Source organism: Nycticebus coucang, chromosome 14 (assembly GCF_027406575.1).
Source record: "Nycticebus coucang isolate mNycCou1 chromosome 14, mNycCou1.pri, whole genome shotgun sequence".
Taxonomy (NCBI): Eukaryota; Metazoa; Chordata; class Mammalia; order Primates; family Lorisidae; genus Nycticebus; species Nycticebus coucang.
The window spans coordinates 93,072,991-93,323,827 of record NC_069793.1 but is presented as its reverse complement, the minus strand read 5'-3'; the positions used below and the strand labels follow the sequence as shown (position 1 = coordinate 93,323,827).

The 250,837-nt window shown below is 41.9% G+C and overlaps 5 protein-coding genes and 1 non-coding gene across 9 annotated transcripts; 3 read left to right on the top strand and 3 right to left on the bottom strand.

The window, feature by feature from the left end:
* Positions 1–37,471: 37,471 nt before the first annotated feature.
* On the top strand, positions 37,472–49,889 carry MMP7 (matrix metallopeptidase 7). Its single transcript, XM_053561587.1, has 6 exons — positions 37,472–37,601; positions 40,080–40,306; positions 40,688–40,836; positions 43,126–43,254; positions 45,381–45,542; positions 49,603–49,889. The coding sequence occupies exons 1-6, from the start codon at positions 37,494–37,496 to the stop codon at positions 49,617–49,619; spliced, it is 792 nt and encodes a 263-aa protein (XP_053417562.1). The 5' UTR covers positions 37,472–37,493; the 3' UTR covers positions 49,620–49,889.
* An 80,885-nt stretch (positions 49,890–130,774) lies between these two features.
* TMEM123 (transmembrane protein 123) lies at positions 130,775–179,019 on the top strand. The gene is made up of 5 exons (XM_053560148.1): positions 130,775–131,119; positions 136,023–136,079; positions 170,984–171,256; positions 171,434–171,587; positions 176,527–179,019. The coding sequence occupies exons 1-5, from the start codon at positions 131,029–131,031 to the stop codon at positions 176,549–176,551; spliced, it is 600 nt and encodes a 199-aa protein (XP_053416123.1). The 5' UTR covers positions 130,775–131,028; the 3' UTR covers positions 176,552–179,019.
* An 8,408-nt stretch (positions 179,020–187,427) lies between these two features.
* Positions 187,428–213,648, bottom strand: BIRC2 (baculoviral IAP repeat containing 2). 2 transcript variants are annotated; one of them, XM_053560147.1, is made up of 10 exons: positions 213,508–213,648; positions 211,906–212,313; positions 210,186–211,142; positions 209,988–210,087; positions 200,672–200,750; positions 200,042–200,090; positions 195,163–195,405; positions 190,721–190,975; positions 190,390–190,431; positions 187,428–190,283 (listed from the first exon to the last, which is right to left on the bottom strand). In XM_053560147.1, the coding sequence occupies exons 3-10, from the start codon at positions 211,078–211,080 to the stop codon at positions 190,090–190,092; spliced, it is 1,857 nt and encodes a 618-aa protein (XP_053416122.1). In that variant the 5' UTR covers positions 211,081–211,142; positions 211,906–212,313; positions 213,508–213,648; the 3' UTR covers positions 187,428–190,089. The 2 variants fall into 2 exon arrangements, with proteins under 2 accessions (XP_053416122.1, XP_053416121.1); XM_053560146.1 differs by having other exon boundaries at positions 210,186–212,313.
* On the bottom strand, positions 197,848–197,956 carry LOC128566134 (U6 spliceosomal RNA). The gene has a single exon (XR_008374430.1). It is a non-coding gene; the product is annotated as a U6 spliceosomal RNA (small nuclear RNA).
* LOC128564549 (translation initiation factor IF-2-like) lies at positions 212,087–215,244 on the top strand. The gene is made up of 3 exons (XM_053559984.1): positions 212,087–212,094; positions 213,372–213,934; positions 214,015–215,244. Exons 1-3 carry the CDS (start codon positions 212,087–212,089, stop codon positions 214,227–214,229), a joined length of 786 nt encoding a protein of 261 aa, XP_053415959.1. The 3' UTR covers positions 214,230–215,244.
* A 10,949-nt stretch (positions 215,245–226,193) lies between these two features.
* BIRC3 (baculoviral IAP repeat containing 3) lies at positions 226,194–244,854 on the bottom strand. 3 transcript variants are annotated; one of them, XM_053560143.1, is made up of 10 exons: positions 244,543–244,853; positions 240,026–241,077; positions 237,627–238,384; positions 237,421–237,520; positions 234,786–234,864; positions 233,677–233,725; positions 231,067–231,309; positions 227,267–227,521; positions 226,978–227,019; positions 226,194–226,868 (listed from the first exon to the last, which is right to left on the bottom strand). In XM_053560143.1, the coding sequence occupies exons 3-10, from the start codon at positions 238,381–238,383 to the stop codon at positions 226,675–226,677; spliced, it is 1,719 nt and encodes a 572-aa protein (XP_053416118.1). In that variant the 5' UTR covers position 238,384; positions 240,026–241,077; positions 244,543–244,853; the 3' UTR covers positions 226,194–226,674. The 3 variants fall into 3 exon arrangements, with proteins under 3 accessions (XP_053416118.1, XP_053416117.1, XP_053416120.1); XM_053560142.1 differs by having other exon boundaries at positions 237,627–241,077; positions 244,543–244,854; XM_053560145.1 differs by lacking the exon at positions 240,026–241,077.
* Between the last annotated feature and the right edge of the window lie 5,983 nt (positions 244,855–250,837).

Here is a 250,837-nt window from a genome sequence, read left to right as displayed (position 1 = left end):
TTCCTGATAATACTCTCAATGAAACTATCTTTGACCCAAATAAGTGAGTCTCTTCTGAATACTTTTAAATGATAATCATTTAGGGAAGTTCGTTTTTCTGTTTTAGCTTTTTTTACTTCAAGCTAAACCTTTTTTTTTTCCTACCTAGTCATCAGTACAGATAAAATATGTCTGTCATTCTTATGACTTTGTTCTAACCTAGAATGTAAGAATTCCAAAATAATGTAGCGCTTCTAAAACTGAATGGTAAAATATATGTAACATACTTCATAGACTGCCTGGAGGTGTATTTTAATAGATGTTAGCTATTATTGTTACTATCATTTATTAAATTTGTTTCATACATTCACTTAAAATACTTAAAATTAAGAAAGGATGGAGCAGTTACTCAAGGTTACTTTAAGCTTTCCATTTAGTTTCTGTTACTGAAAGGGGTTATCTCTAATCAACCAGATTTTGAGTATTTGTTGAAGGCAATGTCTGACATCCTTGCTTTCCAAGATCAAGGTGGAGAAGAAAGGCCACTTTTGCGAAAATAGTCAGATAAGAACTTCTTCCTATTGATAAACAAGGAGGAAAACAGACAATTCCTGTAAAGGTTAAACCTAAACTTACATTATGGTACAGTAATTCCACTCCTAAGTATTTACGTATGAGAAACTAAAACATATCCACACAAACACTAGCACACACAAGTTCATAGGAGCATTACTTATAATAGTCAAAAAGTGGAAACATGTCCACCATCAGTGCACAAATTTAATGCGACAATTTCAGACAATGGAACATTATTTGACAATGGAAAGAAATGAAGGACTAATACATGCCATTACACGGATGAAGCTTAAAAACGTCCTTCTAAGTGAAAGAAGCCAAATGCAAGCCCACATGCTATATGATTCTATTCACATAAGATCTTCGTAATAGGAAGATCCACGGAGAACAAAACCAGACTGGTGGTGCTTGCCAGGAAGTGGGGAAAAAAGGTGATGGGAAGTAACTACTCATGGGTATGGGTCTTCTATTTCGGGGGATGAAAATGTTCTAAAATTGATGATGGTAACGGCCCTGTGAATTTATTAAAAGTCGTGGAACTGTACACTTTAAATGAGCAAATTTCATGTCATGTTAATTAAATCTCAATAAAGCTGTTACATTAAAAAGTAAGCAAGGCGATGATATTGGTGTGATGATTCATGAAGGTCGTGCATCCTCCACACATCCATGAGGGACCACGTGGCAATGAAGCCTCAGCATCTAGTGCTGAACACAGCCAGCAGCGTCCTCAGCATGCCCGTGAAGACACTGAAATGTCGCTGAAAACATCGACACGCGCGCTCTGCAAGCTCACTGATGGATTCAGACCCCAGTTCTTCTGTCGTTAGCTGTGCGACACGGATCTAAATCCATGATCTCTCTCTGTCTCTTTTGTAAAATTGGAATAAGACCAGTTCTTTCCTCCCAGAGACAGTTAGAGGGCTTAAAAGCATGAGTCAAAATGTGCAACACTCTTGGAGCAGTGCATAGTTCTCTCCAAGTAGGCTCCATAAGTATTGTTCTTGCAGCCATTAAAGTTAGCTTTGTTTTCAGATACTTTAGAGAATCTGTATGTATCCCTTGAGATGGCTAAAGACCTGATGAGGTCTTGACAATCAGTGACCCGAAATTTTTCTTTTCAGAATTCTAAATTAAATTAATAATTTAAAAGTATACTGACTGTGGTTAACCTCCATCTCCAAAAAATAATTCTTACAAATTATGATTCCTTTGTTGAGTTAGAGAACTCTTGGCTCCCAGATATAACTAGTATGTATTTTGGAAAGATACAGGGTCTCTCTAAAGCACAAGAAACCATGATTGTTTTTGTGTCATAACACAGAGCACATACTCCCACTTGATAAAGAACTTTGTGCAGAAATAATTTGTAACACACACTACTCACTTGGCTTCAAGGTGAGTGAGTGAGTGCAAAAATGTCTAATTAAATAACAGTTTTAAGCAAAGTGTGGTTTCAATCCTCCTGTGGCGATCGAAAGGAAACAGAACAGAGTTCACTCTCCCGGGGACTCTGCATACTGTCCCAGCCCCTCTGTGATGAGCATTGGTGGGCAGAGTCTTGAAAGCACTAGAAAGACTACTAACGATGAATGGATTTGCTGGAGGGGAACTTCCCTATCAGCGCCACAGTTAAATTGTCTGTGCTTGGAACAAGCTCTCTTCCATTTAGCCTAGTCTGAAATGGAGACCCAACTTGGTTGGGTCTTTTGTTTCTTTTCCAGTGTTTGTTTGGAAACACTTTAGACGTCCATTTCACAAAGCAGATAGGAAACAAACTATGACTTTTTTATTCAGAATTCTGTGTGTGATAGTTTTAAAGAATAACAGGGTCTTCAGGATGCTTTGGTGTATATGTTTTCCAAATGTTTTACCTTTATTCCTGTTTTTAGTTATTTTTTCCTACAGGTTCTATAAAAGGTTCTTGGTGACTATTCACAGCTAAAATTACCCAGTGAAGTTCCCCATCTGAGAGGAAATGCCTGCTGCTGGTCAACGGGTTAGCATTTTAGGCTCCCATGATTGGGCATGGAAGAGTCCAGGCCAAAATAGTTTCTACATTTCTCCACGGGTAAAAGGGAAAAACAGCACCCACTGATCATCTTCCATCTGCCAAGCCTATCTGATCTCACTCCCATCCACAAATGGCTTCTTAAAATCCAGACTAAAAGGCATCTTGTTGCACTCAAATGCCATAATCACAGCTCTTCTCCCAACACCTGGACTCTTGGAATTTAAATCGGAGCAGACCTGGAAAGTCTGATGGTAAACAAATTACAGTGGGAATCTAGTGAATGACTTAAAGGTCCAAAAAAAAAAAAACTCTTCTAACTCTTTCTAAACGCACGTATCCTCATTTTAATCTCTCCCCCATTAATCTTAATCCAACATCCTTTCCTTAATTCTAATACATGATTTCACATTTTGGGACCTGAAAGTAAACTTCTGTTGCACAGTTCAGTATGTTGTTCTGACGAGAGTTGGAGGAGAGATCAGAAAAGAATGAGAGGGAATTAATGTGAAAACAATCGTGAAAGACCAGTCAAAAAATATAACATTTAAACCCATCTCAAATCATCTTCAGTGGGGAAAAAGCATGTCTGTACAAATAGTTAGCGATCTTGTAATGGGAGCTTTTAACTTGGACAGCAAATGTGTTTATAGCCACCTCTATAGGGAACAGATGTCAAAAGTCCTATTACAGCACATTCCACTTAATCACAGACTGCCCAATGACTATAGGGTCACTTTGTTGAATTTTAGACATATTCCCATATATAAATAAGCAATTTCTTTTTTTTTTTTGTTTTTTTTGTAGTTTATGGCCAGGGCTGGGTTTGAACCCACCACCTCTGGTATATGGGTCCGGTGCCCTACTCACTGAGCCACAGGCGCCACCCTAAATAAGCAAGTTCTAAAAGTTAATTTCATCAGTTTCTCTTAAAAGATTTCATCAGTTCTCTAAAATAAGTCCATCTCTACAAATAAATCAATTCAGCCTTGCAGTTTTGGGCTGGGGCTGGGTTTGAACCCGCCACCTCTGGCATCTGGGGCCAGTGCCCTACTCCTTTGAGCCACAGGTGCTGCCCTCAATTTAGCCTTTTTGAAGGATCTAGCCCCCATTGTCTCCACCTTCAGTATCATATTCTTTTTCTTTTTTTTTTTATGAGACAGAGCCTCACGCTGTCACCCTGGGTAGAGTGCTGTGACATCACAGCTCACAGCAACCTCAAACTCCTGGGCTCAAGCGATTCTCCTGCCTCTGCCTCCCAAGTAGGTGGGACCACCAGCACCCACCACAATGCCCGCCATTTTTTGGTTGTAGTTGTCATTGTTGTTTGGCAGGCCCAGGCGGGATTTTGAGTCTGGGGAGACAAGACTCCAGGCATCTCTGGCTGGTGGGATCTGCCCATAAACATCCCTTGCAGGACACAGGGAGTCAGCAAGAGACTTCTGGACCCCAGGAGGAGGACAAAAGCAGTGGAAAACTGGCAAGTGGTCGCATGTGTTCATTTGTCTAATCCCGCCAACAGCTGTAAGTAGCAGCAGTGAGATTGCAAACTGGAAAGGCCTTACCCGTGAGCTGCTTTGGTTTTTGGACTTGGCACTCAGTTGAACTACCTTAGGAGAACTTGGGCAAGAGTGTGGAGGACTTTGAGCATTGTCTAGGGGCCCCAGACTGAGCTGCTGAGGCAGACGGAGCTAATAGTGTTCAGCTGTGGGCCACGCAGAGCCCTTGTGGGAGAAGTACCCCAGCAAGTCCTGCTGAGCAATATTATATCCTATAATACCATAATAACAGGGGACTTTAACACTCCTCTTACAGAGCTGGACAGATCCTCTAAACAGAAATTAAACAAAGATATAAGGGACTTAAATGAGATCCTAGAACAACTGTGCTTGATAGATGCATATCAAACACTCCATCCCAAAGATAAAGAATATACATTCTTCTCATCACCCCATGGAACAGTCTCCAAAACTGATCACATCCTAGGACACAAAACAAACCTCAACAGAATAAAAAGAATTGAAATTTTACCTTGTATCTTCTCAGACCACAAGGTACTAAAGGTGGAACTCAACTCCAACAAAAAAGTTCAACCCCACACAAAGGCATGGAAATTAAACAATCTTCTGTTGAATGACAGTTGGGTGCAGGAAGATTCTAGGTTGTTTCTCACCCAACAAAGAATTAATCTCCATCATCTAGAGAGATCACCAAATGGTTATCCTATAAAACCAAATTCCTAGTCATTATGGCAACTAATTAAGAATAGGTTATTGACCAGGGGCAAATCAGAAACAAAAACTAAACATAAAATTACTAGAGAGAGACAAAAACTAGAGAAACAGAAAGTAAGCAAAGCCAATGTTCTGCTACTGCTTGGATTTACTCAGGGAGCCAAGAAAAGATGTGCCCCGTGTGAACTCCTCCAACAACACAGCACAAGACAAGAACAATATTTTCTTTTTTTTTATATATCTTTAATTTTTTTTTTTTTTGAGACAGAGTCTCACTTTGTTGTTCTCAGTAGAGTGCCATGAGACACAGCTCACAGCAACCTCAGACCCTTGGGTTCAAGCTATTCTCTGGCCTCAGCCTCCCAAGTAGCTGGAACTACAGGTGCCCACCACAATGCCCAGCTATTTTCAGAGACGAGATCTCACTCATGCTCAGACTGGTCTTGAACCTGTGAGCTCAGGCAATGCACCTGCCTCAGCCTCCCAAGTGCTGGGATTACAGGCCTGAGTCACCATGCTGGGCCTAGAATAATATTTTCTTTACCCATCCTAGGTTCATGGCTGAGGCCCAGTAACAAAAGACAGATTAACATGAGAAAAGCTTACAATTTAACACTTGAGAAAGTGATTTCCTTTATAAGGAAATGAAGAGCTGAAGAAATGGTAAAATCTGTGCATTTTTATGCAAGGTTTGATGAAGAGTGGACAGTTGTGGAGAAATACGCCCAAAGACTATGATCTAATGGTAATAAAAAATAATGGTAGTAAATTGGGGGAGACTTAGCAGGTTTTATGGGTTCACATTTTTCTCTGTGCTCCTTGTCTTTATAGATAAGGATGTTCTTTCCTCCGGGTGTGAAGTGTCACCTCTCACGTGAGTCTTAGAACCTGCTTCAGGGAAAGATAAGAAAATCCTTCTTAAATTTCATGGCCTGCTTTAGGGTAGAAGGGCAGGGAGAAGATGCAAGCGACTTTCCTGCTTCTCAAATTCCTTCAGCTTAAAATACTCACTGTGCCACAGCGCTGTTTGGGGGTGCACATTCTGTACCTTGTCAGCAGCAGATCTGATACTTCGCCAGGGGAGCCCACTTGTGCTTCTCAGCGGAACCTCCAAAATTGCTAAACTAACATTTTCTAAAAAGTAAAATCATGACTCTCAAACAAGGATAAAATGGACATGTGTCAAATTAATTAAGGAAGAGACTGGGAAAAGAATTTGGAGAATGTGTATATGACGTGAGGGATGCTGAAATGATTTTGCTAGCGAGCACAAAACTGGTTGACATGCTATGGCTCAATAAAATATAAATTTTATGTTTTATAGTTTTATCTTTATGAGACAACACACCTTTGCCTTTCTACGAACAAGAATTGTTTGCATTACTGAAGGCAGGAAAAACCTGCATTGTTATCCGTAGTTTCTATCTTTACAGAGCAGGAAAATAGCCTAGTCCTTCAGAGGCAGTAAAACCAAAGTCAAAGGCACACCCCACGGAACAAAATATTTGCTGGAAGATCAGCTCAATAACGCTCAGACCCACTTCACTGAAGGAGCACTCAATGCCCTCTGTTTTCTGCCTACTTCCAGGTTTTGGACAATTTGTCTCAACATTTAGAATAAATAGCAAATCTAAAAGGTCCCACATCAATTTATTCACATCTGTATAATTAATTCTTTGTGCAGGTGGATCTTAGTCAGCAGTCTTCTTTCCTATGTCTGTCTGGACTACAAAACTCTAGCCCTGGTACATGAGAAGCACCAAATTAGAGTTGGTTGTTATTTGAAAGTGAGTTCTAATATTAGTTCCCAATATTAGGATGGGACTTTGGGTTTAAATTTGCAAATTTCTTTTTAAAGTAATTTTTACAAATAAAATCAATGTATTTAAAGTTAAACAAAAAAGAGTCCTCTCAGTCAAAACACGGCTTTCTCCTCCTATTTTGCCAAACGCTATTCTTCAGAAAGTTGGTTACTGGGCTGACTTACTAAGAGACGGGACATCTGAGCAAAGGGACATTTCCTAGAGCAGGACGTTTGAGGACAGCTGCTGGGGGCTCGGGAAGCCCCACTGAGCCCCTAAAGGCCGTGTGTGGCAGCCTACAGGTCTGGGAAAGTGCAGGGTAGTCCAGATCTTCCAGGCAAGGACTAGCAGCTATTCTCCTGCCTGTATTTCTTCAGAAAGCTGTCTCCAAATCCACACCCAATAAGTAACTGGCTGTGTCTGTTACTGAGGCCATACGATGCCAAAGTAATTGGCCAAATGAAACAATTTTCATCAAGTACTTTTGGGTATAAGAACTTCTTGCCATTTGATGTTTTGATCATTGAAGTTTCAGCTTTTTGCAAGCACAGAATATCCAAGGACATGCGTTTCCCATTTTGCTAAGGCAAAAATTTGGCACGCTTGCATCACAAGGTGGTTGTGTATGAGGGAAGTGCCTGGACAGTAAACCCTCCTAGCCACTGGGCATCTGCATTATAGTATGGTTACCAGCTTTCCCAGCCAGTGCCCAGCTTCTGCTGTACCCATTACACTCTCAGGAGCAGAAAAGTAAAAATAACATATAGGAAATTCTCCTGGCCATCAAAGAATATTTCTTTTTATTGGGAAGGTAAGATGAGATTAATAAGATGACCAACACCAAATATAACCTAGCCAGGAGCTGAAGTAATTCTATAAGAAATTATTAGAATAGTCAACAGGCCCGTGGGTAATTGTGAAAGACAGAGGTTTTGACTCCAATCCTGGAAGAAGTATTGGATTTAGGCAAATGGAAAAGAAAGGGTGGGTATTCCAGGAAAAGGGGGGAGTTAGAACAGGAAGATAGCCCCAGTATAAGAATTATTATAAATTAGAATGTACAGGATGTAGAACATGGAAAGGATATCTTTTTGGTGTCAGCATGAATAAAGCCGGGCATGGTGGTTCACACCTGTAATCCTAGCACTCTGAAGGGCCGAGGCAAGAGGATCCTTTCACCTCATGAGTTTGAAACCAGCCCAAGCAAGAGTGAGACTACTAAAAATAGAAAAACTAGCCAGGCGTTGTGGCGGGCATCTGTAGTCCCAACTACTCAGGAGGTTAAGGCAAAAGGATTACTCAAGCCCAAGAGTTGCTGTGAGCCATGATACCATGGTCCCAGGGTGACAGAGTGAGACTCTGTCTCAAAGAAAAAGAGAGAGAGAGTGAATAGAAAGTAAAATTTTTCATAGGAGAAAAGAGGAAAATAACACTGAAAAGGTTCTGTTGTGCTGGGCTTTTTCACCTCATTATTTCATATAATCTTTTTCAAAAACCTTTTGTGGAAAATGTCAGTATAATCCCCACTTTACAGATGAATACTCAAATGAAACTCAAGGAGTGAAGCAATTCGACCAGGTGGGGTTTATATCTAAGTCTCTGACTTTCAACTCTTCTGACAACAGTCTGTACTTTTTCTCATTTCTCCTCATGGAGGTGGTAAAACCTAAGCAAGTCCCTGAAGAAGCATTTGAATAAATGCTCAGTAGTAGACTCTGAATGGAAGACCCTCATTGCCCAGAATTTACTAGACGCCAAATAAATATTCATTGTATAGGTGAAAAAACTAACAAACAAATACGCAGAGAGCTCATTCTTAGAAGAGAAATGACTTGCTAGGTAACAAGTAGAAAAAGATCATAACTTTTTCAGGGAATTACGAGGTGCTGGGTCTGTTACATTGGGCCCACCCTGTGAAAGATCCTGAAAATCAAACCGAAGAATTGTAATTTATCCAAGAAAAAAATGCAAGTCACAAAATGGACATTTTTTACAGGAGCTGTAGGATAAAGGTGGTATTTTAAATGATAGTTTAAACCAGTAAATTCCGTCAAGGTACCTGCTTATTACCTCCTGTGCTCTGTGGGCTTTTATTTATTTTATTTTATTTAGTTTTTTTTTTGCAATTTCTGGCCGAGGCTGGGTTTGCACCCACCACCTCTGGCATTATGGGGCCGGCGCCCTACTCCTTTGAGCCACAGGCGCCGCCCTCCACCCCAGCCCACCCCCGTGGGCTTTTATACCCAGAGAAGGAGCAGGACAAGGAAGAGGAAACAGGAGAACAAAAAGGACAAGAAGTCCAGGAGGAAGAACCAGAAGGTCAATGGGAAGGAGAAGGGGAAGTGAAGCCAACACACGAGCAGCAGGAGGGGGAGGCCGGGAAAGGGGCTCAGAAGAGTGAACGGCAGGCGAGGGGAGACCACAGCTGACAACCCACTTCCTTTGCTTAGGGAAGCAGGTTTACAGATGTATCCAACAGACACTGCTTCAAACGTTTAAAATGCATGTTCTCAAGTTGTATGGATAGACCCCCCATCCCAGACCGCAGCCAGCAGCTCACAGGCACGTGGCAGTCTGTAAGCCACAGCCCTGGTCCATAGGCAGAACCATTCAAACTGATGTGCTTTGATTTTCATGTTATCAATGAATGGTTTCATTCAGCAAATTTCCAAACGGAGGATGTTGTAATTAAAAGTTATCTACAAAGTGTGTCTGTATCACGTACATTTTATTTTCATAAATTATTTTTAAACTTTATGGAGGGGGATTCGAGATCTTCTTTTATAGTAAGCAAAAAAGAAAATTAAAAAATAAAAAATAGGCTCGGTGCCCAGAGCTCAGTAGTTAGGGCACCTGCCACATACACTAGGGCTGGCAGGTTTGAAGCCACCCCAGGCCTGCTAAACAACAACAACTGCAACAAAAAAATAGCCGGGCCTTGAGAGTGGGGCACCTGTAGTCCCAGCTACTCAGGAGGCTGAGGCAAGAGAATCACTTGAGCCTAAGAGTCTGAGGTTGCTGTGAGCTGTGACGCTATAGCACTCCACAGAGGGTGACATAGTGAGACTCCGTCTCAAAATAAATAAATAAAGAAAGAAACATAAATATAAATAAATAATTATTATTATGGAGGAGAAAAAAGGAAAAGAAGGAAGGAGGAAGAAGTAGAATTGGCTGTCAATTTCATAATTGCACCAAAAATTATTTAAATAAGGGCTTTTTCATAAAACATCACAACCAAGTATCAAAATTCTACTCAGGAGGGCGGCACCTGTGGCTCAAAGGAGTAGAGTGCCAGCCCCATATGCTGGAGGTGGCGGATTCAAACCCAGCCCTGGCCAAAAACTACAAAAAAAAAAAAAAAAATTCTACTAAGGAGAAAATAAGAAAACATTGATTAAATTTACCAAATGAAAATTTAATGGGGTACAGTAGCCCCCCCTTATTCTCGGGGGATATGCTTCAAGATCCCTCATGGGTGCTTGAAGCCAGAGATGGTATACAACCATGCCTTTACCGTTCTGTTCTAGACATACATACATATACAAGATAAAGTTTAATTTATAAATTAGGCACAGTAAGAGACTAACAATAACTAAAAATAAATTAGACCATTTATAACAATATATTCTAATAAAAGAGAGAGACCACATTCATGTAATCTTTATTTTTGTAAGGTTGGTATATAAACCTTTACCTCTGGCTACTCAGCAAGTTACTCATTCCTGAGTACCTCCTATGCGTACACATACTTTTCTCCTGATAATCTATTCTCAGTTAATTTGAAGGCCTGGATCATTAAATCTAAGTGGATTAGAAAAAAAGTTTCCTTCCCAATAATACAAAACTGGTTAATGTCCTAACTGACAATAAAATGATGACCATTAGGCTATTTTTTCTACTGAAAGAGTTCAGAGTATGCTACTCCAAAATGAGCACTTTGTTCATTCTGGCAGACTGATCATTTTGAGCTAAAGTAAACTGAGAACCAGGCAATGCAGAAAAAGCTCTTTATTTCCCCATTAACTCTCTAATATAAAGTATACATGTCCCCTTTTGTAAAGGAAAATTGCATTTATAAAGGAAATTTTAATAAGTAAAGGTATCTGTACCAGAGAGAGAAGTATTCCAAGACAACTTTTATTGCCCGGGAGACCCTTATGGGCCTGATAGGGCAAGCTTTACTCACCATCCATTTCCTCCCTCTTCTCCCCATAATTTGCTTCCACCCGGCCCCAGAAGCCTCAAACTCTGATTTCTTTCTGCATCCCAGGATGATACATGTCACACTATCCAGCCACTTCCTAGAGTCTCCTCTTTTGTGGAAGTCCTGTGCATATGTACATAATCAAATTTGTTTTTCTCCTGATAATCTGTCCTATGTCAATTTAATTCTTAGACCAGCCACTGAGCCTAGAAGAATAGAAAGAAGTATTTTCCTCTGCTCCACACAGAGAGAAATTGCATCTCTACCAGAAAAAGTTATTTTTAACTCTGCAAATGTTAATTTTAGAGTCTAGTCCTAATCAACAGTAAATAATAATTTGGACAAAAGTAACATTATTCTAAAGCATCGGATGCCCCTTAGGAGAACTTGCTAGACAATGCTGGATTTGAAAAGGCATTCTTGAGTTTTGAATAAATTTTTTCATGTTAAATTTCTAACCAGCAAGATTGATTGAAAAAATTTTTTAATTTATCTTGAATAAGCACTTTAAAAATGTAGAATGAGTTAAGTATGATGATTGGCGCATCATCATTTTTTGTTGTTTTCTTTTTAAGCTGGACTCTTTAAAGTATAATGTACATACGGTTTAATTCACCTTTTTAAGTGTATAGTTACGAGTTTTGGTCATGTAGCCAATACCTATATTTTTTTTTTCCACAAAGTAAGTAGAATCAGTTTGCATGATTCTGGCACTTGAGCTGTAGCTTTGATGAGTCTATTCATCCCATGATCATAAACAATCTCAGAAACACGCATATGGATTTTTCATAGGTAGAAAACCAGCGGTAGCATTTTTAATTAACTACTCAGAATACAAACACAACAGCTCAGTATTGACACTAAATTTTTATTCATAAAACATGAAGAGGATCACCCCTAAGGAAACTAATAGTTGCACAGAACAGGAATTTAAAGGCTTAAAGGCTACCTGCAATGTTAACTAGTAGAGTAAGTCTTACTAGACAGATTCTCCTCTATTCCACGCCATTTGGTCACTACCTCTGTAGACAGTGCCATGGCCACAGACTCTCCTAAAGCTGCCTGCTACTCTTACCATCTAGGCAGCAACCCCAAGGCCTTCAGAAATGAGGCCCAGGAAGAGGCCTGTCCGCACCCAATAGCGCCCCCTGGCTTCACATTGCTGCCACTGAACCAACATGAGATAAGACAAGTTACCCGGAGGCAGGAAGTGCACCAACTCTCATTATGAATTCTATATGCCAAGGCCTGCACTGGTCCTCTGGACAGAGGAATCCACTGTCAGTAAGTCAGCCAAGGGCACGAGCATAATGGCACAGAATCTCTTTTGTGCTTTAAGCCCCAGAGCTGGAGGTTGCTCTGAGCTGTGACGCCACCACCCTCTAAAGAGGGCAACAAAGTGAGACTCTGTCTCTAAAAATAAAAAATTTCTTTTGTGCTGACCTCCTTCCTACAACAGGTGAAATGGTCACCACAAAATGACATCTCCTTCTCAGAGTTGGGATCGTGAAGCTCATTCTACCTTGCAGCAGGGTGGTATATGGGAAGAACATAAAGTTTGAGGTCACACCCAATGCTCAAATCCTGTATGACTTTATAAACTTGCTCAAACTGCTCCTTGAACTTGTTTTCTTCGGTGAAAGACAGGCATGCAAATTAAGGCAAACTGTTTGCAAAAAAATGGCCACAATCATTCTTACCAGCCAGTCTCCATATGCCTACTTGAACGTGACTTTGCCATGCCTTCCATAATGAGGTGGAATTTATTTCTCCAGTCCTTAAATCTAAACGTGAATTTGGGCTTGAATGGTCATTACCAAAAGAGGATTGAGAAGTAGGTGCACGTTGGAGGTTGAGTTCTCTTGCTCTGAGGACCCTGAGACCGGCCTGCTGGGACTACGGGAGACCATGTGGAGAGAAGCCAACCACCCACACCATTTCAGCTACTCAGAAGTCCCAGCCATCCCAAACCTCCCAGCCAACCACAAACATCCAAGAGCTCAACAAAATGACTACTATGAGCCCCTGCAGTTCAGGTAGTTTACTACACAGCAGCTGATACAGTAAATACTGACCACTGATGTGAATCAACCTCTCCTATCAGTGGTCATGCTCTGTAATCAACTGCCTGGAGGAATGAATGAATGTTAAGTAACTGACTCAGTCTGATGTGGGCTCCTCGTAGAACATGAACAATTATCCTCACCACTGACAATATTTTTTTGTCACATAATAAACTCTTAATAGCCGTTCTTGTGAATGAGCTGACAGAGACTAATTGCCGTGCTTCCCACAGGACAGAACTGCTTCTTCAAAGCACTCAGGTTTTATTGAGGTTTTCTGTACTTGAAAGGGGCCCTGTGGTGTAGCTCAGTGTGGGCTGCTAACTCCATATTGTGGGTAATATATAGTATTTTGTTAGAAGATAGAAAAAAATCATAAAGCATGGCCCCAGTCCCCGGGAGGAAGCCTGACTAGAAAGGGCTCCTTCCTTTCCTGTTCTATGCGGAGAGATGCAAATTTTGAAGTGTTCCCCTCTCTGTCTTAGAAATAAGATCTAAAGGGACAAGCAACGTCCAACAGTTTCCAGGACAGTGGAGTCACAGACACAAAATGAAGGGAGTCAGTAAGTTAGATAAGGAAACTGCCTCTTAAGGCCTCACCTGGTCAGACTGGGAACACTTGCCGTTTCCCCAGGCTATCACTAAGCGTTGCCTGCATTATCCTTATTTCTGAATATGGAGTAAATACAGCTCTTGAAATGAAGAGAGCATGTATAGGGTGGTGGCTGTGGCTCAAAGAAGTAGGGCGCTGGCCCCATATGCTGGAGGTGGGGGGTTCAAACCCAGCCCCGACCAAAAACTGGAAAAAAAAAAGAAAAGAGCATGTCCAGTCCATGCACATTCTGTTTGACTCCTTTTGCTCAACATTATGCTGCAGGTTGGTATCATTTATTTGTTCTCACTATTGTTGGGGATTTAACTGGATGAACGTATTGCAGTTGATTTGCCCATTCTATTCCTTGTGTGGTTCCTGGTTGTGACTGTTACAAAGCACCAGTGTGAACACTGTTGTGTGTATCTGTTGGTGAAACGCCCTGTGGTAACTTCAGAAACAGAGCTCAGTGTCCCCTGCCTTCTGCTGTTCGTACCCTGTGTAATCCCCTCCTCCATGAGTAAAGTAGGCCCAGCGACTCACTTCTAACAGATACGGCGAACACAGTGGGGTCAGAAAAGCGTGTGGCCTTCGTCTTGCTGGGGCGTCTCTCCCTCTCACTCACAGAAGCCGGCTGCCAGGTGTTGTGTTGGAAGCTGCCCTGTGGAGAGGCCCGGTGATGAGGAGCTCAAGAAAGACTTCTTTGAACGACTGAGGTCCTTCCTCCACCAGCCTATGAAAAACTGAATACTGCCCACAACTACTATGGGAGCTTGGAAGACAATCCAAGCAAACCGTGAGGTGACCACAGCCCTGGCTGCTGCCTGGAGTGCAGCCTTGTGAAATTCCCCGAGCTGGAGGACCCAGCTCAGCCACACCTGAATGCCGGACCCACAGAAACCGACGTCCTGAATGTTGTTTTTAGCCACAGAGTTTTGGGGTGATCTGCTACCAGACAACTACTATGTATGCATGTGGTAGAGCATAGAGCTGGGAACACGTGAGACTAGAATTGTTGGACCATAATCCACACGTGTGTTCATCTTTAAAACATACCACCAAACCGCTTTCAAAAGCAAATTCTCACCCACCAGAAATGGGTGAGAGTTTTTACTGAGTCTTATGGAAAGATCGTTTTTCTTGAGCATTTACGATGTGAGAGGAACCTCCTTAAGTACTTTACAAGTGTTGTTTCATTTCATCTTCACAACAGTCCAGGGAGGTAAATATTATCATTTCCTCCATTTTCAGATTAAATGAACTGGTCCCCCAGTCTTATACCCTAAAAGGAGGCAGGGCCAGGATTTGAGCCCATGTTCATCACTTTCAAGCATTAAGCCTTCCCTGAGAAAGACTTCGATGTAATCATAGCCACAGAGAAAACACACAGAAAAATGCCCCTCAGAATACATTCAAGGAAGGGCAGCACTTTGCCTTGTGTGTGTACCAGCTGTCAGTCTGCACCGGGACAGAGGCCTCCAGATGGAGTCAGCCTGGAAAGAATGGTCTGGGATCTGGGGAGAGGGAAAGGACGGCTTAGCCGGGCTGGGAGCTGGGAGACGGGGAGGTCAGGAGCTCTGCACACCTGACCCCCTGGCCCTCTGGGTTGTCCTCAGCCGTGAGCTGTCTGATCTGAGCTCTCCCCAGAGTAATAAAGAGTACTGAGAGAGGGGTGATGTCCCCGCACAGTTCACCCTTCCCCAGGGCCAGCATGACTGGGTTATCTGTTCCTGGCCCCCTCCCTGTGTTCCACTCTGTTTGTTGTTTCTGAGCCGGGCCCTCTCCTCTTCCTCATTCCCCGGGTGTCTGTCTGCACAGTCACCCTCTGATGGGAATGCCTCTGGGCAGGGCTGCGGTCTCTTTGAGGTGAATTTCTGGAAGGATGTCTGAACCACCTTCCCGCAACCCCCAATCTGTGTGCAGCGTTTCTGTACACAGATTGTCCACCTTCCCCTCTTAAAACCCTGGGAGAATCAATCGGCCTCTTTGAAATCCAAAACGGGGCCTTGCCTTACTCTTTGGGTGGACACTTCCCAAGCCAGTGTCGAGGGTTACCCTTAGCTCAGTATCTCCAAAGTTCCACCTATGAAGCCACACTTTCCTCCAGTATCCACATACAATAATAAAGTGGACTGCTAGGTGGGTAGGGGTGGCAGTGACACGCAAACATATCAATACTGGGCTGTGGGGTCTATAATCAGGCCAGTAAGAGCTGTGTGATTTAGGGCAAATTACTAACTTCTTTGAGCCTCACTTTTCTCATCTATAAAATGGGAGCAATCTTTACAGAATTATTGATATAAGAATTGAGATAATCTAAGTGAAAAATTTAGCACAATGCCTAGCTCATAATAAGCAACCAATTAATAATTGTTATAATATTAAACAATAGCTTTAGAAGGGAAATAGAAATAATATATAATAATTTCTATTATATATTCTAAATATCTTCTAAAGCCCTGAGGACACGTCCCATGTGGTGGTGTGACCCATCTTTTTTTACCCAGTGCCAGGTAACAAGAAATCTGGGTTTTAATCCAGATCTCCTCATAAGCTCTGTGTTCTTCAACACCTTTCTCCATCTTCTCAGACTGCCTAAAACACACTGTGCTTTTCTTTAGTATCATGTGCCAGCGATTCTAAATATCACTGACAGGCTGGGCACAGTGGCTCACGCCTGTAATAGTAGCACTCTGGGAGCCCGAGGCAGGTGGATCATGTGAGCTCAAGAGTTCGAGACCAGACTGAACAAGAGTGAGACTCCACCGCTACTAAAAATAGAAAAAAACTATCCAGGCTTTGTGGTGGGCACCTGTAATCCCAGCTACGAGAGAAGCTGAGACTCAAACCTAAGAGTCTGAAGCTGCTATGAGCTATGAGGCCACAGCACTCTACGCAGGGAAACAGAATGAGACTCTGTCTCCAAAAATAAATAAATAAATAACATTGACAAAAATCTCCCTGCCCCCAAATCATATGTGGGTCTATGTTTTAAACAAATGCTAAAGTTACTGTTGTATTTTAATTATATATGTATATCTCAAACTAGCACATTTTTATTATTTGTCTTTAATAGATAATGTATCCCACACGTAAGTTAATTTGGAGAACTTCTGGCTATACAGTTAGCCTTGGACAAATGAGGACTCAGTGACACGCATCTCTTTGAAAGTAACATCATAATGGCTCCTGCTAACTCGGCACAATTTGTTCCTCCAATCCCAGTGACAGTGCTACACACTCTTGTGTTTAAACAGTGGATTCAAGGGCAGAAGTTGTCTGAGCGCGTTGGTTGGAGGTCGTGGGCCCAGCTCCCGGACTCTGCGACTTTACAGAGTTGAGAGATGAATTTAAAGCGTTGCTTAAAATGGTACGACCAAGAATTCTCAACATCAGCCCAAAAGAATATCCTTGCAATTCAACTTTCAAGCGCTGGGTGATCAGACTAAACTTTCACTCACTGAGAGTTTCTTGAAGCTGAAAATTAAGGAAACACCAGAATCAGTCATTCGCTGAAGATCAAAAGATCTACTTAAATGTTTGTTGTTAACAGGAAGATTGTAGTGAATTATATTCAAGAGCAATTACTTCTGGGCAGCGCCTGTGGCTCAGTGAGTAGGGCGCCAGCCCCATATGCCGAGGGTGGCGGGTTCAAACCCAGCCCCGGCCAAACTGCAAACTAAAAAAAAAAAAAAGAACAGGAAAGTGAGCAAGAAAGAAGGTAATTTTGAATTTTAGAAAAACAGAAGTATATGTCTTTTCAACATTAGAGAATTTGTTTCCTTGGTTTAATTTGTTCTTTGAACTCTAGAACCTACATTTAAGTCCTAAGAAAGCTCCTTTTCATCAGTATAGCAAAACAAATTAAGTGCCTTTTATGACTAAATATTCTGTGCCTCAAAGTTCGGTTAGTAAAAATGAATTATAGTACTTGATTATTAAAATGCTAAATTTGTATCCTACCTTTTACAGTGTTTCTAGGAATTTATAACAGTTTTAAATTCTTCTGTCAGTTTTTATGAACCTGCGGTGCATCTTACAAGGGTATATGTGAATCCTAGTAAATGTGGAATGTAAAGGTCTTAGCAAAATAACTAAGAAAATGCTACAAAAGCTATGTTAACTAGTGTGATGAAAATGTGTCAAACGATCTATGAACCAAGTGTATGGTGCCCCACGATCATACTAATGTACACAGCTATGGTTTAATAAAAATAAATAAATAAATAAATAAAATGTAAACGTGAAAAAAAAAAAAAAGCAGTGGATTCAAAATAAACAATAGGACCCAGCGTGGCGGCTCAGCCTATAATCCTAGCACTCTGGGAGGACCTGGAGGCCAGGAGTTCAAACCTGCCTGAGCAAGAGAAGAACCCCCAGACCTTTCTCTACAAAAAATAGAAAAATTAGCTGGCGAGGTGGTCTGAGCCTGTAGTCTCAGCTGAGGCTGAGGTAGGAGGATCTCTGGAGCCCAGGGGTTTGAGAATTGCTGTGAGCTGTGACCATCCCACTTCACGCCTTCTCCTCTGCAGGAGACAGAGTGAGACCTGTCTGAAGAAATAAATAAATAATAAACAAACAATAGGAACATGGGATTAGAATGGTGAGAAAACAGAACTCGAATGCCATCAATTCTGTCATTGCCTGTGACACGTCAAGATCTTAGTTGTATTTTAGATATTTCAACTGTGGAGACACAAAAATTGTTAAAATCTATCCCAACAAAACATTGTGATTTCTGGAATTGATGTGCAAGGGTATTCTTTATGACTTTGACAAGCTTGTCCTTAGGTGTTTAAGACTTTTCCCAACTATTTGTATATTGGTTACTCCCTGTGAAAGAAACTTTTCAAAATTAAAATTAACAAAAGTACGGGGTAGCCATAAAATTCGTGTGCAATTTGCACATTGTTTTTTGTTATTTATTTATCTATTTTGAGTCAGAGTCTCACTATGTCACCCTCAGGAGAGTGCTGTAACATCACAGCTCACAGCAACCTCCGACTCTTGGGCTTAAGCGATTCTCTTGCCTCAGCCTCCCAAGTAGCTGGGACTACAGGTGCCCGCCACAATGCCCGGCTATTTTTTGGGGTAGTTATCACTGTTGTTTAAGAGACCAGGGCCAGGTTCGAACCCGCCAGCTCCAGTTATGTGCCTGGCGCCATAACCGCTGCACTACGGACGCCAAGCCTGCACAATGTTTTAAATTTCACACAAACTTTATTGCCACCCGGCATTCTTCAGTTAGCTATGAATACAGATAGACAAATGTTTTAACATAAATATGCAAAGGTCAACAATGATGACATCCAGGCTCATGAACCAAAAACTGTAATGTTGTTTTTTACTACGATGGATTTTTAGAGGGCATAATTTTTTTTCTTTTTTCAACATTAAATAATTTTCCATTTTATTTGCCATTTGTTTCCCTGGCATGATTACCTATAAAATGTCCAATAACTAAAAATTTCACTTTCTTCATTTATGTGCCAGTCAATAGTCTTACTTATTTTATGATTATTATTGAAAATAATTTTGTTATGTAGGAAAAAAGACTGTTAAAGTATGATTTAATCTAGGGGCTACCTATGCTAAGCTCCTGTCTGCCTCTGCCAGTCAGGTGTAAAGCTGTTGGACGGTTTCCAGGTTGTAAAGGAGCAGCCCATGGCACAAGCTCACCCAAAGGTTCTGCTTGACCTGCAGTAGTGTTCTTTTTAAAATTCATTTACTTTGATTCGTTGATACTTACAAATCAGGATCCTCGTGTGGTATTAAACATTTCTGACAGCTCGTAAGCAATACAAAGAAAACTCTAGTACCAATCAGCTAGAGCTGAGTGCCAATCACTTAGCCTGGATGTGGCTCTCCAGTTGACTGAGGTCACATCACCCCTATTACCACCCTGACCTGAGGACAGCTTTGGTTACCATTATTAGCTCTTGATCAGCGATGAACTACTATACAAGCCGAAAGTGGCCTCAACTTGCAGCGTCTTCACTTGAGGCTCAGCGAGGTAACATGGTCTCTCTCAACAGCAAAACTGAAACCAACTCCCCAGATGTTCTGAGCAGAATTCCTGGGTTCTTGCCCAATGCACTACCTTGAGAGAGAGAGTATGAGAAACAGTACCAGGTAGCAGGTGTCGTGTGGGGCCAAGAGGTCTCCAGAGAATATTAGTCTCAGCATATTGAGAAGGTTTCATCTTTGAGAGGAGTAATTACTGGATCAAGCTGTGGGCCATATTCTTCTGAGCCCTCCATCCCTCCTGCCCTCCAACTTCTTTCCCTCCCTTTCTCCTTCCTTGGACAAGCATGGATCCTCACCGCAGTCCTTGAACACCTTGGCTGTGTCAGGCACTAATAAACCAGCTAGCAGAGAAAAATAAAGGATAGATTAGAAAGTAAGAGGAATACATTCTGGCACATAATTGCCCCTTTGAAGAGAAAACTCACAGCACAACTGCCCTTTTGTTTTGTTTGATTAAACCCCTGGGGCTCAACTCCCGGTCTCTAAACTTAACTCTCAACCTGGAAGAGCTTGTTTCCGCCTTGAAGAGCCCTGGGTGAGCGGCAGGGTGCAGACTGTTCCCTCCAGCTCTTGCCCAACCACATTCCAAGGACTCTGAAAAGCTGGCCTCCCAGAGAAAAGAAAAATAAACATAAAAAGCAGTTAGAGCAACTTCACCGTGGTTTTTACTATCAATTGGCAACAATCACTTTTTTTCTATCTCTTTTCTGTCCTAATAGAAGCCCTGAATCCCCTACCCTCGCTGCCAACACGTCTCTTTTCTTCCCTTCATGGCCTTCCCACTTCTGGGAAATAAAAGAAACTTTCTCTCTTTTCTTTGTGTTGAGAATGCTTTCTCTAGCCGGAGCACAAATCCCCACCCTAACAGGCACTGCCCAGTCACGCTAACATTTACCCTGCCGGCAGCCCTGTGCCCAGATTCTCTCAGCTCTGGGCTTCTCAACCTGCAGGCTGAGCCAACCCCAGCTGCAAAACCAAACGCACAGAATAGTTTTAAGTTTTCAAGGGAAATACAGTGACGCTCAACGTTTGCTGGACACTGTGCAAACTGCTGCGGTCCAGTCACAATTTCAATGCTACATCAGGCTATGTTCCTTTAAATACTGTTCAACTGAGCGAGCTGGGTTTTCTACAGTTGCTTTGATAAAAAGCAACCACTATGTCAAAATCAAAGTGCATTGATCGTATACAAAACGTCAAGAAATGGTTCGGGATACAAAAGGTACATCTAGTGCACCAGTAAAGAATCATAGTCATTTAAGAATAAAATTAAAAGATTGTTTTTACTTAATTTATAGGTATTCTTTTTTAAATAGCTGCCACGTTGGGGCATGAATAAGGCATGAATAAGTTGATTTAGACCTAAGTACTTAATAAATAGGACTGTTGGGTACTTCTTTTGGCCTGGGAAGGGCATTGTGAAAAAAATCACTTAAGACTCAGTTGATAAGGAGGCTGAGGCAAGAGAATAGCTTGAGCCCAGGCGTTTGAGGTTGCTGTGAGCTATGACACCACAGCACTCTAACAAGGGTAACAAAGTGAGACTCTGTCTCAATAAAAAAAGAGAAGGACACTTTTTTGACCAGCAACAAGAAAGTTTTAAAACGTCTATATTAACCCATTTTTAAGATAAGAAATTAGGCTAAAGGAAATAAATAATTTGTCCAAGTGATAATTTTGAGATCTAAACCCAGCCGTAACTGATCCCAAAATACTGGCCTATATTGCCTCCTGCACGTAGGAGGCATCAGTACCATGCACACAAAGCAGGGTCAGACTTGGTCACTGCTAAATGTGGCCTGTGTGCTGTGGGTGCCACACCAACACGCCCAGCGCATGCCACCCACCACATCGTTTATAACCTGCCAGGAACTTCAGTTATTTTCCCAATTCTCTATCTGGCTCATAAGCATACACCAAACTCAGTTCCTTAAGAAAAAAGACTCTCCCCTCCACAAAATAACTGGGCTGGAGAGGTGTGATGACATGACATCGTTAGGGCAGACTGAGGAGGGCTAGACAAGGAGGTGGGGAAGTTCCACCGGTGAAACTGGCCCTGGGAAAAGAGAAGTATCGGAGTTTCATATTTGCCATAGGGAACCTTCTGGCAGGGCAAGCACCTAGGAAATTCTCAGACTAGAGGGCCGCTGCAAAGACATGATGTTAGAATTACTCCCAAGGAATAGACCAAACATTAGAGAATTCTTTCCTTCACTACAAATGAATGCAATTTCTTCAAAACAAGGAAGTAGGCCAAAGAAAATCCTGATAGCAGAAGTATGGAATTTATTATTAAATGTCACCTCTCCTCTCGCAGAAAAAAAAAATGGAGTGGCATGCTATCTAATTGAATCATGATTTACATCAAAAGAAGAAAGACCAAAAATAATCAAATGCAAATTATCAAAAAAATCACCAGCTACTGTAGGGACTTTTCACAGGCAGAGCTATCTCCCCCAAGGCCTTGATTAATAATTATGACTGAGTAGGATTGACTCTTATCTAAATAACAGGGTAAATTTGGAAATTCTGCCGTGAGCTACAGACAAACTCTGAGCTTTTTTTCTTCTTTTAAAGACCAAACATCATTAATGGCTGTATAAACTACATCTCAATAAAACCATTCTGAAACAACAATATCCACACGGCTCTCTTGAAACCTGCAAAGGTTATAATGAGACGTTCTCTATCTTTGAAAGGTGTAAACGATGGAACCCAGAGACGTAGCCACAGAGAAGATGATCAGGCCAGGTTTATTGAAAAGGGAGGGTGACCAGCCTGGGCAGTGCAAAGATGGCATCGGCCCCTGGGGGCAGTTGGAGACCACTTTTGTGTGGGACCGGAGGTGGGGGCACAGCCCACAGCTCGCCTGTAGCCTTAGGGTCTTTTGGCAGGAATTTCTGGGGGGTGGGCCAGCCAGATCCTTTGTGTCTTTGTCTTAGGAGGAGAGGAGAAGAAAGGAGAAAGGGTTTGTGTGCGGCTGTGTTAAGTCCCCAACGCTCTTGTTTTTCTTTCACCTTTCTTAGTCACATTTCTAAATTTCAGTGAAGTGCGTAAGTGACAACATGTTTGTAGAGGAGAAAAAAATAACGTTCTCGCTACTCTTCATAGTTCTTAGCTGGGATGGACTCCTGTCACAAAGAACAGATTAACAAGAGGAGAACAAACACGCAGAATAATACGTGTACCCACAGGAGACAGGGAAATTCCTTATTTGTACACATACCTCTTGTATACTCAGGAAATAAGGAAAATGGGTAGATTTCAAAGAGGTACCATCTTCCACAGAAAGAAAAAAGAGAGGAAAGAAGGGAGGGAAGGAGGGAAGGCGGGCACACAGGGCTGCACTGGGAAGATGCCCAGGAAAGCAACGTATCCAGGGGAAGTTCTGTTTTGCAGATTTAAGTCAGTGCCTCTCCGTTGACAAAAGTTTCTAGTGATTCAAAGTCATCACTCTCTTCATGGTAAAACTCTTACAAGTAAGATTTCTTTTTATAGATATAAATTTCTTTTACAAAAGGGTCACTTAAATTTCTTCATCTTCTGTTTCCCAAAATATTCACCTCGAAATAATCCTTATACTACAGAGGCCCATTTGTGGCAGCACACTGGGCTGGGACAGTCATATTTTGAGGTGGCATGTTCTGAAGCCCATCCTATTTATATGCATGCTAACTGAAACATTTAGTAAGGTAGAAGAATTAAGAAAGCAATTTCACTGAATAATTAAGAGCATAGTTTTAGCGTCAGACTGGGAGTAAAACTTTGCTACACCACTTTTTAACAAGTTACTCAAAACGTTTGTGACTCACTTTCCTCGTCTGTGAAATGGAGGTGACAATGATGATGACAGTGATAGCTATTTCACAGGTTTCTATTTGTCCAGTACTGTTCTAAACCCATGTATAAATCAATTAATGCTCATCATTACTTAGGTAGCAGAGAAAATCTCCTTGTATCTGTATTCCAATATCATCTCTGTCCCAAAATAAATCACTATCTTACATAGCACATTAGAAATACATACTTAAATGTCATTTAGTTTAGGACAAAGTTAAGGCTTTAATTCAGTGGAGAAGATGGATTCATGGTCTGCACTACTGGGTTATATTTTCTTCCACACAATTCTGTTCATGAGCATTGGGTCTAGAGGTCTGGAACATACAAAGTATCTCCCTCCCCCAGGTAGAGACCAAGCTACTGCACCTCCTACCCCTGGGAAATAAGCAAAGCAGTCTTTAGGTTTTAGAAACAGCAGGTCCCATTCTGACCTATTTATTGGGTGAACTAGAAGGCTGGCAAATTCAAATAGGGCCCAGATCCAGAAAAATAACTTTATCACAGGTTCAAACCATAAGATTTGGCAGGTCCCAATAAGACAGTCACAGTTACAGACTCCCAGGATTCTGGAGCAGGAATGTGCTCTTTGTAGCAGAGATCTACTCACTATTTGAAAGATAAATGTGATGGAAATGGTACTTTCAGGACCAGATCCAAACTGGTGAAGAGTCAAGTCAGTCACTTGAGTAGGCAGCCAAAACTCCCCTGGGTCTGACAGGTTTTGCACCAGTGCCTCGCCCCCAGCTGGTACGTATAGCCCTATGGGAATTCTCTATGCCTATGGGGGGGGGGAGGTATTTTTCCCTCTACCCTCCTAGATTCACTGGCCATGACCCTATAAATTAGACTGACAAAAGACATGTTATCAATTAAAAAGACAAAACACTTTTGTCTTTTATCTTTGTTGTTCTCTTCTAACAAAAGAAAAACAAACAAAATCTTATTAATGCGTGCAATCTTCCAAGTGCTGCACTCAGTGACGCTCAGTGCCCAGTAACTCAAAGATGTGGGTAGAACTTAAGTAAGCTCAAGTGCTAACCATCTCTTTAAGAAAATGCCACGAAGGCTATGTTAACCAGTGTGATGAAAATACGTCAAATGGTCTATAAAACCAGCATATGGTGCCCCATGATTGCATTAATGTACACAGCTATGATTTAATTTAAATAAAAAAAAAGAACTTGGGATTAGATCTCATCTTAAAAGAAGGATAATAAGTCACAAGTTCATTCTTTTGTCTTTTGTCTTTGTTGTTCTCTTTTAACAAGAGAAAAACAAACAGAAGTTTATTAATGCATGTAGTCTTCCATGTGGGAGCAGCGCTCAGTGAGGAGTAACCAAAGGGGTGATTAGAATTTGGGCTTTGATAGCATCTTAAAAGAAGGATAATAAGTCACAAGTTCATTCTTTTGTCTTTTGTCTTTGTTGTTCTCTTTTAACAAGAGAAAAACAAACAGAAGTTTATTAATGCATGTAGTCTTCCATGTGGGAGCAGCGCTCAGTGAGGAGTAACTCAAATGGGGTGATTAGAACTTGGGCTTTGATAGCATCTTAAAAGAAGGATAATAAATTTTTAGAAAAGTGACAAAACAAAGAAAAAGGACTTGGAGTTTCTAGACTCAATTGTGTGAAGGTAAATAGAGGAACCAAGGGAAGGAAGACAGCGGCTGGCGGGTCAAGTTTGTCAGGTAGATGTCAATCACACTGTCTCCAGGCTGAGACAGGAATAGGGCTGTCTCCAGTGGTTAGAAGAAACTGCCATCCTTCCTGCTAGCAAAGGGAGGGGAGATATCATGTTTTGGGGGCAAAGAGGGAAAGAACAGAGAGCTTTTCTTGTCAGCTGACTCTTAATTGCCTTCAGCTCAAAATAAGCCTTATGCTAAAGCAGTGTGTTTTGAGGTGGTCTATTCTGCCACCTATTATTGACTATTCCACTAAGTAGAAAGAAGAATTTATCCCTGGCTGACTGTCATACACTGCCGTGCGTTAGCCTCACCCAGGGGTGGCTGAAAGACAGAGGGGAGGCGGCGTGATGCTTCCAGAGCATTGGGTTACGTCGGGGTTGATGGTGATGATGGTGGACAGTCTGGAGAGGGCAGGGAAGCGGTCAGGGTAACAAGGCACGTAGACTACTGGCTGACCACAAGTTGCCGGGCTGGTTTGTCACATTCTGAAAGAAGCAAGATAACAAAATTATGAGATCAGAGACAAAGATGTTTGGGAAAGTAGCACCTGAATGAACTTGAGGAATGAAGCCCAAAATGTGTGGATCTTTGTGTGTCATACCAATGCCTGGAAAAGAACTTCTATGAAGGGGAAGCACGGAGCACCTGTGTGACCAGGAGGTGGCCGTCAGCCAGCTCTGTCCTCTATCGGCTGAACACAAGGGGCCCACTGGCACCATGGCCTTGGGAAGAGGCACAGAAGCTGTTTGACCTCTGACCTCTGCCACTGCGGCTGCTGCTGCCAAAGATCTGCCGTGTCAGCATGAAGAACTGAACCTAAGCCCTCAATATGGTGCCCTCCTTCAAGGGAACCCCCAGTCACTTTGTCACAAGTTCATTAAATCAGATCCCTCCCACCCTGTAGGGAACAGCAATTCATACTTTTCAGGTCTGATGTGTATCACAGGCATGGGTCTGCCTTCATCAACTTCACGCATCAGCCACTAAGACTGAGCTAAATGTTTGAATTTTTCCTTTGTTCTTCACCTCAGCAAATGCCTTTACCCCTGAACAGACCACACTGTATTCTAGTAAAGATTAAATACATACGAAATATTAGAATAGTGCCTCAAACAATGTCAGTTATCATAATTCCTGTAATAATGATATTATTATTATTTATTCCTCAAATGAAGTATCAATTTGTTAATTCTTTTATGGTCTATTTGTTTAAATATGAAAACCACCAAGAAGATAATGGGGGGGCTAAATATTTGGCTTTTTGTTGTGTGCAACTAGATTAAGTTTGTCATAAATGACTCTCACAGGGCTGCGGTGTGTTCACTTAGAAAGTTATGGTTTTGAAAATAATAAAAATGCCTTTTAAACAACAACAAAAATTGAATAAAGAAAGCGTTTCTACCATGGTGCTCTACCAAGGGTGACAAAGTGAGACTCTGTCTCAAAAAAAAAAAAAAAAAGAAAAGAAAAGAAAGCGTTTCTATTAAATAAAAACATATTACCAGTTACAAATGCAAAATTTGTGTGAATCATTACGAAAGAAACGACCTTTCCCCACCTCTGGGGACTTTAAACCCAACCCTTAGAATATCCCAGGGCACCTGAGTAGAAAGGTTTGAGAAGCACATTTATAGGCGTTAAGAAACTAGTGACAAGACTCTCTTCAGGTGATGAAGGCCCAGAGGCAGACTGACCCTGTCCCCGGGCATTGATAAAGTAGGGAGTATATAAGGTAGGGACTGGCAGGAAAGGCTCCCCCCTCCCAGAATGGATCTTGCTTATTCACTGAGAAGCTGAAAAGGAGATGACCATCCTCAGTTACAGACGTAAGATTCTAATAATGTGCCCTTGAGAGTGTTAACGGAGGCTAAAGATCCCGGGGAAGAGTAAATGACCTGTGTGGACCTGTGTGGACCTCAAGAGTTGATAAAGAAACAGGAGCATTGGGGAGCTTGGAAGTTGAATAGGGTAGGGGTGATGAAAACAAACCACAGAGAAAAATCCAGAAGCAGGAACCTTTTGGTTGATCCTAGAATTTGGCTCCTATCTAAACCCAATCTTAAACTGGCAAATTCTCTCAGCCATAACCCCATGAGAGAACTGAGTGAAGACACCACCCTTGGTGAGCCACAAATCTGGCTTCAAAAGAACCCGAGGGGTGGCCCACCCAGGACCCAGGGGCTGCCATACACATGCACAGAGCAGTCAGAAGCACCAAAGCAGAGTGTCTCCACCCTCCTCCCAGGCCAGCCCAAACCCTGGGTGCTCGGCCTTCTTCAAAAATTATTAGCTTTGCAAACTGCTTAAAGCTATGGCTATTAACAACCAAATAAAAAGTCCCAATAACCATTCTGGCTCTAAGCTTCAGTCTAATTAATTTTCAATATCAGTCTCAACATGGCAGAAGAAAGCCCAGGGCAACTCCAATATTCTACGAGTAATTGACTAACAGCCAAAAATCTGAGTCAGTAATTTTTGTCATCACAGTTTTAGGCACAACCTGAAGTCAACTACTAAAATATGTTCATAGCCATGACGTCCTTGTACACCGACTGTCAGCGGAGTTTGTGTTATCTGCCTCAGCTAAGGGGCTAAGTTCCTGTTTCACCTAGGTATAAAGTTTCTCTAGAGAAATAATCGTCTCTGCTTAGAAAAATATCTTAATAAATGACTTGGCAATGGAAAAGGAGGCCCTGAGAGGTTGGATGTGGATTGTAAGGAGACAACCTAGAGATTACTTAAGGGTCCCTAATTTTACAAAATACTTAATAATGAGCAAAAGTTCATGGAAGGGACTGGAGGCAAATAAAATAATAAAAGGCAAACAGCAGTATAGGAGGGAGAAGATCTGGTTGATGAAAGACTTTTAAGAATGGGAAAGAGTCTCAGCCCCTGTGGCTCAAGCAGCTAAGGTGCCAGCCACATACACCTGAGTGAGCGGGTTCGAATCCAGCCCAGGCCCGCCAAACAACAATGTCGGCTGCAACCAAAAAAATAGCTGAGCGTTGTGGCGGGCGCCTGTAGTCCCAGCTACTTGGGAGGCAGAGGCAGTAAAATCGCTTGAGCCCAGGAGTTTGAGGTTGCTGTGAGCTATGATGCCACAGCACTCTACCCAGGGCAACAGCTTGAGGCTCTGTCTCAAAAAAAAAAAATAATGGGGAAGATAGCGTTCATTTTTTAATTATCTACATTCTAGGCCACGTGGGGTGGCTCACTCCTGTAATCTCAGCACTCTGGGAGGCCAAATCGGGTGGCTCACTTGAGCTCAGGAGTTTAGGACCAGCTTGAGCAAGAGCAAGATCCTCTCTCTACAAATAGGCTGGCGTTGTGGCAGGTGCCTATAGTCCTAGCTACTCGGGAGGCTGAGGCAAGAGGATCACTTGTGCACAAGAGTTTGAGGTTGCTGTGAGCTGTGACAGCAAGGCACTCTACCAAGGGCAATAGAGTGAGACTATCTCAAACAAAAAAAAAAAAAAAAAAAATTGTCTACAGTCTGACTCCAGGCTGAAACAAGCCTTCCATTACCTCCTGCTCTCCAGTAAGGTCTATTCTATAAAGATACTTCTGGGGAGTCCATCAAGCCTGCAATTCTATATTCCACTTCAGGGTTTGGGCTCAGACAGAAGTAATTACTTCCCCTTCTTTCTAAAGTATAACTTGTAAAAATTGGCACCAGGGAAGAAATGTCCAGCTCCATTGTAATGTTTGCCGCCCTTCCTCTTGCAGGCAGGGAAGATGCACTGGTTAAGTGAGTCCCAAACCCTTCACAGGTTTGGGTCTGGGCGAGAGAGATGGGTAGAGAGGAAGAGGAAAAGGGTTTGGTTCTGCCTTCTCCCTTTGCTGGTGGAGGAAGATTGGAGTCTGAATCACTCAGACCATCCTATCCCTCACTTTCTTCTCACTTCCCTTTTCTCTTTATACTCCTTCCTCCTCCAGATTCCCAGTTCTAGAACATTCCACCAGCTCATGCAGGAGCCTCAGGGTAGTGGCAGCTTCACTGAGAGCCAATGTCGCTGCGGTAGTTCTCACTTTCCTTGCAGAAACTTAGATGTCACCAAATATAGCAGGAGGGCTACTCATACCGTCAGCTGCATCCAATAAAGCATCCCACTGCCTTCCTTTTGTCTGTATAAGTCCTTCTTCTCTTATAAAAATTACAATTGTGTCATTTGTCCTAACAGCTGACTTCTGGTAACCTATTTCATTTTTGTGACTTTTTCTTCCTTAAATGCATTCTGTCATTTATGAATGACAAAGACTTTATTATACATGTAAAGATTTTATGGATAAAGGTCTTGTGCTTTCTTATTTAAAAAGTTAATAGTTTCTCGGATGAGGAAATGCCTTTGGTTGATTATTAAAACACATCACCTTGTAATATTTAAGGTAGTTACTTCCTTGTGTCTCAGAAAATACTGGCGTTAACAGTACCCATAAAATTATTGGAACAGAACCATGTAAACCTTCTATTTTTCTTTTATTCTTATCTGATCTCCATGCTAGGTTCATAAATGGGGGAAAGGATATTATACTACATGAAAACTCTCAGTGTAATGCCAACAGTGACATCAATCAAAAGCTAGCATTTACTGAGCTCTTCCCCAGCTCCAGAAACACTGCCTTTCACACATTAATTCTTCCATTTAGTCCTTACCAGAACGCTATGAAAAAGTCAGTGGCCTCACTTTTCAGACATGGAAGCTAAATTTCAGAGAAGTTAAATATTTTGTCACTGTGACGCGGAAGGAATCTAACCAAGCCCAATCAGCTTACTGACGAAGGGATCAAGAAATACAGTAACATCTCGGGATATGACACCAATTTCCACAAATCAGTGACCTCATATATGCCGACAACAATCAAGCTGAGATTCAAATCAAAGACACAATTCCCTTCCCAGTAGCTTCAAAGAAAATGAAATACCTTAGAATATGCCTAACAAAGGAGGTGAAGGATCTCTACAGAGAGCACTATGAAACCCTGAGAAAAGAAATAGCTGAAGACATTAACAAATAAACCCAGGAAGATACCAGGCTCATGGCTGGGAGAATCGATGTTGTTAAAATGTCCATACTACCCAAGCGATCTACAGATTTAATGCAATCCCCATCAAAGCACCAGCATCATACTTTGAAGAGTTTATAGCAGTTCAATTCACAATCCCAAAGATGCGGAAATGGCCCAAGTGCCCATCAACTCATGGATGGACGAATAAACTGTGGTATATATATGTCGTGGAAGACTACTCAGCCATAAAAAAGATGGAGACTTATATCTTTTGTATTAACCTGGATAGAATTGAAGAACATTCTCCTTAGTAAAGTATCTCAAGAATGGAAAAACAAGCTCAGCACCTGTGGCTCAAGCGGCTAAGGCGCCAGCCACATACACCTGAGCTGGCGGGTTCGAATCCAGCTTGGGCCCGCCAAACAACAATGATAGCTACAACCAAAAAGTAGCCAGGCATTATGGTGGGCACCTGTGGTCCCAGCTACTTGGGAGACGGAGGCAGGAGAATCACTTGAGCCCAGGTTGGAGGTTGCTGTGAGCTGTGATGCCACGGCACTCTACCCAGGGTGACAGCTTGAGGCTCTGTCTCAAAAAAAAAAAAAAAAGAATGGAAAAACAAGCATCCCTGTACTCAATACCAATTTGAAACCAGTAGATGAACAACCACAGGCTCACACGAGAAGAAAAAAACAATTAAATTCAAAAAGGAGGGAGGGGGAGAGGGTAAGGATCTCAGTAAGCTCCCACCTAATGGGTAAAACATAGGGGTATGTAGCACACCTCCTGGGTAATGGATTCAAATTCAACTCTAACTTTTCCTAACAAACATAAACAGAAAGTAGAAAAGAGATGTACCAGGGGACTGAGGGGAGGGGACGAAGACAGCTATTGTTTAATGGGTACAGAGTTTTTGTCTAGGAAAAAAAAAGCTCTAGAAACGGATACTAATGATGGTTAGACAACATTGTGTGCATGCTCAATGACACTAAATTGTACACTTAAAAATGGTTAAAATGATAAATTTTACATGATATATATTTTACCGCAGATGAACAAAAATATGGTTTCCTTCTCTGTAAGGTAGACATATAGGTGGGCACAGTGGTTTACACCTGTAATCCCAGAAATTTTGGAGACTGAAGCCAGGTTATCCCTTGAGCAGAGGGGTTCAAGACCAGCCTGGGCAACACAGCAAGAACTCGTCTCAATAAAATAAATAAATAAATAAGTCACTCATGACCTATTTCTACAGACTTCTATTGATTTCCAGCTGAAATCTTGAGCCCAATGTCCAAACTTACTGTCTTTACTTTACCACAACCGAGTCTGTGAGCCATGTCTCCAGAATAACAACAGCACTACCGTCTGCCCATCTGTTACACCCAGATCTCCCTCAGTCCTCCCTTCCACCATCCCGCAGTCAATCACTCCCAAGGGCTAGGGTAGTTCTGTTTTTATCAATCCTATCTTCTGAATATGTCTTGACTTTTCTTCCTCTTTCCCATCCCTCAGGGCATAGACAGGTCCCATCCCACCATTCTCACCTGGATTATTGTGATAACTTTTGCTTGGTCTGTCTGCCTCACTAATGTCCTTCCCAGGGGTGCCCAACCTTTATTTCCTTTTCCTGCCACACATTGGAAGAATAAGAGTTGTCTTGAGCCACCCAGTAAATACACAAACACTAATGAAAAATGGTCAGCAAAAAAAAGTCCATGCATACTTTTCATGAGATCCCACACCACAGTTAACAAAAAGAGTCCTCACAAAATCAGCACGCAGCCCACTGGACAGGACGGACATCCCTGGGGGAGTCATCTCTCCTGCAATTTGTCTTCAGAATGTCCCTGAAGTCAGAATGTCTCCCTCAGTCCCTGAGTTGCAAACATTTGACTGACATAGAGGTAAATGTACCTATTCCAACTTATGTACAAATTCAACTTAAGAACAAAACTATAGACGGCTTCTTGTTCATAACTCAGGGACTGCCTACAGCCAGTAACATTTTCTTTTCTTTTCCTTTCTTTCTTTTTTTTTTTTTTTGTTGTTGTTGTTGTTGTAGTTGTCGTTGTTGTTGTAGTTGTCATTGTTTGGCAAGCCCAGGCCGGATTCGAACCTGCCGGCTGTGATGTTTGTGGCTGGTGCCTTAGCCTTTTGAGCTACAGGCACCAAGCCAGATATTTTCTTACGTTACAAACCTGATCGTGCTGCTTTATTCCTATAAGACATCCCTTGATGCCTTTGGGGATAAAGTCCAAACTCACAGACATCGAAGGCTGGTTCTCAACCACTTGCCGCCACCTGCTCTCCAGACCATCCCTGCCCAGCCTCACTAACCATATAAGCTGCTCATCCAATCTACCCACCATCTTGTCTTCCCACATCCTCTTCCCAGAATGCCCTTTCCCAAGGGAACTCCTAGATATCCTGCAAAATCCAGCCAAAATGCTATCTCCTGTGTGGTTCATTCCTCCATGCCCACAGGAAGGATTAGCTGCCCCCTCACTTGGGTAGTGTGGCATATTATCAGCATGCATCACGTTGTCTTAAGAGTATTTACCTCCCTGCATTGCCACACCAGAGAGCATAAGCTTGTAAAGGTAGGAACTGGGACTTGACCCTAGTTGGTTTTTCACTAATTACAATTTAGATGAACAAGAAATTTCTTTCTTCCCATCCAAAAGTGAATATTCAAGGGAGTTAATAAAATTTAAAGTGTTTGTGATTTCTATTGCACGTTCAGTTACTAAAAATAAACAGAAATATAAACTAGAAAATATCTTTTTAAAGACTTCTGCTAGAGAACTTTTAAGTTCGCAATAAAATTGAGAGGAAATGATGGAGATTTCCCATCTATCTCTTGCCCTCACACACGCATTGCCTCTGCCTTTATCAACAACCCCCTTCAGAGTGGTGCACCTGCTACAGCCGGTAAACCCACATTGACATAGCATCATCACCACCCAAGTTCCACAGTTTGCATTAGGGTTTACTCTGGTGTTGTATATTCTAGAGGTTTGGACAAAAGCAAAATGACATGTACCCACCGTGATAGTATCCTACAGAGTACATTCACTGAAATCCTCTGTTTCTGTTTATTCACTCCCCACCCCTCCTCATCACCCCCACACACAATTACTGATCTTTTCAGCGTCTCCATAAATTTGCCTTTTCCAAACTGTCGTATCACTGGAATCGGACACAAAGGAGACTTACAGATCAGCTTCTTTCACTCAGTAACATGCATTTAAGAATCCTCCATGTTATTCACGATTTCATAGCTCATTTCTTTCTACCACTGAATAATATTCCAACGTCTGGATATACTGCCGTTCATTTATTCATTCACCTACTGCAGGACATCTTGGAAGCTTCCACGTTTTAGCAATTATAAAGAAAGCTGCTATAAACATCCATATGTAGATTTTTGTGCATACATGACAAATTTTCATCTCCTGGCTGGGCTCTTTGGCTCACACCTGTAATCCTAGCACTCTGGGAGGCTGATGTGGGTGGATCACTTGAGCCTGAGCAAGAGAAGACCTAGACAGACATACTGGCAGTGCCTATAGTCCCAGTCCCTTGAGAGGCTGAGGATCGCATTAGCCCAAGAGTTTAAGGTTGCTGTGAGCGATGATGACGCCAGAGCACTCTATCCTGAGGCAACAGAGGAGACCCTCTCTCTCAAAAATATAAAAATAAAAAATAAATAAATAAATTTTCATCTCCTTTGGGTAGCTACCACGTTGGGAGTCAGACGATCAGAGTGTGCTCTGTTTTGCATTTCCACTAGCACATTCTGCTTTGGTATCGTCAATGCTCTAAACTTTGGCCATTCTACTCGGTCGGTATTGCTGTCTCAATGTCATTTTGATTTGCATTTCCCTGATGACATATGATGTGGAGCATCTTTTCATAGACTTATTCACCGTCTGTATATCTTCTTCAGTGAGGTTTCTGTTAAGGTATGTGGCCCATTTTTGAATGAGGTTATTGGTGTTCTAGTCTGGAGTCTTTTTCTCTTCAGGTTAATTTGAGGATACAAAAAATTAGGTTACAACATTTGCATTGGTTAGGTAGAGTCCCTGTCACAGTTGTGTCCCGCCCCCAGGAAGTGTACCATATACCCCGACATGGTACCTGTTAAGTGGGACACCAGTCCCCCTCCCTCCTCTCCACTTCCTCTTCCCTCTCCCCCCGCAGCTTGGATTGAATTGAGTTTTTCTGTTATGTGGGCGTGTATTAGATCATCTACTGGCTTCATATTATTATTAAGTGGATGCTTGTTTTTCCATTCTTGTGATACTTTATTAAGAAGAATGTGTTTCAGCTCCATCCAGATTAATACAAAAGATGTATGGTCTCCATCGTTTTTGTGGCTGAATGATATTCCATGGTGTACATACACCACAGGTTAGGAATCCATTGCTGGGCTAATGGGTTTTCAGGTTGTTTCCACATCTTCACAATTGTAAATTGTAAACTAGTGCAAATGTTGTAATTTTTTTTTTCTTCTGGGTAGATGCCCAGTAATGTGACTGCAGGATCAAATTTGAGTGCTTTGAGGATTCTCCATATTTCTTTCCATAGGAAAGCGTAAGAGTGTATAAGTTTGCAGTTCCATCAACAGTGTAAAAGTGTTCCCCTCTCTCCACATCCATGCTAGCACCTGTAGCGTTGGGATTTTGTGATGTGGGTTATTCTCACTGGGCTAGGTGATATCTCAGAGTGGTTTTGATTTGCATTTCTCTGATGATCAGGGATAATGAGCATATTTTCATGTTCGTTAGCCGTTCATCTGTCTTTTTCAGAGAAGATTCTGTTTATGTCTCTTGCCCAGTGATAGATGAGGTAATTTGCTCTTTTTTTGTTGTTAATTTGAGTTCTCTGTAGATTCTAGTTATCAACCCTTTGGCTGATTCATAACATACAAAGATCTTTTCCCATTCTTAAGGTTGATTGTTTGCTTTGATTGTTGTGTCTTTAGCTGTGCAGAAGCTTTTCGGCTTAATTAAATCCCATTTGTTTATTTTTGTTGCTGTTGCAGTTGCCCCCAAAGCCTTCTTTATAAAATCCTTCCCCAGGCCAACATCTAAAAGAATTTTTCCCACATTTTCTTCTAGGATTTTTATGACTTCATGTCTTAGATTTAAATCTTTTTTCCATCTTGAGTAAATTTTTTTTTTGAGACAGAGTCTCAAGCTGCCACCCTCGGTAGAGTGCCATGGCGTCACAGCTCACAGCAACCTCAAACTCTTGGGCTTAAGTGATTCTCTTACCTCAGCCTCCCAGTAGCTGGAACTACAGGCACCCGCCACAATTCCCGGCTATTTGTTGGTTGTAGTTCTCATTGTTGTTTGGCAGGCCTGGTCTGGATTCAAACCGGCCATCTCTGGTGTATGCGGCTGGCCCCCTTGCCGCTGAGCTACAAGTGCTGAGCCTTGAGTCCATTTTTCTAAGTGGTGAGAGGTGCAGGTCCTGTGTCAGTCTTTTACATGTGGTTATCCAGTTCTCCCAGCATAATTTGTTGAATAAGGATTATTTTCCCCAGTGTATGCTTTTGTTTGGTTTATCAAAGATCAGATGATTATAAGAGACTGATTTCATCTCTTGGTTTTTTATTGTTGAGTCTTAAGAGTACTTTGTATATTTTAGATCACAGTCCTTCATCAGACGTGTCTTTGCAGATATTTTCACCTAATTTGTAGTTTGTCTTCTCATTCACTTGAGGGAATGCCTTTTGATTTTAACTCAGTACGAATATTACTAAAAACCTCATATATAATTTCAGTTTTAGCTGATCCAAGTAAATCCATAAATATTCATTTATTCTACAAACATTTATTGTGTACCTGTCATATGCCATAGACTAATAATACCAAGCCGGGTGCAGTGGCTCACGCCTATAATCTTAGCACCCTGGGAGGCCAAGGTGGGTGGTTCACTTATGCTCTGGAGTTTAAGACCACCCTGAGCAAGAGTGGGACCCCATTTCTAACAATAGCTGGGTGTTGTGATAAGTGTCTGTAGTCCCAGCTACTCAGGAGGCTGAGTCAAGAGAATCTCTTGAGCCCAAGAGTTTGAGGTGGCTGTGAGCTATGACGCCATGGCATTCTTCTGAGGATAACAAAGAGAGACTGTCTCAAAAAAAACAATAGCAAGTACTCAAGTATAGTTGAATTGTGACCAAGCAGAATCAAAGTATTTCTGTACGGAGAGCAAGTTTAGTTAATTGATCTGGAAATGTGACCTTTGGTGACATACAGGGCACCAGAGAATTTAAGAGATATCTGAATAATTAAATTTTTCAGCCACATGTTTTTGGGGTGTTTCCTGTGATGTATTAGGATCAAAAGCCATGTCGTGCTGCTTTCCCAAGAAATGTATGATACAATGAAGGACACAGACCTATTACAAAATAAATAGCTGGTGTGAAAAAGCACATTTATGATAGAAAAAGCACTGCCCAGAAGCCCTGACTACCATTCACTAGCTATGTGACATCAGGGAAGTGAATTAATCTCTAATCTGTGGCCTCAGTTTCACCTTTGGTAAAAATAAAGAAGTTGGACTAGAATCTACAGATCGTGGGTCCTTATTTCTATGTACAGAATAAGCATTACCTGTGTTGAGGACAACCACAGTGTTCACCAGCTGCAGGTGGGTCATGGTCAGGGTCAGAGTTATGGCAGAAAAAGGTCAGAGCCAAGGAGTTCAGAGCTTTGGAGAAATGCATTACTATAGAGTTTGGCATTTTTTTCACATAAATCAAGAGGAATTAGGAGCACTGTTGATCATTAAGGAAAGAAATAAACTAATGAAAAGAAGACCCAAAGAAAGGAATTCCCACTGCTTCACGAAGGGGCCTGGAAGGCAAAGAGGTGGCACACAGCTCCACTGCAGCTGCTCACCAAATCACAGCCTGGTGTTTTCACCCTCCTCCCGCCATCTTTCCCTCTATAAAGAAGAGTGGGACTTTGGTGACGTCCTATTTTTTGACTTTGGTGACTGGTGCAGTATTTACTGAATTAGTATTTGATTCTTTGTATGTTTTGTGCACTTTTCCATACCTTTAATTTTAAATCCTTTTAAGATACATGGTACAAAAATGCTCTGAGTAATGCTCTCCCGAAGAGAAGATCTACGTGAGTAATAATCTGATTCCACCCAAAAAAAAAAGGTTTCCCATAGATTCCGTTTATACAGCAGACAGGAAAAAAAATCCTTTGAAAGACAAATACATTGTGTGCTCTGCCAAGGCAAGGAGGGCATAAGACTTCCTCGTTTTCATTAATAAAAAATAACACCCACTTTCAAAGCTCTGTAGACACTAAAAAGAAAGAAAACACTCAATGAGTCACTTATTTCCACAGTCAAGGCTGAGAAGCTGTATAAATTTCTCCAGACTCTATCAGAAAAAACCAAACCAGTCGCAGGTCTGGAAACAATCACCTCTGGCTGGCAGCTATGCACCTCGCCCTGCTGTGTGCCCTGTGTCTCCTGCCCAGCAGCCTGGCCCTGCCGCTGCCCCGGGAGGCGGGAGGCATGAATGAGCAGCAGTGGAAACAGGCTCAGGTAGGTCGCAGCCCACCTGCCCAGGGCCCCGCCATCCCACTTCAGCATTAGGAAATGTGTTTTTCAACTATTTCTCCTTCTATGTTAGTATTGCAATGCATGGGGACATGATTTTATTTTTCTAATTATAAAAGCAATATATGCTTTCATCAAGTAGCATATTTTAGAGCCTGCTCAAGCTGCGTTTGAGTTTCAATTGCTCCATTCATCATGGAGGTGAACAAGAATATCATTAAACTCTGAGTTTCAGGTTTCTATTTTGAAAGGTGGAGATAGCGATGGTACCAACCAAACGGAGGTGCTGTAAAGCATTTAACACAGTACCTGAAACTTTGTTTATACTTGATAAATTGAAGTTATTATTATTTGTTGTCTCCTGAGATGCTTTCATGAAGTGCACAGAACATTGCCTCTTAATACTACTTATGATGGAGAAGTTGGAAGTCGGAGAACATGGGTAGAAGTTAACAACAATCCCAGAAGCCAACCACTTTGCTTTCTCGTGTGTCTAGTGGAAATCATGATACTGTATGTTTTATACCTCAGGGTAATCTGACAAATAAACGAGGTGATCACAATACCAACTGACAAATACAGTAATAATTAGCGATTGCAAAATACTTCCATATACATGGTCATTTAATCCTTAGGTCTACCCTGGGAAAAAGAAAAAGTGAAATCAAGTTGATTCACATTCTTTTTAATGGGAGAGTTAAGCATCAAAGACAAATGTTTATGGCTGAAAAAATCAAGTTCTTTCCAATATACTACTTAATAAGCAGTCTATTAGGTATAAAGAATTATTATTTGCAAAATAATGAGATGATTATTATACATAATACTCATAAGTATTATTTACAAATTAAATCTTTAAGCCTAAGAAAAGCCAAGTTTTATTTCACTTTAACTGGAACCTTTAAAAAGGTGCAGTAATATGTTAGATTGAACTATAGGAAATGATTAAGCTTGAACTGTTTTTTACCTCTACAACAGTAATTTTATATGGTTCCACTGAACGCTTTATCCAGAAGGAGAACTTTCCATGTATATTTAGTTCTTTCACTTAGGAAATTAGATAGGTTTTAAAAAGGGCGGAATGTTCAATGAATCCCCAACAATAAAAAAAATAAAAATAAAAAGGGCAGAATGCAGCATCTCTTCCAGAAGGCGTCTTGGTAAAGTCTGTAGCTCTGGGAAACATAAAATGAGTCATTTGTTTTTAAATAAGGGATGTCTTCCTAATTGTCATGGGTGAACAGTAAGTATTTGCTGTATTTAATGAAAAACCATCATTGGTAACAAGAGAGGGTTCAATATCAATAAGATTACTTACAAAAAATTGCATACTCCTGAAAGGTTCTGAAACAAGAACTTGTTGTCATGTACTCAAAAAAAGACTGCAAATTAGTGAGCTAATCTTTAAATCATTTCAACTTCAGTACTATGATGTGCTATAGACCCCTGTATGCTGTTATCGTATGAAGTCAGAACACTTGAATTCCAACACTGGCTCCTTCAGCCACTCACTGGTGACCTCGTGCAACTCATTTCACTTTTCCGAGCTGTGTTTTGTGACATATAAAGTAGGAATAACAATGCCATCCCTACTTCACAGGATGGTTATAAAGTTTAAATGAGCTAAGTATGTAAGTACCTCGCACCAGGAAGGGCTTAAAACACGTTCTTGCAAGGTTGCTACCGGTGCTAATTTATTCACTTTTTATTGTTTAGACTACTGAATGTCCATCCTCATAGCCAGACACTGGGAATGTTTAAGAAATTCCTAGGGACCCAATTATGCATGGAAGAGATCAGGGAGACCTATTTTATCCTGCAACTTCCCAGAGTGGGTTTTACTAGGGACTTAACAGCGGGAAGAGGGCCTGCAAGCCGGCAAATTCAGAGCTCATTCTGGCAACTCATCTAATGTGTGAACCAGGGAAATCGTTCAGTTGCTGTGAGCTTGGATGTCTCCACATGAACAATAAGATTAAAATAATTAAGCTACTAATCTCCTAATGTTTTTTCCCAGAACTAAAATATCAAGATCCTTTCTTCTTTCGGTGGAACCACATCTCAGCCAGACCTCAGATGGGCCTCGCCGGCTTCAGATCTCACCTGGAGGCCCAGCTGAGGGACGGTTTCAGTTGTACCCTGAGGAAACACTGGGACACACTTCCTGATTGCTCTGACAAAGAAGTTGAGGCTTTACAAAGTGTGCAGTGTACTTCTCCTCAAAACGCTCAATGGGATAAAAGAGAAACTGAGAGAGTCTTCTCTTTCGCCGATGAAATGGCATGCTGGTGTTTCATTATTGATGTTAAATGTTCTTATTTTATGCGGTGACTATGAAATTATTCTGTCTTCAAATCACTATTTGAATCCACAGGAACCAAAGGCAAAAGATGTGTAGATTTCTAAGATAAAAGAAGATAATAAACAACAAGCCCCACAGATTCATCACTCTTTCTTTAATAGGACTATCTCAAGAGATTTTATTCCTATGACTCACAAACCAAAAGTGCCGGCGATTTAGAAGCCAAGCTGAAGGAGATGCAGAAATTCTTCGGCCTGCCGATGACTGGAGTGCTGAGCCCCCGCGTGGTGGAGATAATGCAGAAACCCAGATGTGGAGTGCCAGATGTCGCAGAATACTCACTATTCCCCAAAAATCCAAAATGGACTTCTGAAATAGTCACGTACAGGTTAGTTTGGGGTTTTTTGGTTTGTTTTGAGACAGAGTCTCACTATGTCACCCTCAGTAGAGTGCCGTGGAGTCACAGCTCACAGCAACCTCCAACTCTTGGGCTTAAGCGATTCTCTTGCCTCAGCCTCCAAGTAGCTGGGACTACAGGCACCTGCCACAATGCCCGGCTATTTTTTTGGTTGCAGTTGTCATTGTTGTTTAGCTGGCCCAGGCTGGGTTCGAACCCACCAGCCTTGGTGTATGTGGCCAGCACCCTACTCACTGAGCTACGGGAGCTGAGCCAGTCACCTACAGGCTAGTTTTACTTTGGTTCATTTTGGCAAAAACACTAAAGCCTTTTCCTTGAAAGGTTAAATGTTGTTTTCTTGTTTGCTACTAGGGTTGTATCATACACTCGAGATTTACCATCTCTCATGGTGGATCGATTCGTGGAAAAGGCCTTAATGATGTGGGGCAGGCAGATTCCACTGCGTTTCAAGAAAATGAGGTGGGGAACTGCTGACATCATGATTGGCTTTGCAAGAGGAGGTGAGAAAGTTTTCTGTAGGCTCATCCTGTATGCTGCTTTATTTTTTATATCAGGGCTCTCTTTTCAAAAAGGCCTAAAACTTCAGGAGAGATAAATAGATATTTAGCAACATTATTACAACTTTTATGATCTATTTATTTAGGACCACTTTTATAGAAGGAGTTGGCCTGAATCAAATCCAGCCCACCAATTGTTTTTATAAATAAAATTTTCCTAGAATACAGCCGTGCTTCCTCCTCTCTCAGAAGCTGTCAAGTTTACAATCCTTAAATACTTGTTATCTGACCCTTTACAGAAAACGTTGGCTGATGCCTGTTTCGTAGCATGAACCATTATTTAGGTATTACATATACCATGAACCATTATAGGTATTACATCTACCTATGTATGCAGCCATGCATCACTTCATAGTGGAGACACATTCCGAGAAATGCATCTTTAGGCAATTTTCTCACTGTAGGAACCACATAGTGTGTATGTAAACAAACCTGGATCATAGGATAGCCTGATACACACCCAGCCTGCATGATCTAGCATATTGCTCCTGGGCTACAAACCTGAACAGCAGGTTACTATACTGAATATTTAGGCAGTTCTGACACAATGGTGTTTGTGTATCTAAATATATTTAACGATTGAAAAGGTAATGCACTGTGGACAGGCACTGTGACTCATGCCTGGAATTCTAGCACTCTGGGAGGCTGAGACTGGTGGATTGCTTGAGCTCAGGAGTTCGAGACCAGCCTGAGCAAGAGCCAGATCCCCTCTCTAAAAATAGCCGAGTGTTGTGGCAGGTGCCTGTCTATAGTCCTAGCAACTCAGGAGGCTGTAGCAAGAGGATCCTTTAAGCCCAAGAGTTTGAGGTTGCTGTGAGCTATGATGCCCTGGCACTCTACGCAGGGTGACAGAATGACAATCTGTCTCAAAAAAAGAAAAAGAAAGGAAAAAAAAAAAAGAAAAGAAAAGGTAATGCATTGTGCCATGATATTACCACAACTACAGCATCACTATGCAATAGGGATTTTTCTGCTCCATTATAATCTGATGGGACCACCATTGTATATGTGGTCTGCTGTGGACAGAAAGGTCATTATCACTGTAATTGGGTAAATGAGGTGAAGGCTACGTTAATTAGTAGGATATAAGCACTCCAATTTGTATAAATAATCAATACATTCAATCCCATAGTGGCATAAAGGTATTCATGCTCTATGTATAAATGACTTAAAAAAAAAAAAAAAAAAGAAAGGTCATCATGCGGCACGTGACCATAGATAGATAAATAGGTAGGTAGATAGAGATATATGTGTATATATATATATATGTAATGTATGTTTAAAATGTGTCTAACATCAATATTAAACCAACAGAAGGGCTTATAGCTTCCAAAGACCCCCCAAGAAGTGGGATAATGCCAATACCTGTAGCAAACGCCCTTCATACAGCAAGAAAGTAGAAAATGGAGATTCTTGTATCAAAGGACGTAAAGAGATATAACTCATAAACATAAACTACTCTGAGGTGTGGTGTCTCATGGGGCAAATTTAGAGAAAAATATTGCCCATTTTGGTCTGTTCTGATGTTGAACTGCCCAGGGACTGTGCCTTCCATGCACAATGTTGACAGCCCTTGAAGAAAATGTTATGGAAAGCACTAATCATTTCACAAACTACAAGTTTCTTAAGGATTAGAATAAACTTGACCTGATAGCAACTTGAAGATAAATAGCTCTGCCTCACAAATTAAAACTGTCAGAAGCCGTCTTAAGAGACCCTGAGTGTGGCTCTCTGAGAGACTATCTACTATGCCCACAAAGAGTAAGCTAGACTTTTAAGGGGGAAAAAAATGCATGAAATGATGCACAAACTACCTGCAGTACACACATTCATTCTCCCTCCCACCAACATTTGGCCAAGCAAAGTGGTCAAAGTTAACAAGAGCTTTAATGCGGTGGCGGGTTCAAACCCAGCCCCAGTCAAAAACTACAAAAAAAAAAAAAAAAAAAGAGCTTCAGTGCAACCTGAAGTTAGATATAAATGGATTCAAAGTCTCTTATCCAGTAAGCCTTCACTATATGGTTGTTATCAGTGACCAGCAGTGAAAGAAAAAGCGCCTGTAGCAAGTAAGCCCCCAAACCACCCTGTGCACGCAGCTGCCCCCTGGCACTGCCCATGCCAGCCACGTGGACGAGGCTGCTCCTTCCAGGTCAGTAGTCACATAAATGGAAAAGATAAAATGACTGGAGAAAAGAATGAGCCACTAAGGACAATCACCCCATTTTCTTTTAGCTCATGGGGACTACTATCCATTTGATGGACCAGGAAACACACTGGCTCATGCCTTTGAACCTGGACCAGGCCTCGGAGGAGACGCTCACTTTGATGACGACGAAACCTGGACGGATGGCAGCAGTATAGGTATGACACCCCATCTCTCCTGCTCCACATCCTTTGTACCATCCGAACTTCAATTTAATCTTTATTTTAAATTATAATGAGTATCGAGCTCTTGCTTTCAATGCATTCATAATGCTACCTGTACAAAAGACGGACGCCCAGGCTGCAGAGTCAAGCAGCACTGGGTTCCAGTTGCTCTCCCTCTACCAATTACTGTATGTTCTTGGGCAAGTTATTTGACTTCCCTGACCCTCAGTTTTCTTATCTGTAAAATGGGAATATAAATAGTTTCCATCTCAGAGCTTTGTTTAAATTAGAGAATGCTTACACAGTGCTTGGAATGTATCAGTAATTCAATAAATTATCAATGTTTCTTCGTATTTCCCCAAAATACTGTCTCAAATGGAGGAGAAAGAGGAACAGAGACTATGATACTTAAGGATGACATACAGGCAGGGTGCAGAGGCTCACGCCTGTAATCCTAGCACTCTGGGAGGCCAAGGCGGGTGGATTGCTTCAGCTCAGGAGTTTGGGACCAGCCTGAGCAAGAGCGAGACTCCTATCTCTACTAAAAATAGAAAAATTAGCCAGGCATTGTGGTGGGCACCTGTAGTCCCAGTTACTTGGGAGACTGAGGTAAGAGAATTGCTTGAGCCTAAGACTTTGAAGTTGCTGTGAACTGCCATGACACGGCACTCCACCCAGGGCAAAAAAAGTGAGACTCTGTCTCAAAAAAAAAGAATTATATACAAGGCTGGGATTATTCATTATTTCTCAAAAAGAACTAACTCCATGACCCAGCCCATCACATTCATCATATTACAAAGTAGGAGATTATAGAGACATCAGAGTTTCTGGCATAAATAATCCTCATTGGAGACAATTTAAAAAAAAAAAAAAAAAAGGCCTTGAAAGAGAAACTGGTACTTAGGTTTGGTAAAGAGAATTCACTGCAATTCAAATTATCACTGCCTTGCTGTGAAAATCTAACCTATGTACAGTTCAGATGCCACCTCCCTTTCACACCTTGCAGATCTGTTTCCTTCTCCTTTTTTCCCACTCAGGGTGGATTAAAGGCTGCTTCTGTCCATCTAGCACAACACAGCCGGAGCTCTGGCCACTTCTCAAACTCACCTTCCCCCTGCTTGGAAAGCCTTTCTACAGAGCCTGAGGGAGACAAAAGGCTATACTCAATACACCCTCATGACTCACTATCAAAAGCAAAGCCTAGCACTGCCTGGCGACCCTGCCTTTCAGTCTCAGCTTTCTCCCAGTAGTCAAAGTCACTGTCATATATTGAATCACCGTGACTTTCCAGATAGCAGGGAACTAATAACAGATGTACAGGGTAGGAATGATTATCTCCATTTAACAGACCAGCAACTGAGACTCAGCAACATCAATTAATTTATCCAGAGCGGACCAGCCAGTAAGTAGGAGAGCTCCATGTCCAACGTAGATCCCACTGCTTTTAAAACCTTTGCTTTCTACTATAGAATATTATTGCTGGAGCTAAAGAAGCAAAGATGGGGGAAAACGTTGTATTTTTTTAAGAAGCATAAATGGCAATGGGATTAAAGCACTGCTTCTTTTTTTTTTTTTTTGCAGTTTTTTGGCCAGGGCTGGGTTTGAACCCACCACCCTCGGCATATGGGACTGGTGCCCTACTCCTTGAGCCACAGGCGCCACCCTAAAGCACTGCTATTTTGATATTCTTCTAATCCCTCCCCAAAGCACTGCTATTTTGATATTCTTCTAATCCCTCCCCATTTTTTTTTTAATTTCAAAGTATTAAGGTACAAAAGCTTTTGTCACCTGGATCACTTTTGTAAGTGTCACAACTCTAAGTGTCCCCAACACCCAAATCACGTTCATTGTACCTTTTAGGCAGCTTTCTGCCCCCTCCTCTCCCTCTCCCTGCTTAATTTCCACCAAGTTTTGCGACCCTCTGTGCATGTGTGCACCGGTTAGGACTCAGATAGAAAACCCCTTCCCGTTTTTGAAAGCCTAGAAACAAAGAAATGAACTACAGAGTACTGAGAGTTGGGTAGTTTTGTACTTCATTTTTCATTATGATATTATATGTAATATTATATAACGTATACAGTTATTTTCACGGTCACCGTACGTCACCTATTTGATCGTAGGTATAAACTTCCTGGTTGCTGCAACCCATGAATTTGGCCATTCTTTGGGTCTGGGCCATTCCTCTGACCCGAAAGCCGTGATGTATCCAACCTACGGAAGCAGAGATGTCAACAATTTCAAACTTTCACAAGATGATATTGAAGGCATTCAGAAAATATATGGTAATGTTTACGATTTTAAATTAAGGGGATTTCCCATTTTCTTTTGGGAGCAGGCTTGGATGATAAAAGCTGGGAACGGGTACTTACCTGGAAAACCACACGGGAACTTATATCAAAAAATCTATTGAGGAGAGAAATTTGAGACATTAAATATTCAAAATGCAGCCACACTATTGTATACTATGAAGATGTTGATCTGAAGTTTCAGTAATGCATTATCATATGGTGAAATTATGAAAATAGAGCTATTTAGGCTGTAAGCCACAACCCACTGCTCTTCCTCAATTCAAGTACTTCACGTTAGTCTCCCCCAGAGGAACGGACTGAAGGAACATACCTGCCCAGTCCCAAGGATTCAGGCCTAGATAATTGAGAGAGACTCAAGTTTTCCTGTTTTACGGGTAGGGAAAATGGTCAACTATGAACAGCAACCGCTTATAGTCGCTGGTCATGAAGATTAGGCATAACCCATGCCCCAGTCTACACAATTCTGTGGTCTAACCAAGTTCCAAATTCACTTTTAAAAAACACACTGATTTAGGCCAGGCCAGGTGTCATTGCTCACACCTAGAATCCTAGCACTCTGGGAGGCCAAAGCTGGAGGATTGCATGAGGTTAAGAGTTCGATACCAACCTGAGCAAGACCAAGACATTGTTTAAAAGAAAAGAGAAAAAGAAAAATACACTAATTTGTATTTGCTTGATCGAGTCAGTCAAAATAGTATTTGGGAAAGAAATCAAAGGACAAGGATAAAAATCTGTGTCTCTGGATAAAGATGAGAAACGTAAGGTTCGGGGAGGCTAAATGAGCTTTCCAAGTCATGTAGCTGTCCAGTGCTTGAGCGACGATTCCAAGTCAGGACTGTGTGATTTCATTCTCTTTCTCCCACACATCTCTGCCTCCCCATAGCTAACAACCTTTTAAGAGCATTTGGGATAAGAGAATATAGAATGATACCTTTAACTCTGCAGATATAATTAAGCCTATCTGGCACAATATCGGGGTGATGAAAATGCACTGCAAGCAGATTACAGAAGAGTCTTGGAACAGATGAGAAGTAAAAGTGCTTCTGGCTGGACGGTGCCTGTGGCTCAGTCGGTAGGGCGCCGGCCCCATATACCGAGGGTGGCGGGTTCAAACCCGGCCCCGGCCAAACTGCAACCAAAAAATAGCCGGGCGTTGTGGCGGGTGCCTGTAGTCCCAGCTACTCGGGAGGCTGAGGCAAGAGAATCGCTTAAGCCCAGGAGTGGAGGTTGCTGTGAGCTGGGTGAGGCCACGGCACTCTACCGAGGGCCATAAAGTGAGACTCTGTCTCTACAAAAAAAAAGAAAAAAAAAAAAAGTGCTTCTGGCATAACAGAGTACTATCCTTAGAGGAAAATTATTCCTGTAGGATAATGGATTTAAGATATCAGTTTAGAGTGGCACCCATAGTTCAGTGGATGGGGTGCTGGCCACATACACCAAGGCTGGCAGGTTCCAATCCAGACCAGGGCAGCTAAAAAAACAATGACAACTGTAACAACAACAAAAAAATAGCCGGGCGTCCTGGTGGGCGCCTGTAGTCCCAGCTACTTGGGAGGCTGAGGCAAGAGAATCACTTAAGCCCAAAAGTTTGAGGTTGCTGTGAGCTGGGATGCCACGGCACTCTACCCAGGGCGACAGCTTGAGACTCTGGCTCAAAAAAAAATCAGTTTAACCTAGGACTTACTATAAATCAGCATTTCCCAAACTGTTCTCAGAACTCTAGTCTTCTAAGATAATTTCCAGGGTGGCGCCTGTGGCTCAAGGAATAGGGCGCCGGTCCCATATGCCAGAGGTGGTGGGTTCAAACCCAGCCCCGGCCAAAAAAAAAAAAAACACACACACACACACACAAAGATAATTTCCAAAAAAGAATACTATGGAAAAATAAGTTGAAGAAGCACTAATACTGTATGTCAGGTCCACAGGATATTGAAGATTACTAACCAAGCATTGTTTAATCCAGTGTTCCCCAAATTATAATCCTTTTTATGAAACACCCCTTGAGACCCATGAGATATGACTTCAGAGAACACACTTCAGAAAGTACTGTGTAACTGTACCCTGAAGATCCAACTGAAAAAACTGCCGTCCAAAAGACCCACAAAGTACTACTGTTGGTAAAGTTATCCCCAACAAAACAGAAAATACTACCCTTCCCTGATAAAAAGCTGTCCAGGGACTGAACAAGACCTGAGGCAGACTGGTCACATTTAACAGGAAGAAAATAGACTGGTACATTCATTCAATCTTTAAGAATCAGGCAAAAGGCCGGGTTTGAGGTTGCTGTGAGCTAAGATGCCACAGCACTCTACTGAGGGTGACAAAGTGAGACTCTGTCTCAAAACAACAACAAAAAAAAATCAGGCAAAAAAGTTTTTATAAAAAGAAAAGAAAAAGGAAGTCAAGACATCTCTAGTCAAAGTTACAAAGTTGGAAAGAAGAAATTTCTGTAAAACTGAAAATAGGACTTAATTATATAGATTATAAATATAGGGAGTACATTAATCAAAAAGTAACATGAGAAAAAATGTAGACTCAAAAGAATGTGATTAATAGATCCCATTACTGGGCATCTAGCCAGGAAAAAAAAAAAAACTTTTATTATAAAGACACTTGTACTAGACTGTTTATCACAGCCCAATTTACAATTGCTAAAATGTGTAAACAACCTAAATGTCCTTCAACCCAGCAATGGATTGGTAAGCTGTGGTATATGTATACCATGGAATATTATTCAGCCATAAAAAATGGAGATTTTGCAGCATTTGTACTAACCTGGGTGGAGATGGAGCACATTATCCTTAGTGAAGCATCACAGGAATGGAGAAGTATGAATCCTATGTACTCAATTTTGGTATGAGGACAACTAATGACAACTAATGACATGGTGGGGCATGGGGGGAGGGGAGACCAGACAGAGAAGGAGGGAGGGGGTAAAGGAAAGGAAAAGAAGGGGAAAAAAAGAAAAGAAAAGAAAATAGTGACTAATTCTCACATAAATTGGATTTAATTTTGATCAAAAGTACATTACTTAAACATTAATTTTTAATTCAACTTGTTAATATGTTGTTTAGAATATTGCATCCTCATTTATAAGTGAAATACATTTGTAATTTCCGCTTTATAATAATATATTCTCTCCAATTTTAGTATCGGGTGTACCCAGATCAAGTAGAATGATTTTGAAGTATTTCTTCTTTTTTCTATTGTCTATAAGATTTGGCATGATCTGTTTTTCAAAATTATCTTTTACTTTTATTTATAAATATTAGTTGTCTATTTTTTGAGACTTAAAAAAATAAGAAGTTAACTGATGACTCCATACTGAACCTCAGAGGCAAAGCATTCTATGATAGACATACTCTAATTTGACAATGTGAATATTATTTTCTTTGCATTATTATTATTATTGCTTAATATTTCGATGCAGCAATTCTCTGATTTCTTTTCTGAATGTCTTTATGTCCGTTCATTCTTTAAGAGGTTTTTGTTTCTAGTCCTTATCTTAAACGTTGTTATTGTTATTAAACTTTAAGCCTCTTTAATTTTGTGAAGGAAAAAAATGGAAACCTAAGAAACACATGTAAAAAAAAGAGTGTAATTAAATTCATACATGCAAGTTCATAACGCTCTTTTCAGAATAATAAAATAATAGCCAAAATACATTGAGTACTTGCCATGTACCAAGCACTTCACATAAATTACTTCATTTAAGCCAACGATACAATGAGACGTTATTATCCACATTTTACAGATTGACAAACGAATACTAAGAGAGGTTAAGTAGCAACTTACCACACAGCTAGAAAACTGATAAAGTCAAGTTGCAAAGGAATCCGACCCTCTGGGGCCACACTTGGTACAATGCTGCCCTCTCAGCCCTTGGGAGGTTGCTCTTCAGAATCTTTATCCAAGACTTGGAACTGGGCTGAGTGCTAGATTGTACATACCATCGCGTTTCCTTTGTATAATCTTAAGATTTTTTTAAGCATTTTATACTACATCAGAATGTTCTTATTTTCCTTCTTAACAGGAAAGAGAAATAATTGAACACACGACTGGAAACTTCAGGGAGAACATCCACTCTCCGCTGAAGTCGGTATCATTGTTCCCACTCGGCGTCCATGAACACAGCCCTGCACTCCACCCAGCACCCCCTCCGCCCTCCCCGGCTGCACTGGTTTTTGCACGGCTCTCCCTCTTTCTGAGGATAAACTCCTTGTAGTCTGACGGTACCTTACTCATCTATGACTCTCCTTACCCAACTTTCAGTTCCTAGATGTCAACGCAGGTTATATATACAAATAAATAAAATTACTATTCCACAGTGAAATTGTTTATATTTGACAGTGCTGTTTCTGTGGCAAGAGAAGACATGCTGTTACCAGACGAGGAGGGTCTGGCCGTCTGTTGCCATCAGCCAATATGCAGAGATGGGGATAGATCCTCCAAACTTTGTCAGAAGCCCTCGATTCTGGAAAACAGAGTAGCCTCTTCAAGGCTGTTCTGTTCTTCCATTTTCAACATTACAGTTTTATACATTTAAGTTCAAAGTGAAGACCATGTCAATCCTTATCTTAAACAATAATCGGCCGAACCCATAACCCATAGAAAATGATAATCAGTAAAACTCATGACCCAAAACAACATTTCATTTCAAAAGTTAATCTCCTTGGCTAAGGCACCAGCCACACACACTGAGCCGGAGGGTTCGAATCCAGCCCGGGCCCGCCAAACAACAATGACGGCTACAACCAAAAAATAGCCAGGCATTGTGGCAGGTGCCTGTAGTCCCAGCTACTTGAGAGGCAGAGGCAGGAGACTCACTTGAGCCCGAGTTGGAGGTTGCTGTGAGCTGTGATGCCATAGCACTCTACCCAGGGCTACAGCTTAAGGCTCTATCTCAAAAAAAAAAAGTTTATCTCCTAAATCAATCCCACCTAAATTACTCAAGAAAGGCATCTTCAGGGTGAAAGCTAAATTTGCAAAACAGTAAGAATAGAAGACAGTGGGTGAAAGTCAGGCAGGCCCTAGACCCATCAGACCAGCTGTGTCGTCTGCCCCAGGTTAACAGACTCCATCTCATTCTCACTATCCGCACTTTCAGTACTATACAATGAAATCAAAGAGTGAAAGCAAAAAAGAAAAACCTCCCAGCATATTATCTAGTGGGCTTCAGGAGGGCTTCAGCCTATCATCAAAAGAGGAAGACTGCTTCAGCTCTACACTGTAGCTAGAAGTTACACTCAATCCCTTTAAGCTTTTGGCCCAGGCTCTCTGAGTCTTCTGGGAAGTCCATTATTCCCATAAAATGTTCATGAATTCCTAAGGACTTACCGTCTCATAAGTTACCTTCTGCTACCCGCCCCCTCTTGTTTCTACCCTGCCAAACACACCTCCCAATTTCCCTACATCTCTCCCACCACAGCTGGAGTTTAGATATTTGTCTCATCCGTTTCACTTGAACTTTCTTTCTCCAAAGCAATCCTACAAAGCTTGTCTGAGTGTGTAGATGCTGCTGAAGATTTACATCAACAGTGAGATTTTGAGCTGGGTGCCTGTGGCTCACACCTGTAATCCTAACACTCTGGAAGGTTGAGGTGGAAGGATTGCTTGAGGTCAGAAATTCAGTACCAGCCTAAACAAAGCAAGACCTCATATCTACTAAAATAAATAAATATATATATATATATATGTATATATATATATATATATATATGCCAGGAGTGGTGGCACACATGTGACACCTGTGGTTCCAGCTACTCGGGAAACTGAAGCAGGAGCATCCCTTGAGCCCAGGAGTTTGATGTTGCTATGAACTAAGCTGAGGAAACCTCATTCCAGCCCAAGTGACAGAGTGAGAATTTGTCTCAAAGAAAAACAAATAAAAAACAAGTGAGATTTTACATTGCACAGAGGCAATGAAATGGCAAAACCTACATTTGGGTAGTATCCCCATCCTTCAGATCCTTTCCCCATTCCAGATCAGGTATTTCTCACCAGCGGCCCACTTTCACAGGCTGCAACCTCCCACCATATTTCTCCCCTCTCCTCCAGTCCTGAGAGCCTGCTCATTGTGACATCCCCAGAAAGTCATTTTCCCGATGTCCTGCGACGGGAGCCCTCCTTTTCCACACAGAGGCTCCCCAGTGTTTCTCTGGGTGAAGCGCTCTCCACATGGGACTTAACACTTCCGAGGGACCTGGGGCCGCCATGCCAGACTTTCCTTTCCTCCTCCTCCACACCCCCACACGTTTGGTCTTCTCTATGAATTAGAGGGATGAACAATTGAAATTCATTTCTTACTGATGTAAGTTATGACCCCCACACACGTTCTATTAAAAAGACGCTTTTTAAAAATTTCATACAGAGATCATTTCCACTCGAGACACATCAATATCCAAAAATGCAGAACTACCACCAGACCCATTAGGAAGCTATTCCAAGGGCAGACCAAATGAGAGAAGAATCCACAATCCAGGCAAAATACAAATTCTATGTCAACAGGAGTTCAGATGCCCTTTTAAAAATAAGGAGATATGGCCAGGCACGGTGGCTTGCACCTGTAATCCTAGCACTCCGGGAGGCCGAGGCAGGCCTATCACCTGAGCTCAGGAGTTCAACACCAGCCTGAGTAAGAGTGAGGCTCCGTCTCTAAAACAAGCCAGGCATTGTGGCAGGCGCCTGTAGCCACAGCTACTTGGGAGGCTGAGGCAACAGGATCACTTGAACCCAGGACTTTGAGGTTGCTGTGAGCTGTGACGATGCCATGGCACTCTAGCCTGGGGCACGGAAGTGAGACTCTGCCTCAAAAAAAAAAAAAATGAAGGGTTATGTCTATAATGTTAGAAGAAAAAGGAAGTTTGAAGTCTTTAAATTCAAGTTTCTCATTTTACAGATGACAAAACAGACCAAGAGAGCTTACATGACTCCCATAAGGTTCACAGTGAGCCAGTGCGGCTGTGACTTCGGCATGTATTTATTTGCTTGCTTGCTGTCCTGTGTATATTTTGATTTGGGCAGCAGGAGGCAGGATCTATCTTGCACCAGAAGATAGATTTTTTTCTATCTTTGTTCTGGATTTCACCCCAGAAGTAGACACCTGCTGTTCTTCCCTGCCCAGCATCCCTTCACCCCACTTTTGGGCACAGGGAACTGCCTCTCCCTTTTGTGTACTATCTTCGTGAGGTGTCACTTGGGATGCCACACACTGCCCGTGCTGACAAGGGAGCACAGGACCCAGGCTTGACCCACCAGATGCTCTCCCAAGAAAACACTGAGGGTGGATTCGTCCCAGCTATGGGGCTTGGGAGACATGGCCTATTCAGTCCTGCGCCCACATAGATTCCCTGAAGCTTCCTTGGGCCCTGACCATCTCATAGCATAGGAGTAAAACTTCTCTTCCAGATTTTGCAACTGACAGCTTTGAGTTCTAATAAATTTTGCCTGTTGCTTAAATTAGCAGAGTCCGTTTAGGTCTGTGATCTGCAGATCCCTGTACAGCGCTCGGCTAGCTCTCCTCTGGGCATACAGGCTTTGTTCTGGATTTTACTCCATGTCTCGATGTTAACGATGAAAATAAGACCTAACGGAGCACAAAAGTAGAATTTTCTTAGTTTAATCAAAATAGCATAAAGCTCTGGGAGGCTGAGGTGGGTGGATTGCTTGAGCTCAGGAGTTTTTTTTGTTTGTTTGTTTTTTGAGACAGAGACTCAAGCTGTCACCCTGGGTAGAGTGCCATAGGATCACAGCTCACAGCAACCTCCAACTCCTGGGCTCAAGCGATTCTCCTGCCTCTGCCTCCCAAGTAGCTGGGTCTACAGGCGCTGCCACAATGCCCTGCTATTTTTCGGTTGCAGCTGTCGGGCCCAGGTTTGGCGGGCCCAGGCTGGATTCGAACCCGCCAGTTCAGGTGTATGTGGCTGGCGCCTTAGCCGCTTGAGCCACAGGCGCTGAGCCTGAGCTCAGGAGTTTAAGATCAACTTGAACAAGAAGATGACCCTGTCTCCAAAAAAAAAAAAAGCATAAAGCTGATTAGTAAATATAAATTTTTCCTAGCAAATGAGGACCTATGTTCTTTTTTAAAAATTACGGTAAAATATACATTAACATAAGTTTAGCATTTAACCCTTTTTAAGTGTACAGTTGGATATTGTTAAGTGTATGTACATTGTTGTGCAAGAGAAAGAGGTCTTAACCTCAGCACTGCTGGCATTTTTGACTAGACAGTTACTTATGGTGGGAGGTGTCACAGAATGCTTGGAACTTATTCCTGGCCTCTACCACTAGATCCCAGGGCAACATCCTCAATTGTAGTAACCAAAAATGTCTTCAGGGGAGACTTCTGAGTTTTATCTTCCCCTTTGCCAGAAGCTCTGGTATATTTTACCCCTTCTGTATTCCTTTCTAATAAAATCCTACCTTACCACTGATCTGTGGTCTGTGGGTTCACTCTTCAAATCCTCCAAACCAATGACCTACTGAAGAAGAAATTCCAGTAACATATTTTGGGGGCATCATCTGGGATTGAAGATTGGTGGTAAACAAGGGGACCACTTAACTCTATCCTGTTTTTCTCTATAATCATGATAGTGGAGACTAATAATTCAGATGCCCATCAGCCCCTAAAAGCACATAGTGCAGCAGCCGACCTCCAGGTCTTGGGTGAGAGGCTGCTGGGGAATAAACTTTCTAATTCCCCTTGGCTCCAAAAGAAAGGAGCAGAAGGGAATGTTAGAGGGCTTCTGAACCCCTTCTGTATCCATTCCTTTTCTCTGGTTGAGAGCGGAGCAAACAGAAGTAGCACCCTGAGGTCCCGGGGTCCCCAGCAATGGTTCTGACCCCAGGGCACGGCAGGGCCTCCTGAGAAACGTGCTCTCCCAGCCCTTTTACTATCTCCACTTGTGTCTTCAGTGGTCCCAAATTTCTATTTATCCCTACAGACCCCTGCCATGTTCTCTCTCTCTCTCCTTGTAGTTTGCGTGCTTTGTTTGAATGCTGGTAAAGGATTTTTATCTATTAAGTTTGTATGGAAAAATCCTGGCCAAAATATAATACATACTCCTGGACAAAAGACCCATGGGGGAGACTTCAGAGCTGGGTTTACCCTTTGCCAGAAGCTCTGGTGCCTTTTTACTTCTTCTGTATTCCTTTCTGACTAATAAAATCCTATCTTACCACTGGGGGGGATGTCTTCAGGCATTACCAAATGTTCCCTCAGGGAAAAATAGCCCCTATTTGAGAACCAAGTTAAATAAAATAAACTCTTATTTTCATTGCATTGTAGGTAAATATCCCTTCCACCTTTTTTTTTTTCACTCAGAACCCTGTCATCCTCTAAAGAGAAAAAAAACCTTAATATTAATTAATGTTTATGTCATTTAATTAATATGACATTGCTGTTTTTGACACTTATTTGAGGAAAATAATATTATATTTTAAGGAACAAAACCACCTATATGTCAAAGCCAAAATACTACATATATGTGGAAGTTCACAAAATGTATTTCTACTTCGTAAATTCCTGTTACTGTTACTTTTTATAATTTTAAAGTCAATAAACTTCAGTTTAAGAAAGCGGTATGGGCACATAAATTTGTCTTCCCTCCCTTCAAAGATTCTATTTAAGTGGTGATGAGGGAATAAAACAGAATAGGAGGAGTTGGCAACGCACAAGGGATTTCAACAAATTTCTGGAAGACTTCATGCAGCCAGTAGATGAAACATGTCAGCCTCAGCCTAGGACATGCAAAAAGGCCAAAAACGAAAATGGGGTTAAATTGCAAAACTCCAAAGAGGCTTTGAAATCCCACTTAGAAGTTGTAACAACGTCAAGATAAAAAAAATGAAATCAGGAGATTAGCGCCAGCACTCTGGGAGGCCAAGGCAGGAGGATCACCTGAGCGCAGGAGTTCGAGACCAGCCTGAGCTAGAGCAAGACTCCATCTCTAAAAATAGCCAGACATTGTGGTGGGAGCCTGTAGTCCTAGTTATAGTTGCTGTGAGCAGTGACGTCATAGCACTCTACCAGGGAGTGACAAAGTGAGACCCTGCCTCAAAAAAAAAAAAAGTAAGTCAGGAGATTAATTGTCTATGTGTATAATGTAATTGACTTCATCATATTCCTCCAAGAAAAATGGCAGAGCGCCAGGCATTCTTTTCCAGGCAAAATACCAAAGAGTTCTTTGTTAAATAAATTTTAAAGTATTTCGGGAGAGAACAAGACATTTAAAGTGGGTTCTGTGCCTCTGAGCAAACATCCACACTTAGCTTTGAGGTTGGGAATAGAGAAGACATCACCCGTCTGCTCATCCCACATTACATGTACAAGTGAACAAATCCACCCACATACACCAAACCTCTAGGAAGTTTTCTTATCGCCCCACTAGTAGAATTAAATGGGGAGCCAAAAATCAGATAACTGAGGGAATTGGGGTGTAGCAAATAAATTTACCCTAGATGAAATGGAGAACAGAAAAGATTTAAGAAATAGGACATTCTCGGGGAAATTTGAGAAGATAGTACATGCATAAACAGAAACAACAAGATGTTCTAAAAATGAACAGAAAATAAGCAAAAGCTCTTGAAAATAGAAATGTTATTGCCAAAATAGAAACATGATAAAAAAAAAAAATGGCTTTTACCTGTAATCCCAGCGCTTTGGGAGGCTAAGGCAGGAGGATCATTTGAGGCCAGGAGTTTGAGACTAGCCTGGGCAATTTAGCAAGATCTTGTCTCTACAAAAAATACAAGAATTAGCCAGACATAGTGCAGCACACCTGTAGTCTCAGCTACTCAAGAGGCTGAGGCAGGAAAACTCACTGGAACCCAGGAGTTCAAGATTGTAGTGAGCTGTGTGAGCCACTGCACCCCAGTCTGGGCAACAGAGCAAGACCCCATCTTAAAAATAAAAAAAAGACTTGAAAGATAGTAAAGAAATCCACTCTGAATGAAGAGCTGAAAGAAAACAAAATTAGGAAATAAATATAAAAGAAAAATATGAAGAAAAGATCAATTTGTAAGGTCCAACACCCACCTGTGGTGGCTTTTGAAATATGTCAACTTGACTAAGCTAAACTTTATTGCTCAGAATTTTTTCCCCTTTATGTGTCTAGTTACGGCTGGTCACAAGAGAAATCTAGAAGGTAAAAGTAAAGCACCAGGTAAGCTTATTCTACCAAAGTCGATAGAGGTCTGGTGTTGTTGCAACTCGTGCACATTTTCACAGATCTGCCAATTCACATTTGTAAACACAAAGTCAACAGGGGCCAAGACTCCAGCTCTCAATGATCTCTTCGTTCACCTTCTCCAAATCCTGGACCAGAAGTGAGTGTGACTCCACAGCAAGAATGCCAGTATCTTGGCGGGTTGCAGTGGCTCATGCCTGTAATCCTAGCACTCTGGGAGGCTGAGACAGGTGAATTGCCTGAGCTCAGGAGTTAGAAACCAGATGGGTGTTGTGGTGGGCGCCTGTAGTCCCAGCTACTCGGGAGGCTGAGACAAGAGAATCACTTGAGCCCGAGAGTTTGAGGTTGCTGTGAACTAGGATGATGCCACAGCACTCTACCCAGAGGGACAGAGTGAGACTCTGTCTCTAAATAAATAAATATATAAATAAACAAACTACATAAGATCTAGTTATCCATAATATGTAATCGAATTGATGCCTAAGAAATTAAGAAAAAAATAGAACTTTTAAAAGAGCTACAGGTGAGGATTCTGGGAAGAAGGTAGAGTAGGAACCACCAGAAATCTATCTCCTTGCCTAGATAAAAATTGCACTGGCAGAATCCCTCTGATGTAACTATGTTGGAACCCTGGCATCTAGGAAAGTCTACAGTCTTTCAGGGCAAGGCTGAGATGGTAAATTGTGGTTGATTTCAGTCGATGTCAGCCCTTATTACAGTAGCACCTACCCATTCCCCACCACTCAGCACAGAAGCAAACAGCTGTGCTCCTATTCCTAAGAAAGCTTTACACAGCTTACACACAACTTTTAGGAGCCAATGTGGACAAATAGACTTTGTCCTTTACATATTGGGGATCACAGAGGTGCAGACAAAGAAGTAATGGCAGCTGTTGTTGCACTTCCCCCACATTGCAAGCCCTTTCTCCTCTGGCTGAAGTGACTTCCAGGAATTTAAAGGGTCAGTACTTTTTCTCTCATTATTATTCTCATTTTCCCCACTGGGGACAAGACATTGAAGCATAGAACACTCACAAGCAACTGCACATACAATGAAAATTAGAAAGTGAAGCAGGGAAGGTTCAGGCTCAGAAAAGACTGAGAAAACCTTAAGTTTGCACTTCAAGCTGACTCTGAACACAGAAACACTCTCCAAAAACTAAAAAATTAAAACAGCAAACCCTATGGATGGAGAATCTGTTTGCATTGTTACCATATTATTAGATTCAAATGTTGACTTTTTAACAAAAGACCTAAGACACACAAAGAAACAGCAAAGTATGGCCCATTTAAAGAAGACCAAGAATGAGCCAACAGAAACTATCTATGAAAAAGACATAATGGTAGATGTACTACACAAAAACTTTAAAACAACTATCTTAAAGTTGCTCAAACAACTAATGCAAGACATAGAAAATGTTGAAAAAACAATATATGAACAAAATGGAAACATCAAAAAAGATACAGAAACTCTTAAAAAAAATCCACCACCCCGCAAAAAAAATACAAAAAAAAGAATACTGGACCTGAAAAAATAAATAAATACTTCACAAGAGATATCCAAAAATAGATTCAACAGGCAAAAAGAAAGAATCAGAGAACTTGAAGATAGTGGAAATTATTGAGTCTTCAGGAAAGAAAGAATAAATAGTGAAGTAAAGTAAACAGAGCCTAAGAGGTCTATGAGACACCATCAATAAGACCAATGTGTACAGTGGGAATTCCAAAAGGAGAAGAGAAAGAAAAAGGAGAAAAGAGAACATTGGAGAAAAAATGGCTAAAACTTCCCAAATTTGATGAAAGACATGAACATAAATGTCCAAGAAGCTCAATGAACTCTAAGTAAGATAAATTCAAACAATACACAAAGAGACACATTACAATCAAACTGTGCAAAGACAAAGAGAATTTTGAAAGCGGCAAGAGAGAAATGACTCATCAATTCTATAGATCCTCAATAAGATCATCAGCAGATTTTTCATTAGAAACTTTGGAGGCCAGAAGGCAGTGCTAAAAGAGAAAAAAAAAAATGTCAATCAAGAATTCTATATCCAGGCCAGAGGCAGTGGCCGACACCTATAATCCTAGCACTCGGGGAGGCCAAGGCAGATAGATTGTTTGAGCTCAGGAGTTTGAGACCAGCCTCAGCAAGAACAAGACCCACCTCTACTAAAAATAGAAAAAAGTTAGCAAGGTGTGGTGGCTGGTACCTGTAGACTCAGCTACTCAGGAGACTGAGGCAGGAGGATCACTTGAACCCAGGAGTTTGAGTATGCCGTGAGCAGGGCTGAGGCCAGGGGCCATGGCACTCTAGCCTTGGGAATAGAGTGAGAATCTGTCTCAAATTAAAAAAAAAAAAAATAGCTGGGCATTGTGGCTCTCGCCTATAATCCTAGCACTCTGGGAGGCCAAGATGGATGGATTACTTGAGCTCTGGAGTTCAAGACCAGCCTGAGCAAGATAGAGAAACCATCTATAAAAACAAGAAGAAAAAGGCCGAGTTGGGTGGCTCACACCTATAATCCTAGCACTCTGGGAGGCTGAAACAGGTGGATTGCTTGAGTTCCAGACATGCCTGAGCAAGAGCAAGACCCCATGCCTTAAAAAAAAAAAAAAAAAAAATGGCAGGCACTGTGGAGATGCCTGTAGTCCCAGCTACTCAGAAGGCTGAGGCAAGAGGATGGGGCTTGAGTCAACAGTTTGAAGTTACTGTGAGCTATGTCGCTACAGCATTCTACTAGGGTGACAAAGTAAGACTCTGTCTCAAAAAAAAAATAAAAATAAAAATAAAAATAAATTAGTATTAGTGGTCATATTCAGGTTTTTTTTCTTATATGTTTTTTTTATAATGGGCATGAATTTATTTTGTAATATAATAATAACAAAATACAATGTTTTTTAAAACACACAAGAAAAGAATCACAAAGTTTCTTCAGGCAAAAGTCTCCTATAATACAGAAAAGGAAAATAGAAGTAGGATAATTCATATGAAAAATAGAGGGCAGCGCCTGTGGCTCAGTGAGTAGGGTGCCGGCCCCATATGCCGAGGGTGGCGGGTTCAAACCCAGCCCCGGCCAAACTGCAACAAAAAAATAGCCGGGTGCTGTGGCAGGCGCCTGTAGTCCCAGCTGCTTGGGAGGCTCAGGCAAGAGAATCGCTTAAGCCCAGGAGCTGGAGGTTGCTGTGAGCTGTATGAGGCCACAGCACTGTACCAAGGGCCATAAAGACGCTGTCTCTACAAAAAAAATAAATAAATAAAAAATAAAAAAAAAGAAAAACAGAGTGTGACTCTTAGGAAAAAAATGATAACACAAGTCACCATGGGATAAAAGAGTCTTTTAAAAAAATGTTTTTTGTTTTTTTTTTTTATCAGAAAGGAACCAGATCTTGTTTCAGAGCTAATAATTTAGTAACGATAAACAGACACAACAGCTCAGGCCTATAATCCTAGCACTCTGGGAGGTCAAGGCGGGAAGATCACTTGAGCTCAGGAGTTTGAGAGCAGCCTGACCATGAGCAGGAACCTGTCTCTACTAAAAGCAGAAAAAATCAGCAGGTGTGGGGGGAGCACCTGTAGTCCCAGCTACTAGGGAGGCCAGGAATTTAAGGTCACTGTGAGGTAGGCTGAGACCAAGACACTCTAACCTGGTAAACAGAATAAGACTGTCTCAAAAAAAAAAAAAAGAAAAGAAAAGAAAAATAGTGAAAATATTATAGCTAGTTTTAGTTATATTAGGCTGAAAGAGATCATTTCTAGTAATATGTCACTATTGTTGAGCTTCTTTTCTCCAACTCCATGTTTTTCTAAAATGTTCTTGACAACACCTCAATTACACTTAAAAATACATAGCCACCTACTTTATGTGAGTATGGATTAAAAAACTAAGCCACTTCAATGGTTTCTACCCTCCTGAACTCTCATTGAGATGTAATTGTCGGGCAGCGCCTGTGGCTCAGTGAGTAGGGCGCTGGCCCCATATGCCGATGGTGGCGGGTTCAAACCCAGCTCCGGCCAAACTGCAACAAAAAAATAGCCGGGCGTTGTGGCGGGAGCCTGTAGTCCCAGCTGCTCGGGAGGCTGAGGCAAGAGAATCGCGGAAGCCCAAGAGTTAGAGGTTGCTGTGAGCCGTGTGCCCTACCCGAGGGCGGTACAGTGAGACTCTGTCTCTACAAAAAAAAAAAAAAGAGAGAGATGTAATTGTCATTTTAACAGTATTAAGACAAGGTGGCTCATGCCTGTAATCCTAGCTCTCTGGGAGGCCCAGGCGGGCAGATCGTCTAAGCTCATGAGTTCGAGACTGACCTGAGCTAGAGGGAGACCCCGTCTCTAAAAATAGACAGTCATGGGCGGTGCCTGTGGCTCAGTGAGTAGGGCACCGGCCCCATATGCCGAGAGTGGCGGGTTCAAGCCCAGCCCTGGCCAAACTGCAACAAAAAAATAGCCGGGCGTTGTGGCGGGCTCCTGTAGTCCCAGCTACTCGGGAGGCTGAGGCAAGAGAATCGCATAAGCCCAAGAGTTAGAGGTTGTTGTGAGCCGTGTGACGTCATGGCACTCTTCCTGAGGGTGGTACAGTGAGACTCTGTCTCTACAAAAAAAAAAATAGACAGTCATTGTGATGGGTGCCTGTAGTCCCAGCTACTTGGGAGGCTGAGGCAAGGGAGTCACTTTAGCCCAAGAGTCTGAGATTGCTGTGAGCTATGACACCATAGCACTCTACTGGGGTGACAAAATGAGACTCTGACTCAAAAAAAAAACAGCATTGGAACTTAAACGTGGAACCTTTAAGAAGTGATTAAGCCATGAGGATTCTGCCCTCATGAGTGGATTAATGCTGTTTTCACAGGATTTGCTTTTGTTTTTTGTTTTTTGAGGAAGAGTCTCATTTTGTCACCTTCGATAGAGTGCCATGGAGTCATAGCTCACAGCGACCTCAAACTCCTGGGGCAATCATCTTACCTCACCTCCTGACTAGCTGGGACTACAGGCCCCCACAGCAACGCTAGGCTAATTTTTTCTACTTTTCGTAGAGATGGGGGTCTCCACCTTGCACAAGCTGATCTCAAACTCCTGATCCCAAGCAATCCACCCGCCTCAGTCTCCCAGAGTGTTAGGATTATAGGCGTGAGCCCCTGGGCTTGGCCTAGGAGTGGCTTTTTTATCTTGGGAATGAGCTCCTATAGAAGGGTGAGTTTGGCCCCCATTTTCTCTCTCTCATGCTACTCACTTTCAACTCTGGGGTAATGTGACAAGAAGGCCCTCACTAGATGTTGGCCCCTTGCCTTGGATTTCCCAGACTCCAGAACTGGGAGGAAATAAATTTCTGGTTTTTAAAACTTACCCAGTCTATGATATTTTGTTATAGCAGCACAAAACATATTGAGACAGCCACTAAAAGGGCCAGCTAGTCTTCTCATGTTTAGATAGGTTGGCATTAGACTGCTAGATGCCTACTCTGCTCTGGCCCGATGGGAGGGCATTGGAAGGAGGGCTGGCTGTGGGCTGTGTTCTTGGGGACAGGTCAGGGGCTGTATGGGGAAGGCCCTGAAGAATGAGCAGGACCTTGATGCTTGAAGGAAAGTCCTTCCCCTCCAGTGGTCAGCTGACCACTCCTCATTGAAGCCAGCCCTGATTCACATTGAAAACCGGAGGAGGAGCCTACAGTAACAGCAGGCCTGTGGAGTTTACTCTTGAAAATACGGAATGCTGACACTGGAGGACATGTCAAAGCTGACTTCATTGCCTCATTTTACAGAAGAGAGGCCAGTGACTTTCTTCGGGCCATGAATTTCGTCATTGGCCAAGCCAAGAAGCACATCTGTGTTCAGATCGGCCATAATGGAAGTGCTAATGGCTACTGCACTGGATGTCAAGTGCATTGCGCTGAGGTTTGTAGGCTCCTGAGGGAAATTTTCACCAATCTGCACTAAGGCTCCCTGACCTTCTAGTTCCACCTCCTAAAGAACTTGGCCCTCAGATATCCAGCCCTCAGAGTCAGGTCCTCTACTGGTTCCATGTCCTTGGGAGTAACCAAGTTCCCACCCTCAGAGGCCTATAGCGCACGGTTCTGGAACTGACCTGTGGAATCAGATTGCCTGGATTTGAATCCCGCCTCTACTAGCCATGAGTCCTTGGCAAGTCACATGGTCTTGTGGTGTCTCATCGGTTTCCTCATGTAAGATCTGTGCCTCACACCTGTGAGCAAGCAGGGTGTACGGTGGCATTCCTCCCCGGCACTCTGTGTTCTTGCCTCATTTTGAGTCTACGTGCTTGAGCCCAAGGATTTTCCCTTGACCCCACTCTAACACTCTGGGCACTCAAATTTTGCTCTTGACCTCAATTTCCCTGGCTGAGTTCCCTGTCTCAGAAAGGCTATATAAAGTCTTTTTTTGTTTGCTTGCTTGCTTTAAAAAAAAAAAAAAAAAGTAGATGCCTACTTCTCCTACTTCTCCATTCTTTTTTTCTTTTGAGAACTCCAGTTTTTAGCTGAGAACATTGCCATCCTGAATCAAAGACATCCTTTCTCCGCTTCCCTTGTAATCAAGGGGTAAGCAAAGGCTAATGGCAGACATACAGAAAGTTTTGTGGGATTTGGAGGAATGCTTAAAGGGATCTTGCAGCCTGAAAAGCTGGCTGGAGAGGAGTTTGAGATCAAGGTAATTTTTTTTTTTTTTTTTGTGGTTTTTGGCCGAGGCTGGGTTTGAACCCACCACCTCCAGCATATGGGACTGGCGCCCTATCCCTTTGAGCCACAGGCGCCGCCTGAGATCAAGGTAATATTTTATTTCCCTTTCACGTAACAGTCCAACATGAGTAGCCCTGGGCAGGTCGGGCAGCCCTGCTCACCACTAAGCTCCCTTGCTCTGTTTGTCTCCGTTTTCCAGACAACAGTCAGGAATATAAAAGACAAATGAAGTTCTATTTCAGCCACTCCATTTTTATATGCCATTTTTATCAGCCACTCCATTCTTATACTAAGTTAAAGAAACTTAGAAAATAGACCTCAAAGGCCTGCGTGGAGCTAGGCCACTGCTGATTTAGAACCACAGCTAAGGGCTTTTCTCTAAGGAAGAAATGAACTACCATTTCTTTACACCAGCGATCCCCAACCATTTTGGCACCAGGTACTGGTTTCATGAAAGACAACTTTTCTTTTTTTTTTTTTTTTGAGACAGAGCCTCAAGCTGTAACCCTGGGTAGAGTGCGGTGGCATTACAGCTCACAGCAACCTCCAACTCCTGGGCTTAAGTGATTCTCTTGCCTCAGCCTCCCAAGTAGCTGGGACTATAGGCACTCCCCCACCCCCCCACAATGCCTGGCTATTTTTTGGTTGTAGTTGTCATTATTGTTTGGCAGGCCCGGGCTGAATTCGAACCCACCAGCTCTGGTGTATGTGACTGGCACCTTAGCCCCTTGAACTACAGGCACCAAGCCGAAAGACAACTTTTCCACAGACGAGGTGGAGGTAAGGTTTTGGGCTGATACATTTCCACCTCAGATCATCAGGCATTAGATTCTCATAAGGAATACAAAACCTGGATGCCTCACAGGCACAGTTTTCAGTGGGGTTCCAGCTCCTATGAGAATCTGATATAATAGCTGATGTGACAGGAAGTGGGCTCAGGTGGTGATGTGAACAATGAGGAGTGGCTGTAAATACAGTGGGCTCACCCGCCCACTCGCCTCCTGCTGTGCAGCCCAGTTCCTCACAGGCCACAGACCAGAACCAGTCCATGGCCTGGGGGGGGGGGGGGCCAAGCTTTAAGCCTTTATATTTTGGAATCTCCCCATGCTAACTAGTACATGTAGCAACTAGACCAGGTGTACCTATCTTGCACCAGCAGGAAGAAGGCTGTGAAATCTGAACAGCATGTTAAGATAGAGAATAATGGTTACAGAGCAATAGACAAAGAGTGCCTAAGTCACTGGGAGCCAGGCACTCCCAGAACCATGCACACCACCACCCGCCATGTTACTGGATCTGTGTGTGTCACACTCCGGAGCTGCTTCCACAACCAGAACTGCCTGGCTGGGGCAGCCCCAGAGGAACTACACATGGTCACTCCCTACAAAGATCCAGCAACAATAGCGTGATACCACTGGGGTCTAATCTTGGAGAGACACCTCCTCAACTCTGAGGACAGCCAGAGGCAACAGTGAAAAACAATCATGAAGCGAAATCAACAGAAAAACTCTGGCAATATGAATAATCAGAGTAGATCAACTGCCCCAAGGATCAATGGGGCAGACACAGCACAAGATCCGATACACAAACAAATAGCTGAGATGTCAGAAATCAAATTCAGAATCTGGATAGCAAATAAGATCGAATTAGAATTCCAAGCAGTAACCCAAAAGATATCTCAAGAATTCAACAAATTCAAAGATCAAATGACCAAAGATTATGACACATTAAGACAAGAAGTTGCAGCCCTCAAACATCTGAGAAACACAGTAGAATCCCTCAGTAACAGAATGGAGCAAGCAGAAGAAAGGATTTCTGACATTGAAGACAAAGCTTTCGAATGCTCCCAAACTCTCAAAGAGGAAGAGAAATGGAGGGAAAAAAACAGATCACTCTCTCAGAGAGTTCTGGGATAATTAGAAGAAAACCAATATTCATCTTATAGGGATCCCCAAAAGAGACAAAGTGGCCTCACAATGCACAGAGTCTCTTCTCCATGAGATTATGAAGGAGAACATTCCAGACATGCCAAGAGATCCTGAAATTCAGATAGCAGACAGTTTCAGAACTCCAGCATGACTCAACCCAAATAAGACATCCCCCAGACACATCATAATCAATTTCACTAAAGTTAATATGAAGGAGAAAATTCTGAAAGCAGCCAGATGAAAGAAAACCATCACCTACAAGGGGAAGAATATTAGAATAACTGCAGATCTCTCTGCTGAAACCTTTCAAGCTAGAAGAGGATGGTCATCGACTTCTAATCTCCTAAAATAAAATAACTTTCAACCCAGGATCCTGTACCCAGCTAAACTGAGTTTCATTTATGATGGAGAAATTAAATACTTCAATGACATTCACATGTTGAAGAAATTTGCCACACCTAAACCAGCTCTCCAGGACATTCTTAGACCTATCCTCCATAAAGACCAGTGTAATCCTCCACCACAAAAGTAAACCGACCCAGAAAATTTTGATCAAATTCCAATTTCCACAGTCGCAAAAGGATTAAAAATGTCCACCGGACTCTCGAAAGGCTTATCAATATTCTCAATTAATGTGAATGGTTTAAACTGTCCTCTAAAGAGGCACAGGTTGGCTGACTGGATACAAAAACTCAAGCCAGATATGCTGCATACAAGAATCACATCTTATGCTGGCATGGATGTGGAGAGAATGAAACACTTTTACACTGCTGGTGGGACTGCAAACTAGTACAACCTTTCTGGAAGGAAGTATGGAGAAACCTCAAAGCACTCAAGCTAGACCTCCCATTTGATCCTGCAATCCCATTACTGGGCATCTACCCAGAAGGAAAAAAATCCTTTTATCATAAGAACACTTGTACTAGACTGTTTATTGCAGCTCAATTTAAAAATCGCCAAAATGTGGAAACAGCCTAAATGCCCACCAACCCAGGAATGGATTAACAAGCTGTGGTATATGTACACCATGGAATACTATTCAGCCATTAAAAAAAATGGAGACTCTACATCCTTCGTATTAACCTGGATGGAAGTGGAAGACATTATTCTTAGTAAAGCATCACAAGAATGGGGAAGCATGAATCCTATGTACTCAATTTTGATATGAGGACAATTAATGACAATTATGGTTATGGGGGGGAAGCAGAAAGAGGGACGGAGGGAGGGGGGTGGGCCCTTGGTGTGTGTCACACTTTATGGGGGCAAGACATGATTGCAAGAGGGACTTTACCTAACAATTGCAATCAGTGTAACCTGGCTTATTGTACCCTCAATGAATCCCCAACAATAAAAAAAAAAAAAGAAACTTAGTAAATGTAGAATATAATTGTCTTAACACAATAACTAAGAAAATGCCAGGAAGGCTATATTAACCAGCGTGATGAAAATGTGTTAAACTGTTTATAAAACCAATGTATGGTGCCCCATGATCGCATTAATGTACACAGCTATGTTTTAATATTAATTAAAAAAAAGAATTTACTATAAAAAAAAAGAAACTTAGAGCCTTGGGACATTGATTTCCCTTTTATTTCCTATGTAGGTTTGGGCTGCTTATCTGTCACTGTACTATCTACAGAGGAGTCAATTTTTTAAATTGAGAAAAATAAAATATGAATCATATAAGGGAACCTTAGACCCAGTCCTCTGCAGAGATTGACTATTGATTTTCTTTTCTGTTCCCACGTATTTTAATTTTAATTTAAATTAAAAACTGATACTTGAGGGTGGCGCCTGTGGCTCAAGGAGTAGGGCACCAGTCCCAAATGCCTGAGGTGGCAGGTTCAAACCCAGCCCTGGCCAAAAAAAATAATAATAATAATAAAATAAAATAAATAAAAATAAAAAAAAAAAACGAAAAAAAAAACTGATACTTGATTCAGTTATTAAAAACTTTTAAGTATATTTGTAACAACTCGGGTATATGAATCTACTTTCTCAACTGTAAATTTTATAAAGTCTAAATATAGACCAATTATTTCCAATGAAAATTTAGTATCCAAATTAAGATGTTCTGTGAGTATAAATATATAACAGATTTCAAAGACCAAAAAGAATGTAAAATATCTAATTAATACTTTAAAAATATGATTACATGTTGAAATGGCAATATGTTGAATACATTGAGTTAAATGAAATATTTTATTAAAATTAAAAAAAAAAAAAGAATCACATCTTACATTAAAAGACAAACATAGACTCAAGGTGAAGGGATGATCATCTTTACTCCAGGCAAATAGAAAGCAGAAAAGAGCAGGCATTGCAATCCTATTCACTGAAGCAATAGGCTTTAAACCAATGGAAATAAGGAAGGAGAAGGATGGACACTTCATATTTGTTAAAGGTAATACTCAATATGATGATATTTCAATTATTAATATTTATGTACCCAACCAGAACGCACCTCAATTTATAAGAGAAACTCTAACAGACATGAGCAACTTGATTTCCTCCAGTTCCATAGTAGTTGGAGATTTTAATACCCCTTTAGCAGTGCTGGATAGATCCTCCAAAAAGAAGCTAAGAAAAGAAATTTTAGATTTAAACTTAATCATTCAACATCTGGACTTAACAGACATCTACAGAACATTTCATCCCAACAAAACTGAATACACATTCTTCTCATCAGCCCACGGAACATACTCCAAAATCGACCATATCCTAGGCCACAAATCTAACCTCAGCAAATTTTAAAAAATAGAAATTATTCCTTGCATCTTCTCAGACAATCATGGAATAAAAGTTGAACTCAATAACAACAGGAACCTGCATACCCATACAAAACCATGGAAGCTAAACAACCTTATGCTGAAGGATAGATGGGTTATAGACGAGATTAAAAAGGAAATCACCAAATTTGTGGAACAAAACAACAATGAACACATGAATTATCAGAACCTCTGGGATACTGCAAAGGCAGTCCTAAGAGGGAAATTTATAGCACTGCAAGCCTTCCTCAAGAAAATGGAAAGAGAGGAAGTTAATAGGACATCTCAAGCAACTGGAGAAGGAAGAACATTCCAACCCCAACCCCAGCAGAAGAAAAGAAATAACCAAAATCACAGCAGAATTAAATGAAATTGAAAACAGAAGTATTATACAACAGATGAATAAATCCAAAAGTTGGTTTTTTGAAAAGATCAATAAAATAGATAAACCTTTGGCCAACCTAACCAGGAAAAAACTATACAAAATCTCCCTAAAAAGAAAAGCCCAGGACCAGATGGCTTTACATCAGAATTCTACCAAACCTTTAAAGAAGAACTAGTACCTATAGTACTAAACCTCTTCCAAAATATAGAAAAAGAAGAAATATTACCCAACACATTGTACAAAGCAAACATCACCTTGATCCCCAAACCAGGGAAAGACCCAACAAGAAAAGAAAATTATAGGGCGGCGCCTGTGGCTCAGTGAGTAGGGCGCCAGCCCCATATGCCAAGGGTGGCGGGTTCAAACCCAGTCCCGGCCAAACTGCAACCAAAAAATAGCCGGGCGTTGTGGCGGGCGCCTGTAGTCCCAGCTGCTCGGGAGGCTGAGGCAAGAGAATCACGTAAGCCCAAGGGTTAAGAGGTTGCTGTGAGCCGTGTGACGCCACGGCACTCTACCCGAGGGTGGTACAGTGAGACTCTGTCTCTACAAAAAAAAAAAAAAAAAGAAAAAGAAAAGAAAATTATAGACCAATATCACTAATGAATATTGATGCTAAAATACTCAATAAGATCCTAACAAACAGAATCCAACAACACATCAAAAAAATTATACAGGGCGGCGCCTGTGGCTCAACGAGTAAGGCGCTGGTCCCATATGCCAGAGGTGATGGGTTCAAACCTAGCCCTGGCCAAAAACCAAAAAAAAAAAAAAAAAAATTATACACCATGACCAAGTGGGATTTATCCCAGGCTCTCAAGGCTGGTTCGATGTACGTAAATCTATAAATGTAATTCAACACATAAACAAACTAAAAAATAAGGACCATATGATTCTTTCAATTGATGCAGAAAAAGCTTTTGATAATATCCGGCATCCCTTCATGATCAGAACACTTAAGAAAATTGGTATAGGGTGGCGCCTGTGGCTCAGTGAGTAGGGCGCCGACCCCATATGCCGAGGGTGGCGGGTTCAAACCCAGTCCCGGCCAAACTGCAACAAAAAAATAGCCGGGCGTTGTGGCGGGCGCCTGTAGTCCCAGCTACTCGGGAGGCTGAAGCAGGAGAATCGCCTAAGCCCAGGAGTTGGAGGTTACTGTGAGCCGTGTGACGTCACGGCACTCTACCCAAGGGCAGTACAGTGAGACTCTGTCTCTACAAAAAAAAAAAAAAAAAAGAAAGAAAATTGATATAGATGGGACATTTCTTAAACTGATAGAGGCCATCTACAGCAAACCCACAGCCAATGTTGTATTGAATGGAGTTAAATTGAAATCATTTCCACTTAGATCAGGAACCAGGCAAGGTTGCCCATTGTCTCCATTGCTCTTTAACATTGTAATGGAAGTTTTAGCCATTGCAATTAGGGAAGAAAAAGCGATCAAGGGTATCCACATAGGGTCAGAAGAGATCAAACTTTCACTCTTCACAGATGATATGATTATATATCTGGAAAACATGAGGGATTCTACTACAAAACTTTTATTTGTTTTGGTTTTTTTTGTGTGTGTGTTTTTTTTTTTTTTTTTTTTTGGCCAGGGCTGGGTTTGAACCCGCCACCTCTGGCATACGGGACTGGTGCCCTACTCCTTGAGCCACAGGCACCGCCTGTACTACAAAACTTTTAGAAGTGATCAAGGAATACAGCAATGTCCCAGGCTACAAAATCAACACCCATAAATCTGTAGCCTTTATATATACCAACAATAACCAAGCCGAAAAAACAGTCAAGGACTCTATTCCTTTCACAGTAGTGCCAAAGAGGATGAAATATTTGGGAGTATACCTAATAAAGGACGTCAAAGATCTCTACAAAGAGAACTATGAAACTTTAAGAAAAGAAATAGCTGAATATGTTAACAAATGGAAAAACATACCATGCTCATGGCTGGGAAGAATCAACATTGTTAAAATGTCTAGACTACCCAAAGCAATATATAATTTTAATGCAATTCCTATTAAAGCTCCATTGTCATGTTTTAAAGATCTTGAAAAAATAATACTTCATCTTATATGGAATCAGAAAAAAACTCAAATAGCCCAAACATTACTCAGCAATAAAAACAAAGCAGGAGGAATCACGCTACCAGACCTGAGACTGTACTATAAATTGATAGTGATCAAAACAGCATGATACTGGCACAAAAGCAGAGAAGTAGATGTCTGGAACAGAATAGAGAATCAAGAGATGAATCCAGCTACTTACCATTATTTGATCTTTGACAAGCCAATTAAAAACATTCAGTGGGGAAAAAGATTCCCTATTTAACAAATGGTGCTGGGTAAACTGGCTGGCAATCTGTAAAAGACTGAAACTGGACTCACACCTTTCACCATTAACTAAGACAGACTCTCACTGGATAAAAGATTTAAACTTAAGACATGAAACTATAAAAATACTTGAAGAAAGTGCAGGGAAAACTCTTGAAGGAATCAGCCTGGGTGAATATTTTATGAGGACTCCCCAGGCAATTGAAGCAGTATCAAAAATACACTACTGGGACCTGATCAAACTAAAAAGCTTCTGCACAGCCAAGAACACAGTAAGTAAAGCAAGCAAACAGCCCTCAGAATGGGAGAAAATATTTGCAGGTTATACCTCTGATAAAGGTTTAATAACCAGAATCCACAGAGAACTCAAACGTATTGGCAAGAAAAGTACAAAATGATCCCATCTCAGGGTGGGCAAGGGACTTGAAGAGAAACTTCTCTAAAGAAGACAGATGCACGATCTACAAACACATGAAAAAAAGCTCATCATCCTTAATCATCAGAGAAATGCAAATCAAAACTACTTTGAGATTTCACCTAACCCCAGTAAGAGTAGTCCCCATAACAAAATCCCAAAACCAGAGATGTTGGCGTGGATGTGGAGAAAAGGGCACACTTCTACACTGCTGGTGGGAATGCACACTAATACGTTCCTTCTGGAAGGATGTTTGGAGAATACTTAGAGACCTAAAAATAGACCTGCCATTCAATCCTATAATTCCTTTACTAGGTTTATACCCAGAAGACCAAAAATCACAACATAACAAAGACATCTGTACCAGAATGTTTATTGCAGCCCAATTCATAATTGCTAAGTCATGGAAGAAGCCCAAGTGCCCATCGACCCACGAATGGACTAGCAAATTGTGGTACATGTATACCATGGAATACTATGCAGCCTTAAAGAAAGATGGAGACTTTAACCTCTTTCATGTTTACATGGATGGAGCTGGAATATATTCTTCTTAGCAAAGTATCTCAGGAATAGAAGAAAAAGTATCCAATGTACTCAGCCCTACTATGAAGCTAAATTATAGCTTTCACATGAAGGCTATAACCCAACTATAGCACAAGACTGTGAGGAAAGGGCCAAGGGAGAAGAAGGGAGGGGGGGAGGTTAGGCTGGAGGGAGGGTAATGGGTGGGGTCACACCTACGATGCATCTTAGAATGGGTACAGGCGAAACTTACTAAAGGCAGAATACAAATGTCTACATACAGTAACTAAGAAAATGCCATGAAGGCTACGTTGAACAGTTTGATGAGACTATTTCAGATTGTATATGAAACCAGCACATTGTACCCCTTAATTGCACTAATGTACACAGCTATGATTTAACAATAAAAAAAAAAAAGACTCACAAGATCAGATTTGTTCTCTAGGAAGTCAACTAAAATGTCAGGCTTGTGAATTATGAACTCTCCTATCCATACTCCTGTCAGAAGAGGGTAGGGTATCAGTGCTAGTGGACAAGACTATGAAAAAAAAAAATGTTAGGGTGGCTCCTTTGGCTCAGTGAGTAGGGTGCCATCCCCATATACTGAGGGTGGCGGGTTCGAACCCAGCCCAGTCAGCTAAAACAGCAGTGGCAACTGCAACAAAAATAGCCAGGCATTGTGGCAGGTGCTTGTAGTCCCAGCTACTGGAGAGGCTGAGGCAAGGGAATTGTTTAAGCCCAAGAGTTGAAGGTTGCTGTGAGCTGTGACGCTGCAGCACTCTACCGAGTGCGACAGAGTAAGACTCTGTCTCAAAAAAAAAAAAGTTTGCTAAGATAAGAATAATAAAGTACCGGGCGGCGCCTGTGGCTCAGTCGGTAAGGCGCCGGCCCCATATATCAAGGGTGGCGGGTTCAAACCCGGTCCCGGCCAAACTGCAACCAAAAAAATAGCCGGGCGTTGTGGCGGGCGCCTGTGGTCCCAGCTACTCGGGAGGCTGAGGCAAGAGAATCGCTTAAGCCCAGGAGTTGGAGGTTGCCGTGAGCTGTGTGAGGCCACGGCACTCTACCGAGGGCCATAAAGTGAGACTCTTGTCTCTACAAAAAAAAAAAAAAAAAAGAATAATAAAGTACCATTAAAGAAAAATTCCTAGCTCTTATGACTTTTTTTTGCCATTATTTATAAGTCTATTTACATTACTTTTTAGAAGATGTAATTATATTCAGATATTTTATCAACAATGAATTCCTCATAAATAAATACAGAGAATTATAATAAAATTTGTTATGAGAACTGTACAGGAAGCATGATTCAACCATTATTCTCAGTCAGTCGATCCACAAACATTCATAGAGCCAGGGACTTGAGGAGGGAAGAAGGATGCCTGGCTGAAAAATATGCCTTTCGAGGCTGGACGCAGGCTAGGCTCACACCTGTAATCCTAGCACTCAAGGAGGCCGAGGCAGGTGGATCACTTGAGCTCAGGAGTTCAAGACCGGCCTGAGCAACAGCGAGACTCCCATCTCTTCTAAAAATAGGAAAAACTAGCCAGGTAGTGCGCACCTGTAATCTCAGCTACTCAGGATGCTAAGGCAGGGGGATCACTTGAGCCCAAGAGTTTGAGGTTGCTGTGAACTATAACAACACCATGACACTCTAACCAGAGTGACAGAGTAAGAATCCGTATCAAAAATAAATAAAAATAAAAATGAAAAACATGCCTTTCTCTTGATGTCTTTGGTTAAAAAAATAACAATAATAATAATAAAGTAAAATTTTTTTTTTTTTTTTTAGAGACAGAGTCTCTCACCCTGTTGCCCTTGGTAGAGTGCTGTGGTATCACAGCTCACAGCAACCTCCAGCTTTTGGGCTTAGGCAATTCTCTTGCCTCAGCCTCCCGAGTAGCTGGGACTACAGGTGAAAGTAACATATTTTTTAAAGCTAAAAAATACATAAGCCCTACCTTCAAGAATCTTAAAGTCTGGTGAATAAAGCAGCTGTAGTAAAAAATTATAAGAGTTATAAAAAAGAATTCTACAATGTGAACGATGTTAGTGGGAAAAAGTCAAAAATTCTGATTCTATAAGTATTTTAATGAGTTTCTGAGCTACGACAGTCTACAATTCTAGCATGCCATTCACACAGGTCCAAAACTCCAGGTTGATCATAAAAAATTTTGGATCCATGGACTTTTTCTAACAAGCTTGGGAACTCTGCACTGGGCTAGCCAACACTTTCCACGAACTGGGATGTCGTCTAAGCCTCTTCCTTCCAGACGCGCATGGTCTGAATCCTCTCCCTACTTATCCCACTCCTTCCCCCTGTAGCCTTCATACATGTTTCGCTAAAAATCTCTTGCATGTCTAATCCCATCTTGGGATCTTCTTTTGGAGGACTTGAACTAGCACAAGGAGTGTCTAGTTATTTATCATTGCCTGAGAACACTAAATAGCGGCTCAAAGTAACAATCATTTTATTATATCGTATGATTTCGGGGTTCCGGAATTCAGGCCCTGGGAGAGTCTTTTTTTCCAGATGGGTTGGTTTGGAGGGTGTCAGGTGGCTTCGCTCACATACCTGCTATGTTACTGTAGGTGGCTGAAAATCTGGGCTCAGCTGGGACTGTTAATCATACCGCCTACACACAGTTATCTCCGCATGGAGTGCTTATTTTCAGTTGCGTGGCTTTTCAGACCTAGCTTTACAAGTCATATAGCCTCACTTCTCCCATACTTTACTGGTAAAAGTAACCATAAACACCCCCAGAGTTAAGATGAGGCAATACGCACCCCGCCAACCTTGAAGTCAGGGATTCCAAAGAATTTACAGTTATGCTTCCAAACTGCCACATGGGGTCACCCTTCCTCTTATGAAGCCATAAGCCCCTGGCATGAATCCCTTAAGTTTCACAAATCTCTTAATGAAACAGTCATTTAAACCAGAAGAGATTTATTAATTCTAACCAACAGTATCTTGATATAACAAAAAATTCCAGGTGGATCAGCAAATTTAAGTTCTAGTTTATACCCTCTTTTTTTCTTTTTTATTTATTTATTTTTTTACAGCTCACAGATTAAGACAGAACGCACCTTTGTTACCACAGCCCAACTGTCAATGCACCAACCAACAAAAATAGAATTTAGAGCTGATGCTTTATTGTCAAGATGACAAGAATCTGTAGACCATGACCCTGATGATCACAACTGGTGGTAAATCTTGGTGGTAAATCTTGTATTTTCTTTTTTTTATTGTTGGGGATTCATTGAGGGTACAATAAGCCAGGTTACACTGATTGCAATTGTTAGGTAAAGTCCCTCTTGCAATCATGTCTTGCCCCCATAAAGTGTGACACACACCAAGGCCCCACCCCCCTCCCTCCGTCCCTCTTTCTGCTTCCCCCCCATAACCTTAATTGTCATTAATTGTCCTCATATCAAAATTGAGTACACAGGATTCATGCTTCTCCATTCTTGTGATGCTTTACTAAGGATAATGTCTTCCACTTCCATCCAGGTTAATACGAAGGATATAAAGTCTCCATTTTTTTTTTTAATGGCTGAATAGTATGCCATGGTGTACATATACCACAGCTTGTTAATCCATTCCTGGGTTGGTGGGCATTGTATTTTCTACAAGTATAGAAGGCTATCATATAATATAAGCCCTGGCCACCAACTCACTGATAACTCCAGGTGTGTGAAACAGTTACTCCTTTGATTACTAGCCAGCATAAAGAAGACAGTAAATTATGCTTATTGTGCTTTGGCCTGACCTCTAGCTAAGGGACAACTGTGACCTCTGTTGCCTTTTGGAACTTAAATTGGGGAGGAAGAAACACGGAGTTATGATTACAAAAGGGTAGTGAGTTAAACTTTAAAGGAACAACATAGTTTTTTAGCCTTGTCATCTTTTGCTAAGGTATCTTCATTAGGATTAAGCACTAAGGATTAAGGGCTAAGAATCAGTGACTGTCCTTGATTACAAAGTAAAGGTGGTGGCTTGGCGCCTGTGGCTCAAGTGGCTAAGGCGCCAGCCATATATACACCTGAGCTGGTGGGTTCGAATCCAACCCGGGCCCACCAAACAACAATGACGGCTGCAACCAAAAAAAAAAAAAAAAATAGCCGGGCACTGTGGCAGGTACCTGTCGTCCCAGCTACTTGGGAGGCAGAGGCAGGAGAATAGCTTGAGCCCAGGAGTTAGAGGTTGCTGTGAGCTGTGATGCCACAGCCCTCTACCCAAGGTGACAGCTTGAGGCTCTGTCTCAGAAAAAAAAAACAAAGTAAAGGTGGATTTGCCCTCCTAGGCCTGGATAATGATGAAAGTCAAGTTTGCTTCATGTGCATGAGTATGTGCTATAAACATTACATGAAAGGCCGGGCTTGGTGGCCCCTGCCTGTAATCCTAGCATTCTGGGAGGCTGAGACCAGTGGATTGGTTGAGTTCATGAGTTCAAGACCAGCCTGAGCAAAAGTGAGACCCCTGTCTCTAATAAAAATAGAAAAACTAGCCAGGAGTGGTGTTGCACTCTGCAGTCCCAGCTATGTGGGAGGCTGAGATAAGAAGATCGTTCAAGCTGAAGAGTTTGAGGTTCCTGTGAGCTATGATGTCACAGCACTCTAGCCAGGGTGAACCTGAGAACTACCTTCCATCACAGAGTGATGTGACAGATTTCTTTGTCTGCCTTGTCAAATAAGCATATTTATCTAGCCTTGAGTAAAATTAAGCAGTTATCTAAATAAGTTTATTCAAACTTAATATCTACTTGTAATTCTTTAGTTATCAGTAACTAGATCATGTCATCCAGGGAAGAATCTACCTCAAAGTAAATAGATTACGATCTCTTAACCTAAGAAATCTTCTGTTAAGAAAATATGAACAGGGCGGCGCCTGTGGCTCAAAGGGATAGGGCGCCAGTCCCATATGCTGGAGGTGGTGGGTTCAAACCCAGCCTCTGCCAAAAACCACAAAAAAATAAAAAATTTCTTTTAGACGGGCGCTGCGGCAGGCGCCTGTAGTCCCAGCTGCTCGGGAGGCTGAGGCAGGAGAATCACATAAGCCCAAGAGCTGGAGGTTGCTGTGAGCCATGTGACACCACGGCACTCTACCCGAGGGCGGTACAGTGAGACTCTGTCTCTACAAAAAGAAAAAAGAAAATATGAACAGGGCGGTGCCTGTGGCTCAGTGAGTAGGGTGCTGGCCCCATATACCAAGGGTGGCGGGTTCAAACCCAGCCCCAGCTGAACTGCAACCAAAAAATAGCCGGGCATTGTGGTGGGTGCCTGTAGTCCCAGCTGCTTGAGAGGCTGAGGCAAGAGAATCACGGAAGCCCAAGAGATTGCTGTGAGCTGTGTGACATCACGGCACTCTACCGAGGTTGGTAAAGTGAGACTCTATCTCTACAAAAAAAAGAAAAAGAAAATATGAATAATTCAATGCATTTTTCATATTATCTTCTTCTCCTAAATATCAATAGGAAAAGTAGAGTTGTTGGCAGAAAAGGCAGAATCTACACTTGAATTGCTAAGAGTTAGAAATTTAATGCTTACCAGAGCCACTAGCACATAAAAGTTGTCCAACATATATTTGTTGAATGATTGGTTGAATGGGTGAATGGGGGTGGCACCTGTGGCACCCGGAGGTGGTGGGTTCAAACCTGGCCCTGGCCAAAAAAAAAGAAGAATGGGTGAATGAATGACTATGTATTTGTGTTAACGTATTGAATTAAACATTTTATTCTACACATCTTCCAGAAAGTGATGGTATAAATAAAAAGTGACAGGTAAGATAGAGGCTAATTTAAATTTGAAATAGCTACATGGTTTCTATTCATCTTATTAAGGTTTAACATATAGAAAGATGTTAATTATAACTTACTTAGGGTAGATTTCCTTTGAACTTCATTTCTTACATGTTCATATCAGACAACTAGGCCTGATTATGCCTGATACGCTAGACCCTAATATTCTGGTTATCTCAATAACAGTTACATCACCAACAATGATTAAAAGGTAACAACGTAATTACTTCCAGCAAGGAGTTTATCTGCTGTGTTCGGCACTAAGAAGAGCTGGTGACACAGAGCAGGCATCCATCCAGTACATGCTAAAGGAAGCGATAAATTAATTAAAATAAACTCCATCTCTCAATAGGAACCCATGACAAAGAACGTGCAGCCATCCTCAATCCACCCTGCATACTTTCTGATGATGATAGCAACCCCGAAAGGTAAGTATTATTTTTTTTATTCATTTCATCAATGAGGAAATTCACATCTAATATGTGACGGTGCCTGGATTTGAAGACATGCTTGTATGTTCCTAAAGTCTTTTTCTACTGTCCCTCTAATAAGATGAGATTAAGGATATACATAAAACAAAAGCAAACAAAAATTACTGGATATATCTTTTTTCATTTTTTTTTTTTTTTTTTTTTTTTTGCAGTTTTGGCCGGAGCTGGGTTTGAACCCGCCACCTCCGGCATATGGGGCCTGCACCCTACTCCTTTGAGCCACAGGCGCTGCCCAAATTACTGGATATCTAACTTTGTGTCTGGACTTCATCATTTGCCATATGTTTGTCCCTTAAAGCCGTTATTATTTATAGAATCATCAATCAGAACCTCTCGCTGCTTTTTAGCTCCAAATTCTGCCCCTTTAGATTTTCCCATAATCTGTTGTCAACACAAAAACTACCCATTCCCTATTCAACCCGAGTTTGCCTTCTTTTCACAAATCAGACGACTGTTCAACCACTAATGAACAGCCTGTCTGCGGTACATTGAATGAAGACTATGCCCACCCAAATTAACCACACAGATTTCAACCGTAGGCTAATTTGCCCTTATAACCAAATTACTTCCTCTGATGTGTCGTCAGACAATGCAAAATAGTTTATTACTGGCCTAATGATCAGAATTCTTCTCCACCCAAGATCCTAAAGATATTCCTTATTTTCTTCTGGCAGTTTTAATGTTTCATATGAAGTCTTTATACTTTTGCCTAAGGTAGTAGTCTAATTCATACTTTTCCATATAGTAAATTAATTTTTTTCTATGAAATATTTACATGACTCAGTTTCTCAAGTGCCTGTTTCCGGGTGCTATTCTATTCCACGGTCTATTTGTTATATTCCTGTAGCAGAGCCACCCTATAACCTACCGTGGCTGGGTGGTACATTTGAATATGTAATGGAGTAAGCTTTTATCTCCTTTCTTTTCTGTCTTAGTTAGGGGTCAGGGAACTACATATAGTCAAATGTATATATATAGTCAACCATAGACTAGTGGTCAAAACCCTAGTCACTGACTAATCTTGTAAGTAAAGTTTTATTGAGACATCACCTCTCTCTTTTGCTTCTTTTGAGCACAATGGCAGAGTTGGGTAGTAACATCCAGCTGCCAAAATCTAAAATGTTTAGTATCTGGCCTTTTAGACAAAAAGTTTACAAACCCCTGATCTTAATTATTCATGGATGTGCGTTCTTTTACATTCGTTTCAGAATCATTGTATAAATAGTCCCAGTTTGAGATTCTTTTTCATTTTGGAGACAGTCTCACGCTGTTACACACTAGAGTGCCCAGGCCTCAGCCTGGCCGACAGCAACCTCAAATTCCTGGGCTCAAATGATTTTCAGCCTCCCAAGTAGTTGGGACTACAGGCACTCACCACAATGCCCAGATAATTTTGTCTATTTTTAATAGAGATGGGGTCTAACTCTTGCTCGGGCTGCTCTCAAACTCCTGAGCTCAAGAGATGCTCTGGCCTCAACTTCCCAGAGTGCTAGGATTGCAGGCATGAGCCACCACTCCTGGCCCAGTTCCAAATTCTTGTTTGCAAGGAAGAGAAACAGATTCTAACTTAATACACAAGTAGAATTTATCAGAAAAGATACCAAAGAGCTCACCTAATCAGAAAGAAGCCTAGAGCAACAGGCTCAGAAAGTGGGCAGGGGCCGAGGAAGCTGGACAACAGACACGGCTATCCTGTAGGGAGAGCCTGCCTAGGCTGCCACTGGGATGCTGCCACAGACGAGGCTTCTCTGATCGCCCCTGCAGTGCTGCGCCGCTCCCTGGAGATTCAGTCCTGGGAGTCAGGATCACGTACTCACACCCTAGCTTCCAGAGAGCAAGGAGTGGCTGCTGGTTCCACTTCCACCAGGAGAGGCAGGGCCCAGCCGTCTATCAGGACTCACTCGTTTGTTTCAGCTTCCCTGATGAAAAAAATAAAAATTAGGGCGGTGCCTGTGGCTCAAAGGGGTAGGGCGCCAGCCCCATATGCCAAAGGTGGTGGGTTCAAACTCAGCCCCGGCCAAAAACTGCAAAAATAAAAATTAGAAAAAAAAAGAGTTGTTCACTGCAGGGTTCAATTTAAAATATAAGGGGGAGCAGAATCCCCCCCAAAAGCAGCTGTAACTTTGCTTGGAATTGCTTTAAATTGGGGGGAAAATTTTATCTTTAAATACTGCTTTCTCATTCCTGAAGATGATTTGCCTCATCATTAATTCAGCTCTTACTTTATGTCCATTGTTAGAGTTTCAAATGTTCTTCTTTAACCATCTCTTGAGTTTTTGTCTATTACATCATTAATATTTTACAGTTGTTTGGATGATATTTTCTACTATGTTCTTGATTTTATTACTACTAGTATTGAAAAAAATCTAGTGATTTTTGTATATTGATTGTATATTGCAATCAGCAAGCTCCTCATTACTTCCAAGAGTTTGTTGATTTTCTTTAGTTTTGTACGCAAGTGATTGTAACACTTGCGAATGACAATTTTATTTATCTCTTCCCATCCAACCTTCATATTTTTGAGTTATTTTCTATGTTGCTACATTGACCTGAGACTCCAGTTTGAGGCAGAACATTGTGATTACAGATATTCTTATATTATCCCTAATCTTAAAGCAAACGCTTTTAAAGTTTTTCCAGGTAAAAAGTAAAATGCCTTTTTAACACATTGAGGAAATTCCTTTATGTTTTCAGTTTTCTTCTCACTTAAATTGTAAATAAATACAGAAGAACCTTATTAAATGCTTTTTCTGTATCTATTGAAATGCTCATAAGTATTTACTTCAGTAGTTTCAAGTAAATTAATAGATTTTTCTAATGTACAATTATCTCCTCACAGTCCTGAAACTTAACTATTGTCAGTCATTATATATTTTTAAATCACAATATATCATTTTATTATTAACGAATTCAGTTAGCTAATGTACATTAGGATTCCTTCATCTATGTTCATAAATGAGACTATTTACTTTTATTTCTCTATTCTTATCAAATTTTGATATTAGGGTTATATTGGCTTCATAAAAGGAGTTGAAATCTTTCTTATCTTTTTGAAAGGAAAGAAATAATAAGACTATGGCCATAAATCAGTAAAACAGAGAATTTTTTTATTTTTATTTTTTTTTTTTTTTTTTTTTTTTTTGCAGTTTTTGGCCATGGCAGGGTTTGAACCTGCCACCTCCGGTATATGAGGCCAGGGCCCTACTCCTTGAGCCAAAGGGACCACCCCAAAACAGAGAATTTTTTAAAGTAGAAATGATTACAAAAACTAGTTAATAGAATAGAGAAATAACTAGTTGACCACTTAGGAGAATTCCAGTTTATACTTATAGTCTTGGCACAGCTATTAATAGCAGCCCTTTTCTTTTTTCTTTTTTTTTTTGTGGTTTTTGGCCAAGGCTGGGTTTGAACCCACCACCTCTGGCATATGGGACCAGCACCCTATCCCCTTGAGCCACAGGCACTGCCCAATAGCAGCCCTTTTCAATCTCAGAATGTCACTACTGGGCAACTAAGTTACCCATCCACTAGGGTGAACTCTCAGTAAGAAGCATAGATTTGCTGCTACATATTAGCTGTATAACTGTGATAAATTCACCAGCCTCTCTGAACTTCAGCAGGATGGGAAGTGTAACATGTAGCTCTCTGGGTAGTCTGAAGAACAATAAAGCAAGTGAACTGTTAAATTAAAAAAAAGGGGGGGGCAGCACCTGTGGCTCAAAAGGGTAGGGCACCAGCCCCATATGCCGGAGGTAGCAAGTTCAAAGCCAGCCCGGGCCAAAAACTGCAAAAAAAAATTTAAAAATAAAAAAGTTAGTTAATTTCAGCACCTCCGAGTATTAGAGAAAGGATCTAGCACTCAGATTCAACCCCAATAGAATTCCAAAGCCAACTGGAGAAGAGGCCTAGAGGAGGCTACCCCCCCAATGCCAGACTCCACCCCCACTACCTGCAGCCCTATCTCCCAGATAACTGGAAATATGTGGCTTTGATCTATGGACCCTGAGTGCAGGCTCCTTGCAATGCTCCACTTCGAAACTCAGGGAAGCCCAAGTCCAGAGATGTCAGCCACTTCTCTGAGCCACCGCCTGCCCCACCGACTGTTTCACTCATCCAACCCTTCCCAGGCCTAGGTTCTCCCTGGGCTTGCTGGCCTCCTTCCCACTAACTGGCAGGGGGTAGATGCTCGTTATTTCAGTACATAATCTTAACTGGTTTCATTTTTCTTCCCTTTCTTGGATGCTCTAGGAAGTGAACTGCAACGATTTTTTTTCTCATCTTTAAGGAATAATCCCTCCCTTCCCTGGCGCGAGAAGGAACAGGTTTATCAAGTTATGGATTTGATGAACTGTGAAAGTGGAAAGGAATTTCCACCCAGATGAGAGAGTACTTTGGAGGTGGTGGAGAAAAGAGATCTGTAGGTCTAGAACTGGAAAGAACCCAGGCTGTGCCTGAAAGCAGCATGACTCCAGGCAGGCGGTACTTGGTTCATCTGGGGAAACAAAGCCGGAGGCATGGGGTTGCAGAGCTTTGCCAAATATTGCAACGTCCTAACTGTGTCAGGGAAACTGCCAGAAGCTGCCAGACCTGCCGGTATTGTGCAGGGTACATCACCAGTAACTGGGGTGGGGAGATGACTAATGACCAGGAGGCAGAGCCTTGGCACAGGGAGGTCTGTGACTGACCTGGGGGTGCAAACCTGCTGGACTGATGTGGGCTCACCTCCCTGTCAGCCCAAGGGCATGGACTCAGAATCTAATTCCAGTAGGTGAAAGGTTATCCCCAGGGGAAAGGTCTACCTGAGTGATGCCATTCCCTGGTCACTCTTTCAGGCTTCTTATTGCCAACTCCAACCATGCCTCAGTCTCCCCCACTACTACACTGCTCACCAAGCCTTAAGTTCCATCGTCAGCCCCCGAGTCTGGGCCAGGTTTTCTGGCCTGGGCGTCTCTGTCTTCTTTCCTGCTGTGAAAGGGATTAATCTCCTGTAGGATGCAAGGAGTTCCTCCTCTTTGATTTCACTTTCCAAATATTCTAGGTGGTCATCTGTCCACTTAAGACTTTTCAATCTGTATCTCCAACCCTGTCCTCCCTACAGAACTTGTATGTGTGGCAGCCTGCGGGACATCTCCTGGAGTGTCCTGCACATACCTCAAGTTCCAGATACTAAAAACAGAACTATGGTCATGCTCCCCTGCCCTTCAACATCCCTATCTCAGCCATACTGAACTCTTGTTTCAGTACTGTGGAAATATTTAGAACTTTTCCAACTCATAAGTTCCAAAGCCTAGGAAAAGAGATAGCAATATGGGAGGGGACTTAGAATTATAGAGCTAAAAGACTTGGGACAAGACCCCCACTCTGTCCTGGGCTACTGTGACCCCCAATCAACCGCAAGAGGCGACACTTGATGCAATCAGCACGAGGTGTTTTTTTTTTTTTATTCCAGCATGCTGGGGCCTAACCCATGACTCTCTCAGGAGCAGAGGAGTTAAGCCCCGAACAGCAGATTTTACAAGCTTATAAAGGCAAAAACCACAAAGTAGGCGGGAGTAGCAGACATAGCAGGGGCTTTAACCATGAAGTAGGGAGGGGGAGCAGACATAGCAGGGGCTTTCCAGATAAGAAGAACTCTGGTTCATTACTCAACTGTCTTAAGACAAGATTAACAGTTAAACATTTGCTTAGTCCTTTTATCTGCTTCAGCTCGGGGCTATCTCCTGGAACAGTTATAAAAGGTCACATTCTCATGGTAGGGGGTGAGAGGTGGTCACATTCTCATGGTAATATTTTCTTTCAGAGCCAGGCAGGGTGGCTCACACTATTGCAGGAAGATGAGGCCCAACGGAGAGAAAGAGTACCCAAACACCATGTTTATAAGAGAAGGGGCTTTATTCACCAGCCAGGAGCTTACGGCATAGAAGAATTCCAAATGGCCACTCTCCCCGACTGCCTTGGTCTTTCCCTTTTTATCTATAGTCAAAATGTTCCACCCCACAGGTCCCCTTCTCATTGGCCAGTTTGAATCAAGTGGGAGATGTTATTCTAGCCCCCACAGAACTACAGGATGTCACAGAAGTGGAAATTTCCAAGTTCCAGGAAGCTAAGTTTACAAATTCCCAAGAGCTAAGTCACCATGCAGAGGACCCTGCAAGTGTATCCTTGTGAAGACCTGTTCTCCAAGACCTTCTCCCTTCTCAGATATCCTCTCTCACCACCTGTAATCCCAGCACTCTGGGAGGCCGAGACCAGTGGATCACTTGAGCTCAGGAGTTCAAGACTAGCCTGAGCAAGAGCAAGACCCTGTCTCTTAAAAAGAAAATAGCCAGGCGCTGTAGTAGCCGCCTGTAGTCTTGGCTACTTGTGAGGCTGAGGCAAGAGGATAGCTTGAGCCCAAAGTTTGAAGTTGCTGTGAGCTATGGTGCCACTGCACTCTCCCCAGGGTGACAGAGTGAGACTCTCATCTTAAAAAAAAATTGGGTGGCACCTGTGGCTCAAAGGAGTAGGGTGCCAGACCCTTATACCAGAGGTGGTGGGTTCAAACCCAGCCCCGGCCAAACTGCAACAAAAAAATAGCCGGGCATTGTGGCAGGTGCCTGTAGTCACAGCTGCTTGGGAGATTGAGGCAAGAGAATCGTGTAAGCCCAAGAGTTAGAGGTTTCTGTGAGCCGTGTGATGTCATGGCACTTTACCCAAGGGTGGTACAGTGAGACTCTGTCTCTACAAAAAAAAATATTGGGTGGCACCTGTGGCTCAAAGGAGTAGGGTGCCAGACCCATATACCGGAGGTGGCAGGTTCAAACCCAGCCCTGGCCAAAAGCTGCAAAAAAAAAAATAGTAATACACAAGTGAGTTTTCCATAATGTCACTTCCAGTTCATTTGCATGGCACTAATTTACCAACAAAGTATCCCACACTTGTAATTTGGTTGGCATTTAAAGTGGAGTACCTGGTAACAGGAGGCATTAGGTACCCAAATCTGCATCATCCTGACCTTCTGGGTGGAAACACTTTATATGCCTCACTGCCACATAAGATTAAAAAAACTACTGTTGTTCATGGATTAGGTCATAGTGGAACTTGTGACACACCAGACTGGGGTCTTGTCACCTGTCACATTGCCATCTGCACATCGCTATCTTCCATATATTCCTTTTTTTTTTTTTTTTTTTTTTTGCAGTTTTTGGCCAGGGCTGGGATTGAACCCGCCACCTCCAGCATATGGGGCCAGTGCCCTACCCCTTGGAGACACAGATGCCACCCTCTTCCATGTGTCCTTGTCAGCCTGCTGTGGAGAGTGGGCCATGAAGCAGCAGGGCCCCCACAGCCTGGGGAACATTCAGGGAATGAACCCCCAACAGCTTCTCCTCCGTTCCCAAAACAACCATATTCCTTTCTTCATGCTCCCTCTGCCAGAAGTCACGTAGCTCTTTCTTTGTCTGTTAATTTTTAAGAACTATGTGGAAATCCTTGTAATCTTTCCCTTCTTACTTGTAAACATATGTTAATGAGTGAAGTAAAAACCATTAACAGAATGACTTGTCTTTGTTACAGCTACCATACTGTAAGGCCAAAAGTATGTCTTTTGTCTATGCTACTTCCCCGTGTTGTCTACACCACTTCCCCGTAGATAAGCCTGTCAGATACTACAAAATGAAGCTGATTTTGTGCTTTGGTGCTGGCTGTAGCCATCAGCTCAGTCAGATCTCCCAATCCCATCTTTTGGGTCTGTGTCTTCTCTTGTGTTCCATTTTCCTCCATCCCTGCCACTTCCACTCTGGTTCCTTCCCCTTCCCTGTGCTGGTTCACGATAGCCTGTAGGAGCAGAACCATTGCAGAGCATCTGACACAGGAGTCCTGCAGTTTGCTCTGCCTGTGTGGTTGGTTATGTCATCCAACCAAGCTAGTCTAAACTTTCTCTATAATCTTTGGTGTTTGGAAGTTCAATTAAGGGAGCAGTTGAGCTGCTCCAGGTTGTACATTGCTGGTTTGTAAACCAGTTAGAGTATCTGGTGATCTAGCAAGCGTCTCTATCATAATAGTTCCAGGTCTATCTTAGACCTTCATGGAAGGCTTGAGGATGCCACCTATGGAATCAGGCCAAAAGGTTTGACTGCAGTGTTACCTAGGCATGTCACCTAGAAAGGAGGTGGCACCATGCTTATTTTTCAATACAAAGGGAAAATTCTCTTCTAATGGTTTTGCCTGAGCAAAGGACAGCCCTTGAGCTTTCATGGAAGTTTGCCTATGTCCAACTAACTCACTAAATGGAGAAGTAGGCGATGTTGCTTTCCTGGTCATGGATCCATACCCTGTCCTGATCTATTTTGCAGAGTCAGTCCTGAAAATTCATTTACATTCTGTTGCATAATCTAGATGTTGAGATAGCCAGCAATCAGAGTAGTTAATATGGCATAAGGTGTCTGGTCTGCATTTCACCTGTTGAGAAAACAGAAAGGGTTGATAAGAGGGAGACACAGTTTGAAAGGAAACTCATGGTGGAGAATTAGAGGGAAATGGACAGATTGAGACAAGAATCTCCACAGTTAGCCCAACAAAGGAGGGAGAGGTTATTAAAAACTAGAGAGTTTGTTTTGTTTTTTGATATTTTGTTGTTTTCGTTTATTTATTTATATAAAGGGGAGGGAAATAGGTAGATGAAAAGTTTCTTGATCCATGATCTTGAGACACTGTGTACTTCGTGATATTACTTACTTCCAGGACCCGGAAATTGGCCCTAGGACTCCTTACTTAAGGTCGTGTAGGGATGAATGGTCTTCCCGTGGTCCTGGGAATGGTGATCTGGGCCTAGTTTGGCAGGGCTTGAGTGAATACAGGAGGATTTCTTTTTTATTTGATGGCAGTGTGGGTGGTTAGCAGTGCACTGTAAGGTCCTTCCCAGACAGGTGACAGTGTATGTTTTCAGGTCATTTTCAAGTGGAAAGGGATTGTAAGGCTTGACAGTCAGCAGAGGCCACGCCCCTTCTACTTGTTGATAATATGCTAGTTAGTTCCCATGCATAGCTCGTCATAACATGAGATTATTCCCTTAAGCCCCCATAATGTTCATGAGAACTAGAAATGAAATGTGTAGAGGTGCCAGTAGGCATAGTGTAACCAAACACTATTTCAAAAGGCATTAATCCATGTCTTCTATTTGGAGTATTCCAGATTTTTATAAGGACCAGGGGTAACACTTTGGGCCATTTCATTCCAGTTCCTTGACAGACTTTTCCTAAAGTCACTTTTATATTTCAATTTTGATGTTCTATTTGCCCTAAGGATTAGGGATGGTACAGAGTATTAAATTTAAACGAGAACCTCAGAGTTTTTGTAAGCCTTTGATTTCTTCTGTAAAATGAGTTCCTCGGTCTGATTCAATCCACTGAAGGAATGTCAAAATGATGCCAGTTAATAATTTCTTTATGACTGTTACGGTGTCACACACCTCGTCAGAGGACATTCAGTTCGTCCACTGAACACATGGACAACAACCAACCAGTGAGAAAAGCCGGAAGCCTGGTGCCTTGGATGACTTTCTAAGGCATCCTGGCCTCCCCCAGAAATGTGGTGAGATTTATAAGTAGTAGCCGGGGAAGTAATTTAGTCAGAAATTTTACGGATACCAAGTCAGAACCAATTATCTTCTAGTTCCTTCTTTTTTTTTTTTTGAGATGGAGTCTCACTATGTTGCCCTCAATAGAGTGCTATGGCATCACAGCTCACAGCAACCTCAAACTCTTGGGCTTAAGTGATTCTCTTACCTCAGCTCCCCAAGTAGCTGGGCACCTGCCATAATGCCCGGCTATTTTTTGTTGTTGTTGTAGTTGTCATTGTTGTTTGGCAGACCCTGGGGTGGGTTCAAACCCGCTAGCCCCGGTGTACGTGGCTGGCGCCCTAACCACTGAGATACGGCCCCCAAGCCTATCTTCTAGTTCCTTAACTATCCCCCATTCGCACGTATAACCTATGTGATAAGAGGTAAGTACAAGCCACAAGGTCAAAGATAAGGGCCACAGGAAGTTCGTGTGGTCCAATGTGTGATCCATCTGATAATTATCTGGCACCCTTTTGTATCCATTTGTCTTTTTCATGTTGTGGGTACTTGCCTGATAATTATTAATACCAATAAGCAATAGAGGCAGGTTAATAAATTGGGTGGACAAAGGACAAGGGAGGGGGTCCCTTTGGGGCAGCTTCTTAGCAGCCTTGTCTGGCCTTTGACTTCTAAGAGATACGTTATTGGGCGGCACCTATGGCTCAGTCGGTAAGGCGCCGGCCCCATATACTGAGGGTGGCGGGTTCAAACCCAGCCCAGCTGAACTGCAACCAAAAAATAGCCGGGCGCTGTGGCGGGCGCCTGTAGTCCCAGCTACTCAGGAGGCTGAGGCAGGAGAATTGCTTAAGCCCAGGAGTTGGAGGTTGCTGTGAGCTGTGTGATGCCATGGCACTCTACCGAGGGCCATAAAGTGAGACTCTGTCTCTACAAAAAAAAAAAAAAAGAGAGAAAGATACGTTATCAGTCTCCTTAGTAAGAGCTGCATAAGGCATAGTAGTTTTAGTAAGAAAGGTGAGTAGCCTGCAATGCCAGTGAGTAGACGCCCATTGGCGATAGGAGGGCCAGCAGAGGTTAATAATCCCCCAGAACTCCAGATTGTGTCAACAGCAAGGCAGACTCCGAGTGTATCTGGAATCAGGTAAATAGTGGCAGGCTTTCCTTTTGTCAATGTGCAAGCTCTCGTAAGAGCTGTAGGTCTGGCAGCTTGGACTGACTTTACAAGGGGCAAGGAAGACGCCTTTAGTGTTCCATGTGGCAAAACTACGGCATAGCCTGCGGTTTCCTGGGAATTGCATTTACAGAAGCCATTAGAAACTAGAAGTAAGTCTGTTGTGGAAACCTCAAGGTTTCAGCCTGGGTTCTGTCACTTGTGGCACAGAGATTGCCAAAGAAAGGAATTGTTACTCTGACAGATGTCTTGCTGGACAATCTGAGAAGCTGTCTCAAATTTATCTCCCTCAAGGACAAGTGCGCTGTCAAAGGAGGGCCACACACGTGGAGGAAGGTGTGACTAACAAGGGGCTACAAGCATGGGGGGGCAGGTGTGTCCGGGATGGTGAATCTTGGCATCAGAAAGTCTGCCCATGGGCCTTTAGAATCTCATCTCCATTGTCTTCCAGAAAATCCTCCATTTCTGGGAAACAGCTCAAAAGTTCAAGTAGTTAGCTAAGGGAGAGGATGATGTCAAAATCAGTGACATTTGTTCAATGGTTACCAGTCTGTATTGTGTAAAGGAGTATCAATGAAGTCTTCTTTGGGTCTTGAGACCATGTCTACATCTGCAAGGCAATCGCATGAGATGGAATGAGGCCCTCCACCATCAGGAAAGGGAGAAGAGCAGCCAGAGTTCAAGTGTGGCAACAACGCAGGAGAAGGGAAGGGCTGATGACCTAGGTCCCTTTGTGGGTGATCTGCCACCATGGAGAGGCCCTGGGTCTTACAGACTTGTAAGATAACAAGTTCATAGCATGGAGAGCACAGAGGTGAATGGAGGGGCCTAATAAAAGAGCACTGGCTCTGTCAAATAGGGTATGAAGGGAATTAGAAATATTTTCACCCCGACACAGATGTGGACTCACACAGCAGAGGGAAGCAGCAGACCTTGCATCTAGCGCCAGGTGACCTGGGGAGTCTCCCCTTTGCCAAGCTGTATAGAAGCGGAGACTCGAGCAGAAGGAATCTCGGCTCTTCAGAGATTTGGGGTTTTTCCACCATCTGAAACCCTACAGGTGGCCCGAATTGCACAGGTGTGGGCCCAGAGAACTTCCCCAGGAGACCCAAGGAGCCGAAGGTCCTGCGCCCCTTAAACTTGTTCCACAGGAACGAGAACTTAAAGAGCAAGAGGAAGTGAAAGGAAAATTTAGGGCAAGGAAACAGATAAAAGAAATCACCCATGAGGAAGAATCAGCAGAAAACTCCAGGCAACATGAAGAACCAGTCCAGAACAACCCCGCCAAGGGACCATGAGGTAGCTACTACAAAAGATTCCACCTATACAGAAATGTTAAGAATGACAGAAAGGGAATTTAGAATACACATGTTGAAAACAATGAAAGAAATCATGGAAACAATGAAGGAAACTGCTAATAAAGTGGAAAATAACCAAAAGGAAATCCAAAAACAGAATCAAATCAGAGATGAACGATATGAAGAATATAAAAAGGATATAGCAGAGCTGAAGGAAATGAAACAGTCAATCAGGGAACTTAAAGATGCAATGGAAAGTATCAGCAACAGGTTAGACCATGCATAAGGAAGAATTTCAGAGGTAGAAGACAAAGTTTTTGAGATAACTCAGATAGTAAAAGAGGCAGAAAAGAAGAGAGAGAAAGCAGAACGTTCACTGTCAGAATTATGGGACTTTATGAAGCGTTACAACATACAAGTTATAGGAATTCCAGAAGAGGAAGAAGAATGCCCCAGAGGAATGGAAGCCATACTAGAGAATATTATAAAAGAAAATTTCCCAAATATCACCAAAGATTCTGACACACTGCTTTCAGAGGGCTATCGGACCCCAGGTCGCCTCAACTCTAACCGAGCTTCTCCAAGACACATTGTGATGAACCTGTCCAAAGTCAAGACAAAAGAAAAGATTCTGCAAGCTGCCAGGAGTAAGCGCCAGTTGACCTACAGGGGCAAATCCATCAGAGTGACCGCAGACTTCTCTAATGAAACTTTCCAAGCAAGAAGACAATGGTCATCTACCTTTAATCTACTTAAACAGAACAATTTCCAGCCAGAAATTCTGTACCCTGCTAAGCTAAGCTTCAAAATTGACGGAGAAATCAAATCATTTACGGATATACAAACATTGAGGAAATTCGCCACAAGAAGACCAGCTCTACAGGAAATACTTCAACTGTTCTGCACACTGACCACCACAATGGATCAGCAGCAAAGTAAGAACTCAGAAATCAAAGGACAGAACCTAACCTCCACACTGATGCAAAAGATAAAATTAAGCAATGGACTCTCACAAAATAAGACGAATAGAATACTACCACACTTATCAATTATCTCAATAAATGTTAATGGCTTGAATTCCCCACTGAAGAGACATAGATTGGTTGACTGGATTAAAAAACACAAGAAATCCATTTGCTGTCTGCAAGAAACACACCTGGCTTCAAAAGACAAATTCAAGCTCCGAGTCAAGGGTTGGAAGACAATTTTTCAGGCAAATGGAATTCAGAAGAAAAGAGGAGTTGCAATCTTATTTTCAGATACATGTGGATTTAAAGCAACTAAAGTCAAAAAAGACAAAGATGGTCACTTTATATTGGTCAAGGGAAAAATACAACAAGAAGACATTTCAATTCTCAATATCTATGCACCCAATTTAAATGCTCCCAGATTCTTGAAACAGACCTTACTCAGTCTGAGCAATATGATATCTGATAATACCATAAGAACAGGGGACTTTAACACTCCTCTTACAGAGCTGGACAGATCCTCTAAACAGAAATTAAACAAGGATATAAGAGATTTAAATGAGACCCTAGAACAACTGTGCTTGATAGACACATATAGAACACTCCATCCCAAAGATAAAGAATATACATTCTTCTCATCACCCCATGGAACATTCTCCAAAATTGATCATATCCTGGGACACAAAACAAATATCAACAGAATCAAAAGAATTGAAATTTTACCTTGTATCTTCTCAAACCATAAGGCACTAAAGGTGGAATTCAACTCTAACAAAAATGCTCGACCCCACCCAAAGGCATGGAAATTAAACAATCTTCTGTTGAATAACAGATGGGTGCAGGAAGAAATAAAACAGGAAATCATTAACTTCCTTGAGCATAACAACAATGAAGACACAAGCTACCAAAACCTGTGGGATACTGCAAAAGCAGTTTTGAGAGGAAAATTCATCGCTTTAGATGCCTACATTCGAAAAACAGACCACCTAATCTTTGATAAACCAAACAAGAACATACCTTGGGGGAAAGACTCCCTATTCAATAAATGGTGTTGGGAGAACTGGATGTCTACATGTAAAAGACTGAAACTGGACCCACACCTTTCCCCACTCACAAAAATTGATTCAAGATGGATAAAGGACTTAAACTTAAGGCATGAAGCAATAAAAATCCTCCAAGAAAGCATAGGAAAAACACTGGAAGATATTGGCCTGGGGAAAGACTTCATGAAGAAGACTGCCATGGCAATTGCAACAACAACAAAAATAAACAAATGGGACTTCATTAAACTGAAAAGCTTCTGTACAGCTAAGGAGACAATAACCAAAGCAAAGAGACAACCTACACAATGGGAAAGGATATTTGCATATTTTCAATCAGACAAAAGCTTGATAACTAGGATCTATAGAGAACTCAAATTAATGCACATGAAAAAAGCCAACAATCCCTTATATCAATGGGCAAGAGACATGAATAGAACTTTCTCTAAAGACGACAGACGAATGGCTAACAAACACATGAAAAAATGTTCATCGTCTCTATATATTAGAGAAATGCAAATCAAAACAACCCTGAGATATCATCTAACCCCAGTGAGAATGGCCCACATCACAAAATCTCAAAACTGCAGATGCTGGCGTGGATGTGGAGAGAAGGGAACACTTTTACACTGCTGGTGGGACTGCAAACTAGTACAACCTTTCTGGAAGGAAGTATGGAGAAACCTCAAAGCACTCAAGCTAGACCTCCCATTTGATCCTGCAATCCCATTACTGGGCATCTACCCAGAAGGAAAAAAATCCTTTTATCATAAGGACACTTGTACTAGACTGTTTATTGCAGCTCAATTTACAATCGCCAAAACATGGAAACAGCCTAAATGCCCACCAACCCAGGAATGGATTAACAAGCTGTGGTATATGTATACCATGGAATACTATTCAGCCATTAAAAAAAATGGAGACTTTACATCCTTCGTATTAACCTGGATGGACGTGGAAGACATTATTCTTAGTAAAGCATCACAAGAATGGAGAAGCATGAATCCTATGTACTCAATTTTGATATGAGGACAATTAATGACAATTATGGTTATGGGGGGGAAACAGAAAGAGGGAAGGAGGGAGGTGGGTGGGGCCTTGGTGTGTGTCACACTTTATGGGGGCAAGACATGATTGCAAGAGGGACTTTACCTAACAATTGCAATCAGTGTAACCTGGCTTATTGTACCCTCAATGAATCCCCAACAATAAAAAAAAAAAGTGAAAGAAATATTTTCACCCCAAAATTTGGCATTTTGACATACTGGATTTACTGAGAAAGCCTCAAGGTCTTTCTAACTCTAATGCTCACCTCAACATTAGCCCTCTCCAAATCTTTGAATTTCTTTATCTGCCTGAGATCCATACCCACCTAGGAAACAATTATCTTTCCTTCCCCTCCCTGTTACCTCAATATCTATTGCAAGAAGGAAGATCAAGAGTGCAACCAGACCTGGCCTAATCCATTTGTAAAATAACACTGTCTCTCAGGTTAATTTAATTTCCAAAGAAGTCTGAACACGTGGCTCACCCTGTAATCTTAGCACTCTGGGAGGCCGAGGCAGGTGGATTGTTTCACCTCAGTTGTTCAAGACCAGCCTGAGCAAGAGCAAGACCCCGTCTCTATTAAAAATAGAAAGAAAATTAACCAGGCTTTGTGGAGGACGCCTGTAGTCCCAGCTACTTGGGAGGCTAAGGCAAGAGGATCACTTGAGGCCATGAGTTTGAGGTTGCTGTGAGCTGTGTCTCCACAGCCCTCTACCAAGGGTGACAAAGTGAGACTCTGTCATAAATAAATAAAGGAAAGAAAGCAAGATCAGCTTTTGTCCAGGGGCCATTAATTCTCTGTAGAGGGGATTCAGGATACATTGGCAGGGGGCACTGAATAGGAAGGTCTGGATCTGACTGAATTTGATTACAGAACCCCAGGAAGTGGGAGGAGTTGTGAGCTGTGCTCCTGGGGCCTGTGTCAGGTTGTTTTTCTGCTTGTCAACATTGACACAAGTGACCTGTATACTCTGGGCCTACAGATCAGGTTGTAGTTCTCTCTATACGTTTTGCAGGGAAAGAAAAGGTAAAGCAGGCAATTATTGTTTGAAGGATTTTTCTAGAGAAGTTGGAGAAGTTTTAGGAGTTAAAGAAATGTGTTTAGTGGCTCAGTGAGTAGAGCGCCGGCCCCATATACTGAGGGTGGCAGGTTCAAACCTGGCCCCGGCCAAACTGCAATAAAAAATAGCCAGATGTTGTGGCGGGCGCCTGTAGTCCCAGCTACTCAGGAAGCTGAGGCAAGAGAATCACCTAAGCCCAAGAGCTGGAGGTTGCTGTGAGCTGTGATGCCACAGCACTCTACTAAAGGGTGACAAAGTGAGACTCTATCTCTAAAAAAAAAAAGAAAGAAAAGAAAAAGAAATGTGTTGAGGTCTTCTAGAAGGTCAGAGACAGGGAGTTGGGGGGTTAGAAGGGGATTTAAAAACCAAAATGTGTCTCCGTATAATTTCAACCAGTGGTCTTGCGATATGTTTGGCTTCTTCTTCTTCTTTTTTTTTAATTAAATCATAACTATGGGGCAGCGCCTGTGGCTCAAAGGAGTAGGGCGTCAGCCCCATATGCCGGAAGTGGTGGGTTCAAACCCAGCCCTGGCCAAAAAAAAATCATAACTGTGTACATTAATGCATTTATGGGGTACAATGTGCTGATATTATATACAATTTGGAATGCTTACATCAAACTGGTTAACATAGCCTTCACCTCACTTACTTAATTATTGTGTTAAGACATTTATACTCTACTCTTAATAGATTTGACATGTACCCTTGCAATATGCACCATAGGTGAGGTCCCACCAGTTACCCTCCCTCAATCCAACCTTCCCCTTCCCCCCTCACCCCCGCCCTCTTCCCTCCTTCATCCTGGGTTATAATTGTGTTTTATCTTTCATATGAAAGTGTGTGAGTGGTTGTATATTGATTCCATAATACTACAGAGTACATTGGATACTTTTTCTTCCATTCTTGAGATACTTTACTAAGAAGAATATTTTCCAGCTCCATCCATGTAAACATAAAAGAGGTAAAGTCTCCATCTTTTTATAAGGCTGCATAATATTCCATGGTATACATATACTGCAATTTGTTAATCCATTCATGGGTCGATGGGTACTTGGGCTTCTTCCATGACTTAGCAATTACGAATTGGGTGGCAATAAACATTATGGTGCAAATATCTTTGTTATAAAGTGATTTTTGGTCTTCTGGATATATACCTAGTAGAGGAATTTCTGGATCGAATGGCAGGTCTACTTTTAGGATCCTTAAGTGTTCTGCAAACTTCTTTCCAAAAGGAACATATCAGGTTGCACTCCCACCAGTAGTGCAGAAGTGTTCCCTTCTCTCCACATCCATGCCAACATCTGTAGTTGGGGATTTTTTTATGTGGGCTACTCATACTGGAGTTAGATGATATCTCAAAGTGGTTTTATTTACATTTCTCTGATGATGAAAGATGATGAGCATTTTTTCATGTGTCTGTAGGCCGTGCACCTGTCTTCTTCAGAGAAGCTTCTGTTCAAGTCTCTTGCCCACAATAAAATGGGATCACTTGTTCTTTTCTTATTAATAAGTTTGAGTTCTCTGTGGATTCTGGTTATCAAACCTTTGTCAGAAACATAACCTGCAAATATCCTCTCCCATTCTGAGGGCTGTCTGCTGTTTTACTTACTATGTTCTTGGCAGTGCAGCAGCTTTTTAGTTTGATCAGATCCCAGTAATGTATTTTTGGTGTTGCTTCAATTGCCTGGGGGGTATCCTCCTCATAAAGTATTCTCCCAAGCCAATTTCTTCAAGTGTTCCCCCTGCACTGTCTCCAGGTATCTTTATAGTTTCATGTCTTAAATTTAAATCTTTTATCCAGTGAGAGTCAATTTTTATTACTGGTGAAAGGTGTGGGTCCAGTTTCAGTCTTCTACAAGTCACCAGCCAATTCACCCAGCACCATTTGTTAAGTAGGGAATCTTTCCCCCAATTTATGTTTTTTATAGGCTTAACAAAGATGCTCACATAAGAGTTTCTGTTAGCCTCAGAGTAGAGGACTTTTCGAGTTCTTAGTGATCATCAGGAAAGGAATTTCAGGACATCTAAGCCAAGGGAGCCACAACTTTTTGCAGAAAGTGAAAGTACATTTTCAGGGGAGAGAGTAGGCAGGCTTGAAAGAGAGCAGCTGCCCTGGGAGGAAGTCATTTTAGAGCTTTTGTAGTTTTACTAATTGAGGGGAGAAATATCCAAGACCAGGATGTTGGCTTTTATTAAGAATTTGGATGGGGGCGGCACCTATGGCTCGGTGAGTAGGGCGCCAGCCCCATATACCTAGGGTGGTGGGTTCAAACCTGGCCCCAGCCAAACTGCAACAAAAAAATAACCAGGCGTTGTGGTGGGTGTCTGTAATCCCAGCTACTCGGGAGGCTGAGGCAGGAGAATAGCCTAAGCCCAAGAGCTGGAGGTTGCTGTCGCTGTGAGCTGTGACACCCTGGCACTCTACCAATGGTGACAAACTAAGACTCTGTCTCTAAAAAAAAAAAAAAAAAAAATTTATTTGGGGTGGCACCTGTGGCTCAAGGAGTAGGGTGCCAGCCCCATATACCAGGGGTGGCAGGTCCAAGCTCGGCCCCAAACAAAACTGCAAAAAACATAAAATAAAACAAAATGTTAAAAAAACAAAAAGGAGGAAGAATTTGGATGGAATTAGGTTCCCTCCCATTTTTATACTTTATATGGGTGTCTCAGAACTGTCATGGTGATCTCAAGGGTGGAGAAATTTTAAAACCACATTGTAAATAATATTATAATTAGCCAAAGTTCGGGGAAGGTGATGGAGATAGCTGACCAGCCAGTCAAAACCAGTTGCTGCTCTTACCAGCCCTTCTAGTTAATTTAACCCCTGCGCTTAATCTGCAAACCCCTGCCTCCCATCTCAGCCCCATCTCCTGGTCTCTGCTCTAATAGTTCCACATATTCTTGAGAACAGTCTCTTACCTCTCCCACCCTTAACCTCTTTTCCAAGTTCAACATTCTCAATTCCTTCTATTCGTCCTAATAAGTTCTATAGGTACCAAGCCTCGAGCCCTACCAAGGTCTGCTGAATAATCACTGACATGAGGTAGATTGATTAATTAGAGAAAAAAGACATGCAAATGTAATTTCAAATGTACGCGTACACGTAGGAGGTTATGTAAAAGGACAGCTTCTCTTTCTTTCTTTTTTTTTTTTTTTTTTTTTGTCACCCTCAGTACAGTGCTGTGGCGTCACAGCTCACAGAAACCTCCAGCTCTTGGGCTTAGGTGATTCTCTTCCCTCAGCCTCCTGAGTAGCTGGGACTGCAGGTGCCCACCGCAACGCCCCACTAAAATAACAACTTCTCAATGAGATACAAAGGTTTTGAAGGAAGGAGGGCTTGGACTGTAGACAAAAAAACGGGTCTTTGGTGGCAAGACAGGTGATGGGAGCAGAAAGGAAAACTGTGACAAAGACAGTCTTGTTAGGAAGATAAAGTCTCCCAGGCAGCAACTCTCAGAGAGATTAGATGGTAAATATTTCTTTTCAGACCTTTAAAGATGTCAGATTTTCCTGAGGCAAGAGAATCGCGTAAGCCCAAGAGTTAGAGGTTGCTGTGAGCCCTGTGACGCCACGGAACTCTACCCGAGGGAGGTACAGTGAGACTCTGTCTCTACAAAAAAAAAAAAAAAAAGAAAGAAAAATTATTTAGGGCGGCCCCTGTGGCTCAAGGAATAGGGTGCTGGTCCCATATGCTGGAGGTGGCGGGTTCAAACCCAGCCCCAGCCAAAAACCACAAAAAAAAAAAAAAAAAGATGTCAGATTTTCGGTTATTCTTCCCTAGATTGGGTAACAACAATATCTAGCTCATGAATGGAGATTCTCTACAGATGCAAACTTACCCCCAAAATGAGATGGCTTTGCGGCCTTACTTCTGTCTGTGAGACCCATGGCAGCCACCTCAAAATACATCAAAGAAATATATTGTGGGGTAAAATATTTCTAATTTCTTTCAGTTCTCAGACTTTTTACCATCTTCATGTGTGCCCTTATGGTCAACATCCTTCTGATATTGAAAAAAAATGTATTTTTTTTTTTTGTGGTTTTTGGCCAGGGCTAGGTTTGAACCCACCACCTCCGGCATATGGGACCGGCGCCCTACTCCTTGAGCCACAGGTGCCGCCCTGAAAAAATATTTTAAGAAGAGCTGTGAAGCAAATGAGTACAATCTAAATGAAACAGATTACCCCAGGCCTCGTATGTCAGCTTTAACATCTAAGAGCTCAGGAAATCCCTAAAATGATCTCGTCTAAGCCCCCTTCTTCACAAATGAAGCAGCCGTAGGAACTCAGAACGATGAGGTCCTCCTTCTGTAGCTAACTGGTCGTGGACTCAAGCCTAGAAGCCCAAGTTAATTATCTTATTTTTATGCTAATGTAAAACTGAAAACCCGCATTAGATCATCAAGATCTAGCTCCTTGCCAGACTATTCTCTCTAGAGAGATGATGAAATTATTTTAGAAAGAGGGCCAAGTGTCCTATGTCTATAGGAATAATTTATAGTCATTTCATAATATTTATAGTCATTTATAAAAATTTATAGTCTTTTATCTGTTTTTCATGAATTACCAGATTCTTGATAGCCTTTCCAAAAGAGGTTAATAAAACAGTTCATTACTTATTAAAAGAGCTATAGAAAACCATATATAGAGAAAGAGAGATTTGGTATGATTCTTAAATTTTTTTAGGTCAAGAATAAACTGAATCTCAGTATAAATTATGAGACAGAGGCAATCCAGCTGAACCACAAAAAATCCATGTGACACTTTTCTTTTATCTCATACACAAACAAATGCAGAGGGAAATACAATTAAAACTAATTTTTCAGGATAAGCAATTTTTCATCCATTCCCATCCTTATCTATCACTTCTTTTCATCAAATAAACAAAATCAAATTGAAAATGTCAAATGCTGGGCCGCGCCTGTGGCTCAGTGAGTAGGGCGCCGGCCCCATATGCCGAGGGTCGCAGGTTCAAACCCAGCCCCAGCCAAACTGCAACAAAAAAATAGCCAGGCGTTGTGGTGGGTGCCTGTAGTCCCAGCTGATTGGGAGGCCGAGGCAAGAGAATCGCGTGAGCCCAAGAGTTAGAGGTTGCTGTGAGCTGTGTGACGTCATGGCACTCTACCCAAGGGCGGTACAGTGAGACTCTGTCTCTACAAAAAAAAAAAAAAAAGAAAGAAAGAAAATGTCAAATGCTCAGTGAAGACATGTAAACATTTCATAAGAAGGAGTACTTACATTCCTTTTTGTTGCATGACCAGAGACACCAACGAACAGCAGCTTTGCCGTGGGTGTAAACTCGCTCCTGTAATTATTAAGTCAAGAAACAGACTACACGGGATGGGATGGCATGTAGCAAAATTCTTTATTCAGGGTTTTGATTTTATACCTTTCTAGTCACATACACACTTAATCTATTATCTGTTAGTTTCACCATTACCTCATTTTACCTATCTGAAATTAACTTGAAATATCCTGTTACCACATCAACACGATCACTTCTGCAGTAAACATCCTCTTCTAGACACTGACTAATCTCTGGGCAGGTATCTAAATAGAGATCAAAGAAGAAAGTAGCCTCAGGGGAACAGAGTTAATGGAAGAGTACCTTCAAGTGTTCACTCAGTTTACTCACTATGAAGTAACGACTGTGTCTTCTCCTCAGGGCAGAACACCTATAGACCTCTGACAATATGTTGTTAACATACGTCAACCCTCTGGCCCGTATCTCTGAGGAAGGGCCACATGCCCTTTGATCTCAGGCTTCACGAGTGCACAGCTTCAGAGAATGGGCTTGTGGAATTTTTAACTCCAGGCAAGCCAACTCTGCGTGTGTCCCAGGGGGGGCCAGGTCCCTTAAGCCTCTGGAAGAAAAGTAAGCCATTTTAAACTCACACTGAGTTCACTTTGTGTGCTTGATGTAGGATATATTTCTAAATATTATCCTACACTTTGAATTCTGTCATAATATCGACAGAATAGTTAAGAAAGGGACTATACAGGTTACTTTGTATTGAATACATATAATGTTTATTTGCAAATAAGCCTTTTTGTAAATAATCTAGTGGAAGAACTGGTTTTCTAATCTATTTTTCTAAAATGGATCTGCTGGCTCGGCACCCATACAGTGGTTGGGCACCAGCCACATACACCGAAGCTGGCAGCTTCAAACCTGGTCTGGGGCTGCAAAACAACAATGAAAACTGCAACCAAAAAAATAGCCAGGCATTGTGGTGGACACCTGCAGTCCTAGCTACTCGGGAGGCAGAGGCAAGAGCATTGCTTAATTGAATCAATTTTTGTGAGTGGGGAAAGGCGTGGGTCCAGTTTCAGTCTTTTACATGTAGACATCCAGTTCTCCCAACACCATTTATTGAATAGGGAGTCTTTCCCCCAAGGTATGTTCTTGTTTGGTTTATCGAAGATTAGGTGGTTGTAAAATGTTAGTTTCATTTCTTGGTTTTCAATTCGATTCCAAGTGTCTATGTCTCTGTTTTTGTGCCAGTACCATGCTGTCTTGAGCACTATGGCTTTGTAGTACAGACTAAAATCTGGTATGCTGATGCCCCCAGCTTTATTTTTGTTACAGAGAACTGCCTTAGCTATACGGGTTTTTTTCTGGTTCCATACAAAACGCAGAATCATTTTTTCCAAATCTTGAAAGTACGATATTGGTATTTTGATAGGAATGGCATTGAATAGGTAGATTGCTTTGGGAAGTATAGACATTTTAACAATGTTGATTCTTCCCATCCATGAGCATGGTATGTTCTTCCATTTGTTAATATCCTCTGCTATTTCCTTTCTGAGGAGTTCATAGTTTTCTTTATAGAGGTCCTTCACCTCCTTCGTTAGGTATATTCCTAGCTATTTCATTTTCTTTGAGACTATGGTGAAGGGAGTTGTGTCCTTAATTAGCTTCTCATCTTGACTGTTATTGGTGTACACAAAGGCTACTGACTTGTGGACATTGATTTTATATCCTGAAACACTACTGTATTTTTTGATGACTTCTAGGAGTCTTGTGGTTGAGTCTTTGGGGTTCTCTAAGTATAAGATCATGTCGTCAGCAAAGAGGGAGAGTTTGACCTCCTCTGCTCCCATTTGGATTCCCTTTATTTCCTTGTCTTGCCTAATTGTATTGGCTAGAACTTCCAGCACTACGTTGAACAGTAAAGGTGACAGAGGACAACCTTGTCTGGTTCCAGTTCTAAGAGGAAAAGCTTTGAGTTTTACTCCATTCAGTAAAATATTGGCTGTGGGTTTGTCATAGATAGCTTCAATCAGTTTTAGAAATGTGCCACCTATGCCTATACTCTTCAGTGTTCTAATTAGAAAAGGATGCTGGATTTTATCAAAAGCTTTTTCTGCATCTATTGAGAGGATCATGTGATCTTTATTTTTGCCTCTGTTAATATGGTGGATAACATTAATGGACTTGCCTATGTTAAACCAGCCTTGCATCCCTGGGATGAAGCCTACTTGATCATGATGAATGACTTTTTTGATGATAAGCTGTAATCTATTGGCTAGGATTTTGTTGAGAATTTTTGCGTCTATGTTCATGAGTGAGATTGGTCTGAAATTCTCCTTTTTGTTTGGGTCTTTTCCTGGTTTTGGTATCAGGGTGATGTTTGCTTCATAGAATGTGTTGGGGAAGGTTCCTTCTTCCTCAATTTTTTGGAATAATTTCTGCAGTACAGGAATAAGCTCTTCCTTGAAGGTTTGATAGAATTCTGGAGTGAAGCCATCTGGACCAGGGCATTTTTTGGTTGGAAGCTTTTTTATTGTTTCTTTGATCTCAGTGCTTGAAATTGGTCTGTTCAGGAGCTCTATTTCTTCCTGGCTGAGTCTAGGGAGAGGGTGTGATTCCAAATATTGATCCATTTCTTTCACATTGTCAAATTTCTGGGCATAGAGTTTCTGGTAGTATTCAGAGATGATCTCTTGTATCTCTGTGGAATCAGTTGTTATTTCCCCTTTATCATTTCTGATTGAGGTTACTAGAGATTTTACTTTTCTATTCCTCGTTAGTCTGGCCAATGGTTTATCTATTGTATTTATTTTTTCAAAAAACCAACTCCTTGTTTCATTAATTTTCTGAATGATTCTTTTGTTTTCAATTTCATTGATCTCTGATTTGATTTTGGATATTTCTTTTCTTCTACTAAGTTTAGGCTTAGATTGTTCTTCTTTTTCCAATTCCATAAGATCTCTTGTGAGATTGTTGATGTGCTCTCTTTCTGTTTTTCGAATGTAGGCATCTAAAGCGATGAATTTTCCTCTCAAAACTGCTTTTGCAGTATCCCACAGGTTTTGGTAGCTTGTGTCTTCATTGTTGTTATGCTCAAGGAAGTTAATGATTTCCTGTTTTATTTCTTCCTGCACCCATCTGTTATTCAACAGAAGATTGTTTAATTTCCATGCCTTTGGGTGGGGTCGAGCATTTTTGTTAGAGTTGAGTTCCACCTTTAGTGCCTTATGGTCTGAGAAGATACAAGGTAAAATTTCAATTCTTTTGATTCTATTGATATTTGTTTTGTGTCCCAGGATATGATCAATTTTGGAGAATGTTCCATGGGGTGATGAGAAGAATGTATATTCTTTATCTTTGGGATGGAGTGTTCTATATGCGTCTATCAAGCACAGTTGTTCTAGGGTCTCATTTAAGTCTCTTATATCCTTGTTTAATTTCTGTTTAGAGGATCTGTCCAGCTCTGTAAGAGGAGTGTTAAGGTCCCCTGTTATTATGCTATTATCAGATATCATATTGCTCAGACTGAGTAAGGTCTGTTTCAAGAATCTGGGAGCATTTAAATTGGGTGCATAGATATTTAGGATTGAAATGTCTTCTTGTTGTATTTTTCCCTTGACCAATATAAAGTGACCATCTTTGTCTTTTTTGACTTTAGTTGCTTTAAATCCACATGTATCTGAAAATAAGATTGCAACTCCTCTTTTCTTCTGAATTCCATTTGCCTGAAAAATTGTCTTCCAACCCTTGACTCGGAGCTTTAATTTGTCTTTTGAAGCCAGGTGTGTTTCTTGCAGACAGCACATGGATGGCTTGTGTTTTTTAATCCAGTCAACCAATCTATGTCTCTTCAGTGGGGAATTCAAGCCATTAACATTTATTGAGATAATTGATAAGTGTGGTAGTATTCTATTCGTCTTATTTGGTGTGAGTCCATTGCTTAGTTTTATCTTTTGCATCAGTGTGGAGGTTAGGTTCTGTCCTTTAATCTCTGAGTTCTTACTTTACTGCTGATCCATTGTGGTGGTCAGTGTGCAGAACAGGTTGAAGTATTTCCTGTAGAGCTGGTCTTGTTGTGGCGAATTTCCTCAATGTTTGTATATCCTTAAATGATTTGATTTCTCCGTCAATTTTGAAGCTTAGCTTAGCAGGGTACAGAATTCTGGGCTGGAAATTGTTCTGTTTAAGTAGATTAAAGGTAGATGACCATTGTCTTCTTACTTGGAAATTTTCATTAGAGAAGTCTGCGTTCACTCTGATGGATTTGCCCCTGTAGGTCAACTGGCGCTTACTCCTGGCAGCTTGCAGAATCTTTTCTTTTGTCTTGACTTTGGACAGGTTCATCACAATGTGTCTTGGAGAAGCTCGGTTAGAGTTGAGGCGACCTGGGGTCCGATAGCCCTCTGAAAGCAGTGTGTCAGAATCTTTGGTGATGTTTGGGAAATTTTCTTTTATAATATTCTCTAGTATGGCTTCCATTTCTGGGGTATTCTTCTTCCCCTTCTGGAATTCCTATAACTCGTATGTTGGAACGCTTCATAAAGTTCCATAATTCTGACAGTGAACGTTCTGCTTTCTCTCTCTTCTTTTCTGCCTCTTTTACTATCTGAGTTATCTCAAAAACTTTGTCTTCTACCTCTGAAATTCTTTCTTCTGCATGGTCTATCCTGTTGCTGATACTTTCCATTGCATCTTTAAGTTCTCTGATTGACTGTTTCATTTCCTTCAGCTCTGCTATATCCTTTTTATATTCTTCATATCGTTCATCTCTGATTTGATTCTGTTTTTGGATTTCCTTTTGGTTATTTTCCACTTTATTAGCAGTTTCCTTCATTGTTTCCATGATTTCTTTCATTGTTTTCAACATGTGTATTCTAAATTCCCTTTCTGTCATTCCTAACATTTCTGTATAGGTGGAATCCTCTGCAGTAGCTACCTCATGGTCCCTTGGCGGGTTTGTTCTGGACTGGTTCTTCATGTTGCCTGGAGTTTTCTGCTGATTCTTCCTCATGGGTGATTTCTTTTATCTGTTTCCTTGCCCTAAATTTTCCTTTCACTTCCTCTTGCTCTTTAAGTTCTCGTGCCTGTGGAAGTTGCAGGCGGGTTTAGACGGATTGAACACACACGACCACTTGCCGGTTTTCCACTGTTTTAGTCCTCCTCTTGGGGTCCAGAAGTCTCTCGCTAACTCCCTGTCTCGTCTCAGGGGTGATGATAGGCAGATCCCACCAGCCAGACATGCCTGGAGTCCTATATCCCCAGACTCACGGTGCCCAGATGCAAGGAAGCTGTTACTCGGCTGCCATCTTGCTCCGCCTCTCAACGCTCACAACACAAAAGTGATTTGATTGTGCCGCAAGTTAAGTTCAGTTAGTGAATCCAGCCCATTGAGATTATCCACATGACTTAAAATGTTTCTGGCAAGATTTAAAACTCTCAAATCACTCAAATGATTGACATTTTCAATTTTGGTAATCTGCCAAATAAAAATGTACTGTTGAGTCCAAGGCATACACTCAAAATGTTTTGACAAAGCAAGTCTACCCTCTGGGGAAAAAGGCAAGGGAAAGCAATAATACCAAGTTCCCCCTTTAAATTTTATTTATACTGCAGGATCCTGAGAGTGGCCAAGAATCCGAATGGGAAGATTCAAGGACCTAGGATCCCCAGTAGAAAGTGAGGATATTCTTCTATTAGTCAGAAATGCTTGAGAGGAGAAAGATAATGTTTAGTCAAGGTACAATATGTAGCTACTAACTGTTTAAAACAAGAGGATTTGAATTTCATGATCTTTTTTAAGGTCTTGCAGAGTTTTTTTTTTTTTTTTGTAGAGACAGAGTCTCACTTTATGGCCCTCGGTAGAGTGCCGTGGCCTCACACAGCTCACAGCAACTTCCAACTCCTGGGCTTAAGCAATTCTCTTGCCTCAGCCTCCCGAGTAGCTGGGACTACAGGTGCCCGCCACAACACCCGGCTATTTTTTTGTTGCAGTTTGGCCGGGGCTGGGTTTGAACCCACCACCCTCGGCATATGGGGCCGGCACCCTACTCACTGAGCCACAGGCGCCGCCCCTGCAGAGTTCTTAAAATGTTAAAATCTTTGGTTAAAATAATAAGTACTCGGGTGGTGCCTGTGGCTCAGTGAGTAGGGTGCCGGCCCCATATACCGAGGGTGGCGGGTTCAAACCCAGCCCCGGCTGAACTGCAACCAAAAAATAGCTGGGGGTTGTGGCAGGCGCCTGTAGTCCCAGCTGCTCGGGAGGCTGAGGCAGGAGAATCGTGGAAGCCCAAGAGCTAGAGGTTGCTGTGAGTCCTGTGACATGATGGCACTCTACTGAAAGCAGTAAAGTGAGACTCTGTCTCTACAAAAAATAATAATAATAATAATAAGTACTCAGGAGTATATGTAATTCTTAAAATTAATCGGTAGGGCAAAGTTGCTATGAGCATGAATTTTGGGCCCTACCTGCTTGAGTTTAAGGAATGATGGCCATTTTTTTTTTTCTTAGAGACAGAGTCCTACTCTGTCACCCTGGGTAGAGTGCCATGGCATCAGAGTTCACAGCAACCTCAAATCCCTGGGATCAAGCGATTCTCTTGTCTCAGCTCCTAAGTAGGTGGGACTACAGGAGTGCACCACCACACCTGGCCACAAAGTGAGATTCAGTCTCAAAAAAAAAAGAGGGTGGCGCCTGTGGCTCAAGGAGTAGGGCCCCAGTCCCATATGCCAGAGGTGGTGGGTTCAAACCCAGCCCTGGCCAAGAACCAAAAAGAAAGAAAGAAAGAAAACCATGCCTATACAAACCTTAGGGCAGCTAGGCTTAAGTATTTCATTTAAAGAAAGAATAACATTTACTGAATACTTACTATGCCAGACACACAGGAAAGGTTTTCTTTTAATTATCTCATTTTGAGTGGCGTCCGTAGCTCAATGGGTAGGGCACCAGCCACGTACACTGAGGCTGGCGGGTTCGAACCTGGCCTGGACCAGCTAAAACAGCAATGACAACTACAACAAAAAAGTAGCCATGGGTGGCGCCTATGGCTCAAAGGAGTAGGGCGCCGGCCCCATATGCTGAGGATGGTGGGTTAAACCCAGCCCTGGCCAAAAACTGCAAAAAAAAAAAAAAAAGGATGATAAAAAATTTTTTTTTAAATTTTGAAAAAAGTAGCCAGGCATTGTGGCAGGTGCCTATAGTCCCAGCTACTTGGAAGGCTGCGGCAAGAGAATCGCTCATGCCCAAAGAGTTTGAGGTTGCTGTGAGCTGTGACACCACAGCACTCTACCCAGGGCAACAGCTTGAGAATTTGTCTCAAAAATAAAAATAAAAATTATTGGGCGATGCCTGTGGCTCAAAGGAGTAGGGCACTGGCCCCACATGCTGGAGGTGGCGGGTTCAAGCCCAGCCCCAGCCAAAAACTGCAAAAAAAAAAAAAAAAAAAATCTCATTTCCTCTTTCTCATATCACTAGAACACAGGTAATATTATCCTCATATTACAGTTGAAAAAAAAAATGGAAGTTCCAAGAAGGCTAAGAGATGTACATGGCTTATGGATAGTGGGAGGGATAGATTCATGGTCAGGCTGTCAGGAGGCACGAGAGTATGTTTCACTAGGAGGAAGTGCAGCCACAAATCCCCAGAGTCAACACATACTGTGTCCCTCGAATTCACAGTTCTGGCATAGCTGTTGTTCTTTTGGCAACTGGATGGGCCGTTAAAGACTCCTTGCCAAGGGAAGCCTCCCCATGTTACCTAATAGGAAATTGAAGCTCATAAATTTGTGGTTTGTGCTAAAAGCGGCAGAAAGGAGGCCAGAAGCCTTACTTACCATCTAAGGCTAGTGTTCACCACTGTCTCATAAAACTTCCTTAATCCTAAAGTCAAACATTTTTATTGTTATTTTATAGATAACCTGAGTTCATTGATATGGGGGAAATACAAGTTATTTTATTTATGTAGAAATCCATAAAGTTAAAAATTGTTCTCACTTAGCTCAGTTTACTACTGTTGTATTTACAATTTGCACAGCTAATAAAGCAAGATAATACAGAACACTGCCATGAATAATATGAACCTTCAGAGATATAACAGGTGCCTAACTAGATTTGAGTATAAGGTCACCTCATTAGAGCCAGCCCACCTTTCTAATAAGCCACAGGGTCAAAAATGTTTTTAGGCTCAGTAAAACTCCCTACTTCAGATGAAGCATACTCATTTTCTATGAACAGGTATAATACAATATAATATTCATATAAATTTTTAAAAATTCCATCTCAGATGAAAATGTGAATTACCACTTCCCCATACTCAGCGTATCTCACAAATTCCTGGGACCTCGGGCACCAGCAGGCCACCTGGAGGTCACTCTTAGCAAAGCTATGAAGGTTCTCCATATATCTTTCCAAAAGGAATGTAAATGTCTTGACAAAGTAACTAGGATGATGCCAGGAGGGCTATGTCAACTAATGAGATGAAAATGTGTCAAATATTCTATGAAACAAGTGTATGATGCCCCATGATCATATTGATGTACACAGCTATGATTTAATAAAAAAAAAAAAAAAAGCTATGAAGGAGGACAGGTACCCACATCACCCTGGTATTCCAGCTCTTTTACGGAATCCAATGAAAATGCAACATTCTGAGATAAGTAGGAAGGGTCTGGAACAACTGGACTATCTCCTCCTCCTCCTAGAACAGGATGTTCTACAAAGCTTGAGCTCAGCAAACCCAGTGGCATCCAGGGTATATGAGGGCTGTCTGGAAAGAATCCAGTCATGTAATATGAAAATAGAGACATACAGGACGGCGCCTGTGGCTCAGTGAGTAGGGCGCCAGCCCCATATGCCGAGGGTTGCGGGTTCAAACCCAGCCCCGGCCAAACTGCAACAAAAAATTAGCCGGGCGGGCGTTGTGGCAGGCGCCTGTAGTCCCAGCTGCTCGGGAGGCTGAGGCAAGAGAATCGCGTAAGCCCGGGAGTTAGAGGTTGCTGTGAGCCGTGTGACGCAACGGCACTCTACCTGAGGGCGGTACAATGAGACTGTGTCTCTACAAAAAAAAAAAAAAAAAAAAGAAAATAGAGACATACATGGCTGGATATTTTCTGGACAGCCCACATATAAACCCAGAATGGAATGCTGTCAGGGTCCCTTAGCTTCAGCATGACTTGGAGTACGCACAGATGAGACTCCGCCACCCTGGGCAGCTTTCAGCTAGACTTTTGTTTATCCTTGCTGCTTTTCCGTGAGTAATAAATCTGTTCAATTTACTTGGTACCTATGAGTGTTCTGGCTCAGTGGACTAATGCAATGGGTAGAGAACTTCTGCAGGCTAACCCTTATTGACAGGTGAAAATCAGGAAGCCTCAGGGCCGGGTGTCATGGCTCACGCCTGTGATCCTAGCACTCTGGGAGGCCCAGGCAGGTGGATTGCCTAAGCTCACAGGTTCAAGACCAGCCTAAGTCAGAGTGAGACTTCGTCTCTAAAACTAGCCGGGCATTGTGGTGGGTGCCTGTAGTCCCAGCTATTTGGAAGGCTTAAGGCAAGGGAACCGCTTTGTAATGGGGCAAGATAAGGACTACTGACTCAAATTAGAAGTTCAAAAAGGAGTCTTTTATTAACCGTGGGATGCAGACTGAGAGAGCATTGAGGGGTCCGAAGTTGGGGTTTTTCTAGTCTGCAAGTTGGCAAAGGAACAAACAGGTGGGCTGAAAATTGGCAAAAGAAGCAAAAAGCAAGTGCGGGGTCACCCCTTTTACAGAAGCGAAACTTGCAATTTAGCGGATTAGCAGATAGGTCACACAAAGGTCACATAAAGCAGATCTGGCAATTAGCGAATAAGTGAAACAATTTGTCACAGCACTTAGCTTGTTAACTCTCATGACAGCACGGAGCTTGTTAGCGCTCATCTTGTTTTGCCCCGGCCCGATCTAAGACCGATCATCATTTGATTTACCTCTTTTCCCCTTCCTCCTACCCAGCCCCCTGGTCTTATGGGGAGGGGGGCGATGAGGCGGTCACGAGGCCGCCAGCATCCATCTCAGCTTCAGCCCAAGAATTTGAGGTTGCTCTGAGCTGTGATACCGTGACAAAGTAAGACTCTTATCTCCAAAAAAAAAAAAAGAAAGAAAAACAGGAAGCCATGAAACAGATTCAAATCCAAACATATTGCCTCTGAGATTCATGATTCTAGGTAAGAATCTAAGTACTTCACTTATCCCATCCTGGGATAAACTTTAAGTTCCACAAGGAAGAAAATTTGCCATGTCCAACTTCGTCTCCCCCTCACCTAGCACAGCCATAATGCAGAGTGGGTGGAGAATACCTGTCCTTACACCATAACGGGTAGATTATAAAGAAATCAGTGCGTTAACAGATGTCACTGTGACTGAAAATCAGGGACAGAATGGCTCAAATGGAGCATGTTCCTTCTGTGGTCACAGACAAAGTCTATGTGGATATACCAGAAAATTGAAGTTCATTGAAAACTCAAGATATGGCTGAAAAAAAAATGATAATATAACCTTAAGATTGACTTAATCGGAGTATAATACACAGAAGAAAGAAGCTTAACAGGGCATTCTGCACTCCTGTGGTCCCTTCCCAAGAATCTTAAATTCTGTGCCTGATCTAATGGGAGCTGGTCCTTCTTTCCAGAAAGACTCCTCCTATTTTGCCCTGTCTCCTCACATCATTTTCTTCCACCCATGAAAAACCTTTCCATCCTATCCTTCATGGCTTCGTTATCCTTCGTAGACTTCTCTCCAGTTCCACAATACGAGTCCCAACACTCTCAACTTATTTCTCTCTCTCCCTGGATACCCATTACAATTTTATGGCACTTACCTTTAATATTTATTATTTTAATTATTTATGCACACATTTTCTTTTCTCAAAAGAAGTTAGGTGAAATTAAAATTTTGTTTAATTTGCATACAACCAGCCAGCCCTGGTATACGTAGCCAGTGCCCTACCCACTGAGCTACAGGTGCTGCGGAAAAGGTAAAATTTAAAAGGTACTTGCTTTATTTTTTTATAGAGACAGCATCTCACTTTGTCTCCCTCGGTAGAGTGCCATAGCATCACTTAAAGGCAAGTGTTTTTCATTATATTTTTTGTTATATTTGCTCCAATGCAAGCTTCATGTCTATTACTCTTCTCCAGTCTAAACAGCGATTAAGTGACCTCTGCATTTCTTTTTAAACTATACACTGCACTTCGCTCCTTGTTCTGGGCAAAGAACAAATATTGCTGGTCTGACAGTTGACTCCCATATCTACAAGACACAAGGAGAGGAAGCTGACACACCAGGAAGACACAAGAGCATACACACCGAGCCAGGAGAGAGGTTTCGAAACACCTCTTAGTATATAAAAACACAGCTACAACTTCTGATTACATATTTTCATCTCCACAGCTCAATATGAGTTAAGCAACCAAGGATATGAACAGATAATTCCCAGAAGTGGAAATACAAATAGATAATAAGCATAAGCAAAGACGTGCCATCTCAGTATTAGGAAGAGAAATGCAAATTAAACAAAAGGAGACACTGTCATTTGCCCACCACACTGACAAAAACTAAAGAGTAAGATAATGTCCTGTGTCAGCAGGAATGGAAAGGTAAAAACAATTTATTTTTTATTTTATTTTATTTTATTTTTTGCAGTTTTTGGCCAGGCCTGGGCTTGAACCCACCACCTCCAGCATATGGGGCCGGCACCCTACTCCTTTGAGCCACAGGTGCCGCACAATTTTTTTTTTTTTGAGACAGAGTTTTACTTTGTTACCCTCAGTAGAGTGCTATGGCGTCACAGCTCACAGCAACCTCAAACTCTTGGGCTTAAGAGATTCTCTTGTCTCAGCCTCCCAAGTAGCTGGAACTACAGGTACCTGCCACAACACCCAGCTATTTTTTTGTTGCAGTTTTCATTGTTGTTTAGCTGACCCAGGCTTGGTTCAAACCCACCAGCCCCCGTGTATGTGGCCAGTGCCCTACCCACTGAGCTATAGGTGCTGCAGAAAAGGTAAAATTTTAAAGGCACTTTATTATTATTATTTTTTTTAAAGGCATTTTGTCGCCCTCAGTAGAGTGCCGTAGCATCACAGCTCACATCAACCTCCAGCTCTTGGGCTTAGGCGATTCTCTTGCCTCAGCCTCCTGAGTAGCTGAGACTATAGGCGCCTGCCACAACGCCTGGCTATTTTTCTTGTTGCAGTTTGGCCCAGGACAGGTTTGAACCGCCACCCTCAGTATATGGGGCCGGCGCCCTGCTTACCGAGCCACAGGCCTCACCCTAAAAGGCACTTTCTAATACTGATCAAATTTTTAAAGCACATTTAAGTAAATAATCCCATTTCTAAGAATCTACTCCTTAGAACTGCTTTTTCTACAATGCCAAGATACGCTTAAAGATTCCACAATGCTACTAAATTTATGTTAGAAATCAGAGATAACTAAAATATTTGTCAAAAATGGAATTATCATTATTATTATTATTTTGAGACAGAGTCTCACTTTGTCACAGCTCATAGCAACTTCAAACTCGTGGGCTCAAGTGATTCTCTTGCCTCAGCCTCCCCAATAGCTGGGACAGGCGCCCACCACAACACCTGGCTATTTTTAGAGATAGGTCTTGCTCTTGCTCAGGCTGGTCTCCAACTCCTGTGCTCAATCAGTCTACCCACCTCAGCCTCCCAGAGAAAAATGGGGTATTTAACAAATTACCCCACTCTCTGAACGCTACATAACCAACATAATGAGGTGTATTTCTTTGTATACATATAGAAAAATGATTTGTGTATATTATCAAATTTAAAAAGGCAACTTGCAAAGTAGTAGGTTAAAAGTCCTTTATTATGGAGAAAAAGAAAAGCATGTTATCTGTATTTCTGTGTTCATATAAATACTTAATAAACTTCTATACACCTGTGTGTGTGAAAACTAAAATAACACATGAGCAAAAACAAAGGTCTGGATAGAAAAAAACCCAAGTGCTAACTGTGGTTACCCCTGGGGAGATAAAACAGGATGTTTTCTTTTTACTTTGTGTATTTCTGCATCTTGTTTAAATTGTTTTCAACAGTAATATAATACTTTTGACTTTTTTGCAATGAAAAATAAGACCAATAAAATTAAAGGTCTTAAAAGTAGTTATAAAATGTTTAATTAAATAGTCCAGGAAATAGCAATCCAACTTCAGGGAGTGCACACACGAATAATCTCTAAGCATTCTTTAGGACTCCAGGCTCACAAAATTATTCACAAATATCTGAGTCAGTCTCAGAAATCTGAAGCCTTACATGATAGCATAGAACAGCTGTTTCCATACAGTGAGTGAAGTAAGAAAGGAAAGAAAAAGAAATTTAACACATTAACAAAATTGATAGCTCTCAGAAAAAATCGACTTGGTCAACGAAATTGATTTAGGCTCTCAGAAAAAAATCTGCCTGATCATTGGTTTATACTAGAGGCCACAAATTCAAGGGCAAGTGCCAGAAATTAATGAGCCCAGCTGGGAATAGACAGTGAGGGCCAGAGGGATAGTACCAGAGTTCACAGACTACCTAAAGGGCGCAGCTCTGTTACAACTCTAGTTGACTGGATGGACCTGGTATTATTAGGTCTTTAGGGAATCTAGAAATCAGAATTTTTCCATCAGTATTTCCAGGCTTTAAATTTTAGCACTTTTTAAAAATCCCAAATGTTGTGTTGATAAATACCACAAAAACCAAAGAAAATTCATCTACCACCTGAATTTGGCTGCCTGCCTCCTATTTGTCCCCTCTGGGTCTGGTTCTTGCTCAAGCTGGTCTCAAACTCAAGCAATCCTCCTGCCTTGGCCTCCCAGAGTACCTAGGATTGTAGCCACCACGCTGGCCACAAGGGATCTCTTTTACAAAATGAGGGGGCTTGTACGATGACTAAACAAGGTTGTTTTATTTTGTTTTGTTCTTAGGTGAACAGGGTATGGGACAGGAGAAGGAAGGTAGTCTTGTTATACAGATAAGCTTCAGGATAATATTCCTCAGGGAAATGGAAATATCTTTGAATCCTTTAAGGGTGTCAGACAATCAGCAAACCTGTCCCAGATAAATAGTCAGGGTCTGGCTGCATTTAACACATTCTCTGTGGATGCCAATTTCTCCCCCAGCCTCCCCACCTAGACAGTCCAGCAACAGTATTCCTGTTTGCCCATAACCATCTCAAAGGAAGTCAAGGAAATGTACTTTAGGGTAAAACATTTATTTCCTTCAGCCCTAAAAAAAAAGGAAAAAAAAAAACAACCTTTAAGATATACAGCCCCGGGGTGGCGCCTGTTGGCTCAGTCAGTAAGGCGCCAGCCCCATATACCGAGGGTGGCGGGTTCAAACCCAGCCCCGGCCAAACCGCAACCAAAAAAATAGCCGGGCATTGTGGCGGGCGCCTGTAGTCCCAGCTACTCAGGAGGCTGAGGCAAGAGAATCGCTTAAGCCCAGGAGTTGGAGGTTGCTGTGAGCTGTGTGAGGCCACAGCACTCTACGGAGGGCCATAAAGTTAGACTCTGTCTCTACAAAAAAAAAAACCAGAAAGATATACAGCCCCTATAAAATGAATGCAAGCTTAGCACTGTAGTCTAAATAAACACTTAAATGTCAATTACAAGCTTATGGCTACAGAGCCAAATCAATGAAGAGAAATATGATTCCTCTTCTACCCACACTAAGATCATGACATGGATACTACCCCCCTTTTTGAATGTTCACTGAGCACACAACAGAACTTCACAAGAACACCACCAATTGCCTCACTGCTCTTCTCCTTCACCCCTCTCCTTTTCCATATGCTCCCCTTTTCCCCCTTTAAATGTGAAGATCTCAACCCCTTCTATGGAGAGCCCAATCCCCAGCAGATAATTTGTGAGCTGGGCTTTTCCAGGGCACATCCTTAAAATCTTGGCACAATAAACCTAAACTGAGTGTGCCTCTTGTTTTCTGTCACTTACAATTTGAGTTAACAGACACTTAGGTTGTTTCTACTTTTGGGGATAGTGTGGATAATGTTAAAGGCATTTGTCATACAAGTATCTGTTTGAATCCCTGTTTGTGATTCTTTCACATTTATAGCTAAGAGGAAAATTACTGAGTGATATGGTAATTTCATATTTAACATTTTAGGAACAACTAAACTGTATCCACAGTGGCTGCACCAGGAATGCAACTAAACCCTTCATTTTTAAGATGAAGAATCCCAGGGGAAAACTGGCTAGACAGCTTGACCATACACAGAGGAAGTCAGGTGCACAGCTGACATCAGGAACCAGGTAGCCCTCTTTCCAAGTTTAACTTCACAAAGACTTAAATCAGAATACTGGGTAAATGTCAAGAATGTCTACACATTAAGAAGCTATTGTACTTTTGTGATTTAATAAAATAATTCTAAAAGAAAAAAAAAAGTCTGCACAAAAACTGGGTCGTTGTAATACAGGACAGGTGGCCCCCAGCCAGCTCTGTGGAGGGGGGTGGGGAGCAGACCTGCTGCCTCCACCCTGGCGGTGTTGGTGTGGTGGCAGCGGGCAGAGGAATCAGCGGGCTGGAGGGTAGACAGAGTCCCCCCACCCCCACCCACCAAGAGGCTCCAGTAGGGGAAGGGCCAGACAACCGCTGGGGAGACACCAGCACCTTAGTTTTCCCTCCCCTCTCACTTTCAGCTGAACAGGGAATCTCCCTCCACCCCACCCCCCACTTTCCTAGGCCTGGTCAATTTCATGTAAGTTTCAGAGGCCTGGTCAATTTCACACACATTTCCCTTGCCTGGGAATGAAAGGGATTGTAGCCATCATTTGCTACCCAGCCCAGCTAAATGTAACTACAGAGAGCACCTGCAAGTTAAAAGTAACTACCCAGCCCCGCTAAACGTAACTACAGAGGGCCGGACAAGCTGAATGTAACTACCCAGCCCGGCTGAACGTAACCACAGAGGGCCGGGCACGCTGAATGTAATTACCCAGCCCCACTGAATGTAACTACAGAGGGCCGGGCACGCTGAATGTAACTACCCAGCCCCAATGAACGTAACCACAGAGGGCCTGGCACGCTGAATGTAACTACCCAGCCCAGCTGAATGTAACTACAGAGGGCCGGGCACGCTGAATGTAACTACCCAGCCCAGCTGAATGTAACTACAGAGGGCCGGGCAAGCTGAATGGAACTACAGAGGGGCTGGCACGCTGAATGTAACTACCCAGCCCCGCTGAATGTAACTACAGAGGGCCGGGCACGCTGAATGTAACTACCCAGCCCAGCTGAATGTAACCACAGAGGGCCTGGCACCCTGAATGTAACTATGGAGTCCTCGCTAAATGTAACTATAGAGGATCCCTTGCCACTGTATATACCCCTGGACAAAGAGCCCGGCCAGGGAGAGAGCGAGCTTTTCTCTCTGGAATGGGTTTTCTCTCTGCCAGGAACTTTGATGTTTTTGTATTCTTTTCTGTAAATAAATCCTGTCCTACCACTGACCTGTGGTCCGTGGATTCATTCTTCAAATCACTGAGACAAAGAACCTACTGAAGATGAAATTTTGATATCAATTAGAAATAGATCACTTGTGTTACCTTTCAAACAGGGGTTCATTTGCTTGGCTGGTGTCAAGTCAATAGACACAGCTAAATTGGTTGTAGCAAGGGGGGTTTATTACTTGGCACAAATTAGGAGTATTCTAAGGATAGTTCCCAAAGCAGGGCATCCCTCACCGGGGGTTGGGCCGGTTATATAGTTAGAGGATAATGAGACAGGATTTGATAGGATGTCATGATGGGGTGATGCTAGGAAATGTACTCTGACTGGATCTTGCCAATGGGGTGATGCCAGGGTTCAATCTGACTGTATCCGGGCCCCTGCCATGTGGTGTCTGCATCTTAATTCAGTCCCTGCTCCTTGGTCCAAGCACTTTGGTTCCAGCCATGGTTGCACACTCAGTTCATCTGGGCATGCTCAGGTTTAACCTGGGTGATGGGGTGGAGGAAGGAGAATGGAAACTGAAAAACAACTCACAACTTTGTTAAAAGTTAACCCACATCAGTCTAGTGTTATTACACGTGATATGATGGCTACAGATCCAAACCAAGGAAGAGATTCGATTCCTCCTCTACCCACACTAAGAAGAGCACAACATGGACACTACCCTTTTTTTGTGGGTAGAACTACCCTTATTTGAGGGAAAGAACTTGAGTAATTCCTAGATTTTGCTCTGCATCATGGAGAGAAGTTTGTTTTATTTTATTTTATTTTTTCCCTTAGGACCAGGCTGTAAGAGAAAATATTAAGTCACAGTTGCCTTTAGCCTAGTACCTAATTATAGAATAGTCATAGAGACATTTTTTATCATTATTAGACCTACAATTCTAAAATAATGATTTGTTTAAAAATCCCGGGTGGCGCCTGTGGCTCAGTGAGTAGGGTGCCGGCCCCATATACCGAGGGTGACGGGTTCAAACCCAGCTCCAGCTGAACTGCAACCAAAAAATAGCTGGGCCTTGTGGCGGGCGCCTGTAGTCCCAGCTGCTTGGGAGGCTAAGGCAGGAGAATCGCAGAAGCCCAAGAGCTAGAGGTTGCTGTGAGTCCTGTGACATCATGGCACTCTACCAAAGGCAGTAAAGTGAGACTCTGTCTCTACAAAAAAAAAAAAAAAAAAATTTAAAAATCCCCTGAAATGCAATACATACTTATTTTAGAAAAAACTAGAAAACTTAGAAAAGTGGAAAGGAGGCTCGACGCCTATAACTCAGCAGCTAGGGCGCCAGCCACATACACCAGAGCTGGTGGGTTCGAACTCAGCCCGGGCCTGCCAAACAACAATGACAACTACAACCAAAAAATAGCCGGGTGTTGTGCAGGTGCCTGTAGTCTCACCTATGTGGGAGGCTGAGGCAAGAGAATCGTTTAAGCTCAAGAGTTTGAGCTTGCTGTGAGCTGTAACGCCACAGCACTCTACTGAGGGTGACATAAGGAGATTCTGTCTCAAAAAAAGAAAAAAGAAAAGTGGAAAGGAAAAATAAATAAATAAAATCACCCCCAAAACAGTTAACCCTCCCCCAAAACTACTACTCTTTAGATGCCTTTTTTTTTTTTTCCTAAGGATGGTGTTTTGTTTGGTATATGTGGTTAGAATCATAGAATCTTAAACCTTAAGAAAACTATGACAATCTGCGGGTAAGTTTAAAAACAGAATAAGGAAATATGTATTATTGAGTACTAGCAAAGGATTCAACATACACGTAGGGCTTCAAACTTAAGAGCCCTCGTGGTCTTGATATTCCTTTTGGTGGTATGTAATTACTTACCTGTCCCTGGGGAAATGTATTACTTATCTAAATATAAAAGTTTTAGGGGCCAAGGCAATACATTATATTATTCTGTTTCTTCTTTCAGGCCTCATACAATGATGAAAATACAGAAGGTGCTCAGTAAAGACCTTTGGATGCTTTTTACAGATTTCATGTCATCTTCAAGGTTAACACCCTTTACATTCTTCATAAGAGGTAACCTAACCCAGGCTCTGCAAGGGCCTAGCCTGGGCCGAGCTTCACATGCCTGGAAACTTGGTTCAGTAATCAAAGGCAATTTCAAAGTGCTTCCATGGGTTGAAGAACATTAAAGAGAATTCAACCTGTAACCCGTAAGAGTCTTCTTAAAATCTCGTTGATGTTTTCCTCTTTTCTTTTTCTTTCTTTCATTCCTCTTGCACAGCTGACTGAAAGCTCCAGCCTCAAAATCTTCCCCCTAAAATTCACTCTAAACTTGATCGCTTGTGATTCTTGGTTTTGCTTTTCTTCACCTCTCCTTCAAAGTCGATTCCTTCTTCCTTCCTGCCAGTAAAACACAAAGCTTTGCAGCATGTGTTCTTGTTTCTTCAGCTCAGCCCTTCTGACCCCAAGCTTGACTCTGTCGGCAGAACACTCAGAAATGGAGTTGGCACACTCAGTCCCCCTCTGGGAGGGAGACTTGGGAGTTTAGGATGGAGGGAAAGGGAATGGAGAGGATGGGAGATCACGAATGCTTATGACGTACTGCTCTTTCTTTTATTCTCATTACGTGATGAAATTCTAATGTATCATTTCCTTGGGGTGGGCTATATGAAGCAACTTCAGAAAAAATATGTGGCAATCATAAGGGTAAAATGATGAGATTTACTTTGTGGAGGGAGACTGCCCACCTTCCCCTCTTTAGGGTTTCGCTTTGAAAACATGATAGTCCTGATGAAATTGGTCAGACCTTTTGATTTTACAAGGCAAAGGCCTTCTGGCCATTGAACCTGTAAGCACCTCTGGAATTTGCTCAGCAATCTCTCATAGACATGAGGAGACATCACAAGGTACATACTTTTGTCTCTCATAAAGATAAAGAAATTTTAATTGTTCTCTCTTACTTTTCTGTATAAACTACAGAAATCTGACTCTGTAGTCACTTTTTTTTTTTTTTTATAGAGACAGAGTCTCACTTTACTGCCCTCGGTAGAGTGCCGTGGCGTCACACGGCTCACAGCAACCTCCAGTTCTTGGGCTTATGTGATTCTCTTGCCTCAGCCTCCCGAGCAGCTGGGACTACAGGCGCCCGCCACAACACCCAGCTATTTTTTTGTTGCAGTTCGGCCGGGGCTGGGTTTGAACCCACCACCCTTGGTATATGGGGCTGGTGCCCTACTCACTGAGCCACAGGTGCCGCCCTCTGTAGTCACTTTTGTGTTATCTGACATGCCTGCTATTTCTGATAATGCTTACCAAATATTAAAATTATGTTCTCTCTTCTGTATTGATACACAGGGGACTTTTTGTTGGAAAGACTGTTTTATTTCTCTAACATTATGATGAACTTCCCCAAATCGGTTTTGTCTACTTCGCTATATTTCTTATTTCTTCTCTTCTCTCAGTCCAAGTAATACCCGAAGTGCTTACTTATAGCTGAGAGTAAACTTAGGAAACACCCAACACCACTTAGTTCCTCTTGCCTATGTAGACACCAATAGATGACCACTATAGGGCGGCACCTGTGGCTCAAAGGAGTAGAGCGCCAGCCCATATACTGGAGGTGGTGGGTTCAAATCTGACCCTGGCCAAAAACTGCAAAAAAGATAAAAAGAAATAGATGACCACTGAAACTTTTTATTTGACCTTGGCTATCTCTGTGTGCATTCTTTTTTCTTTTTTTTTTTTTAAGACAGAATCTCATTTTTTGCCCCAGACTAAACTGCTAAACCAGTTAGACTGGTCTAGCTCACAGTCTAACTCACAGCAGCCTCAAACTCCTGGGTTGAAGTGATCCTCCTGCCTCAGCCTCCTGAGAGAAGGAAAGACTGGCACCCACTACAATGCCTGGCTCATTTTTTCTATTTTTAGTAGAGATGGGGTCTCACTCTTGCTCAGGCCAGTCTTGAATCCTGAGCTCAAAGTGATCCTCCCACCTCAGCCTCCCAGAGTGCTGGTGGTACTGGAATTTCTTCCTCAGTAGGTCCTTGGTCTTGGGGATTTGAGGAATGAACCCACAGACCACAGATCAGCAGCAAGACAGGATTTTATTAGAAGTTAGAAAGGAATACAGAAGAAGTAAAAGGTACCAGAGCTTCTGGCGGGGGGAAAGAACAGACTGGGGAGTCTCTACATGGGCTCTTTTTCTAGGGGTGTTAGGTCTTGAGAATTATACTTGGCCAGGACTTGGCAAATAGAAACACATTTTCTTGGTTAATGAGTGTTTATGACAAAGGAATGAATGCAGTCCCTCCAGCTCAGGGCTGGGTGTTCCCTTCATGAACTTGCCCAAGCCTAGGAAAACTGGTGTCTCCTGTCCAGCCTTGAACAGGGGCAGGGGAATCCTGTATCACTGGGATTACGGGTATGAACCACTGTGCCGGGCCTCTGTGTGTGTTCTTGGTGGAGGCAGCTATGAGGGAGTCAGAGTAGGACAGGAGCCAGCGAGTGTGTGTGAGGATCTTGGGGCACGGGGTGTGAAGCTGCCACTCAATTGCTTCAACCACAAACCCAGGTGTCAGCCCTGATTTCTCTTTCCATCAACCACCATGTCCAATTGACATGGACACATTCTAAATCCATTCGCTTTTTCTGTTTTCAGCCCTTCTACCCTGTTTGAAGCCGTCAAGCAAAAGCTTCTTAACTCCTGGGTGTAAGTGATTCTCCTGCCTCAGCCCCCTTCTCTTGTTCCTCTCCACAGCAGCTGTGTGATCTTTTTTTTTTTTTTGTAGAGACAGAGTCTCACTGTACCACCCTCGGGTAGAGTGCCATGACGTCGCAGCTGTGTGATCTTTAAAAATATAAATCATAGCATCAGCTGGCAATTCTCAAATGGCTCTCCACCATATTTAAAACAAAATTTAAACGCCTCACCTAACCTCAGCCATCACCTAGCACAGCTCCGCCTCAGTTCACTGACTTTTATACACACTGGCTTTCTTTCACTTCCCCCCACACCAAACCAGTTGAAATGTACTTCCCCGCGTTTCACGTGCCTCCTTCCAAGGCACTCAGTCGCACCATTCTTGCTTGAGAGGACTTTGCTACTTATTCTAAGTCAGCCACCTATTTGCTCTCTGTCATATCACTGTGTTTTTTCTTAGTACAACGCTTATAATTGTTTCTTCTGTGTGTGTATGGATGTATATGTTTTCAGCTGCTCAAACGTTTGTTGAATGAATGGAATAGTAAACTACTCTTTCATTTCACAATGAAAGACAGGAAATACTGATCAGAGACTAAATTTTTTTTTTTTTTTGAGACATAGTCTCACTCTGTTGCCCAGAGTAGAGGGCTGTGGCATCAACCTAGCTCACAGCCACCTCAAACTCGTGGGCTCCAGTGATCTTCCTCCCTCGGCCTTCCGCATGGCTGGCACTTGTTCGTTCTCTGGAGGAAGAAGCAAGAAGGTAGAGGTGCCTGCCACAACACCCAGCTAATTTTTCTATCTTTTTGGTAGAAATGGGGTCTCTCTCTTGCTCTGGCTGGTCAAGCCTTCCCACTTCAGCCTCCCAGAGTGCTAGGATTATAGGTGTGAGCCACTGCACCTGACCAGGGATTAAGATCCTTACAACTTTATTTCAACAAGTTTTTTAACTTCTCCACAATAGTTATTTTATTTATTTATTTATTTTTTGTAGAGACAGAGTCTCACTTTACCGCCCTCGTTAGAGTGCCATGATGTCACAGGACTCACAGCAACCTCCAACTCTTGGGCTTCCGCAATTCTCCCGCCTCAGCCTCCCGAGCAACTGGGACTACAGGCACCCGCCACAACGCCCAGCTATTTTTTGGTTGCAGTTCAGCCAGGGCTGGGTTTGAACCCACTACCCTCGGTATATGGGGCCTGCGCCCTACTCAGTGAGCCACAATAGTTATTATTATTATTATTATTATTTTTGTAGAGACAAGAGTCTCACTTTATGGCCCTCGGTAGAGTGCCGTGGCCTCACACAGCTCACAGCAACCTCCAACTCCTGGGCTTAAGCGATTCTCTTGCCTCAGCCTCCTGAGTAGCTGGGACTACAGACACTGCCACAATGCCAGGCTCACAATAGTTATTTTTAACTTTTGTCAATTTCTCTGTCATGATTGGCAAGGAAGCCCTTGCTATGGAAAGTGCTTACGTTCAGAGGAAGCAAAACAATAAACAAATAAATAACAGCCTGGGGACTTGCAACTAACTCCATCCTCAGGCATGAGGAAATAAAAACACCAAAGACAGGGAGGTAGCAGTTAACTTTAAACAGGAAAGAAGTAGGCTGAATTCCTGTAGTCTCCTACAGAGAAGAAACAAAGAGCCTAAGTAAGAGCTGGGTAAACAATTTGGGACTTAACAATAAAAAGGCCTATGGGGCTTCCCTCTGCCCACAACATAAAACTCTGAAAGCTCTCGCCTCTCCCCACAACTTAATCCTGCCTGGAACTGGCAATGAAAACTCACATCACCACTTCTTACCCAGCCAAATCCTTTCGATTTGGACACAGCTCTCCAATCCCTTCTTGGGAAGTCATCCTTAAAAACTTCAGTCCACCCAGAGTTCTTTTTTTTTTTTTTAATTAACCTCCTTGTTTCAAGAGGAAAATCCAACTGTGTTCTCTGCTTATTTTTTCTGTTTTATCTTGAATTTTGCTTGTTTTGTTTTTATGTTTGCTTTTGCCTGAATCTGAGAATTCTATACAGTTTTGAACACAAAGTAGATACCCAATAAATTCTTTTTGATTAATGAAATGGATTTGGAGAGTGGCAGCAGTTTGTTCTCTGGAGGAAGCAGCAAGAAGGAAAAACTAAGAGGAAACGAAGAAAATTGGGCTCTAGCATACAGAGATAGGAAAGGAAGCAGAGGGTTAGGAATGGGGTAGAAGCCCATCATTGTGGGCTTTCATTGTGAAGACTTAATCACAGTTTAGAACACGCTGTCAATCTGCTAAAATAGGAGTTGACGGGAAATTGGCAGAAACAGGGAAATGGACACAGGCCAATTTAGACTCTTTTGTTAAATCTTTCCACTGCCTTGTCTTATTTGCAGCTACTTCAGTCTCAAAGCCAGGCAGATTTGGATTCTTTCCTCATGCAAATATTGATTTATTAACAGACTGATTTAGACATAGCTAGAAGGCAGTTATCTGGGGGCATCAAACCAGATGAGCCTTCGCCTGCCACCTGTTTCTTTTGTGAGTTTTTTTTTTTTTTTTTTGTAGAGACAGAGTCTCACTGTACCGCCCTCGGGTAGAGTGCCGGGGTAGAGTGCCGTGGCGTCACACGGCTCACAGCAACCTCTAACTCTTGGGCTTACGCGATTCTCTTGCCTCAGCCTCCCGAGCAGCTGGGACTACAGGCACCCACCACAACGACCGGCTATTTTTTTATTGCAGTTTGGCCGGGGCTGGGTTTGAACCCGCCACCCTTGGCATATGGGGCCAGTGCCCTACTCACTGAGCCACAGGCGCCGCCCGCCACCTGTTTCTTTTCTTTACTTTTTTTTTTTTTTGAGACAGAGTCTCACTTTCTTGCCCCCATAGAGAGCTATGATGTCCTAGCTCACAGCAACCTCAAACTCTTGGGCTCAAGCGATTCTTTCACCTCAGCCTCTCTAGTAGCTGGGACCATAGGCACCTGCCACAACACCTGGCTATTTTTGAAACAAAGTCTCGCCCAGGCTGGTCTTGAACTCCTGAGCTCAGGCAATCCACCCATCTCGGCCTCTTAGAGTGCTAGGATTACAGGTGTGAGCCACCATGCCCAGCCACATCTATTTCTTTATAAACAAATAAAAATTTACTGTGGAATACAAATAGGTTCACTTGGGAAACACAAAATCTCTATGTCCTTTGTACAATCGTAGCAGAAGCAGAGTGAGACTCACTTTTTTCCTTATCAATTTTTAAAAATTCGTTATTCATGTGTTGTTCTTCTGAAGGGATATAATTTTTTACATCATTTATTTAAAGTTCTAGACCAAAACAAAACAAATCTACAGTGAAGAAATATTAAGACAGTGCCTGACTTACAGTGATGAAGAATTTATCAAAGTGACATTTGGGAACTTTCTGGTATAATAAAAATGCTCTTTTTTTTTTTTTCCAAATGTGAGGGTACAAACAAATAGGTTACAATGCTTGCATAATCTTCACCATCAGGGATCTTCATAACTCTTTTCATCTTGCAAAATTAAAACTCTGTACCAGGGCGGCGCCTGTGGCTCAGTCGGTAGGGCGCCGGCCCCATATACTGAGGGTGACGGGTTCAAACCCGGCCCCGGCCAAACTGCAACCAAAAAATAGCCGGGCGTTGTGGCGGGCGCCTGTAGTCCCAGCTGCTCGGGAGGCTGAGGCAAGAGAATCGCTTAAGCCCAGGCGTTGGAGGTTGCTGTGAGCTGTGTGAGGCCACAGCACTCTACCAAGGGCCATAAAGTGAGACTCTGTCTCTACAAAAAAAAAAAAAACCAAAAAAACTCTGTACCAATTACATAAAATTCTCCTTTCCCCTCCTGCTCCCCAACCCTTGGCAACCACTATTCTACTTTCTATCTCTGTGAATAGAAACCATAGAAACCAACTCAGTTTAAACTGCTCACTGGGGTCTATCTTTTTGTAAGGTAGGTAATATGGTTTCTTGTTGTTTCTAGCACCTACCATACTGTCGGGCACCGGTCATGTGTTCAATAAATGAATATCAACTGAATGGGTAAATGAATGATGGTTCCAACTTCTGGTCCACCCTGAAGTGACCCTAAGTAAGACTCAGACATCCAGGAACCACAGGATGAATATGAAGAGAACATCGGCTCAGCCCCTGTAGCTCAGCGCTAAGGGCGACAGCCATATACACCGGGACTGGCGGGTTTGAACCCAACCAACCCAGGCCTGCTAAACAACAATAACTATAACAGAAAAATAGCCGGGTGTTGTGGTGGGCACCTATAGTCCCAGCTACTTGGGAGGCGGAGCAAGAGAATCGCTTAAGCCCAAGAGTTGGAAGTTGCTGTGAGCTGTGATGCCACGGTACTCTACCAAGGGTGACATACTGAGACTCTGTCTCAAAAAAGAAAAAAAAAAGAGAACATTGTTGAGAGAGAAGAATACCATGGGTTTTTTTGTTTGTTTGTTTGTTTGTTTTTGCAGTTTGGGCCGGGGCTGGGTTTGAACCCACCACCTCCGGCATATGGGGCCGGTGCCCTACTCCTTTGAGCCACAGGTGCCGCCCAGTACCATGTTTTTTTGGTTTGGGGTTTGTTTTTTGACTTTTTTTTTTTTTTGCAGTTTTTGGCCAGGGCTTGGTTTGAACCCACAACCTCCACCATATGGGGCTGGCGCCCTACCCCTTTGAGCCACAGGTGCCACCCAGGGTTTGTTTTTGTTTGTTTTGTTGTAATTATGCCACCTGGAAGAAAGACTCGGACCTCACTTGAGGTATAAATCAATTATTATTATAATCGATATAATTTATATAATTATAAATTATTACACCTGTGCAGGTGGGCCACCACCCAAAGGCGAACGGCCCTGAAGAAAAAAGCAGGTTGCCTTTTATACCTTTTTTGTGCTACGTGGCAAGCCAAGCAAAAACAGAAGCAGAACATGGCAGTTGGTTAGCCCAGGGGAGGGGTTACAGAATTGACTCGGGGGGCTTGGCTCCAGTTGCAGCGAGTCAGGGGGTCCTATTGTGGCAGCCGCGTGGTGCACTACGTGGTGGTTGGCATGGATAGTTGGCATGGGGGCAAGAAGGCGGATGCAGTACCTTGAGAACTTTGCGTAGGTAATTTTTCCATTATTGTTTACCTATTGCTAGGGGGTTGGGGTTGGGGCAAGTTCACCATTGTTTAGCAATTGCTAGGGAGTTGGGGGAACTCGCAGAACTTTCCTGTCCTATTCTGAAACCTTGCCTTTGAAATTAACCAGGGGGTAGCCGGGCGTTGTGGCGGGCGCCTGTAGTCCCAGCTACTCGGGAGGCTGAGGCAAGAGAATCGCTTAAGCCCAGGAGTTGGAGGTTGCTGTGAGCTGTGTGAGGCCACAGCACTCTACCGAGGTCCATAAAGTGAGACTCTGTCTCTACAAAAAAAAAAAGAAAGAAAGAAAGAAATTAACCAGGGGGGAACATGCCAGGGACTAAGGCTGAAACAGGCTGAGACAAACCTGGGTCTTTTAGGGGGCTGCTCTTTATCACAGTTTGTTTGTTGAGACAGAATCTCATTCTTTGTCTGTGTAAAGTGCTGTGCCATCATAGCTCACAGCAACCTCAAACTCCTGGGCTTAAGCAATCCACTTGCCTCAGTCTCCTGAGTAGCTGGGAGTACAGGTGCTACTCTACCCAGCTAGTTTTTATATTTTTAGTACAGACAGGGTCTGGCTCTTCCTCAGTCTGGTCTTGAACTCCTGAGCTCAGGGGATCCACCCACCTTGACCTCCCAGAGTATTAGGATTACAGGTGTTTTGCTGCTCTGTTTATCTCCACTCAAAACCCATTCTTTTTTTTTTTTTTGTAGAGGCAGAGTCTCACTTTACCGCCCTCAGTAGAGTGCCATGACGTCACATAGCTCACAGCAACCTCCAGCTTTTTGGGCTTACCCGATTCTCTTGCCTCAGCCTCCCAAGCAGCTGGGACTACAGGCACCCGCCACAACACCCGGCTATTTTTTGGTTGCAGTTTGGCTGAGGCCGGGTCCGAACCCGCTACCCTCGGTATACGGGGCCGGCGCCCTACTCACTGAGCCACAGGCGCCACCCCAAAACCCATTCTATAAATATAAATTAAATGCCTCCTATATGATGAGAAATGCTTAGAATCTCAAGTACAAAGATGAAGACATGGAAAATGCCTCCACTGTGTGCTTTCCCATTATCACATCATTATCACCATTCACCACCCTCTAGTGTAACTGCCACTAGACTATAAACTTGGTGAGGACATTGTCTATCACATATCAAGGACTCAATAAATGGCTGGTAAATCATATAATAGAGATTGTAGCCCACAGGGGTAAAAAGATAATCATATAGAGACAGGATCCTTAGTTGTGAAAAACAAAAACTACCAACTCTTGCTGAGGTATCTTGCTTAATAATCTAGCCAAGACAGGCAGATTCCATGAGCTCAGGAGTTCGAGACCAGCCTGAGCAAGAATGAGACCCCCATCTCTACTAAAAATAGAAAAAACTAGCTGGGTATAGTAGTGGGCACCTGTAGTCCCAGCTACTCAGGAGGCTGAGGCAAGAGGATTGCTCAAGCCTAAAAGTTTGAGGTTGCTGTGAGGTGTGAGGCCACAGCACTCTACCCAGGGAGACAGAGTGAGACTCTCTCTCTTTCAAAAAAAAAAAAAAAAAAAAAAAAAGCAGTATATTGAAGATATTGACTAGTTCTCAGGATTGTTGGAAGGTGTAGAGATTCAAACCTCCAGGAATGATGGAAAAAACCACTGCAGAACCAGGCCCACGAAGGAACACCTCCACTGCAGCTCTCCACCCACGCCACTTCTGCAGCAGAAACTCAGTCTGTAAACACTGAGAAACTAGTGCTTCTCACTAGTTGCTGGTAGCACTGCCGACACAGCAAGCCGCCCCTCCTGCTGTTCATGCCAGAAAGACTGGAAGCTCCACACATAGCCTGTGTCCCTGGGTTGCTTCTACCTGAATTTTTTTTTTGCAGTTTTTGGCCTGGGCTGGGTTTGAACCTGCCACCTCTGGCATATGGGGCCGGCGCCCTACTCCTTTGAGCCACAGGCGCCACCCTACCTGAATTTAAGTTTCACAAAAATAATCCTCATCAGTAGAGCCTAGATTACATTTTTGAGCAAGGGAGGCTGCAAATTTGATTTCTAAATAAAGCAAAGTGATTCACACAAATGTCCAGTGAACTGTAGCAATACGTGATAGGAGCTAGACCAGAAATATACATGCACGTAGTCTTTTGTTTTCACGGAACTTATATCCTTATAGGAGAGATAAACAACAGATATACAAATGAGCATAATAATGGACAGTGCTAGGTGCCACAAAGACTGTAAATGAGGAATTTCAAGAAAGGCTTTCCTGAGATGAGCAGGGGGGATTTGAGGGAGCAGCGAGTGTGCAGGCTGGAGGAGAGCACTGACAGGGCGTCTCCAAGGCACTAGATGTTGGAGCTAAGTGAAGAGGGTGTGAGGGTAGAAAATAAGGGAGGAAGGGCAGTCAAGGACATGCCCCGTAGGCCTTATATAGGTCATGGTTTGGACTCTGGAAGTTGGCAGGGAATGGCATTGTCTGACTGATATTAACTTATTTAGAGACAGAGTCTCACTTTGCCACCCTTGGTACAGTGCCATGGCATCATAGCTCAACCCCAAACACCTGGGCTCAAGTGATTCTCTTGCCTCCCAATATGCTGGGTTTACAGGTGCCCACCATAACGCCCGGCTATTTTTAGAGATGAGGTCTCGATCTTGTTCAGGCTGGTCTGGAACTCGTGAGCTCAGACTATCCACCCGCATCAGCCTCCCAGAGTGCTAGGATTATAGGTGTCAGCCGCCATGCCTGACTTATATTTGAAATGGATCACACTGGCTGCTTTCAGAAAAACAGCACAGAGATGATGGTAGAAGTGAGGAGTATGAGGAGAGTGATGAGAGTCCTACAGTCTGCCTAGATGGTTAGGGAGAAGATGAGATATGAAAGGAATCTTGAGAGGCAAGTGAAAACTGCCTAGGAGAAAAGATCAGAAAGCATCTTGATCAAAGGACCTTCCAAAGCAAGAACAGGGGTGTGAAAGGCCGGGCATGTTTGGAGAACTTTTGAGTGGTCTGGTGAGGTTACAGAAAGGGATTCAGACACAGTGCTGGAGATAGGGAACCTCCAAAGGCCAAACCTCCCATTAGACTTTCTAGGAGGGCAGAAAGAACAGTTCCTTGCCCTTCCTATCTCCTCAGACTAGAGAAAACATGTCTAGCCCATTGTACTGAACTGTTACTACCAAAGAAATGCTGGGGGCCCTCCTGTTATAACAGGGGCCTGGTTTGCTGTTGGTGATAAATACATCTTACTTTGCTCAATAAGCTTTGTGCTTGCCTTAAGAAAAAAAAAGAAAGAAAGAAAGCAATGCTGGGCCAACCCAATCACACTGTGGTGTGGAAATCAGACAGCAGAGAAGATCTGAGGTTTTCTCTTTCAAGTGGTTATCATGTCTTCCATACTATCATCTGTTCACGCTGCTGTAACAAAATACCTTTATGGATGAACAACAGAAATTTGTCAGTTTTGAATCCTGGGAAGTCCAAGATCAAGGTACCAATATATTGGTGTCTGGTGCAGGCTCTCTGCTGTACAGAAGGCACCTTGTGGTGTTATCACATGGCAAAAGGGGCAAGCAAGGTCACTTTTATAAGGACAGGAACCCATTCACTGGGACCTGCTCACCCCCCAAAGTCCCCATCATGTAATACCATCACCTTGGGGATTAGGTTTTGACATGTGAATATGGGGGCGACAGGAACTTTCAGACCTCTTTTTCTACCCCAGATTCTCAGGTTACACGTACACTAAGCCTTAAAGGACGCGTTAGCTGAGAGTTGGTGAAGAGAATGGAGGGCATTTCAGAAGAATGCAAGCAGAGGCTAGGCTCCAAAAAGCACCCTGTCCCCAGGGCAGCCAGAGCCAAGGCTGGAAAGACAGGTTGAGCCTGGATGGTGAAATACTTGGATAATGGAGTTAATGGGGTAGGTAGTTACCAGAATAGTTTATTATTAAACCAGACCTCCGCCCCGAGAATAACCAAAAACTTAACTGTGTAGGGCTGGGCTTTTTGCTCATGGTAGATGCTGGCAAGTATTTGTAGATGGGCTGATTAAATCCACAGACGGGAGTCTGTAAATTCAAGCTCAGATTTCTCAAGTTAATCTCTATGTTTAGTCACAGATTTGCCCGAGATTATATTCATTCCTTCTCAAAACGCACTCTTGGGAATGTAAATGCAACGTAGCCTTTGTATTATCAAATCTGGGTCAAGGACCAACGGTCTCCAACATCAGCAACTTTGCAGGTGGAGATTCACAGTGATTTGGCTCTGCATTCTGCAGGCCATGGTCCAGCTCAGCTGAGGGTTCCCGCACAACGCAGGACTCAATCTCTATGGTCCTCCTGCCTCAGCCTGAAGCAGATACCTGTCCCTTCAGAGTTCTGAGCAAAATCAAAATACAGACTTTACAAGCACTGCAAGTCAAGACGAGTAAGCATTGGCTCCAAGGGTTTAAGACAGACTTAGCCAAAAGCTGTTTAAAACAAGATACTCCATCCGGACGGGTCCAGGAGACCCCAAGCGGAGAAGGGGATGAGTTAGATTGACGCGTGCCAGGCCCCGGGGCTCCAGTTCTTCGGGGTGATCAGCTACCAACTCCTGTGCGCGCCCACCCGCCGACTCCACTCAATCTCCTTGCAAGGGCCCGGGTTGTGTCTTTAACAGAGGTGCAGGGAACCCGCGGAGAAGATGAGGTTCACTGGGGTATGGGGATCACGGATGTTTTGCATTTGAACAAATCTCGCTTTCTCCCTTAGACTGGGCCACCCGAGGAGAGAGGTCCCATCACCCAGGACTCCTCACAGGGAATCCCATCCGTTCCTTTCTCCTCTAGACGCCCCTCTTCTCCCGGCCCCGCCTGCAGCTCCTCCCCCCACACTCCTTCCGGGCCCTGCGGGGCCCGCAGGCTCAGTATTCAGAGAGGCCTCAGCGCTCAGTCTCACGCCAGACGACTAAACCGCCGTTCCGGAAAAGAAAGGCCACACCTCGCGGGATCTGGGGTCCCTAAGCGCGCGCCGGCGTGGGGGCGGGGTCGGGAGCAGAGGCGCCACGCCCGGAACGGCAAGCCCCGCCCCTGTCCCCGCCCCTCCCCGCCCCGCCGCCAAGGCTTGGCGCGCGACGCCCACTCCAGGCGCAGCTCCTGCGCCCTATTTGGTCATTGGGGGGCAGGCAGCGGTGGGGTGGGACGTGCGCAGCGGAAGGGGACGCTGAGCGGGCTCCAAGTGCGCATCTGGGCCGCTATCGCCACCTCAGTTGGGGACGTACGAGGCCGCCGCTTCCTGCCCTCGGAACAATGGGACGGGGCGCGCGAGGTGTTTGGGCCGCGCTGCTCCTGGGGACGCTGCAGGTGCTGGCGCTGCTGGGGGCCGCCTTGGACCCCGTGGGTAAGTGGCTGTGGGGGTCTCCTGCCCGGTCCTGGGAGAGCGCGCGCTGCCGAGGCGTGGGTTTCCAAGTTGCGATCTTGTACGGAAAGTTCTGCCTGTCTCTGAACTGCACGTACGGGGCGGACTCGAGGTGACCGGATGGGGTGGAGGAAGCTGAGGCGGGGACGGGTCTCCCACTCGCCTTGGGGGCGCCAGCTGACCAAGTTGCCTTTTTGTCTGGACGCGGCGGCGGGCGCGGGCCGGCCGGGGTGCGGGTGACCTGTTGAGTTACCCGAGGGGCGGGCCTTCGGCAGGGGGCTCCAGTTGGTTTTTTGTAGCCTTTCCCTTAGGCTAGTTAATGTTTCTTGTGTTCGAGTTTATCTAAGGCTTCCGTTTGTAAATAAAGTTAGGCGATTTGAAAAATATGTCTACCGATTCCTGCGGAAACATGTCTCCCAGTTAGTTGGGAACTGTTGGGGCGTCTCCCAGGCATTTCATTTGTGTGATACTAACCAAATGACTTAAAGAGTCGTTGGGTCCCCCAGAAGCGTAAAGTTCGTCGTAGGGGCTAATGTAGCTGGTTGGGAACGTTTCGGAAGCGCGCCCTGCTCTCGTGGCGCAGGTGAGGCTTGGGCCCGGGTGGGGCTCCCTCCGCCCCCGGTGCGCCCCGGGCCCCGGCCTGGCGCGGCTAGGCTGCGCACCCTTGAGATCGCACCAGTCCCGGGAACCTCACGACGTGGTCAGTAAGGTCCACAACAAAATAATGTGGACACTTCTGGGTAGGGGTAGATTTGTTTCCCTTTATACCTTTGGCTATTTGAAGACTATCTTTTTATTTTTAAAAGTCTCTTTTGAATGAGGCCAGGAAACTGGGATTTGCTGGGCAAAGACTTGTTTTCTGGACTGTTATGAAATCCGGGTCACGGGTGTTATATTACTTGTATCTAGCAAATGAAAAGGCAATTTGCAAGTCTAGGCAATTGAGGGCCAGCACCTGATTTTGCTAGAATAATCTCGGTGAATTAAATGAGAATTTTTGTTTTGGTGAATTTTTTTTTGTTTGTTTACTTGTGACAGCCTGGCTTTGAAGATCAGGTTTATGGATCATTTAAGAAAGAAATGGTCGCAGTGGCTTACATCTGTAACCCTAGCACACTGGGAGGCCAGGCGAGTGGACTGTTTGAGCGCAGAAGTTTGAGACTAGACTTTCAAGGAGTGAAGCTCGTCTCTGCTAAAAATAGAGAAATTAGCCGGGCGTGGTTTCCACGCTTGTAGTTCCAGCTTTGTGGGAGACTGAGGAGGGAGGATCACTTGAGCCCAGGAGTTTGAGGTTGCTGTGAGCTATGACGCCAACGCACTCTAGCCCAAGCAACAGAAATGAGACACTGTCTTAAAGAAAAAAGAGAAAGGAGTTGGTAAAAATTATGTTTTAGTGCTAATTTCAAACTGAGTGCCCTTATTTTTCTTTCTTTTGCTCTCATAACACAGGTTTTTGTTTGGCTTATTTTCGATACTCAATGTTCTGTTTATTACTTGATGTCTCACCAGAAGTTAGTGCTATTTGGAAAACTTGAAATGCTCTACTAAAGATGAGCCCTGAGTTAATGAACTGGTATAACCAACACAGGTGGAATCCACTTCTATAGACTGTGATGTTACCTTGAAACTAGACTAAAAGAAGGTTCAGTAGAAGATCTTAAAGAGCAAGTACCTGTTACCCTTGTCTTCATTCACACACACACAGCGTAATCTGTAAAGTATCATTACAAAGTGTATGATCGAATACAGTCATTTTTCTGTACTGATTAACGATCATACTAAAACTCACATAGCTAATTATTCCCGTTGCATTTCCTGTGTACCCAACACTCTACTTACTAATTGAGGTTCATAAATCATCCATTGGATTCTCACAGTGTTATCCTGGTTTTATAGATGAGTAAGCTGAGGCTTAGAAGTAAGCTAACTTCTTCAAAGTAAGACCACTGATAGATATTTGATTTCAGATCAGAATCCCAATCCTCCACCATTTCACCACTAAGCCATGTAAGATGATGTTGGCTCTTACAGTAGATAATGCTTTTATTCCACAATGCTGCCATTGTCTAGAATATTATGGGAGAAGGGAAAACATTGAAATTCTGCTTTTAAAATATTCATGGTCTGCTGCAGAGTATTATAAACATCAGTTTGAGGAGGGGAGAGACTATGACTAAGCTAGCAAAATCAGCAGACAGATTTTATGGTAGTCTAATGAGAGACTCGGAGTAAGATGGGAGGGGAGGCTCTGGTCCTTACTCTTGGTGGCAGGTGACAGAAACCCACCTCGAACAACCTAGGGGAAAGAAGGGACTTCATGGACCCTTGTAACAGAAAAATCCAAGGATCGAGGTAGCTTGGAAATGACTGTATTCAAGGGTTCAAATAGATTGCCTAGAAATTGAGGAATCATTGCACTAGAGTGACAATAGAAGGCAGACAACAACAGGCTTTTGCAGCAGTCCAGGTAAAAGATGATGGTGAGTGTTAATGGAGATTGTATGGGGGGGGGGGGATTCTAGATCTGTGTGGAGGGTGGAGCGAGGAAGAGCATGGAATCAAAGCGTTACCTCTTAGTGTGAGTGTTGAGCAACTGGTAATGCAACAGGTGGGAAGATTTGGGGAGGAGCAGGTTTAAAGAAAGTCAACAGTTCCATCTTGGCACTCACATCTATAGCCTTTGGAAGAAAACGGCGTGGTCCAAATCCAGACTTCGCCTTTATTGGTTGGGTGGTCTTCACTAGGCCTCAGTACCTGTGGATATAAAATGGTACTCCTGTCTCAGAATTGTTAGGAGGGTCAGATGATTTAATGCAGATGAACGTGCTCCCCACAGGCCTGGCAGGTGGTAAGCACTTCATGACTATGGCTAAATAGTGCGGCTAAATATATCTGTGTAGGCTGTTGATTTCTTTCCTTTCCTTTCCTTTTTCCTTGTTTTGTCCTATCCTGTCACTCTATGGCCTGGGCTACAGTGCGGTGGCATTATCTTAGCTCACTGCAATGTCAAACTCCTGCCTCAGCCTCCTAAGTAGCTGGGACTATGGGTGTGCACCACCACTCCCAGATAATTTTGCTATTTTATGTAAAGATGAAGTCTCCCTCTTGGCTTAGGCTGGGACTCTGTTCTTTTTCAAGTTTAATCTTATGCTATATCCTTTTGTGATAAATGTATCTAGTCCCATCAAGAGGAAGAAATTTGCACAAGCAGGAAAGTGCTCTTTCAAAGTTTTTATTGCTTTTCTTTATACCTTGAGGGGTCATTTTCAAAATTTTCTTTTTTAAGTAGGAGAGGGTTTTTCTTTGCAAAAAGTAAATAGTACACAGAGTACACTCTGGGAGGTCAAGGCAGGTAAATTGCCTGAGCTCAGGAGTTGAAGATCAGCCTGAGTAAGAATGAGACCTTTCCTCTACTAAAAATAGAAAAACTAGCCAGGCATTCTGATGCACCCCTGTAGTCCCAGCTACTCAGGAGACTGAGGCAAGAGGATCACTTGAGCCCTCGAGTTTGAGGTTGCTGTGAGCTCTGATGCTGCAGCACTCAACTCCAGGGTGACAAACTCTGTCTCAATAAACAAAAAAAAGAACAGTAAATAGTAATACACTTGCTCCCTTCTCATGTGGTGCATGTATTTAATCTCCATTGTTCAAAAGACTCAAGGCGAATGAACCCCTCCAGAAAATTGCTTAAGTGGGGCATGAAATATTCTTAATTTTTTTTCTAAATCTTAAAATGTTAGTTAAAAAGTTAAAAGAATCATACTGAGAAGGCTTGGAATTAAATATGAAAATCCATGGCTCGGCGCCTGTGGCTCAAGCGGCTAAGGCACCAGCCCCACATACACCAGAGCTGTTGGATTCGAATCCAGCCCAGTCCTGCCAAACAACAATGACGGCTACAACCAAAAATGGCTGGGTGTTGTGGCAGGCGCCTGTAGTCCCAGCGACTTGGGGGGCTGAGGCAAGAGAATCGCTTGAGCCCAGGAGTTGGAGGTTGCTGTAAGCTGTGATGCCACAGCACTCTACCCAGGGTGACAGCTTGAGGCTCTGTCTCAAAAAAAAAAAAAAAAAAAAGAAAAGAAAATCCTATCCACTTCATCCCTCCTTTGTATGAAGTTAGAGACCTCCATGGAGAGGGGCCCTCCAGAAATGGTCTACTCCACTCAGAAGAGCAGAAATTGGGTCATCCATCACCAGTTGCTGAACTTTGGCAGAGCTGTTAGACTCGGTGATGGCCTGTAGTAATACTGTGTGTGTGTTACATAAAGTAGAGGTTTTTTTTTTTGTGATTTTTGGCCCGGGCTGGGTTTGAACCCGCCACCTCTGGCATATGGGACCAGCGCCCTACTCCTTGAGCCACATGCGCCGCCCAAAGTAGAGGTTTTCTGTCTTAAAAACTGAATAGTACACTTCCATATGACTGACAGCTTCAAGGTACCTTTTTGTTTCTTTGTTTGTTTGTTTGTTTTTGTGATAGTCTCTGCTGCGTCCGACCTCACAGCCACTTCACATGCCTGGGCTCGAGCCATCTTCCTGCCTCACCTCCCAAGTAGCTGGGCCTATGGGACTATAGCCCCCTGCCCCCAGGCACTCGGCTGATTTTTTTTTTTTGTTTTTTTTTTAGTGGAGACAGGCTTTCACTCTTGTTCAAGGCTAGTCTTGAGCTGCTGAGCTCAAATGAGCCTCCCGCCTCAGCCTTATAGGCTTGAGCCACTGCACACGGCCTCGAGGTACTTTTCCCAGCAGCATCGGCAAAAGTACAACTTCTCCGGAATAACTACCCTCCCATAGCACCCCTTCCAAGGGCAGAAAGGAACGTATTGCCACTGTTTTTAGTTAAATACTAAATGTTCTTTCATAACTGGGTATTTCTTTATTTTTATAGCATCTAGAAATGAAGAGGCTCCCAGGTCTCTGCAGAACTCCAGTGCTAACTCGACAGGTGAGTTTAAAAAGGTTCAAAAAACAAGATTTTCATCTGCTTAGTGCGCCTAGAGTAATAACCAGGAAAGCACCCGTGAGCTGGTAGCCTGACCTGTCTTAACCATCTGTGAACTCAGCCCTGCAGACCACCCCGAGGACTGCTCATGATAGGCAAGTATTAAGGACAGTTCACTGGATTGGTTGTCTTTCTCAGGCTAGCAAAGATGTGAATAAATCCTAAAACCGTGAGCATGTTGGTATTTCGTATCATGAATTTGTGAAGCACAGCTTTAGATGTTCTGGGTCTGACTGTAGCTATGAAATATGAATACAGAAGTCTGCAGGCCTTGCTGAGGAAACAAGTCCTAATCTGGTGGGTCACAGCAACCTTAATATGCCTGGGCCAACTCTAAGAAGACCCTCCTTCATCTCAACTGTCAGTCAGATGTCAGCCTGCCTTGTTGCTCCTCTGTAGAAACAGGCTGATGTCATCCTGTAGCAAACATCAAGGCATGTTTCTGGTGAGCAATACTTAATTTCTTACTACTATTTTTTTTTTTTTGTAGAGACAGAGTCTCACTTTATGGCCCTCGGTAGAGTGCCGTGGCCTCACACAGCTCACAGCAACCTCCAATGCCTGGGCTTAAGCGATTCTCTTGCCTCAGCCTCCCGAGTAGCTGGGACTACAGGCGCCCACCGCAACGCCCGGCTATTTTTTGGTTGCAGTTTGGCCGGGGCCGGGTTTGAACCCGCCACCCTCGGTATATGGGGCCGGCGCCTTATTGACTGAGCCACAGGCGCCGCCCAATTTCTTACTACTCTTACTCATCAGAGTTGATTGAGGTGGAAAGTAGAGGAAGGTATGCCGATCCTATCACTCATTTTCTTTTATTTAGTGGATACCGTTTAGTGGATACCGATTAAGTCTAAGGTGTTGACACATTCTAGGTTCTAAGGATGCAAAATGGACCAGGCCCTGACTTCTTGGATTTTTCTTTGGCTCTTTCTTTTGTATTATTGTAGTAAAATGTACATCACATAAAATGTATAATTTCAACCATTTTTAAATGCACAGTTGAGTGGCGTTAAGTACACGCACATCTGTGTGCAGCTCTGCGGAGCTCGTGTGGCCGTGGACGTCTGAACACTCCACGTTGACTGCTGTGCTTTCAGGTCTCTCCCTGTCCCACTGTGGAGCTCGTGTGGCCGTGGACGTCTGAGCATCCACGCTGACTGCTGTGCTTTCAGGTCTCTCCCTGTCCCACTGGTGTCTGGTGGTACGATAGGAGGATATAGTTTTATTCCAGTTTCAGTAATTCTACAGAAAAATTTCTAACTGGGGAAAAACTACATGGACTATCCCAAAATGTAATAGTGGTGGTTATCATTGGGGGTAGTTGTGGGAGGGTTTTATTTTTAAAATATTTTATTAGGCTAATTGGTGTTTTTTACTGTTGGCCTTTATTGAATCTAATTCTGTACAGTAGTGCATGAACTTTTAACTTGGGATGTACCAAGTGGGTAGAAGAAAGGTAAAGGTAACCATAGCATTCACCCCAGCCCCCGTTGATGGAATGCCAGCGACTGTTAAGACATCTTCACAGTGCTGAGGGGGAGGCATTGTTTCTGTTTTATACACAGGGAAAGTGAAACTCAGAGTGGTTATGAAATGCCCAGGATCACATGGCAGTAAGTGCCATGTTCCGGATTTGAACCCAATTGCATTTTAAATTCCTTTAGCACACACCTGAAATTGTGGTGTGCTTTTCACTGAAGAAATACCAGCCCTGACATCCACCAGTGATTATAAAGTCAAGCCAGTGTCTCCAGGGCAGCGTCAGAGCTGACGAGCTGCAGATGCTCCTGCTGGCACAGGAAAATGTATTGAGAAAGAAAAGAAAGCATTGCCTTAAATTTTCCAAAGACAGGAGAACATACAACTATTTAGGATGTTTTTTGGTGAATGTGTAACACGTCTCATAACTGTTACAGTCTTTGAATCTTGAAAACCCTCATGAAATATGTTGAACTTATATATATATATATATATATTTATCTTTAATTTTCTATTTTCTTTAAATTTCAGATTAAGGGACAAACGATTAGGTTACAATGTTTGCATTTGTTAGGTGAGGTCCCTGTTGTCGTTGTCGCCCTCAGTAGAGTGCTGTGGCGTCGCCCTCACCCAGACTGTGCCATTTACCCTTACGTTGTGCACCTTAGGTGAGAGTGCACCAGTCCCCCTCCCTCCCCCTCCCAACATGAAGTAAATTGAGTTTTCGTCTTGTGTGGATGTGTGTTAGTTTGTCTGCTGGTTTCATAGAATTTGTGTGTGTGTGTATATATTTTTGGAGACAGAGTCTCACTATGTTGCCCTGGGTAGAGTGCTGTGGCGTCACAGCTCACAGCAACCTCAAACTCTTGGGCTTAAGTGATTCTCTTGCCTCCGCCTCTTGAGTAGCCCGGCTATTTTTGGTTGCAGTTGTCATTGTTGTTTGGCAGGCCTGGGCTGGGTTCAAACCCACCAGCTCCAGTGTATGTGCTGGTGCCCTAGCTGCTGAGCTACAGGCACTGAGCATATATATATTTTTTTTTTTTTTTTTTTTTTTTTTGAGACCGAGTCTCACTATGTCGCCCTCAGTAGAGTAGTGTGGTGTCACAGCTCACAGCAACCTCAAACTCTTGCACTTAAGTGATTCTCTTGCCTCAGCTTCCTGAGTACAGGTGTCCACCACAACGCCCGGCTATTTTTTTGTTGTAGTTGTTATCATTGTTTGGCAGGCCTGGGTGGATTCGAACCCACAAACTCTGATGTGTGTGGCTGGCACCCTAACCACTGAGCTATACGCGCCAAGCCAGAATTTGTATATTTTTATAGGACATGATGTTTAACTTTTTGTTTGTGAGACATGGTCCTCTCTGCTGCCCAGGCTAAGTGCAGCAGCAGCATCACAGCTCACGCAGCCTCAAACTCCTGGGCTTGAGACATTCTTCTGTCTCTGTCTCCTGGGCAGCTGGCATTACAGCTGTGTGCTACCATGTCTGGATAATTTGTCTATTATAGAGTTGGGGTCTTGATTGTGCTCAGGCTGGTCTCAAACTCCTGGCCCCAAGTTATCTTCCCACCTTGGCCTCCCAAAGTGCTAAAATTACAGGTGTGAGCCTCCGTGCCCAGCTCAACTTTGTCTTTTATAGTAATGTAGATAGACCCTACCAGTTATTGAAACTTTTTTGAACATATTTTTTGCCAATTTATTTGGTATTATCTAGCACAGTGTATCTGGTGCCAATCCTAATAGGAAAATAGCATCTTTCTTTGGCACCCCCCCATTATAATATGTATTCCAGGAATGTACTTTAGAAAAAGGGGGGGTCCTGCCTGTAATACCACATAGGACATGGGCACTTGTCACTTTTATGGGACTTGCTGCATTGGATTCAGCAAATCTTTTTTCTCTTGTTTGTTTTAGTCTCTAAGTTTTATTGAGAGTGGGATCTAGAATTTATTCATCCTAATTCTGTGCCAAATACATAATTTTCTATGCAAAATTATGTATGTTTTGGTTGGTTGAACTGAATTGTGGAACCACATGCATATTTTGTAATTGGTGACTTGCCTAGTCAAAGCACTGCTATATAGTTGGGTGTTTTTTTTGTTTGTTTTCAATTTTAAGATTCTGTATCTAAATCCACGAGATATTGGTCTCTAACTTTACTTTCTTATAATGGCTTTTTTGGGTATCAAGGTTGTGCTGGCCTCAGAATATGAATTAGAAAAATCCCACATTTCTTTCTCTAGGAAAGTATATAAAAGCTTGCTTTTCTTTGTTTCTTAAAAATTTAGAATAACTGCAGTGAAGCCATCTGTTTCTAGGATTTCTTTATAGGTAGGTTTTCTTTTTTTTTTTTTTTTTCTTGTAGAGATAGAGTCTCACTGTACCGCCCTCCGGTAGAGTGCCGTGGTGTCACACGGCTCACAGCAATCTCTAACTCCTGGGCTTACGCGATTCTCTTGCCTCAGCCTCCCGAGCAGCTGGGACTACAGGCGCCCCCCACAACGCCCGGCTATTTTTTTGTTGCAGTTCGGCCGGGGCTGGGTTTGAACCCGCCACCCTTGGCATATGGGGCCGGCGCCCTACTCACTGAGCCACAGGCGCCGCCCCCTTTTTTTTTTTTTTTTTTTTTGTGGTTTTTGGCCGGGGCTGGGTTTGAACCTGCCACCTCCGACATATGGGACTGGCGCTCTACTCCTTTGAGCCACAGGCACCGCCAAAGGTTTAATTTTATCTGCAGACATGGCAGGGATCACCACAGTTTTGAGCACATGGACCCGGTTTGGGCTGAGATTTCTGCAAAAGAGGGCAGTAGAAATTTGGGAACAGTTTATTCAGATAATTCTATATTCCAATTCAGATAATTCTGTATTCCAGTTTTGTCCCCAATTACAATGCAGTTAACATATTCCATTACCACCTTCTGTTTATATTGGACGAAATGTTTTATGTATGAAAGGAATCTTAGATGAAGACTGCCTACGAGGTATCTTTAAGATAGGAGCCAGTTGGCAAATGGTATTAGATACAGATAAAAATACTGATTTTTTTTTTTTTTTTTTACTGGAGATTTAATGTAATAAAGATTTCCTTAACTATTATGAACTTAACTTGTTTATACTTGAAATGCTTCAACTCCTCAGAGACTGTTAATTGTATTCAACTCATGTTTTTGAGATTGCATCTGAAAATTGCTGGTAATTTTTAACATCTGATTTTGCTTCAGGGAATGTAGCGTGGGAAAATCATGCAATATTGTGTTTTTTTTACTCAGCGAACAGATACTTGTTTGAACTGCCCTCTGTTAGTCGTTGTTTTGGGCACAAAGCATGAAGTAGTAAATAAAACAAAGGCAACCCTGCTGTCAGGAAGTTTACATCAGCTGGGTGGTGGCTCCTGCCTGTGATCCCAACACTCTGGGAGGCTGAAAAGGGTGGGATGCCTGAGCTCAGGAGTTCAAGACCGGCTCAGCACCTGTGGCTTAAGCGGCTAAGGCACCAGCCACATACACCAGAGCTGGCGGATTTGAATCCAGCCTGGGCCCCCCAAACAACAATGATGGCTGCAACTAAAAAATAGCTGGGCGTTGTGGCAGGCACCTGTAGTCCCAGCTACTTGGGAGGTGGAGGCAACAGAATCGCTTGAGCCCGGAGTTGGAGGTTGCTGTGAGCTGTGATGCCATGGCTTGAGGCTCTGTCCCAAAAAAAAAAAAAGGAGTTCAAGACCAACCTGAGCAAGAACGAGACCCCGTCTCTAAAATTAGCTGGGCATTATGGGAGCCTGTAGTCCTAGCTAAGAGAATCATGTGAGCCCAAGAGTTGGAGGTTGCTGTGAGCTATGGTGCGATGGAACTTTACCTAGGGTGAGAGTCTATCTCAAAAATAAAGAAAAAGAGAAAGAGGGAAGGAGAAAGAGAAAAGTTTATATCCAGGTGGAGAGATACAGACTGTGAGGAGGTAAGCAACTAAAGATGACTTTGGATTGTGATTAAAAAATAAACAGGGTAGGGCAGCGCCTGTGGCTCAGTGAGCAGGGCGCCGGCCCCATATACTGAGGGTGGCGGGTTCAAACCCAGTCCCGGCCAAACCGCAACAAAAAATAAATAAATAAAAAAATAAACAGGGTGGGTGGCGCCTATGGCTCAGTGAGTAGGGCACTGGCCCCGAATACCGAGGGTGGCGGGTTCAAACCCAGCCCTGGCTGAACTGGAACCAAAAAATAGCCGGGCATTGTGGCGGGCGCCTGTAGTCCCAGCTGCTCGGGAGGCTGAGGCAGGAGAATCACAGAAGCCCAAGAGCTGGAGGTTGCTCTGAGTCCTGTGACATCATGGCACTCTACCGAGGACGGTAAAGTGAGACTCTGTCTCTACAAAAATAAAAGAAAATAAAATAAACAGGGTAAAATACCTATTGTCTACCTGCTCAGATAAACAGGGTTAGTAGAGAATGCCTAGAGAAGGGCTGCTTGAGATTGGCTGATCAAGGAAGACCAGACCTCTGAGCTGGGATCATCTGAGCTGAGGCCTGCATGACAGGAGGAGGCCGCCTGCAGATGCTGGGGAGGTGCTTTCCAAGCAGAAGTCCAGAGCAGGAGTGAGCCTTTTGTGTCCAAGGGACGTAGGTCACTGCGGCCAACACGGCAGTGAGTGGTGTCTGTACTGCAGCTACTTCATTACATACAGAAAATTAGGAGAGAAATAGGATGTTTAAAGTCTAAGAATTGACTTTTCGAGACACCAAAAAAAAAAAAAACCAACCAGAGCAGGTTCTGGAAGAAGAGGCCAGAGCTGTGGATGATGGCAAGTTAGTTAACTTCCTAGGGCTTTCATTTTCCTTCCTGTGGGGATTAGCTCTTCAAGCATTAAAGTTCTAGAATGATCCTAAGCCACTTGTACTTTGCTACTCTACCCTCCCAAGACAGCAGCTGCAGACGGGAATGTCCGCTGCCTGGCATCTCCATCCTCAGTGTAGTGAGACCCTCGGGGGAATGCTTCCAGTTCAGATCAAGAGCTAGCTGCTGCTGGAACATTCAACATCCTAAAGTTTTCATCGTTTTCAGGGTTAGAGATGGGGCCTGTTGTGTGAATCCTGGGAAATTGCGAGTGGAATGGTGGGAGCAAGAAGGGAAGGTCTTGATGAATGGGGATTAGAAGAGAGAAATAGTGGGGGAGTCTGCAAACAACGCATGCAAGAATCCCAGGAACCCTGTGCCAAACAGCAACAGAAGTAAGAAAAAACAAGGTTTGGGGCTTTTGTTGACGCTTGTTTTTCCTGCTTTTGAAAAGAACCCCCCACCCCCCAAAAGTAGACTTCTCTTTTCTTCAGGCAGAAAAATCAACTGCCACACTCCTGATTCCTGCTGTCTTTTGCTAATGCTTGTAGAGGGTCTGGCACACAGTGGGTTGACTTTTGAATTCTAGTTTGAATAGGTGAGTAGACTCAGTGGGGCTTAAATATTTGGCACTTCTGTCTTACTATTTCCTTTTAATTAACTACTCCGTTTTCACAGCTGGCAGGCTTGCTCTGGACTCTTCATTGATGATTTACCCATCATGTTGAAAACAAAGGGTTCTCAAGAGTAATTTTTCCCAGATGGGTAAAGCTCTTAGGAAGAGACTTTGTCGGACATTAATGGCTGGAGTTAAGCAGTAATAGGGACCGGACTTTAACAACTTGACTCTTAATCTTTTTGCTTGTCTGTGTCTTTTTCCCCCCTTAATAATGTAAGTTTTCTTTAAAAGTTATTAAATGTAGAATGTAAATGTCTTAACACAATAACTAAGAAAATGCCAGGAAGGTTATGTTAACCAGTGTGATGAAAATGTGTCAAACGGTCTACAAAACCAGTATATGGTGCCCCATGATCGTATTAATGTACACAGCTATGATTTAATAATAAAAAAATTATTATAGGCACTCGTAGCTCAGTGGTTATGGTGCTGGCCACATGCACTGAGGCTGGTGGGTTTGAACCCGGCCCAGGCCAGCTAAACAGCAAAGACAACTGCAACAAAAAATAGCCGAGCGCCTGTAGTCCCAGCTACTCAGGAGGCTGTGATGGGCGCTTGTAGTCCCAGCTACTCAGGAGGCTGAGGCAAGAGAATCGTTTAAGCCCAAGAATTGGAGCTTGCCGTGAGCTGTGACTTCATCGCTCTCTACAGAGGGCGACATAGTGAGACTTTGTCTCAAAAATAATAATAAAATAAAACAATAAAAATTATTATAAAATTAATGCATACATATAAATTCAAATGGTAACATGAAAACATAAAATGCAAAATACCAGTTTTCCTCGAGTTACATTTCTTTATAGAGAGTTGAGACTATTTTCCTATTGGCTTTCAGGGTCTTTATTTTTTATTTTATAAACTACTTCATTGAGGCGTAATTCATGTACCCATATAATTTAATTTATACAAATTGAAACTCATATCAAGTGTACAATCCAGTGGTTTTAGTATTTTCCCAGATGTGTGCAGCCATCACCGTAGTTCATTTTAGAACATTGTCATCACCTCTAAAAACAACCCTGGGCTGGGCGGCGCCTGTGGCTCAAAGGAGTAGGGCGCTGTCCCCCATATGCTGCAGGTGGCGGATTCAAACCCAGCCCCAGCCAAAAACTGCAAAAAACAACAAAAAACAAAAACAAACCCCAAAACCCACTGTGCTTTCTAGTTACCACCCTCTTCCTTACTCCAAGCTTTAAGCAACCACTCACCTGCTTTTTTTTTTTTTTTTTTGGTAGAGACAGAGTCTCACTTTATGGCCCTCGGTAGAGTGCCATGGCCTCACACAGCTCACAGCAACCTCCAAATCCTTGGGCTTAGGCGATTCTCTTGACTCAGCCTCCCGAGTAGCTGGGACTACAGGCGCCTGCCACAACGCCCGGCTATTTTTTGGTTGCAGTTTGGCCGGGGCCGGGTTCGAACCCATCACCCTTGGCATATTGGGCCGGCGCCCTACCGACTGAGCCACAGGCGCCACCCCATCACCTGCTTTTTGTTTCCATAAAGTCCTGGACTTTCAGATGAGTGGAATCATGAGTATGTGGTCGTTTGTTTCACTTAATGTTCATCCAAGTTGTAGATGTATCAGAATTTTATTCTTGTTATGTCCAAACATATCATTTTATGGATATATCATGTCTGTTTATCCATTGATAGACATTTGAGATATTTCTCAAAAGAAACCATGAATGGCCAACAGATAGTGGGAAATGCTCAACCCCATCAGTAGTCAGGGAAATGCAGATTAAAACCATAATGTGGGGTGGTGCCTGTGTGGCTCAGTCAGTAAGGCGCCGGCCCCATATACCAAGGGTGGCGGGTTCAAATCTGGCCCTGACTGAACCGCAACCAAAAAATAGCCGGGCGTTGTGGCAGGCGCCTGTAGTCCCAGCTACTCGGGAGGCTGAGGCAAGAGAATCGCCTAAGCCCAGGAGTTGGAGGTTGCTGTGAGCTGTGTGATGCCATGGCACTCTACCTGAGGGCCATAAAGTGAAACTCTGTCTTTACCAAAAAAAAAAAAAAAAAAAAAAGAAAAACCATAATGTGATGTCATCTCACACGTGTCAAAACCACTGGCATCAAAAGGACATGAGTGAGCAGGACCTGTGGCTCAGTGGGTAGGGCACTGGCCCCATATACCAAGGGTGGCGGGTTCGAACCCGGCCCCAGCCAAATGCAACAAAAAATAGCCGGGAATTGTGATGGGTACCATGTAGTCCCAGCCACTCGGGAGGCTGAGGCAAGAGAATCACCTAAGCCCAGGAGTTGAAGGTTGCTGTGAGTTGTGACGCCACAGCACTCTACCGAGGGCAGTAAAGTGAGACTCTGTCTCTAGAAAAAAGACAAGCGTTGGTGAGGAGATGGGGTCGGGGGAACCCTTGTGCACTTTGAACACTGTTGGTGGAAATGTAAATTAGTACAGCCATCATGGAAAACTGCATAGGGGTTCCTCAAAAATATAAAAATAGAACTACTATATGACCCAGCAATCCTACTGCTGGGTGCTTAACGCAAAAGACTTGAAATCAGTCTGTCAAAGAGGCATCTACACTCCCGTGTTCATTGCCGCCCGAGTCATATTAGCCAAGTTATAGAATTGATCAGAGTGTGGCCAGCAGATGAATAGATACAGGAAACAGCTTATGTACACAGTGGGATAACTATTCAGCCTTATAAGAAAGTTATGCCATTTGTGACAACACGGATGGAATTAGACAATATTATGTTCAGTGAAATAAGCCAGACATGGAAGGACCTGTAGTGCGTGCTGTCACGACGAGCGATCTTGAACACTCGAACTCCAGCTGAGAGTAGAAAGGTGGTTACCAGAGGTGGGGGTGGAGAGACGGTAGGAAAACCTCAGGAATTTCTTTCCTTTTTTTATTTTTTTTTTTGTAGTTCTTTTCAGCATAGTGAATATAGTTAATAGTATTATTATACATTTCAAAATGTATGCTCTTAAGTTTGCATAGCGACTTTTGGGAAAAAAATAAAAATAAAAATTGCTGCCTGGGTGTGGTGATTCTTGCTTGTAATCCCAGCACTCTGGGAGGCCAAAACTGGAGGATTGCTTGAGTTCAGGAGTTTAAAACCAGCCTGAGCAAAGGGAGCCCCCGTCTTTACTAAAAAATAGAGAGAAATTAGTCAGGAGTCATGGCAGGTGCCTGTATCCCAGCTACTCAGGAGGCTGGGGCAGGAGGATCGCTTGAGCCCAGGGTTCTGAGGTTGCTGTGAACTAGGCTGAGTCCCTGGCACTCTAGCCTGGGCAACAGTGAGCTTGCAAAAAAAAAAAAAAAAAAAGTGCTGTGAATAAATTTTAAAAGTTGTTAGAAAAAAAGTTTTTTTTTTTTTTTTTTTTTGTAGAGACAGAGTCTCACTGCACCGCCCTCGGGTAGAGTGCCGCGGCGTCACACGGTTCACAGCAACCTCCAACTCCTGGGCTTAGGCGATTCTCTTGCCTCAGCCTCCCGAGTATCTGGGACCACAGGTGCCCGCCACAACGCCTGGCTATTCTTTTGCTGCAGTTCGGCCGGGGCTGGGTTTGAACCCGCCACCCTCGGCACGTGGGGCTGGTGCCCCGCTCACTGAGCCACAGGCGCTACCCAGAAAAAAAATTTTTTAAGTAATGGATATGTTAATTATCATGATTTAATTATTTCATGTGTATTTATAAATCATAACATCATTTTATACCCCATAAGCATATACAGTTGTAATGCGTTCATTATAACTTGAAAAACAAAATTCCCACCACAGAAAGATGTATAAGGTCATGCATGTTACTTAGCTTGAGTTAAGCCGGTCCACAGCATGTGCATATATGGAAACATCATGATGTATGCTATAAATTTATAAGTATAATTTTTTAAAAAACCAATGTATTCCATCAACTATTGTACGTTAGTTTTTTTATTTTTTAAACTGAGACTTAACCATGGGAACTAACTCTTCTACAAAACATGTCATTTTGGTCATGTCTTTATGGCATGCAAACAGCTGGTTGAAAAGTGATGATTTCAGTCTGTTACCTGACTGTTCAGGGAGAACTGGTTTGACTACTTTTTTTCACTCCGTGGTGAATCTGATTGACTAGGTTTAGTGGCTCCACCCCCATACACGTTCAGTATGCGTATTATGTCCTATTGGGGCTAATACACATACAAAGAAAAAAATAAATGCTTTGCTATTAAGTGAACGTGGGCAAGTAACTTAATCTCTCTGCCTCAACCTCTGTAAAGTAGAGCTGATAGTAGTAAAATAGCTCTGTCTTGGGGCCAGTGATGTAACATGTAAAGCATGTGCCTTTAATGGCAACTGGCACAAACTGAGATGCGTTAAAAGTGTGTTCCTCCTTGCCCTCTATCTACAGCTGTCTGTGTTGGTCCTTCCTGTGTCTGCCCTCTCTGCCACAGGGCCTTTACACATACTGGTCTTGCTGCATGAGGAGAGAGCTCTTACAGCCCATCTCTGCCTTTGCCTGGCTAACACATATTTAGCCTTCAGACTGCTGCTCAAGCTTCTCTTCCTTGGGAAACAGCCCTGGACTTCCAGGCCTCTGACTGGGGGCAACGGCCTTCAGAGGACTTTGTGGTTTACATTTGTTTGTATAATGCTTTATCTAAGTCTGCCTCCCCAGCTGCTGATTTCGCTCACCACCACACCCCAGTGCCCAGCACAGCACTTCTGTTGAAACAGTAAATGGTAACTGAATGCTAAGGGGAGAGTGAACCAACTTGTGCTCTTGCTGCCCCAGTCTTTGTTGTGAGATTAATCTGGAACCCTTCACTCAGAATAAAAAATCACCTATGGTAAGAGAGAATAGGGCTTAAAAGTTAGTGGGAGAGCGGCTGTAGTTTTATTCTGTGTCATCATAACTCTGTTTTCATTGTCTTTTTGTTTCCATAAAGATAAAGCCCCTGAGACCAGAAAAGGCCTTGATGCAGGCAGGGGTGTGGGGAAGGAGTCCGGCTGGGCGATTCAGAAGGTCGGGGAGGACTCTGCCTCCACCCCTGCGGGTGGGTCTTCCTGCTGAATAGGCTGTTGCAAATCCTAAAGTGATTTGGGCCTGAGCCTTTTTGGCAAGTTGGGATCAGGTGACACAGGGAAGAGGTGTTGGGAGGCGGGGAGTGCTGCATTCCCTCAGGGAGTTTGGATTTGATTGTAATGTAGCAGGAAGCCATTGGAGCATTTGAGGGGGTAAGCACATGACTGGGTATTTCAAAGAGCAAGCATAGTAACCTGTTACAGGGGTCCAGCGGGCCAGGTGGCAGTGGTGGAGATGAGAGATTTTGCTCATGGATTGAGTGTGACAGGTGAGGGGAGGGAATGGCTGGTGGGGTATTTTGAGTTTGAGCTCAGATTGTCCAAGTTAAAGTCAGACACCTGACCACACCATATCTGGGGAATTATTGGAGAAAAGTTGAAAAAGAGAACAGCTGTGCAATCACAGTAGCCTGGGGGTGGGGAGAGCCGCAAAGCCTAAGAAGACAAAGGGTTCGCAGTAGAGTGAATAGATGTTGGGGGTGTGACAACATTCTTTTTTTTTTTTTTTGAAGTTTTTTTGGCTGGAGCTGGGTTTGAACCCACCACCTCCTGCATATGGGGCCGGCGCCCTACTTATTTGAGCCACAGGCGTCGCCCAACACCATTCTTAAGCTAGTTTCAACTTCTTTGCATGACCCGTTTATTAAAGAGATTTCTTATAGGCTACATAGTTTCTTGAATCGTAGACATTTTCATTTAATCCACAGCTTCACAAGCATGTGTGCCTTTCTCTAAGTAAACTGGGTTAAAACTTCATCCTAAGGGCACTTCTGTCTTTCTTGTCCAAATGGTGTCTGTGTTTTTTGAGGACTTTAAAAAAATACTCTTGCGATGACAAAAAAGTGAACAATCTTTTTTTTTTTAAACAATTTCAGATTACTGTGAGGGCACACAAGATTAGGTTACGTTGTTTGCATTTGTAGGTGAAGTCCCAGTTGTAGGTGTGCCCCTCACCCAGGAAGTGTGCCACACGCCCCACCTTTGGGTGGAAACTTGCCAAACCCTCTCTCTTCCTCCTCCTTGCATTTAATTTTTTTCTTTCAAAGAGGGGGTGGTTGAAGGAAAGTATCACAGGAATGCAAAAACAACTTGCTTCAACTCAGTATTGAGCACATGAAATGCTCCATCAAGGTTGTTACATAAGATACAAAATCTCCATCTTTCTATGGCTGAATAGTATTCCATGGAACACCCACGCCACAGTTTATGAATCCATTCTTGTGTTGAAGGGTGTTTGGGTTGTTTCCAATCTTTGCAATTATAAATTCAGCTGCTGCTATAAACATTCAAGGGCAAATGTCCTTATGTTAAATTGACTTTTTTCTTTTGGGTAGATACCTAGTAATGGGATTGCAGGATCAAATAGAAAGTCTGTTCTTTGGGGACTCCCCATACTTCTGTTCACAAAGGCTGTACTAGTTTGCAGTCCCATCAGCAGTGTACAAGTGTTCCCTTCTCTCTGCACCTTCAACAGCATCTGTTGCTTTGAGACCAAACAGTCCTTTCTTAATATAAGCAGATATCCAGTCACTGCCAGAATTTCTGTCAGAGGGAAAAACCCCTGTGGGGAGTCTCTACCTGGGCTTTTTATCTAGGGGTATTAGGTTTTGAGAATTACACTTGGCTAGGACTTGGCAGATGGAAGAGAGTTTTTTGTTTTTTTTTTTTTATTTTAAGTCAGAGTTTCAAGCTGTCACCCTGGGTAGAGAGCCCTGGTGTCATAGCTCACAGCAACCTCCAACTCTTGGGCTCAAGTGATCCTCTTGCCTCTGTTTTTCTATTTTAAGTAGAGACATGGTCTTGCTTTTGCTCAAGCTGGTCTCGAACTCGTGAGCTCAGGCAATCCACCTGCCTCAGCCTCCCAAAGTGCTAGGATTACAGGCATGAACCACTGCGCTGGGCTGGAAACTAGTTTTCAACGTTCATGAATGTTATCGAAAAGTGAACAAATGCGGTTCCTCCAGCTCAGGGCAAAAGGTCAGGGCGTTCCCTTCATGAAATTGCCCAGGCCTAGAAAAACTGGGGACCCCTGTCCAGCTTTGAATGGGGGAACCATACTGGCCCACTTCCTTTATAAATGAAAGGCTGGGATTTTATTTTATTTTTTACATGTAGTAATCAAGGTATGGCTTCTAAGTCTCAGGAACAGCGCAGAACATGAAATCTCTGCCCTTTGTAGTCGTAAGAAAGAGAAACGAGAGGCCACTACTATGTGATGTTTTCCCAAAACCCAGTGAAAAAAAGAACAAGTCAGTAACTTTGTCAGACCGGTAGGGTTTACAGGAACAGAACCTCCAAATAGCGGAAACACAAGGTAACCAGGGCAGAGCTACAAAGGAAAAGCATTGTGGGGTTCTTGGCCTCACCCCCACCTGCAAGCCGGCTATGCTACCCCTGCTATCTCTAGATGCCTTGTGTACTCTTAGACGAGAGAGTTTATGATCCCAAATATCACTAAGTGGCAATTGTGACTCAGTTTTATTATGGAGGGACTGTAGGATTTAGAAACATGTCATTAGGTAACCTCACTCATCTTTCTCCTTGTATGAATTTTTTTTCATATTTCACCAATTCGAGCTTTCTTCTCCGAAATGCAGATTATAATGCTTAACTATGTGAAAATTACTTGTAAACTCAAAAGGAGTACTCAACAGTTCTTTGGTGAACCATCAAATTCATCAGACGAGGAAGTGTTCAGTTCCTAATTTTTTTGCAGTTGACTTTTTTTTAGGTGGTAGATTTTCTTGCGAGAGCTGTAATTTTAATCCAGTGTTGCCACACCATCATCCTTTTTATTCACAGAACTTCCATTGCAGGAAATAGCCTTGAGCTTTAGCAATCTGTGGTAACTTTGATACACCAAGGATAATAATGTGCTTGCTACAGCATAATTTTGTAGCTTGTGTTATTGCTACTTCTGAAAAGAAGTTCATCTTCCTCCATGCTAGGTTTGACAGAGAATGATTCTGCTTATCTTTCTAGGCTCCAGACGACTCTGACCCAAAATAACCTTTTTAGGTGAACTGCTTTTAGATGCTAAGTCCCTGTGAATTCAGTGAGCCTCGCTGCAGCTGGAACTTTTTCCAGGAAAAGGTGCTGTGTGTAAGGTGTGGACCATTTGCTTGGTAGGGTGCTCTGACTGCGGTAGTTTGCTTTTGAACAGAAAAGAGTCTGGTTGGCTCACCACAGTATAGTGACATGGCAGCACACAGGCCTTTGCGTTTCGTGTTTGTTAATTGTAAGGAACAAACATTTTCAAGGCAAGAGAAAAGAGTTTATAGAGAAGTAAGAAAAGTGCTGAGGATCCTAAGACCTTCTCACAGAGGAAACTCTTGATTTAATTTAATTATTATTATTATTTATGTATTTTTTTAGAGACAGTCTCACACTCTGTTGCCCTCGACAGAGTGCCGTGGCGTCACAGCTCACAGCAACCTCAAACTCTTGGGCTTAAGCAATTGCCTCAGCCTCCCCAGTAGCTGGGACTACAGGCACCTGCCACAAAGCCCGGCTGTTTTTTTGTGGTGGTTGTGGCAGTTGTTGTTGTTTTAACAGGCTCTGGCCAGGTTGGAACCCACCAGCCCCCGTCTATGTGGCCAGTGCCCTAACCACTGAGCTACGGGCGCCGAGCCGAAACTCTTAATTTTACAAGCTTCCAGGTTGTACAGCAAAACTTGCTTTTCATCAGTACATAGTTTTATGTAGTGTTCCTGCTGACACAGTTGAGAAGTGCCTTCTGTTGGAAAGAAAAAAAAACTGAAGAGAAACCCTAAGCGTGATTATGAAGAAGAGACAAGAACAGGATGAGAGCAGCCACCAGCCTGGGTTTAAATTTCACGTTGTTAGACTTAATCTGGTTGCAAGCAGTGGGAACCAACTCTGGCCGACTGAGGTAAACAAGGAATTGGTGGACGTGGACCGGGTCAGTCACAGAATCTAAGGAAGAAAGCTGAGCAGCCTGCCTGGGTGCAGCCTGGGACTTCAGGAGCAGAAATGGACAGATGTCCATGAGGAGGTTCCGGTCAGAGTGACGGCTCTCTCCTCACCACTGCGCGGGTGTACCCTGCTCCCGTCAGATCCCTGGGGCAGTCTGGCCTGATGACCCACTGGCAGTCCTTCCCGACCTCCGGGGATGAGGAAAGGGTGGTTCCTGAAGTGGGTGTTCCTGAAGGGGGGTAGGAGCTGTTACAAAAAGTGAAGAACCAGGCTGGACAGGGAAAAACACAGCAGGTGTTCCTTCCACCAGCGCTAGAGCCAGATTAGTGGTAGTGATGTTGCCTGGCCCAGAGTAAGTGGCCAGTTGTTATTATTCTCTTTTTCTTTCCAGAAACATTTGCTCTTGTCAGCCTTGTGTCTTATTCATGTATAAGCTGTGGCAAAAATGCTGTGCCACTATTGAATTGGAGATGGATCATTTCCTGGGACTCTCAGGTTAGCTTTCTCAGTTGGCTTTGTAAAGTAATTATCCACATGGCCCATTTAGCTTCTGATAGGGGATTAATCTGGGGGTGAATAAACACTTCTTTTGTTGTTGTTTTTGAGACAAGAGTCTCATTGTGTCACCCTGGGTAGAGTGTTGTGGTGTCATAGCTCACAGCAACCTCAAACTCTTGGGCTTATGCGATTCTCTTGCCTCAACCTCCCAAGTAGCTGGGACTACAGGTACCCACCACAACACCCGGCTATTTTTTTTTGGTTGTAGTTATTATTGTTTGGCAGGCCTGCACTGGGTTTAAACCCACCAGCTCCAGTGTATGTGGCTGGCGCCCTAGCCGCTGAGCCAAATAAAGACTTCTTAAAAATGACTTTTTTTTTTTTTTGAGACAGAGCCTCAAGCTGTCGCCCTGGATAGGGAGCTGTGGCATCACAGCTCACAGCAGCCTCAAACTCCTGGGTTCAAGCGATTCTCCTGCCTCAGCTTCCCAAGCAGCTGGGACTACAGGCGCCTGCCACAATCCCCGGCTATTTTTTGGTTGCAGCCGTCATTGTTGTTTGGCGGGCCTGGGCTGGATTTGAACCCACCAGCTCAGGTGTATGTGGCTGGCGCCTTAGCCGCTTGAGCCACAGGCGCCGAGCCTAAATTCTTTTTTTTATTAAGTCATTTATACATAGATCCCATTTCCTTGTGGGAGACATGAACAGAAGCTTCTCTGAAGAAGACAGGCGCACAGTCTACAGGCACATGAAAAAATGCTCATCATCTTTAATTATCAGAGAAATGCAAACCAAATCCAAAAATGGGTTTTTTGTTGTGAGGAAGAGTATATGTTAAGATTATATTGTACAATAGTGTATTCAAGATAAAAATAAGGTGTGTTAGGTATGAAATATCTCAGAACATCCTGAACTAAGGAAAGCCTTTAAAATTCAGCCTCCTTTTCTTTTTTTTCTTAGTTAATAATAGTAGAATCACAGTTCAGGGTTCTCTGGACTTCATACCTGGTTGAATTGCTTTTCTTAAGCATCGCACACACACACACAACATCAAGTTCTTGTCCTAGAAGTGTGCCTTGCTGGAAAATTATTAATGATAATTTTTATAAGGAGTATGTGTACTTTCTGCATTTCAACATAGAGAAAATATTCTGTCTTCCTAAATAAACTGGCAGAGTGTTTGCATCTGAGTTCTCTTTTTCTTTAGACTTTATACTCTGTCTTTTACCCCCTTATTCTTCATAGTCCTTGGGCATGTTCTACTTCAGCAGGGACTTGGGTCCTCTTTTGTGAAACTGCATCATTAACAGAAAGCTCAAGGATCGAGGCAAGACGGCAGACAGTGATTGAGTTCATAGAAATGTGATAGGATGGCATTTGATATTAAAAGGCATATACTGAAGAAATGAAAAGTCAGCTGGACAATAGTGCCTGTCGGTGAGCTAGCTAGAGATGATGGATAAAGATGCAGAGAGAATGTTCCAGCCACAGAGTAGGTTGTGACAAAAAGAACCAGCACAAGGAAAAAAATCCGAAAAACAGAAAGACCTCAAAACAAACTACCCTGTAACTTAGTTTCACAGCTTGATTTTGTAGTAGACAATTATTCATTCATATAACTTCAGTTTGGTTTAGCAACATCGCGACTGCATTAGGAGATCAAATAACTGGTGGATATGCCTAGGCACAAGACTTTATGTCAACTATATGGCTAGTTGGGGATTTTGATCAGTAAATGGGGGGGCAAGTCTTTAAAACATAAGCCACATGCTGGTTGGGTCCAGAGTCTTTGTAAATTTGCTTTCGCTGTTAATAGCAACAACAAAGGCACAACAGAATCCTCGCCTACCTTATTTGATTGCAGCATTATGGGTTTTTCCACTGTTACGAAGTCACAGGCAATTTTTGTAACTTTCTTGAGACAGCTAAAACTTACACAGCAAACTCTTTAAGTAGGGATAAGTCATTGTAAAGAAACAGATCCTAGACTATTTTCCGCTCCACGGGTTTTAAACTTTTCACTTGTTTTGTTTTGTTTGGAAAACCTCCCCCTTGTTGTGCTTTCTTTGTAAATCTAGTTAGCTATAAACAGTTGGCCCCGGCGAGTAAGTTTCTGTGGAAGTCCAGTGCCTGTAGATAGATTTTTCATGACTTTTACACTAGAGTAGACCAGCCTGAATTGGTTGTAGATAATAGCCAGTAGAAACGTATTTTATCTGGGAGCACTAAACTTTATCCATTAAATTATGAGTAGGGAGAGAATGGGAAATAAACAGACAACTAATTCCAGCACACATGGGCTTTGTGAAGATCTTTGAGGCGGTATATCTGAATATGCTTTGGGAATTATAAAGAGCTTTGCAACAGTTAATAAAGTCTCTTTGGCCATTGTAGCTTTTAAAGTTGTCTCCCATTTTGACTGACTTGACTTGGGTTTTCATTAGCTTTTCTTTTTCTTTCCTTTTTTTTTTTTTTTTTGCAGTTTTTGGCTGGGGCTGGGTTTGAACCCACTACCTCCGGCATATGGGGCCAGCGCCTTATTCCTTTGAGCCACAGGCGCCACCTTCACTGGGTTTATATTAACTGTTAAGAATGACCCAAACATGGCGGTGCCTGTGGCTCAGTCGGTAAGGCGCTGGCCCCATGTACCGAGGGTGGCGGGTTCAAACCCAGCCCCGGCTGAACTGCAACCAAAAATGGCTGGGCGTTGTGGCAGGCACCTGCGGTCCCAGCTGCTCGGGAGGCTAAGGCAAGAGAATCGCTTAAGCCCAGGAGTTGGAGGTTGCTGTGAGCTGTGTGATGCCATGGCACTCTACCGAGGGCCATAAAGTGAGACTCTGTCTCTAAAAAAAAATAAAAATAAAAAGAATGACCGAAACACAGTCATGAGGAGTGGAGAAGTCAAGAGGTCTGGCAGGATACTAGAATTACTTAGACTGGAAAGCAAAGCTACGAAAATCCAACTGACCTTCCTATTGATACTTAATGATAGTTCTGCTACCTAAGCCTCTGATGTTCTTTTGTTATAGCTACTCAGCAAATGCTTATCTTTTACCTTCTATGTGTTGGGCTTTGCACCAGGTACTGTGGGAGCTCCAGAGACTTACTAGACATAGGTACTATCCTCGGTGCTTGCAATTTAATTGGGAAGGTAATAAGAACAAAAATAGCTGTAATAAAAGAAGTAATGCGAAGTAGACTAATCAGAGTGCAGAAAACCTAAGTGAGCACTTGGAGAGATTTTTTGCAGTTGGTAAAACCTTAGCAGAAATAGCACTTGAACTAAGTCTCGGTGGACAGGACTTGCAGTGATGGAGTGAGGAAAGTCAGGAAAGTCATCGGAGGACACAACATGAACCAAGGTGATGGGGAAGTATTTTCACTAATGTAGAGATGGAAGAAAAAGTTACACAGAAAACGACTGTACCACAGTTTAAGCACAGGACTGGTTGGGGCAAAAGCTTTGTGCTTCTGACGTGCCTGGGTCCCTCTTGAGAATCTCAAGCCATTGGACGGGTCATTAGACATACAGTATATCCTACCACCTTGAGAGTAGAAATTGATGTAAATTATGGTGGTCTTCACTTTTACTGGAACATTCTCCCTAAACAGATTATCTGTCTCTTCTGTTGCTTTCCAGAAACCCCTGATAAAATTTTATTTTTATCTTTCACTAAGACTTGTGGTATAGGTATACTATGGAATACTATTCAGCCATAAAAAAGATGGAGACTTTACATCTTTTATGTTTACCTGGATGGAGCTGGAACATACTCTTCTTAGTAAAGTATCTTAAGAATGGAAAAGGGGGGGGGGTACGGTGGCTCATGCTGTAATCCCAGCACTCTGGGAGGCTGAGGTAGGTGGATTGCTTGAGCTCATAGGTTCGAGAACACCCTGAGCCAGAGTGAGACCTCCTAAAAATAGCCGGGTGTTGTGGCAGGCATCTGTAGTTCCAGCTATGGGGGAGGCTGAGGCAAGAGAATTGCTTAAGCCCAGGAGTTTGAGGTTGCTGTGAGCTATGACACCATGGCACTCTTCCAAGGGTGACAAAGTGAGACTCTGTCTCAAAAAAAAAAAAAAAAAAAGAATAGGAGAAAAGGTATCCAAATGTACTCAATACTATTATGAAACCAATATATAATCACTCACACATTCATACGAATGATAAGACACAAATATAGTCCAGAAAGAAGCTGGGGGAGGGTATTTGGCAGGATCTCACCTGATGTGGACAATGCAAGGGTGTGTTTCAAAACAGCTAAGAGTATGTCATAAATGTCTTACCACAAACAATGAGTGAGGTGATGGTTATGTTTGATTTAGTGTTCCATGTTGTATGTCAATTCATCACATTGTACCCCATGAATGTATACAGTTATGATTTAATAAAAGTTAGTTTTTACAAAAAGACTGTTAATGCTCGGTGCCTGTAGCTCAAGCAGGAGACAAGCGCTGGCCACATACACCAGACCTAGTGGGTTTGAATCCAACCCGGGCCTGCCAAACAGCAATAACAACACAACCCAAAAATAGCCGGGTGTTGTGGCGGGCGCCTGTAGTCCCAGCTACTTGGGAGGCTGAGGCAGGAGAATCGCTTGAGCCCAGGAGTTGGAGGTTGCTGTGAGCTGTGATGTTACGGCACTCTACCCAGGGCAACAGCTTGAGGCTCTGTCTCAGAAAAAAAAAAAAAAGGCTGTTTCTGACAGGGTTATTGGTGAGTAGGGGATGGGTGCAGAGTGGGAAGGTCTGCAGGGAATGCTCACTCAGCTTGTAGTGGCTTGAGGACTCGCATCCACAAGCACTGAGCCTCCGTTTTCAGTGCCAGATAAAACGGTATTATCTGCACGCCAAGTTTGAATACTTAGAATGGAATTCAGAGTCTTTTGTGCTGTGACTCTACTTACTTCCTGAGTTTATTTTCAAAACTGTAAAACAGCAAAAAAATACTCTTAATATACCTCAAGGTTTATTATAGTTGAAATAAAATATAAAGTGTGTGGAATGCTTTGTACATGGTTGCAAGCTGGATGCTGTCTAGTAGTGGCAGCCTGGTGAGACGGTGGCGTCCTAACAGGCTGCTTTCTAGACACGCAGGCGTCTTTGTGCCCACATTCGAGTGGTTCCAGATAGCTCCTGCTAGCAGTTGTCTCCTTTTTTCTGACAGACTCAACCGTCAGGTCTCTGTGTTGGCATCATGCCTCCTCTAATAGCCCACTCCTCCCGCAAGTTGCTGCTTTGAATCAGCTGTCAACTAGGAGGCTGCATAATAGAACTTGTTAGCAGTGTGTCCAGAATTAAAGTCATTGCGTGTTTTTCTTTTGTAGGGGGTAAGAGATTTTTATTCCATCTCAATTTTTTTTATAGATTTTTTTAAATAGGCTTTTAAAAAATTATAGAAGTTACTGCATGCACTTAATCTTTCAAGTGATGCAAAAACAGGCAAAACCAAGTATCCTGTTCCTCCTTCTCTTTCCTTAGAATGGAATTCGGAGTCTTGCACTAGAAGATTAAGCTTCCCTAAAAGCTTAATTACTGTTCACTGGTGTGAATATACAAAACAGGCTATGCAGAATGTTGTCCGACTTGCTTTTTTGACTGAACTGTGAATTCTTGAATTGTGTGTGTTAGTACATTATTAGTTATGTATTGCTACAGAGCAGAACCCTAGAGCCTGGTGCTTTAAAAGTAATCACCTCATGGTTCCTGTTGGTCAGGAGTTGGGTAGTGGCTTAGCTGGGTCAGATTTGAGTCATGGCATGAGGCTTAACTAGAACTCAGGGATTCAGTTCCACGGAGACTCATTCACAGGTCTGGCTGTTAGTGAGGGGCCCCAGTTCCACACAGGGGGCTCCCCAGGCTGCTGGGTGTCTCACTGTGGTGGCAGGCTTCCCCAAGGAGCCCTGGGGAGAGCAGGTGGAAGCTGACCTTGCCATGACCTCGCCCAGAAGTCACAGAGCACTGATTGCTTCTACCATGTTCTCTGTAAGAAGAGTCTCGAAGTCAGGACCACCTGCCAGGGAAACAGAAGGAGGCTTCACCTTCTGAAGGGAGGCACATCAAAGAATTTGTGGACATACTTTACACCGCCCACAGTAGGTATTGCTGTGTCCCATCCATTTTAGTGTTTGTGTTATGTTCCATAGTATGGGTAGACCATAGTTGGCTCAACTGTTCCCTCAATAGTGGGTATTTTTACTCTTTTGAAGAGTGCTATAGTGAACATACACATACACCTTTAGCGGTTTGATGTAGGATTTAGCTAGATTCCTGCAAGTGGGATTGTTGAGTCAGGAGCTGTGGGTTCTGAGGGGCGAAGGGAATAGAGCCTCTCTTATAACCAAGCATGTTTTGCCTTTCAGCTGTGTTCTGAGTAGATTGTTCAGAAAGGTATTGGAATTAATGATTGCATGTAGTCAGACTCACAGGAGCATAAAACATCTTAAGGTGTAACTCTTTGAATAAAAAGTTTAAGTACTGTGAGAAAATGCAATGGAGCCATAGAAGTCAGCAAGAATGAAATCCTTAGATGTAACGCTGAGTCCAAAAAGCAAATAACACATGGGGCGGCGCCTGTGGCTCAAGGAGTAGGGCGCCGGTCCCATATGCCGGAGGTGGCAGGTTCAAACCCAGCCCTGGCCAAAAACCAAAAAAAAAAAAAAAGCAAATAACACGATATGTTTTTGCATGATGTTACATACAATTTAAACATACAAAAACAGCATTAACATTGCTTAGAAATAGTGTGAAGTAAAAATAAATACATGAAGGGCAGTGCCTGTGGCTCAAGGAGTAGGGCGCCGGTTCCATATGCTGGAGGTGGCGGGTTCAAACTTAGCCCCCGCCAAAAACCACAAAAAAAAAAAACACATGAGAATGATAGACTCTCGGTTCACATCCTGGTTGTTCTGAGAGGAATGCAGTTGAGGAGGGACACAGCAGCAGGCGTCTGTAGTCCCAGCTACTCGGGAGGCGAGGCAAGAGGATTGCTCAAACCCCAGAGTTTGAGGTCAGTGTGAGCTGTGACGCCACAGCACTGTCCCCGGGGTGACACGGTGAGACTCTGTCCACTCCTCCCCCACCCCCCAAAAAAAATCTGAGAAGCTATTACTTTGTCATCAACATTTGTGATAAAATGTGTACATTTAATTAATTAATTTTTTTGGTTGCAGTTTTGGCCAGGGTCGGGTTCGAACCTGCCACCCTTGGTATGTGGGACTGGTGCCCTACTCCCTGAGCCACAGGTACCACCCTGTACATTTATTTACTGGTGGAGATTGTAGTGCAGTGAAGATGGTCAGTGGTAAAATTAATGTCATCAGGACCTACCATTAACACTAAATGTGGCAGACTCTAGAAATTTAAGTGTATTTTCATCAGGAAAGAGTAAAATAGTGAAAGGAGCACCCGTCTTAGAGGAATCCAAAAAGCTATGTAAAGGTGTCTTCACTGCCACCTCCAACCACAGTTTGGTGCATTTATTTAACCTTCTAAGTCCGTTTTCTCTGTAACTTGGGGGAACAAACCCACCTCTCAAGTGTTACCATAGAACTCATGTGAAATTTCTCAAAAATTAAAAATAGGAAAAGCCACCTGCGTGGTGACTGCATGCAGCAAATGTATTGTCTTCCCGCTTTCCCAGGTGACTTGTCTTCCATCTGGTGCCATTTCTAACATGAAACAAGGGTGTATTTTTAGTAATTGCAGAGTTTGAGTTTTTCCTTTGTTTTGCGAGAAAAGAAAAATGTTTGGTATTAAATATTACCGATAGGTTTCCTAGTGCCTTTCTACAAGGAATTGAAATTATTTATTGCTGGATACTAAGCTGTCCAGTTGTCATCTCTGGGGATTTCTTTTGTGCTGACATCTGAGCAGACGGTTTTTTTGCTGACTGAATTTCTCTTTGTTGTGGCGTGTTGAGCTTGTTAATGACCAAATTCTTGTGTGGCAGCTGCGCATTACACACGCATATTCTCCATGTTGAGACTATAAATCTTCTGTGACTGACAGCTGCAGCTGCACTGCCTTTCAAGGTTGCAAATACAGCTCTAAGAATGTTATTTCAGAATATTTCAGACATGTTTTCGCACACATTTTAGCCCTGCTGTGACAGTGACATGGTATTTAAGAGTATGAGACACTGTCCTTGTCACTGTTTTGTGTGGATTTTACAATGAGAAAGGTTGGCAGTATTTCTTACATGCTAGTTTGGAACATCTGTTGTATTTGGGACATACCCAGCTGAGGTTTGTAAAATAATTGGAGTAATTCTGAGCTGGTTTATGCTGTCACTTTGTCACCTAAAATGTATTTTATGCACTAATTTTCTCATTCTTAGCCAGCAACATGTTAAAGGTTAGTATTGGAGCCATGACATGTTTCTCCCGCCGTCCCAACCAAAGGTTTGGGGCACCGCTCTTTGTGACTGGCAGCCTACTAGTGACAAAGTGCAGGGCTCTTTGTCCAAACTGCCTGAATTCAATCATGGTTTCTCCTCTTACTATAATAGTTTGCAGCCCTGGGCAGGTTACTCACCCTCTCTATGCCTTACTTTCATATGCAAAATGGGGATGCCAGGAACGTCAGCCACCTCGGGTTACCAGGAAAATGGCCAATGTTTATAGAATACGCATTTAGAACAGTGTTGGTGTAGAATGAGCACTGTACCTATTCATTAAATAAGTACTGATGGGACAGGTATACCTGTGGAGCACACAGGACTCAGCTTGGTGGTCCTATTCCAAGGCAGATCTGTCCTTTGAGTCTAGTTAACAATAGAAGCCAGTAAGCATCGTGAGGAACATAAAACATTAATACTGTTGTTTTCTCTTCGGTCAAACCCAACCAGAAGCCTGGGAGGCAAGGGTTGTGTAGCTTCCAAGTGTCATCTCTCAGGGCAGAGAGCAGGCTGGGCCAGGTGGTGGGGCTGAGGGACCTGGAGGGGCAAACAGTTGTTAAGACAGTGTCCTAATGCGTGTCATGTGTATTTGTGAATCTTTCTACGTAGAAATTATTATCTCCTACTTCAGTATGGAAGCGGAATGGAAAATAAGAATTGTCAGAGTTGCTTAAAATGTATTTCCGGCATTAATATTTCAAGGCTTAAAGCGAGGGCAAAACAGTTCATTTTCTGCCCAGCCCAGAAAAGCGCCCTCTAAGTCTAGCAGAAATACTGAGTAGCTGAGGGACAGAATTGATAATCTGCCTTCCGGGGAGAGGTGCCGGGGAACCACCTTGCAGACGTCACACTGGGCACTTCCGTTGCACACGCTGACTGTTTCTGTTCATAGACAGACACTGGATTCTCCTCTTAGATTAATAGATCTGTTCTTCATTCAGCCATCTAACTGCTCAGTAGACACTGGCTGTGATATTCATACCTTCAAGGGTAGTTAATGCTGGTTTGGAATATATTGAAAGGAAAGCTGAAGAGGAGCCACAGTTCAGCCACAGGCTGGACGCACACAGTTGCCCTGGGGAATTTAAGAAGCTAAGCTGATGGAGGCAGAGACTTTCTAACTGTTGGTGATTTGTTGCCAGAGGATCATTTAAGACTCTGTTAAGGGGTGGCGCCTGTGGCTCAAAGGGGTAGGGCGCTGGCCCCTTATGACGGAGGTGGTGGGTTCAAACCTAGCCCCGGCCAAAAACTGCAAAAATAAATAAATAAAATTCCTCCCTCCTTGAGAGGGAGGCTCTCTTGCCTCACACTGTTGGATTACTCTGTGTACAGGTACACAAGGTGCGTGACTTGAGTTTGAAACATGACCCTTATTAAATTGAAAGCATATTGAAAATTTTTGTAGCCTCCAAAAAATACCAGACATACTCAGTAAATTCATAAAAGAGAGCTTCAGCTTGCTTATGGTTGGGGGTAATTCTGTTTCCCTTTTGAACTTGTGAATTTAGTTGAGAGTCTGGTGATATTTCCCCGTTTGACAGCTAGCAAGTTTACTTCTCCCACATTTACAAAGCAAGTTCAGCTTTACCCAAAACTCTGGGGTAGGCAGAATCTTAAAAAGACCTCCAGTGACCCTCAACTTGATGTAATTCCCTCCCCTGTGAACTGAGGCGACACCATTCTTAAATGTTTACCTCACCTGGCAAAAGAGATTTTGCAAATGTAATTAAGGCCACTAATGTGTTGGCCTTAAATTGAAGAGATTGGCTGGATGGGCCGAACGTAAACACATAAGCCCTTTGAAAGCAAAGAGTTGTCTCTGGTGACAGAAGTCAGGTTTGAAGCTCAGGAAGGACTGAACAGACCTGCTGGCTCTGGAGAGGGATGGGGCTGTGTGGACACAGGTATCCTTTAGGGGTGCAGTGGAGCGCCAGCTGAGTGTCAGCAGGAAAATGTGGACCCCAGACCTACAGATGCGGGGACCTGGACACTGCCAGCAACCTGGAAGAGCTTAAAAGCAGATTTTTCTCCAGGCCTCCAGATATGAGCCCAGGTAGCCCTTGATTCCAGACCCTAAGCAAAGACCCAGTTGAGCCTACCTGTACTTCTCACCTACACTGTGAGCTTACCAGTGGTGTTTTATGACACTATAGGTTGTGCTAATTCCAGGTTGTTCTTAGACAAAGCCTTGGCTCTTTAAAAAATTCTGCATTGTAGCTGGGCATGGTGGCTCACGCCTGTAATCCTAACACTCTGGGAGGCTCAGAGTGTTGCTTGAGCTCAGGAGTTCAAGACTAGCCTGAGCAAGAGTAAGACCCTGTCTCTAAAAATAGCCGGGCATTGTGCCAGGTGCCTCTAGTCCCAGCTACACTGAGGCTGAGGCAAGAGAATCACTTGAACCCAAGCGTTTGAGGTCGCTGTGAGCAGTGACGCTACAGCACTCTACCAAAGGTGACAAAGTGAAATTGTCTCCAAAAAAAGAAAAGAAAAATGTTTAGGTGAAAGGAAAAAAATGACACTTAAAATATTTTTGGGCTCAAGGTCATAGAAATTAAGGAAAGTTATTTCAACACAACTAAGTTTTACAAAGATGGAGTAAATCTAGACTTTGAGGAGTACTTCTATTTGTGTCAGAAAATAGACGGCTTCACAGTAGCCTTGCCTTGGCACAGTGAAGTGACTGGCTGGGGTTGCTAGAGAAAGCCCAGGAATCACTTCTTAATTTCTGGCTATTTGCATCAGTGAACTGCAAGTAACTCCCAACAGCATCCTCTTCAGTAGGCTGTGAGTCAGATGGTAGTGGTGATCACCACGGGAACGGGGAGATGTGACTGCCTACTCCCCGGCGTCCAGTACGGCTGGGAACATTACAGTACAGTGCTGAAGGGGAGGAACATTTGTTGAAATCAATGATTAAAAAAGGAAAATTCGACATGGTGCCTGTAGCTCAGCGGCTAGGGCGCCAGCCACATACACTACATTCGAATCCAGCCTCGGCCTGCCAAACAACAATGACAACTACAACCAAAAAATAGCCGGGCGTTGTGGCGGGCGCCTGTAGTCCCAGCTACTTGGGAGGCTGAGGCAAGAGAGTCGCTTAAGCCCAAGAGTTGGAGGTTGCTGTGAGCTGTGAGGCCATAGCACTCTGCCAAGGGCGACATAGTGAGACTCTGCCTCAAAAAAAAAAAAAAAAGGAGAAAGAAAATTCATTGAGTGCGTCTGCCATATCCACTGTGCTCCACCTCCGCACATACTATCTCAGTTAATTCTGCGATGAGTGATATCACTCATCTATAGATGAAGGATAGTGATTCTCAGGGATTAACCTACTTTCTAAGGTACTCCAGCAAGTAAATGGCGGTGCTGATCAAGGACTTGAGCTGTTGTCCCCATGGTGCTTGGAGAATATCACCAGGCGAGGTAGAGAGCAGAGCTTAGTAAATAGAAGCTCTAATTCCATCATAGAAAGATTAGGCTTTAGGAACAGTTTTACCACAAAACAGGAACTGATCAGACTGCACGAGTATTTTTCTGAGGCAGTGCCAGACACCACCCGTCCGTGTGCACATTCTCTGTCAGACACCACCCGTCCTTGTGCACATTCTCAGTCAGACACCACCCGTCCTTGTGCACATTCTCTGTCTGCCAGACACCACCCGTCCGTGTGCACATTCTCTGTCTGTCAGACACCACCCGTCCGTGTGCACATTCTCTGTCAGACACCACCCGTCCGTGTGCACATTCTCTGTCAGACACCACCCGTCCGTGTGCACATTGTCTGTCAGACACCACCCGTCCTTGTGCACATTCTCTGTCTGCCAGACACCACCCGTCCTTGTGCACATTCTCTGTCTGTCAGACACCACCCGTCCGTGTGCACATTGTCTGTCAGACACCACCCGTCCATGTGCACATTCTCTGTGGTGTCAGACACCGCCCGTCCATGTGCACATTGTCTGTCAGACACCACCCATCCGTGTGCACATTCTCTGTAGTGTCAGACACCACCCGTCCATGTGCATTCTGTTGTGCCAGACACCACCCGTCCATGTGCACATTCTCTGTCAGACACCACCCGTCCGTGTGCACATTATAGTGTCAGACACCACCCGTCCATGTGCATTCTGTTGTGCCAGACACCACCCGTCCATGTGCACATTCTCCGTCTGTCAGACACCAGCCGTCCGTGTGCATTCTCTGTAGTGTCAGACACCACCCGTCCGTGTGCACATTCTCTGTCAGTCAGACACCACCCTTCCGTGTGCACATTCTCTGTCTGCCAGGCACCACCCGTCTGTGTGCACATTCTCTGTCTGCCAGACACCACCCGTCCGTGTGCACATTCTCTGTCTGCCAGGCACCACCCATCCGTGTGCACATTCTCTGTCTGTCAGACACCACCCGTCCGTGTGCACATTCTCTTGTCTGTCAGACACCACCCGTCCGTGTGCACATTCTCTGTCAGACACCACCCGTCCTTGTGCACATTCTCTGTCTGTCAGACACCACCCGTCCGTGTGCACATTCTCTGTCAGACACCACCCATCCATGTGCACATTTTGTCTGTCAGACACCACCCGTCTATGTGCACATTCTCTGTAGTGTCAGACACCGCCCGTCCATGTGCACATTGTCTGTCAGACACCACCTGTCCGTGTGCACATTCTCTGTAGTGTCAGACACCACCCGTCCGTGTGCACATTCTCTGTTGTGCCAGACACCACCCGTCCATGTGCACATTCTCCGTCTGTCAGACACCAGCCGTCCGTGTGCATTCTCTGTAGTGTCAGACACCACCCGTCCGTGTGCACATTCTCTGTAGTGTCAGACACCACCCGTCCGTGTGCACATTCTCTGTAGTGTCAGACACCACCCGTCCGTGTGCACATTCTCTGTAGTGTCAGACACCACCCGTCCGTGTGCACATTCTCTGTAGTGTCAGACACCACCCGTCCGTGTGCACATTCTCTGTCTGTCAGACACCACCCGTCCATGTGCACATTCTCTGTCTGTCAGACACCACCCGTCCATGTGCACATTCTCCGTCTGTCAGACACCACCCGTCCGTGTGCACATTCTCTGTTGTGCCAGACACCACCTGTCCGTGTGCACATTCTCTGTCTGTCAGACACCACCCGTCCATGTGCACATTCTCTGTCTGTCAGACACCACCCGTCCATGTGCACATTCTCCGTCTGTCAGACACCACCCGTCCATGTGCACATTCTCTGTCTGCCAGACACCACCCGTCCATGTGCACATTCTCTGTAGTGTCGGACACCACCCGTCCATGTGCACATTCTCTGTCTGTCAGACACCACCCGTCCATGTGCACATTCTCTGTTGTGCCAGACACCACCCGTCCATGTGCACATTCTCTGGTGGGCTGGACGCTGCGGCTGCTGGGTAGGAAGGTGCATGGAGGTCTTGGCACAGACCCTCCCTTCATTTATCCTGTAAATATGTCCATTGAAACCAGGAATAAAGACTGAGATGTTACAACTCTTGATTGAAAACTATTGACGAGCTCAGGTTTCATTTAAGTTTTGGGAGTGTTTTGACAAAGTATTTACTGACTTAATTTATACATAGTGGTTAGTTTCAAAGATCTGAAAAGAAGTCAACTCAGCAGAACGACTAATTCCTGTTATACAATTGTGCAGATGTATTTTATAAATGAAAGGAAAAAGAATACTTTTTTTTTTTTTTTTTTTTGCGGTTTTTGGCCAGGTCTGGGTTACGCCACCTCTGGCATATGGGCCCGGCGCCCTACTCCTTTGAGCCACAGGCACCGCCTAGAAAAAGAATACTTTTTCAGTAGAATACTTTTTCAGTGTAACCGTTCGCTAGGGCTGCTGTAACAAAGGACCAAAAACTAGGTAGCTTATGCAGCAGAAATGTATCTTCTCACAGTTGTGGAGGTTAGAGTTGGAGGTGAAGGCGAGAGCCAGCTTTCTGAAAGCTGAGAGAGAGGGGTCTGTTCCCGACCTCCCTGGTGGTTTGCTGCAGTCCTTGCGTGGCTTGTGCAAGCTTCCCCGGGAGCTCTGCCTGCGTCCTTGCAGGGGGTTTTCTGTGTGTGTCTGCAGGTTTTCCATTTCCGGTGAGGATACCGGCTGTAATGGATTAGGGCCTACCCTAACGCCTTATTTTAACTTGATATGACCTCTGTATAGACTATTTCCAAGCAAGGTCATGTTATGAGGGACTAGTTAGGACTTCAGTGTAGGAATTTGAGGGCGCAGTTCAACCCTTACCCCTGAGCACGGACAACTATGCCTCCCACACCCTCCGCCTGCCGGCTCTACCCTCCCACTGCACCGACGGGTGTGGTAGAAGAACGTCCAGTTGAGTTGATGGAAATCCCTCCTGTTAGGATATTGTCAAAGCAATGAAACTAACATGTGATTTGAAATTGGGATTTCCCCGTCTGCGAGCCCACATGCGCCTCCGGCTGCCCCTTCCTTCTGCCATTGTGACCCTCACAGAATCAGGCCTGGAGGCTTAAGGGACAAAAGCCATTTGGCTGAGGGCTGTGATGCTTTCACTCAGGTGACACTGGATGGCAGCTGTGGGGCTCTCATTGGTGGGTGGGGGGTGTCCTCCACCAACCTACCCTCAGCTCTTGGATCAGCCGCCTCTTCTCCGCCTGGCCCTTAAATGGTTATGCCCCACCACAGACCGCACTGTCTTGGGAAGCTGTCTTTTTAGGCAGTCCCGTGCCAGCTGTGTTCGTGAGGTCTGATTTGGTTCATGGGAAATGAGCATGGCTTTCAGAGGGGGTCGAGTCTGCTCCCAGTGCGGCCTTCTGAACTCCACCATGGACAGAGTCTCCGCCTGGGGTGCTTTTCAGGCCTGGGTCAAATCCGAGTGTCTGTGTCTCAGCCCAGGGGGCCCTTATCTGGCTTTTCAGGTTGTTCTCTGAATCCTTGCCAGGTTGGTGTGAGGCAAGGAAGCGTTCTCCTCTTTCCTCCCCTAGACAGAGGTGGGCGGGGACACCCAGCGCAATGACAACACCCGGGCAGCAACATCAGCCTCAGCTCAGCAAAGGCTGAAGGAGACTGAGGGGCTGAGGCAGGCACTGTTGAGCGGGCTCCATCCTCTGCAAGTCCTGCCTGGCTGGTCTCTGGAGGCTCACTGGCCAGTCCACAGTTAGGGGAGAAGGATAGACGACCTGATTGGGGCTGCTATCATTGCAGAGGAAAACAAACGACTGTTTACTTAGATTAAAGAACAGGGAGGCTTGGTGCCTGTGGCTTGGCGCCTGTTGCTCAGCAGCTAGGGCCCCAGCCACATGCGCTGGGGCTGGCGGGTTCGAGCCCGGCCTGGGCCTGCCGTACAACAATGACAACTACAGTCAAAACATAGCTGGGCATTCTGGTGGGCACCTGGAGTCCCAGGTAGTTGGGAAGCTGAGGCAAGACAATCACTTAAGCCCCATGAGGGTGACATGGGGAGACTCTTGTCTCAAAAAAAAAAAAAACCAACAGTGGACTTGGTCTTTGGGTCTGAGTTCTGACCCGGAAGACGGCACCCTTGCTTACACTGCACATTTAAAACCAGGAGGTGCCGTTCAAAGCTGCTTTTGCCTGTTTCATCAATTCGTGGACATTTTCAGCTTCTTAGTTGTTCCTTTAGTGTATGTGGATTGGCCTAGTGGAGAGCTCACTTGTCACAGCTCCCCGTTTTTGTCCGCATGTGTGACTTTGTGCAGTATCTCTGAAGCCCGTCTCAGTCACAGCGCAGGGCGGGCTGCATGTGGCCTGTGCGTGTGGGGCCGAGTCCAGCAGCAGCCCTGTGCTGATTGTTCCCCTCCGCAACAATCATTCTGTTGTAAAGATGTGATATAGTCTTTGCTTTCTGTGTTTTCTTTATTTAATTTCATTACAATAGAAGCCATTCAGTAGTTTAAAAGGTGATGGTTTTAATGCTGAAGTGTATTGTCTCTCTTCATGGAGTATTCAGAATTGAATAAGCAAAGATTAGTTTACTTTCATAGCATTTGTATCATCTACTTGGATAAATTACAATTTGTCTTTGTAGCACAAAAGTATTCCTTGGTCTTTTTAAAAAATAGATAATACTTAGTGGAGGAGACCATGGAGAGGAGACTCAGAGTTGAGAGAAACATTGTAGGAATTTGAGTGGTAAAGCTGACATATGGCTAAACTCCACTATTGAAACTAACCTGTTTTGACAGTTAAGTCAAAAATAAATACTGGAATCCTTCAAGAATAAGTCCAAAATAGCGGAAGACGGGACAGTCATATATGAAGTGATCACTTCCTGGTGCCGGGTGGCCGTGTCACGGAGGCAACCGTGAGGGCAGGGGGCTGGTGTCGTTGCAGGAAGGATAGAAGGCAGAGGTGGTCAATTCTTTCTCCCTTTAGAATTTGGCTGCTATAAAACAGGACTAGATAGGTGTCGTAGTTTGTTTTGTGTTACCATAAAAGAATAACTGAAACTGGATAATTTATAAAGAAAAGAGGTTAGCTCAGGGTCCTGCAGGCTGGGAGTTCAAGGACAAGCCTCCGGCTTCAGGCGAGGACATCCTTGCTGTGTCACAACAGGGAGGAGAAGGTCAAAGGGGACGTGGATCTGTGGAGGGAAAACCCGAGGGGGCTCCTGGCTTTATAGCAAACCACTTGTGGGAAATAATCCGTTCTACAGGACGTCCTCCACTCCGGCCACTCATGAGGGATCTGCCCCGTGATTGGACACCTCCCAGGAGGCCCTTTCTCCACAGACCACCTCACTGGGGATGGGATTTCAATCATGACCTTTGAGGGGGACAAACCACATGCAAACCACAGCGATAGGCAACACGGGAAACCAATAAACTCGAAAATAAGCTTTGAGAGGAAATGAATACAGAAATAAATTGAATCATGTTAAAGCGGCAAAGATACATCCAAAGTTTTGATTCCTAGATATCACATACGTACCACAGTCGTAAATGTTAAATGGTGGAATTACAAAGACGATACAGTATAAAATAGCATTATTCAGAAAAGTTGGCTTTTGGTTATGTGGCATACTTTATACAAGAGAAGAAAACCAACTCAACCTTTAGGAAATGAAAAAAAAATTAAAAGTTTGTACCTAACAAATGCAATCAGTGTAACCTGGCTTATTGTACCCTCAATGCATCCCCAACAATAAAGGAAAAAAAAATTAAAAGTTTGTTTGAAGGAGTAGTGACATAATCAATACTTATTCCTTTTGGTGTATATAATATTATTTCATACCAAAAAAGAAAAACTCCGATTTTCAGGTATGAGTGAAGGTGTTGAGTCCTTTATTTTAAATCATCAGTAATGATTTTTCCATATAAAATTGTATTTTAGATTTTTTTAAAGCTTTCAGAAATAGTTTCAGAAATACCCTCCCAACTGTAGGAAATTATCAGCGGTATGAAATTTCTAGCTAGCCACATTTTGTGGTGGTATTTCCATTCATAGTGCATTGGTTTCACCCTTACAAGGAGTAACTCACCTATTCTCACGGCCTTGGGGGGTGGGGAGGGGGGTTAGGAATGTGCAGCTACTGATTGATTGCCCTCAAAGTTCCTTAGAAGGATGTAGCAGAGAACTTGAACTTTAAAAGCCTTTTCAGGAGTTCACTAGTTTATTCATCCATTCAGCAACTGCTTGTTGCAAGCCTGGTGTGTGATATGAAGCATGATTAGGTGCTCAGACAGAGGTGACGAGAACACCGGCCCTGTACTGAAGGAGCTCAGTCTTCTGGGGTTTGTCTTTTTTATATCTCCACAAAAATTCCTAAATTTCTGTAAATCTAGAAATTTGGTTGGTTTCTGTTGCATATTTTATTAGTTTGAGATACTCTATTGCAGTATGGTGCAAAGTATTAATGGGCTCGGTATCTTAAATGCTGCACTACTGGTTGATGTGTGACTGCGGAAGTCCCAGGGAAGCAGACTCTTACTCCTTAAGTGGAAACTCAGTTTCAGCGTTCCTTGACATTTATTGCAGATGATATCCAACATATGCATCTCAACAGCACGAGTGAAACTTCCAACAGCACCGTGAACCTGACAAGCCCACCGTCCTCAGTTGTGAGCACCGGGAAACCCACAGTACCATCTAAAACGGCGACATCACCGGTGGTCTCAACAAACAGGACTTTGACCACTTTAATGTCTACAACCAAGACAAGTGTTTCACAAAACACATCTCAGCCGTTAAGATCGACGGTGACCACAGCCCACAATGGTTCAGTGGTGTCTGTTTCTTCATCAATAACAGGTATGTATTAAAATTGACCAATTTTTCCTATGTTGCAAGCCGTTGTTAAATATAGAAAATTTCTATGCCTAGATTTCCCTTAATTCTAGTTCAATATCCTTATTTAGAAATTCAGAAAGCTTTAGTTTATTACAGCATCTTTCAAAGAGCACTAAAGCTTTTCTTTTTTTCTCCTAGTCACATCAACTATTCATTTTAACGAAAATAAAGGATCAAAATTTGATACTGGAAGCTTTGTTGGTGGTATTGTATTAACACTGGGAGTTTTATCCATTCTTTACATTGGATGCAAAATGTATTACTCCAGAAGAGGCATTCGATATAGAACCATGTAAGTTTTGATTGGCTTATACTTTTAAAAATATTATTTCTGAATATCTTTAATTGTCTTAACAAAAGTATCAGGCCATTGTTCATCTCAGGGATGAATAATTTATAGATTTATGAGTTATATCATTATTATTCCTCTCTGCCCAGAGTAAACGGTTTACGTAACAGCTTGTGATTATAATTTATTTGCAAATGGAAATGGATGTACGTACTTACAAAAATGTTTGTAATTTTACTAGTGTCACACATTTTATCAGAGTTTAGCCAACCCTTTTCACTTGTTTATACCGTGAATCATAAGAAATACCAGAAATGCCATAGCAATCAGGTTGTTGATCTCGTCTGTCTGTGTCTTTGATGGGACTAAGCAGCTTTGGTCTTTGACAAAGACAAGCTGGAGAAATTCCTTTGACCGCCTCATTGTCCTTGATAATTTAAGCTGTTAGTATAAATAAGATACTTTATCATTATATCTGTGGTAAACTGTGTTTTTACATGAGCTTTAGTTACAAGAACCAAACAGCGAACCTTGTTTTCCTCGCACATAGCTCTCTAGGTCTTATGGTTTGGGGACACATCACCCGGCTTTGCTTTCCCTGTAGTCCTTTGGAGTTTTGTCTTTGAAGTCTTACAGGTTGTTTTAGTTGTGGGTGGTATAACACATTACCATAGAGCTGGGTGTCTTAAACAACAAATATTTATCTTTTGCCAGCATGGTTGAGGTCTGAAAGGGCTTTCTTCCAGGTTGCAGGCTGTCAACTTGTCGGTTAGTGCGGGCAACACAAACAATTCAGTTTGTTACATGTGTACAAGAGCCAGTTCATTCTTTTGATTGTTACTGTATATAAAAGCAGAGAATGGATGACCATTTCCCCAAACCTTGTGGGTTAACAGTTGTCACAAAGATATGTTTTCTGCACAAATTTCCTTTAGCCAAAATTACTAAATTGGGAAATACTAGATTGAATAAAGTAAACTAAAAATTAGTTTACTGTAAGACTTCTCTACGCCTTTGATATGCTGATGTGCTTTACGAATTTCCAGGAGGGAATATACTATGAAATATTTCTCAGATTTTTCACTGAAATATTTGTTAAATGAATAAATTACCCTCCCTCCCTTTTTAAGAAGAGCTAGCATTATGTCTCTCAGAACTGGTGTGGAATATATTTTGGGAAATACTGGAATAGGCCGTTCAAGGGAATCTTCCAATTTTGAAAGCAGGTATGAGTCAACATATATAAAAGCAAATCAAGCAAATCCAACTTCTTGGCACATTCAGTTTGATGACATGAGCTTCTAAATAAACGTTGCATCATAAATGAAAACAGGATCCAGCAAAGTTACATTACTAACACTTAAAAACGATACTTTATTTTTATAAACTATATTTAATTAAAGTTATGTATAGTTGTTATATCAAATTCAGTTAATTTTATTTGAGACAAGTCTTAGTTTGTCACCCTTGGTAGAGTTCTGTAGCATCACAGCTCACAGCAACCTCAAACTCTTGGGCTCAAGTGATTCTCTTGCCTCAGCCTTCGGAGTAGCTGGGACTACAGGCGCCTGCCACAACGCCCGGCTATTTTTTTTTTTTTTGTAGAGACAGAGTCTCACTTTATGGTCCTCGGTAGAGTGCGGTGGCCTCACCCAGCTCACAGCAACCTCCAACTCCTGGGCCCAAGGGATTCTCTTGCCTCAGCCTCCCGAGTAGCTGGGACTACAGGCGCCCGCCACAACGCCTGGCTATTTTTTGGTTGCAGTTTGGCCGGGGCTGGGTTTGAACCCGCCACCCTCGGTATATGGGGCCGACGCCCTACCGACTGAGCTACAGGTGCCGCCCACGCCCGGCTATTTTTAAAGACAGATCTTGCTCTTGCTCAGGCTGGTCTGGAACTCCTGAGCTCAAGCAGTCCACCTGCCTTGGCCTCCCAGAGTGCTAGGATTACAGGCGTGAGCCACTGCACCCAGCCCCAAATTCAGTTATATTTAAACAAGCACCTCACATATATTCATCATATTAAACTCCCTTTAAAAGAATATCAAAATGTCTGGGTGCAGTGGTGGCTCACGCCTGTAATCCCAGCACTTGGGAGGCTGAGGCAGGTGGATTGCCTGAGCTCATAGGTTCGAGACCAGTCTGAGCAAAAGCAAGACCCCATCTCTAAAAATACCCTGGCGCCTGTAGTCCCAGTTACTTGGGAGGCCGAGGCAAGAGAATCGCTTAAGCCCAGGAGTTTGAGGTTGCTGTGAGCTATAACAGCACAGCACTCTACAAGAGTGACAAGTGAGACACTGTCCAAGAAAAGAAAAAGTGGTGGTTTGTGAGATTAAAGGCATATTCAGAAGCATTAATTCTTTTTTAAGGTTAACATATAGAGGACACTCATTAATAGATTTAAAAATCTTTTAAAATTTGAAATACGTTTTATTTTTTATAGTTTTTTGGAGACAAGGTCTCACTTTGTTGCCTAGGCATGAGGCCATTTACTGCAACCTTAAACGCCTAGACCCAAGGGCTCCTCCTTCCTCGGCCTCTGGAGTAGCCGAGACTATAGGCATGTGCCCTGACACACAGCTAATTTTTTCTGTTTTTAATAGAGACAGGGTATTACTGTGTTGCTTAGGCTGGTCTTGACTTCAAGTGATCCTCCTGACTTGGTCTCCCAGAGGGCTAAGGTTGCATACAGACATGAACCACTGTGCTGGGCTATTTTTTTGTTTGTTTTTTGAGGCAGAGTCTCACTCTGTTTCCCTGAGTACAGTACAGTGACATCATCATAACTCACTGAAATCTCAAACTCCTAGACTCCAGTGATCCTCCTGCTTTAGCTTCCCAAGTAGCTGGGACTAGGTATGCCCTGCTATGCCTGGCTAATTTTTCTGTTTTTAGTAGAGATAGGTCTCACTCTTGCTCAGGCTGGTCTCCAGCTCCTGGGCTTCCTGAGCTCAAGTAATCCTCCTGTCTTGGCCTACCAGAGTGCTAGGGTTATAGGTGTCAGCCACCACGCCCGGGCTCCAGCCTGAGGTATTTTTTAAAACCATTACATGTTTCTAGAAGTATTTAATCATTTGTTTTCTTGGTTAATTTCACACACACAAAAAAACACCTGGTAGGCAGATTTTTATTATAATAAATTAAGGCCCTGTGTAGTGGCTCATGCCTGTAATCCTAGCACTCTGGGAAGCCAAGGTGGGTAGATTGCTTGAGCTCAGGAGTTCGAGACCAGCCTGAGCAAGCAAGACCCCATCTCTACTAAAAATAGAAAAACTGAGGCAAGAAGATCACTTGAGCCCGAGTTGGAGGTTGTAGGTTGTTATGAGCTATGATGCCATGGCTCTCTACCCAGGGTGACAGCTTAAGAATCTGTCTCAAAAAATAAATAAATAAAAATAAATTAAAATGCCATTCATCTTTTATTAACATTTGTTGTTTCGGTTGGGGCTATTAAATAGAGATGCAATTAAACTAAAGTGTGCTGTTTTTTTCATTTTAAATTGCTATAGCTGTAAGTGTGTAATTTTAGCTTTATGAGCCAATTTTTTTCTCACATGTACATGACCCAGTAATGGCATATGCCCTATGGAAGAAGTCCAAGTCCAGACTCCCCAGACTGTGGGAACTGTGTTGGCAGAAGCACGGCCTGGAAGTTTCACTCTGATGGAGGTCTTATTTTCATACAGGAGTTAGTATAGATGGTGATGAAATGTGATATTTAGTCAAGTCTAAGTTCACCCTTTCTGGTTTTTTTCCATATTTTAACCTCTTTGCAATTAGGATGCATCTTACAGTCCGTGGGATGAGAAAGTCCAGTGTCGGTTTTTAATTGGCTGTGTTTTCCTTAGTGCTACATTTAAAAAGTCCATTTTAAAGCCAATAATTCTTTCAAACTATAAAAAATTGCACTGCCTTGTAAGGACTTAATATTTGTCCCATTAAAGAAACTGAGATCTTCTACATCTTACATTGGTGAGCATTTCTCATTTTCACTTATTGTTGATGAAAATTTTAGTTGCTTGTTTCATGTAGTGGCCACATGCATGAAATGTCACTGGAGTGAAACACTTACAAGACCAGGCTTGGGACAGATTTAGTTGCCTTTTTTGAAATTACAGTCAGAACATTTAATATGAGAGCTACTCAATAAATTTTAAGTGTACAATAGAGTGTCATTAATTATAGGCACAGTGTACAGCAGATCTCTAGAACTTATTTATCTTGCTTAATTGAAATATGATGCCAGATGACTATGGCAACTCCTCATTTTCCCCTTCTCTTAGTTTTGAGACTGGCTCTGCTGTTGATTAGCAGGGTACCTTTCCATCTTACATGCATGAGGCAGTGTAGTATGCATCCTCAAAAGTTCAGATTCACCTCTTGGAGGTGGGACACAATTATAAGAGGGACTTTACCTAACAAATGCCATCAGTATAACCTGGTTCTCTATAGCCTCAATGAATCCCCCAATAATAATAATAATAAATATATTATATATATATATATATAAACTCAGACTTTGAAAAGAGATCACATGTATGCTTAGCTCCCGAGTCTCTGAAAAATGGGATAATGAAAAAAAATGCCTTCTGAATGTCACTTTAATGATTAAATGAACTACAGATATAAAGTCTATAACCTGCCACTTGACACATAGTAAATGCTCACGAAATGATATATGATGTTTGTGGGTTTTTTTTGTTAGTTGTTAAAGAGGGTTATAATAGCTAACTGATGAAGCAGAGAGTTGAGTGCAGGCCTGTATTTTAACCACTGTTGGAATCCTTAACCACTACAGTATACTAGATACTTCTACTTGGAAACTTTACATAGAGCATTGACGATTCTGACTGTGAAGCTTGAAATTGTTCTCATATTACTTCACTTAGAAGTATGAACATAGAAACACTAAATAACGTAATTGTAACTCTTGATATTACAGAGATGAACACGATGCCATCATTTAAGGAAATCCAAGGACCAAGGAAAGAAGACAAACTGATTTAGTCCTATCGGTTAATTTTGGTTTATTAATAAGTTTAAAACCATATTCTCTTCTTGAAAATAGTATCAACTGGCCACATTTAAAATGTACAATGTATCACATAAATATGTAAGGATTCCTCAGGACTACTGGAGGTAAAAGGGGTTGGTTTGGGTTTTTTACTAAATAGCTGGAGCTCACACAGACAATGTAGTGGCCACATGCGCTTTTAGCAAATTCATAATAAAACAAGGACTATCCCATTTTTTAGTCACAAAGGACCAGTAGTTGAAAGACATCATCACTAAAGGGTTAAGACGCATCTGCGTATATAAATGAGAAGCCTGTTAGAGCAGTCAGAATTTTGAATGTCTTTGTTGCTCACACAAAGAACTTCAGTGCTTTTCAGAGCTGGATATACCCTAATTACTGATGCCACACAACAGAAATTGTACAATCAAGTAAACCACGTCTGAAGCATAACTGAAAGCATCAACATTTTCCTTGTTTTAGAGTGTAGTATTTGGTCTAGAAACAACACACATCAGTAATGATTTGTTTTAATGCTTCAAAGAAAACCAGCTAGAGAACCCAGTAGGAGCATTGGAGAGCATGTGTTTTTATTAGTAATTTCTTTTAAGCTTTTGGTGTTGATACATTTTTTTCTCTGTAATTTAGGCAAACTGCAATGTTTAGCATCATAATGTTTTAAAGACAAGTTGTTAGTATTAAATAATTCTGGCATTATAGGGAAAAACTAGAAGTTAGGTAATTTGCTACTGTGAGAATATTTTCACCACTGGAAATTGCCTTAGTTCGTATTCATTTGTTAATTTTAATTTTATATTAATTGAATATTTTAAAGAAATGTATAGCTGCTTTTAATATTTGGAAAATTTTAATAGAGCGTAAACACACCTAACTTAATAAAAGCCCTATACATGATTCCCAGAACAACATGTATAATTCTGTGGAGTCGTAACTATAAATTAATGCTGTGTTTATTAAGCAGAGGGTTACGGGCCCCCCAGGCTACGGACCCTGCAGGATGCAGGTGCTGCCTTTTCATGCCTGTCAATTTTACTCAATATTTTGGGAAAACTTTTATAGTAAAACCCCAACATATTTTGGAATAAATTCTTAGGAAGTTTTAAGAAAAGAGTTTTTAGACAGGAAAGTTCCTGTTTCCTCGTTTGGATGTCCCCCAGACCCCGCCTTTTACTGCGCATTGTTAGTAGGGAGAAGCAGCACCATCCGTTGCAGAAGCCGGCAGATTAGCCAGTGCGTTTTGGGAGTGTTTTCAGTTTTACAGTTTATATACCAGCACTCAAAACTCAGGGTCAAGTTTTAACAAAAGAAGTATCTAGTCATACTAAGAACTAAGATACTGTTTCCATCTTAGAGGGCCAAAGTAAAGCACACCCATTTTTGAAAGCCAGAAAGTGAACTAAGCTGTCCTACTGGACGTGCGCCTACATATAAAAGGAGTAAAACAGAACTTCTGTCAGTTTTTCATTAGCTGCAGAGTATGGCAGAGAGAAAAATTTTGAAATGGATTGTTTGCTATGCATCATAACCAACTGATCTGATGAATGTAGATGTTAAAAATTGTCCAAAAAGGTGTGACACACACAGCATGGAGGACACTTCATGAAACGTGTTTAGTTTCCAAAAGAGATGTGGGCTTTTGGGTGAGTTTATAATGAACTTGGCCCTAACTGTTTGTGCCACCACTACTTTCATTTCTTTGCAAAATACGTGTATAGTTTAAATACACTTCATAGTAATGACAGCCTTTAAATTTAACGTTGGTTCCCCTGCATTCTCGGTATTTCAGTACTTCAAGTTGGAACTTTATGGACCAGCCTGAAGTTTTTTTCTTGAATACTTGTTTCTTTAGCACTTTGAAGATAGAAAACCACTTTTAAGTACTAAATGTCATATATCTTGAAAATTTCCTCTACTTAGGTTTAAAATGATTTAGTTACGTCTTTTCTCTGTATGTAAATACCAGTACTTTCGGTGCATTTTTTTATTTGCAAAAATTGAGGGAAATGGTGATCTAAAATATTTTATTTTTTTCTTTTGATCTAAAATATTTTACAAAGTAAAATAAGCATAAATTTATCTTCCTATTGTTTATCTTAAGCAAATGCTCAATTTTGTTTGCATTCCATGAGAATGTATTTACTTGAAGATTAAAAACAATCCACATATGTGTCTAAATATTAGGCAGAAGCCAATCTACGACTTTAAAATTTCCTTGGATAATCCATAAAAAGAGTAATTCAGATACAGATAAATGAAAACTAGCAGTATATTATAGTGATAATTTTGTATTTTCAGGAAAATCCTGTTACCTTTTTTCCTTTTTATTACAATGACCAGCTTTGGTATTTCATTGTTACCAAGATCTATTTTTAGAATAAAATTTGTTCTAAGACTTTGAAATGTGTGGTTTTGCTTCATTTCATTAAGCTCAAGAGAAATACAAAAAAACCAAAATAAAAAGACGTGGGTAGGCACCGTGAAGCTGCGGTGTTCCAGCTCCGGCTGTCTGGACAAGCAGCAGCAGCACTGCCTGCGAACTGTTAGAAATACAAATTATTAGGCCCCAAACCCAGACCTGCTGAGTCGAGTCTGGGGTAGAGCCTGTCAGTCTATGTAGCTTTAATTTTTTTGTTTCGCTTGGTTTTTTGAGACACATTCTCTGTGTTCTGGTTAGAGGACAGTGGTAGCAACGTAGACGACTGCAACCTCAAAATCCTGGGATCAAGCAATCCTCATGCCTTGGCCTCCCAAGTAGCTGGAACTATGGTGTGTACCACCTCCAGCTGAACTTTCTATTTGTAGAGATGGGGTCTCACTTGCTGGTCTTGAACTCTTGACCTCAAGGGATCCTCCCACCTCCTCTCCTGAAGTGCTAGATTACAGGTGTTAAGCCACCTCACCCAGCTGCAATCTTCTGCTTTAACAAGCCTAGGTATACACCAAAATTTAAGAACCACAACTAGTGTTAGCATTGAGTATAACCTACATAGCGGTTAATGTCGTAAATCAGAGGTATACAGAAATGTTGGAAAGTGATGTAATAGGTGATAATGATAGCAGCCTTTGTCCACAATCCCTCCACACACGAATACAGACAGCTATCCACAAACCAAAATAGCCCTATCCACAGAGGGCTCAAAGGCCCATTTAAGAATCTCAACACGGTAGAGCAAAGAAAAAAGAATTGCTTGTGAAATGTGAATTCCTGAAACAACCAGAAATAGCTAAGGAAAAAAGGAAGTCAGAGGCCGTTAGCCACGTGCCTTCACCACAGAGGACACCAGCATCTTCTGCCACCAAGGGAACCAACACCTATTGCCACAGCGAGCTAGTTTGCACCCCCAAGCCAAGGTCGGTCTGTGTCTGCACTGTGAACACAAGCTCAGCTGCTCCGAGAACCCATGCTCCAGACCCCGCCTCCTAAGACTGGACTGTGCACACCCAGACCACAGACAAAAACAGTGAAGGAGCTAGAAGCCTGGGCCCGCACGCCAAGGTCTATGGTCAGACGTCAGCGCAGCCCGAGGCCACTGCAGCTGTGCATGTGCTCATGCTGTCCTCCTTGGCTCCCTGGCTGCTTTACAAGACTCACATCTCACACATACCAACCTGTCAGCAGGGAGTCTGGTGCCATCACCGCCCCCAAACCATAATCCTTCCCCACATGGGCTGCTCAGACACCAATGAGGTGTCACTCGAGACACCAGTTACGCTGCAAGTTTAAATGGGCCACAAGCCAGACCCAGTGCCGAGAAGGATCTCCTTAGCCACAACTGCCCCAGTGGGAGACCAAGGTCAAGACCCTGTAGTGACAGCCACGCCAGTGTCCACTGACAGGTGAACCCGCTGAGGATCCCTGCAGTCTTCCACTGTGACCTGAGCTAACAGCTACAACCTCACTGGTATACGTGGGTTTTGCAGGTCATGCATCTTGTATTGTCAGTTGGGAGCAGATCAGAAATTCACTAATACGAAGGGTCTGCTGTATTTACTGGAAAAAAAAAAAAAAAACATGTATATATAGACCTACACATTTCAAACCCATGTTCAAGGGTCAACTGTATAAAGAAACAGGGTTCTTTTCCATAGACAGAAAGAAAACTAAAGGGGACTTTGTGTGGGTGTATTCATTTATACCCTACACTTAGTAGATTTAACATGTACCCTTGTAAGATGCACCATAGGTGTGGTCCCACCAATCACCCTCCCTCCACCCAGCCTCCCCCCTCACCTCACCTCCCTCTCCTCTTTCCCCTTCTTCTTGGGCTATAGTTTGGTTATAGCTTTCATATGAAAGCTATAAATTGGTTTCATAGTAGGGATGAGTACATTGGATACTTTTTCTTCTATTCTTGAGATACTTTGCTAAGAAGAATATGTTCCAGTGCCATCCATGTAAATATGAAAGAGGTAAAGTCTCCATCCTTTCTTAAGCCTGCATAATATTCCATAGTGTACATATACCACAATTCATTAATCCATTCATGGGTCAGTGGGCACTTGGGCTTCTTCCATGACTTAGCAATTATGAATTGGGCTGCAATAAACATTCTGGTGCAAATATCTATGATTTTTGGTCTTCCGGATATAGACCTAGTAGAGGAATTGAATGATCGAATAGCAGGTCTGTTTTAGATCCCTAAGTGATCTCCAAACATCTTTCCAAGAGGAAGGTATTACCCTATTTCCCCGAAAATAAGACATCCTCCAAAAATAAGACCTACTTACAGGAAAGATAAGACATCCCCTGCAAATAAGACCTAGCGCATCTTTGGGAGCACACCTTAAAATAAGACACTGTCTTATTTTTGGGGAAACAGGGTAGTTGGCATTCCCACCAGCAGTGTAGAAGAGTTCCCTTTTCTCCACATCCATGCCAGAATCTCTGGTTTTGGGATTTTGTGATATGGGCTAATCTTACTGGGCTTAGATGATATCTCAAAGTAGTTTTGATTTGCATTTCTCTAATGATTAAGGATGATGAGCATTTTTTCATGTATCTGTATGCCTGCGCCTGTCTTCTTCAGAGAAGTTTCTCTTCAAGTTCCTTGCCCAGCCTGCGATGGGATCACTTGTTCTTTGCTTGCTTATACGTTTGAATTCTCTGTGGATTCTGGTTATCAAACCTTTGTCAGAGACATTATCTGCAAATATCTTCTCCCATTCTGAGGGCTGTCTGCTTGCTTTACATACTGTGTTCTTGGCCGTGCTGAAGCTTTTTAGTTTGATCAGGTCCCAGTAATGTATTTTTTGGTGTTGCTTCAATTGCCCTGGGGGTCTTCCTCATAAAATATTCACCCAGGCCAATTTCTTCAAAGTGTTTTCCCTGCACTTTCTTCTAGTATTTTTATAGTTTCATGTCTTAAGTTTAAATCTTTAATCCAGTGAGAGTGTATCTTAGTTAATGGTACCAGCCAGTTCACTCAGCACCATTTGTTAAATAGGGAATCTTTTCCCCACTGAATGTTTTTAATTGGCTTATCGAAGATCAAATAACGGTAAGTAGCTGGGTTCATCTCTTGGTTCTCTATCCTGTTCCATATATCTACCTGTTTTTGTGCCAGTACCATGCAGTTTTGATCACTATCGATTTATAATATAGTATGAGGTCTGGTAGCGTGATTCCTCCTGCTTTGTTTTTATTTCTGAGTAATGTCTTGGCTATGTGAGGTTTTTTCTGATTCCATATAAAATGAAGTATTATTTTTTCGAGGTCTTTGAAGTGTAACAGTGGAGCTTTAATAAGGATTGCATTAAAATTGTATATTGCTTTGGGTAATAATGGACATTTTAACAATGTTAATTCTTCCCAGCCATGAGCGTGGTATGTTTTTCCATTTGTTAACATCTTCAGCTATTTCTTTTCTCAGAGTTTCATAGTTCTCCTCATAGAGATCTTTCACGTTCTGTTAGGTAAACTCCCAAATATTTCATCTTCTTTGGCACTACTGTGAAAGGAATAGAGTCCTTGACTGTTTCTTTCAGCTTGACTATTGTTGGTATATATAAAGGCTACCAACTTATGAGTGTTAATTTTGTAACCTGAGACACTGCTATATTCCTTGATCACTTGTAAGAGTCTTGCAGTAGAATCCCTTGTGTTTTCCAGATATACAATCATATCATCTGTGAAGAGTGGAAGTTTGATCTCCTCTATGGATACCCTTGATTGCCTTTTCTTGCCTAATTGCGATGGCTAAGACTTCCATTACAATGTTGAAAAGCAGTGGAGACAATGGGTAGCCTTGTCTGGTTCCTGATCTGAATGGAAATGATTTCAATTTAACTCCATTCAAGACGATATTGGCTGTGGGTTTACTGTAGATGGCTTCTATCGGTTTAAGAAATGTTCCTTCTATACCAATTTTCTTAAGTGTTCTGATCATGAAAGAATGCTGGATATTATAAAAAGCTATTTCTGCATCGATTGAGAGAATCATATGGTCTTTGTTTTTTAATTTGTTTACGTGATGAATTATATTTATAGATTTACATATGTTGAACCAGCCTTGAGACCCTGGAATAAAACCCACCTGGTCATTGGTGTATAATTTGTTTGATATATTGCTGGATTCTGTTTGTTAGGACCTTGTTGAATATTTTTGCATCAATATTCATTGGTGATATTGGTCTATAATCTTTTCTTGTTGGCTCTTTTCCTGGTTTGGGGATCAAGGTGATGTTTGCTTCATAGAATGTGTTGGGTAGTATTCCTTCTTTTTCTATATTTTGGAAAAGTTTAAGTAGTATAGGTACTAGTTCCTCTTTAAAGGTTTGGTAGAATTCTGATGTGAAGCCATCTGGTCTCGGCCTTTTCTCTGTAGGGAGATTTTGTATAGTTCATGCTGTTTCAGAACTTGATATAAGCCTGTTCAACATTTCCACTTGATTCTGGCTAAGTCTAGAAGGTGGCGTGCTTCCAAGTATTGGTCAGTTTCCTTCAGATTTTCATATTTCTGAGAATAAAGTTTCTTGTAATATTCATTAAGGATTTTTTGAATTTCTGAGGAGTCTGTTATTTTGTCTTTACTATTTCTGATTGATGAAATTACAGATTTTACTTTTTTTTTCCCCCTGGTTAGGTTAGCCAAAGATTTATCTATTTTACTGACCTTTTCAAAAAATCAACTTTTAGATTTATAGATCTGTTGTATAATCCTTTTGTTTTCAATTTTATTTAATTCTGCTCTAATTTTGGTTATTTCTTTTCCTCTGCTGGGTTTGGGGTTGGAATGTTCTTCCTTTTCCAGTTGTTTGAGATGTCCCATTAAGTTGTTAACTTCCACTCTTTCCGTTCTCTTGAGGAAGGCTTGCAGTGCTATAAATTTCCCTCTTTGGACTGCCTTTGCAGTATCCCAGAGGTTCTGGTAATTCGTGTCTTCATTATCATTTTGTTCCAAAAATTTGGTAATTCCTTCTTAATCTCATCTATGACCCAGCTATTGTTCAGCATAAGGTTATTTAGTTTCCATGTTTTTGAATGAGTATGCAGATTCTTGTTGTTACTGAGTTCAACTTTTATTCCATGATGGTCTGAGAAGATGCAAGAAATAATTTCTATTCTTTTAAATTTGCTGAGGTTAGACTTGTGACCTAAGATGTGATCAATTTTGGTGAATGTTCCATGGGCTGATGAGAAGAATGGGTATTCAATTTCATTAGGATGAAATATTCTGTAGATGTCTGTTAAATCCAATTGTTGAATGGTTAAGTTTAAATCTAAAATTTCTTTGCTTAGTTTCTTATTAGAGGATCTGTCCAACACTGCCACAGGAGTATTAAAATCTCCGACTATTATGGTGCTGGGGGAAATCATAAAGGGGACTTTAATACCACACTTTCAATAATAGACAGACCATCTAGGCAGAAAATCAGTATGAAAAGTTTGACTTGAACCACATGTTAGGCCAATGCACCTAACATTCAGAACATACAAAGAGCATCAGCAGAGTACACGTTCTTCTCAAGCAGACTCAGAACACACTACAAGGCAGATCATATATTAGGCCACAAAGTAAGTCTTTTTTTTTCGTTTTTGGCTGGGGCTGGGCCTGAACCCACCACCTCCAGCATATGGGGCCTGTGCCCTACTCCTTTGAGCCACAGGCGCCACCCCACAAAGTAAGTCTTTACAAATTTAATTAGAGATTGAAATCATATCAAGTACCTTTCAGACCCCAGTGTTTTTAAAACTAGAAATCAGTAATAGAAGGGAATTTTGGAAAATTCACAAATACATGGAAGTTCAACAACACACATATGAATGACCAATAGGCAGAGAAGAAATTAAAATGGAAATTTAGAAATATCACCGGGCATTGTGGCTCATGCCTGTAATTCTAGCTCTCTGAGAGGCCAAGACAGGTGGATCCCTTGAGCTCAGGGATTTTGAGACCAGCCTGAACATGAATGAAACCCCATCTCTAAAAAATGGCTGGGCATTGTGGCAGGCAGACTTCTGTAGTCCCAGCTACTCTGGAGGCTGAGACAGAAGGATTACCTGAGCCCTAGAGTCTGAGGTAGCTGGGAGCTATGACACCAGGGCAATCTACCACGGGGCAACAAAGTAAGACTCTTCTCTCAAAAAAAAAAAAAAAAGAAAGAAAGAAAGAAAAGAAATTTAGAGATATCTTGAGACAAACACATCATACCAAAACTTAAAGGATGCAGCAAAAGCTGCACAAGAAGAACGTTTACAGCAAGAGTATCCAACCTGCGGCCTCTGGGCTGCATGATTTTGTGAGGATGTTTCTTGCTTATCTGGTGTCAGATATCATAAACAGTATACACAGACTTTTTTTTTTCTGCCAATCAGCTTTCATTAGTGTTTGTGTATTTAATCTGTGGCCCAAGACAACACTTACTTTTCTAATATGTGGCAGAACAGAAAAAAAAGGTTGGACACCCCTGGTTTATAGCAATAAATGCCTATGTCAAAAAAAGAAAAAAGAGTTCACATAAACAACCTATTATCTCAAGAGTAAACAGACAACCTATGGAATGGGGAGAAATATTTGCAAACCAGACATGCACAACTGATAAGGGGTTAATAGCCAAAAATATATATGGAACTGATATAATAGTTTAAAAATAACCCTTTTAACAAATAGGAAAATGTCTGAATAGACATTTTTCAAAAGAAAACATACAAATGGCCAAGAAGTACATGAAAAAAATAAGCTTAACATGATTAATCATCAGGGAAAGACAAAACCACAACAAAGTATCACCTCACACCTGTTAGAGCGGCTATCAAAAAACAGATGAAAGACACCAAGTGTCGGTGAGGGTGTAGGGAAAAGGGAATCCTTGTACACCATTGGTGGGAATGTAAATTAGTATAGCCATTATGGAAAACAGTATGGAGTTTACTAAAATTTAAAACAGAAATACCACATTACCCAGCAATCCCACTTCTGGGTATTTACACAGAACTGAAATCAGTGTGTTGAAGAAAGATGTCTATTCCCATGTTCGCTGTTGCATTATTCACAATAGCCAAAATATGGAATCAACCTAAGCATCCATCATCAGATGAATGGATATAGAAAATGTGGTAGGCCGGGCACAGTGGCTCACATCTGTAGTTCTAACACTGACAGGCTGAGGTGGATGGATTGCTTGAGCTCAGGAGTTCGAGAGCCTGAGCAAGAGTGAGACCCTGTCTACACTAAAAACAGAAAAACTATCCAGGTGTTGTGGCAGGCGCCTGTAGTCTCAGCTACTTGAAAGGCTGAAGCTAGAGGATCACTTGAGTGCAGAAGTTTGAAGTTGCTGTGAGCTATGACACCACAGCTCTAGGCTGAAAAAGAACACTAGAAGACTCACATGTCCCAATTTAAAAACTTACTATCCAAAAGTGTGGTAATTGCATAGGATAGGAATATAGCCCAATGGAATTGAACTGAGCACACAGAAGTAAACTGCGACAACTAGGTATCCACATGCAAAAGACCGGTACCTAATACCATATACGATCTCTGAAGTCAACATCTAAATATAAAAGCAAACTATAAAACTCTTAAAAAGAATGTATAGGGATAAATCATCATGGCTTTTAACTTAGTAATGGATACTTAGATATGGCACTGAAAGCATGAGCAAACAGAAAAAACCTAGATAAACCAGAGTTCATCAAAATTAAAAACCAAATTTTTACATCAAAGGACACTATCAAAAAGTACAGAGAGAACCTAAAGAATGCAAGAAAATATCTGCAAATTATACATCTGATAAGGGTCCAGCATACAAAATATGTGAAGAACATTACAACTAAACAACAAAAAGACAACCCAATTTCAAAATGGACAAAAGACTGAACAGACGTTTCTCCAAAGAAGGCATATGAACACCAAGAAGCACAGGAAAGATGTTTAACATCATTGGCTATTAAGGAAATGCAAGTCAAAGCCACAGTGAGATATCACTTCATATCCACTAGGTTGTTTTTTTTTTTTTTTTTCCAAAAAGCAAAGTGTTGGCCGGATGTGGAGAAATGAAAACCCTTGTACACTGCTGGTGGCAGTGAAATGAATCAGGTGTATGGAAAACAATGTGGCAGTTCCTCTCAATGAGTTACACAGAATTACTGTATGACCCAGCAAGGCCACACCTAGATATCTATGTGTATCTCTAAAGGAATTTAAAACAGTGCTCAAATATTTGTACGTGAAAATTCATGGAAGCTTTGTTCACAACATATTCAAATTTTACTTTGCAAAACTGGTGACAGGATCAGAGATAATGTGGTTTAGAGTCTCTAGAAACTTGTATTATTTTGCTATATAACAAAAGTACCAAAGACTGGGTAGCATAAACAACAGAAATTTATTTTCTCACAGTTCTGGGGAGAAGTACAACATCAAGGTATTGGCAAGTTTGGTTTCTTAAATCCTCTGTCTTCACATGGTTGTCCTTCTGTTGTCTCTGTATCCTAATCTCTTCTTAGAAGGATAGCGGTCATATTTCATTAGGGGTCACCCACATGATCTCATTTACCTTAATTACCTCTTCAAAAGCCCTATTCTTAAATCTGTGCACGTCTCTAAGGTTCTGGGGATTAGTACTTCAACACACAAATTTGGGGACCACAGCTATAGCACATCTCAGTTATTTAAAGAATCTAACACTGTGCCTGGCATACAGTGGATCTTCAATACAGTAGCTATCATTAAGAAAAAAAGAGGCTTGGGACGGTGACTCATGCCTGTAACTCCAGCACTTTGAGAAGCCAAGGCAGGAGGATCACTTGCAGTCAAGAGTTTCAGAGTAGCCTGGGCAACATCACAAGACACTATCTCTGTAAAAAAAATTTTTTTTAATTAGCCAGGTGTGGTGTACACCTATAGTCCTAGCTACTTGAGAGGCTGAGGTGGGAGAATTGCTTGAGCCCAGTTCAAGGTTGCAGTGAGCTGTGATGGCACCACTTCACTTCAGCCTGGGTGAGAGAGAAAGACAGACAAGAAAGACATGGAAGACGGAAAGGAGGGGAGGGGAGGGAGAAAGATAGGAAAGAAAGACAGACAGGAAGGAAGGAAAGAAAGGAAGAGGGAGAGAAAGAAAGGGAGAAAAGGGGTGGCGCCTGTGGCTCAGTCGGTAAAGCGCCGGCCCCATATACCGAGGGTGGTGGGTTCAAACCTGGCCCCGGCCAAACTGCAACAAAAAAATAGCCGGGCGTTGTGGCGGGCGCCTGTAGTCCCAGCTGCTCGGGAGGCTGAGGCAAGAGAATCGCCTAAGCCCAGGAGTTGGAGGTTGCTATTAGCTGTGTGACGCCACGGCACTCTACCGAGGGCCATAAAGTGAAACTCTGTCTCTACAAAAAAAAAAAAAAAAGAGAAAAAGATAATTTCTAAAAAGATTAGCATCCCATTATAACAAAGGAGATTAGTGCGTGATGTAGACATACTGAACTATTTTGACTAAAGACTTCTAATTTGACTCCTTAAGGGAAGAATCAATAAAAGGACCAGAATGGAAGATTAAAAAAAAGTGAGAAATGTTTTCATTTTTCTCATTTTTCTAAGCCTATTAAATTTGGGCAAAAAAATTTCTTTTACATTCCCTCTGTAACGGCAGGGAGAGAGATTTTCTCGAGTCTTGAAACCGTATTCGGACTTGCACACATGGATCATGCGTCAGCACATTAGGGTGTATCCTGCCTCAAATAGAAGAGAACAGACTGGAGAATGGAGAAATTCTCAGCTGCCCTTCCCAGTGTGTTCAGTATTTAAAGGGTTATCAAGTAAAAAGAAAAATGCACACTTTTTTCTATTAGACGTTCTAGTCCACCTGGCCTGAGAATTCTGCCACAGATGCAGATCTGGGAAAAGGTCAAGTATGACTGGGTCCCGAAGAAGGCACTTACCACTGCCTGTACCTCACACCTCCTCAGCACCCACACAACAAGGCCATTACGCCATTTTCTGAAAATCCTAATACCAATTTATCCAAATTTATTAAAAGTTTTTTGAAACTCATCCATTTTTCATCAAATACTATTATATCTATAAAATACAAAGCAACGAGACTATCACCTAAAGGAATTTTCATAAATCACATTAAAAATATGTATTTTTTTTTGAGACAGAGTCTTAAATCTGTTGCCCTGGGTAGAGTGCTGTGGCGTCATCCTGGCTCACAGCAATCTTAGGCTCTTGGGCTCAAGTGATCCTCATGCCTCAGCCTCCCAAGTAGCTGGGACTTAGAGATGTGCACTGCCATGCCTGGCTGATTTTTCTGTTTTTAGTAGAGACCAGCTCTTGCTCTTACTCGGGCTGGTCTGAACTCCTGAGGTCAAGCAATACACCCACGTCAGTCTCCCAGACTGCTACAATTACAGGTGTGAGCCACTGCGCCCAGTCCAAAAATATTTCTTAGTAATTTGTTTCATGAATTCAGCTCTTAATAGCTAGCATTTGAGTAAAGTACAATGAAGACACAAGAAAATTACTTTTTAAATCAGGACAGAAAAAACATTTTGATAGAAAAACCTTTTTAAAGTACTTTATTAAGATGTTTTTCACAAACTAAGGGAGAATAGGGGAACTTATCTACTAGGAAGAGAAAAATCCTTATTTTATAACACATGTGAAAAGCACCAAAAAGAATTTGGTATAGTAACTCTGAACTCCCCAGAGTTTCTTGTTTCCAGTTCTTTTAATCTATACTACCTTGTGGCAGTGGTAGTTAAAGCTTTCAGAAAGAATACCAAATTCAGTAAAACCTAAAGTGATAGATAACAATATATACTTGTAAAGCTCATCAAACATAAATCCTCCCTTGTAAATACATAGGTTAAGATTAAATGTGAAATAAACTACCTTTTTGGAAATAAGATTATTAGTACCAAAGCAGATTACAACACAAATGTTACTAATTGAAGAACCAATGATTCATTCAAATAGCATTACATGTTCAACAATATTTTAAAGAGTTTTCTATATAAGTTAAGATACAGCCTATTTTTTTCTTTTATGAGAGAAATGTGCGAACAGTGCCCTTGATTATCCCCCTGCAGATGGGGCATTTCCTTAGAGAAGGGGCACATTCCTGGCACACTACCAGATGACCACAAGGAATAAATACAATGGAAACCTCTTTGTCCATACACACTTTACAAGTTCTTTCTTCTTGTAACCTCCTCAATTGTTCTTCCAGTGACAGACCTAATAACAAAAATAACTTCAGTGAAATTCAGTCTCCATTTTATATCCCATTAAAAAAAATAAGGGTAATATTTCATGCTGGGTTTAAGTCCTAATTTTGTCTTACCTGAAACATCTTCTGTTGGAATATACTTCATATTCTTATCCACTGAGGAAAGAAAACAAATACCCAAGAAGCATGACTTTACCAAATACAAAACTGCTTCACTGGCTGTCTTTTTTTTCTACCCACTACCTATTAAATGATACAGATTCTAGCTATAAAATTATTAGATTGTTACATTTAGGCACACTACTTGGGCAATGAAAGACTTCACTCTTTCGGAACAGGTAAAATATATAGATTATAGTTTGCTAATTAGATTTATTTTGCTTGTCAAACAGAGAGACAGACATAATCCTAAGGATTTCTAAAATAATTTTCCCAAGAAACTCACCAAATAAGTCCTTATATAACGTAGAGTCGATTTCCTTTAGACAGTTTTTGAAGATACTGGCTGCATCATTTCCTTTCACTAAAACGGTATCAATCAGTTCTCTTGCTTGTAAAGGTATCTGTGTTTTTTGTTTAATAATATCATGTTCTTGTTTATTAATTACATTGGCCTTTAAAAGATTATCCAGGATAGGAAGCACACACGTCAACCGCTGAAAGAGAGCCATTCTGTTCTTCCGAATTAATGACAAGTCATCTTCATTAAAAAAAAAGGGGGGGGGGCAATCCATTAGATTTTAAACTCCTTCAACTACACTCATAAAGACACCTACGACCAGCCCTACAATCAATTTAGGCACTAAGTACAGCTCAAAGAACAACAAAAGAACTTGTCTGCATTTTAATGTCTGTCATTTAGAAAACTTGTAGAAGGTTTAGCTAAGGTTTATCACATAGTAGTTACAGGATCTCCATTTCTGTAATTTTTAAGTTTATTTATTCACATATCCTATAATCCTGTTTTTCCTTTATCCTGTTGAAAGTAAGCAGAGAATTTTAGAAGACAGTAAATATTTCCCAACTCTCCCCATTCACTGCCACCCCATGGAATTAATAATATTTACTTCACTTTACTTTTCTAAGTACTTTCATATGAATTGTCTCATTTGACACAAAGATCTAGTCAATTAAACAAGGTGACCATCTCTCATTTTCAGATAGGGAGAAAAAGCATGAGTGACCTGTCCAAAGTCACAGAAAGAAAAAGAAAAAAAAAAAATCTCTTCCCATCTAGAACACATAAGAAAGAACTTAAGCGGGCAGCGCCTGTGGCTCAGTGAGTAGGACGCCGGCCCCATATGCCGAGGGTGGCGGGTTCAGGCCCAGCCCCGGCCAAACTGCAACAAAAAAATAGCCGGGCATTGTGGCGGGTGCCTGTAGTCCCAGCTGCTCGGGAGGCTGAGGCAAGAGAATCGCGTAAGCCCAAGAGTTAGAGGTTGCTGTGAGCTGTGTGACGCCAGGGCACTCTACCCGAGGGCGGTACAGTGAGACTCTGTCTCTACAAAAAAAAAAAAGAAAGAAAGAACAATTTAAAAAAAAAAAAAAAGAAAGAAAGAACTTAAGCCTTTATAATAAATATTTAATCTACATATTAAAAGCAGTACTTTCATTCAGGCTACATGGCAGGTACCTGGGGCCTCTTGAGGGGGGCTATCTGTCCTTGCTTCAAGGACAGACAAATCCGTGGTGCTATTTATGACCCAGAGTCCCCTGTGGAACATATCAAGCTTAAACTTTACGTTGCTTTGTTCCTTCCCTTGACCTATCCTGATTAGCTTTCTTCTTTATGATTATGGGAAATGTAGAAAACAGGTGGAAGTTAGGTGTCTCTTAATAAATGTTAGTTCACGTCTTGCCCCCAGAAGGTGTGGCATGTAGGCCCCACCCCCTCCTTCCTTCCTTCTAAGGGACTTTACTTAACAAATGCAATCAGTGCAATCTGGCTTATTGTACCCTCAATGAATCCCAACGACCCCCCCCCCCAAAAAAAAAATAAATGTTAGTCCAATCTAGAAAGTTCTTGTCCAGGATTGCACATGCAGTTCTTTTTTATTTTTTTTTTATTTTGACAAATAAAATTCTATAAATGTAAGATGAACAACGTGATGATTTGATTACATGTATACTGTGAAATGATTTGTGTAATAAAGTTAGTTAACATCCAACGCCTCAAAAAAAAAAAAAAAAGAAAAAAAAACAAAGTCACAGAAAGAGTAAGTTGCAAAACAGGTCACCTACAGTAGCGATCTAACAAACTCTACACTTAAGAAGCAGTAGTGCATGTAATGTAGTGTTGCAGAGCGTGGAAAGTCAAGACAGACCAAGGTTTCCATGCTGGCCTCGCTAGTGTGCCCTAAGAGCCATGTGCCTAACCTCCCTCATACTACTCAGTTTCATCTGCAAAACATATATAGTACCTTCCTCAGTGCTGTGAAAATTAAATAACACACATAAAGTATTTAGCATACTATGTGTCACACAGTTAACTGTAATTATTTTATAAATGTCTAAGCTTCTAACAATTTTTAAAAATTCATACGAAACAAGCCTGATCATTTTTAAAAGCAAATGTTTGTCCTTCAATCTCACATCACTCAAAGTTACGTTTATGGAATACGGCTGTTCTTTCTTTGGGTGCTTCAATCACTATAAAATTTAATTGCCTGTTTTCAAAATAAACTTTCCAAAAAATTTTTGAAAGTACATTTCTATGAAGTACAAGTTTAATGAGAAATAAATTATAGAAAGAGAAGTCGATTTGCCTTCCCCTTTTACATCTTTCCAAATGTGAATTAATCTTAAAACTATAAAATTCTATTCTCTGACCACAACTTACCCTTCTACCTTAATAATTCTCCTCACTGCTAACACATCTGTTCTTCACCTTTTCAAGATGTCCGTATTATTCCCAGTTCAACTAGCATAAGAGCTGTCTCCTGGACCTGCTTCTAATCGAGGTATCAGTCATGTGTTTCAATGATGATCCCTCACCCTTAACTCTCTCTCCCTATTTCTTATTTGGTCTTTTCTCTATTAACCTTGCTAAATCCATAATTAAAGACTATTCTCTGACTCCCACAAAGTCACATAGGAGAAAGTCAGAAAACTAAGGTGACTAGATTTATTACAGTGATTTCACATAACCATAGCTGGATTTCATTACTGCTTACCAACCCTCAAATCTTTTCATTTTTCTGAGGCCCTTATTTTCACCAAGTCTCTCCCACTTCCCAAATCAATCTACTTAGTAAAGTTTGTTGATGTGGTAAGCACTGTGCTATAAAGTATTTTACTTGCAACATTTCACTTAATTCCTCCAGCAACCCTATGGGACTAATGCTATCATTCCCATTTACAGATAAGAAAGCTGAGGTCTGGTTGAATAATTTGCCAACCTAGTGAGTGAGGGAACCAGAATTTAAACAGATTGAAATCTGCTTCAATTTAGAAGTCCCGATTTTAAACATTTGCTGCAAGGCCATGCAATACAGTTCTCTACTCCTATTTTTACTTGTAAGCTTAAAAAGAAAAATCTTCCAACTTGATACTCTGACTTATACTACATATGCGATCTCTACCTGTCTGCCAGCTCTTTAACCCTGTCTTTTGCATACTGACCTCCCAAGCTAATCTACATGCTCGAGAACAATCGCAATGATTAATACAATATTTAGCACTGGTGTTCATGCTCAATAAATACCTGTTGAAGAAAAAAAACGACTACTCAAAATACTTGTTTTGGGTGGCAAAGACTTAATATAATCTTCACGAATACCAAAATCAGTTTCCCCTTGGGTTGGGCAGGAAATTCTTACCAAGCCCTAGGATTTCATCATAAATTCTATTTTTTATATAAGGATCACCTAGCAAGGATTAGAGAGCAAAAATAAATCAAGAATATGATTTGAACTTTAAAAAAGATCTGCATACAACTTTAAAATTTACCTTTTTTAAAACAGTTTAAATTTATTGGGCTAGGCGCGGTGGCTCACACCTGTAATCTTAGCACTCTGGAAGGCTGAGACAGGTAAATTGCTTGAGCTCAGGAGTTCCAGATCTGCCTAAGCAAGAACAAGACCCCATCTCTACTAAAAATAGAATTAGCCAGGCATTGTGTCAGTGGCCTGTAATCCCAGCCACTTGAAAAGCTGAGGCATGAGGATTAGTTGAGCCCAAGAGTTTGAAGTTCCCGTGAGCTATAATGATACCACGGCACTCAACCCCAGGGCAATAGAGTGAGACTCTGTCTCAAAAAAAAAAAGAAAAAAAAGTTTACATTTGTTATACATGAGAAAGAAATGCAGTATAGCTCAAGAAAAGAGCTTGTTCTGCTCAAATTGTTTGGCTTGCCTAAATTAGGGAATCTTATCAGAAAATAAACATACAGAAAAAAGCAGTAGTCAATGGTTCTCAGCTAGGAATAGTTGAGAGGGGCAGAAAAGAAGGTTGGCTCGGTGATTGTATATGCTGGTATTTTTCAATCTTGTTTATCTCATGGCACACTTGAACCTATAGGTGAACTTTTGCAGCACACTGAAATTATGTTGATCAAAAAAAAGTAAAAGAAACGATATACTTACTGTGCTTTGAACAGCTTTCCAAAATAATTTAATTATTATGATCTTCAAACATTTTCACAGCACACCTAAGATCCTCTCATGGCACACCAGTTGAAAAATCACTGGTATATACCCTTACATTAATCCAAAATTAAAAATCAATCAAATAATCAATTAATTAATTGAAACTGAAAGAAACAAAAGAAGGACCTTGGAATGACTGGGGGGCTAACAGCAGTTAGTGGCTGTGAGACAAGGGTGCTGTCCTGTAACATGTGAGACCGTCCTCAGAGCTCCACTAAGAAGCAATAACGTTCGCAAATACCTGATGCCATTTCTTCAGCTTGTCTTTCCTTTTCCTCTTCTCTTTTTTCATCTTCAGCATTAAGAAGTGCTGATACAATATCATTTACTGTTTTGTAGTTTTCCCCAGTAGTTAGGATTTTGCTCTGAACTGTCTGTTTTACCAGGCTTCTACTAAAGCCCATCTCCAAGGCAGATTTAACCACAGGTGTATTCATCATGACTGCGTCTTCTGAAGAACTTTCTCCAGATCCAAAATGAACAACTATTTGAAAAGACATGTGCCAATCAATGTTAAATTCTGCAAATATAAAACTATGGGAAAAAATAATGACTGTGGCACAACTTTTATTCTCAAAGTTGAGAATGTGTGAGCTGTATGTATCAATTACCAATGACACCAGTAAAAGTTTGAACTCTTGATAATGATCAAAGGAGAGTGTATTAATATGTCATACTTTAAAAAATATCATTGCCCTTGCTACAATTTAGCCCTACTTAATGAAAGACTCTCTAGGATCCGTATCTTAAAATTTCCCCTAATTGATTCTGATTTCTGGAAATCAGTAGATCACATAAACTGAGAAGCAGAACTCATCTTCTCCAGTCAGGAAAGTGAGACAAATCACAAAGACTTCATGCAACAGTGGCATTAGAATCTGGACGTGAAGAATGGATAGAGACTAGGGCGGTGCCTGTGGCTCCGTGAGTAGGGCGCGAGCCCCATATACCCAGGGTGGCGGGTTCGATCCCGGCCCTAGCCAAACTGCATAAAGAAAAAATAGCTGGGCATTGTGGTGGACACCTGTAGTCCCAGCTACTGGGAGGCTGAGGCAAGAGAATCACCTAAGCCCAAGAGCTGGAGGTTGCAGTGAGCTGTGATGCCACAGCACTTTACCAAGGTGAGACTCTGTCTCTAAAAAAAAAAAAAAGAATGGATAGAGACTAGACAGGTGGATGGCTGAGGTGGACAAAGTGACAAAGATGAGAATAGTAAAGTAGAAGACTAGTTCACCCAAAGGATAGAGGGAAAAAATATAGTCAAAGTAATGTGATTTTAGATAGTGACAGATGATCTGAAAAAAAAGTAGTGTCAGGTACTTAAAAGAAACCAGGAGGCAGGCAGACATCTCAGAGTTAGGGTAGTCAGGGATGCTTTTTCTGCAGACAGTCAAGGCTAGTTCGTTTGGTACTTCTGTAAAAATACATTATACTGCCATCTGCTGGAAGATTTTTATAAAAAACACATAAATACAGGGAGTCATCAATGTGTACTGCACTCCCTTACTCAAACTCATGTGGAATCCCTGTCTGAAAAGATAACTCCAGAAGAAAGATCTGAATGAGAAGGAATGAGCTCTAGGAATATCTGAAAGAAGTCTTCCAGGCAAAAAGAATAGCAAATGTTAAAACCTTACATCAGTGGAACAATTTGACATGATCAATAAACAAAAAGGTGGTAGAATGCAGGCAAGGGTACAATACCCAGATGATGTAGAACCTCAAAGGAGTTTACTCTAAGTTCAGGGGACTGATAAAACTTGTGTTTTCAGAAGATGACTCTGGTGATTTTGTGGAAATAAACTTTAAAGGGAGGGTTGTTAGGCTATCATCACAGAAAATGATGGTAGTTTGGTTAATAGTGCTGGAGATGGTGAGATGCAGTCAGATTTGGGATAAAGGGTGAAACAGAAGAACTTCTAATAGATGAAAGATACAAAAAAAAAAAAAAGAGAGAAATAGGGGAATGTATTAATCAGCCAACTTTTTACCCACAGCAAATGACTACTGTTGACTGAGATGGGGAAGAACACTGAAGGACCAGATGTGGGGATAAAGAACGGGAAGAAAAGTTTTGGTTTGGTCCTATTAACTCAGACACTTACAACCCCCAACAGAGATTTAAATAGGTAGTTGGACATAGAGCCTGGTGCTCAGAAAATGGGAGAAATTAATTTGTACTGAGCTTTGAGATGTACCATCATAGCAAAGTCTAAAAGAAAACTGCCAGCAAAGGAGCTGTAAGACCAGAGAAACAGGAGAAAACCAAGAGTGTGGTGTCCAGTAAACTCAGCAAAAAGTACGTCCTAACAAGGAGGAAGCACTCAACTAGTACCAAATGGTGATTCACAGTCAAGTAATATATCTGCTAACATGGTGGCACTTGATAACCATGATAAGAACAAGTTAAAGAAAGAATGAAAGGTAAGGGACATAAAAAGGGTAAGCACAGATAAATCCTTCTGGGAATTCTGTTCCTAAGAGCAGAAGAATAAAACAACAGCTGGATGAGGTTCAAGGAAAAGTTCTCTTAGGACTGGCAATAGTACATTATCTCTGTATGCTATAATGTGAATGATTCATGAAAAATGGAAAAACTGATGACTCAAGGGATAAATGGTTGTGCTGGGTGCAGTAGCTTATGCCTATAATTCCAGTGACTTGGGAGGTGGAGGATCACTTGAGGCCAGGAGTTCAAGGTCAGACTCGACAACATAGCAAGACTTTGTCTCTAAAAAAAAAAAAAATTCGCCAGGTATAGTGGCAAGGCCTGTACTCTCAGCTATTCAGCAGACTGAGGAGGAGGATTACTTGAGCCCACTTCAAGGATACAGTGACTTATAATTGTGCCACTGCATTCCAGCCTGAAGGTACAGATGATTAGGTCACACTGTTTGCATTTGCTAGGTTGAATCCAAGCTATAAAAAAAATATGGAATGCTTCATGAATTTGTGTGTCACCTTTGCACAGGGGTCATGCTAATCTTCTCTGTATTGTTCCAGTTTTAGTATACTTGCTGCTGAAGCTTGCACAAGACCGCATCACTTAAAAGAAAATACAGAGGGGGAGAGAGAGAGGGAGAAAAGGTAGTTCACCGCCAAAGCAATGCTCTTAAGTTGGCAGTGGGGAATGGAACCAGAAGACAAGTGGAAGGCTGGCCTGAGATTAAGAGCAAGAACAATTTATCTTTTATAAAAGAACAGAGAATACATGGATACATGATGTAGCCTGGTGATTCTGCTGGTAAGATGATGAAGTAGTTCTCTCTTTTTTTTTTTTTGTAGAGACAGAGTCTCACGGTACCGCCCTCGCGTAGAGTGCCCTGGCATCACACGGCTCACAGCAACCTCTAACTCTTGGGCTTACGCGATTCTCCTGCCTCAGCCTCCCGAGCAGCTGGGACTACAGGTGCCCGCCACAACACCCGGCTATTTTTCTGTTGCAGTTTGGCCAGGGCTAGGGTTTGAACCCACCACCCTCGGCATATGGGGCCGGCGCCCTACTCACTGAGCCACAGGCGCCGCCCGAAGTAGTTCTCTTGATAGTTTTGTTTTTCCCGTGAAACAAGGTTATGAACTCAGAGTAGGGTGGGAAACAGAATGTGAGAAAGTTATGAAGAAAGAAAACATGGAACAGTGATTTTGAACACTGGCAAAGTGATTTTCATTAAGGGACTGCAGTAGGATTGCAGGGCAGCCAATTTGACAGCTGTGGCTATGAATATTAATAACAGAGCACACTGCAATCTACCTTTTCCAGCTCCATTAACAACAGATAGTTATCATGTACAGCGGTATTCCCTTTCCTTTTCCAGGTCAAATATTATCAAATCCTTTATCTAATCCTCCTAAGCCCTCATTTCTAGGACTCTTACATACCTTGGTCTTACGCATTTTTCTCTGGTCCAAAAGCAAATCTACCAGTATCTCTCTTGAAATGATGTGCCATGAACAGAACACTCCTTTCTAGATGTGATTAGTACATAAAACAGTAGACTATTATCTATCAGGGGTGTCCACATTAGAAGAGTTGTCTTGGGCCATACATTAAATACACAAAAACTAACCAAAGCTGATGAGTAAAAAAGTCTGTGTTATGTTGGTGACATCTGCCACCACAGATAAAAAAGTTTTCACATAATCCACATGTAGCCCACTGACTATGGGTTGGACACCCCTGAACCATTTCTGACACTATTTAACATACGTACATTACTTATATTAACTGACAGATGTGGCTAAAGTTAAGTTCTAATCAAAAGAGATATACTATCTCTTCCTATCCTTGTACTGAAATACAATATACCTAACATCTAGCCCAATTCTTAAATCATAAGGAAACTTATTTTTCCAAATTCTGCTAGCTCACTGCACTCTTCTCCTTTTTATTTTTTTATTTTTTAATAAGAGGAAGGGCTTTATTTACCAGCCAGGAGCTTACGGCTTAGAAGAATTCCAAATGGCCGTGCTCCCCAACTGGCTTGGTCTTTCCCTTTTTATGGACAGTCAAAAAGTTCCAACCCATAGGTCCCCTTCTCATTGGCCAATTTGAATCAAGAGAGAGATGCTATGCCCCTACAGAACTACAGGATTTCCAAGTTCCAGGAAGTAAAGTTTACAAATTCCCAAGAGCTGAGTCACCATGGAGAGGACCCTGCAGGTGTATCCTTGTGGTCTCCTTGAGAAGACCTGTTCTTCTAGACTTCACTCTTCTCGGCTATCCTCTCTCATTCCCCCCTTTGAGACTCCAATATATTTTAATTTGGAGTCTCAATATCAGCTTGCTTCTGTAGGTGCCAATATTAATTACTTTTCAATCTTTTCCTTTATAGATGGCTTATTACTTGCAACTCTTAATGCACGGCTTTGAGCTGTTTGCTGTTTTTTATTTTGCATGTATCTTGTCTCCCCGGCTAGAATGTCAACATTTTAAGAACAGAGACTAGAATACTTCCTAGAATTCTCTAAAATGTCATTAACCTTACTAGATACATAGTATCTATTAATTAACTTTCTAGTAGTTTTCCACTTTGGCTTTGAATCTCCTCCCCTCCACCATGGTAATACGTATTTTTATTCCCCAAATTCCCATTTGAATCTTGAAATTTTTTCATACATACTTGGTGGATCAGCATTTTCATCTCCAGGAGTATCTGAAGTTGACAATAGCTATAAAACAAAAGAAAAGTTAATAGGTAAAATCAGTAATCTCAATATGAACAGGGCAATACTAAGTTTACCTTAAATAAATGTATATTCTTTTTTGAGGTAATTTATATACTTCACTTTACTCTGTTTTACCCTAATTATCACATAGATTTCCTTAAACTTCACATATTCCAAATTAGAGTTCAAGGATTTCTCCAGTTTAGGAAAGTAGAAAAATGTATTAATGGTTTCTCATTCCATTTTAGAAAGCAAGATTTCAACTGGGTTACTTTCAAAGGGTCTCAACTCCCAATAAGTTATTTTTTGTTTTTCTGGAAAAGAATGAAGAGACACTAAAGATCCTTTTCCACCACCACAAATTTGCATAGTGGCACAATGAATGATTTTTCAAAAACTAAAATGAAAAAACAATCTTTAAAGTCCCAAACAAGTTGGTTATAAAAGTAAAAGAGATGTCATTAATATGGATAGAAAATGTGTAACTATAGTTAACAAGAAAACAAATACAAATATTACTTCTAATATTTTTGCAATTACAGTAAAGCAGAACTCAATGTTGTTAATTTTAAAAATGTATTTACCTGTTCAAGAAGATGAGGATATCGACCTTGAATCTCATCAACAAACCCTTGCCCTTTCATGCGTATCAAGAACTCACACCTAAAATATAAGAGGATAATTATTTTTAAAGTGTTTCATACCAAAAATGTAAGATGATCATTCTAGAAAAGTGGCTTTCAATATTTTGTACCCCATAGTAAAAACATTTTATACACAACCCAATATATGTATGTTTAATAGGAACAAAATTATCATAAAACAATATACTCTTTATATGTGCTGATGCCTTATTTTTTTAACCTGCCCTTTTAAATTTTTTTAATTATTATTTTTATTAAATCATAACTTTGTACATTAATGCATTTATGGGGTTCAGTGTACTGCTTTGATATACAATGTGAAATGCTTACATTGAACTAAGTAACACCTCCATCACAATTATACTTGTTTCTTAATAGTTTTGAACTGTACCATTGCATCATGCACATTAGATGGAGGTCCCTGAGTACCCTCCCTTCTCCCATATCCCCCTTCCCCTCCCCTCTCTCTCCTCTTCCCTTCTATCTTCTGGACTATTGTTATGTTTTGCCATTCATATGACTGTGTAGGTGATTACATATTGATTTCATAGTAGTATTGAGTACATTGGATACTTTTTTTTCCATTCTTGAGATAATTTACTAAGAAGAATGAATATGTTCCAGAGATGCCTTCTTATTTAACACAACAACAACAAAAACAAAGAGTCTGGAGGAAAGGGGCACAAACTAAAGAATGAAAAATTCTTTTAAACACAATTTATCTGATTGGCTTAACATAATTTCAGAAATTATAACTCAGTATTCCTAAAATGTAATCTTTCACAATATAATAACTGCTAACTTTTCTCCAAAGTTCACTCTTCCATTATATTTGAAGAACAAACCACTATCCTTCCTCTCAAAAACAGAGAATCAAATATTCTCCTCTATACCTGCTATACGTAATGTAACAGTTTTTAAACTACCAGGGCTTCTTAAAGATGTTACAGGAAATTCATACACCATCTGTTTCCCTTGTATTCCTTTGGTTTTATCAAGAAATGATACTAAACAACTGGATATCCATATGCAAAAAAGAAAGATACTTGACCTATGCCTACACTATATGCAAAAATAAACTAAAAATGAATCATATACTTAAATGTAAAACCTAAAACAATAGAACTAGAAGAACACAGGAGAAAAATCCTTTTATACCCATGTTAGGCAAAGAATTCTTAGACAGGAAACTAAAACATAATCCACAAAAGATAAAACTGATAAAATGGCATCATCAAAATTAAAAACATCTGTTGTTCAAAACACAATGCTGAAGAAACGAAAAGACAAACCACAGACTGAAACAGAGTTTGCAAAGGTGACATCAGCAAGAGGGCAGAGTAGAAGACACCAGACTTCTTCTAGACACACAAAAAAGGAGACAGCTATCCACAAATAAAAAAAGCCCTGGGAGAATTCAGCAAATCCAATTAACCTACAGCAATACAGTGAAGCACAAAAAGACTAACAACACAGAAAAGATCACTGGGGAGATATGCTTAGCAAAGATGTACGGAGGTGCCTAAGAATGAAGGGCAGGGTTTGAACCTGCCACCTTCAGCATATCGGCTGGCAACCTACCCAGTGAGCTCCAGCCAAACTACAACCAAAAAAAAAAAAAAAAAAATAGCCAGGTGTTGTGGCGGGTGCCTGTAGTACCAGCTACTTGGGAGTAGCTGGAGACTCACTTGAGCCCAGGAGTTGAACGTTGCTGTGAGCCGTGATGCCACAGCACTCTACCCAGGGCGACAGCTTGAGGCTCTGTCTCAAAAAAAAAAAAAAAAAAAATAATAAATAAATAAATAAAATAAACTTGAGATAAACAATGAATACACTTTTAGTATTAGAATGTGTTATGCAATACTTGGCACATATCTATGCTAATAAGTTATTCAATAGTGGGAGGTGCCTGTGGCTCAGTGAGTGGGGCACCGGCCCCATATACCAAGGGTGGCGGGTTCGAACCCAGCCCTAGCCAAACTGCAACAAAAAAAATAGCTGGGCGTTGTGGCGGGCACCTGAAGGCCCAGCTACTTGGGAGGCTGAGGCAAGAAAATCGCCTAAGCCTAAGAGCTGGAGGTTGCTGTGAGCTGTGATGCCATAGCACTCTGCCGAGGGGTGACAAAATGAAACTCTGTCTCTAAAAAAAAAAAGAAAAAGAGAAAGAAAATGGTCTCAGCAATGATTTTTTTTAGATAGCATAGGCATAGGCAACAAAAGCAAAAATAAACAAGTGGGACTCTGTCAAACTAAAAGGCTTCTGCTCAGGAAGATTTGGCACAGCAGAAAATATCTGCAAAGAATAATGTATATCCGATAAACAGTTAATATCTAAAATATGTAAGGAACTCACATAACTGAATAGCAAAACTCAGCAGCAAAAGACCAAATAATCAGTTTTTTTAAATGTGCAAAGGATTTGAATAGACATTTTTCCAAAGAAGATATACAAATGGCCAACAGACATGTGAAAAGGAACTCAACACTGCTACCATCAGGGAAATGCAAATTAAAACCACAATGATACATCATGTCACAACTGTTAGGATGCCTAATACCAAAGAGAAAAGAAGAGATAACAAACACTGGTGAACATGTAAAGAAAAGGGAACCCTCACACAGTGTTGGGACTGTAACTTAGTACAGCCATTATGAAAAACAATAAAGAAGTACCTCAAAAATTAATAGTGGGCTGGGCACTTGTAGCATAATGGCTAGAGCGTCGGCCCCATGTGTCAGGGATGGTGGGTTTAGGTGGCCAGGGCCTTCTAAACAAACAAACAAACAAACAAAATTAAAAGTGGAACCAGCATATGATCCAGCAATCTCACTTCTGTGTAGATATCTGAAGAAAATGAAATCAAAAGAGCTATCTATCTCTAACTCCCATATTCAAGCAGCTTTATTCACAATAGCCACAGATAGAAACAACCTAATTGTCCACTAACGGACAAATGGATAACAAAAATGTGGTATAAACACACCATGGACCATTTTAGCCATAACAAAGAAAATCTTGCCATTTGCAACCTGAAACAAATGGAGGATATTACACTAAGTGAAATAATCCAAAGAGACAAATATAGCTGACCCTTGAAAAACACAGGCCTCAACTGTGTGGATTTTTTTCAACCAAATGCAGATTAAAAATGCACCTAACTCCAGAAAGATTAGCCCACATCACAAAGTTCCAAAACACCAGATGCTGGCATGGATGTGAAGAGAAGGGATCACTTCTACACTGCTGGTGGGACTGCAAACTAATACAGCCCGTTTGGAGAGAAGTATGGAGAATCCTCAAAGATCTAAATGTAGACCTTCCATTCGACCCGCAGTCCCATTACTAGGTGTCTACCCAGAAGAATAAAAATCATTTTACCACAAAGACATGTGCACTAGAATGTTTATTGCAGTTCAATTCGTAATTGCCAAGTTGTGAAAGCAACCTAAGTGCCCATAAACCCATGAAGGGATCAACAAACTGGGATATATGTATACTATGGAATATTATGCAGTCATTAAAAAAGATGGAGACTTTACATCTTTTACATTTACCTGGTTGGAGTTGAAATACATCCTTCTTAGTAAAGTATCACAAGAATGGAAAAATAAATATCCAATGTACTCCATACTAATATGAAATCAATATATAAACAATTATATATTCCTAAGAACAATAAAACATTATTGCAGTCCAGCTTGGGGGCAGAGGATGGGGGCGGATATGGCAGGAGGAGGAAGGGCATGAGGGGAGATCTCACCTAATGTGCACATTGTAAGGGTGTCTAACACCCTCCCTGGGTGAGGGGCTCTTCTACAAATAAAGCTTTACCCAGGAAGTGAGAGCAACCTAAATATTGTGCCCTCATATTAATTTGAATAAAGTTAAAAAATAAATAAAAATGCAGTATTTGTGGGATGCAAAACTCATGTATATGCAGAACTTTTTTTTTTTTTTTTGAGACAGAGTCTCAAACTGCTACCCTGGCAACAGTGGCATCACAACTCACAGCAACCTTCAACTTTGGCTTTAAGCAGTTCTCTTGCCTCAGCCTCCCAAGTAGCTGGGACCACAGGTGCCCACCACAACGCGTCCAGCCATTTTTTGTTGTGGTTGTCACTGTTGTTTTAGCTGGCCCAGGCCAGGTTCAAACATGCCAGCTTCGGTGTATGTGGCCAGCGCCCTACCCACTGAGCTACAGGTGCCACCCGGGACCAACTTTTTTTGATACACAAGTTCTTCAGGGCCACCTGTGGGACTTCACTATGCACAATTTTTGGTATACATGGGAGTCCTGGGACCAATCCCTCAAATATATGAAAGTACGACTGTACTGCAGGATATTACTTATAGATAGAATCTAAAACACAAACAAAGAAGAAGTCATACTTGTAGAAACTGAAAACGGTGTGTTCCAGAGGCCAGGGGGGTAGGTAAAGTGGGGAGATGTTAGTCAATGGGCATAAACTTTCAGTTACAAGATGAATAAATTATGAGCATCCAATGTACAACATGGTGACTGTAGTTAATAATACTGTCTTGGATACGTGAAATTTGCTAATCCAGTATCTCTTAAGTATTCTCCTCCCCCCAAAAGGTTACTATATAAGGTGATGGATGTGTTAATTAATCCAATTGTCATAAATTATTTCGCAGTGTATACATGTAGCAAATCACATGCACACTTTAAACACATTTAATTGTATTTGTCAATTATACCTCAATATACCTGAAAAAATAAAGTTTGTAAAACACATCTGATAAAGGAGCTGCTATCAGAATATTTTAACTCTCAAAACTTAAACAAAAAATTTCAATGGGCAAAAGATTTGAACACTTTATCAAAAACATACAGATGGCAAATAAGCACATAAATTGCTCAGTATCATTAGACATTATGAAATGATAATTAAAACCACAAGACACTAACACTCCACACCTATCAGAATGGCTAAAGGCTGGGTGCAGTGGCTCACACCTGTGATCCTGGAGGCCAAGACAGGAGGACTGTTTTAAGCCAGGAGTTCAAGACCAGCCTAGGTAACAGTGAGACCCCCATCTCTACACAAAAATAGAAAACTTAGCCAGGCATGGTGGGACACACCAGTAGTCCCAGCTACTTGGGAGGCTACGCAGGAGGACTGCTTAAATCTAGGAGTTTGAGGCTTCAGTGAGCCATGATGAGGTCACTGCACTCTAACCCAGGCAAGGAAAAAAAAAAAAAAAGACTGACCTGACTTAACAATACCAAGTGTTGTTAAGGATGCAGACCACCTGGAAGTCACATACATTGCCAGTGGAAATTCAAAATGTCATAGACACTTCTGAAAACAATGTGGTAGTCTTTGTAAAGTTAAAACCAACGCTGGCCATACAACCCACCCACTCCTAAGTATTTACCCAAGAGAACTGAAAACGTATGTTCACGCAATGTTCACAAATATTTGGAATGGCTTTATTACTGCTCCAAACTGGAAGCAACCCAAGTGTTCTTAAACTGGTGAATGGGCAAACAAACTGTAGTATGAATACTAATACCTAAGGAATATTACTCAGCAATAGAAAAAGATCAAACTACCGATATCTGATAAACACTGCAATGTGGATGAATCTCAAATGTACTACACCAAGTGAAAGAAGTCAGACGCAGGCTTTATATGGTATGATTAATCTCATTATGTGACATTTTGAAAAAGGCAAAACTAAAGGAACAAAGAACAGATTAGTGGTTGCTATGACCTGGGGTGAGAGGAGAGAGTGGCTATGGAGGGGCATGAGAACTTTCTGAGGTGACGGAAATGTTCTGTATCTTCATTGTGGTAGTGGTCATACGAGTATGTGTGTCAAACTCACAGAAGAGAACACTATGTAAATTGTAACTCGATAAGCCTAACTTTAAAATTGTTCTTTCCCTTTTAAAACAGAATACTCTGAGAGGCTCAAATATAATCATCATGGCTTGGCGCCTGTAGCTCAAGCGGCTAAGGCGCCAGCCACATACAACAGAGCTGGCAGGTTCAAATCCAGCCCGGGCCTGCCAAAACAACAATGACAACTACAACAAAAAAATAGTCGGGTGTTGTGGCAGGAGCCTGTAGTCCCAGCTACTTGGGAGGCTGAGGCAAGAGAATCGCTTAAGCTCAGGAGCTGGAGGTTGCTGTGAGCTCTGATGCCATAGCACTCTACCCAGGGAGATAGCTTGAGACTCTGTCTCAAAAATAAATAAATAAATAAATGCGCGCATGCGCGCGCACACACACACATAGACATTAGTAGAGACCACGGAAGCATGTTCAAGACTCAGGTTTATAAACTAGTTGACACACACCCAGTTGTCACTATGTGCTTGATCTTGGTATAATTTTAAGTTATTTTTATTCTTTATAACTTACATTCACAATGGTTAAAGACAAGAAGTACAAGGGCCCCCTTTATCTGTGGGCTCCACACAATGTAGATTCAACCAATCTCAAATAAAAATAACATACCAATAGGGCGGCGCCTGTAGCTCAGTCGGTAGGGCGCCGGCCCCATATACCGAGGGTGGTGGGTTCAAACCCGGCCCCAGCTTAACTGCAACCAAAAAACAGCCGGGCGTTGTGGTGGGCGCCTGTAGTCCCAGCTACTCAGGAGGCTGAGGCAAGAGAATTGCTTAAGCCCAGGAGTTGGAGGTTGCAGTGAGCTGTGTGATGCCATGGCACTCTACCGAGGGCCATAAAGTGAGACTCTGTCTCTACAAAAAAAAAAAAATAATAATAACATACCAATAAAAAAAATTAATTTACATTGTATTAGGTATTATAAGTAATCTAGAGATAATTTAAAGTATATGGAAGGATGTGTGGGGTTTACATGCAAATACCATGCTATTTTACACATAATTTTTTTATTTTTAAATTTGTTTCAGAGACAGGGTCTTTATTCTATTGTCCAGGCTGAACTCTCAGACTTAAGCAATTCTCTGACCTCAGCCTCCCAAGTAACTAAGACTACAGGCATATGTCACACCAGGCTAATTTTTTTTTTTTTTTTTTTTTTAGAGACAGGGTCTTACTATGTTGCCCAGGCTGGTCTTGAACTCCTGGATGCAAGTGATCCCCCAGCTCTGTCTCCCAAACCTTTGGGACTGCAAGTGTGAGCTACCACATCTAGCCCTATTTTTATTTCTAAAAATTTTTTAAAGACGAGGTCTGACAATGTTGTCCACACTATAGTGCAATGGCCGTTCACAGGCCTGATCACAGGCCACGGCAGCCTTTAACTCCTGGGCTCAGCCTCCTGAGTAGCCACCATGCCCCTTTATATAAGGGACTGGAGCATCTGAGGACTCTGGTATCTTTGAGGGATCCTGGATACCAATCCTTCACAGACACTGAGGGAAGACCGTATGATGAATTCTGGCTATCCCATATTTCCTTCTTCTCCAATAAACTTCATGAGGCTAGAGTACCAACCAAGTAGGCATTCAAATAGTTGATAAATGAATAAGCTAACTGTGTTAAAATACAGTAACAACACTTATCTATTTGCTTTTTCATTTACTGAGAATAAAGATTATTCACAACTGAAATGTGTTGTTTTTAGAGATGCAGTTACAAAAAAACACCCCCATACGTCTTCTCACTTAACCTTAAAACACAAATTACAAAATAAAGATTTTGTTTTGTTTTGTAAGGCACAAAATGTTAGCAATTCAAAAGCTGGAATTTGAAAGCTGTTTTTGTCTCTTTGATACCACATCAGTTAAATTTTAAATTACATGTATACAATCCCATAGAGCCCAGCATAATTAAGTTAAAATTCTGACAAAAGATGTTTTATTCCATAAAGTAAATAAAACCTATTACTTTTCAGAGTAAAAAAAGTTGAGATTTATCTTGATCTATCATGAATATAATGATGTAATTTTAAAATGTGTACGATTTTTAACAATGTACCAATCTAAAATAAAATATATGTTACTTCAAAGTTTTTCATAATAAATGACAAAATGATCTTTTAATTGCCTGAAGGGAATCAAGACCTCATTATTGTGAAAGGCACTCACAGGTCAAAAGATTAACTACATTGTATGATTTCATTTATGCAGTACTCTTGGAGCATTCAAATTCACAGAGGCAGAAAGTAGACACGGAAAGTAAAAGGGCAGCTGCCAGGAGGTGGGAGCACAGGGTAATGGTCCAACAGTATCTAATGGAGACTTTCAGTTTCAGAAAATGAAAGGTTTCTGGAGACAGATGATGATGAAGACCGCAGAATATGAATGCCACCAAACCATACTCTTAGAAATGATTAAGATGGTAAATTTTTTTTTTTTTTTTTTGAGACAGATTCTCACTATGGTGCCCTCAGTAAAGTGTCGTAGCATCACAGCTCCCAACAACCTCAAACTCTTGAGCTTAAGCGATTCTCTCGGAATCCTCAGCCTCCCGAGTAGCTGGGACTACAGGCACCGGCCACAATACCCAGCTATTTTTTTTTTTTTTTTTTTTTGGTTGCAGTTGTCACTGTTGTTTAGCAGGCCTGGGCCGGGCTCAAACCCACCAGCCTCGGTGTATGTGGCCGGCACCCCACTCACTGAGCTACAGGTGTCAAGCCTAAGATGGTAAATTTTATGTTATGTATATTTTATCACCATACAAAGTATTATCTAGTCCAACCCTTCCCCATTTTACAAATGAAAGGCATGGCCATGTTCACAAAGCTACTCAATTACAAAGACAAAATAAAGCTCTAATTCTGTTTCCACTAACATCACTCCCCCTCAACTCTTTCTAGGCCTTAATAAAAATATAAGAGACACTACTAGAGACACAGTACCTAAGAAATGGTAGTGATGATCATAAGACGATAAAATTGCACAGAAAAAAATTACAATTACAGTATAATTAAAATTAGCAGCCAGCTAGTATTTTATTATATGTATTTTCATATTATAGAGTCAGAGTCTTGCTCTGTTGCCTAGGCTAGAGCTCACTACAGTCTCAAACTCCTTGTAAATGAGTCAACAAGAATAAGTTAAATTACTTGCATGCCTTACAAAAAAGAGAAGTACACAGAAGACTACAGAACATTTTTCAATAAAATAAAGTGAATCTTTCGTCTTTTAGAAGGCTATTCTTCTCTGATGGTATAAAAGAGGCTTTGTTATAATTTAAAGATACACAATCATGTAAACATGCCTACTTCTTTTAAGCATAGTTCTGTGTTCTTTTCAAATACCTTTCGAAACAAATACCTTTTCAAAACAATTACCTTGGAAACCACTTGGCATGTTCTACCCATGGATCATCTCCAAATTCCCAACACCTCAAGCCACCATCACAACAAAAGCATTTGACATCATCATTGCGACCTACAAGGGGAAAGAGACCAAAAATTGAATAAGTTTGTTTTAATATTGTAAATCGAAATGAACTAGATAAAATGTATAGCTATTAATTGGTTCCTTACCCACATAATAAAAACCGGCACTTGCAAGCTGCTCAGGCTGAACTGGAACACTAGATGGCCAGTACATAAATGTTCTCATTCGAGCTGCATATGTCTGCATGCTCAGATTTGAAATACTAAACCTCAGAGTTTCCAGAGAATTTTCCAAAAATGGACAGTTGGGAAAATGTCTCCGGTGTTCTGACATAGCATCATCCTTTGGTTCCCAGTTACTCAGCTTCCCACCACAAGCAAAGCAGGCTACCCTATCTCCGGGTCCTATATAATAAAAACCAGCTCTTGCCAATTCTGATGGTGACAGAAAGGTTAATGGCCACATACGGTAAGTAAGAAATCTGGCTTCTTCAGTACTCATTGCATAACTGTAGGGGTTAGTCCTCAATGGAGAGAAGTCTTCGACTGCTCTAGAATTGAGAGGGTTTGGCGAAAGGCTGGGATAAGAACCACTGAACGAGCCACCATGTTCCAAAGTGGGAGACAATGAATGTGCAAAACTGCTTCTCACTGGAGAAATGTTCTTCGAGGTGGATCCCAGACTAGCTGAAACCAGATTCTGAATAAAGCTACAGCTAGGATATAGCTGTTTATGCTTTTCAATAGGATTGTCTCCTTGTTTCCAGTTATCCAGCATCAGGCCGCAACAGAAGCATTTGACCTTGTCATTCACACCCGTGTAATAAAAACCAGCTCGAGCAAGACTCCTTTCTGAGACAGGAACACCGGCGGGGAAAGTCGAATATGTAGACATTCTGTACAGTTCACATGAAAAGTCATACTTCATCCTTTGTTTGTTGTCATTTGTCCAATTTGACAAGATTGGGCTATCTTCCATTTTACTCCTAATTTTCTGAGGTAAGGGACGTAGGACAAGTCTTTGGGAGGTAGTTTTGTGCATGAGTAGGTGATAGTACTGCTTGATGGCTAAAAACACCTTCACATGAAATTTGTCTCTTCACACTAAATTAGATTTTTACCACAAAAAGAGAATTAAGTGATACAATCTTACTTATACAGAATTCACCACACCTTCTTCACTGGATTTACATCTGTGTTTACATGCAGGTAGAATGAAAATCTCTCCTCAATTACCAAGATACTACTTAGACCTCTTTGGGATTATAATAAACCTTTAGGTAATTCAAGTGCTATTTGCTCATAATTTGGCATATTAACCTAAAGGCCTGAATATGTTGATGCCCTTCTGAAACACCTTGATTTTTCAAGGTCCATATTCGCAAATTCTAAACAACTATAGAATACCTAAATTATGCCTTTAGTGTACCAGATATGAAACCTTGGTATCAGGCCAATTACTGATTATGCCACAAGAGTATAAAATTACATGCAGACTTCTTTCCCTATAAACACTTTAATACAACATCCTCCCCACATACGGTCATACTATCTAAAAGCTAATTTCACACAGCTTATCATCATAGTATTTACTTAAGAGGCTTAATATTAGCTTCATTTAACTTCTGAGGAAGGTAACATCCACCTTTGTTGAACCTGTGCCTGTTATGGTGTGTACGATGTCAAATGAATTTTGCTTAAAGTTTATAAACTGTAGACTCTTTCATCTTTGTTAAATGTTTGTTTCCATTTCCTGCAGCAAAATTATTTAGTCTCTCTCACTCTGTATACCACTTTTTTAATACTTGATCAACTGAAGGCATTTTCTCCATCAACTTGTTAACCGTAAGATTTCCACAGCACATACCTTTTACACTGCATTTAAAAATTAAATAATCTGTTCTTCATTTAAGGACCATTCAGCTTTAATATCAGTCATGCTGTAATTTAAAGATGAGTTTTCTCAAAAGATACAGGTTGTCCTTTCTAGTGTTATTAAAAATGCCTAACAAAATACTGTATTACCAACAGAATTGCTGCTTAGCATAATGACCCAGTAATTAACTCTCCTAGACCTCTTTCTGAAAACTCTTCAATATTTTAAGATATTTAAGAAAACTCTTCAATATTTTAAAGATATAATTCATACACAAAATTACACTCCACAGAATTCAAACTATATCCCTTTATAAAGATGCAGTGTCTTCATAATGGAATTTATTACTGCCAGAGAAAAAAATAGGAAGAAAAAGACTCTTCAGGGTCTTTTGTAAATCTGAAAAAAAAAATAAAAATAAAAATAAAGAAAAAGTATTTTAGAAAATTGTATTTGCATGGCAAATAGAACTTACAGACTATTCAATTTACTCGGTAAAGTCTACAAATGATTTACACTTTAGATAATACATCTTCATTTCAGTAATTTGTCACCAAAACTTTCTAACTGGAAAAGCCCTTAAATACTGTAAAATAAATAAATGCAAGATACTCCCATAGCACTAATTATACACGTCTTTAACATACACAACTGTAAAGACAGACACTTCCACACAGGAAAACATTTTCTCCTTGGTCTCCTGCCCTTTGCCTTTAAGGATTAATTTAACTCTGGTACTTTACTGAAGGCAAAAGGTAACAGTCGTTTGCGCCTTCACTACACCCGTCCCCAACAGTACAGCAATAAATAGAGAGCAACATTATTTTTTAATGTCAGATCTCTCCAGGACTAGGCAAAACGCACCAGGACTTCAATATAAACCCTTAAACTCTACCGTTCCCTCACAGTTCCGAAACAACCACCACAGAAAGCAACTCAAAAGAAAACATAACACAGTAGCTGTGAAACAGTGGCCCTGGCAAGAGGACCTTTTGCATGATTGCTTTAATTACACTAGGTGTTCTCTTTCAATTATACATTTTTATCTACAAACATCGTCCTGCTAACTTTGCTCTCTTTACGCAAACTGTAGCTGGGCAGGGGACAGACTGGAAGCGGAAAGACGAGAAAGTATGGGATTTACCCAATAATTTCCCAGAATTATTTCTCTATACACAACAGACGAATACTAAAGTGACAGGGCGCAGTTGGAACTATCTGACATAGGAAACCCTGTAGCCGCAGAAATATCTCCACTATATTAAAGGAATGTCAAGGACTAAGTTTTAAACCTTGCAAAACTTTACGAGAAAAAACATCAAAGACAAAGTCCAAAGGCCAGAAAAGTGGGCGGCGGCCAGAGGAGACTTGAAAACAAGCCATTTAAAAAAAAAAATCACTTTCGCTCTTCAGTCCTGAAGTTAGGGCTTCCTAATTAAATTAAAAACCTCGGCCAGAGTAGACGGCAGAGAGCCCCCGGCGACCCTCGACCCACGGTCCCCAGGCCCAGCCCGTCCCCGCCTGAAGCAGCCCCCGCGGACCCCGCGTCTCCACCCGCCTCGCGCCGGCCGGGCCGGGCCGAGCAGCACTCACCGCGGAAGCTGCGCGGCTGCCTGGAGGCCTCCTCAAAGCCGGGGAGGCGCGGCGGCAGGAGAGGCGGCGGGCGCGGCCGTCCCGGCAGCGGCGTTCCGGAAGCGCCCAAGCCCGGCCGAACTGACGCCGACGCACGGTGACGTCAGCGCGCCCCGCCAGGGACCCGCGGCGACGGCCGCGTGGGAGCGGCGGGAAAGCGGAACCCAGCGCGCCCTGTGCTGCCGGGGGAGGCCGGGGAGACCCAGGCGGCCCACGGGGGAGGCCACGGCGCGCATCGAGTCGGTGTGGCGGTTTTTAACCTCGCGGTTTGTGCACGCCTCGCATTGCCTTCTGTCCCTGCTGACATTCCCCCGCGGGGGACGTGGCCGGCCGCGAGTCCTCGCGGTTCAGTCTTGGGAAACCCTGCGGAAACGCCCTGGCGCCGCAGGTCGGCGCCTCCCCTCCCAGGCCCTGGCCGCCCTCCGCAGGTCGGCTCCTCCCCTGTCAGGCCCTGGCCGCCCTCCGCAGGTCGGCGCCTCCCCTCCCAGGCCCTGGCCGCGCTCCGCAGGTCGGCGCCTCCCCTCCTCCTCCTCCTCCCCTCCCAGGCCCTGGCCGCCCTCCGCAGGTCGGCGCCTCCCCTCCCAGGCCCTGGCCGCCCTCCGCAGGTCGGCGCCTCCCCTCCTCCTCCCCTCCCAGGCCCTGGCCGCGCTCTGCAGGTCGGCGCCTCCCCTGGTCGGAAATGACTGCATCTGAGGATGGAGTCATGGTGGTGGCATTTTTTGCTTCAATGAAGACAATGGTAACCTACGTACTCTCCTACGTGGTATCAACATTCCGCAGCAGGAGGGACAAATTTAAAACGAAGCGTTGGAAAGTAGGACGGCATCAGAAGATTAATTTTGAAGACATGGTGTATTTTATAATCAGCCAGTGTATCTTTTGTTTTTCAACTTTTGGTTTGGGGTTCTGGAGACCAACACAATGACGAAAAGTGTCTTTATTTCAAATGCTCATCCCTACCAAAGCGTACTGGATTTGGGGCCAGGCTTCACTGCTAGGATTTTCTGAATGAATAAAATGGAATATATACCTGACTGCGCATGTACGCACACATCGTATGTGAACCACAGAGGCGCCTACTTAACAACAACAAAAATCCACATAGTTAAGTGATAGGAAATTCGTAAATGAAAAATATTTAAAAGAAGAAAATTTGTAAATGAAAATCGTGGACCTGTTTTCTGCCCCTTCGCTTGCAATGTGGCAGATAGGATGCCATGCGGTGAATATTGCATTGCCCTGAACGACTTTTTCGATCTATATTCTGTAAAGACACGTTTGCCAATGCAATCAGATGCTTGCCTCTCTCTGGGGGAACTCCAGGGGGCAAACATTTTTTTAAAACTTCTAAATGAGCCACTTAATTAGGCAGCCAGGGGAATTCCGAGCCCCTGAACCCTTCCCATTTCCTGTCCGTGTCATTTCGCCTGCCAGTCAGTCCCAGAACAGGAGGTCTTCTGTTCCACTGTCAATAGTCAAAAGAAAGTATTTGTAGCAATTTGTGACACAAAGAAAAAAAATGCCATGGTTCCTAATGACTAAAAACTTCCAAAAATGCACATGAGTCTTGGTAGTACTTCCGTATTTAGTTCCAGTCACTATTTCTCAGAAAGTTACAGAACATTCCTGATGTATGTGGGAAAATACATACAGCAAGAATGTTCATTCTGAATTCAGGGTTATTTCTCTTTTTCAGTTCTTGCCTGACCAAAAAAGTAAGATAATGAATATACTTCAGTGTAGGGGGAATTTTGTATTTAAAAACTCAAAAGTACTAGATATTTTGCCAAAAAGAATGTAATATTCAGATATAATAAGTAGTACCTTATAACTTTTAATCTTGTATAACCTTGTAGTCTAATATTGCATTTATCCAGTTAATTCAGTTACTCATTTATTCAGTTAATTTTTTTTTGTTGTTGTTACTTTGCCAGTGTAGAGTTGCTGGTAATTTTAAAAACTAGGCTTATGTATGCTAAGATCATAGTTGTAGTATTTTTCATATTCATATTAAAAAAATAGGGCTGATGTGGTGGCTTTAGCCTGTAACCCTCACACTCTGGGAGGCCAGGGCTGAAGAGTCCTTTGAAGTCAGTTGAGCAAGAGCAGAAAAAAATTAGCCAGATGTCATGGTGGGTGCCTGTAGTCTGGGCTACTAAGGAGGTTGAGGAGACTGAGGCAGGGGAATCGCTGGAACACTGGAGTTTGAGGTTGCTGTGTGCTATGATGATGCCACAGCACTCTAGCCTGGGAAAGAGTGAGACTTAAAAAGAAAAAAGACAAAATATTTACAGGATCCAAAACAATTTTGAAGAAAAAGGAAGTTGAAAGAACTTAACTGCCAGATAACAAGTCATATACAAAAGCCATAATAATGGACACAGTCTTATATTATTAAATGCACAAGAATGGACAGTAAATTAAGAGAAGAAAGAGCTCAATAAAAGAGACGCTTACATAGGTATATAGGAACTTGATATATGACATTGTGACTGCATACATGTATTAGTGAGAAGAGGAATAATAAAAATAATGCTGAATAAATGGTTATTCTAATGGAAAATAAAATTAGATTGCTACCTTTATACTATTTAAAAAAAATCCTAATGGATTAAAGAAAAAAACCCTCAACAGTGAACAACCATCCTTATGAATCCAGAGACTTAAATTTGGTGAGTTGCAATGCATTGCACTTACTGTCACTATTAGTGCTCAAAGTGCTCAAGTTTTATTTTAGGCCAATAGGAGTTTATTTAGGTTAGCTCCTCAGTCTTTGAAATGACCCTAATAGTCTTTGATTACGGTTCCAGGCTCGTTTTGTGTAATTCTTACCCCATACCCATAATAAACAATTTATCCAAAGCCCCTGGGTCTTTTAGTAGTATATGGTACTTAATGACCATTTATAATCTGAATGTCTGTCGTGGTGATTGTTAATGAGTTCTGTTGTTTCTACACCTGCTCTGTGGTCAGAGCTGGTTAATATTCTTTTATTTTGTCTTTTTTTTTTTTTTTAATAAAATGTATCATGAACTTGGGAGGCTGAGGCAAGAGAATCGCCTAAGCCCAAGAGCTGGAGGTTGCTGTGAGCTGTGACAACACGGTACTCTACCAAGGGCAACAAAGTGAAACGCTGTCTCAAACAAAAAAAATAAATGTATCATGAACTTATATTGACACTTCAAATTCAGTAACAAAAGAGGTTTTATTTAACCTCTTTGATTGTACAGCTGTAACTTTTTCTTTACTCTGTAAATCCACATGCTCCTCTCTAATCCCTTCCTGCCTTATGAGTAATGACTTAAAACATTTTTTATGATTCAGTAAAAATGTATAATTATATATTTATCTATATTGCCTTTTTCTTAGAGAAATAGTAGCATACTTTTTCCTGCCTTTCTCCCTTTATAGTAAATCCTGGAGATTTACTAATATATACAATATTAGTATATAAAGATAGATATTTATCATTTCTCCATTGTGTAGATATACCATAACATATTCAACGTCAACTATTTGATGCCAAAAGCAGACAAAGATTTAGGGCCATATAAAAGACTGAGGAGCCAACCTGAATAAACTCCCTCTCACCTAAGATAAAACGATATCATATTATATTCAACTACTTCTCTACTGATGGACATCTGGGTGGTTTCTAGCCTTTTGCTACTACAAGTAGTACTGAATTGAATAATCATGGGCATACATCTCACGTTAGGCTATATTCCCAGGAATTAGATTGTTAGTTCAAGTGGTAAATTCATATGTAATTTTGTTGAATATGGCCAAATACCTTTCCAAGGAGGTGTTGGCATTTTGCAATCCAACCAGCAATGTATGTCACTCTCTCTTTTTCCCACAGCTTCACTAATGGAATAAGTTTTCAAACGTTTGGGTTGTTACCAATCATTTAAATAAAAAAATATTAGCTGAGCATGGTATTTAAATAAAAAATATTGACTAGGTGGCTCGTGCCTGTAATCCTAGCACTCTGGGAGGCCTAGGCAGGTGCATAGCTTGAGCTCATGAGTTTGAGACCAACCTGAGCAAAAGAGCGAGATCTGTCTCTACTAAAAATAGAAAAACTGAGGCAGGAAGATTGCTTGAATCCAAGAGCTGGAGGTTGCTGGGAGCTATGACACCTTGCCACTTGACCTAGGGCAGTAGTTCTCAAACTTCCTAATGCCATGACCCTTTAATACAGTTCCTCATGTTGCGGTGACTCCCAAACATAAAATTATTTTAATACACTTGTATTTGTGCGGGGTGTATGTTTTAGGTGATTCCTGTGAAAGGGTTGTTCAACCCCCAAAGGGGTCGTGACCCACAGGTTGAGAACCGCTGACCTAGGGCGACAGCTTGAGACTCTGTCTCAAAAAAAGAATAAATAAATTAAATTAATAAATAAAACTTAAAAATAAAGAAATACTATTTCAGTGCAGTTTTAATTTCATTGCTCTATTATGAATGAAATTGAAATTTTTTTCCTATGTATCAATCATATATGCAATGTGCTGGGCAGCACCTGTGGCTAAGTGAGTCGGGCGTTGGCCCCATATACTGAGGGTGGTGGGTTCAAACCCAGCCCCGGCGAAACTGCAACAAGAAAATAGCCGGGCGTTGTGGTGGGAGGCTGAGGCAAGAGAATTGCCAAAGCCCAAGAGCTGGAGGTTGCTGTGAGCTGTGACACCATGGCACTGTACCAAGGGCAACAATGTGAGACTCTGTCTCTAAAAAAAAAAAAATACATACATATATATATATATGCAATGTGCTGCTTATTTTTTTTAAATTAAGCAAGCATAAAAGAATGTTAGAGGCTTGGTGCCCATAGCTCAGTGAGTAGGGTGCTGGCCACATACACTGAAGGCAGTGGGTTCGAGCCCAGGCTTAGCCTTCTAAAACTACAATGACTACTGCAACCCCAAAATAGCCAGGCGCTGTAGCAGGCGCCTGTAGTCCCAGCTACTTGGGAGGCTGAGGCAAGAGAATCGCTTAAGCCCGAGAGTTTGAGGTTGCTGTGAGCTGTAATGCCACAGCACTCTACCAAGGGCGACACAGTGAGACTCTGTCGCAAAAAAAAAAAAAAAAAAAAAAAGAATGTTAGATTTGTTTGTACGATATTGTTAAAGAAAAAAATATTCTGACACTTGTTAAAATGGTAAGGAGTATGCAATTAAAGCATTGTAATAGGAAAGAGAAATTGGGATTAATTTGGCATACAGCAAAGACATCTGGGGTCTTACAACCTAGTAGAGTTGTTGGAGGGTCAATGGATGGAAAAGTACTAATCAGAGACATCAAGAGCAGTAGGATTGTTGCTAAAGCAAGCAAAAACTTATACAATGAAGAATTTGATCAGATATCAAGGTTGGGAGGGATCCTCACTAAATTGACCTAGCAGTATTTTGCTAAGACTAAGATAGCCAGGCAGATTACAGTGGGGTAGGAGTTGGGCCCAAGGTCAAGACCTAGTTGAGAAGAGGGCTCAGAGGAGCTTGACTAAAGTTTGGTCAGGGGGCTGGGAGGCTTTCATCAGTATGTACACAGAGATGAAATGTTTACTTTCCTGAATTTTTAAGTTAAGTTTATTTTTTAAAGTTCAAATACATAGAATGCTGGACATTAAGAACTTGCAAATTGGGGGCACATCGGAACTTCTCTCCTCAATGTTTAATTACTTAAAAAGTATCCCAAGCAATACTTTTTCATTTGCTGGAGAAAAAAAAAAAAAATCACTTCATGTTTCTGTTGTAAGACTTTGGATTTTTCTTTCACAAAATCTTTCATTAGGGTTTAGGAACTAGAAAGAATCTGATAGCCTGTTTGGTTTGATCCATTTATTTTAGATATGAGGATTCAGCCAAGGTAACTGCCAAAAAGATTTTTCCAGACATATTGAGAATCTGAACATACATGACAGCTTTAAAATTTTGATATCTGAATCAACATTCAGATCTTTTTAATTTGCAGAAATATCATTTAAAGGCTTAATCAGTAAACGTTAGTCACTTAATATAAATTAGAATCTCAGCAACACTGGTTTCAAAAATGAATGAGTTAAAAGTTAGAAGGCCAGGCAAGGTGGTTCATGCCTGTAATCCCAGTACTTTGGGAGGCTGAATTGGGAGGATTGCTTGAGGCCAGGAGTTTAACAATAGTTTGGGCAACATAGTAAGACTTCCCCCACATTTCTATAAAAAATTTTAAAAAATAGCTAAGCATGGTGGGGCATGCCTATAATATCAGCTGCTCAGGAGGCTGAGATCACAGGATTGCTTGAAGTCAATGAGGTTGCAGTGAGCTATGATGACATCACTGCACTCCAGCCTGGATGACACAATGAGACCCTGCCTCTTAAAAAAAAATTAGGGGCGCCTGTGGCTCAAAGGGGTAGGGTGCCAGCCCCATACGCCAGAGGTGGCGGGTTCAAACCCAGCCCCAGCCAAAAACTGCAGAAAAAACAAACAAACAAAAAAAACACAACAACAAAGGCGGCGCCTGTGGCTCAGTGGGTAGGGTGCTGGCCCCATATACCGAGGGTGACGCGTTGGAACCCAGATTGGCCAGCTAAAACAGCAGTGGCAACTGCAACAAAAATAGCTGGGCGTTGTGGAGGGCGCCTGTAGTCCCAGGTACTCAGGAGGCTGAGACAAGAGAATCACCCTAGCCCAAGAGCTGGAGGTTGCTGTGAGCTGTGACGCCACAACACTCTACTGAGGGCGACAAAGTGAGACTCTGTCTCAAAAAAAAAAAAAAAATTAGGATCTCAGGGCCTGTAGCTCTGTGAGTAGGGTGCCAGCCACATATACTGAGGCTGGCGCATTCGAGCCTGGCCCACGCCTGCTAAACAACGACAACTGCAACAAAACACAGCCGGGCATTGTGGCGAGTGCTTATAGTCCCAGATACTTGGGAGGCTGAGGCAAGAGAATCGCTTAAGCCCAAGAGTTTAAAGTTGCTGTGAGCTGTGATGCCACAGCAGTCTACCAAGGGCGACATAGTGAGACTCTTGTCTCAAAAAAAAAAAAAAAATTAGGATGATATGTTAATGGAAAAGAAATCATACTCTGTAAAATAAAGAGGTTTATTCTGAGCCAAATTTGAGAACTATGACCCAGAGCCACACCCGCAGAAGCCTTGAGCATGTGAACTTCTTGTGGTGGAGTTACAGTTTGGTTCTATACTTTTCAGGGAGACAGGAATTACAGCTAAAATCGTAAGTCAATATGTGGAAGGCATACATTAGTTTGGCCCAAGGGCTCACAGGTTATATAGATGGGTTTAAAGATTCTTTTATTGACAGCTGGCTGAAATAGCGAGGTTTCATCTAATAAACCAAGAGTTATCAAAAAGGAATGCTTAAGCTAAAATAGGGGTCTGGCCAGGTGCAGTGGCTCACACCTGTAATCCTCGAACTCTGGGAGGAGAGGCAGGATGCTGGGGGGCCTAAAAGCAGCTGCACACAAACCCTTTCCCCTTCCCCTCCTCCTCCTCCCCGCTACGACAAAGATGCAAAGGATCTGGCTAGCCCACTCCCTGAGAAGGTCCTGCCAAGAGACCCTAACTTTCCAGGCAAGGTGTAGAACGTGCCCATTCCTTAGCCCCACATCAAAGTGATCTCTAACTGCCCTGGGCAGTTACCAGATGTTGTGACAGGTGCCTACAGTGCCACTACTTGGGAGGCTGAGGCAAGAGAATCACTTAAGCCCAAGGGTTTGAGGTTGCTGTGAGTGACACCATAGCACTCTAGCGAGGGTGACATAGTGAGACTCTGCCCCCCCAAAAATAAAAACCTTGCACTTTAAGTCCCATGCTACTGCCCCTTAAATTTTAATAAGTCTTAGATAAGACAATATATATAGACACTACATTCGAGTACATAAGTGTCTGTCGTTATTAAGATTCTAGTGCTCATATTTGCGCCTTTTCTTATGCTGCTTCCGGAGTTGAAACGCCATGCCTTATCATTCAAAAAACAGTTCCAAGTCCCACCTCCTACATGAATCCTTTCTTAATTAGGTTGATCTTACCTCTCTAAAGATTCCTTTTTGTAGCAGCCTGTATAGTCTATGGCTAGGAGGAGTGAGTTATAGGTAACATCTGTATAGCTCAATAATGGAACACCTTGGTGAAAAGGGCATGGGGAGGGATTTAGCTTTCTTATCAACCATCAGAGCTCCCGAGATGAGAGCGTTAGTGAATTGGCAGTCTCTACACCTGTGGTGTTAAGAGTCACCAGATCAGTTCTATATTAGGCTGGAGGAGAAGGCAGTCGTGTACGAGCATTCTATTACAGACCACTCACTCCGACTTTGTCGCTTCTCCTGCCTACAGAACTCCAGCACAGAGTCTCTCTGCAGAAACTTACTAAGTTCTGCTAAAGGCTGCTAAAGTCCATCCTTCTAAGAAGACTGCTTCTCCCTCAAAAAGACTCTCTCTCTCTCTCCCTTCTGCTAAAGTAAATAGTCCTCAGGCACCTAAGAACAATTGTTCCTGAGCGGTCTGCTTCCTGAACATAGGTAGATAAGCAGGGGGCCGGAGACCTGGGCAGTCCCAGGCCCTGATAAGTGGTGACCAGGAAGGGACCCCAACACTTTAGATATCCAAAGGAGTTCAGAGTTTGATCCATGATTCTCTCCTTTATCAATCCTTCTGCCATAGTACTTTATCAATAGTGGTATTCAAGGAAGAAGAAATCGCCTCTCACATGCCACCTCCACTCACAGGAAGTCATTCATTCATATTCATTCATTCACTCATGTGCTAGGTGCTAGACATACAGTGGTTAACCAAATACATGGTTTTGTCTTCATGGAAATTTGACAATAGAATATGGCATTTAAAAAGTAAATAAATATAAATTGTGATAAATGTTATGAAAAAAAGAACAAAAAGTCAGAGAGGAGATCAAACGGGTATAACTTAGATTGGGGAAAGCAAGAGAAAGCTTTTATGAGAAAGTAAGAGTTAGGCTGAGGCCCAAAGAATGAGTAGAAATTTGCTAAAGAAAGAGTGAATAAAAAGGCATTCCAAAGATCCTGAAGTCAAAAAAAGTTTGTCATCTTCAGAAACTAAGGAAAACTAAGGTGCCTGGGAGTTAGTGAGCAGTAGGGAGAGTGCTAGAAAATGAGGTCAAAGGCTATGCGGGGTCATGTCAACCTGAGCAGCAGGAATGTTGTGCAACTTGGAAAAAGTTCCTATAGCACAAACTCTGGAAATTGGACCTTGCCTAAAACTTCTTGACTAAAGGCTTGGGGGTGGACAAATTTTAAAATGATTAAGGAATACTGACCTCCTCTTTGTTTCAAGGGCATTCATACTGCTTCTGAAACAGTGACTCTCTTAAACACCACATCTAATTGTTTTTCCTGGCATTTACTTAGTAAATGTCCACACTTTCTACCATAGCGTGCAAGACACCAAAAGGAGCTAAAGATGGTTAAACTACATTGTCTATGTAGTCTAAACTCAATGGCTAAGGGTATCAAGTAATGTAAGGAAAAAAAAATTTTTTTTGAGAGTCTCAAGCTGTCACACTGGGTAGAGTGCTGTAGAGTCATAGCTCACAGCAACCAACTCTTGGGCTCAAGTGATCCTCTTGCCTCAGTTTTTCTATTCTTAGTAGAGATGGGGTTTCACTTTTGCTCAAGCTGGTCTCGAACTGGCGAGCTAAAGCGATCCACCTGCCTCCACCTCCCAGAGTGCTGGTATTACAGACGTGAGCCACCATGCCTGGCCTTCTACTCATCTTTTGAAGTCCAACTTCAAATGTTTTTCTTTTCTTTTTTTTAGACAGAGCTTCAAGATGTTGCCCTGGGTAGGGTGCCACGCATCATAGCTCACAGCAACCTCCAACTTGGGCTCAAGCGATCCTCTTGCCTCAGTTTTTCTTTTTTGAGACAGAGCCTCATTATGTTGCCCTCGGTAGAGTGCTGTGATGTCACAGCTCACAGCAACCTCAAACTCTTGGGCTCAAGCAATTCCCTTGCCTCAGCCTGGGACTACAAGCACCTACCACAACGCCTGACTTTTTTTTTTTGTTTGTTTATTTAGCAGGCTCGGGTTGGGTTTGGACCCACCAGCCCTGGTGCATGTGGCCCACACCCTAAACACTGAGCTACGGGCACCAAGCCTGTTCTTCTATTTTTGGTAGAGACGGGGGTCTCGCTTTTGCTCAGGCTGGTCTTGAACTCATGAGCTCAAGCGATCCACCTGCCTCGGCCTCCCAACGTGCTAGGATTACAGGTGTGAGCCAGCCACCTAGCCTAATTTAAGGAAATTAATAAAAAAGAGAAATGGAAAGTACAATGAGTATGACCTGAGTATGAAGTCAAGCTTGCTGCAAAGTTTTTTCTCTTTTTTTTTTTTGTTAAGTGTTCTTACCACTTGCTGCTGCTGAGTTCTGACTCCTAACCCTGTGTATTGGGTGTTGAGGTCTAAATTATCTACCCAATTGCAATTATCTACCCAACTGCAGCCAGGTTGGATGGGGTGGGGCTGGAAGCAATCAAATGGATGAATACATGTCAAGCACCTGAAAACAGTGCCTGCCATATGGTTGCTACCACTACAAACTGCTGTGATTTCTTTTTTCCATTTAACTAACACTTAGTGAAATAACGTATTTGAATAAATAAGTTGGTTATCTTAGCTGTTTATTGCCAAAATGGGAAATGAGTAAAAGTTTTATAGTGGAGATGACAAAGTAAATTCAAATATTAACTATAGTATGTGGCACAAACCAGAAGAAACAGATGTTGCAGAAATGGTATCAACTCTTAACTATGTGCCCTACAGCAGAGTTAGAAATCACCTACGCAATATTACAAGTAATTCAACGCCAGGAGGACGCTAACTAGCATGTGGTAAGCCCCCTGAGCCTTTTAGCTGAGGCAAAATAGATTACATCTCAAGGAAATGGTCTCCCAGCATCAGAATGAAGAGATAGATTCCCTTCTACTCCCAACCCCCGCTTGGTTCTTAATCTTTTTCTATAGAACTCAAGCAGAATTTGGGGCTCAGAAAACCACACCCCAAGGTGGTGCCCATAGCTCAGTTGCTAGGGCGCTGGCTACATACACTGAGGCTGGCGGGTTCAAACCTGGACTGGACCAGCTAAAACAACAATAACTGCAACAACAAAAAAATAGCCCGGCATTGTGGCGGGCACCTGTAGTCCCAGCTACTTGGGAGGCTGAGGCAAGAGAATTGCTTGGGCCCAGGAGTTTGAGGTTGCTGTGAGCTGTGACGCCACAGCCCTCTAATGAGGGTGACATAATGAGATTGTCTCAAAATAAAAAAAAGAAAAGAAATGGGAGAAGAAGCCTCAGTAACAAGGTTTCTCTCTGACTTACCTGCCCTGCTATCTGCTGTCCCTCATTCATCCTTGAGGAAGCCACAGAAACTACAACTCCCCTTCTCCAAGCAGGTCATAGAAACCAGAGCCGCTTTCTCACATTGGCCATAAAATATAAAAATAGTACTCTAACCTTCCCCCGCCCTTCTGTGTGAGGGTAGGCCATAAAGAAATTCTCTGAGCTATCTTGTTTGGTCGTAGGTCATAAGCCCCATTCCAGAAAGCTTGGCCCCATATCAGGAGGAAGGAATGCTGTACAGACAGGCCAGGAAGAACCTGAGCAGACTCTTCTGACTTACCCCACTCACTCCATCCCAATTACGTCATACCCTTTCTGTCCAGTCACATGGCTGTCCATTCTTCCTTGAACCCAACCATAAAAATGGATATTTTTCCCTCTATGTCTAGGTTTTCATTCTGAAGCTTCACATCTTGTGTAAAACTACCCTGTTTCCCTGAAAATAAGACATCCTCCGAAAATAAGACCTACTTACAGGAAAGATAAGACGTCCCCTGAAAATAAGACCTAGCGCATCTTTGGGAGCACACCTTAAAATAAGACACTGGGGAAACAGGGTATATTAAATAAATTCGTTATACTCTTCTCCCTAACCTGTCTTTTGTTATAAGAGTGTCAGCTGTGACTATTATGAAAGGAAAGAAAGGGATCAACACCTTTCCACTCCTACGCAGACATTTAGGACTTTTTTTTAGATAAGCCTTTGCCTATGTTCCCCAGAATATTCCCTACAGTAGTCTTACTTCTGGCCCTACAGCTCTAATACCTTTGTAGGAAATAAAGGATAGAGAATTATGAATTGCACATGTTGAGTACCAAAAAAATCATGCAAAGGAGCAAATTCTGCTGCACTGACAATATGGGACAGATTTATTCACCAGAAAAGCTGTCTGTCCCATGTGTTGCTGGCCAACATACTTTCTAAGTCCCAGAATTAATACCAAAGTGGTAAGAACAAATTTAAGGTCTTTCCCCGTTGCGTAGGTCTGGCACAAGACTTCCTGAATAAATCAATAGACAAATGAATAAACAACGTTACTGAGAGGATTGTTTTGATTTTGTCTCAGGCATCCCATAAAATCCTGCAAATTCAAGACACGGGGTTGACCCCTGTCCTCTCCATGTGTAAATGAGGAAGCATCTTCTAGGAAGAAATATAAACAGTAGTTCAATACTCAAGAGGTCTTACAGAAGTACAGGAGGAGCCTGCGAGTGACTAAACTATCAAATACTGTAGAAACAAAGTAATGAAGAAATGAAGAAAAAAAGTAATTTTTTGTTGCTTTATTAAATTTTTCCTCACAGAATTCTTAACAAAAATACCATGTCCCTGTAAATTCATTCAACAATAAAAGACTGTCTTTGTATAGGACATGGATCAAAAAAAGAGAACTGTGTTTCTGGATCTTAATACAACACCAAAATATTTAAAATTCTAAAAGATAAACTCAAACATCTTAAATTTTACTTCCCTTATACTTTCAATAATGCTGAAATTTTGATTGAGTATTGCATTCGTGGTGCTGTCTCTATTTTTTGTTCACAGGAACAAAGCCTATCATTCATTCTCTTGGTATCTAAAATATGTCTAAGTTTTAGATACATGATGCATTAATATATTTATATAAAAGACATTTTTCTGAGTTTTAAATAAATAAAAAGGTTAAGAAAATCAAGTAAGTATAAAAGTTAAAATTATAATGCATTTGAAAAATTAATTATACAGTGTAGACAAAGTTTTGGGTCTTCTTCATGAAAGGAATGTGCGAACTGTACCCTTGATGGTACCCCTACAGATGGGACATTTTCTTAGAGAAGGGGCACACTCTTTGCAGACTACTAGATGACCACAAGGAATAAACACGATGGACACTTGTTTATCCATGCACACTTTACACGTCCTTTCTTCCTGTAGTCTCCGCAATTGTTCTTCCATTGGTAGATCTAAGGAAAGAAAAGAATTTTTAATAAAGGCAATTTGCAGCTCCACCAATGAAAAACCAAGAAAATAAAAACAATGTTTTCTAGCGGTTTAAAGTGTTCATATTATTACCTGAAACATCTTCCATGGGAAGATACTTTATGTTCTGTTGTACTACGAGAGAAAAAGAAAAAGCATGACTACACCCAAAAAAAAAAAGTCAATACTTAGCCACAGAATATATTTTGTAACAGTTTAGACTTTGGCCTAAATACGCCCGTCAAGGCAACAACAATCTTTAAACTTTTTGCGTGATTAATATTTATAAATTAGTTTGGATTATTTTCAATAATTACATATTAATAGGAGCATATTTCCAATCAACCTAGAAAGTTCAAAAAAGTAATTTTCTAGTACTTACCATATAAATGCTGGTACAATGTGGGGTCAACTTTATATAAAGAGTTTTTGAATATGGTAGCTGCAATATTTCCTTTTACTAAAATAGTATCAATCAGTTCTCTTGCTTGTACAGACGTCTGTGTTTTCTGTTTAATACCATCATGTTCCCGTTCGTTAATCACTCTGGCGGTTAGAAGACTATCCAGGATTGGAATCACACAAGTCAGACGTTGGAAAAGTGCCATTCTGTTCTTCCGGATTAATGACAGATCATCTTTATAAAAAAGAACACAAAAACAAACATGTCCAAACTCTGCTTACAAACTTCCTTCATATAAGACAGAATAAAAACTACCTTTAATCAGTGAGGCCCCTCATCCCCTGTGCCTAATAATAATGGGGACTGATACTTGTATTAGGCTGAATACTTTCACTTCACAGATAAGAAAACAAGAGCCACAGTAAGGCAAGGAACCTGCCCAGGGGCATATAGCTTGTAAAAGTCAAACTAAGGCAATCTGGTGGCAGGCTATGGGCTTTCAACCACGTATAACTTAGAACCCAATAAAACTGAAATTTCAATTTAATCTGGTCAAACTGAGGAAAGGTAAAATCAGAGAATCAAAATATTTTTCCTTAAATTATCATTCTCCCATAAAATTTCTTTAAAATTCCATTTTAAGGGGAGGTGCCTGTGGCTCAAAGGAGTAGGGCGCCGGCCCCATATACCAGAGGTGGTGGGTTCAAACCTGGCCCCGGCCAAAAACTGCAAAAAAAAAAAAATAAAAAAATAAATAAAATAAAATAAAAAATACATAAATAAATAAAATAAAAAATAAAAAAAGCTAGGTAGAGAGATTTGTGAGGGTGGGCTGTGATATAATTCCCTTCTGCTATCCTGAAATCTCCAGTAAGAGCTTGTTGAAAGTTGTTAGGGGCACCAGGAGGGGCCACAGGATCATATTATTCTCCTTCTAGATCTAGATTTCGTATCTATTAGCAACATGCTTATATTCTGAAACTGCAATTTTATTATCTCTTTGAAATATGACTTACGAATATAAGTTTACTGGGTTCACTATCATATAGTTTACCATGATCCATATAGCTCTTTCTACCAAATAACTATTGACGGAAGTTAGGCTAGAGAAGAAAAACTGTTTTGAGAGAGATGATTGTTAGAGACATGATTGACACACTTCGTCAAGTAATAGGACAATAAATAGTACCATCTGAAAAAGAATAAAAAATGGTTCTTAGAAAGTCAAGGATAGAGACATACATTTGTTTTTTTGTTTTTTGTTTTTGAGACAGAGTCTCACTCTGTTGCCCTGGGTAGGGTGCTGTGGCGTCACAGCCCATGGTCACCTTAAACTCTTACACTCAAGTGATTATCTTGCCTCAGCTTCGCATGTAGCCGGGACTACAGGCACTGCCACAGTGTCTGACTGTTTTTGCTATTTTCAGTAGAGATGTGGTCTGTGATCTCTCTTTTGCTCAGGTTGATCTTGAACTCCTGAGCTCAGGTGATCCACCCACCTTTGCCTCCTAGAGTGCTAGGATTACAGGCGAGAGTTACTCACCTGGCCAAGACATAAATTTTGAAGATAACAGAAGCTCTGAGAATAAATGGGAAGAGGATCAAGACCTAGAATAGGGCTGGCGCGAGTGAATGCCCCATAAATATCTGTTGAACAACCAAGCCTTACTACTCTAACCTAAAGAACTGAAGAATAGACATTTAAAAGTAATAGTCAGAGGGACAGAGAATTAGAACTTAATATATGTGTTAAATTATCTATATTAGAGCAGCAGTAATATATTAGAAAGTAATAATATAATTTACACTTAATGTTGAAGTATATTAGGGTTTTTTGGGGTTTTTTTTGAGACAGAGTCTCACTGTGTTGCCCTAGGTAGAGTGCTGTGGTGTTACAGCTCACAGCAACCTCAAACTCTTGGGCTTAAGCGATCCTCTTGCCTCAGCCTCCCGAGTAGCTGGGACTACAGGTGCCCACCAGAACGCCCGGCTATTTTTTGGTTGTAGTTGTCATTGTTGTTTGGCAGGCCCAGGCTGGATTTGAACCCGTTAGTTCCAGTGTATGCAGCTGGCGCTCTAGCTGCTGAGCTACAGGTGCTGAGCCTCAAGTATATTAGTTTTTTAATCTACGATTTCAGTCTAATTATATTTAACTTAACTTATTTGAAATGCTAAGATTTCTTTTTCTTTTTTTTTTTTTTTATGTAGAGTCAGAGTTTCATTTTATCGCCCTCGGTAGAGTGCCGTGGCGTCACACAGCTCACAGCAACCTCCAACTCCTGGGCTTAAGTGATTCTCTTGCCTCAACCTCCCGAGTAGCTGGGACTACAGGCACCTGCCACACGCCTGGCTATTTTTTTGTTGCAGTTTGGCCGGGGCCAGGTTTGAATCTGCCACCCTCGGCATATGGGGCCAGCGCCCTGCTCAATGAGCCACAGGCGCCGCCCGAAATGCTTAAGATTTCTAAAATTTGATTGCTAGTAACTGGAAAACATCCCATTTCAAAGTCATAAACTGTATTCTGGCTTATAAATTGTGAAGATTTGAATATACCTTTAAAGCATATTATTATTTTATCATGGAAAAATTATCCTAAGTTGCCTCTTTATTGACATATCACTATTCTTGGGAAACTGTAAATTAACCTAAAGGCAAGTATTTTTATTCACTTGAACACAGACGATGTGTGGTGCCATGCTAGGTAATAGAGACAGAATAATAAGGCAGAGATACTATAGGCTCTTTTCTATAAGGTAAATTATTATACAGACGGGGCAAAAAAAGGACACACATTTTAAGAAGGTAAAAACTATATTACATTTTTAATCCTCAAGTCACATTTGACTTTTGAAATTACAAGAAACATTCAACATGACTTGTGTTCATCTTTTGTGATCAGTATATATTGACTATTATCATAATATTCAATAAACCAGAAGCTAGGTGGAGAGGTTTATGAGGGTGGGGCCTAGGGGCCCCATATACAGTTACAGATGTAAATTGCCATCTGTGATATAATTCCCTTCTGCTATCCCCTCTCCAGTAAGAGCTTTTTAAAAGTTACAGTCTGTTTTCAGCTATGTTGAAGGGATTTCTGGCCCATGCCCAGCTAAAAAGAGATCAGCATTTCTCTTGGTCTAGGCTAGAGTAATTATAGCAGTCAGAGCAGCAAGATGACAACGGTCAGGCCCAGGGGAGCAGTTTTTGTGCAGGTAGTAAGGCAAGAACAGTAGCAGACAAGACCAGGAAGGACGAACGTGGGTAACTTTCCTAATAGAATGTGAAACAGTATCGTGTGACCTGCCTAAATAAATGCAGTGGAGGGGAACTCACTTCTTGTGTGGTCAAGCAGAGGGCTTAATCCTAATGTGTACATCAGTTTATAGTCATAGGCTAAAACATACTGTTATGCTAATATTAAAATTAATAACTGTCCCTGATCCCTCCCTAATTTACAGCAAAGAGTAGTAAGCAACTAGCCTGGGATCAAAAATGTGCCCAGAATAACTGCACACAAAGTCAACTACCCAGAGAAAGTATCCAAACTAAGGAAAAACAAGAAATAATACTTTCTCTCAACATACATATTTTAAAATTGAATGAGCAACTCAAATGTATTTTATTGTGAACAAATTTTTTAGAATTTGAATTCAGAATACTAAATATAAGAAATCCGACTGGATTGACTGGATTGGTGAGCAAACGTTCATCACGTCCTCATTGACAGAGTGTTACCAGATCCTTACGGAAATAGAAACTGCATTAACAGACAGGCATACCTGATTCCTTTTCCTCGGTTGCTCTTTCTTTCTCCTCTTCTCTTATTTCATCTTCTGCATTAAGTAAATCGAATACAAGGTCATTGATGGTTTCATAATTCTCTCCAGTTGCTAGGATTTTGCTCTGAACTGTCTGCCTTACCAGGCTTCTACTAAAGCCCATTTCCAAAGTGGCTTTAACCACAGGGGTATTCATCATGACTGCATCTTCCGAATGGTCTTCTCCAGGTTTAAAATGAGTAACTATGAAACATAGAATTTAATACATATTAGGATAGTCTGTATGTTTTTTAAATTTAAAGTTATCACAATATTAAAAACATAAGATCCAGGACATGTATAAGTCCTATTTTCCATGAACTCTGTTAAATTGAAAATGATATCATGACTATCAGAATAAGAAAATGGAATATTGTGAGTAGACAGACAAAATACGCATTGTCTGTCTTAAGTGGATATATGTTTGTGAACAGAAAGAAACAGAATGTTTGCAGCCACCCCCCCCCACACTGGAATTTAGACTCCTTTTTGTCTGTATTGAATGGACACATGGGCTTTCTAAATCAAATACGTTTCAGGTATTTGTGACAGAAGCTAGAATCATCACTCACTCCTGTTAACTACATAGGCATCCTGCGATATTGCTCCCCTGCAGTGCATTTTCAACAGTGCAACTCTGGTGTCCTGAGGTTGTCTCACAGCAACCTCCAACTCTTGAGCTCAAGTGATCCTCTTGCCTCAGCCTCACTGGAACTCTAGGTTCCTGCCACAACACCCCCATTATTTTTTTTTTGTAGAGACAGAGTCTCACTTTATGGCCCTTGGTAGAGTGCTGTAGCCTCACACAGCTCACAGCAACCTCCAACTTCTGGGCTTAAGCGATTCTCTTGCCTAAGCCTCCCAAGTAGCTGGGACTACAGGCACCCGCCACAACACCCGGCTATTTTTTTGGTTGCAATTTGGCCAGGGCCGGGTTTGAACCCGCCACCCTCGGTATATGGGGCCGGCGCCCTACCGACTGAGCCACAGGCACCGCCCAACACCCCCGTTATTTTTAGAGACAGGGTCTCACTCTTGCTCAGAGCTGATTTCAAACTCCTGAACTCAGGGAATTCACCTGCCTCGGCCACCCAGACTGCTAGCATTACAGGCGTGAGCCACCATGCCTGGCTCCAGGATGTCTTTAAAAAACACAAACGGGACTGCATCGTACTCCTTAAATTCCATCCACAATTCCACTGCTCTTAGGCTAAAATCTAAAATGTAACTGTGGCTCACAAGTTCTCACACAATCTGCATCCTGCTTCCCTCTTCAGCCTCATCCCATTTACTCATGCGCATTCTGCACTGTAGCCTGGAAGTCACAAACTGATGCTCTGGTGTCAAGTTCTGCCTGCAACAATGACCATTTTTGGAGTTGGCCAGATTCACTCACTTATCTGTTTGCAACTCCTGCTGTTGACAGAATTTTGTTCAGTTCTTCAAAAGTGCCTGTTCCTTCTATGCTTTTCCATCTGCCTAGAATGTTGTTTTCCTTCCTTTGTCACTTGGTTACCTCTTACTCTTCTCTTGGGCTCTCTGCTAACACAAACGCTTCCTCCAGAAAGCCTTGCCTGACCCTCCGAGTCTGAGTTCATTGTCCTGCCTGCATGCTTACATCACATTCCACCTTCCCTGCCATACCGCTTTCTCCTGTGTATTTGCATCCCTTAGATTATTAGCTCAGGAGGCCAGGCATTAGGTTTATCTTGTTCTCTATTCTTTCCTCTGAACACTGGATACACAATTAATACTTATTGAATTGAATCTGAGAAGACTGTTCAAACACTGGCTCTATTGCCTTTTAGGTTAAAGCTGGTAGAAAAGTTACTTAGCCTCTCTGAGCCTTGGGGTCAGTATAAATAACAGGAATGATATTTTCTATCCTCTCTATTCCACAGAAAGAATACGTGAGCAGTCTAATATAGGGTAGATCTGTTTCTGCACTGGCCTGAGAACAAGGTTAGGCCAGATGTGCTTAGTTTGTTAAAACTATAGATGCCCAAGGGCAGACGTGATGGCTGACACCTGTAATCCTAGCGCTCTGGGAAGCCGAGGTGGGTGGATTGCCTGAGCTCACAGGATCGAGCCCAGCCTAAGTCAGAGCGAGACCTCAGCTTTAAAAATAGCCAGGTGTTGTGGCAGGTGCCTGTAATCCCAGCTATTCGGGAGGCTAAGGGAAGAGAATCACTTGAGCCCAAGAGTTTGAGGTTAAAAAAAAAAAAAAAAAAAAAGAGTTTGAGGTTGCTGTGAGCCATGACATCAAGGCACTCTACTGAGGGGGACAAAGTAAGACCGTCTCCCCCACCAAAAAAAAAAAAAATTACAGATGTCCAAGCCCCACCCTTAGGTACTCTGATTCAATTCAATAGGTCTGGAGCAGAAACTAGAAATCTGTAATATTTTTTAAAGTTCTCCAGGCAACTCTGGTATGCACTGAAGTTTGAGAAATACCAACACAGTATATTTGAAAATGCATTATAAATTATAAATCAATAAAAATGTATATTGTTATCAACTTTCAATGCTAATAGTACCAAATTTAAATGTAGTAATTATCATTGTACTTACTGGGTGACTCTACATTTTCACCTTCAGGAGTGTCTGATGTGGATAGCAGCTGCAGAAAAAAGGCATATAAGTTAAAATGTAAATTCTTATCTTGCCCATTGCAATAAAAATGAGTCAACAAACGTATTTATTCAATGTATTGCCAAATGAGTTGCTTACTGGCAAAATAATTTTTTTAAGCCAAAAGCAATAGTTCGTATTTCATTCGACAGTTATTCCCAAAGCCATAAACTCATAGAGTTTGTGTGCGTGTGTGTGTGTATTAACAAATAAAATTCAATTTCATTAAGGCAGACTACACCTTTTCAGTGATCTATGAGACAGTCATTTTTCCTTTTATCCACAGATCTTACTCTCCCTGGGTTATCTTCAGAGATAAGTTGGACCATATGTCAGTACCACTGACCATGGCTGGGAAGTATTTGACCATCAAACTACCACACATATAAGTTCTTATTTGCTTGTTCAAGAAAATTAGAAAGAATAATAAAATTCTCTTTCTCAAATTCTTTGGAAAAAATTACTATCTAGTAAAACTATTCCCAGTTTTTTTTCCCCTCGGATAGTTTAATTTATTGCAACCCAATTGGATGAACGCTTGAAGAGAAACCTAACAAGTATTATTGTTAGGTTGTTAATTATGAATCTTTCCTCCAAAGAATAGTAATTTCTAATATCACATCGGGTTTTATTAAAAAATACATTTTTTAAACAACTCTTTGTCTTTTCCTTAAAATAGCACTCTCTGTAATTATCAGAAAATAAGTTCTCTGCTGGTAACCAATTATTTATTTATTTTTTAATTTATTATTATTTTTTTTTAGAGAGACAGAGTCTCACTTTATCGCCCTCAGTACAGTGCCATGACATCACAGCTCACAGTAACCTCCAGCTCCTGGGCTTAGGTGATTCTCTTGCCTCAGCCTCCTTGGTAGCTGGGACCACAGGCACCTGCCACAACGCCCGGCTATTTTGTTGTTGTTGTTGCAGTTTGGTTGGGGCCGGGCTTCAACCCGCCACCCTCGGTCTATGGGGCTGGCGCCCTACCCACTGAGCCACGGGTGCCACCTGGTAACCAATTATTTAAAAGAAGACTTTTCCCTACCTACCTGTTCAAGTAGGTGAGGGTAACTGGCTTGAATGAGACTGATGAACTCCTGTCCTTTAATTCTTATCAAGTACTCACACCTAGAATGTGAACAAAATTAAGTCTGGGGGTTATTTATAAAAGTAAAATCAAAATTTAATAATATAAACTCTTCATCTCTAGATGCTTATCCCATTTCAAATCTGGTTGAGTGCTTGCCCCACATCACATAATCATTTAAGATCACTGATTCTAAACTTAAACGCTTGAAAAATTTAATAAATAATGATAATAATTACTACATTTAAATTGAACTTTTGGTACTACTAATATGGAAAGTTGATAATAATATACATTTTTATTGATTTATAATGCGTTTTCAAATAGACTGTGTTGGTATTTCTCAAACTTCAGTGGGAACTGATCCTCTTGTATTTCTTTAAAAAAACTTTTTTTGTAACTAACTCCTCAGTGTCCTATGATAGAATTCAGATTTATGTGTATGTGAAGTTTTAATTTATTTTTTAAGAGGCTTTTCACAGTTAACATGAATTTTGAGTTACTACTTGTACCTTTTCATATTTTGCAAAATTAATCTTATTATTTTATATTTACCAGGATATGCACACTTATTATGCTTCAGCTAATTTTAAAAAGCCCTATATGTTTATCTTAATTTGAGCAGAGCTAATCCACCCAATCGTGGATTGGTAAATGTTTCAAATGAGTATAAACACGCATATAACCACTTCACTGTTTATTTAGCCTATGGGGAATGGTCAGAGATCGGGCAGTGACAGGCAAGTTGATAGAAGCAAGAAGCAGCCCGTAATTAGTAATCTGCCAAGGCTGACGTGGGTAAGGATCAGAAGCTGTGGGGCTAGTGGAGGCTGCCTGCACTCAGGGCTCTCTGCTGCTCTCTTCCCCTATTCTGAGATTCCTTTAAAAACTCCCTGATGCATTCCATTAATAACAAAGGAAATACAGACATTAATAATAGAGAACGTGGGAGCAGGTAGAAAGCTCCCTAAATAAATGACACTTCTCATCTCCATGGTAATTTTATAAGCTGGAAATGTACAAAGAGAGACAAGAAAGAAAGAGAGGGTAAACTGAACACATTTCCAACGTCAGATCTTGGCAAGGTTGGCAACTCCTAGATAACATACATACCAAGGGTAAGGACAAAACAAAATCATGACCCTACCAAAGCACATTTACCATTTAATATTCACAAAATTACCACAATGAAAAGCTAACCACCATGCCCAAAGCACTTTTTAAAAAAAACCTAAGTATTCTTTGCAATCCTTACAATTTTTTAAATCTGCACTAATTAGGGAGCACAAAGTTGATATAAATGAATGTTTAGTAATCAACATTAAATTATACTAAGGTTTTGACTATGAAAAGTGTAATGATAGGCTGCTTGATTTAGGTGAAAAAGGAGAGTATAAAAGTGGACAGAATAATCAAAAGGGTAAGATAGGACAATAAAATACCATGTGGTGATTAGAACAGATGAATCTAAGCAGAGATAAAATAAATACAGAATAAATAAATTTTGGACCATGTTTACCCCGACCATGCATTATACTACCGCCAGCTACCTCGCATTTCTGATCTCCCTTACTCTGCTCTCCTTTTTATTTTTATCCATGGCACTTATCTCCCAACATGCTACATAACTTAAGTTTTTATGGTCAGAGGTAAAAACTGTCCTGCTATAAAACAACCTTTTGAGACCAAGGGTCCTTGTCTTGTTCAACTGAGTATTTTACACCCCTAGAATAGGGCCTGAAACAAGTGATCCGTTAAAAATACTGGATATAGAATGAATGGAAATATGTCCAAGACACATGTTGACCAAAAAAAGTTTCAAAACTATAATACCTAATTTATGTAAAACTGTGTATGTTTATTTTTATATTTACATATGCATAGAGAGATATCTGGAGGGATGTTCACTAAAATGGTAACCATGGTCATCTTTTAGTAGTGAGATTTCTAGACATTTTGATTTTCTTTCTTTGTACTTTTCTATACTGTGAGACTTCATTTACATAATGAACATGTATTATTTTAAAATATACATAATATACCTAATTTATATTACTTGTAAAAATCAAACAAAAAAATCCCAAATCCATTTCTTCCTTGTATTTTTTTTTTTTTCCTTTGAGACAAAGTCTCACTCTGTTGTCCTGGGTGGAGGGCCATGCTGTGGTGTCACAGCTCACAGCAAACTCAAACTCTTATGCTCAAGAGATTCTCTTGGCTCAGGCTCCCCAGTAGCTGGGACTACAGGTGGCCACCACAACTCCTGGCTAGTTTTTCTATCTTTAGTAGAGATGGGGTCTTGCTCTTGCTCAGGCTAGTCTCTAACTCTTGAGCTCAGATGATCCTCCTCCCACCTTGGCTTCCAGAGTGCTAGGATTACAAGTGTGAACCGCCATGCCCAGCCTCTTCTTTGTCTGAAATCCATGAAAACCTTTCAATAATTGTTTTCCTAAGGAATCCATCCTAAATTTACCCATGAAAGTGTTTTTGAAACGAAGGCAGAATAAAGTAACAGCTGATTGATTACCAGACGAACAGGTGTAACCCCACCTCATGATAATCAGGAAAATTTGCAAAGAGAATTTCAAAACAATTACCTTGGAAACCACTTGGCATGTTCCACCCATGGATCATCTCCCGATTCCCAACACCTTAGTCCACCATCACAGCAAAAGCATTTGACATCATCACTGTGGCCTACAATAAATTTTGGACCAAAACTTAGGAATGGATATATTTTGCCCGCTAAAATGTTGAGACAAAACATGTTGAATTTTTTAAATTATCAGATTAAGTTTCTTACCCATATAATAAAAACCTGCACTTGCGAGCTGCTCAGGATAAACCAGAACGCTAGAGGGCCAGTTGCAGAATGTTTTAACCCGGGCTGCAAGCGTCTGCATGCTCAGATTAGAAACAGCATATCTTGAAGTGTCTCGAAGCTGATTTTCTACAAACGGGCAATTAGGAAAATGTTTCTGGTGTTCTGACATAGCATCATCCTTCGGTTCCCAGTTGCTCAATTTTCCACCACAGGCAAAACAAGCTACTCTATCTCCAGGTCCAATGTAGTAAAAGCCTGCTTTTGCCAGATCTCTTGGTGACAGAAAGGTCAACGGCCACATCTGGTAAGTGAGCAATCTGGCCTTTTCAGTATTCATGGAACAGTGAGAGGGACTTGTCCTCAAAGCAGAAAGGTCTTGATTTGCTGTGGAGTTCACAGGACTTGATGGAAAGCTTGCATACGAGCCACTGAGATAGCCACTGTTTTCCCAACTTGGAAGTAAAGAATGTGTCGGATTTGTTACTGAAGAAGGAAAAGTAGGCTGAAAAGTAGCTTCCACATGGTTCGGTGAACTTAGATTCCGAACAAAACTGCAGCTAGGATACAACTTTTTATGCTTTTCAATAGGATTGTCTCCTCGTTTCCAGTTATCCAACATCAGGCCGCAACAGAAGCATTTGACCTTGTCATTCACACCCGTGTAATAAAAACCAGCTCGAGCAAGACTCCTTTCTGAGACAGGAACACCGGCGGGGAAAGTCGAATATGTAGACATTCTGTACAGTTCACATGAAAAGTCATACTTCAATTCAAACACGTTGGCGCTTTTCATCAAATTTGATAAGAATGTACTATTTTCTACTATGTTCATAGTGAAATGGATGGGGGGAAGGGACTAGCCTTTCTCTGGGGAGGTAGTTTTGTGCATGGCTTTTGCTTTTATTAGTTTTAGTACTAAGTGGAACACTTAGAATGAGAAACTTTCATCTTTTTTCTACTAGGCATTTAGGGTTTAAGCCTGCAGAGATTTTAAATCCTGCGCCAACACGTCTGAAGAGGGGAATCTAAAAGGGGGAGTCTGCGCCAGTCGCGGCTTTGTACCATCTTTATACACACACTGTAAACCTGTGGCGAAAATCAACCCTCCATAGAACCTACAGTGTTTTAGGTGGTCAGGAGGCCCTTGAGTGTCAAGCGTCTCCTAGGTTGGTCACCTTCTCCAGGCCACAAGAATACTGCAGTGGGACTCAGCCAACCCAGAGATAAAATGGGGAGCTATGCTCCACAGGCACCCCCACAGCAAAAATAGTCAAATCATGTTTATTTTGCTTTTTGGAAATTGTGAAGTTTTGGTAGCCAGAAAAAAACAGTGTAAGACCTATCTCAAAAGGGGAAAACAAGGCATTACCGTATTTCACTGATCGTAAGATGCCTGTTTGAATAACTTTGTTATTGAGAGGTAGCTTATAATTAATGGCATATCATTTTTAATTAGCAGCATTGTTACATTTTTCTTAGAGGTACATAAAATACTGGTGTGATTTATAATTGATGACATCTTAGATTCAGTGAAATATGGCATACCCCCAATTTTTTCCAAATTATTACTTGTTTTCCTACAATCATTTTAACACAGAGAAAAAAAATCTATTGCTTTCCCTCAAAACAAAGAGCTTAAGTAGCAACAGAATTGGCTGACATATCTTAAAACTTGATTTCAAGATTTATTAAGTAGCTGTGAAAAATTTTAGAGATCATTAATTAAATTTAAAAAAAGATTTAGTAAGTAATAGTAACTTCCGTAGAGGTCAGTAGGAACATGGTTTCGTTTAGTCACAGTGATCTTAAAAAATTAAACATTCTATTTAAATAAATTATTAGAGATTAATTTATTGGTTAATTTTGTCTTTTGGACTCAGCTTCACGCTGTTGAAGTTATTCAATGTTACAGTATTTTCATTCTGATAATATAATTGGCTAGAACTCAGAAATGTCCTTTATGATTATAGTAGATAATAGGAGCTACAAATAGAGATTCTGCCACACTGCTAACAGCAAAGTAGAACTTCATTACTGTATTCAGATTATTTTTAGAAAAACAGAATCATGATACACATTATGTTTCCTGGTTTAAAAAATTCTTAAGATAATTTAGATACAGCTATGAAATAATGAAACTTTCAAAGTCTTTTTTATTTTTGTCTCCTTCAAAGAACATTGTAGAGTTACTCAATCACCTGCTAAAAACACTTTTGAATTTTTTTTTCTGTTTCTAGAGCCAACATAAAATTTTCTCTTATGAAAATAAATTTATTTTTTAGAAAAGTCAAGAGTCACCAAGTGCCAAGCATACACCGGCATAGATTTGAACCAGAATTTGTGATGACAAAATAAAAAAATAGATAAATTAACCTTACCATTTGCATAGTAGAGATCTTCTCAAAATCGGAATTTCTCCATTATGTCTTACTAGCCATTAGGAAAGAGGCTCTGTGTTGGCGACACTGCCAAAGACCAGTAAACAAGTCCTTGCAGTTTTCCACTAGAGATTTGCAAGCAAGATTTTCTGGATCTCACAGATGTTGGGGTTTTCTACTGCAGACTTCAACCCTTTGTTTCAAGGTGGCAAGAGAACTATCGCAACTCATTACCACTGAGTATTTCCCTCAAAGGTTAAGTTATTGGGTCTTCTAACTTCATTATTCCTTTCACTGGCCAAAAAGTTTATATACTGTTACAATAATCTCTGTATTCATCATTGTCCTTGTATGAATTTTCAGTTACAAAAATGTTGCCATTCAGCCACCATTCACATTCTCATCATTCTCGGAGATAATAGACCATTTGAACATACTAAATTTTAGGCTTTGAAAATATCAATGATCTTGTAAATGAGTAGGTGATTTCTTCACCATTCATCACATTTATCTTTGTTGTATTTTAAATTTGTTGTCTCTAATGAAAAGGTTTGTTCTTGAGATTCTTTGTCATTGCATAAGTCTTTTAACATGTCATAGGTTTTATCTGCATATTTCTCTAATTTTGCAGTAGATTGAATATTAACTCTTTGTTCTAGATGATTGTCACTCATTTTTAAATCTTTGTCAAACACAGGTACAGTTTTATATTACACACAGCAGCCAGTGGTAGACTGCCTATCTATCTTGGAAAAAAGTGCTTCAGTAATATTTCTGAGCTATAATCACTTCTGTATTTCCACAAATCAAATCCAAAATCAAATGCTTTACAGTTACAGTTCATTTAACTAGACTGTATTTTTTTTTAATTAACTTTCTTTGGATAGTAGAGCAAATCACTAGCTAACAATTAATTTGGTTATTCATGCACAAAACTACCTCCCGAGATTAGACTAAGTCCCTTTTAAGGATTTTAGGCTTCCATTTTGGATGTTGTGAACTACAGAAGAAACAGAAAAAAAAACTAGAAGAAGGTCGTCTCCTTTATAAATCTGTTTAAAAAAAAAAAAACAAATTTTTAAAACTCAAATAATTTACAGACGTTTACCCAATGACTTTAAAAAAAATTTTCTCCCAAATAGAGTGGTGGTGTTTTCTGATTGTCTGACATGTACAAGGTGCTTTACTACACATGGGAGAGGCCAAGAAATCCTAAGCGGGGATCAGAAGTCTCAAACTAGTGGCCAGTAAACTTACTACATTTCGTTTGCATAGAATTGCAGTAACATATTTCACTACCTTTTTGAACTTTTTATTCTGAACTGAATTTATACTTAGAGCAGACTTATACAAATAATACTCTGCATTCACCTCCCCAAGGCTTACCTTTTACATAACCATAGTACAATGATAGAAACTAGAAAATTAACATTCATACACTGCTGTTCATTAATCTATATGCCTTATTCGAATTCTACCAGTTTTCCAAATAAGTTTTTTCTTGGACCACAATATTTATTAAGTCTTATAGCTAATTCCCCACATTTTTAAATGCCAGAGATGCCCCATAACATTCTAAATCCTAAGCTTCTCTTGAAAAATCAGAAGATGTAGCAACCGCTGGGCCTGTGTTCCTGGCAAGGCAGTAATCAGCTAGAGTTGAACAGCAGCTGTCCCTCTGGAAAGGGCACATGCTCTCCATTGCGTCCCTGCACTTTGACCTCCTGATAAGACCAACTCTTCTGTTAATCTCTGCTGGCAGTACCAGTCTAGCACCAACAGTTGCTAAGTGTCACCTAACTGGCACTATCGTTTTTCTTACAGTAGAATTACAAGGAAAGTGGAATTATTAAAACACTCACGTCTATCAAAAGTAACAAAAATGATAGGCACATAAAGAGGAACAGATATTTTGAGTAAAGTGAGAGAACTATATTTGTGGAAAAGAAGAGTGTTCCTTTATATCCAATACATAGGCAGAGTATGCTTCTGTTTAGAACAGACACCCACAGCGTGCTCCTTTACAGCCCCTGGCTGGCCTTAGTAAGCGCTTGAGTCTGCAAACCCCTTATACAGATCTTACCCTAAAGAAGCTTTGGTGTGAAAATAAGGCACACATTTGTGGAAACGTAGACAACAATGATACAATAAATACACAGAAAATTGCCAAGACGTCACAAGACGTCAATGCTGAATCAGGTCGACTTCTGTCCTAACCATTTCCAACACCCAGACTTCCGAAGGCTGCTGGAGAGAACCCCAGCCTGCAGACTGGGACTGGCATCTCTTCAGACTCCACTTGGCCGGCCCTTCACATTCTGGGCAATTCTACTTAGCCCTGCTCAGCGACCTAGTCCACTGCCCTGTGCAGCTCTTCTAAACCTGCAGCACCTTCCTCAAATTTCTCCCCCGCTACGCACCATCTCATTTTCAGCTGGTCACTTTGCCTTCTAATTTTGAAAGAAAAGAGAGATCACTGAGCCATAATCCTTTCACATCCTCACATCCACACCTTAGTTGCTGCCTCAGTTAAAGACTCGACCTTTCACGTGATCCCATCCTCTCTCACCACCTCAGAAAAGTTTATCTTAACTTTTCAAGGAAAACAAACAAAAAATATCTTCTTTCAACCCCACTTTGCACTGTAGCAACTACCCTATACTGCACCTTCCCTTTGCAGCCACACAAGTTAAACCTGAATCTCTCGTTTATGTCTCCACCTTCACCTCTCTTATTTACTCCTTATCCAGCACCACTCACAATGTACTCTTCAAATGAATAATACCAATGGCTCCTTTGACAAAACCAATGGAAATTTTTGCATCTGGGGCCGGGGCCGCTTCCTCTCAGAAATGCTCTGTTCCCTTGGCTTCTCTGATAACTATGCTCTCGGAGTTCCTCTTTCCTGTCTAGCGGTTCCTTCTCAGACTGGCTCAGGTCCACAGCCTCTTATCCTCTGCCTCTATTATTTACTCTATTGAGCGGGTAACCTCCCTAATCCCAGGTTGTTTGGTGTTCTCCTCTTGGACAAACAGCATATTCATCTCTCTGACATTGGAGGGTAAGTGTGCCTTTTCTTTCTGGCACCTCCTAGGCAATAAACACTTGAAGAACAGGAACTATTTTTCGTCTCTTGAACAGCTCTCCAGCACACAGCATCCACAGAGCTTGGCACACCGTAGACGTTAAAACTTGTGAGCCAGACATGGTGCCTTGCACCTGTCATATTAGCTACTCTGGAGGCTGAGTCAGGAGGATCACTTGAACCCAGGTGTTCAAGGCTGCAGTGAGCTCTGATCACACCGTATGAGCTCCAGCTGTGTGACAGAGCAAGCTTTTGTCTCAAAATGAATGAATAAAACAAGACCAGGCACAGAGGCTTATGTCTGTAATCCCAGAACTCTGGGAGGCCAAGCCAGGAGAACTGCTTAAGGTCAGGAGTTTGAGATCAGCCTGGGAAATATAGAGAGACTCTGTCTCTAAAAATAAAAAAATAATTAGCCCAGTATGGTGGCATGTGCCCATATGCCCAGCTATTTGGGATGCTGAGGTAGGAGGATTGCAACAGCCCAGGAGTTCAAGGTTCAATGAGCTATGACTGTGCCACTGCGCTCCAGCCTGGGTACCTTGTCCTTAAACAAACAAACAAACAAAAAACTGAAAAAAACTCATGAAGAAGTAAATGTTAGCAAACTCGATTGAGCCCTTCCCAATCCCAGAACCCCCTCCCTCAACAATTTTCATTAATGTTTACAAAGTCTGCTCAGTGATGGTTTAATACAGGCTTTGGAGTCAAGATATCTTGGAAGCCCAGTCCCAATCAGTCCCCCTTTAATAGAAGTATGACCTTGGGCAAATAAATCTCCAGGAGCCTCAGTTTGCTCACTGTGACATGGAAATAACTGTGGCACCTGCTTCTTAAGGTTGAGATTAAGAAACAAAAAGAATGTTTGTAGTCTTCGGAGAGCAACCTGGCATGTCGCAGACAGCAACACTTACTGTTAGCAATAAATAATAAGGAAAGTGCATATTATTGTTGCCTTAGCATCAAGAGGTAAGAGCCCAACTGATGACTGAGGTAAGAGCCCAACTGACTCAACTAAGAGCCCTGCTGAATTTCCACTCTGAGAAAACAACCAAAAATCTGGTTTTGCTATCCCTTGGAAACATTCTCCCATTTGTTCATTAAACATTTTACTGAGTCCTGACTGGGCCCAAGTGCAACTTTAGGTTCTGTCCTGAAGCTTTCTTGACTCCTGCAAACACCCGGAGATACTTCTTGGCAATCGAACTAAAACGTCAAAGCTTCACTATTCCACCGACTCACCGTAAAAATAAACAGAATTGCAAAAAATAATAAGTACAATAGAATGGAGCTCCGATGTGCGTCTCTGGACCCCCGAGCGGCGTCTGTCACCGCGCCCCGCCCGCGCCTGCTGTCCCTTGCAGCTGCCCCGAGCGCCCCCCGCCCGGCAGGTGCGCCCCCGCGGGCAGCGCGCGCACCAGCGCTCACTCACCTGCGCGTGCGCACGAGCTCGCCCAGCGCGGCCCTCGTCGCCCACCTGCTGCCCGGAGGCCGGCGCGCACCGGCGAGGGCGAATCTTCCCAAGGGACGCTTGTCGCGGGGCTTGTCCCGTGCGGGCGCGACTCTCGCGCGGCCTTTTAAAGCCCCGGGCTGCGCACAGTCCGGGCGGCGCCACTCCCCGCGCTTTGCATGGCGCTGGTGCTTTCCTTCTAGAACTTAGGGGAACTCCAGGGGCAAAACCCACTCACACTTCCGCTTAGTTGGCGGCCTGGCAAACCCGCCGGGGGATTTCCATGACCCCGAAGGCGTGACTCTTCACCGTGGCACATCCGCGTGGCATTTACAAGGCGAGACCTTTGTTTCCTTGTGCATGGGGCAGAGGGAGTCTTGATAACCAATCAAAAGATGATCATTACTGGAAAGGCCCCCCCACCCTTGCCACTTTACAGATGAAAAGGTTAGGTTTCCGGTCTCCTACCATAGCGACGTTAAGTTCAGCGTTTGAAAAAAAAAAGGAAGAAAGAAAAAAAACACTGAAATCTTTATGATTATTTTTACTTTGGGTTCTGGTCAAGGAAGTGAGAGATGAAAGGGGTTTGTCAAAAAATAGTATGTGGGTCTCCTTTTTAGTTTATTTTTACTATTTTAAAGTTTGGAATTAATCTTAGAGGTTTTTCGCTGGGGCTGGGTTTGAACCCGCCACCTCCAGCATATGGGGCTGGCGCCCTACTCCTTTGAGCCACAGGTGCCACCCCTTAATTAGTTTTATATATTTTAAAGTTATTTGTTTTGTTTTGGTGGTTTTTTTATTTTTCTTTTTGAGCTTGGCAAGTGTTTTCGTTGTTGTTTTGGGGTTTTTTGTTTGTTTGTTTTTAATAATTAGGGAGAACTTGGCTATAAAAATTTTCTCCTCTTAATCTTTTGTCTCAACAGGGGAGGTCTCTGAATTATAGTGACATGGAAACACTGAGTCTAACTGCACCGCTATATTTTCCTCAACATTCTCTGTCTAAGCAGTAAAGTTAAGTTACTTTATCTGAGAGTACTTTAAGCTACTCTACACTGGGCTAACAGACGGATTGGGAAAGCTCAGGATTTTCTGGTCTTCCAGCAGATGAAAGAATCTCTAACCAAAGGTAGAGCCCATATAGTTTACTTCAGACTTCACCATTCTGTGCAAAAGGTATCCAGTGGCTGCCCCAGAGAATCAGACAAAGCAGAGGCGTCTTCTGATTTAGGATTTGGCTATCCATCGCAGCTAAAGTTCCAGTTGGAATTACAGAAGAAGGAATAAGTTTGTTTATCATATGGAGACTTCAATCCACATTTAAGCCGGCTTAATTAAATTGGGGCAGTACCTGTGGCTCAAGGAGTAGGGTGCCAGACCCATATACTGGAAGTGGCAGGTTCAAACCTAGCCCCGGCCTGCAAAAAAAAAGAAAGAAAAAGACTTTCTAAGCCATTTTTAACTCTTGAGATAATTGGAAACATTTTAGGGACCTTACATATTTTTGATCATGTATCCACCAGAAGAATTTTGAAAAACTCCATATTCCCTTGCCCATTGTAACTTAACATTAAAACTTAAAGTTGTTGTAGTTACCAAGAATCTACAAAATGTAAACATAGATATTTTTAATAAAACTGATGCACACTCTTATAAATGTATTTGAGGGACACTTACCATAGCCATTTGATGTCCACCATCATCCATTAAACAATTAATAATCAGGTTATCTTTAGTAGTTGGAAATATTTACAACATTGCCTTTTGTCCTTGAACATTCCACTTCCCCTACAGAATGTTAATATATCTTCAGGCTGGACATCTTTTATGATCCCTGTTACATATCTCTGAAATAAATACATTTACAAATTTAAATTTTCCCCTTGGGCTCATAAGGTACTAAATGTTAAAGAAAAATTCCTCATTGATGGCATTATCATTGGTATTATTACTTTTCACACACAATTGCTCAAAACAATATAAAATATTGCAAATGTTAATAACTATTAGAGATGAGTAAAATTTTATTACAAATGCAATTATAAGGAGGTTGCAGCTTACACTTTAAACAAGTTCAAGCACATGTTCATGAATATTGGTAGAATATGACAGAGTGCAGTATAACTTCTGTTCCTTTTTTAATTTTTCTTTTTTCTTTTTTTTTTTTCTCTTTTTTTATTTATTTATTTATTTATTTATTTTTTTGTAGAGACAGAGTCTCACTTTATGGCCCTCGGTAGAGTGCCGTGGCCTCACACAGCTCACAGCAACCTCCAACTCATGGGCTTAAGCGATTCTCTTGCCTCAGCCTCCTGAGCAGCTGGGACTACAGGCGCCCACCACAACGCCCGGCTATTTTTTTGTTGCAGTTTGGCCGGGGCTGGGTTTGAACCCGCCACCCTTGGCATATGGGGCCGGCGCCCTACTCACTGAGCCACAGGTGCTGCCCTTTTTTCTTTTTTTTTGAGATAGGGTCTCACTCTGCACCCTGAGTAGAGTGCGATGGCATCATAGCTCACAGCAACCTCAAACTCTTGGGCTCAAGCAATCCTCTTGCCTCAGCCTTCCAAGTAGCGGGGACTACAGCCCCCCCGCCTCCACAACTCCTGGCTATTTTTCAGAGACAGGGGTCTCCCTCTTGTTCTGGCTGGTCTCGAACTCCTGAGCTCAAGCATCCACCAGCCTCAGCCTCCCAGAGTGATAGGATTACAGGCGTGAGCCACCGTGCCCAGCCTCCGTTCCTTTATTTCCCTTTCTACAGTTTGTAGGTATTGAAATACCTTTTTCACGTAAATGCTTGAGTGAGACTCATACTATGCTGGCAATGTTTTCACAATTTTTTGAATATCTCTGTTTTATATTCCAAAAATCATTTAGTGATTTCTAATCTAAAAATTTACTTATCCGCTGACCACTCAATGTTGTTGGAGAAAGCCCTGAATTTTTCTTACCCTATATATAAAGTTGCCAGAGTGAGCGAATGAAAACACAGAAGCAGCTTTGCCCCATGGCGGCCTAGGAGCCAATGAGGTTTCTACAAGGCACCATTATTGCTAATTGAGAACTTTTCCCAGGACCCTGCCATGAAGACTTGCAAGAAAGATATTAATAGTTGGATAAAATAGTTAACAATTTTTCACCGTTTTTATGGAGACAAAATAAAAAACAAAAACTAGGATACCTAGTTAAATTTAAACTTGAGATAAACAATGAATAGATTTTTAGTATTAGAATGTCTTATGCAATATTTGGTACATATCCATGCTAATAAATTATTCAATAGTTATCTGAAATTCAAATTTAAGTGGGTATCCAATATTGTATCTGACAACTGGATACCCAGCTATTAGAGTAATTCATTTTCTCAACCCTAATACCAATTATGTCAAATTGTCCAAGAGGTTTTTTTTTTTTTTCTTTTTTTGTAGAGACACAGTGTCACTTTAGGGCCCTTAGTAGAGTGCCATGGCATCACACAGCTCACAGCAACCTCCAACTTCTGGGCTTAAGCAATTCTCTTGCCTCAGCCTCCCAAATAGCTGGGACTATAGGCGCCCGCCGCAACGCCCGGCTATTTTTTGGTTGCAGTTCAGCCGGGGGCCGGTTTGAACCCGCCACCCTCGGTATATGGGGCCGGCGCCTTACCGACTTAGCCACAGGCGCCGCCCTGTCCAAGAGGTTTTTACACTCAGAGGTAACATATCATTTTAAAACTCAGGATGGGTGAGAGGTGAGCCTATCTTTTGCAGTAAGTGAGAGGGTGAGCCTATCTTTTGTAGCATTGTGAAAAGGGAGGTGAGAAGGAAAAAGTAAGCCTGGCAACCTTGACAGCTGTTGTTTTCAGGCGCATCAGTTTTAGGAAAAACTGCACATAGAAAATGAGCATTAGGTTGTTAATTCCTTAAAATTATTTGAGCTCACTCACCTGTTGATAAGTCTTTGTAAATATCCAATTTAAAGACTCTGGCTTAAGAAATCCCTGAACTAAAATGGATTCCCAAATTCTTTGAACTGGTGGTGAGAGCCAGGATCAGACTTGTCAGGCTTGAAACAGATAGAAATGTCTTCTTTGTAACACTTTGCACAACTTTGTTAACTTTTAAAAAAGTAATTGTTTTCCCAAATAGATGAATATGGGTAGGGACTGTGAGTATCTTGTTCACTGCATTATTCTAATGCTAGGAGGCTTTCTGTGCATACTAGACGCTCAGTAATCTCTGTTGACTAACAAAATTGGAGCCAATCTATCCACCTGGGCTTTCTTTATTCTAAGTCTGCATCCAAATTTTTTACAGTGTTAACATATTTGCATTTTTCTTCTAACCCGTGTATATTCCAAATTTTTTATACAAAAATTCTCCTCTTTTCAGCATCCAGCTCACCTAAATAGATTTTATCTACACTTTGTCTTTTTGAGACAGAAATACACAAGGAAACATTTGCAGAAAGCGACAAGGTAGGCTCTTACTGTGTAGCCATACTATCTCTAGTTTTATTGTGAGGGTGTGAGCAAGCTGTCAGTGAGTTTGTCACTCCATTCCTGGCTCAGAATTCTGATAATTCCTCACAGTTTGCGTTCTAAATATCCTGTTATTAAACGATCAACTTAAAACTATTTTTTCCCTTAAGAGTAATCATGCTAAAAATATATTTTTCTTTTTTTTTAAATATATTTTTCTATGGAGGGAATTTCACATAATAAGAATGCTATAACAATGCAGTTCCAGCCTAATGTTTTTTCCTGTTTTTAGATTTTTATCTATAAAAGTTCCACCCAGGAATCTAGGACTGAAAGTGAAAGTAAAAATCTAACAGGGACTTGCTGTTCTGATTCCAAACTAACCTTGGGAGTCATTGTAAAGTCTGGGAATTTCCTAATCTGTTGACGCCTTCATGACATCTAGCTAATAAAATGCCGTAAGATCAGCCTTGAATAAGTGCTGGTGAAGATCAAATTTACAAAGATCAAATTAACAAAGAATGTCCTTTAATACAGCCTTTTCTGAATATGAGAATGTTTGCTTCTTATAAATGGTGGATTACTTTCATTTATCCTGGCAGTATTATAATAAAATATAATTTATATTTTATAAAGTTCAGAGATCTTAAGTAGATGGAGAGACTCAGGCAATCATTAACCAGAGGAAGATTAAGAACATTTTCCTTCCCCTCAGAAAATTCCTTCATGCACTTTTCCAGTCAATACCAGCTGGCACCCACCTCCGGCCACCACTCCTCCCCTCAATCACCATCATGATTTCCATCACTGCGGATTTGGTTTGTGTATTCTTGAACTTCATAAACAAATGATGTGTACTGACACTGGCTTTTTTGGCTGGGCGCAGTGGCTCATGCCTGTAATCCTAGCACTCTGGGAGGCCGTGGATTGCTTGATCTCACGAGTTCGAGACCAGCCTGAGCAAAAATTGAGACGCCGTCTCTACTAAAAATAGAAAAACTGAGGCAAGAGGATTGCTTGAGCCCAAGAGTTGGAGGTTGCTGTGAGCTATGACATCACAGCACTCTACCCAGGGAGACAGCTTGAGACTCTTTCTCAAAAAAAAAAAAAGATACTGACTTTTTTCGCTCAACTTATTTTTTAGTTTCATCAACATCGCAGTGTGTATCAGTAGTTGTGTGCAAATATGCTGTGTAAATATACCATAGGTTGTCCATCCGTTCTCCTACTGAGGTTGTTTCCTGGGTCAATCTCTTGTGAAAAGAGGAGCTATCAACCCTTTAGTTTTTGTGTGTGTGTGTGGTTTTTGGCCGGGGCTGGGTTGGGGCTGGGTTTGAACCTGCCACCTCTGGCATATGGGACTGGTACCTTACTCCTTGAGCCACAGGCGCCACCCTCAACCCTTTAGTTTAATCTCCTTGTGAATCTATGAATTCACATTTAGATATGGAGCTGTCATTGGGTAAGTGTATGTTCATTTTTACTTACAAAGTGTTTGTACCATTTTATACTCTCACCGGCAATGTGCAAGAGTTTTAATTGTTATGCATCCTTCCCAAGATGGCATTGTCAGCCTTTTTGACTTTAGCTCTTCTTTTACATAGTGCCATCACATTCTGCCTTTATTGTCTGTTTCCCTGGTGATGAATAATGTTGACTATATTTTCACATGCTTGACAATTTATACTATATATATATATATCATATTTTATGAGGTGCCTTTTCAAACCTGGCCATTTTAAAATTGAACTGATTGACTTTTTATTATTGATTTAGGAGAATTCTTTATATGTGCTGGGTATGAGTCCTTTGATAGGTGAA

What these genes read in the sequence shown, in the direction of transcription:
- MMP7 (XM_053561587.1), top strand. Translation starts at nt 37,494, where the DNA reads ATGCACCTCGCCCTGCTGTGTGCCCTGTGTCTCCTGCCCAGCAGCCTG. An exon ending in GATTGGCTTTGCAAGAGGAG is followed by an intron (nt 40,837 to 43,125) that starts GTGAGAAAGTTT and finishes ATTTTCTTTTAG; the next exon opens with CTCATGGGGACTACTATCCA. An exon ending in GACGGATGGCAGCAGTATAG is followed by an intron (nt 43,255 to 45,380) that starts GTATGACACCCC and finishes ATTTGATCGTAG; the next exon opens with GTATAAACTTCCTGGTTGCT.
- TMEM123 (XM_053560148.1), top strand. Translation starts at nt 131,029, where the DNA reads ATGGGACGGGGCGCGCGAGGTGTTTGGGCCGCGCTGCTCCTGGGGACG. An exon ending in GGCCGCCTTGGACCCCGTGG is followed by an intron (nt 131,120 to 136,022) that starts GTAAGTGGCTGT and finishes TTATTTTTATAG; the next exon opens with CATCTAGAAATGAAGAGGCT. An exon ending in CTCCAGTGCTAACTCGACAG is followed by an intron (nt 136,080 to 170,983) that starts GTGAGTTTAAAA and finishes CATTTATTGCAG; the next exon opens with ATGATATCCAACATATGCAT.
- BIRC2 (XM_053560146.1), bottom strand. Translation starts at nt 211,080, where the DNA reads ATGCACAAAACTACCTCCCAAAGACTTGTCCTACGTCCCTTACCTCAG. An exon ending in GTTATATAAGGACTTATTTG is followed by an intron (nt 190,432 to 190,720) that starts GTGAGTTTCTTG and finishes TTCTTTCCTCAG; the next exon opens with TGGATAAGAATATGAAGTAT. An exon ending in TCCAACAGAAGATGTTTCAG is followed by an intron (nt 190,284 to 190,389) that starts GTAAGACAAAAT and finishes TTTTGTTATTAG; the next exon opens with GTCTGTCACTGGAAGAACAA.
- LOC128564549 (XM_053559984.1), top strand. An exon ending in GAAACGCCCTGGCGCCGCAG is followed by an intron (nt 213,935 to 214,014) that starts GTCGGCGCCTCC and finishes CGCCCTCCGCAG; the next exon opens with GTCGGCGCCTCCCCTCCCAG.
- BIRC3 (XM_053560142.1), bottom strand. Translation starts at nt 238,479, where the DNA reads ATGAACATAGTAGAAAATAGTACATTCTTATCAAATTTGATGAAAAGC. An exon ending in ACCCTCACCTACTTGAACAG is followed by an intron (nt 233,726 to 234,785) that starts GTAGGTAGGGAA and finishes TTTTTTCTGCAG; the next exon opens with CTGCTATCCACATCAGACAC. An exon ending in TGAAAATGTAGAGTCACCCA is followed by an intron (nt 231,310 to 233,676) that starts GTAAGTACAATG and finishes TATGTTTCATAG; the next exon opens with TTACTCATTTTAAACCTGGA.